At 40.4% G+C, this 243,793-nt stretch overlaps 1 protein-coding gene across 2 annotated transcripts; it reads left to right on the forward strand.

Annotated features, from left to right (window-relative positions):
* Positions 1-115,584: 115,584 nt before the first annotated feature.
* Positions 115,585-220,886, forward strand: TGFBR2 (transforming growth factor beta receptor 2). 2 transcript variants are annotated; one of them, XM_058554309.1, is made up of 9 exons: positions 115,585-115,693; positions 150,795-150,960; positions 155,764-155,954; positions 169,102-169,270; positions 172,686-172,876; positions 199,897-200,696; positions 202,641-202,782; positions 215,143-215,270; positions 218,152-220,886. In XM_058554309.1, the coding sequence occupies exons 2-9, from the start codon at positions 150,806-150,808 to the stop codon at positions 218,329-218,331; spliced, it is 1,956 nt and encodes a 651-aa protein (XP_058410292.1). In that variant the 5' UTR covers positions 115,585-115,693; positions 150,795-150,805; the 3' UTR covers positions 218,332-220,886. The 2 variants fall into 2 exon arrangements, with proteins under 2 accessions (XP_058410292.1, XP_058410282.1); XM_058554299.1 differs by having other exon boundaries at positions 115,586-116,077; positions 218,152-220,885.
* Positions 220,887-243,793: the final 22,907 nt, after the last annotated feature.

Here is a 243,793-nt window from a genome sequence, read left to right on the forward strand (position 1 = left end):
CTCTCCGCTGCTCTCAAAAAGACTGAATTGTAGGACTGGGCTTTAGAACACAAGCTTTGGACCAGGACAGATGTGAGCTTGAAAGGGACATCTCCTATTGATTATCTGTGTAACACTGAGTAAAATTTTTATCCTTTTAAGCCTCAGTTACCTTATCTCTAAAATGAGAATAATAGCTGCTACCTAACAATACCACAGCAGTAAGACTTAATATATGAAAAGGACTTAGCACAGTGCCTAGCTAAGGATAAACTCCGTAAATGTATGCTGACATTGCTACTAATATTTTAATTGTAAGATGTAATTTGTAACTCAATCAGAACCCATTCCCATAAAACACATACATAGACTTTACCATGAAGGCCATCTCCCCATCTCCTCATTCCACTTCTCCTGGGACTAACATGGAATATGGCACAGTGGGAACAGATGAAGATTTGAAGTCCCACAGACTTGGGTTCAAACATGTTTTCCATCATTTTTTGGCTCATCTAAAAATTGATGTCAATAATACGTCTTCTTTCCACGGTTGTAGTTGATATTCCATAAGACAACTGTAGATAGAACAAGTCCATGAGGTTAGAGATTTTGTCTGTTTTGTTCACTGGTATATGCCAAGAATTTTACCTGGTGTCTGGCATGAAGTAGGCACTCAAACAATATTTGTTAAATGGTGTTGAAGTTATTTGCACTCTGCCTAGACCATAGTAGGTTCCCATTAAATCTTATTTTCTTCATTTTTTACTCCTCCTTCTTTAGCTAATTGATGACTTTGGAGTCCATGACAAAGCAAGAGAATTGTCAGAGATGTTGGGCTTCAATTGTACCACAACAAAGCTGTTGCTGATTTGAGCAATTCTACTCTTCAGATGATCTTTGTTCCACACAGTACTATTAAAAGTTTTGAATAAGTTGCTACCATTTGGGGTAGTAGAAGATTCCACTTTAATATCCAAATTCTGGTTTCTTCAGAAAATTTGGAAGATCTGGCAATGTGTAGCTATATTCTCACCAGGCAACAAGGAGCAGAGGGTCTATTCCCTTTAGACAGGGCATGTGTGTTTCCATATACCACAGTCTCTACCACTCCCTATTGTATCTATGACACTGTAGCTAACTTACTATTCATCATCAACTTTGCTCTACTGATTTTGTTACACCCAAACACCTCTCTCCTTGACACTACCTCCCTGACTTATGTAGGTATTTGAGGTTGTTAACTCTGTTCCATAGCTTTAAAAGGGTCAATGAGAAAGGGGCGGGTCAATGCATCATTTTAAGCCTATGGTGGGAGTGGGGATTTAAATGCAAGGTGAGGATCAGGTGGAAGGAGGGGTGAGAGTCATTTCTCTTGCTCTCAGATGTGTAGCCATATAGGTATTCTGTAGTGTGCTTCGCATTTTATGATAAACATTTCCTCAATCTGTGAATATTGTTAACATTATAAATATCATCAATGATACCCTAAAAACACTGACATGTTTGGGATATTTCATAAATGTTTAAATGAAACATTTTATAGCAGGGACATGTCTAGAAACATCGACTGTGCTTGTGCTTTGGAATTGAATTTTAAATGATTTCATGGACGAGTCTCATCTGAAGCAGCAGTCAGCTATAGAGAAGGTGACAGAAAGCATTTGCTGCTGGGATGACCACGGCTATTAAAATGCCTCAGTCATGGTATTCTTTTCCTATTCTTTGTTTATGTAAGTTAGTGATATGTTGGCTCAAAATTTTAGGATTTATCCTCCTAGGGAAACGAGAAAATACAATCCTTTGCAACTAACTTTGAAACATCTGGGCTTAAGAGGGTGGAATAAATGACAACTACTCAAAACCCAAACAGAGAGAGAGGTAGAGGGAGGGGAGAGGAGAAGAGGGAAAGAGAGGGAGTGAAAGGGAATGGGAAGGAAGGGAAAGAAAGAGAAGAGGAGAGGAGAGAAGAGAAATTCAAGTAGCCAAAAGTTTCAGCCTTCTTTTTCTTAGGTCATAAAAGAAGAAGACTGCAATCAGAAAGGGGAATAAGGGCCGGCCCTGTGGCTTAGCGGTTAAGTGCGCGTGCTCCGCTACTGGCGGCCCAGGTTCAGATCCCGGGCACGCACTGACGCACCGCTTCTCTGGCCATGCTGAGGCTGCATCCCACATACAGCAACTAGAAGGATGTGCAACTATGACATACAACTATCCACTGGGGCTTTGGGGGGGGGGGAAAGGAGGAGGATTGGCAATAGATGTTAGCTCAGAGCCGGTCTTCCTCAGCAAAAAGAGGAGGATTAGCATGGATGTTAGCTCAGGGCTGATCTTCCTCACAAAAAAAAAAGGAGGGGGGGATAAAACAAGTGGAGGAGGAGAAGGGCAGAAAGATGGGCAAGGAAGAGGAGGAGGAGAAAATAATTAGCTAGTAGAACTGACAGGAGTTTTATTTTTCCTTTCCTCTTCTCCCTTTTGGAGATTATATAAAAGTAGAAAAATAGAGAAATCAAGACCATAGAGAGTTTACAACATTCTCTTATTTGATGGAAGATGCTGGCTTATGTCAGCCTAGGAAACCACGGAAACTTGCATTCCGAAGGACTCTCATTCTTTACTTACGATTCTCCCCATAGTGAAAGCTAGCAATAGATAAAATGAATCTTTATTTTCAACCACTCTCCCTCCCTGCACAGAATATAAAGCCTCTTTCCTCAAGACTCAGTGCTTTAAAGTCTTAAACTGACCCACAGACTTGTGGTGGATTTTATTAATGAACAAATAAAAAGGAATGAAGGCTATATCAGGAAACCAGTCATAGATCCTAGCCACTTTCTCCTCTACCATAAATAAAGTTGATATTTTGATGTCCATCTAATTAATTCATTTATCTGTTCCTCATTTCTGAATTCAGGAAGGCAAGAGAGGAATGTTATTTATTGTTTCATAAAACTCCCAATTAGCGAATCAACTGGGAACCATGATAGATAGTTGTAAGCACTGATATTCAGAGACTGAAACAATCCACAGAGTCCATAGAGACAGGAAGGTTATTGGTTCAATCAGGGTGGGAAGATTAGCTTTAAGCTTCAGTGTTTCATAAACTCAAGCCTCTCTGATTTTTGATCTTGGTAATTTGTAGCAGCTTCTATGGTGATTAGGCAGCTATTTTTTAACAGCCATGGGCTGTGGGGGCCTCTGCAAGTTACCCTGAACTGTTTTTATGGGCATAGATTGGCTTTAGCAGGGATTATATCAACATTCATTCATTCAAATGTACAAATATTTCATAAGTACCTACTAAGTGCCAGGCACTGCACTAATACACCAGTGAACAAAATAAAAGGAAGATAAGGGGAATTAGGAATTCCAGAGGTTGGAGGAGGGTTTCCCACGTAAGATGACTTGGTCAGAGTAGGTCACATTGAAAAGATTATATTAGAGCAAAGACTTGAAGGAGATGATGGATTGAGCCATGCAGTTATGAGTGAAGGGGGGTGGAAAAACATTCCAGGCCATAGGGAACAGCTTAAAAACAAAGAGGGGGGTGCGGATGGCAAGGAGGCCGGAGAGGCTGGGACAGAGTGAGCAGAGAGGAGAGTATTGGAGAAATGGGAGATATGAGGGAGAAAAAGTAATGTAGGGACTTGATACAGTCGTGCAGATTTGCCTGAGTGAGATGGGAAGTCATCCAAGGGTTTCATAATCTGAATTGTGTTTATAAAAAATCTTTGTGTCTACTATATAAGAATAGAGGGGCAAGGGTGCTTGCTTTTCTAATAAAGGCTGCTGCATTTATTGCAGATGAGAGGTAATGGTAACTTGGACCAAGGTCATCAAAATGGAGGTAGTAAAGGGTAGTCAATTTGTAGATATGTTTTAAATGAATATCAACAGGATTTCCTGACCACTAGGATACAAGTAAGGGAGAAAGAAAAGAGTTGAGGATGACTCTAAAGTTTTCTGCCTGGCCAACTAGAGGAATAGACTTGCCATTTAATGAGCTAGAGTAGGTTTGGGGAGGAAGCTCAGAAGTTTAGTTTTAAATGTGAGAAGTTTATTAGAGATCTAAGTTGAGGTGTTGAGTGTAGTCGAGCATATGATTCTAGAGTTCAAGAGAAAGATTGGAGAAGGAAATATAAATTGGGGGGTCAACAGTATATTGATGGGACATCAAGCCATGAGACTGAATGAGATTACTAAAGGAGAAAAGAGAAAGTACACACAGAAGGAAAAAAAAAAAAAAGACCTAAGGACTGATCAACCTTAATATTTCTGGAAGAGAAGCAAAGAGTTTTTTAGTCTAAGGTGAAACTTACATCACAAAAGGCAGAGCATCTGTTTACAGATCTTTGAGTAGGTGAAATAGTTTTGTCCTACTGGTGTTGATTCACAGCCAGAGTTATCAACCAGAAGATTATTTAACCTTAGAATTGTTATGCCAGGCATACATGGGCACCATTAGGTTGGCTGCCCCAAATTCCTCTTCACCTTGTTTTAAGTTACGTATAGAACATAAGAGAGGTTGTGGGTTATGTGGGTTTTTTCCCCAGGTTCCTAGAGTCAGCTACCAGCACATGGTTTCCTGTTGGCTTTTCTAATGTTTTGGAGCCACAGACTGTGGCTTCAACCAGACAGAGATGAGGAATGTTATGAAATGAGCCAGTCTGAGAAATGGCCTGTAATCTATTAATCTATTGAAAATATAACTTTCATTTGGACTGAAATGGAGGAAAATTTGAAAGACATATCACAAATAGAGTGAGCTAAAATGCATTAAAGAAATCTTGTGCACAAAATGCTTCAGTCTTCAGAAATAGATAGCAGAAGCAGAGCAAGAGAAATTTCAGAATAGTTTAAGTTAATCAGAAAACTTTGGCCCAAGAAATGGAGAAGGACTCTACTTTGAGAAGGCTCTACTCTGAGAAAGGAGACGGGGAAAATATCAAGACATCTTCAGAGGAAGAGAAGCAAAGCCTTAGAGAGTAAATAAAATTACTTCCCCACAAGAATTTGAGATCCAAGAAAGTACTGACAGGGGTCCTTTTAAAGTTACAGATAGAGTGTCTACTATACAAGCTTATGCATTGTGCCCATGAAAATTGGGCTAGAAGAACCAAATAGCCACAGAAAATGTGGACTGATCTGAGAGGGACATCCTATAAAGAACAACAAAAATTACCTCATGGATAAGTATATAAGTGTCAATATTCCATACTTATTTTTGGTGGATTTATAGGTGTTTTACGCCTGAGGAAAATTACAGAATGAGGACTCTTAAAGAGGAAGGGTGACCATATAATTTATCATCTAAATTGGGGCACTTCTGAGAATGTAAGCAGTACTATTAATAACATGTTAGTTTCCTAGGGCTGCCATAAAATATTACCACAAACTTGGTGGCTTAAAACAACAGAAATTTATTTCTTACAGTTCTGGAGATTAGAAGTTTCTGTGGGATCTTAGGGGAGGATCTTTCCTTGCCTTTCCTAGCTTCTGGTGGCTCCCAGCAATCCTTGGTGTTCCTTGGCTTATAGCTGAATCACTCCAATTTCTGCCCTACTCTTCACAAGGCGTTCTTCTTTGTGTCTCTGTGTCTTCTCTGTTTCTGTCTCTTAGAAGGACACCCATCATTGAATTTAGAGCCTACCCTACCCTATCCAGGTTGATGTCATCTTGAGAACCTTACCTTAACTACATCTGCAAATACCCTTATTCCAAATAAGGTCACATTGTGAGGGTTCCCAGGGGACACATCTCTTTTTTGGGGATTACTATGCAACATACTACAGCTAATTTTACCGGATCACTAGAATTAAACCAGGACTGTTCTGGGCCACCTAGGGGCGTATGATCAATCTAAAGAGAAAGCACAAGAAAGATGAGATCTATTAAGGGAGACACGACAGGATAATGACAGAACAAGCCCAGGTCTAGCTTGGAGGTTAGTTGAGTGGAGACTTGTCCTGGGGTGGGATTTGCTTACTCAAGGAAGTGAACGAAGAAAAGATTTTGTTGAATAATGGATGCATTTAGCTGACTAATTCTCAATGTCTTCAAATCTCTAACAACGGTTGGTACCAAAAGAAAAAATCTTGAAGAGTATGTTAGAAAAACAAATGCATGAGCCTTTAAAAAACAAGAGTAAAGGTAAAGGGTTTCAGATTCTGAAAACAGTGCTAGCCTTATGGGTAACAGAGAAGGAAAAGAAACAACTTTGAAATATAGTTAAAACATTAAAAACTTAAGTGAGCCATCCCAAAAGGAAAAGGAGAACAATATAGAGAAACGTAAGCCCATGAGGGGTATATATACCTCCTCCGAAAATTATGAGGAGGAGGGAAGAAATGTCTCTGCTGTTACTGAGTTAGAAACTAGTGATTCAAGTTCTTTAAATGTATTTTGTGTTTATTTTTATTTTTTAGTAAACTTTCATTTAAGAATTCAATACACAGAAAAGTCTACAAATCGTATGTGTACAAACAGTTCACTGCATTTTCACAAACAGCACAACTGTGTAACCAGCCTCAGAAACTTCCCTTATGCCCTCGTCTAATCACTACCCCCTCAGGAGTAACCCCTCTCCTGCCTCCAGTAGCATATCTTAGTTTCGCCTGGTGTTGAACATTATATAAGCAGAATCCTACAGTGTGTATGCTTTTGTGTCTTATTTGACCCAACATTATGTTTGTGAGCATCTTCCATCTTTTGCATATGTGGCAATAGTTTGCATAGTACTCTGCTTTGTGAGTATTCTTCCGTATATTTATCATTGTTAATGAACATTAAGGTTGCTTCCAATTTGAGGTTATCATACAGCTGCTATGAACATTCTTGTACGTGTCTTTTGGTGAGCATATGTTTGCATATCTGTGGGTACCCACCTAGAAGTGGAATTGCTAGGTCAAAGGGTATTTTTATGTTCAATTTTAGTGACTACCGCCAGATAGTTTTCCAAAGTGAGTATACCAGTTAAGGGCCAGACATTTACTGCTGAAAAGAGACAGGATTCCTGAGAAGAGCCTACGGTGGAGGTCTTGGTCCTTGCAAGGCCCCTAGAGCCTTAGAATTCAGAATTATCAATGGCAGCTTCACTTCAGGAATTTCTTGAAAAGGATTCTCCAGCTGAAGAGAAGGCAGGAATCAGAAGAAAACGGCCCTGGGAGGCAGAGTTCAGAGACCAAGGAAATTAATTCCCTAGCAGGAAACAGTGATGGCAGACATACGGAAGAGGGCCAAAATGCCTCCTTGCCCGAAGTGGCAGTTCTGCTACCAGACGGAGGCCTCATTCAGCACTGGAGAAACTTTGGACTCAGTGGAGGTTGGACACTAAGAAGCTTTGGGTATGTGACATAGCAAATGGGGAGACTAAAGCAAGATGTAATAGCTGGAAGGTGTGATGGGCATGATGATGCATCACTCAGAACCTCCTTCAGTGACGGACTTGTTGTCCACCTGCTAGGAGGGCTTTCAGAGGGCGGACAGCCTTCATCAGTCAGCCCCTTAAGGGATTGCCTCAGAAGCAGAGAACCACCTGTCCTGAGGTTGCATCCTTCTCTGAATAGTTCACATTCAATGACCATTCCATTTGGGACCTTGGCCCAAAACTCAGGACAATTCTTGGTCCTCCTAGCTCCCTGTGGAAGTTGGCCAGTGCTGTCTTGGGCCTATGTCACAGCTCTTCTTCTCCCTTTACCTATACCTGCTTCCTTCTCCTCCCTTTCCACAAGTATTGATCCCCTGGGAACTCATTAATAAACATCCTACATACTAAACTCTGTCTCAGAGTCTATTTCCCAGGAAAGCCAACCTGTGACTGCATCACTTTGCAAAGACAGAAATATCGCCAGTGCCCCTCCCTGCTGCTATAATAAGTATGTCCTGCTAACTGGGGGACTCTTTAAATAGCATCCATACAATGAGAGACTCAATTTTGAATCATTTCAGTTTCAAGGATCACCAATCCAATGAGAGATCACCAGATGCTGCTGCTAAAAGCACTCCGTTTGTATCTCGGCATCTAGGTAAGATACTTCTGGCTGATACTGAACAGAATAAGGCACTGGGGAGGAGGACTTGGACCTTGATTTCTTTAGATTTTAACTTAAAATGGGAAGTGTTTGATTTCACCCCCAGGATTTAATAATAAGAAGGCGAGTTATATCATTCAAAGTAGGGACATTTTTGTACTGTTACTACTGTATTATTTGTGGTGGCTTTGTGCTGCCATTCAGGCTAACAACTCTTGAGCTATATTGGACAACGGAGCTGGGCATGATTTGAAAAGGTAAGTAGAATAGGGAGCAATATTTCGACTCAAGGTACAGCAGGCTTCAGAGTTCAGTTAATAAATGTCCTGTTCTGAACCATTTTAGAGTCTTCTCTTGGTGAAAACTAGCTTGCCCACCAGGAGGTGTAGCCTAAGGAAGCTGGGAGAAAAATCACTTTATCAAACATACAGCATCATTTGCCCAATGGATTAAGAGATCAAAAAGTTGGTGTTAGGAAGATTCCCCTAGACAGACTCCATATTCTTGTTAAAAAAAATGCTCACTAAAATAACATATTTGCATGCGCTCTCTTTCTCTCATTTTCTCCACCCTCCACTGCCAAGGGAGGAGAAGCAACTTTTCTGATTGGTGAAAATAGAGAGAAGATCTGAGCATGAATGTCTTGGCCCAGTTTTATGTGGAAAGAACACATTGTCACGGCCAAGAACTGCTTTTGAAAGCAAGCATGGAAACCCAGAGCGCTTCTACACATGGGGATGCATTGGAAATAAGGCATAAATTCTGGGAAAGTATTTTGCTCAGCAGATCCAAGTTCATTCTTGAGTGGATTGTCTCAAAATCAAGGTCTTGGGAAATCTCATTGTGATTAGAGTTGCAAGAAACTTACCAAATATAAAGCTAATGTCTTACCATCAGTTTGATTCATGTGTCTATTACTCAAATACTCTGAACTCTGAAGGATGAAGAGGGGAGTTATTAACTGGAAAGGAAGATTGGAAGCAAATCAAGGAGGGCCTTAAGTTACAAACAAAGGATTAGGACATTTTTGAGAAGGTTTTTAAGACTATTTGAGGGCAGAAAAGGATATTATTGCTGTGGAGTAGGCTTTCCCCTTCAAATCCTTGGCTCTAGGTAGAACAATTTATAACTTAAATGTTCATTTGCGCCTAAGGCATAGATGATGGGCATGTATGCAATTCATTACTCATCCTGCTCTCATGGGTTCACAGGCAGGCGGCTGTGTTAAATTTCATGCAAGAGGAGGCAATGCAGAGTTTAATACTTTGGTCCTGAGACATCATAATATAGCTTCTATTCCTCAAAGAACCCTGGAGATATTTTTTCCGCACTTTTTCTTATTCAGTTTTGTTATTTACTTCCAAGTTGAGGAAATTTGCCTAAAGACTATTAGAAATTAATAGAAGAATAAGCATTATTGCCAATTTAAATGAATAAATGTCAGCGACATTCTCTTCTGATGTGTACATAGTTTGTTGTATCATTTTAGTGAATATAAAATACTTAGGAGAGTTTTCACATTTGTGTTCAAGATCTGACTACTTTAACCCTGTTCCCTCCCCCACTCCCACTGTTCCCTGTAAAGAACCTCCACCATTAAGTCTCCTAGTCCTGGGATTGTGCACCCTTCACTGTTGGGAAGGGGCATTGCTCCTCGGATATCACATTAGGGCTTTGTACTTGCTGGTCCCTGAGTTTGGAGTACTCTTGACCCCAGACCTTCACATTACTGGCTCTTCTATCACATTCCGTTACACTGTTTTATTTTCTTGACATTGTATGAGATCTTCTTATTTCATCATTTATTCATTTGTTTATAGTGGAAAAACTACATGAGAGAAGAGGTACCACTGTATGCCCAGCCCAGAAGATTGCCTGGTAAATATGTGATGAATAAATATCCCCTGGCCTAGAAAAGGAAATCTTTTTTAGTTTTTTTCCAGTTCAAGATTACGGCTTGATGGCTAAAGAGGAAGACAAGTCCAGTGGTTTCTCTGCTGTGAAGTGCTTAAGGAGTAGTTGGGAAGAGACAAAACTTAAGAATAAAATCACTGATGTTACAAATCAAAAATTGTAAATACCCAAAAGAGGGACAAAAAATATGTGCTGATAAAGAAATTCATCTACAGACATTTCAGGTTGAACGTGGGTGGGAGAAACTCCCATTTTTAAGGAAGGCCACAGGAGTAGGAACACTAACTCCAGCGGATTGAACCACTAATCCTGGAATTTCAGGCACAAGTGCGGCATTATTTGAGCTAGTGTGTCAGGGAGAGGTGAGTGGAGGGAGAGAAATTCTCTTAAGAACAGAACGTTAGAGCGGGGTTGCTCTTGTGGTAAAAACTGCTGTGTATGTTGCAAATCGGAAAATGGATGAGAATTCAGCTTTCCCAAACCCTCCTCACAAGGGGGCTCTCATCTCAGACCTTATTGATGTTACATTTTAATAAGTAGTTATAATAATAATAATAGTAGTACTAGCAATGATGGGTAATTACAACGGCAGCTGTTCAATTTCTATGTAAAAGTATTTTAAAAGAGAGAAATTTAAAGTTATTTTTTTCAACTTACTACAGATGAAGTTATTCTCATCTCAGTTAAGAAATCACTTCAGAGAGAATGTCATCAACTACTCTGTCTCTTTGGCAGATAAATTCTTCAGTTCCTTCCGTAACCAGGCACAAAGACGCCCTTGAGTAGCTTATACACAGTTGGCCTTTTTCACACTTCTTGATTTGGGAAACATCTGGAGAAGTCCCTTCACATGCTCAAGAAGGCACAGTCTGCAGAAACAGCACACTTACCATGGACAAGACTCAGAAGTGATGGCCTCCCATTGCATGGTTTGGGAAAGCTGTTTGCCATGGAAAATGTGGTACAGACAGATCGTTTATCATAACCTGCAGCACCTCTTCGCCCTCCAACTCACCTTTAACCAGACCTGTTTGTCCAGAATGGTAGGAAAGCAGTGGTTTGGAACCAGACAGCCCTAGATTCAAGTTAGTCACGTTGCATTCAGAACCTCAGTCTCTCCATTTGTGGAATAAGGAAAATAGTCTCATGAAGGTTATACTACATATAAATCTCCTGCTGTATAATTGGTGTCCAATATTGTTCCCAATTGTCATAATCGAATAGGAAAAATGCAAGGATGAAATCATAGTCCTCTTCTTTCATCCATTTCCCTTAGGCAGCCATTCATATTTCTTCTGTCTAATAAATTGCTAGAAACTCCTATTTTAAAAAAATGACAGACTGTCTTTTCTGTTTAAATCACTGAATACGAAGACTGAATTAATTGGCTGCCTTACTCTTCTCTTCTTGTTGACCCAGAAATGAGGTGCCTTGATTTTCAGCCCCAGTGGATTCCCAAATCTCACTCCCAAACAAAACCAAGGACAAAGACATGAAATGCACAACCAAGAAGATTTGGAAATCTTCCTTTTAGAATCATTGTTAGTGACTTTGTAACTGTTCAAATGACTGGTCAAGCGAGCACTGAGTACGTTCACATCTTGGAAGTGATTTTCCAACACTAGTAAGGTCCTTGGCTTCTTTTGCTTTGGTGTTTAAGCTACTTCAGATTTCTAGCTAAAGGTTTACTAAAGAAATACAAATTGGTGGCATTTAGATTGGTCAATTTTGCAATTATGCTACATACTAGCAGTTCATATGAAAAGTGCAGAGAAAGAGTGTGATGCGAAGATTTCCTTAAACAAGACTCAGGATCGTGGAAGGTTTAATGTAGAATGACTAAGGTCATGCTTTATCATATCTTTGCATAGCATCTCTTAGTATACAATGCATTCTTACATGCCGAGTATTATTTCACTTAATACTAAAATTGCACTGTGATGGAGTTATCATCAATGCTATCTTCCAGATAAATAATTGATAAACAGAAAGAGCGACATGCGTGTTATCTAATAAATGACAGATCCTGTATTTAAACTCATGTAAAGATAAAACATATGTACCTACTAAGAATCAGGGGCCTTACATATAATATTTATTCCTCAAGTCAACCATGCAAGAAAGGTGACATACCCTCAAGACATACCTACTCTGCAGAAGCACTGAGGTAAGGGCAGCATTCAGTGGATGGATACTGTGGTATCTCATCTACTCAAAGAAACGGTGAAAAAGGCAAACATATCAAAGGTAGGTATGGAATTGGGCCCCAGGAAAAGCTAAATCTAGGGATTTGAATGTTGCCAAGACTTTCTCTGGCTCATTTCTACTTCTTACTGAATGGTTTCATTTTGTGTCGTTGAAGTCCTGCTTCCTCCACATGGTGGACGTCAGAGTCCTCTGAGTCTCCTATACCACAGCTTCACCACTAAGACTGAGATTCGTTTTTCTCAGATCCTGTTTGAAAAATCCAGATGAATGACTTATTTGCTCCATTTGGTATAGGTGCCCACTACTGGACAAACTAACTGTGATCAGTGGGACAGGGCCATCTAAGAACATGGAGACTTACTCTGTGACCACATCATTGGAATGAGTGAAGGAATAATGGGTCAAGAAAGGAGTGTTCTACTCTGAGAAGAAGGGGAGAATGCTAGGTAGACAAAACAACAGCTGTCTACCTGAAGACTGTAGCATGTTAGCCTGAACTTGTACCTTGTGGGCCACCAGCCTCATGAATCACTGTCCCCATGTTTATCAAAAGTGGACCAAGCCTGTTACTTAAAGACAGTGGGGGTGGGGTGAGAGGAGGGTAGCAGGGGAGCTGGGTCATGTTACAGGTACTAAGTCATCTATATCTTTATAACACTCCTTTTTATGGAAGAGGGAACTGAGGCCCAGAGAAGTTAAATAACTTGTCCAGAATTACAGAGCTAATAAGCGAGAGAGGCAGGATTCAAACCCAGGCTGACTGTCTACAGAACTCACACATAACCACTGCCCCCAAAAGCCTCTCCATGAGAATGGAGAACAAGAAATCACTGGGCGGAACAGGGCTGAGAAGCCATTTTTTGAGGCTGTCCTGAGGCTGATGTGCAGTGGTCAAGCAACAGGGGTTTAGGGGCTTTGCTGCTGGCCAGCTGTGGGATCCTGCACAACTGTGTGACATCCCTTAGACTCATTATCAAGAGAACAGACCGGACAAGTGCAATCATTCCTGGAATCTGTTATGCCATACGGTCAACTGCATCCAAAAACACAGGTGGGTGGCATGGCTTACTCTCGTTTTCCTAGAATGGAGTCCTGAGGTGAATCGGGGACTATGTCTTGAGATTCTTGCCAGGCTTGCCTTCCCAGCTACATGTGGCACTCACTGGGAGTGGTTAGAGAATCTATTCTCTGGGCACGTGTGTGGCCAATTGCTCAGCCCCACTGTGACTGAATCATGAATCAGGGTTACTGGATCTCAACAAATATGATGAGGCAGGGAAAATCCTTCCAGGAGACACACTCGGGAGAGGCCACAAATGAACCATTGCATTTCTTTTTTTTTCCAAATCATGAGATCATTCCAACTCTTTTACCCTTTTTCACAACTCATGCACTCATCCCCCTCCCAACTCATACACACTGCAAAACAGGTCAGTACATCCTTGTCTTCCCACTCAAACCCCTACTCATTTTTGACTCAAATGCTGATCCTAAGGAGAATTAGAACCGTCTGCTGCTGAATAATGCATGTGCTCTGTTTGTGGAGCTCATTAACTGAATTCACTTAATCGAAAGATGGTGCTAAGAATTCTTTTTCTTTTAGAAAGGGCTGAGGAATTGAATAGGAAAATCCTCCTTCAACAGCATGTTCCTACTCTGTGTGTCACCAGGAAGTCACATTAAATGCTCTGAAGGTGCTAAATATATTTTTTCAATTGCTTTTTAGCTTTGTAATGACAAGGATCTAAAACCCTTGATTTGACTTCTCAATAACTTAACGGTGAAAGCCCATTGCCAGCATAAGCAAAGCAATTTCCACTATGCCTGTGGGACGGAACGGACGGGGAAGGAACAGAAGGATAGGAAAGGGATATTTCTTTTTCTCTCTTCTCCAGTAGTCTAGTTTGTCACTCACTTTTATTTCCTATTTTTAAATGCTAGCTAGCGAGCATCCAATTCTGCATGCAGCAATTGTTTTCTGATTTCAAAGCCCTGCAAAGCCACATTCAAATAAGAATGGGGACTTATTTCAGTTAAACTCTGGAGAGCAAGGAAATGCAAGAGAGCTTTTTTTCCCCTCATTGCATGTGTATTAGTCATCATTCTCTGCTATTTCAATGAATTATAAGGACAAGGCAATGTGTTGATTCTGTCTTCCACCACTACTCAAATGCCATTTAGGGCTTTAATTTTGTTTCTTTTCTGATTTCTTTGTGTGGGATTTGTTTTTGCTGCTGCTGTTATTTTTTGTTCGTTTGTTTTCTTTTTTTGTTTTCAATTTAATATTCCTTAAGTTTTTTTTTTTCCCCTAAACAATCAATCACTGAATGTTTGTATTCATCTGGAAATATCTCACAGCCCTGGATAACTGCTTAGTCTACTGACAGCTGACTTTAAGAGACAGTGCATACACTGAACTTTCAGTCTTGAAAAACACCTAAACACCGACAGCTAATAATGGAGACCACCAGATCTGCAGGGACAGAAAAGCTAGGGGTTTGTCCTCAGTTTTTCTCATCCATAGTTGTCCCACTTAAGGACAACTTAAGGCTACCTTAAGGCTCTCTGGAAGGCAATTCAAAAGCTTGGGAGACATTTTTAGTGAGCCCCAAGTGGAGCTTTGAGTTCATCTCAGCCCCACTTAAGCCACAAAGAGCCTCAGTCTCGGGCAGCTGTGGGTTTCCCCTGCTCTTGTATCAAGGGGTTATGAGCAATCAGTTAGCTATGCTCTCCCCAGACCTGGGTGGATCCGAGAATGAATGATGTGCATCACGGGGTTATGCCCTTTGCATGCCGCAGACCCAAATTTCCCCACAGCATGGCCATCACACACTTTTATTCTCAGCAAAAGGCGATATGAACTGAAGATTCCACGAACATCACTTGAGAGGATACAAAAGCCAGATCAAAGGTGGGAATGCTCATCTGAGAAGAGTCGACAGAGGGTAAAAATGATCACATCTGATAATGTCATCTGAGAGGAGAGATGGTGTCCTGTTCTTACCACGATCCACTCAAGGGCACCCTGATGGGTATCTACCTGATATGATGTCAAGGCCTGGGAAGAGTCCCACATGCAGCAAAGTTGAAAAAGAAAGGAAAGAGAGAGACAGAACAACCCCATCCATCCATATTGGTATTAATTTAAAACTTCTACAATTTCACTATTAAGAATGTATTCTTTCCAATTCTCACCCTCCTTGGAGAGAGGGGCCTAGGAGCTCTTGTGAAAGTTGTTAATGACTGATTTACTCTGTTGGAATCAGTGATAGAAGATTTCTGGGCTTCTGGAAGGAGCAGGGCCTGGACTGGTATGAGGCAAGCCAGGTGCCCAGAGAGTAAAATTTAAGGAGGCACTCACTCAGGAGCCAACCGAGGAGGAGAGAATGAAGACAACTGAAACAAGAGTATTGAAAACAGCTCTCTTAGAAAATGAGTTGGGACACCAGGAAGGAAAGGAAATATAAGAAAAATGAAATGATTTACCCAAAGCATGCACCAAACGGAAAGGATAGATGGTGTAAAACACAGGTCTCCTGACTTCCAGTCTAGAGTTGCTTTCTTAATTTGCATTTTTTTGAACTCATTGGAATCCATGATTTTTGTTTTATGCTGGTTATTACAGTAATGTTTTGTTATGTCTGCATTTTTTCTGCTTTTTGACTTAGTTGAAAGAACTACGGCTTTAGGGTAAGACAGATTGGATTCCAGTTTACCACTTACAAATTTATGTGACTTTGAAGAAATTATTCATCATTCTTGAGTCATGGTTCCTCGTCTGTAAAATGGGGCTGTTGCTAGAATTAAATTTATATAAGGTGATTTTTATGGGTTTACTCAGGCATTCATTCAGCACAGTGCGTTGAGTGCCTATCTGGGCCAGGTTCTGTGCCAAGAACTGTGGATAAAATAGTGAGCAAAACCAACATGGCCCTAATTTTCAGGCTAGTGAAGCAAACAGATCAATAAACAAGATCAGACTAGATTAGGCATTAGTGAACACCTGCTCCAGTATTGGTTTTAAAGAGGTCGACTAGATGCTGACTTCTGTGCGTTCCCTCTTTCTTAGCGCAGGCGTGCAAGAATTAGTGTATAAAGGATTGTTCCTTTTTTATTCCTAGATTCCATTTTTTTCCAGTGGATTAATTTAGCTTTAAACCTCACCAAGTAGACATTAGAGCTTATTGAATGGATAATACGCACATCATAAATTCCCTTACACAAAAGACTACAGTGAGTCATGCTTTCAAAAGGGCCTGAAGATGGATTTATGCCACATGACAGTCATAATGGTTCATTTGGAGCAGTTACACAGTCTGTTGGGTAAATAATGCAAGTTTTATAAATCACATCAGTGCTGTGTTTACACAATAGACTGTAACTGCTCCAGAGGAGCTCAAACAATCTGATACAAGAGTATTTTATAAATGATGTAAATACAGTGCAAGTTGAAGTTAATCAAGTGAGGCAGCCCCAGAGGAGGACAGGTTTGTCAGGGAGGCTGAAGGAGATAAGATGAAGGAAATATGCGCCTTTGGTGAAAGTTTATATTAGTTAAGTCTCTTGGCTTACAAATAACTGGAGTCAATTTCAACTCCCTTAGTAAAAAAGGGGATGCAGGGAGGGTAGGAGAACCTCTTAAAAATATACAGTGTGCTTCACAGAACCGAAGTCAGAATGCTGCTATGTTTTAAGGAGGAACTGAAATTAGGAGACAGAATGCTGCAAAAACCCAGAAAGTTTCTCATTTCTGTCTTTTTTCCTCTCAAAACTTTATTCTACTCTTTCTTTGAAAATTGGCCTTCTCTGCCATCTTGTCCACGTGGCCTCATGGCTTCTGAGTTTCCCTATTACTGCTCCAGCTGCATGTATAAATAGATTCTTTGCCTTTAGGTCTCAGTTTCAATTTCCTAGGAGGAAGATTTTCATTGGCTCACCTTGGGTCAGATCTCCCTCTACACCTGCCACCCCAGGTAAGTTATGGCAAAGGGCTGGGAGATATATTACAATCATGGCTGACTGGGGCACATGTCTGTATGTAAGGAGGTAGTTCTCAGAGAGGACAATTGCTTAAGAACTGGAGAGACAGCCAAGTAAATGTCTCCCAGAAGTGCTATAACCTTGATAGGACCCAGAGGCAGAGAAACACATTGTGAATAGACTAGAGATATTGAGTTGCTGTAGAAACATCCCAGTCCTTTCTATATCCAGGAGAGAGAAAGGCTAAGAAACCTACTGGGATGTCACCAGTTTTATGATGACTCAATTTACCTTATAATTTTTGTTTATTCTAATGGAGTACTCATATCTTGGCAGAATGCATTGCAAAACAAACAAACAAAAACAAAAACAAACCCCCAAAATTTGAAACACTAGAAGGACACGCTTTTTTTTTTGGTATTTCCCTTCATTCTCTGTACCCGTAAAAGGAAACCAATAAAATGTTTGTAAATTTCCATACTTTAAATAGGATCCACAGTAGAAATCTGTGCATAAACCAGGCACTTGATAAGAATCACAGGATTAATGTAGGGTTATCATTACAAATTTAGGCTCATTACTTATAAAATTCATTAGCATAACCCAAAGTGCTTCAGTACACTGGAACTTCGGGTAGTTGCTATTTTACCAGGAAGAATTATTGTGGACTATTTTCATCACAACAGTGTTAGGATAGTTCTTCGACTATCATACAACACATATGTTCGCCCCCATCCTCAACCTCAGAGGTAACCCTTACTCTTGGGATGCCCAGAACAAGTACTTTTCTTTTCTTGCCTCTCTCCTTCATTCCTTCTTTCTTTTCTAGGTGGCTGACGATCCAGGATAAGACTTATTTACTAGCTGACTAGTTGAGCTTGGACATGACACTTTATTTGCCTTATCACTCAGTCCAATATACAAGTAAATGGACTAGCAGGCATTTGTGGAGTGTTTGGGAGACCCTGCTTCCTTCCCTACCATCATGGACATAACTCAGTGTCAGAAATGCCAATCTGTCATTATATTTTTCTAAAAGTTTGTTCAGTTTTCTCCTTTTTTTGACAATGCAAGCAAGTTTAAGGAAGAAAACAAAAAACCACCCATAATTCCACCAATCAGATGGATGATCAAGGTTAACGTTTTGGCTTATTTCCTTTCAGTTATAGTTATTGATAAATTTATTTTAGTTGAGCCCATATTGTGTCTGCAATATTATACACTGCTTTTATTCAAGTGTTAAACATCTTCATAAATATTTTAGGGGCCAGAACATGCTGTTTTTTATGCATGCTCCATCATTTTCCTAATTACATCCTTATTGTTTATATTTATGTTACTTGCAGTTATGTTCGTATATATTACCAAATTATCCTTTTGAAAGAAGATACCAATTAATATTCTCACAGATTCATATAAGTGTCCTCAAAAAACCCATTCACGAGTATTAAGTATTGATTACAAATTTTGTAGATAAAATGTCATGTCCTTATTTTAATTTGCACTTCTTTAAATCATATTTCATGTATTTATTAGCCATCTTATTGCTTCTTATATTACTTATATTTATATATCTATATGTAATTCACATCTCTTGACCATTTATTTATATAATGTTTTTCATTCACTATTTGTTTTAGTTGTTTACATAGTCTGCCATTTTTAATAAATGATTTTTTCAAGTCTGACTATTGTCTCTTCAATTTAAGATTTTTTTTTGACCTAAGAAATATTTAGGCAATTATATAATCAAATGCATCAATATTTGCCTTTGTAATTTTTTCTATTTATTCTAGGCACACAAAATCCTTGGTATGCAAAGATTTTAAAATATTCTTCTATATTTATGGTCTTAATATATTTTCAATTTTTACATTAAACTATTCAATATATGTGGTATGCAGAGGATACAAATTTATTTTCTTCCCTTAGTAAGCCGAGTTTCCTTGCATCAATTATTAAATTGGCCTCTTCCAAAATTTGTGCCTTGGAACGTTCAGTTTACAAGTTTCTTCTTTAAAAAAAAAAAAAGAAAATCCAAGAATTCTATATTAAATAATTTAGCAAAACACTGTACACTATTTCTCCTTCTTGTTACTTCATAATGCATGAATGCTTATTAACATATTAAAGGCTCTGCACAGTTCTTCAATAAAAGAGCCTGTTTAACTGCTTAATCTTGCATTTTTGAAACTCTTTTGTACCACTTTTAAGGCGTTCCTGCACAAAAGAAAGCCAAGAGGGAGATAATACAAAATGGATCTTTCACTGAAGAATACACAGGCTTTGTTTGAGGAGTTAATTAACTCAATTCGAGACGTAAAGGGATAGAGATTGCAGACAGCATTTAGTCAACACTTAACTCCACACCAAGCACATCAAACATCATCTCAGCTCAGGGCAATTCTATGAAGCAGTTACTTTCCATATGTCCATTTTAAAAGAGGTATTCTAGATTTAGGGAACTTAAATGCCTTGTCCAAAGTGACACAGTAATAAATGCTATGATTTGAACTCAAGTCAGAATTTCTCCAGTGCTGACGTTTATTCCCCTGATACAATTCTATCCCTCTGTAAAAATGAGGGCACGTGAACTTCTTAATGGAAAGAATATAGTCTTGCCCTTCAGGTTCTCCAGTCATGAAAGCACCTCCTAAGGCACATTTATACAAAATCATGTGATTATTCAAAAACCTTTCATTTCTAAATAGCAATTTCTGCCCACCACCCAATTTCATTTTTGAGGGAAAAAGTCCTTCCTTCGTTGTGAACTCTGGAATCTCCTGATCCCAGATATGGAGGTGGGGCAAGAACCTGAGGCTGTTTATCAGGCCACACAATGGATCACTGATACAGTGCATTCTGGGCAAATCATTATTAAACAAACCATTGCAGTACTTAGTAAATTGCTGGATAAAGTAAGCCATAGGCAGAGAAAGAATAAAGCCACATCCGACTCCAGAGTCAGCCAGACACTATGTCTGTAAGTAATTTCCCGGTCTGCACCATACTTGATAGATGAACTCCAAGTTCAGTGATTAATGCAGCAACTTGTCCAACCTGGAAAGCAAGGAGTAAGATTCAATGTGGGTAATAAGCTTAAGGAAGAGGAGAGGACATTGGTATGAGATTTATACTGTGGGCAGATTATTTCACTGCATTGTACACTCTTTATTGGGGTTGGAGGGTGGGGATGGCTGGTTGTTAATTCACATTCACGTTTTTAGCAATGTGTAAAGTACAATGCCATGCACTTAATAGATACTCAACAAAAAATTTAAAACAGTCGAAAAGCATTACAAGGGTCAGGAGTTAAGGGGGAAGATATTTAAAAAAGAACTTAAAGCACTTTATTCCCTAGATAGACAAACTGAATCATCAAAAGCAGATAGATTTATCACTGTTCTACAAGGAAGGATTGTGGCAGAGCTTTGAGAATAACCCACTTCTTGATATTTCGTCCCCTAAAGAAGATGAATAAAAGAAGTTCAGAAAATAGTCCCTTTACATCGACTTTCAGTTGCACTAGAGACTCCGAAGTGTACAGAGTTGGTACCGCACTGGCAGTGGGGGCCAGGCACTGGAGAAAGTTTGGGGAAAAGCTTGGCCCTTCAGTGCCTTCTCCAATTGGAGTGACTGCTGCAGGCATCCCATTGGATGATTGCTCTGACCCGTTAGTGTTCCAGACAGAGAAGGGACTTTCTATAGTCCTAAAATAAAGTTGTTGTTATAGGGGATTTCTTGCCCTCAGCTTAAAGTTTTTAGTCCGTCTTTCTTGCAGCAGATAAGCCAGCATATTTTAGGGAAGTCTCCTCTATTCTCTGGCATTTAGAGTGAAGAGATTTTCTTGAGGACCCAGCAACTGCTAGAAGGTGGCATCTGTCATTTTAAAGAGTGAAGACTTTGTCATCAGAGAGAGCTGATGTGGAAGTTCAGTTCCATCACTTACTGGCTACGTGACCTCGAGCACCACTTATCTAATGTATCCAAGCCTCAATTTCATCTGGTGTAAAATGAGAATAGTAGTGGTACCTACCTTATAACGTTGTTAATGACATTACGGAGCTAGTGTATGAAAAAGGTAGGCCCAGTTCAGGCTCTAAATAAATTATAGTTTCTTTCTTTCTTTCTCTATTGATGAGGATACTTCTGTCATATTCTCTGTCGCCTTGGAGTGATATCTATCAGGAAGGCATGAGATGGTTCTCAGGATTTATTGACCTTCATTTAACAGATACAAGTAAGAGGATCAACTACAGGGAGTCAGCATGAACTCAAGGCAGTAATGTTTATACAAAACCTATATATTAATACTACCCAAGTCAAGGTTAGTGAAAAGTCTCTTGAAAGCTTAGAAATAATTACCAATGAGTTAAATAGGAATGTGTTCTGTCTCTATCTTCTTCCTCCTACTCTCCCTCTGTCTTAGTCTGCTTAGGCTGTATAAAATATGACAAAAAGGCTATAACAAAATACCATACAATGGGTGGCTTAAACAATAAGAATTTTTTTCTCACAATTTTGGAGGCTAGGAAGTCCAAGATCAAGGTGCCAGGAGATTTGGTTCTTCGTGAGGGCCCACTTCCTGGCTTGCAGATGGGCCACCTTCTCGTTGTATTCTCACGAGGCAGAGAGAGATAAAGCTCTGGTCTCTTCCTTTTCTTATAAGGGCAGTAATACCATCATGGGGACCCTCATGACTTCATCTAAACCTAATTGCCTCTCAAAGGCCCTGCCTCCTAATACATCGACATTGGGGGGTCAGGGCTTCAATATATGAATTTGGAAGGACACAAACATTCAGTCCATAGCACCTTCTCTTGTCCCTCGTCATCCACCCATGCTTGTTCCTTCTCAATGTTTGAGATCCATTTAGTTAGCAAATACTATTGTTATAGAAAAGACAAAGATAAGCATGATTATATAGGCTACTTGGAACTTTTTGTCATATATGAACAGTAGCCTTAATAAATGACAAGAATCTAGATCTGTTATCTAATTGCTAATGAAGAGAAGGCGTGCAAACCAAATATTCCAAAATCAAAATCTTTATTTTGCCTATAATGGCTTATAGCTAGCAAATCTACACAGCGAGTCAACTCAGTCATTTAGGAGTATATTTTGCAACTTGTTCATCCTGGATATTTCCCCAAAACATTGTATTATTTAAAGTTGAATATTTCGTGGGGGGATATTTCAGTTACTGAACTGTCAGGTTTTATACTACAAAGAAGACGTCAGGAAACTTTCTATAAAGGGCAAGATAGTAAGTATTTTAGGCTTTTTGAGTCATACAGTCTTTGTCACAACTACTCAACACTAACATCATAGCACCGAAAGCAGCCATAGAAAATACCTAAATATGTGGGCATAGTTGTATTCCAATAAAACTCTATTTATGGCACAAGCTGAAATTTCATATAATTTTACATGTCCTAAAATATTATTCCTCTTTTGATATTTTTTCGACTATTTAAATACGTAAAACCATTTTAGCTCATGAACCTTATAAAAGCAGGCAGTAGGCCAGATCTGGCCCACAGGTCATAGTTAGCTACTCCTGCTGTATAGAATATGCCATGCTAAGTTTAGCCTCAGAAATCATTAAGGTGGATGCTGCCAAATATCATTCACATTCAATCACTCATTTTCTGAGCCTCAGTAATGTAGTCAAGATATATTATTTACAGTTAGTAACATGGGAAATAGAAATGGACGACCTGGATTCTTACTCAATTCTTGTTCTGAGTGATCTTGGAGAAGTCATGTAACCCCCCGGCAGCCCACAAGGCACATATGGAAGCCCCTGACACTGACAGTGAGTGGGTAACAGCCATAGGGTCTGGCCCTGCCTGCCTTTCTAATCTTAACCAATTTCACTCTCCCTACTCCCCACCCATTTCCTACACTTTAGGCATTTGGAGTTCCTTGCTGTTACTCAAATATGCCAAACTCATTTCTGCCTCAAGGCCTTTGTACTTGCTTTTCCCTCTAACTGGAAGTGTCTTTCCCTAGAGATTTAGATAAATGAATCATACACATTATTTAGCTCTCTACTTAAACATGACTTCCTCCATGGGGTCTTCCCTGGCCTCCTGATCTAGACAGCATCTGACACCCACCACTCTGTCTCCTTCCCCTGCTTTATTTTCTCCATCAACATTCCTTGATATCAAAATTATCTTGTTTGTCTAAATGTTTATTTCTTTGGTATCCACCTCTCCTCATAGTCATGAGAACAAACTATCTGTCTGACCCACTGCTAGAGCAGCGCCTGAAATATTGTAGTTACTTTGCAATCATTTGTTGGATGAACATTGAATAATTAATATGCGTCTCTGGGAATAAGAAATCTTGGGGATCCTTATTGTCAGAACCAATTCCCAGAACCCCATTCTAGGATTATTCTCTGTGATAGCAGATATTAAATATACCCTGTCATATAAGGCAAGCTCGGGTAAATGAAGTTTACACCTGGGGGCACAATGCTAATGTGTGGCAGAGCTGATGGGTATTTGACCCCTGGTATCAGATTTGAAAGCCCTTTTTATTTTTGCTCTACTATTTGCTGATATCTGATATCTTGTAGGTATGGTGACCAAATTTTCCACCATCAAAAGTCATGGTGTATTTATAAATTAGAATACTACACAGAAGTCAAAAGGAACAAGCTACTGCTACGTGCAACAAAATAGATGAATCTCACAGCGTTATGTTGAATGAAAGAAGCCAGATCCAAAAGACCCCATGCTGTGTGGTCCCATTTATATGGAGTTCAACAACAGGCAAAGCAAAATAATGATGATAAAAGTCAGAAGTATGGCTGTTTCTGGGACTGGGAAAAGGCACAAGGGAACCTCATTGGGTGCTAGAAATGTTCTGTCTGTGTCTATGTATACATCTGTGCAAATCTCAAGATATACACTTAAGGTTTGTATACTTTACTATATGCATGTTATACTTTAATAAAGAATCAAAATTGAACAAAAATTGAAACTTAAAGTCAAGATATTTATAGAAACCATGAAATAGAGCAGTTGAAATAAGGGTGGCCTGGAAAATTCAGGAGCTGTGGTCCCCATAGTTATAGAAAACCTAGCAGGCCCTCTAGCTGGGAATTCACAAATGTCTCAGTGGCTGACAGCTGACGGGAAGATGAAACCAACCTCTGCCATCTGTCTGAAACCACCTCAAAAAAAGCTGAGCCATATAAAAATTTAGAGAACTGTCTTGTTTTCTCCTGTCTGTTTTGCCTCAGTCCCACTTCTTGAATTTAATGAAGCACTTTCTTCTCAGATCTGGCTTTTCTCCTGACCACCTACTTTCTCTCAAACAGCGAGGAGAGAAGAGAAATGTCTGTCAAACTTGAATCATGTTTGGCAGGAAAATAAACTTGTTTTATTGCTGTTTGTCATTGAAATTATCTCACATGAAAAAGATTACAGTAAAGACAGCAAGTTTTTTTCCTTTTTTTAAATAACAAGTCATAAAAACGTCAAGCCATTTATGCACAGAAATATCCAAGAGACCAAAGGGGCTGTATCATTACAGAAATACCCACTCCATGAGAAGAAACTGGGGGTCTGGGTTCTTTAGGAAGAGAACGTTTGTGACTGTGGCAGGGTTGAGGTAGGGAGGGACAGTCACTTCCAAAATGACCTCAGGGTCCTAAGAGACAAACTATGGTTAGGCGAGCTCATTGAAAAACTTTGGTACATGACATTTCTGCTCATGCCAAACAGAACAAGATCAGTTCCCCCAGTGAATGGTGCTGAGCGAGTCCTACATCTGGGCGCTTTGGCATGCCTGCTAAATGAAGTCATCAGAGAGTCTAAAGAGAGTTATGTCTAAGGCTGAGGCTTGTTTATGGAAAAATGAGTTTCAGGGCTTGGCTTTGCTTAAGTACAGAGTCTTCTGGGCTGAGGGTACATTGGTTATTCTTTACAAAGTAGTTCTTGTCCTCAAGAGCAAGTGTTCTGATTCCGGGCCTCGGTGTGGAGCTCAAAGGTCTGACCTATCAGTTTTCTTCATTTCCTGTGGGCTCGGCCACCACCCCCGTCTCAAAGGGCAGCTTTTAAAATTACGCCCTCAGCTCCCTTGGACGCTGGTACCTCATCCGAATCAGGAAGCCAAGAAACACATGAAGTGTATATGGGCTGGAAGCAGAAAAAGGTGGCAAGAAACGATGTGGCTGTTTCACAGCATAACTAGCCTCATTCATGCCCCTGTCCACATGCATAGACATCCCGTAAAAGTACTAAGAAACAGACAGAGCTTTTTGGACTCAGAGACCATAGGATAGCTTGCTCTTTAAATTTGCTCCTGTGCAATTTCTTATTCTCACGTTATTCTCTAACAGAAGAAACTAATTATTTATTGCCATTTTATGCCTTCATCAAGTGCATTATGTAAAACTAGGACAAGATGGTATAAAAATTGATAAAGGCCTTTAATTATGTTTCTTTGCCCCAAGTATCTGTGGAGACCTCAGCATTTCCGGAATAAAATTGACATGATGCTGGGGGACTTGAACTACTGATGATATTTGAGAAAATAAAAGAATGGACTAAAATTTTATCAGGAATGATGAGGGCAGCTGTGGCAGGCAGGATTTGGAGTTGTCTATCAAATGTACCTTGTAATTTATGGTCTCTCATTCCCTCTTCTTGTCTTGGAAAACTTTTCTGCTTTCTCCAAGGCACGCCTGGTGAAAGCAACTCTAAAGAAACTTTCATTGCTCTCTGTCCCATTTTTTAGCCTCTTTAGGTTTGTAAATAACAGGAAATATTTTTAAGAGTGAGGATGAGAAAGGCGTAGAGGAGTTCACATTGTAACACAGTGAGGCTATCAGTGAGATTCACTACTCCTGTGGGGCACATCTTGGTAATCTTTCCCCATTACCCTTACTCAGTTATGTATTAGATCACCAAAGGAGGGAACATGTCTGAGAAAGGGAAGATTTCTCCCTTCCCTTACTTTAAAGCACATGAGGGTACCCAAGTGAATCAAAATATCTCCTGTCCAGGGAGGTCCACGGTGTTGGCAGACCCAAGGAGGTCTGGCTAGGGGTGTGTAGGGGACAGAGTTCATTTGGCTCATCCATGCTCCCTGGCACGGACTCTGGCCTCCCTCTATTCATCATCTATTCGCTTCACAGACATTTTGTTACTATTGAAAGAATCCTGTTTTCAATACTTGAACCACTTTGAGGTCCCAGGGTTTCTTGAACAAGACAAATGTGTCTAACTATAATTAGGAAGATTTTAGTGTCCTTGAGACACTAATGAGGTATATGGGGCACAGGCAATGTGGTGCATCGATCTTATCTCAAAGGTATTCCTTTTTGACTGCAACTTATGTAAGCCAAAAGAATCACCTATCCCAAGCTAGCACTGCACTGTTTTCTAAAATCAGCGCCTCCCAGCACAACTCCATATCCATCCTATTTGAGAGGATAGTAAAGAAGAACTTTACTAAGTAAGATACCATGACCTTTGGCCTCTGTCTCAGGCTGTCCTTATCCATCTTTTCCTTTCTCATAGAATCTTGGGATTTTTTTCAGATGCCTTCCATAAGCACTGGAGAATCTCAGCTTTACCAGATACTTTGACCTGTGGGACCATCCCCCAGGTTCAGATATAAAGATCCAACAACCAGTGTTGAGAATGGAAGCACTTTTGGCATTTGGAGCAGAAAATTCTGTCATGTGAAACTGTCCTGCACATTACATTGGAAGATTATAACATCTGTCTTAGTCTGCTTGGGCTGCTATAGCAAGATGCTAGAGACTGTGTGGCTTAAACAACAAACATTTATTTTTCACAGTTCTGGAGGCTGGGAGGTCCAAGATCAAGATGATGGTGTCTGGCGAGAGCCCTTTTCCTGGTTTGTAGACAGCCACCTTCTCACTGTGTCCTCACGAGGTAGCATCTCTGCTTTCTCTGGTGTCTCTTCCTCTTCTTATAAGGACGCTAATCTCATCCTGGGGGCCCTATCCTCATGAACTTTTCTAAATCTAATTCTCTCCCAAAGGCCCCATCTCCAAATACCATCACATTGGGGATTAAGGCTTCAAGATAGAATAAATGTGGGGAGGGACACAAAATTCAGTCCATAGAAACAGCCCTGGTCTTCGCCCAGTAAAAGCCATTAGTGACCCCAATCATTGTGACAAATTGAAAACTAACACACATTTCCTAATGCTCTCAGCAGAGAACCACTAAATAAAAACAAACAAACCAACAAAAACCTTAAGACAATGGGAGAGATTGTTAAAATAGGATGGCTTTGTTCAGTATATGAGAAAACACATCCTGGAAAGCTATAGCATTGCAGTCATGACACTTGACACCACATCCTTCTATTAGAAGCCTGGAATACTCCCCCAATAATGAGTTATGCAACCATTTCTTATCTTAGGCACCATGCCAAATACTAGCAGTTCAAACATCAGAAAGATGTGGTTCCTGTTCTCAAGAAGCTCATAATCCAATGGGAGAGAGAGCTACAAATAAGTACATACAAGGAAATAATGTATTCTCAACAATGAAGACATCCAAGAAGGACAAAGGAAGCCAAACAGGAGTAGCGAGTCAGGACAGACGTGCCAGAGCGGTAAGGATGCCATTTGAGAGGCTGTACACGTGGTATAGAGGGTCTGACATATTGAGCAATTCTACCTGGGTTCAAAACCCAGCTCTGCCCCTGCTAAGCTGTGTGACCTTGGGTAAGTTCTGAATCTCTCTAGGCTCAGTTTCCTCATCTGCCAAAAGGGGAGACTGAAGGTTTCTGTCTTGGGGGGTTATTCTGAGAAGCAAACAAGTAGAAGCACACAACAGCAACTGGTGTGTAGTAAGTGCTTGATAAATGTTTATGATGATTTGGGACTTAAAGGATGAATAAGAGTTTGTTAGGCAGACAAGCATCAGAGAACAACTGAGAGAAAATTCCACTCATGAAGAGTCTTGTCTGTGTACTGATTGCTCCAAAGCTTTTAGAAGATCCAATTTCTGATTCTGTCTGCCCCACTTATAAGAGGTGTGTCTTAAGCAAAATCCTTACTTCTATAAACCTCAGTTTCCTTGTCTATAAAATGGAGATAATACCACCCAACATTAATAGAACTAGTGATGCTTTGAAAACTCTGAAACCCCCACAAATGTAAGAGAGTGGTGACTGCCCAAAACACAGGAAGCCACTTAGATGAAAAAAGAATAAGAAGGTAGAGACATTTTCTCACTTTTGATACAGACAAATTACTTTACTTCTCTGAGCCTCCATTTTCTTATCTGAAAAATGAGATTAATAACGTCCATTTTGTAGGTATCTTGTGAGAATTCAAAGAGGTTATTTATACAAAGAGGTGCCCCAAGGCTGACCCACAGCAGATGCAGTAAATGTTCATTTCCTCCTTCCTTTTCCTTCCTTTTCTTCCCAACTTTGAGAAATTACTTGAAACAACTTCAGGAAGAGCTGGTGCCTGAAGACATTATGTCCAGTGTTCCCAGGCTGCTAATGGAGGCCACCCTTCACCTGGGTCATAGGGGACACAGGAGGAACTGCCAGGGCAGGCTTTCCACACATACTTTGCTCCTGGCAATGGCTATTGAAAGTTGACGGGAGACTTCACAATGGCGTCCCCAGGGTCAGTCTCGGATGGCTCTCCCACAGGGGGTTCCCATAACTGGCAGCTGCAATTGATTCTAACTCAATCTGTCTTACACAGAAGTGCAAGCAGCTCACAAGAGAAAGAGAGATGAGATCAAATGACTTTCTGTGCACATGGGAGAGGAAGCCAGAGCATCTGCTGTTCCCAGCCATGTGGGCTTATAAAACATGCCCTCAATCCCTGCATGTGCGTGTCGTGTACTCAAGGGAAGCACAGTGAAGTGAGGAAGACAATGTCCAGGATTGGGGCTAGTCAGGCCAAGGCTGCCCTCTGGCTTTATTTGTGGCTTCTCATTTCCCCAGGAGGCTGGATTAGGGGTAGGGGGCATATTTCTGCTATGAGAAATGCAAAAATAGGATAATAGTGAAAGGAGCCCCAAGAGTCTCTGCCACTTATTTTGTGCTCTTGAGTGAGTTGGGGCCCGAGCTTTCTCCATGGTAGACCAAGAGGTTGTGTTTAGATGTTCTAAGGTTGCCTCTAGCTCTTGTCTTCTAGGATTCTGTGGTGCTAAATCTCTGTGTCCCTCACACTCATGAGGAAATGGGATCTCTTGGATGGACAAAAATTCTGATTAATACTTATTATCAGTAGAATGAATAGTTCATTAACAAGTTTTAAAGAATTGGATTGCACTTAATTCTACCCGAAAGGACAGTGAATCTAATCCATGTGCTGAGACTTGGAAGGTCTTGGGGTGGTATTTTATGCCTTCATTGAAAACATGGCAGTTGAGACCCCTGAGTGGGGAAAAAGACAGGCCTGGGAGGGCACCCCAGCTCTGCTTTTTCCTGGCAATGTGAACCCCAGCAACTTGCTCAACCTCTCTGAGTCTGTATTCCTCGGTTGTAAAGTATAAGGAATAATAATAATGTGAACCTCATACGATTGTTATAGGTTTAAATGAGAGGAAAATATATAAAGCATATAGTATATGGCAAATAGTAAGCATTCAATAACAATTAGTGGTTAATACCATTATTATTGCTGTGACCATCTTGTCCACCACCAGTGCATCAGTCCTGGTCCGGATATTTCCATGGAGATAAATGGCTTCACCATCAAACTCAAAACCTCCGAGTCACCCTTGATTTCTCGCTCTCCCTCACTCCTTTCCCTCTGCTGCAACACTGAATCATTGTCTTGCTTATTTCATCTAAATATCCATTTATCTCTATACTACCTCTTGTCTAATCCAGGCCACCACCTTCTCTTTCTCTCTCCTGAATTTCTCTAAGAACGTCCTAACCTATTTTCCACCTCTGATCTTACCCTTCATGAAAAAGCTACAGTGATCTTTCTAAAATTCGTGTAGTAATATGTATTGCTCATGCTAAGAATTTATTAATGGCCACCCATTGCACACATGGTAAAACCCAAGTTCCTTAACTTGGCTTTCAAAATGATCTGTGCACCTGTCCAGCCTGACCTCTGCCCTCTAATCATTCTCAATTTCCTTTGGCCCCTAGAAATCCCCAGCTGCTCTATTGCTTAGGCTGTTCCCTTCTCCTGATGCAATGGTTTCCCCTTTTTTTGTTCCCGACTAGGTGTTGTTGTTAGTGCCATGGAGTCAATTCCAACTCCTGATGAGGACCCTGCATATAGCAGAGTGGAACCCTGCCTGGTCTTTTTGCACCATTCTCTCACCTTCCAGTGCTATATCAGACAATGTCCCACTGCTATTCATAGAGTTTTCATGGCTAATTTTTTCAGAAGTGGGTGTCCAGATCCTTCTTCCTAGTCTGTCTTAGTCTAGAAGATCTGCTGAAACCTGTCCACCGTGGGTTACTCTGCTGTTATTTGAAATACTGGTGGCAAGGCTTTCAGTATCATAGCAATATGCAGCTGCCACAGTATGACAATGACAGATGGGTGGTGTGGTTCCCTGATTGGGAAACAAACCCTGACTGTGGCAATGAGAGCACAGAATCTTAACCACTAGACCTCCAGGGCTGGCTTGCACCAGGTAGCTCCAGCTTATCTTTCAGGGCTTGGCTTCAGTGTCAAGTTTCTGGGAAGGCTTTCCTTCTCCCCTCCCCCTCTGGAAGAGCTGCTACTCCTCTGAGTTCCCACAGCACACTCAGTCACTGATTACAGCACACACACCTTTGGACTGTGCTTGCCTGATTACTTCTTTGTCTCCTGTACCAGACTACTAGCTCCATGGGGAGAGATCACGTCTATCTTGTCCAGCTCTGAGTCCTCGGAGTCTAGAACAATGTCTGATGCTAAGTAAACATTTTGAGGTTGAACAAAGATACGAAATGTCTCTAGCTGCCTCCAAAGATTTTGGGGTCCATCTCTCTCTTACAGAGCCTGAGGGTCCCCAGTGTTGTGTCACTGCTGTAGTCAAGAGCTCCTCTCCATGCCCAAGTAGAAAAGAAAACAGAATAACTGTGCCGAGGCAGGAGGCCCCACATGCCAACTCTAACAATGCCTCCTCCTCCTCACCTACTCAGAGAATGGAAAATAGGCCAGGATTCAAGGCCTAGACTTGGGTGACATAGAGCTATGGCTCAATGAGCTAATATTTCATGAAACACAACAATTTTGTGACAAGGATGTTATAATTATTTCTACTTGACAGAGGAGACTGGGGAACAGATTATTGTTTATTCTCCGTAGAGATCGAGTCACGAGTATTAATGAGACTCCTCACTCCCCTCGGTACCTGCAGAGCTAAAGGGAAGCCCACTAATGCAAATTCTAGGATGAGCCAGTGTCTGCGGTTCTTGCTGATCATCTTATTTCCCAAACATCTAGCTCTTTCCAGAAAAGGCTATACCAGCAGGGACTCTTGGTGGATAATATCAACCCTCGATCCCACCTCCTCTGGATTCAGGGTTTGGAACCCCTAAACTCCATCTGTTCAGCTGTGTGCCTTTCAGTTATGATTCATCATAAAACTGACAGATGTTTAGTCAATGTTTCTCTACAAATGACCCAGAATTCTTCTCATTCTTCCACAGGCAGATCCTGCTTCAATAGTGACTTTTCTTGTGTGTCATTTGGAAACTGATACTTGTACCACATGTCACACCAAAACCTCTGCTTGTGAGCACTGAATATATATTTGCCAATAGTCTTGGAAAGTCAACAGTAAAGGAACACCTGTTCTTAGGCAAAATGGCACCCAAGAACTCTACTTTCGTGTCACTCCATTCCTTAAGCTGTTGAGGCTCTTATTCTGTGACTGTGAACTGTGCCACACGCCTCTGATTCTGAGAATGTAAATTAGAATATGAGCCAGCATTTGTCAATTACAGAATCATCTAAAACAGATGCTGGTTCATTTGCTTTTTTTGTGTAGGCTGCCATAATCCCCCTAGTTTATAACTAGCTTTAGTATATAAGAGCTTTAAAAAAAAAGTTATTTGAGGGTCTACTATAATCCCAGAGCTGTTCTCAGCACTTTGCGTGGACTTATCTCATTTAATCTTCACAATAACCCCATGAGGTAGGAAATTATTTATATGCCCATTTTACAGAGGAGAAAGCTGTGGTGTAGAAGGCTAAATAACTTGCCCAAAGTCAATAAAACAGTAAAAAGTGGAGCAGATATTTGATCAAGGGGCTACTTGATTCTGGCACACAAACTCTTAAATTCTCAACATTCTCACCTTTGCAAAGTGACGATTGTGAGTGAATTCTATTAACTTTCTCTTCAAAGGCAAGCACACTCTCCAGTTCTAATTGTTTGTTTCAGATATACACTTTCTAGGAGTTAAATAAATTGAGTTCCAGTCCAGTGTAGACATGCAATCTGACTTGGCAGGCAGCTGAGCTAAGCAGAGTATTGAAAGTTATATTTCTTTGAATACCTACTGTGTTAGTGTGTTAGGGCTGCCATAAAAAAATACCACAGACTGGGTGACTTAAAAAACGAATATTTATTTTTTCGCAGTTCTAGAGGCTGGAAGTCTGAGTTTGGGTTCAGTTTGTCAGCAAGTTTGGGTTCTTCTAAGGCCTCTCTTCTTGGCTTGCCAATGGCCACCTTCTCACTGTATCCTCACTTGACCTTTCTTCTTTGCACATGCATCTCTGATGTCTCTTTGTGTGTGCTAACCCCTTCTTCTTGTAAGGACACCAGGCAGACTGTGTAGGGCCCACCCTAACGGCCTCATTTTAATATAATCCTCTTTAAAGGCCCTATCTTCAAATATAGTCACATTTTAAGATACTGGGGATTAGAGCTTCAATATATGAATTTTAGGGGGACACAATTCAGCCACAACATCTACTAAGTAGCTGGCACTGTGATGACATTTTGGAAGATAATTCACGAAGGTGAATGAATCAGGGCTTACTTCCCCTCTGCAATGGACCTACAGGTTCCTACATAACAAAGTTACAGAGTATAAGGTGAGATTTGGCATATAAGAAATACAAAATAAGGGGTCGGCCCCGTGGCTTAGCGGTTATGTGCGCGCGCTTGGCTACTGGCAGCCCAGGTTCAGATCCCGGGAGTGCACCGACGCACCGCTTCTCCGGCCATGCTGAGGCTGCGTCCCCCATACAGCAACTAGAAGGATGTGCAACTATGACATACAACTATCTACTGGGGCTTTGGGGGAAAAAAAAAAAAAGGAGGAGGATTGGCAATAGATGTTAGCTCAGAGCCAGTCTTCTTCAGCAAATAGAGAAGGATTAGCACGGATGTTAGCGCAGGGCTGATCTTCCTCAAAAAAATAAATAAATAAATACAAAATAAAATGCTGGGAGACTTGAGGAAAATGAGAGATGACTTCAATTCAAAGGGTAGGTTAAAACATGCTTCATGATAAATCTAGCATTTGAGCAAGTTCCCCCCCAGGATATGATCTGGGGTGAAGAGGTAAAGGTAGATGATTTCTGTCTATGACAGTCTAAATCCAAAGAAACAACAGGATAGCACAGTATTTACTCATATTTTTCTTTTGTGACTTTTTTCCCTACCCTTTTTTGAGGTGAAGTCAAAGTTATTGGAGCTCAAATTTTTTAAAGGAACATAATAACAAGAAGATGGTTGGCAAGTCTTGGGTGACAGTTGTAGATGGTTCTTACTCAAACCCCTTGACCTTTTTACCCCTCTCCAAGCCTTTCAAGCTATGTCACCAGTCAAGTAACCAATAGAGGAAAAGTAAGTCTCACCTGGAGCCAATGAGGAGCTTGAGACATCAGTGGATCCAACAGGTTAATAAACAGGTTTTTCAGTCACATCCCACATTGTGCTTTTCAAAGAAGTTTGCCATATTTGATCCCCATAGCAACAATACTGTGAGAGGCATGTTTTATAAGAATGTGATGTTTTTTTCTTCGCTTGCCCTATTCTCCAGCCTTCTCTGTCCTGCTCAGTGCCTTTGGGAGGCTGAATCCTAAGGACACGCCATTATTTGCATTCTTTGCAACTCATACTGAGGCAAGGATTTGTGACTTTCAAATAGAGGGTGACATACTGAAGACACCCCTCTTTTTAGGGTCTGTTTTAGGGGTAGAATTTGGATGTATGTGCTGATTCATATATTTATTCTTTACCCTCCTAATTTGTTAATCAATCTTCTAATCCAGTTAAATGATACTAGACTTTTGCTATGACAAATAATGGAGCAATGAATAATGCACATGTTGTTAATTATTGTACACATGTCATTTCTTACATATAGAAGCAAAACAAAATTTGTAGAAGTAGAATCATAGGTTCAAACTTTATGCCATTTGTAATGCCAAAGAATTACTATATTTTTCTCCGTTAAAGATGTAACCATTCACACACATACATTGCAATGCATGAGCATGCCTGATCCCACACCCTTCCCAAAGGTGGGTGTAATCAACTACCACATTAGTGGGAAAGATGAAAAATGGTACCTTATAATTTTAATTCAGATTTCTCTTATTACAAATAAAAATGAGCATTGTCCCATAATTTAAGTGCCACTTGTATTTCATTTTTTCTAGACTATCTATTTTATTCTATTGGGTTGTTCTTTTTCAATCATTCATAGAAATTCATTGATATGAGTTGCAAATACACACACACATAAACATATATATTAGTTTTTTATTTGTACTTTGACTTGTTTATGGTGTTTTGCGATGTAATTTTTTACATGTAGTTTAAAAGAATTCCATTTTTATACACATTTTTAAGAGGCAGTATATTATTGTGGTTGAACATTTTCTTTCCTCCTGTTCTCTTTTGTCCATCTTCTTTGCTCCTCTCACTAGCAATTATTGAAGACTAGCTCTATGGCAGGCTTTCTAACTTCATGTGTAGGCTTTTCTTTGCTACACCAGATCACATAATAAATCCTGTTTGAAATTTGGTGGAAATGTGAAAGGGCACAGCTGCAAGAAAGACCCAAGCCAAGATTTACAAGAGTAGTGTGTAATAGTTTTGACAGAAATTCATCGAAAAACAACAGGGTAAAAATCACTTGGAAACAAAAGTCACAAGTGGTCTTAATATGATCCATGAAGTGAACATCTTCAACATTTCTTTCAATCTTTCCTTGTACATAAACAACTCTCTCTCTCTCTTTCTCTTACCAGGACAATGTGCACTTAGATAATTATATGCTTGAGCCTGGTCATTTTAAAAGTACATATTTAAAAAAATCTGAGAAACCAGGTAAATTAGGAAGGCTACCATAAATATGTCATTCTAGATTGTTTGCTGGTTACATTTATTTCAAGTTGTAGATGCTCCTCTGGTTAAAGCCAGTTCATATATATATATATCATATGAAAAGGAATATACATTTATATATATAAAACATAGCATCAGTCTACAAAATCACCAAGATTGAAAATAATACATGTTTGATGATGACAGAGGTCAAATAATGTGGGCTGTCACTACAAATCTTTTTTATGAAGGAGAAGACCTACTTTTTTTATTATATAGAGAAGAAGTTGACAAAAGTTTTCTGTAAAGGGCCAGATAATAAATATTTTCAGATTTTCAGATCATACAGTCTCTGTCCCAACTAATCAACTCTGCCATTGTAGTACAAAAGAAGCCAGAGAAGAAATGTGAATAAATGGGCATGGCTGTGTTCCAATGAAACATTATTTCCAAAAATAGACTCATGGCTCATGGGCCGTGGTTTGTTGACCCTTGGTATAGAAGGTACGTGCTCATTTCAATGATGTTTTCTTGCAATATACTCCTATGCTAGATCTTTTCTGTCTGCCTCTTCAGATCCACTGGCCATCCTTCTTCAGCCTGCTTTCTGTAGGGGAAATTGACTTCTGTGGATCCATCCTTGGACAACCTTATCCCCTGGCTTCTGTTTGAGTTTGGCCAACCAAGAGGCATTGTTAGAAAACTAAAAGGCAGGAAGAAAATGAGAACGAGGTATGTATTCTCCTGGCTTTCTCTATGCTGGGTTAACACACTGTTGGCTACCAAAAGGTCACATCTCCAGTTCGAGTAGCTTCTTACAACTACAGCTAGGCTCTCAGGGTTCTGCTTCCTGCTCTCACCCCTTGTCCCTTCATGCTTTCGGGTGTGAAGGGCTTCCTGCTGTTGCTAGCGCCTGAATAGTCCCTGTTGGTTTCCTTTAAATCAAAGTGATTCCTATTCCCCTGTCAGTAAATAATCCCTTTAGTAAGTTGCCCTGAATTATCCCATTTGAATGTGCCATCTGTTTCCTGTCAGGAACTTTGATTTACTATATTTTTCTTCAAATAACTAAAACATTGTAACATCAAGATGCTGTTGTATGCATTACACAGGTTAGTGAATTAAAAAAAAAAAAAAAAAAACCACTACTTTATTTCATCTGACACCAAAACAAGACACCTAGCCCTGGTCACCTGGTCACCAGGTTCTCCCTATTTTATTTGCTCTTGTTAACACCCTTCAAAGGCTACACATCATCACAGCAAGATCTGAAAACCCTTAGTTGCCCAAAACACTGACAAGATTATGCTTCCCCCTACCTACCCCATCCTGCCATATGTAATTCAAAGACAAAAACAATGTTAAACATTACACAAGTGTAGGAAAATCCAATGTTTTGGAGGAAAAATAACTACTTTTATACTTAAAAAATTTACAAGCCATTTCAAAATAAAATTATTTCCCTTCTGATTCATTGGTGTCTTAATCATATGCTTGATCTGCCCATTGGGAAATCCAGCATTGCCCTGTAGCATAAAGGCCAAACTCTTCATCACGGTGAGTTAAGAATTCATGATGATCTGGTTTCTGGCTACCTCTCCACCATCATCTCCTACCATTCCACCCTCCATGCTTTGTGCTTCAGGTGCCTATGGTCATGCATCTGCAGTGGGAACTGAAGTCTTTGTGAATGGGGACCCCTGGAGTTACACAATGTAGTGATCCTGTTTCAGCCATACTTAACTGTATTTTATCCATTCCTAGCACCATCCCTTACACACACACACACACACACACACACACACACACACACACACACACAAGGGAAGTTCAAGTCTGTGATTTTGTTCATGCTTTAACATTATGTAGAATGTTCCCAACACCCGAGCCCTGTTCACCAAGCTAATTCATGCTATGGTTTGAGCCTCAACTCGGACACCTTCTCCTCCAGGCACCTTCTCCTGAGTGCCTCAATCCTTTACTCATCACCCCTGCAGACCTCTAGCAGCATAGTCCACACTGGTCGACAATCATCTGTTGCTCTCCCTCTTTACCAGTAGACTGTGTCTTAACAGCAAAGATTAACAGCAAAGATTATTTCTTTTTCATCTTCTGTTTCTTTGGCTTGATGAACTCAATTATTTCAAGCTCTTTGCAACATGGCATCCTGACAATCATAATACAAGTAGCTAAAATCATTCCTCAAAAATAGATGAAACTGTCAGAAAGCCCTTAGCCTTCTTCCATTCTCCCTTCTCAGCACAGGTGTCTCACTCCCAATCCCCAGACACTCACACACCAGGTTTTCCCAAGGCTTTCTCTAACAGAAAATATCTTCTTGGATTTTGTTATGCCTAGTTTGAACAACTGGCTCAAGACTTTGCTATGCTCATTAAAATTCCTTCTTTCTTTGTAGCAAACTCTGGCACTTGATTTGATGAATCTAGCATTTCCAAGAGGGTGTGGTAAATTATTTAAGGTGATATTTTAATGGTTGTAATTCATTTTATTTTTGTAATCTACATAACTAGCACATCAAATCAGTAATTTCATAGTTATTACTGCTTAGGAGGAGGCTAACATTAGGAAGAAAATGAGTTAGTTTGATAAAAATATTAAGTAAGAATACAGGTAACATACGAATGTGGCAAAAATCAAAAAGAAGAATCCTCAGTTATGCCAGTCAGTTTTAAGTGCCAGTTTGGTTTGGCTATTGGACCCAGTTATTCAGTCAAACACTAATCCAGGTTTTGCTGAGAAGGTATTTTATAGATACGATTAACACCTACAATCAATTGACTTTAAGTAAAGGAGTTTATCCTCTACAATCTGGTTGAGGCTGATTCAATCAATTGAAAGCCTTTAAGGGCAAACTGAGGTTTCCCTGGCAGGGAAGAAATTCTGATTGTAGACTGCAGTGTCAACTTCTACCCAGGAGTTCCAGCTTGCTCTTCCTGAAGTGATGGCCTACCTTATGGAATTCAAATATGTATAGCCAGCCCCCACAATTGCCCCTTGCATAAGCCAATAGATAGATGACTGATAGATAGATATCCTGTTGGTTCTGTTTCTCTGGTGGAACACTGAGTGATAACATCAAATGACTGAGGTTTTGCTTGAGTTTCTCACTGCTTAGGATAACTGCATGTTAACTCTGACCCGGAAACAATGCTCAAAATCAGCACTTGCCTTTAGTGTTTAGTATTGTTGTTGTAAACAAAATTTGAGATATTGGTATTCACACCTTGATAAGATGCCTTTGCTCCTTTCCTGCTTCCACTTCTTCTATTTGCATTGGCTTGCGGACTGGCCATCCCTGCCAAATGTATCCACTGGAATCAGAAGAGCAATATATTTCAGCTGACATATATAACCTGACTCAGTAAAACGGTACTAGTACTTATTACTCATCTGTGCTGTCAAAATAGAGGTATTGCTTAGAATCCTGGGATTCTAGACTAGTTAGACTCCACAAAGCCCTTGCATCTGAATCATCTGGAGTTTTTTATTAAAAATGGGATTTCCTACACCCCCATGTCAGTTCTACTAAATCATAACGTCTTACAGAGAGCCACAGGAACTTAATTTTTACAAGCTCACAGCATGATACTTATATGCACTAACATCTGAAAACCAACGCCTGAGGAGTTTCCTAGAGGGCCTGCAGAATGATTGTAGCTTTATATTTTTTTAATTTTGGGATTCTGTAACAGATTGTATTTGAGAAATTTCTGTTATACCTATAAGAATCCCAAAGCTTAGAACCCACTGAACCAGTCTGTGGTAGGTTGAATTACTGACCCCAGTTCTCTCCCTGTACCACATCTTTGCCATGACCTCTTCATGGATAGAGTATATTTCCACACTCCTTGACTTTGGGACTGGTCATGTGACTTGCTTTAGCTAATGGTGGGGGGCAGAATTGACCTATAGGCCCTCATGTAAAGCATTATTGTGGTGATAGCTAAATGATACGTAGTCTAATTCTCTAATTTTATAGATGAGGAAACTCAGGATCTAAGAAGCAGAGTGACTATTCCAAGGAGCCTTAATCCAAAGGAATAACTCAAAATGGTAGGACTTTTAGGGCAGGCCAGAAGACGGACACATTGAGAAAGATGTTTTTGACATTCTTCCTTTCAATCACACAAAGTAGACTAGCATCCTCAAGTCGATGTACCTTTGGAGTAGCAGCGTTGGTCCCTTCTAGAAAACTTCACCATATCATGCTCAGCCGAGGAAGCAACTAAAGTTCAATGGGACCACCTTATGCTCTGCACAGTGAGGACTTGGTGTCCTCTTCCACTTCCTCTGCTAACTTCAGCTCAGTTACTCTCAAACAATCATGCACGGCCTGTTGGAATGAAAACAAATGCTATTAAATGCTATCGTCCTGAGCATAGCAATTTTTTTTAATGCCAACCATTAAAATGAATGCATCCAAATACCTTTATTTAATACTCTAAGAAAGCATCTTGCCTACTGGGCAACTACCGATGGTAATTAATTTGACAGGGGAAGATGAGAGCAGAACTGTTTATTATATTAGAATCCAGTTAGGACTCAGACTTGGAATTGCTCTCTAAGACTCAAGAGTGTCCACACCGAGTGATTGACAATATGCTATAGAAGATGCTACAAAAGAAATCTACATACTCATGATAACCTAAAAGACAACTTTTTAATGCCTGCACATGTCACAGAGCCTAGTTCTTTGGATTACCACAATATTTCTTGGAAACTCTGTTTTGCCAAATATCTGGAATTCAGGCCCAAGCATTCTCCACATTCACAGCCACATGGTGGGCTCGTGCTAAATGGAGATTAACATTGCAGTGTCCTTGCGCAAGGCTCAGTCTACACAATGTTTAAAAAAAAAAAGAAAAGATAAACATGATTCTAGGCACATTCCGTGCCTCATCTCTATGGCCCAGTTCCTGTTATCCATCAAGTAGGTTTTAAAATAGTCCACGTTTTTCAGTCCCGCAAAGTCAACAGTACTGGAAATTTGGCAGGTACACTTGTTTAAACAAAGCTCCCAAGTTTTCTGCTGGCAGGTGTTTCCAGAGTTCTTGGAGCACAATTCTTTGGATAGGATATTAGCCAATATACATAGCAACAGGGAAAAAAAAGTGTTTTCCTTTGCCACAGTGGAGACACTGAAATGCCTTAGATGCAAAGCTGGATATTCAGTTCAGGGGCTTATTTTGGCTCTACGTCAAGGAATAAACAATAATAAAATCCCACATCTCTCTGTCCAGACCTCTGATGGGCTTCAGAGTGGAATAGAGCCGCTTATCAAACTGGCGGCGTGTGCTCCCCAGCCATCTCTGTACAGTTCGACCCAATAAGTTTGATTTTTCCTTCTTTGTCAATTCCCTCAGCCTCCCGAGTGTCCCATTCTCAAGCTTTCCAGCTAATTCTGCTTGAAATTGAGGCTGGGGATGGTAGGTTTGAAATTTAATATGATGAAGCAGAGCAGGTAAGACTTTATTTTTCCCCCATTAGCCCCTAGGCATTGATTTTAGTTATTCTTAAATCCAGCTTTCCAAAATTGAGACCCGGGACTGCTTTAAAAGCACATGACTAGTTTTATAATCTCTTCCTTGCAGTGGGGCCAATTCATATTTGCTGCTCTTAGATTCATCCCCTGAGCTGTCCAATGAAACACGACGTCGGTGCTGGGACCCCACAAGAGAGAAGTAATCCCTTGTCTCTCACCCTGAACTGAACGAAAATAAGTAGAATTTTTTTTTTTAAAACAAGACCAAAAATTGAGAGGGGGAAATATATGCATGGAAGGGAAAGGTTTTGGAGACAAATTTTTAAAACTCAAAGGAAGTCAAAATGTTTCTGGCTTAGAGGGTACTTAATGGTCATTAAATTGTAACCCAGTGAAAACTGAGAGTTGCAAATTCTGCCTACACAAATTTAGCATATTAGGCATTACTAAAAGTTATTTTAAGTCATTTCTTCTTTAGTTTCTTGCTAGTGGTGAATGAGCATAGGATGTAAGTTCTTTCATTCTTGTTTTAATTAGCCTTATCTTGAGGTTCACTTTATGCCTCCATTTGTGTTATCCTTTTGCTTCATCTGCCACATATTATCTTATCACTTAGTATTTTTGGAAGCTTCTTTACAAATTTCAAAATGAAGATACCCTTTATGGATGTTCTGGATTTAGAATTGGCTCTTTCAGTAAAGAGTCGTGGATATAGCTAAGGATCTTATCTCATAAAATCCATCACTTTCAAAAAAAAAAAAGAACTGGTCATTCAATTGTCAGAAGGAAAACCAATTTTTTCTTCACGTTAACTGTAGCTACGAAAAGAAACCATATTGGTCAGACCCTGAGTTTTTCACCTCAGGAAGACGTTTGAAGGAATTAACAGTAGTTAAAAATATAGGCTTTGCTCAGACAGACCTGATTTCAAATTCCCACTTTGCCACTTACTTGTAAAGTCTTTAAAAATGAGGTTCTTAATTGAACAATGGTTGAATCCTGACACTGCCTCTTTCTAGCTGTGAGATTTAGATCAACTTATTAAACTCTCTGGGCTTTGCTTCCTCAAGGGTAAAATGGGCAACATGAATAGACACGGTCAGGAAAATTAAATAATATATGTCAAGGGCAGAGCCCATAAAAGCAACTCAAGATGAGAACAGCCACAAACTTCGAGAGAAGTATATTTGGCTGCAAACTTGACATCACCATATTTTTGTTTTAACTTTGGTTGTGTTTTATCTCATGAGTGATAAATAGTTTTTGTAGGAAAATTGGAAAATATAGAGAAGTTAAAAAAAGAGAAAGAGATTGTTTAATCACTTAGAGAAGCATCTGCTAGAAATAATTACTATGGAGAGTTTGGTTAAATCCTTTCAGACTTAATCATGAAACATCCGGGTGACACTATATTGCTCCTCAAAGGCTTCATTTCCACCTTGAAGAGTTATCTGCCTGCTCCCTCTGATGAAAGTGAGTTAAGAAGGTTATGAGAAAATTGATTTCTGGGAGATAAATCAGGAGAAAGGATCCTGAGAAGATTTTGGAGCAAATAAACTTTTTTGTTTGTTTGTTTTCGCAAATGAAGACATGTTGTGAATTCCAGGCAGGATATTGTTTCGTGCCAGATCATTTTTGGAAGAGGCAATAGGGCTAAGCCAGAGTTTCTCCTGGAAAGATAACAGGGCCTGGAGGATCCCTGGTGGGTAAGTTTCAGTAAATATGATAAATCAATATTATCTTTACTGTTAACTCCCAATGACTGAATTGGACAGGATTGATTAAGTAATAACTTTTCTTATAAGGCGCCTCCCTTTTCCCTTGAGTAGTAGAAAATTCTTGGCTATTTCTGTGGTGTTTACTACTAAAATATCTGAACAATGATTTTCTAAAAGTTTCTCCTAAAATCCATGTGTTAACAATGTTTGTCTGTACTATTTAACATATTGCTTCATTACATTTGGAACATTAATAACACAGCTACAACTTTTGGGGTGCTCTGTGCCTAAGTCCTCCAAACCCCATTTTAAAATCAATCAAACTGAAACTTAGAGAGATTAAGTAAGTTGCTCAAGGTCACAGAGTTAATGAGTAGTGGAACTGGAGTTTAAACACAGGTCTACCACAGTCCAAAAACCATGTTCTATTTCTTACAACATGTTGTACCTTATTGTGTGTATACACACACAAGCCCATACACGTTCCATACCACTCACCAGGACATAACGAAAGCAGCTGCTGATGACGTGCATAATTATGGAAACATTTGAATGTAGGAATATGCTTTGCATGGGATTCATTTGGCATGGAACACTATGAACTTATAATTCCATTGGGAACTTTGCTAGTTTCTGTGTGGCACAATTAATAATTTTAATAAGTTAATAAAATCCATTGATAGTCAAGATTCTTTACATATACATGAATATTATATTTGCATGACCCAGAAAAAGAAAGAAAAAAAAATCAGTGAGTTCTTAACAGGCTTTGAGATGATTCCTATAGGACATGTAGTCTTGGTATTTTGGAGGAGATGACCACAAATAGAACCTTCAGAAACTGCAGAGTGAGCACAGGGCCTGCATGGGAAGCGAGGGAGAATGAGGTTGAAGCGAAAAGATGACACAAAATTGTTTTCAGTGACTAAAAGCTAAACCTTTACTTTTTTTTTTTTTAATCCTTTGTAGGGTCTTCAATCCCTTAAAAAATGTAGTGAATGTCAAAAGGGAACTTCTAGAACCACATGAAGTTTATTTCCTCTTGCCCTATGTCCTCTTTCCATTGAACTTCTATGAGCTTGGGATTGAGGAAGCAGCCTTATTAATCAGTGGAGATGAAGGCAGGGTGGGGAACTAATGTTTATCTAGCACCCACTAAGGGCCAAGCACTCATCTGGGTATTTTATATATCAAAGCCCTTCCAAACACCCCTGCAAAGTAGATATTAGTATCCCTATCTTCCTGTTAAGAAACTGAGGCTCAGATAAACTGAATAACTTGACTATTTACCCCATCTATTAAGAATCAGAGTTAGAATACCAGACCAATTCCAAAGCCTTTCTACTGCATCATGAAAAGAAGAAATAGGTTCTGAACTTAACTTCCCCAATTTCAAAGCCTTGGTGAGATTTACTTTTAACTGTGTCCACTCTACTAATATCTGAGATGTGAATATGTATCACATTCTTTGGGTAAGGATAATCATTTATCATTTCAAATTCCAGGTAAAACCCCAAAACATATTCTAGCCCACACCTTGGAGTAAAAGAGGTTCACACAATAATAGTAAAACCATGTATCTCTGGTTTTGTGAGAAATAGAGCCCTCCATATTCCTTCCATAGAGTTTTACAAACGTCTAAGGTGTTTGAGATACCCACATAATGAATTGTCTTCTTATGACATTAGGTGTCGGCCATCGTCCTTCTCTTTTGCTCTATCTCATTGTGATGGTGTCTTTGGCTCTTTATACTATCAAGAGAGGCTGCCTGTCTCCAGTGCCCACCAAATAGGCCCTCATTGCTGCTGATGCTGCCAAGCCATCATCTAGAATGCCACCAGTGCCATACTCTGTCTCTGCCCATTTTGCCAATACTAATGCTGCTGACATATTGAGATCCCAAAGCCCAGTGAAGCAACTAGTAGGAAAAAGTGGAAAACAAACTTTGTTACTTGTTGATATTGCATATCCATGGGCCCTGGGCTAAAGGACCATCAGAGTGACAGGCCCAGGTATACTCAAGACCCCCACTCCTGGGCCCACCTGGTGGCACAGCAGTTAAGTTCTCGTGTTCCACTTCGGCAGCCCAGGGTTCGCCGGTTCCGATCCTGGGTGCGGACCTACTCAACACTCATCAAGCCATGCTGAGGTGGCGTCCCACATAGAAGAGTTACAACTGTACAACTATGATACACAACTGTGTACTGGGGCTTTGGGGAGAAAAAAGAAAAAGAGGAAGATTGGCAACAGATGTTAGCACAGGGCCAATCTTCCTCAAAAAACAAAAAAAGACCACAGCTCTTCTCAACACAACCCACCACTCTTGAACCAGGCTGTCTGCGACTGCTTTGTCTTTCATTAGGATGTGGTCTTTCTTAGGAGGCACCTCATTCCTTCTCTTAAAGACTGGCTCCAGGTATTTGAGACCCTAAGGATAATCTCAGCTTGGGGCCCACCTGGGATCCCCACTGTATACATCTGTATGTGGAAAAAGTGGTTCAGGGAATTTACGGGTTTGTTCAATGTTCTCAAGCTTCTTAGCAGAGATGCAACCAGAGTTTGGATATCCTGACTCCCAGTTTAGAAAAGTTTTCTTTTGTTCATACGTGTATGCATTTAATAAATACATATTGAAGGCCATTTTGTGTCAGCCACCATGTGACTATGTGCCACAAGGTATATGACACATGCTGCACCTTTAGAGCTCACCCTGTGATGATATGATAAGTCCATTCTAAGGGTGTGATACGTCCTCTGTAGGGGAAACTCAAGGTCCAGTGTGAGTTCATAGGAGGGGCTCCTAACCTAGGAAGGGCACCCGAGATGAGATGAACTTTAAGCTGAGCCTGAAGGACAAGCAGGAGTTGAAGGCTGACTTGTAGGCAGTGGGCTGGGGAGGTGAGGGAGGGTAGGCATTTTTGACTGAGTGAGTCAGAAGGTGGCTGAGCTCTAAACTTTCTTGCCAATAAGTTTATATTTTTTTCTTTAGAAGTTAAATGAATATCCATTTTCTTTTTCTTGGTAATAACATAGAACTTTAAAAACAGCAACTCTATAACATACAAGTTCCCTTGTGAATTTATTAGAATGAGGGAAAGAGGACAAGAGTTTAATTTATGAGAAGGGTAGAGTTGGAAGCAAGATTGTGACTTCAAATAAGCTAGGGAAAACCAATGTAAAATAACCCTCAGGAGTGGATCCAGTTTTTATTGGGCCTGAAATTTATACAACGTGAGGGACACTTTTTTAAGAAAAATAAAGCAAAATAAAATCTTACCTTTGTAATTTTTTCAAAGACAAATGATTACCTGAACACATAGCAGTTTGGGAGAGGTCTTGTGAAAATGAAGAGTACTGAAGTTGAAGCCTCATGATAAACCCTTTTCTAATGACACTAGTTCAGAGAGAGTACCAACAATAATAATAAAATCAGTCAACCCTTGGGCTAAAGGCACTTGAACTCCGTATTTTCTTAATTTCAAAACTTACCCTATTTGAGTGGTCTGGGGCAGTTTGGAGAAGGCAAAGGGAGATGGGAAAGTAGTAAAGATTTGTTTTTCTGGCGTATGTGTGTTTACTTGTAACTAATCCGCTGAGGGGAATTTTTCATGGTCAATTTTAATAGACTGTGTTCTAGGAAGATTTCAACACCTTCATAGAAAACAATGGCCGCATAAACCTGAAGTGAATAGCCAAAGAGGACGTGGTCTTTCAGCACTTCTGTCTAAAAAACACTGCAGAGGAACTTCCTGTATTAAGGTAAATGAACAAATAAATCTTCCTGTGGAGACACAGTTCTCTGTGTTTCTCACAAGTGTTTCATTTGGAGCGCAGCTCTTCAAGTGTGGCCTGGGAAGTGGAGTGGGAGAGAGGAGGGGGCAGGAAGAGGAGGATGGGATCTGGAAAGTAACGTACTGTTAAACTGGCTCTCCAGAAGAAAAAGAAAAGCCCTGATATATATGCTAATTTCTGTGGTATAAATACTCTTACTATGGCTGATTTCAATCAACTCATCTGACATCGCTAACATGGAGTTGGGAAGACATGGGCACAAACAGTTCTTGCGCGTCAGTGAGATCCACTCCAGAAGAGAGATCCCTGGTTGATGCTTCCTTGTGGAGCTACCAGAACAGACCTTTTGTTTAAAACGCATCTCAAATGTGAAAAGCCGGTGTCTTGCTTTTCCATCAGCACCAGCAATAACATGCAGAGCATAGATTTCAGGTCCCATGTGCTCTTGAGTTAATTTTGCTGGATTAAAGGAGATTCAGACTCTTGTGAGTAGGGCAGGCCAGGGTTTTGTGAATTCCAAATGAGATCCTGGCATCTTCCTCATCAAGTTCTGCTGTTAGCAACTACAGCCTTCAGAAGTAGAGGCTGCGGAGGGAAAGGCTCAAGCTTAGGGAAAGGCACAGAAATAACAAGTGTATGACCTTTACCACCTTGAAATATAGTTTAATTTTGGTAGAATGTGGTAAAAGAAATGTTTCCAACACAAAATTTTGGTTGATTGGTGGGTAGACATCATTTATCTATATATTAGGAGTACGTGTAACTTGCAACATAAATGTTTTTAATGAATTGATGTGCACTCTCAGTCTATTCCTTCCTTTCTTCTTTTCTTCCTTTCTTCTTTCCTTTACATTAATTACAAGGTTCTATGCTAGTTACTGAAATAAAATGATGACTAAGAAATATAGGACATGGTGTCTACATTGAAGGAGCTCATTGTCAAGAAGAAGGAGACACTCATGTAAACACTGCCTAAAGTACTATGTTTCAGGGGCTGAGAGAGAAGGCTAAGCTGAGCACAAGGCATGGAACGAATGTGAATTCTGCCTGGAGTAAGGGAACAAAGAAGGGAAATCAAAGCAGAATTTGTAGAGTCATAACACAGAATCTTAAAACATGAGAAGCCTGATGACCAGGAGTGCAGGACAGTGTGTGGATGGTGTGAGAAGGGACAGGTGGCAGTCCCTCAATTGGTCAAGACAATGCAAGGACTTCAGCCTGCCTGGAGCTTTGGGGACAAGAACTGGGAATGGCACTCTGTGTACGAAGATGCCAGGAGAAAGCTTATCATGGAAAATTTTGAAAAATATGCCAGGATATTGACATTTTATGTTGCCAGCATTGAGAAGCCATTTGTAGGTTTTTAACTGAGGAGTGATATAATCACTTCTGGATTTTATTTTGTTTTGAAGGATCACTCTAAGACTACTGCGTGAAGAATGGATTGGAGGATAAGAAGCTGGGGCAATGAAGGCAGTTAGACAATAGTGTGATAGGCTCTGATGATGCTATTGACCTTGGGGTCATCCTCATAAGAATGGCTAAAGCAGGAGTTTTAAGGAGACAGAATAGTCTGGACTTTGTCACCATTTTGATGTAGGGTAAAGGAATGGCTTAAGTTGCCTCCCAGGTATCTTGCTAGGGGTGAGGGGCAGGGCGGGTACTTAACTGAACGGTGATGAAAGAGTGGACATAAGCAGAGGTCAGAATTGGAAGAAAGACAACTAAACCCTGGGAAACTTAAAGAACAAAGCACAACAAGGATTATGTTATAAAATACTTTGAGATATCCAGGATTTAAGGTATGATAAACAAGATGACGTCATGTATTCTTGTAGTAATTATTAGTTTACAAAACACTTATGCACATGATCTCACTTTGATTTTGACCCTTACGTGCACTCTATGAGAGAGGCAGGGATGGCTATAAACCTAGTGTTACAAAATATAGTAAACGGAATTCAGTGATTGAGAGGCACGGTCCAGATCACACAGCTATAGCAGAGGTAGAGTGAAGAGTCAAATTATGTATCTCAGTCCTAGTGCAAGAAGAGGAGGACAGACTGAATGCCCTGTAGAGCTTCATTTTCCTTTTCCTTTAGAGATATTTCTGCCATTGGCACTGTGTAAGATATCTCCAGCATCTGGTTTGTTGGGCAATTTCTCCATCAGGTCCCCACGTTGCATCAATGGAAACTTGAAGGTCTTATTTCAGTTGCCTAAAATATGTCCAAGCTACTGAGGCCTTGACATTCCTAGAGCTGGAATGATCCATTACCTTAGAGGGTTCTGAAGTATTGGCCATCCCGTTTGTCAACATAAGACCTGAAACTAAAGAGGAAGAGGCAAATATACTGTCATTTTTTTCCTTTTTGTGGAAAATGGAAAGCAAAACACAGAAAATCTGCCCTTTCCCTCAGGTCAAGTGACAAACACTGACCCCTGACATTGGATTCAGAAAGCTCCAAAATAAACATGGAATGATGTAAGCCTGGAGAAAAGAAGCCAAATTAGGAACATCAAACTGTCTGTTGCCTGGAAAAGGACAGCTTTTCCTACTACTCTAAACGGGACAAAGGAAGAGAAAATTAGGCTACTTAAAACTCAATTATAAATGAAAGAGCGAAGAATGTAGTATGCTTTGCGGCTTCTCAGAAGATGGGATGTGGTTGGAAGATCTGTGTAAATGTTAGCTTAGCTTTTGTAAATTCTACCAATATGTGTCCTCATACTATGCTTACTATGCTCTTTGCTCATTGGTTATACTTGAAGGAGAGGTCGCCTCACATGTTATTTAAACAGATGGAGAAAAATATATCATGATTCTTCTTTCTTCTCAGAACAGGGAAAAATCTCTGATTTGTTTACACAGCTAAGCTTAGCCTTGCAAGTGGATGTTGCCATTCCATACACCTTCAATTTCAAAGTGAAGTTAAAAAGTAATGGAGTTCAGAAAAATTAACAGCGTTGCACACCACTGATCCCCGCTCCTCCTTCTTAAAACGCTTTTTTCTCTTGGTGTCCGCAACACCCTACTCTCCTGGTTTTCCTCCTATCTTGCAGAGTGCTCCTTATAAAAACCCTTCGTTGGGTCCTCCTCCTCTTACTGATGTCAGTTTGAAGTTGCACAACTCAGCCTTTCTCTCCTTTCTTCCTTACTCAGACCTCAGGTGATTTTATACAATCCCGTGCTTTAAATAGCCTCTCTATTCTAATGAATACCAAAATGACATCACTGACTGTGATCTTTCCTATGAAATCTATACTGGGACAACCAACAGCCAACTTGACATCTCCGCTTAGATATTTACCGGCGTTTTAAACTCCACATGTCCAGACAGACTCTCGATTGCCCACTCCCTTCTGTCCCCAAGCTCACGCCCACTCACCTCCTCCCCATCTTTGCAAGCAGCATTCCCATATCACATTCTTCCAGCCGTTTAGGGCAAACCCCTAGGAATTCGCTTTTTGATTCATCTGTTTCTCTAACTTCCCACGTCCCATCCATTAGCAAGCCCTCTCTGCTCTACCTTCATAATACTTTCCAAAGCCAGCTGCTGTTCATTATCTTTATCATTTCTCACATGGATCGTTGCAATCACCTTCCAACTTGTCTCTCTGCTTTCTCTCTTGTCTCCCTAAGACTATCATCCCTTCACCCAACTAAGTTATCTTTTTACAATTTAAATGAAATCCCGTGATCCTCTTGGAATAAAATCTGTACTCTGTCGTGATCTTCAAAGTTCCACATGATCTGGTCTCTGCCTTCTTCTCTTATCTCATCCATATCCTAATACTCTATGCCTTCTTCTCTTATCTCATCCATATCCTAACACTCTATGCTTTGCTTGCTCTGCTCTGAACACACTGACTTTCTTGCAGTTTCCTGTATATCCAGGCACTTCCTACTTCAGGGCCTTTGCACATGCTGTTCCTCTCCTTGAAATTTTCTTCCTGCAATTCTTTACATAGCTCAACTCATGTCATCCCTCAAGTTTTGAGCTAAGTGTTACTTCCTCAAAGAGGCCTTTTCTCAACACCCAACCTTTTTACTCTACATGATGTGCTGTATTTTTCTTGAAAACACTATCACTACAAAAATTATACATATCTGGGACGGCCCCGTGGCTTGGCGGTTAAGTGCATGTGCTCCACTACTGGTGGCCCAGGTTCGGATCCTGGGCGCCCACCAACGCACTGCTTCTCTGGCCATGCTGAGGCCCTGTCCCACACACAGCAACTAGAAGGATGTGCAACTATGACATACAGCTATCTACTGGGGCTTTGGGGGAAAAAAAAAGGAAGAGGATTGGCAATAGATGTTAGCTCAGAGCCAGTCTTCCTCAGCAAAATAAAAGAGGAGGATTAGCACGGATGTTAGCTCAGGGCTGATCTTCCTCACAAAAAAAAAGAAAAATTATATGTATCAATTTTCATTAGTTTACTATTTCTGCTGTTTCTTTCCTCCTATGTTAGTAGGGACCATGTCTCTTTTGTATCACCTACGTATCTTCAATACCTAAAAAGGTGGCTGACAATATAAACATTACGTCACACTGTATAAACATTAGATGAGTGAGTTAGTAAATGAGTATGTCTATAAAATTCATCCCCTTAGTAAACAATGCTTTTTTCACTTCCAGTTTGCATAAAATAAGCAGTGTGCGTGTGTGCGTGTGTGTTTCCTCAAGCTAAAATATGAAAATTATTGATCTCAACATTTACAGCAACCTGAGAACTAACATAATAAGTTTGGAGAAAATATCTCCTCCAAACATTGGCTAGATGATATAAACATCTACTACTGCTGCTGTCAATATTAGCAAGTGAAGAAGTATGGAACAACTTTCTCCAGAATTTTCTGATAAAGCAGATATTGACATTACCTGATATGCTTGGGTATATCCCTTTATTCTCTCATTCAATAAACAGTGACCAGGTGCCTGCTATATGCCAAACCTGTGATAAAATCAGAGACATGTGGTTGAAAAGACAGGCAAGGATAGTCCCTCATTCTGCTGACAGGGAAGCCAGATATTGAAGAAATAATCACAAAGGGGTAGAAAAATGTGAGAATCATAGAATACTACCCGAAATCATTACACTACATTTAGAGATGGGAAAATGCAGCTTACAGAAAAAATATGGCTAACTCCAAGCCCACCACTGGTTTATGGCAGTCTTAGGGCTTGAATCTCAACCTGCTATTTATCAATTTTTTGCTCTAATTAAGATGACCTACATCCTGTCATGTCCCTTCACTGTAATTATTAATATCTCCCTCCTTTTGCTCTTAGATGAGCCCTGGTTTGGATAACACCGCATCCTAACTCTCTCACATTGCATGTACCAGAGCAGAAGACATGAAGCTAGAAGGGCTGCCACACCCAGCGGTTTTGCTAGAAAACTAGTCTTATCTCTTGAATGAAAATTGTCATGTTTGGGGTCCTTTGATTCTAAAAATAGTTATTTAGACTAGAAATCAATCCTGGAGAATCCAGCCACTGACGAGATGAGAGAACACTGCCCAAGAGGATTTTAATTGGATGGGGATTAATTGATCCTCTTTTCCAGTTCTAAGCTTGAGATCCACATAGAGAAGCAGAAGTAGTCACAGTAGAAACAGAGAGTCAGGAGAATGGCAGAGACAATAAAGTACAGCAAACAAAGTACAGACAATAAAGCTGCAGCGGAAACACTCCAAGGAGCAAAATGACCAGGTTGCTAGGGCTGTTGCTCTATCACGAAGATCAAAGAGTTTTTTATCACTCTTGGAAGCTTATTGTGCAATTACTAACACTTTCCTTGGTTTCCTTATCTTCTTATATTTCTCACAAACTGGAAATAGGTGGTATATTTATAATACATGTATCCTCTCTCTTTCAATGCCTCTCTGTATCAGGCAGATTGGGGACCATCCAGGTCCTCACATGTTGTATTCTAGAGTTCAAGACACATTCTACAATATACACAGCATAGATTAAAGAATAGCCATTACTGGGAAAATTGACACAAGATAATGTCAGCTCAGGTCCACTTAATCCTCACATTGTCCCATAAGAGGTTTGCTTAGGCCAGGACACTGCTGGGCCTGAAAGGTGGATCTACATTTAAGCCCACGAGTCTCTTCTTCTTGCGGGTCTCTGCAGTGTAGACAAGCTACTGAGAAAGCAGCTTGATCCATGGGGAACACACAGGCTTCTTGCAGCCAGGCATTCTGAATTTCAGGTGGCAGCTGTAGTCTGGAAATATTGACAGTCCAGAACGTGGAGACTTTGGAGACGTGGGATATTGCATTCCACCCTGGCAGGGGAGAGACTCCTTGGTCCCATAAGAATCTGAGCTTGGGTTCAGACCCTCCCTCTGGGAGAAAGAGATGGAGCAGACTTAGCTAGTCCACCCTCCAGATAATGCAAAACGACCTTCCATGGTCTGCTCATCTGCTCATTGCAATGGACACTGGCTAATATCTGCTCTGATATATATCTACATACCAAACCATGAGGGATAATTTATGCTATCAAATTGGCCTACTCTAGAAATGTGGTTTTTTCCCTCAGAGCTCCTTTCCTATTAAAATTTTGTTTGGATTTGGGCTACAGTGTCATGGAAGGAATTACTCCACAGCAATGAACTGTTTTGAGTGCTCATCCTTACTTCACCATTTCATGAACTTTTTATTATGAATTAGTTTTTCAAAAATTTTTTCAACTTAAAAAAGTTTAAGACATTACAGAAACCGTTAAAAATCCCCTTTTTATCCTCTTCAGTCTCATTTTCAAACCCCCATTCCTAAAGCAACCACTATCTTGAATTTAGCATTGATCTTTGCATTGCATTTTTAAATATTTTTCTTACTTATTTACACAGCAACAATATAAATTGTTATGCTATTAAAATTTATATATAGGGCATCATACTGTGTGTATTAATCTACAATTTTCTTTTTTTTATTCTTTTTAAAATTTAGGTTATATATTAAAAGAAAATCAATAAAATGACCACCCATGTGCCCACAATCCAACTTATTGAATAGGACCATCCTTTAGAAGCCCCCTATGTGTCCCTACTGATCTTTTTCCCTACCCTTCCCCTGAATGTAACACTAATTTTATATGTAAAATTCTCTTCCTCAGGGCCAGCCCTGTGGCACAGTGGTTAGGGTCTTGTGCTCCGCTTCGGCAGCCTGGGGTTCACAGGTTCAGATCCCACCCGGGCGCAGACCAACGCACCACTCATCAAGCCATGCTGTGGCGGCATCCCACATAAAAAGTAAAGGAAGACAGGCACAGATTTTAGCTCAGGGCCAGTCTTCCTCATCAAAAAAAAAAAAAATTCTCTTCCTCAACAAAATATTAGCAAATCAAATACAGCAATACATTAAAAGGATCATACACCACAATCAAGTGGGATTTATTCCAAGGACACAGGGATGGTTCAACATCCACAAGTTGATCCATGTGATACACTACATTAACAAAATGAAGAATAAAAGTCATGTGATCATCTTAACAGCTGCAGAGAAAACATTTGACAAGATTTAACATCCATTTATCATGAAAACACTCAATACAATGGATATAGAAGGATCACCATTTCTTATATTGCTTGAGGTAATAGAAGGTATCACTCGACATCTGTCAGAATGGCTATTATTAAAAAGACAAGAAATAAGTGTTGAAGAGGATGTGGAGAAAAACGAAAGCTTGTACACTGCTGGTAGGAATGGAAATTGGTGCAGTCACTATGGAAAACAGTATAGAGATTTCCCAAGAAATTAAAAATAGAGATACCATACAATCTAGCTATTCTACTTCTGGGTATTTATCCAAACAACATGAAAACACTAATTCGAAAAGATACATCCACTCCTATGTTCATTGCAGCATTATTTACAGTAGCCAAGACTTGGAAGCAACCTAAGTGCCCATTAACGGATGAATGGATAAAGAAATGTGATATATATACACAATGGAATACTACTCAACCATAAAAAAAGAAAAACCTTGCCATTTGTGACAACATGGATAAACCTTGACGGTATTAGTATAAGAAAAATAAGTCAGATGGAGAAAGACAATTATTATATGACTTCACTCATATGTGGAAGATAAACAAACAAACAAACACATAGAGAAGGAGAATAGATTGGTGGTTACCAGAGGAAAAAGCGGCAGGGTTAGGGCAAAAGGGGTAAAGGCACACATACATATAGTGATTTATGGAAACTAGGCTTTTGGTGGTGAACATGATGCAGTCTAAACAGAAGTTGAAAAATAATGATGTTCACATGAAATTTACATAATGTTATAAACTAATGTGACCTCAATAAAAAAATAAATAAAAATTCTCTTCCTCTTCTTAAAACTTGTATTACATATGACTGAACTTCTATAAATATGTTAATTACTTCTGCTTGCTTTTGCACTGTATATAAATGAAGTTATACCAAATGCATTCTATTTTAGAGAGTGATTCATGTTGATGCATGCAGCTGTAATTCACTTATTTTTAACAATATGATGTAAAGAACTATCCATGTTGATATACAGATATGGTTGATTCATAGTCAATTGTGTGTGTGCATGTTTAATGGAATATGAGAATCTTTGTCTTTTAATACCAAAGTTTAATTCATTTACATTTGCTGTTATCACTGATTCAAATGTGCAATACTCTATTAGAATATATCAGAACATTAGGAAAAAAATTCCAATACAAAACACTTATAAATGTGAGACAAAATCTATAACACATATTTACAAAGTAAGAGTTGTACAAATAAGGGAATCACAAATGAGGGCCATGTAACAGGCTTGGGGTACTTTTTCTAAGCCCGGTTCATCAGTGCTTTCAAAGTCGTTTCTGGATCATAGTGTATGACCCCTGTCCCTGTGAGGACATGAGAACACCATCCCCTTCAGGCACCTGGCCTGCGAGGCTTCAACTCCCTCTCACACTCTACCTTTGAGTTCTCTCTTCAGTTTTGGCATTTGAAGATTTGCCATTCTTTGTTCTGATGATGTAGTTGAAAGATTTCACACATGTTGACTATATATCATTAGGGAAAAGATTACTTATTCAGCCTTTCTATATGTTCAAAGTAGAATAAGAAGTCTTCCATATTTTCCCAGTCTGCCATAATAATGAGATATCAGATGTGATCCTTACACAGACCAGGCTTTGTTAAGTACAAAATGCTACATCAAAATGTAATTAACAAGTTTCTTTGTGGTATTTAAAATGTCTTAAAAACTATTATCACGTTCAATTAACCTCTAAATAAGCAAAAATATTCTTTGAGATTTAAAAAAATATATTTATATCCAAAATATTTATCATATATATTATGTCCAAATATGATATATATGCAAATAGTGCACACAATATAGAGTGTGTTACATATAATATGCACATATTATATATATTACATATAATATCCACATGTTATATATAATAAAATTATTTAAATAATAAACACAAATATTATTAGAGCTAATTTTTATGTATCATGGCAATACTTATATTTTTGTTCCCCTAAAGTACCCAAAAGATTAAAGGGATATATTTCTATCAATGTCGAAATACTACAAAAAAATATGAAGCCAACACTGTTTTCTCTCCCTCTATAAATTTTTTTCAGAATGAGGATACAATAAAGAAAAATTGAGTTAGGAAATAAATTTAAATTAAAATTCTTATTCTTTTATTTATATTTGGTTTTAATAACTCTACTTCTAGGCTGAATTAGTCACATCAGAACAGTCACCTCATATTCAGTAGAGCATTAACAAGTATTTATGATACAGATGTTATTCACATTGTCCTCAAGTGACCATCAGACTCACTTTAATTCCTTAAAGAAAAAGTATTACAAAACGTAGGAGGAATAATGAGTCCTTGCCATGGCGTGGTATGAGGAGGATTACTAAAAGACATCTTTTCTCAAAAATATCTCCCCTTTATAAATCTGGGCCCTAAAATTCCATTATTACAAATTCAAGGTGTTCATTTAAAGTTTTCTCAAGTGTCAAATAATTCTTAAAGGTTAAAACACATTAACACGTCTTAATTAACCATTAACATCTTAAAGTGAATTAGTACAGAAAGCTTTTCAAAGTGCGTTATTCCTAAGCTTGCTAGTATCAATATGCTTTTTAAAAAGAGTTTTGCTTCTTCAAAAAATTAAACATAGAATTATTATCTAACTCAGCAATTCCACTCCTAGATACATACCCCCAAAAAAAGAAAATAGGTAGTCAAACAAAAACTTGTACACAAATGTTCATAGCAGTACTATTCACAATAACCAAAAGGTGAAATCTGCCCAAATGCACATCAAATGATGTACAGATAAACAAAAGCAGTATATCGATACAACGGAATATTATTCAGCCATAAGAAAGGAATGAGGTACTGATACGTGCTACAACATGGTTGAACCTCAAGAACATTATGCTGAATGAAAGAAGTCAGACACAAAAGATCATGTATTATATGATTACATTTATATGAGATATCCAGAATAGGTCAATCCATAGAGACAGAAAGCAGATGAGTGGTTACCAGCGGCCAGAAGGAAGGGCAATGAGATATGACTGCATAGTGGGTACAGGATTTCCTTTTGGAGTGAAGAAAATGTTGTGGAACTAGATAGAGGCAGCAGCTGCACAACACTGTGAATGTACTAAATGCCACTGAATTGTACACTTTGAAATGATTAAGTGAATGTTATGTGAGCATTTCAAGGACTCGCAGAACTTCTGCAACCACTTAGATTTGTTTAACTCAGAGTTTCTCAAATGCCTGGATCACAGAAACCTCACTGCTTTGTATATGTATGTGTGTGTTTTGGGTCAGGTTCACAAGAGAGAGAAAACAAAGTAAAAAGCAGATACGTCCTGATAAGATCAAGGAGGAAGGCAAAAAGAGATCCACAGTAGGGAGCCCTTAAATATCAAAGACAGAGCAGGATAAAAAGAAAAAAGATACAGAAAGAAGTGGTGGATAGTAGCTAAAATTCAACTGCAAAGTAACATGGATAATGTCAGTGAAGTGAGGATCAGGAGATTGGTACCCACAGGTCTTAGATCAGGTTCTCCAGAAAGTAGACTCTGAGATGGAGAATTGTAAGTGAAAATTTTGGGAGAATCCCCTAGGGATCCACATCTGTAAGGGGTGAGGAACAAAGGATTGGAGGGAGGAAGAAGCTGAACTGTGGTACGGAACCAGCAAGGACCTCAGCCAATCCCAGGGGAAGCTGTGGTGCTGCATAGCCCTTCAGAGTTGTCCAGGCCCTGTACCTCTGCACCAGCTGGCCAGGGGATGCTGGCTGCCCCAAGGGTGTCAACTTGATTGAGGAGGACAACTCTCACAGAGTGACTCATCTGTAAGTCAACAGAAGGAAATACTCCAGGCAGCTGAGGGATCAAGCATCTCAGTCCTGAAGTGGGAATCTAGATGCCACACCATAGCATCCACTATACTAGGCCACAATTTTCTGAAAAGTGGCCAACATCCCATAGAGGTGATTCCAATAAGACCTCTTCCCACACCCACACATCTAAGGAACAATACCTTCAAGAAATCTACACTCAGGGATTCTGAGTGATTTCCTTCCTATCCACATCCATTTTTTTTTGTTGATACAGCGTGCATTTTCACTTTGTGAAGAAGAGGAAAAATACAAGTCCATTTTCTAGTAGAACATCGTCTGTAGGAGGTTAGCCCACTAAGTTCACATTAACCTTCCTCCAAAAAGATTTGTTACAAATTAATTATTCTCAAATTGAAATGATAATTTATTGCTGATATCCTCAGATGTTTCATAATTTACATCAAATAATGCTGCTTGTTACTCTTGGTCCCTGTCCCTTCCATTGTGGTTCGCCTACCTTCTACATTGGAATCACTTCAAGAGAGGAGGCGTGATAGTTAAAAATAGAGGTTAGTGGGTCCCACTCCAGATGAACTAAACCAGAATCTTTGGGAAAGAAGCACAGCAATCCATCTTTTATATTTTATGATGCTTATGGATATAAATGTTGGAAAACAACTATTATAAATTCTCTAATCTACTCTAGTTTGAGCCAGATCATTAGGGACTCGTGGGCTTACAGTCCATCACATTGGCCCCAGTAACTTCTTTTACTTAATTGCACTTTGGCCAGATACCAGGAGCTGATACTGTGGTGCATTGTATGAAACTCCTCTGTAGTTCGTGTCTACATTTATTGTTCGGATGATGTTTATAACATTACGTTACATGGTGTCCTCTCTGTAAAGACTCATGGGAGAAAATTCTGATCTCAGAATCGGAGAATTGTTCATCCCTTGAGCAACTAGGTGGTTTTAACATTACAAATAGTGTGATTCACACACCTATAATGTTTCCTTCCTTTCATTGGCTAGCAGAAACTTAGAATCAAGTTTTTGGCACACCTCTAGCAAATATGCATGACTTCATAGTGTGATCTTTGTGTCCTGACTCATCTCTGCTTCTACTGGACTTTCTTGACTCATTTTCCTCATTTATTTGCTATTTCATATGTATCTTAATAAGTTGCTTTAAATCCTTTCTGGAATATGGCTGGGTATAAAAAATCAAATGTATCTCAACTATTAACAAGTAGATAGGCATTCAGCAAAGCCAAGACATCAATGAAATAGCTTAACAGCAAAGTATCCCCTGCCAGTATATTCTAAGTGCTTCTGCGCAAAACTGCTATGTGAAGTAATTCTTACAATGTTATAACCAATTAATTGGATAGAACTTCAACTTTTGACACCAAGAACTGGTCTAACAACATTCTGTGACTTGGCACATCAGTGGACATAGTAGAAAATAATAGGCCCTGTGCATTTCCAAAGAATTATTGAGGGAGGAATTTAGAAAATGTCCTACAATTTTAATTCTCTTTCCTTTGCCCCTAATCTTGTTTGCTTATGCATGCTCAGGCATAAAAATAATAGAAAGCTTACAGAACCCCAAGATTTGATTTAAATGTTTCTGGCTCTCTGAGCATTTACACACAGCAAATTCCCTCTTTTCACTCAGTTGAAATTCATGTGTTACACTTTGCAATGGGATGAGGAAATTCCCAGCAAATGTTGGTTGCCATGATTCAGTTCACCTTGGGAAAATAAAAGTTCAACTAAAAATACTTAGAAGCTCAGAGTTAATACACTACAGATGAATTTGCATTTCATAGTGGGTGTTAACGATAAGAGCATATTATAATTAGTGCTGGATGTTTCCTAGAGCTGTACAAAGTATATGAGTCCACCAGAAATGAGTTCATACCTCTAATGACTTAGGAGTTAATGAATGAATCATGACGCAGCTCCCTTCTCCTACTTTTACTGAAGTAATCTTGGGAAAGATGAAAATAGCACAGGCCTCTGCTTCCGATAACAGATAAGGGAAGGAAAGATGGAGCCCTGGAAAATCATTGGGGCTGCTAGAATCAGCCCCCTATAGCAATGGTGGGTGACATATCACATAGTAGTTAAGCAGGCTCTGACGTTAAATTTCTTGGAGTTCACCTCTGGCTCTAACGCGTTTTAGTAGGCAACATTGGGATACTCAGTCTTTCTGTGCCTCAAGTTCTCTTTCTGCACAGTAAGGATAATAATACTATCTCACAGTATTGTTTTGAGGATTAAATGAGTTAACCTATAGAAGGCTCTCAGACCCAGATGGTAATACAAGTTTAATAAACATTATCCTTGATTTTAACTCCTCTCTGGATAACGCCTTGAGACACAGATTTACCTGCATTCTTTATTAGAAGATTTGACAGGAAGTTCAGCCCAGGAGGAGCCATTACCACCATAATTGCCACTAGCTCCATCCATAATGGAGGATGCCAGGGTCAACGTGGTAGACAAGGTCAGAAAGAATCAGCCTTGTATGCTCCACTTGTATGTTTGGGACTTTATCCCAGAGACAAACAAGGAAGGATGCAATGGGAAAAATAAAATAATCACATTTGGTTTTCAGAAGGATTTTTTGTACGTAGAGAATTGTTGATATGAGTTAGAGAAAAAACACAAAGTAAGAGTGGCTTAAACAAGATAGAAATTTGTGTATGTGTATTTTAGTGTGTGTGTATGTGTGTATATTTCTTTTTCTTTCTTTCTTTCTTTCTCTCTTTTTTTTGCTGTGTAAATGAAATCCATTTGTGCCCAGTCCCAGGCTGGTAAGGCAAATTCTCAAATTCATCCATGCCCAAGACTCCTCTATCCTGCTGTTTCTTCATCCTCAAAATTGTGGATTCCTCTTCAAGAGATGGCTATGCAAGATGCAGGCATCGTATTTCCATTCCAGGTATCAGGAAAAAAAAAAAAGACTATGCATCCTTCCTTTAAGAATACTCCCTGGAGGTCTTGCATGAGACTTCTGCTTACTTCTCCGTATCTGAGCTTAGTAACGTGGTTATCACCAGCTGCAAATGAGTGTGGAAAATGTGTTTTTATTCCAAGTGAACATGTAATTTAAAATATTCAATTATTTAGTAAAAAAGAGAAAGATGACTCTAGGGAACAACTATTTAGAATCATTTGGAAATGGCTGTTGGAGATGTCAGAAAGCTAGACCTTATAGGACCAGCTTCATACAAAGGGAAGAGTCAAGGGATGCCCCAGGTTGCTGGTTTGGGGGAAAGGATAGATAGTGGTTTCATTCACCAATCTAGGAAAACTAGTTTGTAAGACCATGAATTCATGTCTGAGCATATTAAGCTTGAGATACTTGTGGGACAACCAAATGGAAAATATATCTAAACAGTTGTATTTAAATTTGAGGAGCTCAGAAGGTTAATTCTAGCTGGGGATACAGACTTGAGAGTCATCTGTGTAGCAGATTGTTAAAGACAAGGGAGTGAATGAGATAGCATCGGCTCCACTTTGCTTTTCTTATTATAGACTAAGTGAGTAAGAGGATGTGGCTGGTAAAGGCAATATCCCAAAGGCTCTGGCTGTGACAGACCCCATGTGGCCACTCTGAGGGCTGAGGGCAGGGGTAACTCTCCATATCTTCACACAAGCTGGGAAGGACTAGAATGGAAATAGGAAGCATAGTAAAGACAGAACAAGTAGAAAAGGGATTCTCTGGAGAGTCTGTGGATGAAGAAGAGTTTATTTACAATGGAATGAGGTTCCAACGGGTCACAACAGAAAACTTAAGGTGGAGGTCAGGAGGGTAGGAAGGAAGAACACTGCAAAACTATATGAGAGAAAAGAGCTGGCCAGAGAGGCCCACATTACTATGAGTGGCTGAAGATGGAAACGTGAGTGTCATGGTGGGATTCCCTGTTCCTGAGTCTTAGCAACTGCTAATTCTATAGGAAAAGGATTTTCTCAAATGATTTGCTGGAGATATGGCTTTTTACGTAGGTAAACCAGTGTCCTAAATCCAAGTATAGTAGTCGAGAACTGATAATTTCATAATCTGTGGTCCTGGACCACAGGCTTTAGCATATGCTTAGTGCTGCAAGGGGAGCCAGGATGAGGAGTAATACTGACTCCTAAGGATGTGGAATGGGAGGCTGTTTGCAGGGGTGGAGCCTACTTGACCAGGTGGTAGAAGGAGAGATTTTCTAATTTTCCCCATTCCATTAGCAGCAATCTTCCATGGCTTGGAGGTATGTCCTCAGTAGACAGCCATCAGCTATTTATGAGGATTCCTTTAGATCAAAGGCTGGGAGCCCAAAGGGCCAAACTGGGCCCAGCACCTGTTTTGGGAAACACTTTCACGGAAACACAGCCACCACCATTCCTTCAGTACTGTCTCTGGCTACCTGAGCGCTACAAGGGCAGAGTAGTAGTTGTGACAAAGACTGTACGGTCAGCACAGTCTAAAATGTTTACTATTCGGCTCTTCACAGCCAAAGTTTGCCAATCTCTAATTTGATAATATACACAAAGCACTTAATACAGTATCTAGCACATAGTAAGTGCTAATAAATTATAAATGTTTTTATTTTTACTTTAAAGCCAAATCTTGATTGCTAACGTCTTTGTTATTGGCAATTTGATTTTAGACGTTCTGGAAAAGCGATCCATCCTTGCTAATTTACATGTTGTTGGTGGTAAAATTTTCATCTCTCTCCATTTTATCTAAAGGCATGTATATATAATTTCAGCCATATGGATCTTTATAAGTATGGAGATCATGCCTAATTCAACCATATGGAAATTATTTTCAACTTAAAAACATTTAAAACCAACAGATGATTTCATCTCTTGTATATGCAATTATTATGAGAGCCAAAATGTCCTACTTTTGGATGCCAGGACAAATGAATTCAAAGGGTTTTTTAAAATCACTAATACTGAGTATAAAAAGGGAAGTAAAAGTGAGATTCAATTACAGTGTAATATTAATGGTTGTTGCATATGAAAATTAAGAATGTGCTAGAATAGTAAAACAAAACAAAATGAGACTCAGGGATCCTATGACCTATTTTCCATTTATTTTAAGCACACGATCAAAAGATTTCAGCATTAAAATTAAAATGCCGTGATATGGTAATACACTAAATGTTAACTCAAATGATGTTCAGAGTTTGGTGGAAAGAAATTTCTTCTGGAGAATATGGGAAATACATCTATTAAATATATTTTGTTAAATTTAGTGGGAATCAACTATAGAATGTAATTTGAGACTAGGTGGACTGAGTTGACACCTCATAGAGAAATACCAAAAACTGACTTATTAAATGAAAGGTAATAACAGCACAGCCCCACTGCAAGGAGGCTCCAGTGTTGAGCTTAGGTAGTGATGGAAAAGGAAATGACTAATGTCAGACGTCTGGTTGTGTTGTGTTCAATCCTTAGCATCCTGAAGAGGCAGAGAAGTTCATGTCTCATGAAATCTCAGCCCTCAGCCAAGGTCGAATTTGAAGCAGTCATAGGTTGTTTTCAATGCCTATCCAGCAACTCTTTTAGCATGTATTTACCTTCTCGTGAAGTTCTTTCCTTTCCCCACAATGTCAGTGCTGTGATGATGGAAATGTTCCATATCCGCGCTACCCACGTGGTAGCTGCTAGCCACCTGTGGCTCCTGAGCACTTGAAATGTGGTTTACGCAACTGAGGAACTGAATCTTTTATTTTGTTCATTTTTAGTTAATTTAAATTTACGTTTAAATAACCACAGATGGCTACAGTTACCATATTGGCCATCACAGGTTCTAAACCGAATAGGTTTCAGATTATCTTTAGAGCAAAGAAGAATGCTGGGGATTTTTCCCATAAATGACATTGATTCATTATTGCTTGAAAATGTCTCCTAATTATATAGGAGACTCGCCAGATTTGACCCACTACACTCTGTATCTCTCACTACCTCTCATCCTTCAAAACGTACTTATCCTGTGTCCCATTTCTGAGATGCTTTTCTTCCAGTCACTTATTTGACTAATTAACTCAGCAAAAAGGAGTCAATAAAAGAGCAGAAACTATCAAGAGGCAGCACCTTCTCTCCAAAGACTTTTTCAGTCAGTTTGGCCCAAAGATAAATATCACAAGTTTTTAAGAAAAAATAAATCATTCAGGTTAAGATTGAAAAATTCATTTAGAAATTGTGAGAAATTCTTAAAACATCGTATTTGTGAGAATAAACATATTTAGCATGATTCAAATTTTGTTCACGTGTATAATTTTTGTGTCCAAATTTTTGGACGCAATGAAAGTGTTACAATTTTATGAAAGTCGACAAAGGAACAGCAGGACAAAACTGACTCTCTATTAAAAGAACCTTTTAGAAAATCTGTAAAACAAAAAGAAGATTTATATAGCCTTGGATTTATTTACTTTTCTTAAGTAAAAGCCTGTTTCTGTCTATTGTGGTAATGCAATAAAAAATTGTGTCAACTCCATCTGTGACTAAAGTAAGTATATCCCACAAATCTACCACCAAAACATCATCTTTTCAACAAGCTTTCTGACTAACAGATGAGGAAATTATTTTCTTCTTTTTACTGAGTTTGTTTCCTCATCTCAAATGGAGATCAAACACCTGAGCGACCTCCCTATGACTTAGAACCCAGGGGACACACTGCCTGCTGTCACTGAGAAATTGTGAGAGGAAAAGATGATTGTATCTTTAAGCGAGTTTTAAAGAGTTCACCACATGGCATTGATTTTTATCCAGTTATTACATTTATGTTTTAAAGAGACTGCCATATTTCAACAATTGGAAAGAATTGGCCCACATTCCTCAACTCACTTCTTAGCTACGTCACTGTTTCCCTTCTAGGTAGATCCTACACAGAGCCATCTCAGTCTGATAGTGGAAAGTGACTTCCCCAGCCACTAAGTCCAGCCTTGGGAGAGAGAAAACTGCATGCTTTCATAGAAGAATAAGAATTTATTCTATGTGGCTTCCACCAGATCTGGCTTAATCCCCAGTGATAATTTTATCTCAGATACTTTGTTACAATTTGTTTGCTGTCATGTTATACTTTCAGTTGTCTATATTCTTTTCAAATTTATGTACTTGAAATTTTTAAACAAAATTCTTAGGGTTAATGAAAAATTAAATTAACACTTGATATGTACATATGAAAGGAATATTTAAATCCTTTTTAATATTCAAGGGACAGTATTAGTGAGCATTAAAATGAAGGCAAGTTTTAATAAACTTAATATTAACAAAGAAATAAATTTTGATAAAAGTTGCTGCCTTAGTTAGATTGAGGTGACTTAATAAAAGATAAAAGTGCAGTTAAATATTTTTTTAATTGCCATCAAAAGAAAGATGAAAGGGAAAAGGTATATAAGCACAAGGAAGTAGAAGATAATTATGTCAAGAAAATAAAGTACACTAATACTGCAAATTATATGTCCACTTTTTCAATTTTAAAATTATCTAGGGGCTGGCCCAGTGGTGTCGTGATTAAGTTCACTCACTCCACTTTGGTGGCCCGGGGTTTGCAGATTCGGATCCCAGGAGCAGACCTATGCACAGCTTATCCAGCCATGCTGTGGCAGGCATCCAACATATAAAGTAGAGGAAGATGGGCACTCATATTAGCCCAGGGCCAATCTTTCTCAGCAAAAAGAGGAGGATTGGCAACAGATGTTAGCTCAGGGCTAATCTTCCTCACCAAAAAAAAAAATTATCTCTTCTCACCGGCACTTGACACAGTGAGCCACTCCTTAGCCCCCTACCCCTTTCTGGGGAAACTTGGAAAAATTCCATTTTAGAGCCTAGAGCTCAGGAGGTGAGAAACCTCTGACCTCCAAGTTAACCTAGACAGTCAGAAGACTTTTCACCTCAGGAGCACAGGTGAGGTTTATAAACCAGATATATGTTTGTCTAATCATGCATCAGAAAGGGATTTTCTGCCAGTAAGACGTGAAAAAGGCATTGTTATGGGCTGAACTGTGTCCCCAAAATTTGTATGCTGGAGTTGTTTGGAGAGGAAGAAATTTTCCTCCTAGAACGCTTCTAGGTTCTTCTGGCTGGTCCAGAAATTAAATTGACATAAAACAGATTAATAGGAAAAAAATAAAATTTAATTTTGTACATATAGAGACCCCACATACATGAGCGGTTCAGAGGCAAAAAGGTAAAATGAAGACTATATGGGTCCGACCCCATGGCCAAGTGGTTAAAGTTCCACATGCTCCGCTTCTGTGGCCCGGGTTTGTGAGTTCGAATCGCGAGCACGGACCTACTCCACTCGCCAGTCATACTGTGGCGGTGTCCCACGTAAAAAAAAAAATAGAGGAAGATTGGCAATGGATGTGAGCTCAGGGTAAATCTTACTCAGCAAAAAAAAAAATATATATATATATGCCGTCTTGAGCTAAAGAATAGGATAGGGGCCTGAGGCTTCAGAAAGGAGAAAGGTAATTCACAAGACAAGAAGAGCAGATGTTCAGTAATTAGAGGTTTGCCCTGCCATACAAATAGGTCATAAAGATTTATTTCTGGTAATTATGGGCAAGGCCCCAAATTTAAGTTCTTTAAGGGAGAAGTAAAAGTTTCTCTTGAGACCAAAGGGTCTCAATTGCCTTTAGCTCAAACTATTCCACATGCCAAAGTGGCACATCTTGGGGATGTTCACATCTATTCTGAAGCCCTTCAGAATCCTAACCCTCCATACCTCAGAATGTGACTGTGTTTAGAGATAGAGCCTTTAAAGAGGTAATTAAGGTTAAATGAGGTCATGAGGGTGAGTCGCAATCCAATATGACTGGTGTCCTTAAAGAAGAGGAGATCAGGACATAAACACACAGGGAGGGAAGACCATGTGAGGACATAGTGAGAAGGTGGCCATCTGCAAGCCAAGGAGAGAGGCCTTAGAAGAAAGCAAATCTGCTGACACCTTGATCTTGGACTTCTAGTCTTCAGACTGTGAGAAAACACGTGTCTGCTGTTTAAACTACCCAGTCTGTGGTTCTTTGTTACGGCAGCCCTGGCAAAATTATATAGGCACCTTTCCAAAATTTCTAAATCCAGTTGCTTCCTAGATCCTACACAGAGAAGAGTAGTTGAAATGTGTCCTCATTACTATGAAAAGAAGAAATATCATCCACCCATGACCTGACTTCTACAAGTCTACTGGTGCTGATCACAAGAATTTCTCACTCTGCTTATAACACAAGATCTTCCCCAAGCCAGATCTGAGGCTGCTTGCTCGCTTTTGTACTTTTAAAATACCTACCAAATGGAACTAAGTAATTAATAACAGATGGTGAACAGGAGAAGTAGAGTAAAAGAAACAGCTATCTCCCCATGGAATTGTGATCAAGACCTCTTTCCCAGATGAGTTTGTAGCAGAGGAACTACTCAAATGAAGCAACTGAGGAGAACTTTAAAATGTGAGCTCTATGAAACAATCAACTTCACTTCCTGGCACTTGTGTCTTTGTCAAGCAACAGGAACACCAGAATCGCCCTAATGGAACGGAACAATGACCTATTTATTCTGATATCCTGTCTCCTGCTGAGACTTATGCCAGGTTCTTTTGAGGAAGGGCTAAACACCACATATGCAGCCTATTGTGTACCACTTGATCAAGGATGGAGTGGGGGCACTTTGGAGAGTGTGGGAAGGGTGGTTTTCTTCCTGAGCATGTGGGATGTGTAAACAAGATCCAGTCATTTGTCCCCCTAATTTGCATTTCTAGGGACCTTGGTTAGCAGGGCTTCCGAACTGCAAAAATATGCTGGGAATGGTGACAATGCACACACCACTATGTATTTTATTATTTTCAACCACCCTTTGGTTTCTCTATGCTTTGCCTTCTTAATTATCCAAGACGATCACACTATCATCTTTTCTAAGCTTTTTATTTTGACCTAGGGTAAATGTTATATATTCAATTTTCTACTCTTGCATGTGGAATACTAATTATTTCTAGTAACCCATATTGATTATATCCATTGAAAATTTATGATCTCTAACTTTACCTGGAGCATCAAGACAATTATTCTATTTATCTCTACTTGATATTTACTTTGTTGCACAGCTGTTGAAAAAAAAAAAACTATTTTCACTCTAAAATGCTTTGAAAACCCCAAATGCATCCTTTCATTTCCTACTATTTGCATTATTTTGTTAGAATCTAATGTTTACTCAATGAATTTTTTTATTACATAATATTTTATATCTATTCATGAGGTTTCAATACACTAACAATTTTAATTTCCTAACAGAGTTGCTGTATATTCTTATAAGAAGGAATTTAAAAGTCTCACAACATATTCTCATTATATCTGGGTATCTGGTTCAGTTCGTTGTTTATAGCACTAGCGGTGTGATGCCCTCAAACTATACAACTTGAAATGTTTTCTATGGTAAGAGCTAGAAGAAGATGGACAAAAGCTCACATGAAACACTATTCCAAAGCAATTTTCTCTGAAAAGAATGTCGTCACTGAAGTGACAATAGGATTCATACGGGAAAATGTTCCATTAGAAGCACTGGAAACTGGGGCATATTCAGAGTGCTCTTCAGAATAGCCTGCAGGAGTGGATGAAAAATCACTAGAGAATGAAGGGGCAAGAGTCATTTGCATTCCATTTGAGCTTTCACTTATTCTGGCCAATCTCCTATTGTATGCTTCTGTAAATTTGTAAAAATATATTTTATATTATTTTCATTTTATGAGAGTAATTTTATTAAACTCAATGCATGCACTGTTTCAAAATGCATAAAATAGAAAACAATCTGTCCGTATAACCTGAAGTTTATAATAATGCAAGCTGCTTGGGGAAATATCTAGAAAAGAAAATTATATCATATGAGATAAACAAAAAAAGGAAAAGACCAACAAATGAATCCTATTTGACCAAATCATCCATGCTACAATTGACAGTCCTCGCTCTAGGCTACTTTGCAGAAATGGTGGAAAAATGGTGGATTCATTTAGCGATGTAGGGGAGGAAAAATCTTTTTCCCTTTACTTTCCTTGGTTCAATGGCTGAGGCTCACAAATCAAACTAATAAAAGACAGATTAACAAGAGAAAAACAGTTTCAATTATATATGTACTCACCAGATTTCACAAAGAAACATGGCTCCAGGAGACAGCCAGATGATTGAGGCTTTATACCACTTTTGGCTAAACAAAAAAAAAACAGGTTTTGGTCTTCTGGGCAGAGGAGGCTAGTTACGGGAAGGTGAGGGGAAGAAATGTATGATAAATAAGGGTTGTCTTGTTACACAAATTAGAGTCTCTCAGGTGATAAGAGCTGTCTCTCTTCCCAGTACAGAGACATCTCTACAAATGAAATTTCTTTTAGAAATGGAAATTTCCTTTATAAAAGGGGAAATTTATACTTTATTTTTAGGCACTGAGGGGGAGGTCAAGAGCTTTTCTGTGTCTGCTGGATCTCAATTGCCTTTAGCTCAAAATTCTCCTTATGCCAAAGTGGCATGTTTTGGAGTGGCACCCTTCAGTGAAATATTACCGTAAATTAATGAATGTTAAATCCATCACTGCCCACTCTTCTTGTCCATTCTAGAATGAATAGACTTCGTTTTATCCCAGGAAAACTAAATAATTTACCAATATAATCTGCTAAAAAGCCTTTTATTTTATAACAGGAGTTGGAAAAAGTTTTCTGTAGAGAGCCAAGTACCAAATATAGGGCCAGGACTGGGGTAAGGCAAGTGAGGCACCCAAGACACAAAATTTAAGGACGATCTCTCTCTCAGGGTCGTGCAGGATGCTGAGAACGCGTGCCTACTTACATTTTGCACCCTAGGCATCTTACTCACTTCACCTTGTTACCACACAGAGGGAGTTCTCTGCTTGATGCACATTAAAAAAAAAACAAGAAAACAATTATTATGGCATCAGCTTTTGAGAAAAGAGAAAGATTTGTTTCAAGGTCAACCAGCAAGCAGACAGCAGGCAACACTCTCAAATCTGTCTCCCCGATCCAGAGCTTGGGACAAAATTTGTGGGATATAAGGGCAGGGTGGTTTGAAGTGTGGAGATAGATGGTTGGAGGCAAGGAGAAGAGAGGCAATTTATGATCTGTGCAAGTGTTGTCAAGCTTCATGGCTCTTCATAGGACGCACGTTCACAAAATGGTGGTGCTAGCGTGATCTAAGGATGGAGTTTTCAGCCCCGTGATGTCAAAAGGGTCACCTATCGGGCATTTGCACAGGCCCAGTTGATAGGTTAGTGGTCTTAACTAGCCTGACCTGGGCAAGAGGTCAGCTCTCAGTTCCTAAAAACCAACTCTTAATTACTCTGTTGATAAGATGGGATCAATTCAAACTGTTCCTGGTGGGCCCATGGTTACAACTCTGGTCCTGACCCTGAGTAAATCTGCAAGGCTTTACAGGCCAGATTGTCTCTTGCAACTACCCAACTCTGCCATTGTAGCCTCATAACACTATAGATAATACTAAACGAATGGGCGTGGCTGTGTTCCAATTAAACTTTAGGTACAAAACAGGCAGTGGACAGATTTGGCCTAAGGGCTATCATTTGCCAACTCCAGTTTTATGGGAATATTTAAAATGAATATAAATGTTACATTATTTGATTTGCCCATTAAATTTCATCAGTATGCAGAAAAAGTTTTATGCCAGCACAAGACATCTATTAAAAAATAAGTTTCTAGAATATCACTTGGACTTACATAACACTGGAAAAATGTTCCATAACTGGGATCCAAAACATCACAGATTTCTGGATTAAGACATGTATATTTATTTTCACACCTTTTAAGATTTCTTTCTCTCTTTTTTTTTTTTTTTCCTGGCTTTCACCTCCCCCCGCAGTCCACCTGTCAAAATGCTACTCATTTTTTAAAAGCTAAACTTAAAAATTTCTTCCTTTATGAAACTGTCTCTCTTTGTCTCACCCCCCACATATAAACTTACTCACACTCCCTCTATGATGATATAGCCTTTGGTTTGGAATTCTATACTAAAAATCTTCAAACCGCCTTGGGTTATAACTAGCTATACATTTGTCTAATCCTCACTAAACTATAAAGGCAGAGCCCATCTTGAACTCACCTATTTTCCTAAATACTAAAGCATATTGCATTCTCGGCGGTCTTTAAATATATATTGAAATAAAGTGAATTGATATTTTTGCATTAATTTGTTCTTAAGGTTTTGTAACATGTCACTCTTACGAGTCTCTCTCATACCACGGCACTCCAAAAAGAAGAGCCCTGAAACCGTGCGGGAAGCCTATGTGGCAGTCTCTCGGCGCTAGCCCATGATCACAGCCCACAGTCTATATTTTAACAAGCTGATATACCACCCACCAGGTAATTATTATACTCTAATTTTCTGATGCTATGTAACTCGTAATGAGAATATTCTGAGTCCAAACATGCTATCCTTTATTAGAAAAAGACTAATTGCAAATGATTTTTCAAAGTTATTCAACCAAATGCTGTGACAGCTGGGATTTTCTTCATAATAATCCAGTGGGGCAGGGGAAGAAGAAACAAGAATGGTCATGAGTTGATGATTATTATATTTAGGTGCTGGATATACAGGGGTTCTTGTACATTTGTCTCCAGTTTTGTGTGTGCTTAAATTTTTCTAGTAAAAAATAATAATAATAGTAGCAATTCAGCTAAAAAGCAAAGCCATTTTAAAGGCTGCCTTTGCCTTTGATATGCACATTTTTCTTTAGAGGCCAATCCACAGGGAAATAGAAAGGAAGAGTAAAGACAGAGAGAGAGAGAGAGATGATAGATAAAGTATTTCTCATTGGACTCATTTTTCTGACTTTTTGATTTGTCTTGCTCTAATTCCTTCTAGACCTACATCCATTGATCAGTGCTTATGTTCACAGTTCTGGTAGTTTTTGTATTGTCTTAGCAAAAAGCAGAGTAGTGTAGCATAATGGGGGAAAAAAACATTCTCACATTAATACTAGCTAACTATTGAGTGCATAATATAGACAAAACAGTATTCAAAGTGCTATGTATTAATACATTTAATCCTCCTGTATAACAATCAATGAGTTAAATTCTGTTTATTACCCTATTTTAGAGAAGATATTATGTAACTTGACCAAGGACTCACAATTTGCAAATGGAGGAGCTGGGATTAGAATGCATGCATCTGGCTTCAGAGCTCCTATGTGTAACCGTTATGTCATATGACAGAACTTAGAGAATTTACCAGACCAAGCCCAAATTCCCATTCTTAAGTGCCTGACTCTATTTCCCACCTTCTAATCACACCTCCTTAGATTATGGCTTTTGCGCTTTTACAACCATCTCCATGGACTGCTTCCTGTCAAAGGCTTGTAGGTTCCCTTCAGTACTAGTCTGTTTTGCTGCAGTAATAAAGACTCTAAAATCTTAGTGGTTTACAACGACAAAGGTTTATTCCTTGCTTGTGGTATGTGTCAGCTATAACTCGACGGTAGCCAGGCTGTAGATCTGCTGCATTCAGCGACCTAGAAATGAAGAGAAGCTCCTATGTGTGCCATACCTGTGTTCATGGCACAGAAGAGCAAGAGATCTGATGGAAATTTGTGGTGGCTCTGAAAGTTCTTGTGTGAACATCGCATACATCACATCCTCTCACATTCCATCGGCCAAAGCATGTCATATGGCCAAGCCCAAAGTCAGTGAGGCTACTCTTCTCTTCTCCCAGGAAGCACAGCAAGATATATGGGAATAGGCAATTATTCTCTTACAAAGAAAAGGGGAGTAAATAATTGTGCAAAGTGATTTAATCTGCCTCCTTCCTTCCACTATCCATCTATTTTTCAGCTTATTTACTCCATCAATATTCTTTGATCATTAAGTACTGATTTAACATGTCCCTAGATTCCATCATTATCCATTCCCTGGTTCAAGGTTTTTAATCATACAAACAAGAGTCTTCAGTGTTCTTAAATCCAACCCTCTCATCTTACAGAAAATGGAACTTCTTGTTCAAAGGCATACCAATACCTCAAGGATCAATTGTTACAAGAAAATAGGACTCCTAAAATGTCATCCAAGGCACTCTCCATGGTTCTTCTCAAGATAGTGAAATAAAAGTCCATTGGTACTCAGACATTCGGTGACCATGGTTACATTTGGAACAAAGAAGAAGGTATTATTTAGGATTACGTGCAACATCAAAGAACATAAACGCTCCTACACAGTCTTAAACAGCAAAGGGGTTTATTTTTCTCATATGATATAAAACCCCAAAGTAGCCTGTCCTGGGCTAGTCTAGTCAAGAACCCAAATTCCTTCTAATTTTCTTCTTCACCTACTTATGCAATTTCCTACTTCGTTCTTGCAGGAAACCAGCTGCATACCTGGCCCTGTGTCTGTATTCCTTGCAGGAAGAAGGGCAAAAAAACAAAAGATGAAAACATGTGCAGTAGCCTGCTCCCTTTAAGGTTGATAAAATAGCCTATCCAGGACCACCACCTGTGCAATCCTGTTTATATCTCATTGGTCAAAGTTGAGTCATAGGGGTATCCTTATTTTCAAAGAGGTCTAGGTCAATATCTTTATTTTCTTCAGTTTTTGTCTGGGAATAATTATAGAGTCACAAGAAGTTGCAAAAATCTTACCGAGATGTCTCATATAGCCATTACACCACTTCCCCCAATAGTTACATGTTCCATAACTATAATACACTATCAAAATTAAGAAATTTACGTTGACAGATTACAATTAACTGACTAAACTACCAGCTCTACTAAGATTTCACCAGTTTTTTTAATGAACTCACTTCTCATTTTTTATATGTCTGTGTGTAGGTTCTGTGACATTTTATCACCTGTATAGATTCATACAACTATGATCACAATCAAGATACAGAACAGTTCCTTAACACAAGGGAACTCCAGGACATGGGTCTTTTTAAAGACATACATTACATGAAAAAAATCAGGGATTCTGCTAGGAAGAAAGAAGGGAAATCGATTTGGGGTAAGCAACAAGCATTACTTGCCACAAGGGGCAGCTATTTTAAGGACAGGGAGTTTTCCATGATCTTGGAGGTGTGAATAGATTCCATCCACCTCTATTTTTCCTTCTGACACACACACTCCTTTTGTTCTTTAGAAATCTCTCAGAAAAATTCCATACAATTTCGTTTATCTCATGTTGTAGGGCTGTAATGACCCCACTGAGATGTGGAATTCATAGTTATAAGAAATAGCAAATGTATGTCTGAGTTGATTACCACTAAAACCACCCAAGAGACCAAGGAAAGAACAAAGGGTTTTTGTTGCTATTGTTCTAATGGGATTAATTCCTTGACACAGGACTTAAAGGCAACAAGCATAGGGAAATGAGAAACCCAGAGGGTCTCAAATTGCATCATGTTTGGATAGGGGGCTGAGAGTAAGGGTGACTTCTTAACTAAAGGCCAACCATTATTGGCAGTTCAATACCAGAATTTCCTGAATGAAATCCAGCAATTTGCTTACTGCAGGACCTGAGGAACATTCCTTCTTGTTGTCTAACATGAAAATTCTTAAAGTGCCAATAAGGAGGAAAAATTAATATGAAGAAACATGTAGAGAATATGCATATTCATAGTGGGAAAAATATATCTTCCAGAAAGTACAAACATATATAACAAAATAGGATCATCTATTAAGTGCACTTTGTTTGAATTTGTTAAAACAAGGGCGGGCTTGATCAGATGTGGTTGATTTGTGAATAATAAAGGCAATCTCATGACATTCTAATGATTTATATAATATTTGTCCTCCCTACAACGATTAGCTATTGAGGAGTCTGTTGCAATCCCTACTAATATAATTAGCAACAGGTTGCTCAGATCCTGGGGGAAATGACCCCAGCCCAAGTAATGAAATAGCTACAGGGAAGGCAGTTTACTCTCTTGAGCCCATCCTTTTAAAATGGTGCCTTTTCCACAATTTTTGAGGTAGTCTTTGACATGATGGTAGTTAAGATGGATGATATAAGATACAAGAGTAAGGAGTATGAAGAGAAAGATCAATCTATTCAATATTGGATTGAAACCTTAATGGTCAAACTATGAGACAGCCAGCAAAAGTATTCAGAGGGTGATATGATTGTTATGTACCAGTTCCCCAAGACTGAGTTATACAGGCATCATTCCACTCATCCCCCAGCTCACCTTGGCCCCAGTTCTAGGACCTACCCTCAACAGCTAAGAGTGAGTGACGCATTTTTTTATATACTCACTTCCCTTCATGCTAGAAATTAGCTTCTGACCCAAAAAGATGTTAAAGACCAGAGAAAGCCATAGAGCTAATAAGGCCTTCTCAAGTTTCAGGCACTAGGCAAGTAATGTACATCAGTGAAGCAGATCAGCGTACGACAATTAGGTATAGTGAGGACTGTGCCTAAGAGTAGCATGAATATCCTAGCCAAACACACTCAAATTCACCATAAAAGCATAACAAACAAAGAAAACAAGAATAAACACAATGGTATGCTCACTGGATAGTGTGAGGGGCAAATTTATTCTGGGATCCTCCACTATGAGACTTCTACCAGGTAAAAGACAAATATGAGACCAGTTGCATTCTTCCCAACTCCCCACTTTTCCTTTATTACATAGCTGAAATCCAATTTTCTGCCTTCCTCATGGTTTCTTCCATTTGTAGGCATTTTTGCAATGGGTTCAACCTTAATATTTTATTATCAGTCTCTAACACAGATGATTCACTTTTCAGTTGACCTATAAAGTCTGAAAATTGGCACAGTGATTAGTCTTGCAGTTTGGATACAAAGCTGTGATCTCTGGTTGCATCAAATAGCTTCACGTAGGTAACAGATGCCTAAACACATAACCAAGTTCTAAGGGCTTGAATTCTCTTGTGGCCCAATTCACAGAAGCGAAAGCAGAGATAGCCAATCTTAACATCAAGAAATCTTGCTTATGTTTTATAGTACAAAATAGGTTTTATTGATACTAAGAAAATATTAAATGATTAATAGCTCAATGGTTTCTGTGGTCAAAAGTCCCCAAACACAAATTTTTCCTGAAAATATTTGAGCTATTTTTCATCCAGCAGCACTTGTGAGACTGTAACCACAGGACCAGGAAGAGAACTCGCCACCCCAAAATATGTCTCTTTGGCATAGAAATTATTTTAGGCTGATTATTTTTAAGAAACAGTAGACAGGGAAAGCTCTGAAAACCTAGTAGAATTTACCCATTTGTAAGGGAAATTTACATTTATCACAGAAATCTCCGTTTGTAAGGGTGCCTCCCTCTCTGGGCCAGGAAGGAGAGGATGACTAAATCTCTAGAAACTCTTATCAATAGACAAGGCAATGACTTAAATCCATACAACAACTTTACCCTTGCTTTCTGTGCTGACTTCATCTTAACAACAGAATGTTAAGGCTATTTTTCAGGGGCAGAAGCCAGCCAGGAACATGCGCAGAAGAGAAAATTTTAAATGTTGATCTGCCAATTGAAACTCATCCTGGCAGCGCTTCCAAATACCAGCCTTCCCTCCCTGATCCCTTAAACATTACCCCATACCCTGGATCAGGGAGACAGAGTTGAGAGCCTTTCCTCTGTCTCATTATCAATCGACTATGTGATAAACTGTTTCTTCTCTTAAAGACTGGGGTACCATGGCATTGGCTTCTGTGTGCATCAGATGGACAGCCCTTACTCGGTAACAAGACTGAAAAAGGACTATGTTCACATGTAATGATGCAGTGGCACATGTCCCAGGTTGGACCAAAGGGTGTATCCTTGATGTGAGAGGTTAAAGATGACAGCAAATTCTTCACTATCTTCCCATTGGGATGTGGAGTCGAATCGTTTTCCCCTTGGATCTACATTGATCTCTATGTTTCTTTGAATAATAGAATGCAGTGGAAGTTATATTCTGGAACTTCTAGGGCTAAGTCTTAAAATGTCTTGCAGCTTCCACCTGGGTATCTTGGAATACCCAGTCTGGGAAACTTGAGCCACCATGTGAGGTCTCTGACTGCACAGAGGCTGCCAGCTTGGGTAGGTCACGCATAGGCACTCTGTGTGACAGTCCCAGACTTCCAGTTATCCCTCCCAAGGTGCCAAGCATGTGAATAAAGCCATCTTAGGCCCTCCAGATCAGCTCAGCCCAGCCACCAGCTGAGTACCAGTGGATGACCCCACTCAATGCCTCGAGCAGCAGAAAAATTGTCCATATGAGCCCAACCAAACTCCTGACCTCTGTAATTGTAAGATATAATAAAATGCTTGCTTTTTAAAGCCACTAAGTTTTGGGCTAATATTTTATGAGGAATAGAGAACCAGAACCCTGGAAGATATATACGATGGTGTGATACCATAATTTATAAGATATATATATTTAGTCTTTACCCATGGTTCCTGGCTCAGAGCTCCCAAAACTCTTGGAATTTCCTGAGTAACAAGAGCAATGGGAGCATCTTTTGTTATAATATTTGGTCTCTTGTCCTCAATTCCTGAAAACCTTCAGAACCACAAAGGTGAAATGAGTGTTTTGTTATTCATAACAAGCCCTTTCCCACCACAACTGAGTTTATGTCAATAACGAAACTTTTGGAAAACAGCTAAGGATGGGGGCTGGCTGCCAAGTGAACCAACCATGAATGAAGGGTTGGAACTTTTAGCCCCACCCCTGATTTCTGGGGAGGGGAGAGAGGGTTATAGGTTGAATCAATTACCAACAGCCAGTGATTTAATCAGCCAAGTCTGTGTAATGAAGCCTCCAGAAAACCCAAAAGGACAGGAATGGAAGACCTTCCAGGTTGATGAACACACAGAGATTCTGGGATAGTGGTGCACTCAGAGTGCATGGAAGCTCTGAGCTCTTTCCCCATACCTTGTCCCAGGTACTTCTTCCATCTGGCTGTTCCTGAGTTATATCCTTTTATAATAAACTGGTTATCTAATAAGTAAAATATTTCTCTAAGTTCTGTGGGTTGCTCTAGCAAAATTAATCAAACCCAAGGAGGGGGTCATGGGAACCTCTGGTATATAGTCAAATGTCAGTCAGAAGCACAGATGACAACCTGGACTTGTGATGGGCATCTGAAGCAGAAGGCAGTCTTGTAGGACTGAGCCCTTGACCTGTGGGGTCTGACGCTATCTCCAGGTAGACAGTATCAGAACTGAGTTGAATTGTAGGACACCCAGCTGGTGTCAGAGAACTGCTCGGTGTGGGAAACCCCCTCCTCCCATCCACATTAGAATTGGGTATAGAAGATTTTACATGGTTTATTCAAAGACCTCAATAGGATAATAAAAATTTAAATAGTACTTACTATGTGCCTGGCACTGTAACACATGCTCTTCTCACAAAGCTCTTTGAACTAAGTATTAATATTATTATCCCTATGAGGAAACTGAGGCACAGAAGGATTATGTAACTTGTCCATGGTCACTCAGCTAACAGGCAGCAAGGCTAGGACTCAAAGCCAGGCAGCCTGCCTTCAGACTGTGCCCTGAACACATACTGAAATCATAACACTCTTTTTAAAAAATTAGATTCCATTTATTCAGACTAAGCAAGGGTTATCCTAGTGTGCCGCATAAATCCTTTTTAGGTGGTCTATCTAGGCAAACTGTTTGTTCTCCTCTGCTTCGCTTTGGGTTGTGTTGATGAGCTCCAGGAAGGACCACACACTCCAGTGTGATGCTGCAGGCAAATGTTGAGGAACGCCATACCACAGAGCCTGAGCACATCACACAATGCTCTGTTTATAAGGATCCTCAGGAAAAAAAAAAAAATCCTTCCTGACATTAGGATCAAGAATAGTTACAATTGTTCTGAACAATTGGTTGGCTTTGAATAACTACTACTTGGTTTAAAAACAAATATATAGCCCCACTACAAAGGATCTCAGGTTATGCACTTTCCTGTCTTCCTCTCTCCAGGCTCTATTTTACGTTCTAACCCTTATTCCCTTTTAAATTCTGTCCTAATTCTTTTTATTTAGTATGTCTGTAATTTGTGAATACTTGTAAGGTTTTCTAAACAGATTTTAGAGTAAGACAAAGTAGATATCAATCAATTAACAAAATGATGGGTAGGAAGGCAGTGTTGAGTACTTATGCAAGTTACGGAACTTAGCGTTAGGTATTCTGATCTTGAATCTCAAGAATGTGTGTGTGTGTGTGTCTGTGTACAAATTATACCATAGCTCACCCATTTAGAAATTCTAGAATATTACTAAAAAAGAGTTCCTAGGAAAATATTCCACTAAGAAAAGATGACCCAGAGAGGAAGAAAGAGGTTTATTGTAGACAACATCAGTTAGAATGTTCTCAGGTAAAAGAAACAAAAATACTGAACCCAAAGACACTACTTTTATTTAACAAGGAGTCTGGAGGCAGCCCCTTCCAAGGTTAATTCATCAGCTCTACAACGACAGCATGGAGACTGACATTCTCTGGGACTCTGCCCTGGGGCGGTAAGGTGGCTGCTGCCCCCTGCTACACCACTTCCTCATGTGATTGCTTCCAAAGGCAGGAAGCAGGAGGTGACAGGAAAGACAAGAAAACTCTCCTCAGATGCCCTTCTGCTTTTATTATGGAGGAAAAATTCTTAGAAGGACCCCAGAAGCTGCTTCTTACATCTCCACGTTCAAAACTATATGCCATGGTCATTCTTGGCTGCCAGGGAATCTGGGAAAGGCAACATTGACTTTTTCATCCTTTATAGTGGAAAGCAGGAAAGCAAAATCGGGGCTGGGAATGGTTGTTAAGGAGCCAACTATTGCTGTCTGCCACAAGAATCCAATAAAAAATACTGGCGATATAAAATATAATGGGGAGAGAAAAGTCAAGATGGCTGCGCAGGCAGACTCTGAACTCACCTCCTCTCGCGGACACAGCCAATTTACAACTACTCATGCAAAAATTCCCCTGAGACAGAACTGAAAACTGGATAAGAGGAACTCCTGCAACAATGGACAATCCTAACTGAGGTAGAAGAGGCAGAAACTCCCTTCTGGAGAGAAAAAACGCCGCCTTCACAAGCCGCCAGCTTCACAGCTGCCGGGAGCAGCGCACAGGTACGCACCCCTCCCTGGAGGCGTGGGGCCCTGAGCCTGGGAGCATCCCCACTGTGGGCATTTTGTGGACCCAGCACAATAGAGACAGTGGCATAATATCTGACTTAGCCTCTACTAAAACATTGGGAAGCACCCCCAGAAAACCCAGTTCACAAAGAAATTAAAACCGGCTCTTAAAGGGCCCACATGCAAACTCACCCATTTCAGAAAGCAACCTAAATTCACCAGAAAGAAAGGTGCACAGTGCTTTGGTGAAAAGAGACTCACCTGATAGGCTCTGAGTGCATCTTCGTGAGAGGTGAGACCTCTCCAGGGACTGGGACATTGGCGGCGGCCATTGTTGTGGCCTGGTGTGGGCGTGCTGACACAGACGCCATTGGAGTTCTCCCTGGGGCCTGCTAGCCCAGGTCTGCCCCACCAACTAGAGCACAGATTTAATCCAGCTCAGCCAGGGCAGGCAGCCCACCCTAGAGACTGGCCCCACCCAACAACAAGCCCTCAGGCAACTTGTGGGCCTGCATAGATTGGTGACTGGATTCTCTGCAGCCTGGCAACTGAGCCCACTTCAGTGACGCAGGGCGTGCACAAGGAGCGGGTGGAGAGTGTGGGGCGGTGGTGGAGTGTGTGGGGCTCCCACCGTGGAGAGACCGTGTCCACTTCAGGAGGTTGGGGCGTGCACACAGGGCAGGACTGTGTTGACTGTGTGTGTGGACTTGTGGGCGGCAGGGCTTGTCAGCTGCAGAAAACTTGTGCTTCTTAAAGACCCACATAGGGGGTTTGCCCCACCTTCCAAAGCCTGAAACAACTGGGTGCTCCCATGCCTGATGCCAGCCCCACCCAGCTGCAATCCTCAGAGAGCTGACAAGAGACCTAAAGGCTAGAGGCTTATAGCAATTGTAAGGCCCTGAGTCTAACAACCTGCCACGCTGGGGCCTACTCACTTAAAAGAAAGACTGCAACACAAATGTGGTATTAGAACTTGCAGCCAATTGTGCCGGGGCTCCCCACACCTGATAAAGAGACTGAAGGGCCCACAACAACTACAAGCAGCTGAGCATTACAATAGCTGGTCAGGAGCATAACTCGGCCTCCCTGGGCACCTACATGGAGAGCAAACAGGCCACAACAGAAGGACACACATAGCCCACATAGGGGTCACCCCTGGAACATTGAGAACTGAGGGAAGCACATGGCAGGCCTCCTAAGCCATCACTTACATAAGGTCACCTATCCAAGAGCAGGAGACGTAACTGACCTACCTAATACATAGACACAAGCACAGGGAAAGAGGCAAAATGAGGAGGCAAAGGAATACATTCCAAGTAAGGGAACAGGACAAAACCCCAGAAAAGGAACTAAGTGAAACAGAAATGAGCAACCTACCCGACAGAGAGTTCAAACAAAGAGTGTTAAGGATGCTCACTGATCTGGGGAGAAGAATAGATGAACTCAGTGAGAATGTCAACAAAGAAATGGAAGATATAAAAAAGAACCAATCAGAAATGAAGAATATAATACTGGAAATGAAAAATTCACTAGAGGGACTCAAAAGCAGAGTAGAAGATACAGAAGAACGGATCTACGAGCTGGACAAAAGACTAGAAGAAATTACCCAAGCTGAACAGGTAAAAGAGAAAAAAATTAAAAAGAGTGAGGACAGTCTAAGGGACCTCTGGGACAACATCAAGCGCACTGACATCCGTGTTATAGGTGTCCCGGAAGGAGAAGAGCGAGACAAAGGGGCAGAGAATCTATTTCAAGAAATAATAGATGAAAACTTCCCTAACCTAAGGAAGGAAACAGACATCCAGGTACAGGAAGCACAGAGAGCACTAAACAAGATAAACCCAAAGAGGCACACACCAAGACACATCATAATCAAAATGTCCAGAATTAAAGATAAAGAGGGAATCCTAAAAGCCTCAAGAGAAAGAGAAGTTACATAAAAAGGAAACCCCATAAGGCTATCAGCTGACTTCTCAACAGAAACCTTACAGGCTAGAAGAGAGTGGCATGATATATTTAAAGTGCTAAAAGGAAAAAACTTATAGCCAAGAATACTCTACCCAGCAAGGTTATCATTCAAAATGGAAGGAGAGATCAAAAATTTCCCAGATGAGCAAAAATTAAAGGAGTTTGTCACCAAGAAACCAGTGCTACAAGAAATGCTAACAGGACTGATTTAAGGGGAAAAGAGAAGACCACAAATAGGAAAAATTATCTATTTCCATGATAAGAGGGCAATGGATACAAATGCACAAAAAAGAGGTTAGATATGATATCAAAAACATAAAATGAGGGGTGAGGGGAGTTAAAGAGTAGAGCTTTCAGACAGAGGTCAAACTAAAGAGGCCATCAATTCTGTATAGAAGGAGAAAGGAACAGAGAAGGACTACTAAAACACTGAGAAAAAAAAAAGTTAAAAAATGGCAGTAAGTACATACTTATCAGTAGCTACTTTAAGTGTCAATGGATTAAATGCTCCAATTAAAAGGCATAGGGTGGCTGATTGGATAAAACAACAAGACCCATATATATGCTGCATACAAGAGACACACTTTAGACCTAAAGACACTCACAAACTGAAAGTGAAGGGATGGAAAAAGATACTCTACGCAAATGGCAATGAAATGAAAGCTGGGGTAGCAACACTCACATCGGACAAAATAGACTTTAAAACAAAAACTGTAAAAAAACACAAAGAAGGGCATTACATAATGATCAAGGGAACAATCCAACAAGAGGACATAACACATGTAAATATCTACACACCCAATGTAGGTGCACCTAAATATATAAAGCAATTATTAACAGACATAAAAAGAGAAATAGACAATAACACAATAATAGTAGGGGACTTTAACACTCCACTTACACCAACGGATAGATCATCCAAACAGAGGATCAATAAGGAAACACTGGCCTTAAATGACACACTAGAACAGATGGACCTAGTAGATATATACAGAGCATTCCATCCAAAAACCGAAGAATACACATTCTTTTCAAATGCACATGGAACATTCTCCAGGATTGATCACATATTAGGCCATAAAACAAGTCTCCATAAATTTAAGAAGATTGAAATAATACCAATCATCTTTTCTGACCACGACAGTATGAAACTAGAAATCAACTATAGGAAGAAAATCAGAAAAGCCACAAATATGTGGAGATCAAACAAAATGCCACAGAACAACGACTGGGTCAATGAAGAAATCAAAGAAGAAATCAAAAAATACCTGGAGACAAATGAAAATGAAAATACAACATGCCAGAATTTATGGGATACAGCAAAAGCAGTTCTAAAAGGGAAGTTTATAGCAATACAGGCCTATCTCAACAAACAAGAAAAATCTCAAATAAACAATCTAACAATGCACCCAAAGGTTCTGGAAAAAGAAGAACAAACAAAGCCCCAAATCAGTAGAAGAAGGGAAATAATAAAAATCAGAGCAGAAATAAATGAAATAGAGACTAAAAAAAATAGAAAAAATTAATAAAACCAAGAGCTGGTTCTTTGAAAAGATAAACAAAATTGACAAACCTTTAACTAGACTCACCAAAAAAAAAAGAAAGAAAGCACAAATAAGTAAAATCAGAAATGAAAGAGGAGAAATTACAACAGACACCTCAGAAATACAAAAGATTATAAGAGAATACTATGAAAAGCTATATGCCAACCAATTTGACAATCTGAAAGAAATGGATAAATTCTTAGAATCATACAACCTTCCAAAACTGGATCAAGAAGAAATAGAGAATTAGAATAGACCAATCACCAGTAAGGAGATCGAAACAGTAATCAAAAACCTCCCCAAAAATAAAAGTCCAGGACCAGACGGCTTTCCTGGTGAATTCTACCGAACATTCAAAGAAGACTTAATACCTATCCTTCTCAAACTCTTCCAAAAAATCGAGGAGGTGGGGAAGCTCCCTAACTCATTCTACGAAGCCGACATTACCCTGATACCAAAACCAGACAAGGACAACACAAAAAAAGAAAATTATAGGCCAATATCACTGATGAACATTGATGCAAAAATCCTCAACAAAATACTAGCAAATCGTATACAACAATATGTTAAAAAGGTTATGCACCATGATCAAGTGGGATTTATTCCAGGTATGCAGGGGTGGTTCAACATTCACAAATCAATCAATGTAATACACCACATTAATAAAATGAAGAATAAAAATCACATGATCATCTCAATAGATGCAGAGAAAGCATTTGACAAGATACAGCATCCATTTATGATAAAAACTCTGAATAAAAAGGGTATAGAAGGAAAGTACCTCAACATAATAAAGGCCATATATGACAAACCCACAGCTAATATCATCCTCAATGGTGAAAAACTGAAAGCTATCCCTCTAAGACCAGGAACAAGACAAGGATGCCCACTGTCACCACTCCTATTTAACATAGTACTGGAAGTCCTAGCCAGAGCAATCAGGTGAGAAAAAGAAATAAAAGGGATCCAAATTGGAAAGGAAGAAGTGAAACTGTCACTATTTGCAGATGACATGATTTTATATATAGAAAACCCTAAAGAATCCACCAAAAAACTTTTAGAAGTAATAAAGGAATATGGTAAAGTTGCAGGATACAAAATCAACATACAAAAATCAGTTGCATTTCTATATACTAACAACAAAGTAGCAGAAAGAGAAATTAAGAATACCATCCCATTTACAATTGCAACAAAAGGAATAAAATACCTAGGAATAAACTTAACTAAAGAGGTGAAAGATCTGTACACCGAAAACTATAAAACATTGCTCAAAGAAATTGAAGAAGACACAAAGAAATGGAAAGATATTCCATGCTCTTGGATTGGAAGAATTAACATAGTTAAGATGTCCATACTTCCTAAAGCAATCTATAGATTCAATGCAATCCCTATCAAAGTTCCAACAACATTTTTCACAGAAATAGAACAAAGAATCCTAAAATTTATATGGAACAACAAATAGCCACCCCCAAATAGCTAAAGGAATCCTGAAAAAAAAAAGACCCCGAATAGCTAAAGGAATCCTGAGAAAAAAGAACAAAGCTGGAGGTATCACACTCCCTGATTTCAAAATATACTACAAAGCTATAGTAACCAAAACAGCACGGTACTGGCACAAAAACAGACACACAGATCAATGGAATAGAATCGAAAGCCCAGAAACAAACCCACACATCTATGGGCAGCTAATCTTCGACAAAGGAGCCAAGAACATACAATGGAGAAAAGAAAGTCTCTACAGCAAATGGTGTTTGGAAAACTGGACAGCGACATGCAAGTAAATGAAAGTAGACCCTTATCTTACACCATACACAAAAATTAACTCAAAATGAATTAAAGACTTGAATGTAAGACCTGAAACTACGAAACTTCTAGAAGAAAACATAGGCAGTACGCTCTTCGACATCGGTCTTAGCAACATATTTTCAAGCACCATATCTGACCGGGCAAGAGAAACAATAGAAAAAATAAACAAATGGGACTACATCAAACTAAAAAGCTTCTGCACAGCAAAGGAAACCATCAACAAAACGAAAAGACAACCTAACAATTGGGAGAAGATATTTGCAAACCATACATCTGATAAGGGCTTAATCTCCAAAATATATAAAGAACTCATGCATCTCAACAACAAAAAAACTAACAACCCAATTAAAAAATGGGCAAAAGACCTGAATAGACATTTCTCCAAAGAAGATATACAGATGGCCAACAGACACATGAAAAGATGTTCAAAATCTTAACTATCAGGGACATGCAAACCAAAACTACAATGAGATATCACCTCACGTCCATCAGAATGGCTATAATTAACAAGACAGGAAACAACATGTGTTGGAGAGGATGTGGAGAGAAGGGAACTCTCATACACTGCTGGTGGGAGTGCAAACTGGTGCAGCCACTATGGAAAACAGTATGGAGATTCCTCAAAAAATTAAGGATAGAACTACCATATGATCCAGCTATTCCACCCCTGGGTATTTATCCAAAGAACTTGAAAACACCAATGGGTAAAGATACATGCACCCCTGTGTTCATTACAGCGTTATTCACAATAGCCAAGACTTGGAAGCAACCTAAATGCCCATCAAGGGACGAATGGATAAAGAAGATGTGGTATATATACACAATGGAATACTACTCAGCCATAAGAAACGATGAAATCCAGCCATTTGTTACAACATGGATGGACATTGAGAGTGTTACGCAAAGTGAAATGTCAGAGGGAGAAGGTCAAATACTGTATGATTTCCTTCAAGTAGTAGATAATAACAACAATAAACAAACACGTAGAGACAGAGATTGGATTGGTGGTTACCAGAGGGGAAGGGGGGAGGGAGGAGGGTGAAAGGGATAATTTGGCACAGTGTGTGGTGATGGGTTGTAATTAGTATTTGGGTGGTGAACATGATGTAATCTATGCAGAAATAGAAGTATAATGATGTACACCTGAAATTTATACAATGTTATAAACCAATGTTATTGCAATAAACAAAAAATTAATAAATAAATAGATAAAAACGTAAAATAATAATTAAAAAAATAAATAAAAATTAAAAAAATAAATAAATAAAATATAATGGGGACGGCCTGGGCAATAACCAACCAGAACAGAGGATGGCCTTGAACATCTGGTTAGACTGTAGTGGGGGTTGCCCGTTATATATGCATCTTGATTAGATACAAGTCCCCCAAAACATTAGTGAAATTCTCACAAGAATGTTCATGTTAGCTTTGTAGTTCTTCCCAGGAAGGAGATAGAAAGCTTTTGTTTAATCAAGTGCTGAGGAGAGAGGTGTACTGGTTGTCAGCAGTCATTTCCTGGGTTACTTCTTGAGGCTGAAGGGCAGGTCAAGCCCACAGGTCCTTAGAATTAACACCTGCCTGTGTCAGAGCAGCTCTGTATTTGTTCTTTTCTGTATTGAGTTTTAAAAGCACTTAGCTGCTAGCAACATGTCTGATAAACAAGGGTAATTTGTTGCAGCTGTAGTACAGGATTTCCCAAAATGTGATCTGCGTCAGAATCCCCTAGGCCTGCTTGTCTGAAACTATTTCCTAGATCCTATTCCAGACCCATAAATTAGATATTCTGATTCATTGATTTGGGGTAGGGCCCAAGTTTCTGTATTTTAAGCAAGATCTAAAGTTGGAAACCCACCAAGTTTCCCTGTAACTAATATTGCCCTAAAAAGACACCTATTTCAATAATTAGTGATGTGAGCAAATATTAAGTTACAAGGATGATTATCCCTGGTTTTCTTTAATGGTGATATTTTTTTTCCTTCTTCCCTAAAGTCTTGTGTTTAACAGTCAGCCTTTAAATTCTCATACAGATTCTGAAATTACATTCCTAGTTTCTCTTGGCTTGTGTCTACGTATGCAAAGTAGAAAGTGGAATATTCATTAAAAGTGTTATATATAAATCACTTCTTGGCCCCTGCCTGGAATGCTTTGTTCTTTTCATCAATGAGGCAATATTTTAGAATAATTGTTTAAAATGACTGATGTAGGCTTTTTTTCTCTGGGAGTTAAATAAAAACAGGCAAGCACAGACACATACAAGAAGTACTTTGTAAATGGTGCAAGTTCAGGTACTCTTTCATTACATCTCAGCAGTGTGAGACAGATTAAATTTCAAGCATGGAGACTTTCAATATTGTTCTTGTGATTGCAAAGCATCCACAGGAATTCCTTTGCACTAATAATTACCTTCTCCATTAATGCAATTGTTCCTAAAAATTAAACAGAAAGGTCCTAAGAAAATTACAGTTTCTTTTGGTTTATCACACCACTAGATGATAAACTGTAGATTAATTAAATGCTCTTGCTTCAGTTTCTATGTGGTATTGATTTTCAATTCAGAGGTAAAACTAATGCTCTCATACTAAAAAGCCTGTTTATAAGATCATTTTTAATCCTCTTCTGAAGAGGTTTAATTTATAATGGAGTATGCTCTCTCCTCCACTTTAATTGTTCACAACAAACAATACAAATGAAAATGTCCTTTATGGCATGGAAAATTGGGGATGAGAGAATTCTCACACGTTGACTTTCAAAATGTTTTTATAATTTCTCCAGAAATGGTATTATATTTGAATAAGTGCCCTCTCTCATTACAATGGAAACATGGAACAAAAGAATGAGAGCACAGATTTCTGTCACAGAGGAAAGCCCACCAGGACCCAGCACAATAAAAGCAATAGTTTTGATTAATGACTAAAACGAGGAATAATTCTTCCCAGGTCTCATTTTCCCTGCCATTGCCTTCCCCTGGACCCCTACTTCCCTTTCCTCCTTTTTAATTTCAAAGACTTTTCATGTCTTGTTAATCTTTAAAAGTCCTTTGTAGAGTTTCTTCAAAATAAAATTTCACGTATTTTAGGAAAATGGTAAGGGAACAAGAGAAGAAGAACTGAAATGGTCAGTGAGCTGCAGTCAATTGCAAGTTAAAAAAAAAAGTGTCCCTAATAATTAATTGCTTAAGCAATTAACTGGAAATGTTAGCACACACACACTAAAAAAGAGTATATGAAAAGCAAAGAGTAAAGATAGTTCTTACTTTTTTTATGCTTTTGAAAAGGGTATGACTTTACTTTTCACTATTAAAAATAAAGAGCCCTATTAGCAGGAAAAGATTCTGTACCTTCGTTTTGTCTGTCTAGTTTGGGAGTTTCCATTTGTTTCATTTCCATTTCTACTTGTATTTGTATCTTAATAGAAAAAGTCAACCTGATCCCAAACGGACCTCGAAGCCATGGTGTAGAATGGAGACCATTGATAAAAGGTAATCCCCTTTCTCCCAGTCTGGTAGATGAGATCTGGGTGGATTAAACAGATTTGGACCAGTCCAACAATGCAGTCATTGATTATGAAAGGCCAAGCTGTGAACTTGGCATCAGACCAGAAACCATTTTTTGGATGTCCTACCCAGGAAAGACAGCCAAGCCTCTTCTTCTCTAGCAAGGTAGAATCATGAAGAAAACCCCAGGATCAGAAAGCTCACAAAGTTTGGAGACCATAAACTGGCCTGCAGATATGTGTTATTTGGCTCATACAGATTTTAAATATTTTTAATTCATTGCCAACGTTTAAAAACGTGAGATTTAACATAGGAAAGCAAGATAACTGATCTTTTTGGAAAAATTAAAATATCTGGCAACACTGAGCCTGCATGTGGCAGTGATTGGCAAGAATGAAGTAGATACTATCTATCCCCTTGGACAGAATGTGGACACTCTGTTTTTCACAGTCTCCACTCCTCCCTCTTGCTTACACCCTGCTCTCTTCACACAGTGATTGCCTGCCTGGCCTCTCTAGCCATCTAAATGTGTGTTTCCTGGTATAGTCCAACATCTGCACTTTTCCAGATGAGGAGACATGGTTGTAAGAATTGAAGGCCTTGACTGAAGTTGCGAGTCAACAGTTGAAGCCAGCTTATCCCCCGGTGGGGTAAAGATGAGCAGAATACAGCGAGTCAAACTCCCCTATGCTGAGAAGGTGATGTGGTGTCATTCCAGACACAAGTGAGTAAGATTCCCAGAGGGCAGGATGTGCAGCCAGAATGCCTTACCTGCGTATGCTTCTGCTTTCTCCCAATAAATTCAGTCTCATACCGGGGATTAGACGTTTATTGTTATTGTTATTAACAACACTATTAACCTTATTAGAAGGGCCAGGCCCAGTTCCCAGGGCCTGATTAGACATGATTTAGCTCTAGCATCTAACAAAAATTGCCCAAGGGCAGCGGCATACCAAGGGTGGGCCTGGGAGTGGCTGGCCTCCACTGTGGTCAATAAGACAGATGAAGTGCCTGTAGATAATGCTAAAACAATAATAAACCTGACTAAAAGTCAGCCTACTTTCTATTAATACCACGCACTAGCAAATCCAAATAATGCCAGTGATGCAGAGATACTCCTCTCTAAAAACATATGTTGTTGTTAAAGTTCTAAACGATTGCTGTGGTTATAATTGAATTTTAAAAATATATATGTAAGCAGAAAATTAACATATTTTATTCCTACATAAAACTCAAGAGAATCCTCAGTTAGACGGCCTGACCCGGAACACATAGACCCAGCTAAAGCATTCACTTTGAGAGTAAGTTTGTTCCAGTTTGACATCCTTTGAGCTGGCTTCTGGCTAAGTTCCTGTTTCTGGGCCCTGCTGTACTACATATTCCTGTGTTTAAACAGTAGCTTAGAGATAAACAACGACAGCACAGTGATTGCAAAGACAAGAGGCAGAACTTGAGTGACTAATTCTGTCATCGTATGGTGTTTCAGTTTGTGTTTATAATTCTTCAACCACAGAGACATTTATTTAAAGCCCCTAGAATCAATCACATTATCTTGAAGAAACAAATAGATGGGTAGTTGCATTTTGGGGGATTTATTATAAAATGGAATTTTTATAATCTTTGCCAAATTTATCCTTATGTTTAAGATTTTACATAACTATTTCTATACATGTTGCTTCAGTGAAAGAAACTTTTTGAAATTAAAATTAATAAAGCATGTTCTTTGATCAACTGTGAGTGAAATAGATTGAAAAATCTAGCTATACTCTTTTTTTTCAGTAATGTGTGAAGAAGATTGATTTTGATGGAGTGATTGACAAGCTGGCAGAAATTAAGCCGCAAAAACAAACTGTAATATTATTATTCATTACTATGAGTAAACAATGTGATGGTATACATTTTTCTCTTTGTTCAAATAATACATTAATATAATTAAAATATATTAATCCATTACTTTGTTTCTTTTCTGGCCATTATTATTATAGATCCTTTTACTTCAGGATTATTCCTGAAAATCATTTTATCTAATAGCTAAGGATGGTGTTAAAATAGGATAAATTCCGGGTGAGAATTATGCTAGATCTTTCACTTTGTGAGGTACCACATTTACCCCAAACTAGATTCCCATGATTTATCAGATGTAGGTAGCAGGTTTTACCTGACCCACATTTGGACTGAATTTAGTGCCAGTTTATTATCTACAATAGAATTCTCTTCACTGTGAAATTTTCCCAGAGGTCCCACTCCTGGAGAGTTAGAGACTAAGTCACTCCTCAGTTGATGCCATAGCACTTTTGCCTACAAGTAAATATGTCATGAATAAATGTTTACATGACCATCTTCCCCAGCAGACATGACCTCCTATAGGGAATGTACATTAACTATACTATTTCTACTGCATTTCAGGTACCCAATAAACTCCATTGGATGGATGGATGGATGGATGGATGGATGGATGGATGGATGGGGCTCTCATCTGAAAACAACATCTTGCGAATATGTGAGATTTATGTAACTACTAAATTAAATGGATAAGTTTGAAAGGAGTGATACTTTTTCTTCAGGAGCATACTCTAACCCTAATATCATTGATATCACTTTAAAACCACACCTCTCTTGTATTAAGTGTCAGTAAATCTGAATAAATTATTTGGAAATCCTTAAACAGTCAATAGCCAATCAATGATATTATGGCAGCCTAGCATAGTGCAGTTTCCCAAACTTCAACTTCATTGCACACCACTGCTCATGTTTGCCTAAACCATTTTATATAATTATTTATTTATATGATTACTTAGTAAATATTTTTCTTTAACTCTACCCACTTTTTTTAAACTTAAATACATATATTAACCTCCTTGTAAGAAATAATATCCATGAATATTTGAACTTTATGTGCCTATTACATTATTTTCCTAACGTTGAAATATATTGTGTCCATCCTAGAACTATCTAAAATCACCTTGATTATACCGTGGGAAACACTGGCACAGTGGAAAGAACACAGGCTTTGGGATAAGATGAATGGCTGCTCAAGCTGGAGCTTTGCTATTTCCAAGTAACTTAACCTCTTTGAAAGTCAACTCTTCATATAAATATGGAGATAAGGAAACTGACCTGAGGAATTGTGAAGATTAAATGAAATAGCATCTGCGAATCACCTAACAGGAGACTTCCATAGATGATTTAGGTGCTCGGTCATGGCTCCTAAAACGATATTGATGTTTCCACCTTTCAAACGAATCGTATTCCTTCTTTCTCGACTTCTTTCTCTCAAAATCTGTTGATGACTCTTATTCTAAATATAGCCTTACAGAACCAAAGTGGCCCAATTTTATGCAAAACAAATATCAGTCATAGCAACTGCATTGAATAAAAATAAACACGAACAATATAAAAATAAACACGGGCAACCCTTAGAGAGCAAGCGTACAGAATCGAGAATTCTCCAGGCGCTGCTTCCTTTGGTTATCTGCCACCTCAGAAACACCACACAGGCTCTCTGGGCCTCCGTCTCTTCATCTAATAAAATTGAAGGAGTTAATTCTTTTACCATTTAAAACATTAGTTGATGAAATATTCACTAGTTAATATATCATCCCTTTGCCCTCTTGTTTTTCCTCTCCTAACTTTTCGTTTTCTTATTCTTAGTGTGAGAGAATATGAGAAGGAAAGTTCACTGTGAAAGTGAAAAGACCTTCCACTGGGGCTTGAAGAAAGGATTTTTCAAGTTTGAACAAGTTTTAACTGAAGGTGGCTTAACCCTTCTCCTATTGAAGCAGCAACCCAGGCCCTGACCAGTGTCTTTTTATCCGCCACGCCACTTCCACCCAGGTGGCATCGACTTGCTTTCATTTATTCTTATCTTGTTGGGGCGACTTACACTCGCAGAGAGAAAGTAGGTTAAAAACAAGAGCAGAAATCAATAGCCGGATCTGAACAGTGGACAGGATTTTTAGTTTGCACTTTTTTTTTCCAGAGAGAGAAAAGTGCTTAGAGTTTTGATTGTATGGTACAGGCCTCTAAAGCATTTAATTAAGATGTCTGAGGCAGATAATAACAAATGTGAGGAATTCAGCTCCTCAAATGATCGTCCTGCAGGCACCCTGGAAACAAACAAGCACCGAGGCAAGAATACATGTTTCTCCTTCCGCCCTTTCATCCTGTGGACTCAGCAGAATGGCCACACATGTGCCTTCAGAGGTCAGCCTGATCGTCATTAGGACAAAGATTCTGTCTTAAGGCACACCCGATTTCAAATCCTGGATCGATCAGTATCAATGGTAGGACTAAAAGTTACTTCAGTTCTCTTAACTCTCAGTTTCCATCTATAAAAATTGGGATGATGCAGGGTTTTGTGGAAATTGATTGAGAAACTGTTCCAATTATTCATTACCACATAACACACCACTCCAGAATTTAGTAGTATGTCAATAACTATGTTATTTTTTTTCTGAGATTTAGGGACAGGAATTTGGACAGGGTATAGCCAGTATGGCTTGAACCTCACATGGGAAGACTCAAATGGCTGGGATTGACTTGAATGAGAGGAGAATTATCTAAAGACTTCTTCACTTACACATCTGGTACCTGGGCCAAGATGATACAAGTGACTAGGGCTCATTGGCATCTCTCTTGATGTAGTCTCTGGAACTCTCCATGTGATTTCTTCTCAAGGCCTCACCATCATGGCGACATTAGGGTGGTCAGATTTCTTACGTGGCAGCTCAGATTTCCAACAGCATGTGTTCCAGCAAACAAGGTGGAAACTGAATTGTCTTCTATGAGCTAGGCTTAGAAATCACATGGCATAATTTTCATTGTGTTCTGTGGCTTAATGCATGCTCTAGCCCTTGCAGATTCAAGGAGAGGGCACATAGATACTGTATGTAAAAGATGCTTTATTTAAAAGCATCAGGACCAATAGCTGGAATATTATTGAAGCTCCAGAAATATTATAGATCACAATGCCCCCAAATCAATTCCCTGTTATAATAATACTGTAATAAATAAATCATAAAATATGTAGCATATCTTTCATAAGGCACTTTTATATCCATTAATTCATTATGTCACGTTATCCCTATCTAAGCAGGAGAAATATTTTTCTTTATTTTGGAAATTAAAAAATGAAATTCAGAGAAGTTAAATCAGTTTCAGGATCACACAGCTCGTAAGTAGTGCAGCTAGGAACAAAACTCAGGATACCTAATTCATGATACAATCTGCTTCACTTTGTAGAGTGAATGGGAATAAATGCACTCAGATATTTAAGTATGCAGTCTTATATTAGATAGATCTGGTAATCATTGACAATTTCAGGTCATCAACTACAAAACTTGCATATATATAAAATATTATATTACATAAGTTTTCCTTTTTTATCTATGTTTCTTTTATTAACTTGTAAAAAAAAAAAAGTTGCAATGGCTCCCATTTGTACTCTGTGACAATATGTTCTGTGAAACCTCCTTTTTTTGTACCTTAAGAGAGAAAAGTTCACCTTCCTAGAAGCCATTAACAGTTACTTACATTTTGACAGAAATTAGTTTCTCAGGCTCTTTCTCATGGTGAGTTGTGTACCTGGAGGCACCTCATTGTCCATTCCACTTCTCCTTCAGTGTGAAGTGACCTCAGAGCAGATGTGAACCTGATTGGTCTAAATGTAATCCCACCCTCCCTGCTAATGCAAGTTTCAGGAATGATCCTGTGACCAAATTTTGGCCAATAAGCAACAGGAGAAGATTGTTGGGGCTTCTAGGAAATTTATCCTAACTCCTTTGAGAGATTCATAGGGATTCAAATGCTCTGACTCCCCAGGGATATGAATTGAAAAGCAGGTTTCCCTGGGGGTTGCTGGCAGCCTTTATGTGACCATGAGAGAAGAAATGCTCAAGACAAAATCCATACACAGAGGAAGGTGCAACCAAGAGAAGCACAGGAAAATGCAGCTGTAGTGGATGCTGTGGGTAGCCTGCCCTGACTCCCTTTACTTTACCACACTGATGCATGTTACTGCTAGGAGTGCTGGCTGCAAAGAGCTAACAGCTGCCCTTTTCTCTTGAGAATTGCTCTCTGAGGATGAGATGCCCAACAGCCCCCTCTAAAAGTTATACACCCTTTCCACTTTTACAGCAAATGACTGAGTGCTACAGGAATACAAAAGGCCACTTCTTGCCTCACAGTGAGTCTAGCTTTGTGGCACAATTCACGCTCCAGAGAGAGCTCCCCTTGCAATCAGGCAGTAGCCAATTCTAGCCGATATCACGTCTCTGCTTAGCTCCTTCCTCTGCCCCATCCTGTTTTTCCCACTCCCTTTCTCCTAAGAGTTCTTCCTCCAGAAACTACATATACCCAGACACCTGTCTGATGTTCTCCTTCTGGGGAACTCAACCCAAGGCAGTGCCTGAAAATATGGTTAAACCAATCCTGATACCTGCCCTGTCTCTGTTCTTCCAACTGTGTGAACCCACGTAAGTCCTCGTGTTTGAACATGGTATGAATAAGGTCTTTCTGTTACTTGTAGCTGAAACTTCCTAAGGAATGACATAGAGGCTAATGAGCCTCTATGGGAAATCTGGATCAGAAAATTGGGAAATCTAGATCAGAAAAGATACATAGCATGAGCTGCTATGTATCTTTAAAGGACTTGAAAGGACAGGCTTCGACGGCTCCTATAAGACAGAGCAAAGGGATCTTGGACTCAGGAAAGGATAAGGGTATTTCTGGGATAATAATTATTGAGAGTACACTGAATATGTTATCATGAGGTCTTATATGTATATGCACCTCAGAAAATTTAGGAAGGTAAGCCAGGTCAGCAAGATTCATATCCATTAATGAAATTGTATGACCATGGAAAGACATGGGGGGATAGGGGGTAGGAGAAGAAATTGAGTCAAATGAGCAAGTATCTTTGCCACCATCTTATATTACAATGGAGAAACAACTTAATCCCTAAGGAGATTATCTGGGAAATGGAATTCTGGGAATTGACTTTCAGTTTAGAAAGTCACAAGACCCATGTTCCCATCTCCAGGATATAGGTAGACATATATCCCCCAGGTTGTAGGCCTGTGCTCACCAGTACAGTAGCCCTTCATCACAAGTGGCTATTGAGCACTCAAAATGTGGCTAGTTCAAATTGACATGTATGGTAAATGTAAAACATAATAAGAATGAAAGACTTGGTACAAAAGAATATAAAGTATCTCATTCATAATTTTTATATTAATTCTGTGCTAAAATTGTATTTTGGATATATTGGGTTAAATAATATATATTATTAAAATTAATCTTACTAGTTTCTTTTTACATTTTTTCATGTGGCTCCTAGAAATTTTTAAAATACAAACATGGCTTACATTAAGTGGCTGTTAGTACTTATCTGAACAGTTTAAGGCACAGGGCTGTGTTACGCTAATCACATAGAATCCAGTCCTGGAGCAACATGCCAAAAATTCCTTAAGAGAAGTAGCTTAAATTTATAGCTAATATTAGTATGACGATATGACTAACAAAACAACTAAAAGCTAAACATCCATGATATCCAGTGAAATTCAAGTCACAATATGCTCAATCCAGTATTTTACAAAATGCCACTCAACAATTATAAATGGTTATTATTTTTTTCTTCCGTTGTAAAAATGGCTGAAATAACATTAAGGTGCAATGTAGCAACAAACTAAAAGGGTTTTGCCGGCAAACTTACAGGAAAATGTATGGAAAACGTTGAAGGAGATGTGAAAGAGCAAATATTAGAACAGATGACACAGTGTGAGAAGGAGCTGTGCAGTTGAATAAAAATACAGATATTTTTATTTGTCTCAGTTTATGCTATTTGCTAAATTCTTTTATGACACAGAGATACATAAAGAAATACGTTTTGGGGAACTATTAAAGGAAAGATGTACAAGAGATGATACATTCTTTAAAATATTTTAGAGAAGAACTGTGACTGTTTTAACTAGAAAAAACAGAATTCTAAAGCAAATTGGCAGGAATAGCCTGCTTTTCTTCTATAGTATTCGTTGGGGGTGGTAGTGCGCCCGGCTCATGCACTACATTCCCCAGCCTCTTTACAACTATTTGTGGGCAAGTGACTAAATTCTAGACAATGAGATGAAATCGTTGGGTGGAACTTCTGGGAAGTCTCCTTAAAAGCAAGAAAAGAGAGCTAAAGTATAGCTCTTCTGATCTTGTCCTTCCTTTTATTCCTTCTTGGGCCCCAGATATGATGGCTAGGCCCCAGAAACCATCTTGTCACATTGAGGATAGACGCCACAGGAAGGATATAGGAGGGGAAAGGTAGGAGGAGGTTATGACACTGTGGAGCCACCATACTAGCCCTGGAAGGTCAGTCTCTGGACTTATTCTGTATGAGAGAAAAATTAGTTTATTTTCACATTTTTTTTTAACTGATAAAGGTATGCAACCAAAAAATTTTGGAGATCCCTGGCCCATGAGAGAGAATGGAGGGTCCAGGATTGGTGGTAGAGAAATGAATAAGCAAAGGGAAGGTAAACCAGGCCACAGGAGGCTAAGAGAGTGTTTAGGGAGAAGGAAGACTCTCCTTTAGGACTGCGCCAACCTCCCTAAGGGAATAATCAAACCTGACCACCAAGGGGCTCTCTCTTGCTTAAGGTCCTTAGGGACACCTTAGAGCCGTCTTAATCAAGTTAAAATAAAACTCTTTTATGATCAGGCCTTGGCTACCTCTCTGGCTCATTACCTGCCACTTCCCTCTTTTGCTCCTCCATTCCTTTTGAAGACTTGCTCAACATTAATTCTTTATCAAAAGAGCAAAGGCAAGTGGAAGAATCAGAGAGATAAAAGCAGATAAGAGTAGACAGGCGGCGTTCAAGTCATTTAGCTATGGCTTGTGACCGAGACCAAGTAGTCAGATTACTGCCCGATGGTTAAATTTTGATTGAGAAAGCTTATAAAACTCTCTTAAGAGTAGAGCCAACTTTTCATAAAGACAAATAGAAGAGTCCATTTGTTTCGCAGCATCATGCCGCTAACTTAATAGCAGTCTCATGTCTATTGAACTCACTTTCACCCTAACACTCAAAGAATGAATTTTTTTCACTTTTGAATCTCTATTCCTTGTCTGTGAGCTTCATATATGGTGTACAGATTCCAGTTTTTGAACCAAAATATTTAAGTTGCATCTCCACAATCCCTACAACCAATCACTAAATTTTTCCAAAGGCAGATCTCCCAAATAAACTGAATTTAAGGACTTCTTGAACTCTTTATAAAATCTTACCAGAAATCTTTGCCAGGTTTCAGTGATTCCTTTAACAATGCAATATCAAGATCGTAAAACAATTTAACTTCTTCCTTCATAAAGAAAAAATAAACCCCATAATTATATACATAAGTGTGTGTATTGTATATGTATGTGTGTGCATATATATATACATGTGCTTGTGTATACGTATGTGTGTATATATAGGCTTAGAGGTGAAAGAATAAATTACTTCACAAAATATTTCATTTCTAAAGAAAGAAAACTGAGCTCCAAGGGTTATATGACTGAAATTTCCACAATGGGTAGGATAGTCACGATTTCAGAGTCCCAGCTTTAGCTGCAATGAAACAGTGATCTTGTTTCTCTTTAACATGAAATATTTGTATTTATGGTCAAATCATGATTTGACTTGATACCCAAAGGAGACAAAATTTTCTTTTTCTTTTTTTAAGTTAATATTCACAATTCACCACTTTCTAAAATTCTTAAATTATTTATAACCAACCAATATAAAATTAGATATAAAATTATAGTACTTCAAGAGGTAACTAAAAAGGAGCATAAGTAACAAATTGTATTATTATAGCTGGATAAGGCAGACTAGAGTCTATAGTTATGCTATTTGCAATGGGATCTTTTATTTGGAATAGAATTTCATTTAAAATGTAATTAAGATTATGTCAGTAAGGACTCTTTATATTGCATGCAATAGAAAACCTAACTCAAATATAATAAGGGAATGTTATTGGGGAGGAAAAATTTTTCCTCTAACCTTCTAGGTTCTTCTGGCTAGCCTAAAAATAAAATTGACATGAGACAGATTAACGGGAGAAAATCAAATTTAATTATGTACATACAGGAGCTCCATAAGAATATGAAGCCCCAAAGACAGTCAGGCAATTGAGGCTTATGTGCCTGTCCTGAACTAAGGAGAAGGGTGTAGGGGTTTGGGACTTCAAAGGGAAGGAAGATAATTCACAGGAAAATGGGGAGAACATGCTTGCTAAACATATGTTTGCCATACCACACAGAGACAAAGAGACACAGAGAGGAGTGTGAACAAACAGGCCTTCTAAGTTCCCCATAGTTCACCACATCTAGCTCATATTCTTTGTAGTTGTCTCTGACGGTAGCTCTCGTCCTGTTACAGGCCCTCTATCTGAAATCTTTTAGGCAGTTAATGGGGAGGTAAAAAGAAAAACTTCCTAAGTCTTTTGTTTCTTAAAAATAATCAGGCTAAAAAATCCTCTTGCAAAAGAGACACATTTTGGGGTGGCAAATTTTGTTTCCCTATGATGTATTGGCTCACAAGGTTGGAAAGTTCGAAATTAAGGCAGGCTTTAGGTTGAGTTTGACGAAAAATTCACAGTGTCATCGGGTCTCATTTTTTTGCAATTCTTTCAGCTTTTCCCTCCTTGTGTTTTTATTTCATTCTTAGACTGGCTTCCTTCATGACAGGAAGATGGCTGCCAGTGATTTACAGGGCTCCATACTTCTTACTTCACTTCCAGGTGGAGAATGTTGCTTTCCCCAAACCATCAATTAAAATTGCTAAGTTTCACATTGATTATTTCATCCTTCATCACATTGTCAACTCTAAACTACAAATGTCACAAAGAGGTTAGAATTATCTTGATTGACTTGGACAGATTGTGACCTCTAGAGCTGGGGGTATGGTCAATCTCATATAAACCTTATGTTTGCTATTTAGGAGGAAAGGGGTGAAACAAATCTTTGAGACGCCGCAAGAAACATCTGCTACCAAAGAACATAAAGAAATATTTCTAATACTATTTACTTGCCCTAATGCCATGTCCAGTCATATAAAACCATGACAATACATAGTCCCTGCACTGGAAGAACTCACAGATTAGATTGTATGTAATTTACTCATGTGGAAATTATAATCTGGAGGAGGAAATAGTTAAGTGACCAAGAAATGCACTATTGTGTTATAAGTACTGTGAACAATAGAAACATAGTCTTGAAATTACATAGGGTTCAGATCCAAGCTCTGTTACATACTAGTTGTAGAGGCATTGGACACATTTCCTCAACAGCAAAATAGGGATAATAACATTTTATCATTCATGGTGGGTTCAGCTGTAAGTAACTGAACTGAAATTGTTTAACAACAAGAACAACAATTACCTCACATTAGAGAAGACCAGAGTTGATTAATTCAGTCACTTGATGACATCGTTAATGACAGAACTTCCTTGCATTATGTTGGTATTTTCATTCAGTATTACCCTTTCATGTTTCCTAGATGGCTACAGGGGTTCAAACCGTCTCCTCATATAGCCACCTCCATAGGATCAAAGAGGGAAGCCATGAATCTCTTTGTAAGAGCAACAAAAGTCTTTGTCAGAAGCCATTCCTCTCCCATCTACGTACCCCCATTACCAGCAAACTTCTTGTTTGATGAGAATTGCTTCACATGCCCACATCTTAACCTCTATCTGGTAAAGCTAATGGAATGGCATGATTGGCTCAGACTAATCAAGATTCATCCTCTTGAAATGTGTAGGGAAAGGACTTTTTATCAAGACATGTGGATAAACAGAGAAAGAACATTTGAACAAAATCTGGAAGGAAATCCAGGAAGGACAAGTTATGTGGGGTTGGGAGTGGAGGTGGGCATGGGTCAGATGGTTTTGGGAAGGCAACCAAAACGTCTGCTAAATCAACCTCACAGTTAGTGCATGAAAAGAGCTTAACACGGGGTGTAGTGTATACAACAAGAGCTCAATAAATGTTATTAATGTTGCTATTATCTAAAAATGACTGGTGTGATGCAGACAGGACGTGTCACTCTGAGTGTTGAAGACAAAGGCGATTTTAAATTGTCTACATGAGAAATGACAAGGGAAAGAAGGAAGCCAGAGGTTGTGAGGGTGGAGATGGTAGACAATTAAGGAGATGCTAAGGACTTGGTTTCCAGTGGGATCAGGATATGAAAGAGTCTAGAAAGATTTTGAGCTTTCCAGCATGACATGGCCAAAATCTGTGGGTAGTGGTGTCATTTGCTAGGACAAGAATGCAAGAAAAGTGTCTGGTTTGATTACAGGGACAGAGGTGCCCAGTTCAGGGAGGGGAATGATGAGTTTAAGGTGTCTACAAAACATTCCACTACAGATTTAATCGTAGTACATACTGCCATGCTTATTTAGTAGTATGTCATTCATTCATTCAACAAATATTTATTGTACACCTACTGTGTGTTTGGGACTAAGATCAACCCTTTACAAGCATTCTCTTATGTAATCTTCCAAACGCTGCTACAAGCTAGTTGCCCAGTGATCTCCAGCCATTTCTTTTGAAGCCAAGTTTGAAATATATTCACTGATGCATCATTGATAATTGCATTGTTGGCAGTAGCATCCTCAAACACGAAAGCCACATTGTGTGTGTTAATTCAGGAGTGAGGTTATCTATCTCTCATTATCATTAGAATCAGACCTGCACACTCACGAACTATTTGTCCTTCCATATACACCAGAGAACCTGAAAGTTAAATGCTTGAAAATGCATTGAGTGCAATAGGCTGATGAAACACCAGATTCAAATACCTGCAAAGAAAAACTTAATGTTGGTGCTATTTTGATAATAAATTATATATATACACACTATATATGTGTATTATATATGTGTAAATATATATAAGTATATACTTTATATATACATACATAGTTTATATATATATAAACTTAACATTCATTAGTGCTTTATGAATTATAAAGAGTTTTCATAGACATTATCTCATTTGATTCTCAAGGAAATATAGACAGACATAATTTTTAGTTAAACCTTTATTTTAAGATAATTACAGATTAACATACAGATATAAGAAACAATGCAGAGAGATTTCATGTACTCCAAGCTCAGTTTTCTGTCAACGCTAACATTGCAAAACTATAGTACAATATTTCAACCACAATATTGATATTGTTGCTGTCAAAATACAGAACATTTCTATCACCAAAACGTTCCTTCATGTTCCGTCTTTATAGCCACACCCACCCCCTACTGCCTTATACACTCCTTAACACCTGACAACCACTAATCTGTTCTCCATTTTTACATTTTTTTATTTCAGGAATGTTATATAAATGAAAGCATACAGTATGTAACTTTTTGCAATCAGCTTTATTCACGTGGCATAATTCTCTGGATATTCATCGTGGTTGTTGTATGTATCAGTAGTTCATACTTTTTTATTGCTGAGTACTATTCCATGGCATAGATGTATCACAATTTGTTTAACCATTCATCTGTTGAAAGACATTTGTCTTATTTCCAATTTTGGACTATTATGAATAAACCTACTATAAACATTCTTGTCCATTTTTCTGTGTGAACAAATATCTTCATTTTTCTGGGATGAATACCCAGGAGTGGAATTGCTTGGTTACATGGGAGTTGCATATTGAGTTATTTAAGAAACTGTCAAATTGTTTCCAAAGTGGCCATATCATGTTACATTCCTACCACTAATATGTGAGTGATCCAATTTTTCCACATCTTCACCAGCATTTGGTGTTGTCATTATTTTTTTTTATTTTAGCCATACTCAAGCATATGTAGTGATAGCTCATTGTGGCTTTAATGTGCAATTTTCTACTGGTTATTAAATACTGAACATCTTTTTGTGTGCTTATTTGCCATCTGTAAGTCTTTTTTGGTGAAATGTCTTCTCATGTTCTTGCCCACATCCTAACTGGTACTTTGTACTGTTGAATATTAAGAATTCTTTATATGTTCTAGACACCTGCTGTTTATCAGATAGGTGGATTGGAAATATATTTACTTACCTGTAGCTTGTCTTTTCATCTTCTTGAAGAGTCTTTCACAGAGCAAACAATTTAATTTTGATGAAGTCTAATTTATCATTTTTTTTAATGGATATGCTTTTGTTTTCAAGACTAGAAACTCTAGTCTAGAGCTAGATCCCAAAGATTTCTCCTCCTATGTTTATTTTTCTACAATTCTTATAGTATTACTTTCTACATTTAAGTCTGTGATTTATTTTGAGTTAATTTTTGTAAAAGATATGAGAGTTAGGTAGAAAGTTTTGTTTGTTTTTATTTAGTTTTTTGTGTGTGTGAGGAAGATCGACCCTGAGCTAACATCTGTTGCCAATCTCCCTCTTTTTGCTGAGGAAGATTAGCCCTAAGCTAACGTGTGTGCCCATCTTCCTCTATTTTGTATATAGGATGCCGCCACAGCATCCCTGCTGTGCCGAACCTGCGAAGCCCCGGCGGCCAAAGTGGAGCATGCGAACTTAACCACTATGCCACCAGGCCAGCCCCAGAAGTTTTGTTTTTGTATTTTGCACATGGAAGCCCAAATGCTCTAGCAATATTTGTTGAAAAGGCTCTTTTCCCTCCATTGAATTGCTTTTGTAACTTTGTGAAACATCACTTGGCCATATTTACGTGGATCTACTTCTGGGTTTTATTTCATTAATCTATGTGTCTCTCTCTCTGCCACTATCACACTGTCCTGATTACTGCAGCTTGAAATCAGATAGACTGATTCCTCCCACTTGACTATTCTTTTCAAAATTGTTTTAGCTATTTAAGTTCCTTTGCCTTTCCATGTACATTTTAGAACAATTTTTCCTATGAGAATACTTTTTTTCTATATCAATAAAAAAATCTTGCTAGTATTTTGAGAGGAACTGCATTAAACTTATATATCAGATGAAGGAGAATTGACACCTTCACTATTTTGAGTATTACAATCAATGGACCTAGTACGGCTCTCCATTTATTTAGGCTTTCCTTGATTTCTTTCATCAATGTTGTGTGGTTTTCAGCATACAAGTTCTATATATGTTTTGTTAAATTTACACCTAAGTGTTTCATTTTTGAGCTACATAAGTAGTATTGTATTTTTAATTTCATTGTCTACATGTTCATTGCTAGTATATAGAAATGCAGTTAATATTTATATGTTTATCTTATATCCTGTGATCTTGCTGAACTCACTTATTATTTCTAGAGTATTTTTGTAGATTCATTGGGAATTTTCTCTGAAGACAATCATGTCATCTGAAAACAAGGACAGTAATTTCTATTGTTCTGTCTTCTAATTCACTGATTCTTTCCTCTGTCCTCTCCAATCTGCTATTGAGCCCATCCAGTAAGCTTTTTATTTCAGTTACTACATTTTTCAGTTCTACATATCTATTTAATTCTTCTTTATATCTTCTATTTCTTTGCTGAGGTTTTCTATCTTGTCATTTATTTCAAGCATATTCCTAACTGCTTGCTGAAGCATTTTTATCATGGCTGCTTTAAAATCTTTTGTAGATGGTTCTAAAATTTGTGCTATCCTAGTGTTGGCATTTATTGGTTATCTTTTTTCACTCAGCTTGAGATCTTCCTGGTTCTTGGTATGAGGAGTCATACTCTATAGAAACCTGGATATTTTTGTATTATGTTATGAGACTTTGTATGTTATTTAAACCTTCTGTTTAAGTTTCTTTTTTTTGTTTTTTTTTTTGACACTGTTCCAGTGGGTTGAAGGATACCATCTTGTTACTGACAGGTGGAGGTCAAAGTCCAGGCTTCCTACTTGACCTCCAGTGACACATGATTGTGGCGCAGAGGGACTCTCAGTATTGCTGAGTGCAGGTGGCAGTTCTGGCTCTCCATGTGGTATCTACTGACATGGTAGTGGAGGTGGCCTTATTACTCCTGGGCAATGGTAAACATATTGAATCTTTACTAGCTCTCCTCTGATACCACTTCAGTGAGGAAAGGAAGGACACTTTGTTACTAGAGGATAGGAGTACAAGTCCAGGCTCTCTACTTGGCCTTCTCTAATGCCACCCTGGTGGAGGTGTTGGGGTTCTTCATTATAGCCTTATACAGAGGGAAATCTATGCTCCGCATTTGGTCTTTTTGGCATGGATGGGGGTGGAGCCACAATATTTCATGTGATATTTTGCTAGCGTATAGCAGTTATTGTCTAAAATTTTTCCATCTTGCTATGTTGCCTCTTTCCTGGTCATTTGGCTAGAGAAAGGAGGCTTTGGTTGGAGTTTTTCTTTTTTTTTTTCTTTCCTTTTCCTACCTATTGATGTTTCTAGGCTGTTGGCTTCTTCAGCTTCAAGTGTGGTCTATAAGAGGAAACAATAAAAATAAAAAAACAGATAACTCATCACCTTGTCATTCCTCAGATCCAAGGTCCCTGGCTGGTCTTCCTTCTTCTCTCCAACTTTCACAGTCTTCTTATGTTTTATTATATATAGTGTTCAGGGTTTTTAGTTGTATTTATCAGGAGGAATAGGGAAAAGTAGATGTATGCCATCTTCTTGGAAGTGGAAGTTTGACATGATTATCATCCTGATTTTAAACTTAAAATAAATCAGGCTCAGAAATGTTGGATAAATTGCTTGGGGTCACCCAGTTAGAAGGTGGAAGATCAAAAACAGGGTTAAGAATAAGGACTGTAGAATGGGATGGACTGAGTTTGGTTCCCAGATCTATTACTCACTTTAAATATTATTAGTAGACTTCTTTTTTGATCACAGAACCCTTTGAGAATTGAATGAAAGCTATGATCCCCTCTATTGAAAAAATACATTCACGTAAATACACACAAAATTTTGCAACTCATGATAAATTCCATGAATTCGAGACTAGGATCTCCTGTTTTGGAGAAAAGTATGCTGTAGGCTTTCATGAAGGGAAGAGAGAGGCACATTTATGAAGAAGCAGCAAAGACTCACCTTCTGAAAGGTCCTTCACTGGTTCAAGAATTGATCTTAGGATCAAGAGGGTCTCAGGCCATGCAATGAGGAGAGGCCAACCATGGGGACATCATGGGAGGGCCAAGAGCAGTGGTTAAACTAGAAGACATCTCCTCCCTCACTAGGACTCTAGTGTCCCTCTCCAGCCCCATCTCCCTCAAGGATGACTCTCCTAGATAGGCAGCATCACTGGGATCCTCTGTGTGTGAAGATGCTGTCCGCTAATGGTCACTCACCATGGTGGGTGTGCTGTAGCAATGCTCCCAGGGCACTCTGGCTCCAGAGCACTTCTGGCCTTTTGTGGATAGGAAGCAAGTGACAGTGCTTTGACTTCAGGGATGGACTTAAGCATATCAGTGCGCTCTGAGCTGTGGAAAGATGTGAAAGTCTAACTGAGAGACACGTAAGCCAGCAGAAAAGAGATAAGAAGGCTGTGGGGGAGAGAAGAAAGAACAGTTAGGTGAACGATTTGTGTTCTGCCTTTTACTAGCTGTGCAGCCTTGGGAAAACCACTAGTGTCTTGGAATCTCAATTTCTTCATCTGTAAAATGGAGTTAATAATTCCTGCCCTGCTTACATCACATGGTTTTCATAAAGAACAAATAAGATCACGTATGTGGGCACTCTTTGTGAATTGGAAAATGCTGCACCAATATTATTTTTAGGTCTGATTAAAGATTATACACTTCACCCAGAAGTAGAATTTGATGTATAGAATTGTTATTTTTCTGTAAAAGATATTTACATAAAGGAACTGATTTGAAAACCTATAGAAGTTCTATGTTAAAACTACGATCTAGCTTTCTCTACTTAGAGAAAAATGTCCTAGGGTACATGGGTGTTCCCCATAAAAGAAGGAAATATGTTTCATTGGAGCAGATGGCTGAAATGAAAAAAAGTAGAGCATAATAAAAGGTGTCTATAAAATCAGTCAAATAAAACATTAAGCGTTGCGAAAATAGTCCAATGTTTTAATTGTCTTTCAGGAGTTTGTTTTGTGTGTGGAGGCAAAATGGTAACGATAAATTTCAAAGACAGCCTCTCTGAACGACTTCCTCTGGAATCCTAAAGAACTGGTAGCATTCTGATAGCCTTTAGGTGAGGAATGACTACACAGAGCAGATGGTTTAATGTTATTATGACTTGGAGATAAGCATTTACCATGGTAATTCTGAGCAAGAACCAATGAGTCTATTGTTAAGTTCAGGAAGGAGGCAAGCCTTTGAAATGCCTAAAGGCATAGGTGGCACATGCTTTTCCAGTGACTCGGTGGGTTAATAATTAATAAGCTCTTGAGACTTGTGCAAACGATTATGCAAGAGCACATATCACACTGTGAATTCTTCACCTCTGCTACACTAATGCATAAGTGTTTTGTTACCAAATATTCTTTGTAATCGTTCTTAGTAGTTAATCTCAAGTTTCTGAGTTTAGAGAACTGTTGTGAACTGACCAAAGTCAATTTGTCATGACAAATATTTGGTTATGTTTGGTAGATGGGAGACGTTAGAAATGGTGGAGAACTCAAGGTCTCCCCACATCCTTGCTACCAGGTAACATTTCACAATGAAAGTGAGCCTCAGATTGAATTCTGCTGCACGTACACATGTGTATTAGCACACTAGGATTGGCCTCCGCTGTAGAAAGGTGAAGACTCTGTTCTTGGTCCTTTCACATACTCTGAAAGTATTTTGCAGGAAATGGTCATTCCAGGAAAACATGACAATTTTCTTGCAGTAGGACTCAGTTAATCTGAGATCAATGTCAGAATCTTCTGAAAGTGGCTGAACACAGGATACTGGGTTAGGCCTAGGGCTTCACTCCTTTAAGCCAACCTACATATCTTGAGCTCCAATCATTTCACCAATGAAAATTCATTTCTGACCTCCATTATGTCAATTTACAAACCCTCAGGAGTTGATCAAAGATAAAGATAGATGAAGTAATGGCAGAAGATGCCCAGGGGTGTAGTCTTTTGATAAGAGCTTTCTAAATGCTACCATTATCCTTGAAATACTTATCTTTGACTAGGGAACACAATTTTTACCAGAAAATCTCAAATATTCGTTGAATCGAATTAGCACACTTGCATATATGCTCTAGGATGTGTCTTACCATGGATTTGAAGTACAAATTAAATGTAGCTCTTAAAATGTTACTGTCATCATTTTTCTGACACCAACTAAATAAATCTACCTTAAGATATATTTTTTAAGTCAATGAACCTGTATTGTTAAGTGATTTTGTACTTTTGTGAAGTGAACAACTAAAAGAGCTTGTTGTAATTAAAGCAATAATTTCTGTTTGATTAGTTTCTAACTTTCAAGTCTTATAATATAATTTTGTTAATATTCCTTATTCAACTGAATGATTTTGGAGCTTGGAAAATAATGTCAAAATAAGAGTGAAGTTGTCCAGCGTTTCTAAGGAAGAAAATAATGAATTAGACAAAAAAATTTAAAGCTGTTTTGTTGTAATTTTCCTTTTAAAAAACTTAAGAATTAGAGATGAACATTTTACCAGGATGAAATTGATTACTGTAACCATCAAGGACATAAATCCTCTCTCCGGAGGTGAAATCTATCCTCATTTATTTGTACCATTTTCACTTTTAGGAAGCATTCTTCAGCATTTTAAGAGGAAGTTTATGCTGGTGTTTAAATTCCATGACAAGTATTTCTAGCCTTATTTGGTAGTCAGGTATCAAGGGCATTGCAGATTTTATTTCCCAAATTCACAGTCTGCACAGTCTCAGCTCTTGAATTTTAAGTATTATAGAATTTATTCATTGAATCATCCTCTTGTTCACAGGTATTTATTAAGCAACAAACGCGAATCAGGCACAGAAAGCTAAAGTGTGAAAAACACAGTACCACTTCAGGAATGTTCAGTCCAGCTGGGGAGATTGAGAGGTGGGCAGTGTAATGGCAGCAGATGAAAAAGTAGCTTAGAGCCTGGGTTTTGCTGCCAGTCTTGTTGGGCTAGAATTCTGGCTCTGTCATTACTTAACCCTTCTGTGGTTCAGTACCTCCACCTATAAAATGGATACGATAATACTACCTACTTCACAGGGTTGTTGTGAAGACTAAATGCATTTATTCATATAACAAACTCAGCACAGTGTGGCTCATATTAATAAATGTGCTGGACCACAAGCACTGGCTATAATTATTATTATGAAGTGCAGAGTGCTTTGGGAGCTGCCTTCTGCAAGAGCATCCCTCTGCTTCATCCCATGTCAATTCAGAAAGCAACTCCTACCAAACTGAGCTCTTTATTATTTTTCTTGTCTATTGACTTTCCTCCATTCCCATGACTATGACTTTGGTTCAGACTTGTTATTTCACACTTGTTTTCCTGACATAGTCTTATCCCTTCAGATGCATCTTTCTCTAATCACTAATTTGAAAATCTTGTATGATCATCTCTGATTATCCCCCTCCCATGATCAAAATCTCTTTCAATGTCTTTCATCATCTTGAGTATGAAATACAAACTCTTCAGTCAGACAAGAGAAACAAGGCCTCTCAGAGCTCAAATTATCCTGGGTCACTCTTGGGTTTTGAAATTTCTTATTAATGTGTAAAAATGGATAATTGCTAAAATAAAATCTCAAAATTTTTGGTACTTTTACATTTGCAAAATATAATAAACATATAAAATACAAACGCATACGAATATGTATTTATTTATGAATACACATACATAAAAATATAATTGTGTGATTCATAAGATAATTGGAGAAACCATATAGTTCTTAATTCATAATTAATGTGGTTCTGTATTTTGTACACAGATTGACAGACATATGGCGACTGGAACATCTTTCTCTTTCCCATCATCAGTGGTCTTCTCTCTATTAGTTAGAAATGATTTTGACTGGAACTAACAATTTATACAATGTTAGTTTACTATGTCTCATGATTCTGCAATCTGGACTGGGATCACCTTGCTGAATCTATTCACTCTGGCAGTTGCTGGGACTGAAAAGTCCAAGGCGGCTTCTTCACTCACATGTTTGGTGCCTTAGCTAGGAAGGCTAGAATAGCTGGTGGCTGGCCAGCATCTCTTTTTCCATGTGGTCTCTCATGCATCTAGCTTGGACTTCCTCACAGCATGATGGTCTCAGGGTATTCAGACTTCTTATCTAGTAACTGGTTTCTGAGAGAGGAAGTCTCTCTTTGAGACTAGTCCTAGAACTGGCACTGTATCACTTCCACCATATTCTATTGGTGAAAGCAAGTTATAAGGCTTTCCTAGACTCAAAGAGAGGGAAAATAGACTCCATTCCACCTCTTGACGTGAGGAGCAGGACGTGAGTACAGTGAGGGAAGGAAGGGATCACAGCCATCTTCAAAGACTGTCTACCGCTCTCAGATAATGTCCACGTGCAGATAGTTGCTGGTATGGGTTCAGTGGTTCTACTCTGTGATACTTTTGGCTTTCATCTCATTGTTGAAAGGTGATTTTATCACCTCTAACTGGTTTATCCTCCCCAATCATGTTCAAAGGTGGGAAATAGGAGTGGTGAGGGGCAGAGCAGCTCTCTTTGGGCACTTCCTTCTAACCAGGTAGAAAAAAAAAAACTTTCTCACAAGCCTCCATCAGATTTCTTCATACACTTCTTTGGCCAGAATTGGATCACATATCTCCCCTTAAACAAGGATGGGCCTTTCCCGAAGCTGTAGTTAAAGCCACATCTAAACAAAACTGGACTTCTGATAGCAAAGTGGAAGGGGGAGAATACATTTTGTACAAGCAAGCAATGATGTTGGCCATATTCTGTAACTGCACATATAACCAAATTTGTAGACAACACCAAAAATCTAAATTAGAGTCCTACTGCCCTCCTCATCACCAGCCCCCACAACAAACTCCGTGATGGTTTTTGCCTATAAGAACCCTTTAGCTCTAGTGGGAGGAAAACTACACAGTCACAAGGCAAAGAGTGTGAATTCAGGGGGAAGTGCAGAATTTGAGCCAAAAATTCAATCTAAAATCCCTTCAAATCTATACTCTATGCATTCTGAAATCTTTGCATTTCCTTACCGACTCCAAGCTCACACATCTCCTTGTCTTTATACTGCTGATCTGTATATCTGTAACACCCTTCCTCAGGCCTTCACTGACCATCTTCAGGATTCAGCTCAAAAGACACTTTTTCCTCTAGGCTTTCTCTTAGTCTCCGGCTGGATTAGTGGCCTCTAGTGCTTGCTCCTGTGGTACCTCGAGTTTATCACCATTGCGAGAATCATACTATCAGATTTATTAATATCTTTTGTTTACTTATCTATGTTTCACGTTAGATCATAAGCACAGCCTAATGCCCTTTAATTCAGGCTAGGATTCCATTGTCTGAGTATTTGGGCCATAGCAGAGAATCAAATGCTGGCTGAGTGAATAAATAAATGGATGGATGTAGGTTGAAATTTAATCCTGAAGGCAATGGGAAGCCATTGGATGATTTTAAATGTGATTGTTATTCTCATATTTTTGGAGGGGAAAATTTTGGTAACAGTGGAGGATGTAGTTAAATAGGGTGAGACTACAGAGACAAGAAGATGACAAAATTGATGTAATCCCACGTGAAATCACAAGAGATAGAACTAAAATAATGTCAGTGGTGGGGATGAGAAGAAAATGGATTCAAGAGATACTTAGAAAGACCCCAATGCCTAGTTAGTTCTGGATGGTAAAATAATGGCAAATTCTTAGCTAATTTTGTGTTTCTGGCTACCCATTGAAGACAGAGTCTTTACTTTATATAGGGAATGGGCCAAAGGAAAATACATTTTAGAGTCCCATTTTAGAATAAAGAGTGTGTGATACTAACGAAACATTTATGAAGAGAGTCGAGTAGGCAACTGGAATAATTGTAGCTTAGGTGAGAAATTAGAGCTTGATAATTAGATTCGGAAATCATCAAGCGCCAGTAAGCTGTAGATACAGATGTGTTCCCCAGGAAGAGTGAGAAAAGGGACAGAGGACGGAATTGGTAAACACTAGCATTTGACCCATGAGGGGAAGAAAACACCTGTAAACATATTGAGAAGAAACAGCTGAACAACCAGGCAGGAAATGGGGTGTGTTGGTTTGCTAGGGCTGCCACAGCAACTCTGGAGCTAAACAGGCCTCAGCTCAAACCTGGGTTCTGTCTCTTACTAGGTATGTGACCTTTGCTGAATACTTAATCTCTCTAATCTTCAATTTCTTCACCTGTAATGTGAAGATTAGAATAGTAATGCAAGGACATGCTCCCAAATGTTAACAAGTGATTATCTTTGGTTGATAAGGTTAGAGACCCTTTTTATTTTCTGCCTTTGGCTTATCTGTGTTTCAGACTTTTTTATAAAAGTAATATATATTACTCTTAGGGAAATAGATATTCTCATTTTTCCCTCTATTGAAGACAAGAAACATACATTGAGTACTGTAGGGCACAGGGTGTTGTCCAAAGTTAAAAAAGGAATAATGTGTTTTCAAGGACTTTGTAATTGGTGGGGTGGAATTCCAAAAAAACTAAATGAATAGCTATAATGCACTCCATATTAGAATAGGACAAACATAAAAAAATAGGTTAAATAAATTAAATGATGCTCCTTGGGTTCTCCCTGGGAGAAGAGAGATCTTACTAGGCTGGAGGAATCACAGAATGTTTCCTGGAGGAGCTGGCATCACGGATGACCCTAAAAGAGTAGCGACCCTCACAAAGTCACTATTGTCTCAGTGCTTGTTGGTTTGCTTCACAATAAAAGGAAAACTGGTCAAGAGATAAGAGCTGAGAATGCAGAGTGATTGGTTTACATGGAGAGGAATCTTCCTGTCAACTGCTGTAGTTGCCAGGAACCTCAACAGCTGCATGTCAAAAAGTTTGGGGGAGTAGAAAGTTCTTGCTTCATCACAGCTGGGAAATGCAGGGCTTAAAGTAACCACATTTTGATTCAGCCCAGTTGTTTCGTGTATGAGTTCAGAGTTTGCAAAACTGGGAAAATGAAGATAGTCAAGCTGTTTAACTTTGGATCAAGTTGGTTTTCGTTGTTTTTCAGTTTGGTAAGGGCTTAAAAATTACCTTTCTTCTTTTTTAAGTCCTGAGTTAAGCTTTTATTTTTCGTTTCCATCTGCAAATGGCCCAATTTTTACATACGGCTATTAACTACCTATGTGAAAACATAGAAAATTATATTAAGTGAATATACAATTATGTGTGAAAACAATGTCTTGATCAAGGGCGTCAAACTTCTCTTTCAATGAGACTCTCAAAAGGAAGGTCAGATTGACAAATTTTTAATATTGTCAAATTGTAGCATGTGTGAGTTCACACGTCTACGATTTCATTGTGATGATTTCTAAAAGATGAGTTTGCACTTGGCAATGCTGAATTCAGACGCTCAATTTCACAGGAGATTGAAGATTAAATCAGAAATGTTAAAGGCAAACAAAATTAAAATCAACGTTAGTGATATGTGATGACAAAGATCACCAGTTAAATATTCCACCACAGAATCAAATACCTCAAACCTGGCTTCTGACAATGTAAAACATCTGTCTTTGCAATAAATATAAAAGAGAAAGCCTTCGGAATCAATTGGGCATTTATTTGCCTCCATGTATTTTGGGGAATAAGGAAGCATATGTATGCTGTCCAGAGGAATTTGGGCAAATTTAGAAAAAAAAGAAAAAGAAACCCACACACTTCTTCATTTTTAAGAAAAAGAAGTAGTAGTGACATCACCCTCAGCTAAAATCTAGCCTGTTTATATCTCAATTTATGAGGTAATAGAATGCCTTCTTCAGAGTTATGAAGTAACTAGGACAGTTAAGTACAATTTCCTTCTGAATCTTGATGACCTCATTTGTTCATTCATCCAACAAATAGTTATTACACCCCTATTATGTGCTAGGTGCTGGGGATTTAATAGTGAGTGGAGGGAGAGACGTAATCCCTGTCCTCAAGATGTATGGACTTGAGTGGGGGATGGGAATAGAAATTAAAGAAGGGCGCAAATAATTATAAAACTACTGCTGTAGTAAGTGCTAAAAAAAGAGAGTCATATGGTGACAGGAGAAGCTACAATAAAAGATCTACTCAAGAGGTTAAGGAAAGCTTGCCCATCAAGGAAGCTATGATTTACCCAAGGAAGACCAAGAGTTGGCTGGGTGAAAAAGAAAGAAGGGCAGAGGACAGGAAGTGCACCCTGGGGAAGGCTCTGTGTGGGAGGAATGCAGGGGCATGTTCAAGGAATTTGGAGAAGGCTCTCAGCAGGAGAGGAGGAGAAGCCCAAGGGAAGGTTATAAGAGAGGAGGCGGTTTGAAGGCATGTTAAAGGATCTGGTTCTATCCTTTATCTCAAGAGCACTTGGAAGCCATTGAATGATTTTAATCAGAGGGTTGGTATAATCAGGTTTGCATTATGAAAAATTATTTTAGCTCTGATTTGAGAAATTGTGTGGAAGGGCCCAGAATGGCCCTGACTGGGGATGAGTGGTTGGGAGACTCCTGCGCCAGGGAAGGCAGTGGCATGGGCCAGGTGGCTGTGGAGGAAATAGGAGAAGCAGATTTTGAACTCAATTTTCCTCCATCGCTCAAGTGGCTTCCAGCTTTGGCAAGCCTGCTGGTGGGCAAGAAGATGCCCAGCCTTCCTGAATTCACTGCCCTTCCTGCATCCGAAATACAAGAGCTGGGAAGTGGCATTTTCCTAAAAGACACATTCAGAGGCAGTTTCAGTGCTGGGTGGAACAATGGTGACAAGACTTAAGGTTCCAGGATCAAGCAGATGAACTCTTAGATTGACAGGGAAGATTTTGGAAGTTGGGTTTCCAGGGAGGGCTATTTGCCTTTACTTCCAGTAAATCTGGCCACCTGCCTCTGCAAATAATCTTTGTCTCATAAGACAAGAGAGTTCATTGTGGAAACTGCTGGATGATCTCCTGACCAGAGGGCTATACAGAATCTAAGTCTTTGAGAGCTGGAAGTAGGGTGAGCATATAATTCATTATCCAAACAAGACACATGGGAAAGAGAATGTGTCTTGGTTGGATAATGATTAATTTCAAAACAGATGTACACCAGTATAGTTCTGGGCAAACCTGGTCACCTTAGCAAGAAGAGAAAGTTGAAAGTTTATTCTGTCCGCCTCCCACTATTTCCCCTATAGCAGAGGAGAGGATAAGCTTTCTCTCTCTTCATGGGCACTACTGGAATGCAAACACTGGTATTTAGCTGACTCCCAGGCCACTTTCATTTTTACATTTTCTACTGTACTTGATACATTCTGAAGATAAGATTTCTCACCATTATCACTCTGTAATGGCTGATCATTTACAATTACTCACTTAATCACCCCCAGGAAGAGGCAGGTCAAAATGGGAGGCACCACCCAAGAGCTCATCAGAAATGCTGCATCCTAGATGTACTGAATCAGAATCCGCATTTTAACAAGATTCTCAGATGATCAATATGCACATGAAAGTTTGAGAAAAAACGTCCGGACTTCAACCTACAGTAAGAAAACCTTTTTACAATGTGACAGTGTATGCACACATAACCGAAACAAAAGTTTGAGGCAATCCTTACTCTTACTATTTTATTAGGGAAAAAATGTGCTCACAACTCATTAGATTTCAGCATCCACTCACGGGTCGTGACTTGTAGTTTGAAAATACAACTCTAAAGCACCTAGGAACAATCCCAAGAAGGTTGGGGGCGGGGGAGATGCTTCGTGGGGGTGCTATGGAAAGGATATACACTTTCTCTGTTCAGTTACTTTCTGAAACGTGTGCACTTAGTCACTCCGGAGTAAATCCTTGGAGCGAGGAGCTCCTGAGAGCGGTGAGGGGCAGCTGAAAGTTTGCCAAAGCCCTCAGAGGGGCTGGTCCAGGGGACGTGATTGGCAGCTACGAGAGAGGGCGAGGGCTGGAAGCGAGCAGAGGGAGAAGGCTCTGCGGCGGCGAGAGGTCCTGCCCAGCTGTTGGCGAGGAGTTTCCTGTTTCCCCCGCAGCGCCCGGGTGAAGTTGAGTGAGTCACTCGCGCGCACCGACCGAAGACACCCCCACGCGCGCACACGCCCGGGGCAGGAGCCGGCCTCCTGCGCAGCTCCCCTCGGCCGCCGGGGGCCTCCCTGCGCCTCGCCGGCCTCCAGGCCCCCTCCCAGCTGGCAAGCCGGCGCCACATCTGGCCCGCACATCTGCCCGGCCGGCCCGGCGCGGGGTCCCGAGAGGGCGCGGCGCGGAGGCGCAGCCAGGGGTCCGGGAAGGCGCCGTCCGCTGCGCTCGGGGCTCGGTCTATGACGAGCAGCGGGGTCTGCCATGGGTCGGGGGCTGCTCAGGGGCCTGTGGCCGCTGCACATCGTCCTGTGGACGCGCATCGCCAGCACGATCCCACCGCAAGTTCAGAAGTCGGGTGAGTGGCCCCCAGCCGGGGCTTGGCGGGCCGCCGGGGGTCTCCCGGGCTCCCCGCCCCTTCGCCGCGCTTGACAGGCGGCCCCGGGAACGCAGCGCTCGGGCGGAAACGGGACGGTTTCCCCTCGCGGCACCCACGCAGCCCGACTCCCTTGGCCGCAGGGACGTGAGTTTTTCTTTAAAAAGAGAAGGAAAGTTCAAGTGGAAAGGGGCGCGGGGCACGTTTGGCCCCCTTTGTGCGGGCAGGAAAGGCGTTGTGTTGGCCGCGTTCGAGGCGAGCCCCCACCCCCGGAAAGGGAAGTTTGAGAAGTTGGTTATCTGAAGGAGGCAGGGGAGCAGCGGCCCGGAGCGGCGGCCGCAGAGGCCGCCAGAGCAGCTGGCACACCTGGGCCACCGCGCCCCGCGGCGATGCTGCGTGCCCACGCCGGCTGGCCGAGCCACCCCCTTAAATGGCCAGTTACTCAATCCTTAGCCCCTGGGAAGGGCCACACACTCCCCCAGGCCGGCTTCTTGGCCCGGAGTTACTGTAGGAAAGTTGCAAGACAAGAAGCTCTTTCCAAAGGAAAGTTATCCGGCTCCACTGACGGCTAGGCGTGGATGGGGTAGGGAGTGGAGGTTGTCAGGTGGAAGGCGGAGAGTTGTTTACTGAGTGCCTACTGGGTGCTGGGTGCTAGGTGCTGGAGATGGTGCCTGGAGCAAGACAACCCTGCCTTCCGGGAGTTGACGGTTCTCTGCAGTAATCGTTTGGTGGAAACGGAAGGGTTAAAATCGTAAATCCGCTGCCCACCTGATCTCTATCTCTAGAGGTTTTTGAGGGGGAAAAATGCAGGAATTGAGTTCTTAAAGATTTGTTATGAGAAGCATCGAACCCCTGAGACCTGAAGAGTTAGAATTTTTGCAGCTAGGATCCACATTATTGAGAATCTGCAGCTGGGCTGTGGGTAACGGAGTATTTGGACCTTTCTCAGGCCTCAGTTTGCTCATCTGTAAAGTGACGCGGTTAGATTTGGATAATTTTACATTACCTTCATCTTTATCATTTTATGTCCCTCTCTTCCCCCTTTGGTGACTTGGAGATGCCCTGTGTGGATGTGGGATGAAATGTATTGGATTTGACAGTCCACATCACCCTGAGGCACTCTTTTTACTTACCAAGGGCTGCACAGGCTTTCCTTTAGGTTTGTCTAGAAAAAATATGCACCAGGTTCTAAATGGTACATTTCAGGGTATTTGAAGTGGATTGAGAACTTTTTAAGATTATGTTTTATATTCAAAGTCCCATGGAGGTGGGAGTTTTTAATGGAATGAGGAAGAAGCACTTATTGTAAACAAAAAAATCCTAACATAAATTTGAGTTCTACTGTTTAATCAAATCCCAGTGTTTCATTCTCGGCTGTTTTTGTATACTGCAGTACTAGAATGTTCAGTTGCTTCTGATTATACCCCACACTCTTAAAAATTGAGTTATATTTTGCTAATAAATATTTTAAATGGCACCCTCAATTTTCTGTGTATGTTAAAAATCACTAAAACTTTTGTTTCAGATTACGAAAGAAGGAAATTAGCAGGCTCTGATTTTGTTAGGTTTTGTTTACAAGGATAAGATTTATGATTTGCAAATTCCAGACTCAATAGTTTATGAGTCGGTTTCATTTTATCTACATACACACTTTTAAACAATTAACTTAAAAGCTTAGGGGCTTTTTATTTGGGCTTTTAAACAGTTTTCCAAAATGCACAAATTTTATGTTTTGTGGAATTAAAGTTTCAAAATGGTTGAACTAAGGAATCATTTGAATTTGTATTCATTTGAAATTAAATTTTTGAAGATAGTTGAAGGTAACTATAATGAAGATGAGAAACCTGATTCCATGATTGCATTTTAATTTTCCATGTAAATAAATGGTTTCAGAATTTTTCTAACATAATTGGTACACTGTCAAAACATTTTTCAAAATATCTTAATGCATGATAAGATATGAGGAAATGAGATTATTTACAGCCTCCTATTAGGTCACCTAAAAAAAAATCCATCTTCTGTGGAGTAGATTGACAAGCAGATAAAGGATCTCAGTCTAAGAACAAACTTCACTAAGAAATATACTTAAAATTTTTTAAAGTTTTGTTTTTGACTTAGATTCACTCTTCCTAAATGCTCAAAATTAAGTAATTACTCTTTTGGGGAAAACTTTCAATGTCTGAAAACTCTTCAGATCTGAAAAATGTGACTTTTGCTTTTCAAATACCTACCAAGAGATGCTTGTTGATGACTCAACGTTGGTAAAAGTGTCATGTGGATAAACTTCTTTCTTAAAATCATGTTAAAGATATGCTTGATTTGTCAGAGTCAGAGACTAGACTAGGCCCAGAATTTGGTCTCTTTGCTCTTGTTCCCAGAAAGTACATTTTCACCTCTAGGCCACTTCCTATAATAACATCTTTTTATACCTATTTATGGTTTACACAAAATACTCATCACATTTTGGATTCATTGCCTTTTTTTTGAGGTGGCACCCCGTGGCGATGAGCCTTCATTATCGTCTGTGTAGTCAGCATAACTGCTACGCGGTTTCCATTTCTGTTACCAATCCTCAGTTATCAATACAACTTTAAAATTTTTCTTTATGTTTTTAACCCTATTTTTCCAATAAAGAATGACATCTGTTTTTTGGTGCCACTGTAAAAAGTGGCCATCAGTCATTCTTCCTTCTCAACAGTATTGATAGAGTGTCTCCTTGTGCTAGGTAGGAGGCTCAGGCCTGCAGACACCATCCTGAACGAATAAGACAGACCTGGTCTTTGCCCTCATTGAGTTTAACATACAGGAGCATGTTAAAGGCAAAGAGACGGAAACATATTTTAACCCTGTGTCTTGGCAGCATTATTGAATAACGGTGGTTTATTTCTAGACTCTTTTTTCAAAAGCCCATTTTTTTGTTTATTGCACTAGTCGAGGGTGTGTGTTGGATGTTTTCTTCTCCGTCTCTCTATTCTTTTCTTTTGAATAATCTGTTCTTTTCTATACTTGCCTTGTTACAGGCCCCCAATGGGTCCACCTCAACTCTCCATTCTGTAGCCAGTATGATGGACCCCATGTGCCCGTTTAGTCTTTCCTTTGAGAATAAGCTTGGCGATAGAAGAGGGCAGGGTATAAGCTTTGGAATCAGGCCATCCTGGGTTCCAAACCCACTTCTTATTTACTGGCTGTGTGGCCTGTTGTAGTTACTCTACTTCTGTAATCCTTGGTGGCCTCATTTGTGAAATGGGGTTATGGAGTTATGGTGAAGATGAAATGAAACAGTGCTTTAAAGTGCTTAACATAGTGCCTGCAGCATAGTAAATGCACGATAAGTATCAGCTCCCATTATTAGTATTAGCTCCTCCATCAGGCCTAACAAGGTCCTCAGTGACCTGCTTCCCATCTGATTCAGTAGCCTTGCATCCTGCCATGGCTCCCACTTTCCCAGTCCACTCTTACTGTCATGCACACACATGCTGTGAGCAGGTTAGGCAGCTGTGACTTCCTTCAAGCTGCTGTCTGTCTGGAACTCCTGCTACCTGGATAATTTTCACTCATCTTTTAAGACTTCACTCAAGTGTCATTTTCTTAAGGAAACCTGCTTTGAATACCCTGGGCTGAGCTAAATGTCCCCTCCTGGGGACAGGCCTCTCTTTTAGCTTTTAACAATAGTAAGCCAAAATTATATCTTTCGGTGACTCCCTTGCCCATGAGGCCTTTAATTCTCTCAAAGGCAAGGGGTGTGTCTTCTTCATTTCTCCACCTCCAGGTCTCCTGCAGTACCTGGCACCTAGAAAATGCTGAGTTGAGCCTCCACTTCATCTTTCTGGAGGTAGTGCAACCGAATCAAACATTCTAACAACCAGGCAGTCCCTGTTTATTGCAAGTTTGGTCTGAATGGTAAAATCTTACTTTTAGTGAGAATAGTTTTGGCTCTGACCCAAATAGGCAATTTGACTGTTTTTATACTATGTAATTGGTTCTTTTATTCTAATGAGCTCTGGAAAAAGATGCTTCAAATTCTATCAAACATGATGGAAAGCTGCTAGAAGTTTTCATCCAACTCCTTTACCTATACATTTTGAAGTAGTGCAGGGCATGCAAAGGCACTGCAAAATTTTTTAAAAGTTTCACCAAAGATATTTTCCAGTAAATACTGAATTCTCTTTTTTTTTTTTCTAGAAGGTTGTCGAAAGGAGACTTTCATTAAAAATGAAGTGCTGAAATCTAAATTTAGTTTTTAAGTTTCTTTTTTCATCAGGGTTTTATGTTTTGGTTGATAAGCAGTGAAGCAGAGTTGGTCGAAGGGAAGTGTGGTCCTGTAGCAGCTGCTGTCTGCTGTAGAACTGTGTGGATATTATTTAGGTGTGATGCAAACCACCAAAACAGTTTAAAATAGGGTGCAGAGGAACCATACTTCCTGGCTACAGCATGGCGCTACTTAGCCAATTTCCACATAAAAGCATAGCTCTATCACCTTGTTAGCTTCCCCCCTCCAGGTCCTCACGTACAGCTTCAGTCGATTTAACTCATATTTTCAGTAGAAACAACTTAGCAGATGATTTTCAGTAGAAACAACTTAGCAGATGAGCATTAGCAACAAGAACGTTCACCACTTATTTTGCACTCCCTCTTTTCCTTGTAGGATTTTTTGCTTCCAGGTACTTGTTGCTTCCAACTGCGGAAGATAATGATGATTCTGCTTCGTTGCCTGGTATGTCAAAAGGGTTTGGAATGCTGACCAGGCACATGGGCTCATCTCAGGGAGAAGTGGGGAGAGGGGAGATGAGTATTTGAGAATCTGCTCTGAGCCAGCTGCTTAGCATTACTTATCTGGCTAAATCTTCAGAAGAAACCTGCAAGATAAGTTTTATCATCTTCATTTTATAAATGGGGAAGATGGAGTCTGCTTAAGGTCTCCTGAGGTTTGCCTGTGTGTGTGTGTATGTATGTGTGTGTGTGTGTGTGTGTTCTGAGCTTGCCCTGCTCGCGTTCTGCAGTCTCCTTTTCATGGTGTATCGGTGTGTACATGTGTGTTGGGATGGAAGTTAGGGACGGAGTAAAGGGACATCATATTCAAGAAGGGGGAACCTGCCATCTAATATCATCAGTTCAGAGCTTCTGATATCATGATTTGCTTGGCTTGCGTGATCTGCCTCCTTCCTGATTGTCGCTGTGCTACAGAAGATCAAGATAGGGCAGAGTCTTTGCACAAGGACGCTTTACTGTTCCTAGTCTGATAATGGCATCTTGGTGGTGGGACCCGCTGCAAGTGACCCCTGGTTCAACCATTCACAGCAGTTGGACATGCACCGTTTTCAAAGATGTGCATTGTAAAACCTCAAATTTCAGGCATGTAGGACCAGCATCTCTGTATAGGCCTCGAACAACTGCTGGTGAGGGCAGAAAGAGCAGAATTTATGCAACATAACAAAGGGGGATGATTTGACTTTTGAGGTTCCACTAATTTGAAAACTTGTACGTAAGGTTCTTCTCCTCCCAAAAGGATCTGGCCTTTTCCTTGCCATGATCAGCTTTTTAGGTCTTGGCACTTGACAGAGGGCAACTGCCTCCTTGGATTTAGTGAGTTTAGGATCTCCTGCGTAGGCTCTGAAGGTTCCCTGGCATCTGTTTTGTTTACAGGGCCAAGGCTGTAGATCATTAGAGTGGCCTCAGCTGCCGGGCAAGTGCCAATGACTGGGGAGACTGTGTCTGGGAAAGGCTGTCTGCTGTCAAGATATGCATCTCTTTCTTTTTTTTTTTTTTCTGTTTTCTGATGATATATTCCCCTCTCCCCCCAATTTTCTCGGCTCAACTAAAATATAGGCCTAGTATATGGGCACCAGGGGCCTCTGTCCTGGGTTTTAGAGAGTACTGCTTTTATTCTTTTCTGGTCAGGCCCCTGTCCATGGGTTGAGGAGACTTTAGGCCTCAGAGTCCAAACTCCTCCCCCTTTTTAGATCATATTTCAGGTACCTGGGAACCCAAAATTCCCTGTCCAGATGGCCCTGGAGAGCTTTTACAGCCTGCATGGACCCTTGTGTCCACCTTCCTGAGGGCTTTCACAGCCCCTGGTCTATGCACCCGAGGGGTGGCTAAAGACAGCTGTGTCCATGGTGGGTGTGTAGGGGGCTGTGTTAAAACTCAGGAAGGCAGGTTGTTGACCAGGACCGGGACCGTGTTTCCCCAAAACACCCAGTTCCAGGGAAGGACTTCGAGTCATTGAAGAGTTTTAAAGTTGTGCTTGGTCTTCCAAGACATGATGAAGATATATTTGTCAGTTAAGGTAGTTTATTGAACAGGTGGTTAGCATGATTTGTAACTTTCGATATTTTGACCTATGGGACGTAGGCCTCCATTCGTCCTCTTGCTCTGGGCTTTCCAGTGTCAGGGTGGGTCTGGCATCAACAGAGGTTCCTTTGCAGAGGCGTTGGGTGCAAAATTAGTTTTTGTCTATTGTATCATCTTTTCCCTGGAGTAGAGAAATTGCTCATCAATGAAAAAGCTTTTCATTATTTGATTTCATTATTTGTTTATAGTCACGATGTTGTATTTCCTTTGGGAAATTCACTTTTTCACAGTTTCTATTTTCCTGGAGGAAACTTGAGCTCTTTTCATTTGACTTGTTCTGTCTGCTGTTTCACGTGTACATTTTTTATTCCAGATTTCCCAGTGCCTTAGTTGCATTTCCTCTGTGTACTGGGGGCACTAGGACAAGGTGAAGCTTATCTGGATGTTTTCTTCTACTTTTGTTAATATTTTATTTGAGTGATCCATGGCCTTCTCAAGCCTCTTTAAGGATAACAAGAATATTAGAACAGTGTAAAGAAGTAAAAAGCCCTTCTGACGTTATAAAAGCCCTTATGACACCTTATAAAAGGTGTAGGATTGTCAAAACTATGCATTTTAGAGAGCTAGGAGTTTGGCAGAACAAACATGAATGTCTTTGAAGGAAAATATAGGGTCAGGCATATTTTCAGCATATGCCACAGCAGCTCTCGATCTGTTAAATTTGTAAATCATTGCAGAGGATTCATTGACTTTGAAGGAAAGTCGGTTTGTGGATGTTAGGATGTTCGGATGCTTTGTGGGTGACTACTGGAAACCTTTTCTACGTAGGGAAATGGAATTGGCCTCAAACTCCCTGTGAGTGGTGTTCCTGTCTTGAGGAAGCGTTACTCACGAGCCTTTGTGGACAGGTTTCCCAATAATGTATGTAGCTCCCCCTTGTTGAGGTCTTGCTACTGCCTGGATCATGCTGAGCACTTCACTGTATTATCTAACCTTCAAAATAACTCTGTGAAGTAGATTTTATAATGCTCATTCTAAGTTCTCTAGAGATTAGGAAATTTAATGAAGGCCACCCAGTTACCAAATGATTATGCTGAGATTGGAACCAAGACGGTCTGGTTTGGGGACCTAGACTCTAATTGTTATGCTATACTGAGACCAGCTGCCTCAGTTGACATAAACCACTTTTCCATTATAGCATGGTTGGTAGGGGACTCTAGGCATTAAGAGAAATAATGGTATATCCAACATTTTTCTAATGATTTAGCGTTTTTCATATATTATCCTATTTAATATCTCTAGCTAAATAAAATAAAATTTGGTCCATACACCAGGTAGTCAAACATCATGCCTGTCTTGTGACCTCAGTGGGAAAATGAAATATATACGTCAGGTGATGTATTGGCTGAATCATGGAACAGTGAGGCCATCAAGGAGTTTAGGTATTCTGAGTAAAACAGGCACTTTATTTGGAAGGATTGGGGAAGTTAAGGATGCATAAACATGTAGGGGATATATATGGTAGGCCGAGGGATGTAGATTTACCATGAAGTGAATAGCACTTAACCTTCAAGGTTTCTCTCTGGTATAGGCCCATCTCCTGACTCTGAGAGGGACCCTGGCCACATGGCTGATGAGTGCTTTCAAGTTAAAAAATATTTAAGAAATCTTGCAATGCCCTGAATCTTATAGCTCACACATAAAAGAAACCTGATAGAAGTTTTCCCAAATTTAGAAGCAATGCAAAAAATTTATATAAGATTACTTATAATGAATTATGAAGCTGAAAGAAACTTTTCCAAGTTATTCAAGAATAAATTACAAATTCTAATCAACAGCTCTAGAAGGAAGACTGAATTATTTTTCTGTTCTCTCTTTAGAGAATATGGCAAATATTGTTGGAAGTGGTGATCAGAGTATGCAACCAAAAAATGTAGCAACACTATTTCAGAGGTGTATCAGGCAGTTAATTAATAAAAACATGTTTTCTTTTAAAATTTATATTTTTGGTATTTGAAGCTTTTAAAAAATTTGTAATTTGTAAGATGCCATTCTAAATTCTCAATATTCACTTTCATACCTAAATTTCTATTCTCATTTTTTATATTCTTATTCTTTTTTTTTTTTAAAGATTTTATTTATTTATTTTTTTCCCCCCAAAGCCCCAGTAGATAGTTGTATGTCATAGCTGCACAGCCTTCTAAGTTGCTGTATGTGGGATGCAGCCCCAGCATGGCTGGAGAAGCGGTGCATCAGTGCGCGCCCGGGATCCCAACCTGGGCCGCCAGCAGCGGAGCGCGGGCACTTAACCGCTAAGCCACGGGGCCAGCCCTATATTCTTATTTTTAAAGAGTGCCCTGGAAATTGAGACGCTTCAGCTTCCACAAGACTCAACTGTACGCCTAATATGTAGGATTTGCTTGTCGACGTACAAAATAAATAAAAAATACCTCCTCCCCACCTCCCCTTACAAACAGAGACCGAAGTCTTCGTTGTTACATCACCAAACCAAAACATTTTTCCCCCAGGTGTAGCTAAACCCTTTATCATTTTCCTAGTTGAGAGGTCCCATGCAAAGTAGAAAAGAAGTTGTAAATATGTAATTCTCACAAAACCTTGATCTTGAATGAAAGGTAACCCAGATCTGACCCTTAGTTTGAGATTAAGACTCTGCCTAGGAGACAGCTGGTGAAGATGAAGGCACGTTACACCCGCAATCCAGGCGTCTGGGTGACCTGCTGAAGTCCTTCAGTCCCACTGGGTCTCATTTTTCTTCTATGTACAGTAACAAGAATTGGATAGATGAGATTTGCAGCTTTTTCTTTTCTGAAATGTTTCATTCTGTGTGTCTATAGAGGAAATTATTGAAGTTGACTTAGAAAACATAATCTTTAACTAATCAAAGTAGAAAACTATCAGAAGTCATAACAGGGCAGAACTGACAAATACCGTGAACATCCACTTGAAGTTTGTTGGAGATGACTACTATTGAAAAAAGAAAGAGAAACCATAGTTACTTTGAAAATTTCCTAGTACAGGTGCCTGAGCATACATCCTGACTAAATAGCATGTTTACTTCAGCCAGCCCTCACTCCTTGTTGCTGAAGAAAAGGCTTCCTTGGTTTTGGTGGTAATACCATCTCTCTTTGGTTAATTATGGTGTTCTCATGCTCCCCTTCCTCTGAATCGGTAAAAATGTCTGTGAAGAGTTTTCCTAAGGTACAGAATTATGAAGTGCTTTGCTGTGTCTAGGCAAAGAAAGTCCCAAAGGAACTTCTGTGTTTTTTGGGAAAAGAAAGGAAACTTGTCTAAATATAGTCTTCTGTTGCCTTTCAAAGTTTTCTCCACCATTTTTCTTAAAATATTCACAGAAAAGACAGAATTTGCTACAGATTGGCAGTTTTCAGACAGCTTTTTTAGGCAGGGGAGTAGCTGTGAGTCCCATAATTGCATTTCCGGAGTCTGCAGACACTGGTTAGCAGGGAGGAGGAATCTTCTAACTATTGTTTTGAGTGGCTCTCTTGTTACTACGTATCATATTTGTGTTTTTTCTCTAAAGCCCATAGTATTGGGGGGGGTGGGGAGACCATATGATAAAATTTGTCCTCAATTATGTGAAAAGGAAAAAAATAAAAACCCAATAGTAACGTTTTGTATTCACTATTCTGGAATCCCTTAAATTACATTGTTAGAAAATAATTTCTAACAATCTCAATCCACACTTGGAACTCTTGTTTTTATTCTTATAATTTCTATTATAATTAATCATATAATTTTTATTGTTTCTGTTATCACCTATTTATTTATTTTAAAGAGCAGCAGGCCAGCCAGTCTTTTCCTTTGTTGTTCTCTGCTGTTTTCCATCTCCTCCAGCTTGCGGCCCTGCTCATTCTACCTTCTCACTCCTTCAGGAACCTCATTTCTCACTGAACATTTATTTACCTTTCATGAGTTATAATATGCCTTGAGGCCTGAATCTTGAGCTCAAGCATTCTGACCCCAGAAACAACGCTTTTATATCATCCCGCAATAACAGTTTTGATACCTGGCTACTCAAAGGTTGGTCCAGGGACCAACAGCATCAGCATCACTGAGAATTTATGGGAAATGCAGAAAGTGGGGCTGCTGCATTGGAATCTGCATTTCAACAAGATCCCCATGTAATTCATGTACCCGTGGAAGCTTGAGAAGCACTGCTCTAATAGCATTAAAGCATTTTCCAGAGAGGAGTCAAATGATCTGCAGTGATTTCAGAGGATCAGATCAGACTGGTTTCTGTCCCTGAGGAAGAGAAGGATTCAAGGAAGAGTAGTCCCTAGTTTTATGAGGGCGTTTTTGACTCCTCCTAAGCTACAAGGCCCATTTTAACTGTGTAACTAAAGCACTAAGGCCGGCGGAAGAGAGAAGGCGCTGACAAGTCAATTAATGAGTCAGTTTTAAAAGTCTGTTTCCGCAAAGCATCCTTCATGGCTCATTCCTCCATTGAACGTCCCTTGATCACCAGCTGTGGATCCCAGGGATCTGTTTCTCTGCTGAACTCATGACATTTATCATGTTTATTCATTAGGCGTTTAATCACAGACTGCCTTGACATTTGTCGGCCTTTAATTGAGCTATTATACCTTGGCATTTCTTAAAATATGTAGACTCTGCTGTGTACAAAGTTATGTACCCAATAAATTAATGAATCAATGTCAGGTTTTCCAGGAAGTGGTTCTATTCTTCAACATTTTTTTAAAAATCTTTTGTCTTGAGAAACTTATTTGGTCAATGCTCAGTGAGCCTTCACTAAATTTCTTTTGAATCTCTTGACATTTATTTTAGACTGTTCTGAGAGCACCACTCTTGGCTTTTTCATTGATTGGCTTCTATATTTTACTCACCACAAGAAAATTTTTTGCACCTCGATTACTTTCGTCTGTGAATTCCAACAACCAGTTTTCATGACTACTTTCTGATTTTTCCAAATAATTTTATTTTCTTTTTTTTCTCTTGACATCTTAACGATACTTGGCCACAAAAAAAAAAGTAAAAAAAAGAACAGAAAAAAACTTTCCATTGCAACCTATATCTCATGTTGCCTCCTGTTGCATCAAATCTCAACTTATTCATCAGAATACTTTTAAAATCTTAATACCTAGAATCTCTTAATCAGACATTTATTTACAACAGGAACCTAGTTACACGAAATGCATAACCATTTGGTTTCATTTTTGCTCTTAAATTATGGTACCACAATGCAAGTCTGAACTCTTATTTTCTGTCATCTGTAAGAATCTCCTCAGTGGTTTCTGCCCACATCCCTTGTCCCTTATTTCTTCAATACACATACACTGCCATCAGTTAAATATCCCCCCAGACATCATTTTGAACAGGTGGCCTCTGCTACAAAGCCTTCCATGGTTCCTGTCCATGGATCCTAGGTGATTACATGGCCCTTGCTTCCTCTTTAAGGTCAGGGACTGCATTAGTATCTCTGGCTCCTAAGACATAGATGAAACACAGGACTGGTTAGATGACTGCATGCGTGGATGAGGCCAACCCTCTCCCTCATCTCCCATTTTACCCTTGTGCATGCCTCAGGCCCTAGTGCCCTCGAACCAGCTTCCTCATACATTCTTTTGCTTTCAGATGTCCTAACTTGTGACTGTTCTGCTCGCAATTCTCTCCCCATATCCTGCAACACCTCCACTCTTCTGAAATAATGCATGGCCTAATGCCACTTCTTCTATTGGATTTTCTGTTATTATCCCAGTAGATTTCCCTCTTTCTGCTCTTCACAGCCTCTCTAACAGGCCCTGCTTCCTCACTCAGGTGGCCTTGTTCTCCAAGCCACTTGGGGCTTTAGGTGTGTGTGTTTTAACTCCCTTACTAGAATGAAAACTTTGAGGGAGAACCTTCTGTCTGATTCTTCCCTAGCACTCAGCACATGTTCTCACTAAAAGATTGTTGTTGTTTGGAATTCATCACATTTAAAGGCTAGGGAGAAGCTGCTTATAAATCCAAGATGGGGTGATGAGATGCGTATTTTTTTTTTTTTTTTGCTAGACTGCTTACCTTTTCACCACCAACTGTGTCATCAATGGCTTTGTTATTTATAGCTACGCGTAGTCTCGTTTGAGAGAACCGTGGGCTTGTGGGAAATTTTGAACGATCTGATGTGTGTAAGTTGCTCTTTACAGTGGAGGCTTCTTCTGTCTCCAGTCTGTAGTTTCCGTGAATTTGGGGGAGCCGCCGTCTGTGAGTGTGAAGGGCTGTTGTTTTTCCATCCATCACAGGCCGCCTTTGGTTCATTTATCTTCTTGTGTGTGAATCTTTTGTGGCGGGCCCAACGTGTTATGACTGTAGGGGCCAGAAAAAGTCATAAAGTAAATCGTACCATCTGACTCAGGACAATTTTTTGCCACTCCTGCCTTTCATTTTTATGAATCATAGGCTATCTCCTGTTGTTGGGATGGTTGCAGAAGTGGCTGTTGAATGAAGGGCTTGGTGCAATGGAGAGTGCCTGAAGACACCCTTCTACCTGACTGAGGGAAAACATCCCAGACTGCACAGGTGACTCTTGGTTGCACTTTTTGGAAAGCCCTGTTAAAGTAGCACGTGCTAAGGAGACTTAAATAGGAAGGCTTTCTCAGATGGGTACTCAGTGGGAATGGGTCTCTAAGGAAGATCTTGAAGGTCTTGAGTCCCCTTCTCTACCATAGTCTCCATCAGCTCCCTGCAAAGCCACTCAGGATGCACATGCAATCTAGGCACCAGCGGTAGTGTGCTTCCAGTGCCAGCACAACCTCTAGACACATCTCCTGCCTCCCTTCCAGCTGGATCGTCACCCATGGAGCCCTTCCTCTATGGAAATTCTGGAGCTGCTGCTGACTTCATAACATTACTTAGATATGGACTAGGAATGCCCTACCTGCTCTGTCTAGGGGAAAAGGGGGTGAAATGAGAATTTTGTGTCTTCATATTCTGTGGCAGTTATTGAAAATGGTTTAGATAGAATACTTTTAATTTGATGTACCATTGGTTAGCTTTCAAAACTGCTGAAAACATTTGTGTCTCAAGATTTTGATGATGATGTTGGTCAGGATGTTTGTGGCGATTATATAATCACTTATATTTATTCAGCGCTGTGCAAAGCATTTTGTCAAACTCAGAGTTTTTCCTGTTTCTGGTTTATTACTGAGATGCTTATGGTGTCTTCAGGGCACAGGAGGGAAGCTAGTTTCTTAACAGTTCAGCGTTTACGTCTTGAGTAACTGTTGGACCTACACTTAGCTCTGCTCCAAGCCTGCTGGCTTTGCTACTCCTCAAGGTATAACATCTTTTATGTTAAAGCAATTGACTAAATGTTAGATGTCTGTGTTACTCATGTTCTGCCCGTCAAAAGAGTTTTGTTCTTCTCTATATATCTTTATTCAGACATTCATCTTTAAGGTCTGGGAAAGGAAGCCCAGAACAATACTTGACCTCTGATACAATGTACTGTTTTGATTATGATCAGTACTTTAATAAAATTTATCTAAAAGAGAGGCTTTGGAGTGAGCCTCTGAAAATCTTGGGAAAGTCTGATTGACCTAGCGTCACTTCTTTTAAATCATCTTCCCATGTTACACAAGATGACCATGGAGGCTGACTTGGCTCTTGTGCTCTCTAAATTGAAACGTTTTGAAGTTATAAGAAAACGAAAGGATCAGAGTGGGTAGTTGAACACTGTGCTGGTTCACTTTATCAACGTCCCCAGGGCTGCAGTGGCAGGTCCCGATTTTAGTGAACATTTCTGCCCACAGCCCTCTTTGGTGCATATCTCTTGGGAACATATAAAATGTCTTTTGTTGTTAAAATAGCTGTTAAATGAATATTAAAGGCACACCAAAAATCGTAAAAATAGTCATTTGCCTACTTGTCCAGGCGGATAAAAAACCAGTGCCAGGAAAACAGAAAAGAGAAGTAATTTGAATAACTTGACTATCATTGAGACATACAGCCGGCGGGGGAAGAACACCAGTGGGAAAAAAGTCTAGTCTGACAACTTTGATGAAAACATATTGACCGTGTCTGGTTATAATCATTTTTTAATAATCCCTTATGTTAACAGAGTACTTTATTATCTGTAAAACAATTTCACTTGCATGTCATGTTTAATTTTGGAAACAACCCTCTGAGATGGGTATAATTATCCTATTTTACAGATGATATGGAAATGGAAAGATGAAACCATCTGAGGCATTGTAATGTATCACAAATCTGTCTTTTCATCATTTTACCATTTTTAGTCATTGTGCTCCCTCACTGCCTAATTTCTAAGTAAAGCTAAGATAAAAACTATGGTCTGATCATGTTTTTGTATTTTCTTAGCTAAATTGTAGAAGAAGGGATGGAAGGGTTGACATCAGAAGCCTTGCTCTTTGCCTCATAAATTGGAAGCCACATTTAGGACTGGAGAATTCCCTCTTTCAAGACACACTTCTTTGAGGGTTTTGTCCACCAGTCTCACTGGAGTTCAAACTAAGTAATGAGTCATTTTTCTTTTTCTCCTTTTCTTGTGGGGACAGTTTCTCTTTTAAACACCATGCGGTCTGCCTTCTTGAGGGTTATGTCACCCTTGTTGGTAGACAAATGTTGCCATTTATATAAGACTATGGCGGTTACTACAGTCCTGTACTTTTGCTCTTCCCCCGAGCTTCAAGAGGCTTAACATAATGAGGGATGAGGATGTCTTTACATGGGAAGGGGGCTTCGTCACCGTATAGGCATAGAGGTCAAGCATTGTCTTTGGCTTCCTTTCCCAGAACTTCTTAAAGATAAATGTGTGAGTAAAGATATAGAGAAGAACAAGATTATTGTGACTGGCAGAACACAAGTAACACAGACATTTAATATTTAGTCAAATTGCTTTTATTTTTATTTTGTGTGTGTGTGTGAGGAAGATCAGCCCTGAGCTAACATCCATGCTGATCCTCCTTTTTGCTGAGGAAGACCGGCTCTGAGCTAACATCTATTGCCAATCCTCCTCCTTTTTTTCCCCAAAGCCCCAGTAGATAGTTGTATGTCATAGCTGCACATCCTTCTAGTTGCTGTATGTGGGACGCGGCCTCAGCATGGCCGGAGAAGCGGTGCGTTGGTGCGCGCCCCGGATCCAAACCCGGGCCACCAGCGGCGGAGCGTGCACTTAACCGCTAAGCCACGGTGCCAGCCCTCAAATTGCTTTTATATAAAAGAAGTTATACCTTGAGAAGCAGCAAAGCCTACATGTATGACTTTGACATTTTCAAAGGATATGGTAAAGAAGAACCTCCAATAGCAGAAACTACGTTCATTTCCGGCACACAAAGCTAGTTTATACCCCTGCTTTCCTGCAACTTGCTCTATATAAATGTTATTTTCCCTACAACATAAAAAGAGAAGTTGAGTCACGTTGTCAGTTTACTTAATTTTAGTTAAGGAAACACATTAATCAGCTCCCACACTGTAATATAACTTCCTTTTCTTCTTTTCCACCATTGTTTGTCAGGATGATTTTTCCAATAGGCTTGGGACTGAGGAACATTCTGATCCTTCCTCCCCAGTGAAAATTTCCTAGAAAAGATGAGCTTCATTAAATAATGAATGGGTTCATGAATTTATGTTATAACTGGAGAGATTTTCTTCAAACTATAATAAGTTTCAGTGTTAACTTTTTATGCGCTTCCTTTTTAAAAGGGATTCCATAGTAAATCTCTGAAAGAATACCTTTTATGTAGTTCTTTTTAAAAATTTAATTTTTACTTACTGATTCCTGTTAAGGCAAATGTAATTGTAGCAAGAAAAATACTCAAATTTCACACATTTCAGAAATGATCCTTCTTCAGAATTAGTATATAGATGGTGCTCAATATATACTAGTTTAATGCAAGAAAAAAGAAAAATATCACAGAGACTAGGAAGAGAAATTAAATTACAGGAATATATTTACTTAAAAGTTATCTTGTTTGTGTTATATTATTTAGCTTTGTGATTTTCTGAAGGAAAAGCTTATCCACAACTGTTAACTCTGATCTAAGGAACTATTTAACTTACTAACCTCTTTGCTAGATTATCTAAAGGGAGATACACTTTCTCACGATCGTCTCCTTGAACTCTCTATTCATTTTGCCTGGTAGGGTCAAAACACTTTAGAAATTCAGCTCTCTCAGGAAACCTGCTCCTCAGATCTTTCAAACAGATCTTCCTTTAAGCTTATTGTCCCCTTGGTGATTGGCAAAGGATTTCCACCCTTTAAAAAGATAGGAACTTATAAAATCTGTACTTAAAAATTAATCTAAAAAGGATCTTCCAGGAAGAATTCGTACAATAGCAACCAGATGCCTTGGGGCCAATTATGTTTATGATCCCTGCCTCATCCCAGAACGTTATTAGAGTTTGAGTCACAAAAGAAAATTATTGGGGTTGGCCCTGACCCTACCTGTATACATTTACAATAAGGTTGGGTTCTAATGCAGTTTTCAATTTTCCTTAGCAGCCAGGCAAGTTGAGAAACCTTGCCTGTAGACCTGTCCACCTCCATCCAGCACTGCTGTGTCCCCTCTGTCTAACCTCTAAGTTTGTTCCTGTTTAGTTCTTCACTCCATATAGAATAAATCCTTTTCTGAACTGTATTTATTTTTTTTCAACTCTGGCTGCACATTAGAATCATGTAGAGAGCTTTTAAAACAATCCCAATGCCTGAACCAAACCCCTAAAAGTTCTAATTCACTTGGCCTGAGGTAGGGCCCTGTCATCAATGTTGTTTTAAAAGATCTCTAGATGATTCTGGTGTGGAACCCAGACTGAGAAACACTGAGCTAGCATAACCCAAATAGGTTGTGAATGGGGAATTTGACCAGAGAGGTCAAAATACTTATTTGATGTCCCCCAGCAAAGAAATACCATTTATTGGGTTCAAAACCTCCCATCCACTGACTTTAAATCCAGTATAACAAATACCAGCAAGGTTTTGGAGTAGAGCTATGGGAGGATCAAAATCCTTTTACTTCTGGAAACTCATCTCTGCATAGTGGAATAAATACATGTCCATCTAAATGGCTACCACACAGTAAAGGTGGTTAAAAATCAAGGCCACAGCAGGCAGAGCACTGTGGGTTGGGTTGGAGGTGGGTGGTGAGGATGACTTTCCAAAAGAGGAAACAGTTACCTGGGTCTGAAAGGCTGGGTACGACTCAACGGAGGCACCATTGTCCACTTGTTGGCCCCAGGGTCACACTTCTCCACTTGCTTCAAGGAAACAGGGCTGGGAAGATGCCTGGGATGTATGTCCACTGACCGCACAGAGGCAGTCCACTAGCTCTCCCAAGCCACAGCCAGACTGGGCAATTGGCATGCCAACTGCCTTGGGCCTCTCCTCGTGGCCACTGTCGGACACCAGACGTTTTTGGAGATGCCGGTCTCTGAGTCCCTTCTCCCAGTCACCAGTAAACCTCACAGCTGATAGCAGAGGCACTGAACTCCTCTGGGACCTGGGAAGGCCACCTTGGGGACGATCCCCATGGCCTTGAGCTGGTAGATCTTGTGGAGAGGTGGAAATGCTGGGGGTGGGGAAAGCAGAGGGAGTCAACAGATCAAAGAGTTTCTGATAAGGAAGTTGTTCAGCAGAAAGGTAATCAGATTATGGGGGCCTTAAATGCCAGGCCATGTAGTTTAGGCCTAATTCTCTGAGGCACTGGCGAATTGTAAGTAGGGAATGACATAATAAAACCATTGCAAAGGCTGGGAGTTTGTGATATAAAAGTAGCAAATCTCTTCTTTTCCCATCATAGCCTCCCTATGCATCAGGTCAGCACTTGGGGCCAGCTAGGATTCCATCATCAGCACTTCGTGATTTTTTAAAACCAGAGTTCCTTCATTGCGCTTGAAAAGATTTGTGGGGAAGCTTTTTAAAGTCCTGGAACTTTCAATATCCCTACCTCAGCCTTAGGTTCTATCTAGACCTCACTCCATGCGAAGTAGCCTGCTGAGTCCTCTGGAATAAGGTGTGAAAAAAACAAACAAGGACACAGATTCCTTAATTCCAGAGAGTGCCTGCATTTGCTGGGGCCCCACTCACAGACATTTTCTTGACATGTTTGCACCTCAAGTATCTCAAAGATATGCATCGTACTTTTGGATTTCTGAAGAATTGAGAGTTTCAATTGGGTAGAGCCTCAAAGGAATAGTTTTATTATATCTAATGCCATTTTAATGGGCTTGAGAGTGGAGAGGTTGGCTTGAGTGGACAACCTATATAAACCACTGCAAGGAATTCACCATGGTGGAGAGGTTGCCCATAGCCCAGAAACTTGGTAGTTGGGGAGCTTTTTAACCTCATAATCTTTCTTACCATAGTGAGACAAATTATGTAGCCATTTTAGAGAACAGCACTGGTTTAGTACAACTTTCTGCACTGGTGACAGTATTTCATATCTGTGCCGTCCAGCATAGTAACCATGAGCCACATGTGGTTTGAAATGTGGCGGGTGCAACTAAGAGACTGAATTTGAAATATTATTTTATTTTAATTAAATGTAAACAGCCACATGTGGCTATTGGCTACCGTAACAGAACAGTTGAGGAGTATCCTTAAAGTTCGTATTCTCCTCAAGCCCTCCAAAGAGGTGTATTCAGGTCATTTCTTAGCACCTGTAATCATAGCAGGACAGATTAAATTATTTGTACCTTTCCATTCCTGTACTTGGGAATTATGAGCTGTTTCTGTCCTAGTTACGTGTTATTCTAATGTTCATGAAATACTCCTTAGCAATACACTCTAATTATAATACTTTGTTGTAGGAGGACCCAGCCAGGCCTCTTGTATCATCTGTGTTTTTAGTTTTAATCTTAAAAGGACTGTAAAAGTAGCATTGTCTTGCCAGAGAAAAATATGCTTAAAGTCTCTACTCATGGAGTGGTAGGGATTATAAACCATTCAAGCTCCTACTGCTGGGTAAAGAGAAGTTAAAGAGGCAGGTAGGTGTCTCCAGGAGAAAACTTGCCCTGGAGGAATGCTTTCAATTTGGTTTAGCTTTCATCACAAGAGTCCAGTGGAAGTGGCTTCCCTGAGGGCACTGGGATTTTCCCTTGTGAATAAATTCTCCCCCCATTGGTCACCTCTCCGCTATGTTCTTCTAAACTCACCCTTATTTGGCATGCTGTGATTTAAGCCCTCCAAAAAACCTTGAAAAAGAAAAAGCCAGTATTTTTTCTAAAATGTTAATTTCCTTGCTGTAGGCTTTGTGGGCTTTGACTGGAAACTTAATCTGTGTGCCTCAACTCTGCATTATGTTTCAGTCATTGAAATGGGGCTTAGTAAGAATTACTTGATACCTTAGGAGTCAGACGAGCCTTACTTTTTTTTTAAACAGTCTTTTATCTTAGGCACAGGGATTTGCATGTTGAGAGGTTGTGCCAGCTGATTGAGCCTTCACAGGTTTCAGCTTGTTGCAAACCTACTTCGATCCATTTTTCTCACTTCTGGGACCTTCTGCTGCTGCCACTCAGGGCTTATGGGTTTACCATGGAACCCTAGCCTTTGTCCCTGATTGTCTTCTGTCCCTATCTCAGCACTAATACTACAGACAGCCAATCATTGAATACAAAACACATTCCTTAGGAAGTTGGGATGGAACTTTAATTACAAACGACATCCAAGCCAATAGTCAAGTCTCCTTCCAGTGGGGCATCTTTTCTGGCTCTGTCCTACTTCTCCCTCCCTTGTAGCCTTTAATTGGAGATCTTCCTGGAACTGAGGAACCCAGGTCTTTTTGGATTTCTTTAGATCAGTGTTGTCCAACAGAACTTTCTGTGGGGATGAAAATGTTCTATATCTATCTACCCTGGCCATACGTGGTTATAGGTACTTGAAAATGGCTAGTGGGACTTGAAACTGAATATGTGATTTTATTTAAATTTATTAATTTAAATTTAAATGTAAAAAGCCCTGTGTACTTGAGGCTGCTGTATTATGCACTGCAGCTCCAGACTGTCCCCTTGGCTTCAGAACAATGTGTCTAGAGAGAAGCATCTTCTTCCACCTTCACGAACCACTTCTTCCAGGAAAAGAAATCTCTTTGACTTCTGAACTGACTTCTTTATACTGCTCATTTTGACTGACAACCTTGAGCTTTTTATTTTTTTTAAACTCTTCACTGACTATTCACACCCTCCATGCCTGGGTTCAATAGATCTTTTTTTTTTCCTATTGTCCTGTTGCCTCTGTGAGCATATTTTTATTCATTGTCCAGGAACTGCACATATGCATTAATTTTTTATAAATAAGAGGAATTTATCAGAAGGGTAGAGGGTTTCTCTTGGAACTTAGGAAGGATATGAGACTTGGCTTCAGGCGACAGAGGGAAATGGAAAACTGGAAGCAAGTGTTTATTGAGTACCAACTACCACGTGCCAGGCAGTGTGCAAGACTCTGGAGTACAGCAGTGAGCGAAACAAAGTCCATGTGTGCAAGTTAGCAAACAGGATTCTACCAGGATGTTAGGGATGATATGTGCAGGGTAGGGGGCAGAGAGTGATGGTGAGCATTTATAATTTTAGACAAAGTTGTCACATCTCTATCTGAAGAAGGCAGATATCTAGGGTAAGAACATTCTAGTTGGAGGGAACAGCAAGTTCAAATGCTCCCAAACCAGAGTGTGCTTGTCATCCCTTCTCTTCCTCTCCACTCCCCCATGGTCTCTCATCTTTGCTTCTCTCTTTTTGCATTTATAGACACACATTTTTACACTGGACTCCATGAGAACTGGACCCAGTCTGCAGCCCCATTGATATTGGTAAAAAGATTAGACTAAGATGGGTAAGAGACTGTGAAATGTAGTCAAAATTGTTCTTTCTCCGTCACTTCTGGGGCCATGCAGCATTTTACATATCTTGGCTTGCACTCCAGCGCTAAGTCGGTTTAACGACTAAGATTATTTGAGTGAAGGGCGAATCAAAGGTGCGCAAGTTAGCTGCATACAAGAGCTTGCAGAAAAAGTCCTAAGATCTAGAAAGTATCTAGTCAAAGGTAAATCAAAGCATTTCAACATTTAAGTTACTTATTCCACTCTCATGCCTAGCACTGAATGTTATTTCAGTATGCAAATGTGGCCATTCCCCATGGATGGAAGGAGCTCATCGTATTCCAGTACTATGCGAGAAGAACACAATTCAAGAATTTTGAGTGTGGTTCTCATTTTCCATAATAAAATGATGGCTGGAATCTATCTTGACTCTACTGCAGCCTGTTGACAATCAAACAACATCATGGTATGGATGCTGCTCTCTCGTCTCACCAACTTTAGTGGAATCCTTAGGGCTTGGAGGGGAGTTGACTTTTCACTCATCGGAGGGTAGTATCATACAAATTGCAGCTACTTACCTCATGCAGGGCATTTCTGCTGTTTACTGCAAATAACAGTAAGGTCATGACAGCAATGAGTAATGCCCAGGAAAGGCAGAGGTCCGCCTCACACTTTCTCATCCAACTGCACTGTGAGAAAACAAGCCAAGTTGCCCAGTTTAAGGGCAGATTCTCAGATTTCGTTTCAAATTTCCTGCCCTTTGTTGTCAACTCTTGAAGCCTTAACAATGCTTGAAACTTGTTTCTTTTTTATTTCACTTCCTCTGCTTGAAAAACATGGAGGGGGAGAATTCAAAGTGTTGGGTGTTATCTGAGAAACCAGAGTGAATCTGAACGTGCGTTTTAGTCCTCTTATGCCAACTAGTCAAGGGTAGTTTGGCTGCTACTAGTCAATTAAAAACCTCCCCAAATTCTTTTAGAAGTGGATCACTGTTTTAATGTAGTGCTGAAATTACACTAGGAGTGGTTTCTACTTTCATTTCCTTAAAATTGACTATATTTCTTTTCCTTAATTTGCATTTTGTGGAAAATCAGCCTTGAATAGATGGCCTAGTAGAAGGAGCTTGATTCTGAATTTTGGCTTTTAATTCAACCAACATTTATTGAGCCCCTGTTATGTGGCAGACCCCGGACTGAAGCTGTTGTCACAGAATAGGACAGATGATAGTCCCTGCCATCATGAAGCTTACAGCCTGCAGTCTGCCAACCTCAGCAAGTTACTTAAACACTTTCCTCTTCTGTAAAATGGGAATAATAATACTAATCTTCCATAACCGTTTGGCACACATAATCAAGGCATTGATCAAACAATAGGACGTTTTTACGTAATCATACCTTTTGTTATTATTACTTATCATTCAAGCTGAGCCCAGAGAACACATTCAGAGACAACGTAGACTAGAAACATTAGAAACATGCTGAAGGTTGTTGTTTTAAATTGTTACAGTAAATGGCTCTGCTCTAAATCAGAATTTCCTCCACATCCCCCATAAAATTAGAGGAAATGCCTACAAGGGCTGAATGGAAAGTGGTCCTTTGTCACCTGACATAATTTTCCTTCCTTCCAGCCTCGTGATGCACAAATGACACTGTTTTGTTCTTGCAAGACTGATCAGCTGCAGTGATCAGGTTTAATTCTGTGTATGAGTGTTAAGGGGGGATGTGGTACTTAAACAGCATACTAACAAGTTGCAGAGAGTGAGTTTCTCGATTAGCAGAGAAAACAAACCAAAATGCAAATCACACTGCTTGATAGTCCTGAAGCCATTTTTCTTATAAGCTGAAACATCGCATGTCGTTCTATTTAACCAGGGCTGCAGGTCTAAGCTGTGCCATATTCGAATTATTCAGCTCTCTTAACTTTTGGGGGTTGAACTGTGAATATTTTCCGAAATGAAAGGGACCTTAAAGATCATCGTGCTCAGCCCACCTATTTGACTGGTCGGAGGACAGACACAGTGGGTGGTTGAGAAATTGCCCGTGAACACACCACCAGCTCACAGACAGTCCAGAGCCTTCTCTACTGCAACCTGCTTCCACTCTCAGAGTGGTGAATTCTCCTCCAGTAGAAACTGTATGGCAGAATCACGTAATTAATTTTTACATGAGTAAATGGCCTAAGGAGAAGAGATTAAAGAATATTGCTTTGCATACATCTGAATGGTATAGAATACTTCTTAATAAGATACTTAATAATCTAGTAAAATTGTTGCTCATATTCTTCTTCAATTCTCTCATCAGCTGTGAATCAAAGTGTGGTAGTTTTATTTCCTTGAGAAAGAACACCAAACATAACTTGATTTCAATATTTTAGAATTCCGTAATCTTAAGGCGCCTCATTGCCTCCCCATCTCTGCATGTCAAGCTCACTAATTTTATTAGCATGTTGCCAAATTACACACTAAGTGTCTCAAAGCCAAAACAGATCAGCCCTCGCCTGTTGAATGTTATGCAAGAGTCAGCAGAGGGTTTGAAAATTGAACTTGATCTTCAAGTTACTGTCTATTTGCCAGACAGTATGGTTATGAAGCTTGTTATGAACGATTTTAAAACCAGATTATTGGGTTCTAGAAGGATTGTTTAAAGATCCGAAGCACTCTTGAGGACTTGATTGTAACAGTGATTGATTCCATTATATCTCTGAAAGCTTTGGAGCATATTGGTAACAAAAAGTTATTATATTTCAATTTGTCTATTGACTAAATTTCCTGAAAGATTTTTTAGAAGTCATCAAAGTGCTGCATTCTATTGATGGGTAGGAATAGATTTACCAAACTCTTAATTATCTTGTGTTACCTTTCCTGTAATTTTCTTTCATGAGAGGGAGCATTGCATGCAGTTACTTTCCTAATCAGACAGTGCTTGTGTGGCACTTTTTATTGTCTAGACAATTGTCACATGGACTTGGAGAACGTCTTCTCTTCGTCCTGACCCTAGAGAGTACCATTTCATAGATCAAGAAATGGAGGTTCTGAGAAGTTAAGTGGCTCGCCCTTGTTGCCACCACTAATACTGGCAGAACCTGAACTCCCTCTCAGGTCCTTGACCTAAAAACTCTTCGACTTCACCAAGCTGCCTTTACTATATGTGTCTCCTAAAATAAGTGAAGTAATTACAAAAAACCAAAGCTCTTTTCCAAGAAACTTACTGCTCCCTCTGCCCCTGCCTGCTCCTCGCAACTCCTACAGGCCCCGCTCAATGTCTTTGTCTTCCCCTGGAATAAGTGGAAATCTCTGCTCTTAAACCTTCACAATGGGAATATCTATTCTCTTGTGAGTATCAGGAAGGACAAGTGGTTACATGTGACCTGTGACTTTGTGTCTCATTAGCTATCTCTCATTGACCTTGGATAAGTTATTTCACATCTTTGACCCTTAATTTCCTATCTATAAAATGATGATGACAAAATTACATGGTCGTTGTGATAAGTAAATGAAATAATCATCACAGCACTTAGTACTGTACTAGGTATGTGGTTTGCATTCAATAAATGGTGATAATGGAAATAATAACAATTATTATTATCCCACACAGATCTGATATCTAAAGTAGAAAATTTTTCTTTTCCTTAAACTGAAATGTGAGTATCCATATTAGAGAATCAAATGCATGTTAGAAAATATCCATATTAAGAGTCAAATCAGGAATTTTTACATTCTAGTTAAACATCCAATATTGGAAGAGAGAATTGAATGGATATATTAAATAATCATTAATGGTAAAAATTCAGATGGCCCACAGGGGCCAGGCAGAGGGGTGGGAGACACAAGAGACTGGGAGGGGTGAGGCAAACTTGATACTACTGGCATCACCTCAAGGGCACCGCCCCTCACCACCAGCTGACTGTGGTCATGGGATGATGTAGGCCCACTGTTGCCAAATCTTTTTATTTTCCTAAGTGGAGTTAGAAATCTGTGAAATATCCTAATTTTAAAACTTGGTTTCACATGTTAAAAAGAAAAGAGTTGAGGACAAACAGAACACACCTGTGAGCTGTCCCTAGCTCACGCACCCCCACAAAGTGATCTCTGCCTTAGCATCACCCAGTCTGGTCTCCCAAGTTATCTGGTTGTCAGAAACCAAGCATCTTGGACCTCACTCTTTGAAGGGCTATACCCCCCGAGTGCAGTAGTATTTCTGGCCCTTTTCCAGAGCATGAACATAGGAATCAGCTGCTTTGACTGATATTTTCACATACTTAATAAAACTGAAATTGAAAAACCTTTCAGACACCCGGCATGCACCAGGACTCTGCAGCACATCTGGGGGCTAGGGGGTGGGGAGCAGCTCCACCGAGAAATTTATAAATGAAAAGCCGAATCTCACAGGAAATTGATATTCAAACCAAATTCCTTGCTTAGTTGAAGCAAATGACTCATCTCAGGTGCCTATTTTTCTAATCCTCTAATTGCTACCTTTAAAAAAATCCCTCTTACCAGATTTTGTATTAGTTTTTGCATTAAAGCTGCCTCAGCACTTTGAGATAAAGTATTGTTTAAATCCTAAATGAGTAACTTAATTGAAAAGCACATCTTCACGTAGACCTTTTTCCATTTCCAAAGTTCTTTTGATAACTATCATCTTTGTACATGTTTTTTCGTTCCCTACAAGAATGTAAGCATCTGGAGTAAAGGGCTTTGTCTTATACTGTCCAACCTTTCTGCAAGGGTCTAATATGAGGGTGCTCACAGATCAGATAAATAATGCATATTTGTTTATGTTGGCTAATTTTTCTGGTATGCAACGAATTATTTTAGCTGAATTGGAATGTTAAAACACTCCATAAATCGTGTGCTCATTATCTTGCCTCTATCAGACTATTTACCAATTTTGTTTTGACTGTAACCAAGAGAATTAATTAATCATCTTTTATTTTCGGTAATCTCTGGGTTATTTCCCGTGTTGCTACAGCACACTGTCCAAGTCATATCAACCAAGGGAGAATTCTTTCTCAGTTACTATTACTTTTTGTAAAGTACCAACGTTAAAAAACTTCCCTACGGAAGCATCGTTATTGCTTTAGCAGGCCATGAATTACTGCTACATTCTACTCCTTCAATATTTTCAGCTGGTTTTCTCTTTTCCTTAGCCTCAGCCGCTGCATCCTCCTGGTTTTTGGCTTCTTTGAAAGACTCTCCAGTTAGGATTTGCCAGATAAAGACACTGTTAAAGTCAGCTTTCTCAAAGTTAAACTAGAATTGCCAACTATGGATAGTGGTATTTGCTGCAAACTGGACGATGTTATTTCCTGCAGACTGCTCCCCTCTGTCCAGCTTTCAGAAGTGTATCTGATCCACCAGATCCCTACTAAAATGAAGGAAGGTGATGGAGAGAGATAAAAGTTTTTCAGCTTTCTGAATATGGCAAAAGTGCTAGTATTCTGAAATAACTGCCTTTGGCAACAATATAGGTATTTCCATCTGCAAGAGTCATTTTAAATGTTTGGATTTTATCACCTGATATGTGACCTGATTCTGGGATATACATCCAAAAAAAAAAAAAAAGGCAAATTCAGCAAGTGTTGGGAGAACCCAACTGCACTTCCTTCTGCAGTGATCCAAGAAATTCAGGGGTAAGCAAGAAAACCGAGTGTGCATATTTGGGACTTATTTGGCATTATTGGGGCTGGGGAGTGTTAAGTAGGGAAGGAGACAATTGAAATGTCAGCTCAGTTATTTGATGTTTGTCACTAGAAAAAGCCAATGAGTTTTCCACTCAGCTACAGCTTGTGTTATTCTATATATAGCTTCCTTAAAATTTTCTTGTAAATCAAATTTTAAAAATCCTAGTTTAAAGTCAAATTTTCCATTTAAAGTGCCCCATTGGATTAATCCGTTTGAAACATCCCTTAATCTCTTCATTTACTTGTTTGGTGAATACAAATTTATGTTTATGCAGTTTTCTTAAAGCAATCCATAGTGAACTGTTAAACCTCGTTGAGCCAAAAAGGCTGCTGAAACCCAAACCCTCAAAGCTAAATTCTCTCAGTTGAGTAAGTCAAACAGGGAGGGAAATCACACACACACACACACACACACCCCTCCTCTCCAGTTCATTCATAATTACCTACATAATAGTTTAAGCTGGGGTTATTAAGATGGTCTGCAACTGTCTAGATTCAGTGGTTTATTTCCAGCCCTTGACTTTTAAGTTTCTAAACCAGGCACTCAGTTTATCCAGTTCATTTTTAGAATAGAATATTTCTGTTATGAGATTGAGTAGACAAAATCTAGGATTCTGTTCTTGGCTGTTGTGCTTCTGCTGGGACTTTTTCTATGCCTCCTCAACTCTCCTTCACTAGTGTAAATCTAATTTTGGTTAAGCCAGTCCTATGAACCACGTGCACAGCTAGAACATCCGTGTGCCTCTCAGCCTTTCCATCTGTAAAATGGAGGATGCAGACAATAATTCTCTGTCTTTAGAGATCTGCCCTCTAGATTGTCTGGATCCCCCAGTCTGCTCAACCTCTCCTGGTCTGAGCTATATTCTCAACCCAGAATCCCTTTCTGTCCTTTTCTGCCTTTCAAGACCAGCCATCCTTTAACGATGGACTCTTGCATGAAGCTGGGTACTCCTCTCTCAGCTCTCTCTCCTTTCCTGACCTCAAGCTTGCATTTCAGGTTTGCCAGTTAACACTTTGAGTAGGAAGGCTGTGGAGAACCCAGTTCTTGACAGGACATTATTTCCAAGTAGGGTTGCATCTGATAACATTGCCTTTCAAACTAGAATGTAAGCCACAGAGGGCAGGGATCAACCTGATGTTTGTTTTAATCTCATACTTTGCGGAAATATCATGGGCACTTGATAAATCCTTAATTGTTGACTATGTGGTAGGCAATTTCAATATGGAGAGATATATATCTTTTCTTACTAGGTTTTTGACTAGAATGATTTCTCTGCCATTTCAAAGAGATTTTAGAGTATTGATTAGGTCATCCTTGGAAGGTTTTTTAAAAGTATCATTATTAGAAAAATATTTGCGTGAAAGAAGACTTGATGCCTTCAGGTCACTTGTCTCTGTTTTGTTCCTGCCCGCAGTCTGGTCTCCCGTTAACTAAGTGATGGTTTCTCTAGTACTGATTCTGGTGCCCCAGAGACTATGTGGGGCTGGCACTTGAAAGAAAGCCCCACCTCTCCTTCTCCCAAGATACTTATAATTATAGGGAATGAGGGTTCAAATACAACTTTAAAACTAAAAAAGAATTGCATTGTGTTAGAATTTCCAATTATGCAATAGAAGTTCAGAGAAGGGAAGTATTCCTAAAATACCTTTGCATTAATCACAATGTGTTTTTGTTTGTCTGTTTGTTTGTTTATAGTAACTGTCCAAAGTATTTGATTCATTTGGGAATGTCTTCCTTTCATGAAGAGTCATGAGGGGACTCCTCTGAGGTTGTTGACTTGTTGCTTTGTTGTAGGTGGGAGGACCTGTGGGACAGGCCACTAGACTTGTCCCACCTGGTCTCAAGGGCCCTGCCTGAAGTGTTTGTTGCCAGCATCACAGCTCATGGCGTCTGCCTGCCAGATGGTTGCCTCAGTGTCTGACTCTGAAACGCCAACTGCAATTAAAAACCTTCTTTCAGAGAAAAAGTCTTTCCATTCTGGGTCCATATGGTGATCTGAGCCTTTGGGCCTGTGGTCGTTCAAGAGGCCAGGCTCATGAGAAAAGCAGATGGAAAGAACTGTAAGATGACACAGGCCTGTAAAAAGGGTGGGGAATAGGAATTGAATTTTGCTATGTCAAAAATAAGGAGAGAAAGGGAAATAATGACCCCAAACTGGGTTCTCCATAGCCTTCCTCCTCAGTGTAAACGGGCAGCATCCCCATCAGCTGGCAGCTCAATCTCGCTTCCTCCCTGTGGTGGTCAGTTGTAGGAGTGCTTGGCTACGCCATGGTGCCCAGTTCTTGAATGAAACCCTAATCTAGGTGTTGCTGTGAAGGTACTTTGTCAATGTGATTAACAGCTACAGTCAGCTGACTTCAGAAAAGGCGCTTACCCTCGATAATGTGAATGGACCTCATCTAATCAGTTGGAAGGCCTTACGAGCAAAACTGAGGTTCCTGGAGAAGAAATTCTGCCTCAGAACTGTGACCTTGATTCCCGCCTGAGTCTCCAGCCCACCAGCCTGCCCTATAAATTTCAGACCTGCCAGCTCCACAATCGCATGAGCCAATAAGCCACCCCACACCTGTGTGTGTCGGGGCGGGGGAGGCGGTTAACATATTCCGAAGGGATTCATGTGCTTATTAACATCTGAGAAGCATGGCTCCCAGGCATAGTGAGTTCTTTTCACCAGTTGCCATGGATTATTCTTTGGAATGCTGCACTTAGTTGTATCAATTTTAGTGATCCTGCTGTGAAATATATAGCACTAAGCAAGATACCCACAGGTGTTTGTGTAATAAATGAATTCTTAAGTGCCCCCCAAAAACATGCCAGAAAAGAACAGTAGAAAGATGCATGAATTCAAAGATACTGAAGGGAAGGAGGACTAATCTCTACCCACTCTGGGTCCTTTCTGGTTGGGCTACAAATTAAATTGACATGAGACTGAATAGCAGGAGAAAATCAAACAAAGCTTTATAACATGTATACATGGGAGAAACCAGGGAAACTGAGTTTCTCAACAAAATGACAGAGGTTCTCTTCTTAAATAGATTTAGGTAAAGACAAAAGAGGATGTTGGGAGTGGGGGGAGTCAATTATGTGAGATGACCAGAAAGCACAGTCATCAAGAGTATGCAGATTTAAGTCCTCGCCTTCCGCACTGATGAGAGTTTCTAGAGATGAGGTCATCCTCCCCTCTTCCCAGTACAGAGAGGGAGATACCTTTATGAATGGAGATTTCCCTTACGAATGTAAGTGTTTGGTGAACAGAACTTTGATAAGAATGGGCTTAGCAAGGACCCTCCCAGTCTATCCCTCAGTTAGTGGGGGGAGGTCAAAGTTTCTTTCAGAGAAAATAATCAAGGTAAAGAGACATATTTTGAGGTGGCCAATTTTGATCTCCCACAATATTCAAATACATTTCTGGTAAAGTGTTTAGGATTATTTGTGGAATCTGTAGATTTTACCTAAGAGTTCAGCTAATAGGTGACACCATTCCAAAGATGTGGACTAAGAATTCATGTGCAAAATTCATAATATTTATCTGGAATAAGTCTAAATCTTATTAGGCTGCTCATCTCTGACCTTCAAAGACAATAGGACTGTTCCGGAAATAGACACAGCTGAGCACTTACTTAAGTCATATTCTCAAGACGTGGAACGGCTGTCTCTAAGCAGTGAGTTGGGGAAAATGTGCCCTGAAATGAGGAAGGCAGTATGACCCAGACTGAAGGTCTTGCTATTACTCATGGGTTTGTTTGAAGAGAAGTGAAATGTGATGGACCACGTGATCCTATCATATGCTGAAGGAAGCTGTCCACGTTCACTTCCTTCACTGAATGACTTTCTAGGTGAGAGACATTCTTATAGGAAGCTCTTTGTGGAACATTATGAATAGCTAGTTTGCCTGTTATGGGTAGAAAGTTCCCTAAGGATGGTCAGCTGCTCTCAGAGGGTCTCTAGGCAGTAAAATACACTGCCTTAATATGAGAGCATCTTAACTAATGATACTTAGGAGAGTCATTTAACAACCTGAATTGGAAGTCATTTTGAAGTTGGTTAAGGTTTGCTATAGGGTTAATTAGGAGGCTTTTGTTGTGTTAGTTAGAGTAATATCTTTGTCCTTGGCTATTCACATGTAAGCATTTACTTTTCATTATTTGGCTTCACAAACATTATGTATTAAACAGAAGCTGTTTTTCATACGTGAGGTCACAACAGTAACTTCTTTTCCTGTGGATCCAGCCCTCCACCTCCTCTGATTAGCAGTATACCGCTTAACATGTTATCAGTGACTCTTAAGGACCCTAGGGGTGGCCTAGAATTCTTCAACTGGGGCTTATGGGTCTTCAGGGAATCTGTGAACCAACCCTCTGAAATGATGAGAAGAAGTTTGTATATACTTCTGTCTGCCCCCTCACCCCAGAGTGAGTTCGTAAATCTTTTCTCAACATTAGGTGACCCCCAACAAAGTTTCAGAGTAGCTTTGCCTCTTCGCTTCCCTCTCTGTCCCACCAATACACATATTCACAAAGGAGAATACTGGCTTCAAGAGAAAGCTGGACATGTATTTGCTGGCTGGAATTGTTAAGGTGAGAAGCCTCCTGCCGTGGACTAATAGGGAGTGGCTGGCTGTGGGGAGATTGTGGTGACTATGCCCTGTGTAAATGCTTTCAAATTAAGAAGCTGATCCAGCTGAAAAGACTGCTCCCCTTAGCAGTGGTAGCTTTTGCTGTAACAAAGTGAAAAATGAGGCCTCCCTGCTGGGTACCCAGGAGGTGATATGTGATAACTTATGTATCTTGACTAGCACACAGTAGGTGCTTAATATTTATAAGTTCCCTTGCACACCATACCCTCCGCCCCATATGCCTGTGCCTCCAAGTATGCAGTTGGCGGCTGTTTGCCTTTTTCCAAAATTCAGTGGAGAGGTTTTCTCTTCCTGGCCTCACCGTTAGGGCGGCATGAATTGTCTACCTCCACATCTCCAGGGGCCCCCGTTTGCACAGACTACAGTCTGAGTGGTGCCCCCCGACTGGGCAACTTGATGGCCCTTCTTTCTTTTTCTTACTCTTTTTCTTTCTTTCTTTTGATGGTCTTTTTTTTTGTCTTTTCACTGTTGCTTGTGTTTTGCAGGCATCAGATCTAAACCACTTATACTTGTCAACGCGTCTGTGGCTGCCACTGCTGCTTCCAGCACAGTCTCGTCTGTTTTTATTTCTCTCCTGTCACTCCGGACTCCTGTCACTTTTCTCACACTTCTTAGCTTTTGTTAGAAAGAATTGGCCATCCCAGGAGAGGACTCCTTTCCATCCCAGGTGTAAAAGTGCTGATTACACAGCTTTAGGTGCATGTTTTTCGCAAAGAAACTTCTTCCAGCCATATTGAGGGCTCCCCTTCACTGTCACATAAGTTGGATACAAACGTGATTTTGTGGGTTAGGGGGTGTTTTTTTGCTGTTTTGTTTTGTGTCAGTCATGTTGTTTTCAACTAATTCTAGGTCAGGATTCGCAGCCTTGATTGTGCATTAGAACCATTTGGACAGCTTCTAGAAATCCTGATGCCCAGGCAACCCTCCAGAATAATTAAATCAGCATATCTGGGGGTATTCATTATTTTTAAGCTGCCTAGGTGATGGATTCCAGCATGCCCCCAAAGTTGATAACCACTACTATAGGCTAAAATCCTAACGTGTTGGAAGGCTTAATTCTGTCATGCAGGCTCGATTTTATATATAAAAACAGCAAAGCCTCCTAACCAACAAACAGATGTTTGTCTGAAACATACTCTATACAAAAAAGAAAGATCAAATAAATAAACATGACCTAGCTTTCATGTGTTATAGGGAAGCCTAAAGGGTTAAAATAGTTGTTTCGTAAATGGATCCAAATCTCACCATTCCAGAAGACATATGTATTCTTTGTTGCGTTAGTCCCAAATCTAACACAAGGTTAGGAGAGCATTTTGGCCCATATTTTTAGCTAAGCCTAGAGCTCTTGCTCTGGGAGGCATTGAGAATTTCAAAATAGTTTGTTACCTAAAAATACACTTCCTGAAATGAACTTGAGGCCTTAGAGGGATGAATGGGTTTATTTTTTTCTTCTATATTTAATGTTACCACAAGAAAACAAATCTTAAATTTATATGTATTTATATTTTTAGAGACCCAGGAAACAGGTGCTAAGCCCAAGTGACAAAGAGGGTTGCGTGGCAAAGTATTGATGACTGGAAGCTAACATTCAGGGACAGGCAGCGACCATGAGAGGGCATTGAAACTGTCCCTCTGGCTTTAGGCAGGAGCACACCTAACACAGGGAGGGGAGGGGAGGCTTTCTCAGCTCCAACTCCCAACTTCCTAGTGGAGGCCAGTGACTAGTCTAGTGCCACATGCGGTCTAGGGGCTTAATCTTCCTTAGTCCAGCATATAAATGTCTTTAGGTTCATGTTTGTTGACCAAATGCCCGATAGCCTTGTCTTGCTTCACTTGACTCTCCAAACTCATATCTTGAATGACCACCATTCCCAATGGAAAGGGGTCTCATTGAGAAAAAAGACGTGGCAGGAGGTCTTATACTTTTTTTATTCCCTCTCAGCACGTTGCATGTGTATTGCAAAAACAGTGTGTCTTCAATATGTTATTGGTGACTGTGAATGAATATTCCCTTTATAATCACGCTACTCCCTGATGTGAGTGAAGGTCTGTGTCCTTTCCCACTGGTATAAAGGGCCAAATGTTCATTCCTTCATGGATTCATCTTTTCACTCATTTGTAGATATTTTTGGATACCTTCTATGTGACAGGTCCTCTTCTTGGCACTGGGGACATAGTGTGTAAACAAGGCAGATAAAGTCTCATGCAGCTTGCATTTTGGTGGATAGATTCTAAGCAAGTGTGTGATGGAGTTACTTTGGGCAGAAGATGAAACAGAGTCCGGTGGTAGTTACTTGTGGGCTGCTTTAGGATGAAGAGGTGACATTTAACCAGAGACCAGAAAGGTGACAAGAAGCCAGACAAAGGGAATAGCAAGGCCAAGGCCTGAGGAAGGAAGGAACTTGGCTTCTTCCAGGAAAAGCCCGTGTGTCCTAAAAGGTAATGAGTAAGGAGTAGGAGGGCTGGCGAGGAAGGAGTAAGTGGTGGTGGCGATGAGGGCTGACGTCAGAGAGGTAGCCGGCGGCAGACTTTTGAGGTGGAGCTGAGGTTTTTCTCACCTGCAGGACTCCAGTGCCTCGCCAGTGTTTGGGGTTGTGTCTAGGAGGCACTCAGTCAGCGCCAGATAATCAGCTGATTTCCCTCAAGGCAACAGAGAAGTCAGAGCCATCTCTCGCCAAGGAGGCCCGAGAGCTCTTTGGGGTGGAGGTCAGGAAAGCGATGGCCAAGTCCTTCACCTACGACGCCTCCTCTGAGTTGGCCAACTCCCTTTTGCACTTCACAGCTCTGCTGCCTTGTGACCTCTCCCTGCCCATCTGGGCGGTGACTCTTGTCTGGCTCGCACATCCTCTGTGCTTCTCTCTATTTTGGGTTACCCTCTCCTTGCCTGTTTCCTTGTCTATCCACCCAGCTAAGCTGTAATTTCCTTAAGGGTATTTTTCCTTGTACTCCCAGCACCCCATACTATGCAGTGGGCCAATCCAGTCTATGTTTCTTGATGCAGTGATCACGTTTTAGTGGAAAGAGTGCCTTATGTTAATGACTGACAAAGGCAAGAAGTTCCTCAAACCTCCCCCACCCACCACTACCCTACAATGGCTTTCATCACAAATTGTATTTAGGAGGGAAATTCTAATCTGATGTGAAGGTATTATTTTGCATATCTCCCTATTCATTCTTAGGACATCAGGTGCATTTGAAATCGCGTATCATCATCGGGAATTCATTGGCAGGCTGTCTAGCAGTTACATAACTATTTAACGTATCTTTGTCTCCTCTTACCCCCAGTTAATAATGACATGATGATCACTGACAATGATGCAGTGAAGATTCCACAATTGTGTAAATTTTGCAACGTGAGGTCTGCCACCTGTGACAACCAGAAATCCTGCATGAGCAACTGCAACATCACATCCAAGTGTGAGAAGCCAAATGAAGTCTGTGTGGCTATCTGGTAAGGCTGCCTTTTAACAATCTTTGTTTTCCCCTTTGATAAGTAATGTGTGCTTGTGGGACGTAGAGTCGGTGTGTCTCCGTGCCCTAAGTGTACACATCCATCCCATTTCCTCTTCTTTAGCCTACTTCTCTCTTAATTATTCAGTGTATTTTCCAGAGATATTGTATACATTTTCAAATACATCTAATACATTTCAATAGATGTATTTGAAAATGTATACAATATCTCTGGAAAATACACTGTATCATACACTCATAATCAAATGTGTCTGTATGTGTGTGTTTATATGTGTATGTGACAGTATATAAGGGGAGGGCTTTCCACTTACTAGTCATTTAGTTAATACACCCTCAATACCTCCTGTGACACCAGGAGCTTTGTTCTTCTGAGGCAATCTCAGTCTTGTTATGTGGAAGGAGAGGAGATGAACGGTGAGCTTTTGGAAGAGAAGCACTTGTCAAAAAAGGGGAAGCTATTTGGGGAACCAGAAAACCAACACATTCCTTAGTGAAGCCCTGGCCATGTCACTCACACCACTGCTAGGCTACACACCACATCTTTCTCTGGGATCAGAGGTACACATTTCTCTTAAATCAGCTTCCTCCTCCTTTCTCTCTCTCTCTCTTCTCTCATTCCCCCCACCTCAGTGTACATACACACACACACACATGCACATACTCACACACACACTCACGGTGCTCGTGAATCATTGGATTAATTCGTGGTCATGGATTGGAGGTATGAGTAAGAGATGAAAGGAAAACAGAGATCATTAAAAGGTCCCCCTTTTATAAAAATGTATAAATTCATTAATGAAATATAACATTTTGCAGACTTACTCTGATGTTTGGAATTTATCGGCTTTTTTTCTTTAAGTAACCTGTGTGTCTCCTGGCCAGTTGGCAAATGAGAATATAAACTCAAGTATCTTCCTACTCTTTGGTAATGAGTCATCTGAGACTTTCTCTAGACCACATATAGTTAGCCTTGATGATAGATCTGAAAACCTTGCAAATTTCCGTACGTACCAGAAGATGAATTAGTTTCTTAAGAACTAAAGGAATGTTAACAGCAAAGACGTGTCGTGACAGCTTACTGCACCTGTCAACTTCATTCATGTCCAGTTCTGGGCAATGCTTTTGCAAAAGGGATTTTGACAAAGATCATGTTCAGAGGAACGGGACCAGTATGATTAGAGGTTTAGAAAGCATGGGATCTGAGGAGTAGCTGAGGCAGTTAGATATGGTTAGTCCAGTAAAGAGAGGACATGGGTCTTCTTGAGAAATATTTGAAGGGCTCTCTAGCAGGAAATAGAATAAACTTGTTCTGTGTAACTGAAGGGCAGAAGGAGGGTCCATAAAATTTACCAGGGGACAGACTTGTGCTCAGGATAACTTTCAACATTTTCATAATCGTAGTTTCCTAAAAGCAGAACAGGCTTCCTTCTCTGTAAGAGTCAAATAAAGTTCAGGAGAGGCTGGATGACCATGTGTCCAGTCTAGTGCAGGAGAGATTTGAGACACCAGCCTAGATGAGCTCAGGCTTCCTTCTTTAGGTCTGTCTCTGCTGGTCATCTTTACTGAAACCTCCACTGTGAGCTATCTCAGTGTGTGCGAGCTTACCCAAAACGGGCTCTTTCAATTAAGGTATGTTTCCCTGACCTGTGGTACTAGTCCAGATGACTGAATGTGAATGTCTCTCTGCAGTAGTGGCTTTGTGGTCTCAGCAAATGTGAGCATGTGGGGGAGAGGAAGCCTCCTGTCTCCTCTGTGTCCCAGCTATAAAGAATAAATACAATGAGTGTTATTTTGACCTGTCCTGGTGAAGACAGCTGCTCCTGTGGAGCGGGAGTGTGGATAAGGAGACAGGGAAGTGCAGTGGGTGCTGTGGTGCCGCTCCCTCACCCCTTCAGCACTGAAGCGCTCACCCCTTCAGCTGCTGACAGCATTGGCTGCTGAGAGATCACCCCCGAGTCCCTCCAGGGAATTCCCTTCCACTGATCAGAGCTGCTTCATTTGAGTTCGGCCTCCTCTCAAGTTTGCCCCCTCTCCGTGGGCGGCCAGCATCCTGTGACTGATGGATGCAAGGGTCCAAATGCGTGGCAAGTTTCCTCAATTTGGGACAGCTCTGACAGGCCATCCCTGCTTCAGAGTTTCTGAGGGATCAGCTGAGTCCTTGAGTGCAACCTGCATTGCGGTTCAACTCCCCGCTTCGTGCAGTACTGCTTCGTTCAGAACCTTACAGGTGCATCTCCAAAACCTCCTGCACTGAAATCTCACAGCGTTGAAGTCTGTTTTGAGGGAACCTCAGCTAAGATAGGAGGCTGTTTTAGAAATAGCCAGACGTGGAACTGAAAGCCTCTCCCCTGGCAGTGCATTCCCATGCCTTTCTCAGCTTTAGTGTTCTTTTCATTGATTGATTCATTCATTCAGTTAAGTAATGTCAGTTGTGCACCCATACCATGTAAAATGCTTAAGTTCTTCCCAAGAGTAGAAATATTTTGGAACCAAAATTAATTTCATTACTGTGGGGTTTTTTTCAGTGGATATTGACCACTTCTTCAATGGCTCAGAGCAAATGTCACAGGACCAAGAAGAAGTCTGTTTTTGTTTCATTGTATTTTTCCTTCCTTTGCTCAACTGTGTCCAAAGATGTTTTGCAAAGTTAGCTCTCCCTGTCAGTGAGAGCACTGTGACAGGAGTTGAGTGGAGAAAGCAGTTAAGGGCTCTACCCAGACTCAAGTGTTGTAATTGAGTTTCCTCTCTGTGACTTTAGTTCTCTAAACAGCCAAGAAGTAGAAGGCAGGAGGCTCTGAAAGAGCTGCCCAATCATTATAGAGCACCTTTATTTCCTGGCTCACAATGCCTTCCTTGTGCCATTCCTTGGCCTCTAGAAGCTTCAGAAGGAAGAGACACCATGCTTTTCCCTGGGAGCATAGGGGAGTCAGCATGCCTTCAATTTGTTACCAAAACCAAAAAGCAACCCTACATGAGCACCAGCATGCGTGCACACACACACACAGAACTGTGGGGGCAGGGAGGGAGGTGCTCTTGTTTCATGGCCACCGTTTTTGTCAAGACTTCCCAGTAGCTTTGTGGTTAAGGATGGGTATATTTTTAAATATACATCATTTGTTGTGTGATCTTGCCAAGCAAGTTTCACTGAATTCCCTGCTAGCCACCCTAGAGAAAGGATTCCTATTGTCATTCTTCCTTTAACATTAGGACCTACTTAGCAAGGGCTTGCTCCTCTTGTGCCTGCTTGAGTATTAGTTCCAGAACCCTTGAGCTCTGGCACCAAAGGGCGTGTGCACCTCTGCAGGAGTCAACTCTGAGCTGCATGGATGATATAAACACTGACTCCATTCCTGGTTGGGCTGTTCCATCCTCACCCTCACTCCTGGTCTTCTTATCCCCTTATTGACATCCCAACCTTTAGTGTCCTTGAGCTAAGCACTAAGTGGTGGGACTGCTCACAGTTGCTCTTTCCCTGTGGTTATGGCCCCTACTCTTTCCCAGGTGAAAGCCGTACCTTAGCTGCTGCTTTCTTCCAGCTTGCCTGCCATTTCCCTTGCTGTGAGCAGTGCATGATGGGGCTGGGGGCAGTTGATGAGTGTGCCCGAGCGTGTGTGGTCACACACATGTACTCATATGCACGCACTCAGAATCCTTCCAGGCAAGAGCATGCTTGCAAAACTGATTGGACCTCTCATGGCATTTAAGGCCTGATGAGCCCTTCCCTGGATTCCGCCTCCAGGTATGCAGAATACCATTCAAGACAACAGGTCTTTTGCTCTGAAAAGGGCAGAAATGGAACAAAGGAGGTTAGACTAACCTTGGAGTTGGACAGAGTCATCCAAGATGGCAAGTTTATGAGGGGAGCAGATTGAAGCAGGCAGAGAATAATGTACTTTTCCAAGGATGCCAGAGTTTTATTTGGGCTTTTGCAGTCATAATAGTGGGCATTAATCATGGCACTTTTAAATGTAATGTACATGTAGAGCCAACTGAGTATTTCCTAGGGCCCAAGTAAAATGCCACATGAAAGATTCTCTGAGCCCTTAGCTGAGTTAGGCTCTGAATATATGATGAGAAGGGATGTTAAATGTAGAAGTAATCAGTGTATGACATAAACCGTTTCTCTGAACTGTAAATGATGAACACCTTGCAATTCTTTTCCACATGTTTTAATTTTTTTCCCTTCTGTTCCTTTCTGTAATTCAGGAAAGTGCAATTCTTTATCTAGGAAGTTTCTTGGGTTTTCTGAGCACAGCTGCTGACATGGAATATGCCCTCAGACACACTGCCCTGGGGCCCAGCAAACAAAAAAAAGAGGAAGTCAACTACTTTCCCAGGCATGCTCTTTGAGAACAATTTAGCTAGACATGACCCTGATTCTGTCAAATCAACTAGCGATGCAAAGTGAGCCCTGCTGTACATTCAGGATGGACGGTTTCAAATCATCCTGAGGACCTAGCCACCCTCTATTTTCCCATGCCCTCCCTTTTAGTGATTAATTAAGACTTAAGTGTAAAATTCTCCAACAGGATAGCCCCCAAGGAAAGCCCTCATGTGTATGAACATAAGTGGGTTCTGAGAATAAGGAAAGGAAAAATGAAATGAGTAGAAAAAGCACAGGAGAATATAGGACAACCTGTTCATATTGGAGACCAGGAAGCAGCTGCCATTGTTAGAAACAACTTCATGAAGGAAATGCAGTCCAGATTGCTTTTATGTCCAGAGATGATATTCACCCATTCTCTTTTTCTCTCCCCTCCCCCCATGAACCCCTGCCCTCTAGGAGAAAGAATGATAAGAACATAACACTAGAGACGGTTTGCCATGACCCCAAGCTCCGCTTCCATGGATTTGTTCTTGAAGATGCTGCTTCTCCAAAGTGTATTATGAAGGAAAAAAAGGTGTCTGGCGAGACTTTCTTTATGTGTTCCTGTAGCTCTGATGAGTGCAACGACCACATCATCTTCTCAGAAGGTGAGTTTTCTTCTCTTGAGGGTCTGGAGCCCGACTTCCTCTGTGTTGATTTCTTGTGTCCCTGGTCTGCTGTCTCAGAGTAGCTCCTTCTGTGGCTGATGCTGGAGAGTGAGCCGTGCTCTGTGGATTAGGAACCCGTTCACCTGGTGGCAGGAGGTGCTTAAGGAGTAACAGGGTTGGTTCTGGTCCTTATCAAATCTGGCTCATGGGGCCCACATTATTATTTGTCTTTGACAAAGTTTCTTTCACCTAGAGCAGTGTTTCTCAAAGTGCAGTCCCTGGGGTAGCAGCAGTAGCATCATAACAGGAGATCTTGTTAAAAATTCGGAGTCTGGGGCCTTGCCTCCCCCAGACTGTGAATCAGACACTCTTGGTGTGGCGCCCAGCAATCAGTGTTTTAACAAGCCCTCCAGGAGATTCTGACGCAGCTAAAATTTGAGAACTACTGGTCTAGATATTGGAGGAGGCTGTTTGATACGGGAAGGAGACTTGCTTTGAGTTCGCTCAAGTGGTTTTGCATACATATTCCTAGGATTTGTCTAAAGAGTACTTATCATTTGTCCTATTTGAGAGATGAACTGAAATGCAGAGGGACAATAATGAGGCAAGATTTAGTTATGGAGACAGGGGAAGACTAGATTAGATACTAGCCTCTGTCTTTGAAGTTTAGCATTCGTTCAGCTTGGATGGAAGGGACACACTATTCTTTCAATTTAAAAAAACTATGCAATGATTTTTAATTGCAAAAGTAGTATATTTTCCTTATCAAAAATTCAAACAATCCAGCAGTCTGGAAAAATTTAAAAATGAAAGTTCATCAACCTCATCCCCTCACTCCCAACCCAACAGATAATCAATATTGACAGTTTGTTGGATGCGCACTGCTCTCTATCATTCTTTCATATTATCTTTCCTTCCCTCCTCTCTTTCCCTACTCCCTCCTTGTCTCCCTTCCACCTTCCCTCCCTTCCTCCATCCATTCATCTGTCTGTCTTTCCATTCATCCATCCCATTCACTCATCCATCTTTCACTGCAAATAGCTGAACATACTATAAATATTATTTAGCAACGTTTTTTTTACCCAACCACTTTTACTCTTCCTTCTAAACAAGACAATACATATAGATATCCTGCACACCTTTAATTGTTGTCTAGAATTCCATAATATTAATTATCTTCAATGAGTATTTTAACCATTCTCCTGTTGGTAGATTATTTAGGTGTCTCTGGGTTTCTGCTTAATGCTACATTGAATGTCCTTGAAAAAATATCTTGTACATTTGTGCTAATATTTCTGTAAGGTGGATTTCTAGAAATGAAATTTCTGGATCAGAAGTGATGCACATTTTAAATTTGGATAACCATTATTAAATTATTTTTCTCCCTAAAAAGATATCTGAGCATATAGATTTCCAGGTATCTTCTCCAACACTGGAGATTATAAGCATTTTAATTTTGTCAGTCTGATGATGAAAATAGTATTCTCTTGGTTGTAGGAATGCAAACTCAGAGTGGAGAAAGGTTATTGTAGCCCAAAATAGGTCTGATTCAATAAAAAATCCTTTTGGAACACAAGTACTGAGTCTACACACTATCAACGCTACTGTGTGTGTCCAACTATGAAAAATGATGTGTCTCATGCCTTGTGCGTGGTTCTCATGGCACTGTAGACCCACCTCTTTCTCTCTCTGTGCCCTTTCCCTGCCAGTTTCTCTTTCTTCCTGTCCCACTCCCAACCTGTGCCAACTTCTCAGTGTACAAAGGCGGGCATGTACATCTTCCTCTCAACACTTTCCCAAATCACTCCTCCTTCCTATTTTCTTACCCTATAAACACTCCATTTCTCTCATTTTCCTTATGTAGTTTGAGTTAGGAGGGAAGATCTGACTAGATTAAATCACACTAAAGCATGATAACCCCTGATATCCTGGTTAATAATATTAACTTTCTCCGTGTAGATCACTTTTTAAAAAGAAGGCCCAGGCTGAGCGAAAGGAATTAATCTCAATGGTAGAATATCCTTCTATGGATGGATGTGTTCTTTGATATACAGAATATCCATCTACAGACACCATCTATGAAGCTTTTCTCTCTTTTTGCTTACTGGGTTATCTATAATGGAAGAGTTTATTTCATCCAAACTAGGCAAAATATGATAAATGACCTTCACGTTGGATATATACTTATATATATTACTCTAAGCTCTTAAGATATTAATGACTTCAGTTTTCAGTGTATTTCAACTCAAGTGAGAATGATGGGCCCAATATTCACATTTTCCCTCCTATTCATTACCAGGCTCCTTATTTCCTTAGGTGAGTGAGATAATCAGCATAAAGGCAATTTCTCATTGTATAACTCAAGAAATCCAGCACAGCTGATGACTGAGATGTCTGGGTGATTTCAGAGTCTTCTGAAATGCTCCAGGAGTGTTTGCTTTTTAAGCCTCTCTATTCTCTGTGATCGGATATTTCCCTTACCTAAAACATCAGATATTAGGAGCAACATTTTGGGATCCATTTCTCTTATTGCCGCCATCTCTTCTTGATACTAAGAAATGACAACTCCTAAAGCAATTTTTATTTCTCCACTCGGTCAAATAAGATGGTGAACACAAAAGCTCGAAGTATTTTATGCTGTATTTTTATTATTAGTACATTAGTCTGTTCTTTTTGCCAGGTATTGATCTACAAACACTGGGATGATAATTACTTACATCTTCCATCTTTTGTTAAATATGTAAGAGAAAAAAATTGAGCCATGAGATTTTCTTTTTAAATGTAGATCTTTATTTTCAGTGCGATTATGAATGATAGCTGACATTCAGAGAGAATGTACTGTTGCTGTGTATGGTACTCAGCCCGTTTCATGGCATGACTTCATTTAATCTCATAGCCAACGTCTGAGGGATGCACTGTTAGTATCCTCATCTTATGGATAACAAAACCAAGATCAGAGACCTTTAACACGTTGTCCAGGATCACATGACTAAGGGGTGGCATAACTAGGATTTATAATGGGCTATGTGTGAACTAAAAAATCCATGAGGGTTTTCCTTCCTTCTTCTCTTTTTATTTCCTCTTTTTCTCACTCTTTATCTCTATTTGCCTACCTAAACAGATAATATATACACGTGTTTAAAAATTTCAAATGGTACAAAACGGATACAATGAAAAGAAAGTCTTCCTTTTGGTTTGTCTCCCGATCTCCCTGGCTGTTGTTAACAGTTGGTCATCCATTCTTCCAGAGAGATTTTTCTGCATGGAATTTTGCATGGAAATCCTGAATTTTGTAAAGCATGCCACTGAGATTTTTTTCTAAAAGTCAGATTCATTGATGTATAATTTACATAAAATTCATCCTTTTAAATGTATGGTTGCCTGAATTGTGACAGATGTACACAGCTGTGTAACTACTACCACAACCAAGATTCAGAACATTTTTCTGACTCCCAGTCAGTTCCCTTATGCCCTTTTGCAGTTATCATTGGTATTTTTATTCTCATTTTAAAACTGTGGTTGCTTTCTTTCTATATTTTGTGATTTTCCTATTACTTAACCAACGCCATGACCTTAGTCCTCTGAAGAATGGACGTGTGGGGAGCCCTGAGCCTTGGATGACAAGATGCTGCTCTATTCCTTTGCCTCTACAGGCACCCGAGCCTTGCATGCAAAAAAAAAGGAACAAATGCCAATTCTGCATCATGTAGCTCAGATTTTGTCTCCCACTCCATGTTGCTTGTCTGTGTGCCATGCAGTGAGTGCTCCCCTCAGTTCAGCTTTCAGAAGTGTATCTGATCCACCAGATCCCTATTAAAATGAAGGAAGGTGATGGAGAGAGCTAAAAGTTTTTCAGTTTTTTGAATATAGCAAAAGTGCTAGTATTCTGAAATAACTGCCTTTGGCAACAAAATAGGTATTTCCATCTGCAAGAGTCATTTTAAACGTTTGAGTTTTATCACCTGATATGTGACCTGATTCTGGGATATATATTAAAAAAGAAAAGAAAAGGCAAATTCAGCAAGTGTTGGGAGAACTCAACTGCACTTCATTCTTCAGTGATCCAAGAAATTCAGGGGTAAGCAAGAAAACAGAGTGTGCATATCTGGGACTTATTTGGCATTATTGGGGCTGGGGAGTGTTAAGCAGGGAAGGAGGCAATTGAAACATCAGCTCAGTCATTCGATGTTTGTCACTAGAAAAAGCCAGTGACTTTTCCACTCAGCTACAGCTTGTGTTATTCTATATATAGCTTCCTTAAAATTTTCTTGTAAATCAAATTTTAAAAATCCTAGTTAAAGTCACAGTCAAGTTTTCTATTTAAACCACCCTATTGGATTAATCTGTTTGAAACATCCCTTAATCCCCTCATTTACTTGTTTGGTGAATACAAACTTATGTTTATGCAGTTTTCTTAAAGCAATTCATAGTGAACTATTAAATTCATGACCCATAAAGGCTACTGAAACCCAAACCCTCCAAGCTAAATTCCCTCAGTTGAGCAAGTCAAACAGGGAAGGAAATCTCTCTCTCTCTCTCACACACACACACACACCCCTCCTCTCCAGTTCATTCATAATTACCTACACAATAGTTTAAGCTGGGATTTATTAAGATGGTCTACAACTGGCCAGATTCAGTGGTTTATTTCCAGCCCTTGACTTTTAAGTTTCTAAACCAGGCACTCAGTTTATCCAGTTCATTTTTAGAATAGAATATTTCTGTTATGAGATTGAGTAGACAAATTCTGGGACTCTGTTCTTGGCTGTTGTGCTTCTGCTAGGACTTTTTCTATGCCTCCTCAACTCTCCTATTGTAAATCTAGTTTTGGTGAAGCCAATCCTATGAACCACATACACACACATTTGTTGAATAATACTCTGTCTTTAGATATCTGCCCTCTAGATTGTCTGGATCCCCCAGTCTGCTCAGCCTCTCCTGGTCTGAGCTATATAATCAACCCCGAATGCTTTTCTGTCCTTCTGCCTCTCAAAACCACCCATCCTTTGAGGATGGACTCTTGCCTGAAACTGGGTACTCCTCTATCAGCTCTCTCTCCTTTCCTGACCTCATGCTTGCATTTCAGATTTGCTAGTTCACTTTGAGTAGGAAGGCTGTGGAGAACCCAGTTCTTGGTTGACCATTATTTTCAAGTAGGTTGCATTTGATAATGTTGCCTCTCAAACTAGAATGTAAGCCACAGGGGGCAGGGATCAACCTGATGTTTGTTTTAATCTCTTACTGTGCAGAGAATATCACAGACAGTTTATAAATTCTTTTTATTTATTTATTTTTTTATTGAGGTAAGATTGGTTTATAACATTATATACATTTCAAGTGTACATCATTATATTTCAATTTCTGCGTAGACTACATTGTGTTTACCACTCTAAGACTAATTATCATCCATGACCGTACACATGTGCCCTGTTACCCTTTTGCCCTCCTCGCTCCCTGCTTCCCCTCTGGTAACCAGCAATATAATCTCTGTATCTGTGTGTTGTTTGTTGTTGTTGTTGTTTTTATCTTCTACTTATGAGTGAGATCATATGGTATTTGACTTTCTCCATCTGACTTATTTCACTTAGCACAATACCCTCAAAGTCCATCCATGTTATTATAAATGGCAAGATTTCATCTTTCTTTATAGCAGAGTAGTATTCTATTGTGTATATATATCAGATCTTCCTTATCCATTCATCCCTTGACAGGCACTTAGGTTGTTTCTAAGTCTTGGCTATTGTGAATAATGCTGCAGTGAACATAGAGATGCATGTATCTTTACAGATTCATGTTTTCATGTTCTTTGGGTAAATACTCAGCAGTGGAATAGCTGGATCATATAGTAGTTCTATTCTTAATTTTTTGAGGAATCTCCATGCTGTTTTCCATAGTGGCTGTACCAGTTTGCACTCCCACCAACAGTGTATGAGAGTTCCCTTTTCTCCACATCTTCTCTAACACCTATTATTTCTTGTCTTGTTAATTCTGATGGGTGTTAGGTGATATCTCATTCTAGTTTTGATTTTCATTTCACTAATAATTAGTGATGTTGAACATCTTTTCATGTGTCTGTTGGCCATCTGTATATCTTCTTCACAGAAATCTCTGTTCGGATCTTTTGCCCATTTTTTCAGTTGAGTTGTTTGTTTCTTTGCTGTTGATGTGTGAGTTCTGTATGTATTTTGGATGTTAACCCCTTATCAGATATATGGTTCACAAATATATTCTCTCAATTGTTAGGTTGTCTTTTTGTTTTCTTGATGGTTTCCATACTTCCTAAAGCAATCTACAAATTCAATGTAATCCTTATCAAAGTTCCAATGACATTTTTCAGAAAAATAGAACAAAGAATCCTAAAATTTATATGAAACAACAAAAGACTCCAAATAGCCAAAGAAATCCTGAGAAAAAAGAACAAAACTTGAGGTATTACACTCCCTGATTTCAAAATATACTACAAAGCTGTAGTAATCAAAACAGCATGGTACTGGCACAGAAACAGACACACCAATCAATGGAACAGAATCAAGAGCTCAAAAATAAACCAACACATCTATGGACAGCTAATTTTCGACAAGGGAGCCAAGAACATATCATGGAGAAAAGAAAGTCTCTTCAAAATGGTGTTGGGAAAACTGGACAGCCACATGCAAAAGAATGAAAGTAGACCGTTATCTTACACTACACAACAGTTAACTCAAAATGGATTAAAGGCGTGAATGTAAGAGCTGAAACCATAAAACTTCAAGAAGAAAACATAGGTAGCACGCTCTTCCACATCAGTCTTAGCAGCATCTTTTCGAATACCATGTCTCACCATCAAGGGAAACAAAAAATAAACAAATGGGACTACATAAAACTAAAAAGCTTCTGCAGCAAAGGAAACCGTCAGCAAAACGAAAAACAGTGTAACAATTGGGAGAAGATATTTGATAAATTCTTAATTGTTGGCCATGTGCTAGGCAAGTTCAATGTGAAGAAATATATATCTTTTCTTACTAAGTTTTTGACTAGAATGATTTCTCTGCCATTTCAAGGAAATTTTAGAGTCTTGATTAGATCATCCTTGAAAGGTTTTTAAAAAGTAGTATTATTACAAAAACAATAGCGTGGACGGAAGAATTGATGCCTTCAGGCCACTTGTCTCTGTTTCGTTGTTGCCCACATTCTGGTCTCCCGTTAACTAAGTGATGGTTTCTCCAGTACTGATCCTGGTGCCCATGTGGAGCTGGCACTTGAAAGAAAGCCCCACCTCTCCTTCTCCCAAGATACTTATAATTATAGGGAATGAGGGTTCAAACATAATATCAAAACTAAAAAAATAGGTATTGCAATGTGTTAGAAGTTCCAATTGCTCAGAGAAGGGAAATATTCCTAAAATATCTTTGACTTAATCACAAGGTGTTTTTTTGTTTGTCTGTTTATAATAATTGGCCAAAGTATTTGATTCGCTTAGGAATGTCTTCCTTTCATGAAGAGTCATGAGGGGACTCCTCTGAGGTTGTTGACTTGTTGCTTTGTTGTAGGTGGGAGGACCTGTGGGACAGGCCACTAGACTTGTCCCACCTGGTCTCAAGGGCCCTGCCTGGAGTGTTTGTTGCCAACATCACAGCTCATGGCAGCTGCCTGCCAGATGGTTGCCTCAGTGTCTGACTCTGAAACGCCAACTGCAATTAAAAACCTTCTTTCAGAGAAAAAGTCTTTCCATTCTGGGTCCATATGGTGATCTGAGCCTCTGGGCCTGTGGTCGTTCAAGAGGCCAGGCTCATGAGAAAAGCAGATGGAAAGAACTGTAAGATGACACAGGCCTGTAAAAAGGGTGGGGAATAGGAATTGAATTTTGCTGTGTCCAAAATAAGGGATGAAAGGGAAATAATGACCCCAAACTGGGTTCTCCATAGCCTTCCTCCTCAGTGTAAACGGGCAGCATCCCCATCAGCTGGCAGCTCAATCTCGCTTCCTCCCTGTGGTGGTCAGTTGTAGGAGTGCTTGGCTACGCCATGGTGCCCAGTTCTTGAATGAAACCCTAATCTAGGTGTTGCTGTGAAGGTACTTTGTCAATGTGATTAACAGCTACAGTCAGCTGACTTCAGAAAAGGCGCTTACCCTCGATAATGTGAATGGACCTCATCTAATCAGTTGGAAGGCCTTACGAGCAAAATTGAGGTTCCTGGAGAAGAAATTCTGCCTCAGAACTGTGACCTTGATTCCCGCCTGAGTCTCCAGCCCACCAGCCTGCCCTATAAATTTCAGACCTGCCAGCTCCACAATCGCATGAGCCAATAAGCCACCCCACACCTGTGTGTGTCGGGGGGGGGGGGGAGGCGGTTAACATATTCCAAAGGGATTCATGTGCTTATTAACATCTGAGAAGCATGGCTCCCAGGCATAGTGAGTTCTTTTCACCAGTTGCCATGGGTTATTCTTTGCGATGCTGCGCTTAGTTTTACCAATTTTAGTGATCCTGCTGTGAAATATATAGCACTAAGCAAGATACCCACAAGTGTTTGTGAAATAAACGAATTCTTAAGTGCTCCCCAAAAACATGCCACTAAACAGCAGTAGTGATGCATGAATTCAAAGGTATATGAATACATTTCTGGTAAAGTCTTTAGGATTATTTGTGTAATCTTGAGATTTACCTAAGAGTTCAGCTAATGGGAGACACCATTCCAAAGATAAGGACTAAGAATTCATGATATTTATCAGGATAAGTCTAAACCTTATCAGGCTGCCCATCTCTGACCTTCAAAGACAATAGGACTGTTCCGGAAATAGACACAGCTGAGCACTCCCCTAATTCATATTTTCAAGACCTGGAACGTCTGTCTCTAAGCGGTGAGTTGGGGAAAATGTGCCCTGAAATGAGGAAGGCAGTATGACCCAGACTGAAGGTCTTGCTATTACTCATGGGTTTGTTTGAAGAGAAGTGAAATGTGATGGACCACGTGATCCTATCATATGCTGAAGGAAGCTGTCCACGTTCACTTCCTTCACTGAATGACTTTCTAGGTGAGAGACATTCTTATAGGAAGCTCTTTGTGGAACATTATGAATAGCTAATTTACCTGTTATGGGTAGAAAATTCCCTAAGGATGGTCAGCTGCTCTCAGAGGGTCTCTAGGTATTAAAATATACTACTGTAATATGAGAGCATCTTAACTAATGATACTTAGGAGAGTCATTTAGTAACCTGAATTGGAAGTCATTTTGAAGTTGGTTAGGGTTTACTATAGGGTTAATTAGGAGGCTTTTGTTATGTTCTTTGGAGTAGTATCTTTGTCCCTGGCTGTTCACTTGTATGCATTTACTTTTCATTCCTTTGGCTTCAAAAACATTATGTATTAAACAGAAGCTGTTGTTTGATATATGAGGTCACAACAGTAACTTTTCTTGTGGATTGGAATGCACAGATGCAATTGTTCACACAGTGAAGGACCAGCACCACCCCTCGCCCCCACTAGCCCTCCACCCGCTCTGATTAGCAGTATACCGCTTAGCATGTTATCAGTGACTCTTAAGGACCCTAGGGGTGGCCTAGAATTCTTCAACTGGGGCTTACGGGCCTTCAGGGAATCTGTGAACCAACCCTCTGAAATGATGAGCAGAAGTTTGTATATACTTCTGTCTGCCCCCCCACCCTAGAGTGAGTTCATAAAGCTTTTCTCAACATTAGGTGACCCCCAACAAAGGTTAGAGTAGCTTTGCCTTTTCACTTCCCTCTCTGTCCCACCAATACACATATTCACAAAGGAGAATACTGGCTTCAAGAGAAAGTTGGACATGTATTTGCTGGCTGAAATTGTTAAGGTGGGAAGCCTCCTGCCGTGGACTAATAGGGAGTATCTGGCTGTGGGGGGATTGTGGTGAATATGCCCTGTGTAAAGGCTTTCAGATTTTTCAAATTAAGAAGCTAATCAAGCCAAAATGTCTGTTCATGTTAGCAGTGAACAAAGAGAGAAATGAGGCCTTCTGCCTGGGTACTCTGGAGGTGATATATGATAACATATGCACCTTAACTAGCACACAGTAGGTGCCTAATATGTGTAAATTCCCATTGTACACCGTCCCCTCCCCCATATGCCTGTGCCTCCAGGTATGAAGTTGGCTGTTTACCATTTTCCCAAAGGTCGTTGGTGGGATTTTCTCTTCCTGGGCCTCATCCTAAGGCAGCATGGACTGTCCACCTCCACGTCTCCACGGGCCCCGTCTGCACAGATTACAGTCTGAATGGCCCTTCTTTCTCTTTTTCTTTCTTTCTTTTGATGGTCCTTTTCTTGTCTTTTCACTGTTGCTTGTGTTTTGCAGGCATCGGATCTAAACCACTTGTCAACGCGTCTGTGGCTGCCACTGCTGCTTCCAGCACAGTCTCATCTGTTTTTATTTCTCTCCTGTCACTCCTGACTCCTGTCACTTTACGCACACTTCTTAGCTTTTGTTAGCAAAGAATTGGCCAGCCCAGGAGAGGACTCCTTTCCATCCTTGGTATAAAAGTGCTGATTACACAGCGTTAAGTGCGTGCTTTTCACAAGGAAACTTCTTCCAGCCGTATTGAGGGCTCCCGTTCACTGTCACAGAAGTTGGATAGAAAAGTGTTTGCGTGGGTTAGGAGGTGTTTTTTTGCTGCTTTGTTTTGTGTTGGTCATGTTATTTTCAACTAATTCTAGGTCAGGATTTGTGGTCTTGATTGTACATTAGAATCGTCTCGGCAGCTTCTAGAAATCCTGATGGCCAGGCAACCCTCCAGAGTATTTAAATCAGCATATCTGGGGGTATTCATTATTTTTAAAACTCCATAGGTGATAGATTCCAACATACCCCCAAAGTTGATAACCACTAATGTAGGCTAAAATCCTAATGTGCTGGAAGGTTGAATTCCAAGTCATGCAGGCTCGATTTTATGTATAAAAACAGCAAAGCTTCCTAACCAGCAAATAGATGTTTATCTGAAACATACTCTATACAGAAAAAACAAAAATCAAATAAACAAACACAGCCTAGCTTTTCTTGCTTTGCCAGTGTCTAATAGGGAAACCTAAAGGGTTAAATTACTTGTTTCACAAACGGATCCAACTCTAACCATTGTAGAAAAAAATATATATTCATTGTTGCGTTAGTCCCAAATCTAACACAAGGTTAGGAGAGCATTTTGGCCCATATTTTTAGCTAAGCCTAGAGCTCTTGCTCTGGGAGGCATTGAGAATTTCAAAATAGTTTTGTTACCTAAAAATACACTTCCTGAAATGAACTTGAGCCCTGAGAGGAGTGAATGGGTTTATTTTTTTCTTCTGTATTTAATGTTACCACAAGAAAGCAAATCTTAAGTTTATATATGTTTATATTTTTAGAGACCCAGGAAACAGGTGCTAAGCCCAAGTGACAAAGAGGGTTGCATGGCAAAGTATTGATGACTGGAAGCTAATATTCAGAGACAGGCAGCGACATTGAGAGGACATCGAAAGTGTGCCTCTGGCTTTTTTAGGCAGAAGCACACCTAACATGGGGAGGGGAGGGGAGGCTTTCTCAGCTCCAACTCCCAACTTCCTAGCAGAGGCCATCGACTAGTCTAGTGCCACATGCGGTCTAGGGGCTTAATCTTCCTTGGTCCAGCATATAAATGTCTTTAGGTTCATGTTTGTTGACCAAATGCCTAATAACCTTGTCTTACTTCACTTGACTCTCCAAACTCATACCTTTAATGACCACCATTGCAAATGGAAATGAGTCTCACTGAGGAAAAAGATGAGACAGGGGTCTTATACTTTTTTTATTCCCTCTCAGCACGTTGCATGTGTGTTGCAAAAACAGTGTGTCTTCAATATGTTATTGGTGACTGTGAATGAATATTCCCTTTATAGTCACGCTACTCCCTGATGTGAGTGAAGAAGGTCTGTGTCCTTTCCCACTGGTATAAAGGGCCAAATGTTCATTCCTTCATGGATTCATCTTTTCACCCATTTGTAGATATTTTTGGATACCTTCTATGTGACAGGTCCTCTTCTTGGCACTGGGCATAGTGTGTAAACAAGGCAGATAAAGTCTCATGCAGCTTGCATTTTGGTGGATAGATTCTAAGCAAGTGTGTGATGGAGTTACTTTGGGCAGAAGATGAAACAGAGTCCTGTGATAGTTACTTGTGGGCTGCTTTAGGATGAAGAGGTGACATTTAACCAGAGACCAGAAAGGTGACAAGAAGCCAGATAAAGGGAATAGCAAGGCCAAGGCCTGAGGAAGGAAGGAACTTGGCTTCTTCCAGGAAAAGCCCGTGTGTCCTAAAAGGTAATGAGTAAGGAGTAGGAGGGCTGGCGAGGAAGGAGTAAGTGGTGGTGGCGATGAGGGCTGATGTCAGAGAGGTAGCAGGCGGCAGACTCTTGAGGTGGAGCTGAGGTTTTTCTCACCTGCAGGACTCCAGCGCCTCGCCAGTGTTTGGGGTTGTGTCTAGGAGGCACTCAGTCAGCGCCAGATAATCAGCTGATTTCCCTCAAGGCAACAGAGAAGTCAGAGCCATCTCTCGCCAAGGAGGCCCGAGAGCTCTTTGGGGTGGAGGTCAGGAAAGCGATGGCCAAGTCCTTCACCTACGACGTCTCCTCTGAGTTGGCCAACTCCCTTTTGCACTTCACAGCTCTGCTGCCTTGTGACCTCTCCCTGCCCATCTGGGCGGTGACTCTTGTCTGGCTCGCACATCCTCTGTGCTTCTCTCTATTTTGGGTTACCCTCTCCTTGCCTGTTTCCTTGTCTATCCACCCAGCTAAGCTGTAATTTCCTTAAGGGTATTGTTCCGTGTGCTCCCAGCACCCCGTACTATGCAGTGGGCCAATCCAGTCTATGTTTCTTGATGCAGTGATCACGTTTTAGTGGAAAGAGTGCCTTATGTTAATCACTGACAAAGGCAAGAAGTTCCTCAAACCTCCCCCAACCTGCTAGCCCCCAACCACTACCACCCTACAATGGCTTTCATCACAAATTGCATATGTGAGAGAAATTCTAATCTGCTGTGAAGGCATTATTTTGCCTTTCTCCCTATTCATTCTTAGGACATCAGGTACATTTGATATTGTGTAACATCATGGGAATTCATTGGCAGGCTACATGCCAACAGTAGCTACATAAACATTTAATGTATCTTTGTCTCCCCTCCTCCCAGCTAATAATGACATGATGGTCACTGACGACAATGGTGCAATCAAGATGCCACAATTGTGTAAATTTTGTGACGTGAGATCTTCCACCTGTGACAACCAGAAATCCTGCATGAGCAACTGCAGCATCACATCCATCTGTGAGAATCCACGTGAAGTCTGTGTGGCTGTCTGGTAAGGTTGCCTTTTAATAATCTTTGTTTTCCCCTTCTATAAGTAATGTATGCTTGTGGGACATAGAGTTGGTGTGTCTCTGTGCCCTAAGTGTACACATCCATCCCATTTCCTCTCCTTTAGCCTACTTTTCTTTCAATTTTTCAGTGTATTTTCCAGAAATATTCTGTACATTTTCAAATACATACACACATATGTATCTATGTGTGTGTGTGTTTATGCGTGTATGTGACAGTATATAGGATGACCTTTAATATTTATAGTAAATCTGAAAGACTTTCCTTGTATCAAGGGGAGGGCTTTCCACTTACTAGTCATTTAGTTAATACACGCGTGATACCTCCTGGTGATGCCAGGAGCTTTGTTCTTCTGAGGCAATCTCAGTCTTGTTATGTGGAAGGAGAGGAGATGAACGGTGAGCTTTTGGAAGAGAAGCACTTGTCAAAAAAGGGGAAGCTATTTGGGGAACCATAAATCCAACACATTCCTTAGTGAAGCCCTGGCCATGTCACTCACACCACTGCTAGGCTACACACCACATCTTTCTCTGGGATCAGAGGTACACATTTCTCTTAAATCAGCTTCGTCCTCTCTCTCTCTCTCTCCTCTCATTCCCCTCACCTCCGTACACACACACACACACACACACACACAACACATATATTCACACACACACTCATGGTGCTCATGAATCATTGGATTTATTCATGGTCCTGGATTGGAGGTATGAGTAAGAGATGAAGGGAAAACAGAGATTATTAAAAGGTCCCATTTTACAAAAACGTATAAATTCATTAATGAAATATAACATTTTATAGACTTATTCTGATATTTGGAATTTATTGGGTTTTTTTTTTTTTAAGTAACGTATGTATCTCCTGGACAATTGGCAAATGAGAATATAAACCCAAGTATCTTCCTACTCTCTGGGAATGAGTCATCTGAGACTTTCTCTAGACCACATATAGTTAGCCTTAATGATAGATCTGAAAACCTTGCAAATTTCCTTACATGCCAGGAGATGAATTAGTTTCTTAAGAACTAAAGGAATGTTAACAGCAAAGACGTGTCGTGACAGCTTGCTGTACCTGCCAACTTCATTCATGTCCAGTTCCGGGCAACGCTTTTGCAAAAGGGATTTTGACAAAGATCATGTTCAGAGGAACGGGACCAGTATGATTAGAGGTTTAGAAAGCATGGGATCTGAGGAGTAGCTGAGGCAGTTAGACATGGTTAGTCCAGTAAAGAGAGAACATGGGTCTTCTTGAGAGATATTTGAAGGACTCTCTACTGGAAAATAGAATAAACGTGCTCTCTGTAACTGAAGGGCAGAAGGAGGGTCCATAAAATTTACCAGGGGACAGACTTGTACTCAGGATAACTTTCAACATTTTCATAATTGTGGTTTCCTAACAGCAGAACAGGCTTCCTTCTCTGGAAAGGTCAAATAAAGTTCAGGAGAGGCTGGATGACCATGTGTCCAGTCTAGTGCAGGAAAGATTGAGACACCAGCCTACATGAGCTCAGGCTTCCTTCTTTAGTTCTATCTCTGCTGGTCATCTTTACTGAAATCTCCACTGTGAGCTATCTCACTGTGTGCAAGCTTACCCAAAACGGGCTCTTTCAATTAAGGTATGTTTCCCTGACCTGTGGTACAAGTCCAGATGATTGAACATGAAGCCAATCTCTCTGCAGTAGTGGCTTTGTGGTCTCAGCAAATGTGAGCATGTGGGGGAGAGGAAGCCTCCTGTCTCCTCTGTGTCCCAGCTATAAAGAATAAATACAGTGAGTGTTATTTTGACCTGTCTTGGTGAAGACAGCTGCTCCTGTGGAGTGGGAGTGTGGATAAGGAGACAGGGAAGTGCAGTGGGTGCTGTGGTGCCGCTCCCTCATCCCTTCAGCACTGAAGCGCTCACCCCTTCAGCTGCTGGCAGCATTGGCTGCTGAGGGATCACCCCCGAGTCCCTCTAGGGAATTCTCTTCCACTGATCAGAGCTGCTTCATTTGAGTTTGGCCTCTTCTCAAGTTTGGCCCCTCTCCATGGGCGGCCACCACCCCATGACTGGTTGATGCAGGGGTCCAAATGCGTGGCAAGTTTGCCTCAATTTGGGACAGCTCTGACAGGCCATCCCTGCTTCAGAGTTTCTGAGGGATCAGCTGAGTCCTTTGTTGCAACCTGCATTGCAGTTCAATTCTGCCCTCTGTACAGTACTGCTGGGTCAGTTGGCGAGTGTGCCTGAGCGTCTGTGGGCACACACGTGCACTCATATGCACACAGAATCCTTCCAGGGAAGGTTACACTCGCAAAACTGACTGGACCTCTCATGTCATTTAAGGCCTGCTTAGCCCTTCCCTAGATTCTCCCTCTAGGTATGCAGAATACTGTTCAAAACAACAGATATTTTGATCTGAAAAGGGCAGAAATGGAAGAAAGGAGGTTAGACCAACCTTGGTGTTGGACAGTGTCATCCAAGATGACAAGTTTATGAGGGGAGCAGATTGAAGCAGGCAGAGAATAATGTACTTTCCCAAGGATGCCAGAGTTTCATTTGGGCTTTTGCAGTTATGATAGTCGGCATTAATCATGGCATTTTTAAATGCAATGTACATGTAGAGCCAACTGAGTATTACTAGGTCCCAAGTAAAATGCCACATGAAAGATTCTCTAAGCCCTTAGCTGAGTTAGGCTCTGAATATGCGATGTGAAAGGATGTTAAATGTAGAAGTAATCAGTTTATGACAGCATAAACTGTTTCTCTGAACTGTAAATGATGAACACCTTGCAGTTCTTTTCCACGTATTTTAATTTTTTTCCCCTTCTGTTCCTTTCTGTAATTCAGGAAAGTGCAATTCTTTATCTAGGAAGTTTCTTGGGTTTTCTGAGCACAGCTGCTGACATGGAATATGCCCTCAGACACACTGCCCTGGGGCCCAGCAAACAAAAAAAAGAGGAAGTCAACTACTTTCCCAGGCATGCTCTTTGAGAACAATTTAGCTAGACATGACCCTGATTCTGTCAAATCAACTAGCGATGCAAAGTGAGCCCTGCTGTACATTCAGGATGATGGTTAAAATCATCCTGAAGACCTAGCCACCCTCTGTTTTCCCGTGCCCTCCCTTTTAGTGATTTAATTAAGACTTATGCATAGAGTTCTGCAACAGGATAACTCCAAGGAAAGCCCTCATGTTTATAATCAAAAGTGGGTTCTGAGAAAAAGCAAAGGAAAAATGAAATGAGTAGAAAAAGCACAGGAGAATATAGGACAACCTGTTCATATTGGAGACCAGGAAGCAGCTGCAATTGTTAGAAACAACTTCATGAAGGAAATGCAGTCCAGATTGCTTTTATGTCCAGAGATGATATTCACCCATTCTCTTTTTCTCTCCTCTCCCCCCATGAACCCCTGCCCTCTAGGAGAAAGAATGATAAGAACATAACACTAGAGACGGTTTGCCATGACCCCAAGCTCCGCTTCCATGGATTTGTTCTTGAAGATGCTGCTTCTCCAAAGTGTATTATGAAGGAAAAAAAGGTGTCTGGCGAGACTTTCTTTATGTGTTCCTGTAGCTCTGATGAGTGCAACGACCACATCATCTTCTCAGAAGGTGAGTTTTCTTCTCTTGAGGGTCTGGAGCCCGACTTCCTCTGTGTTGATTTCTTGTGTCCCTGGTCTGCTGTCTCAGAGTAGCTCCTTCTGTGGCTGATGCTGGAGAGTGAGCCGTGCTCTGTGGATTAGGAACCCGTTCACCTGGTGGCAGGAGGTGCTTAAGGAGTAACAGGGTTGGTTCTGGTCCTTATCAAATCTGGCTCATGGGGCCCACATTATTATTTGTCTTTTACAAATAGTTTCATTCACCTAGAGCAGTGGTTCTCACAGTGCAGTCTCTGGAGCAGCATCAGTATCACCTGAGAACTTACTAGAAATGCAGCTTATATGGCTCTACCCCAGACTGTGAATCAGAAACTGTGGGTCTGCCCCCAGCAATCTGTGTTTTAATAAGCCCTCCAGGTGATTCTGATGCAGCTGGAATTTGAGAACCACTGGTCTAGATATTAGAGGATATTTAGTTTAATTTGGTACAGGATGGGGAATTTTCTTTGAATTCACTCAAGTGATATTGTGTACCTATTCCTGGGATTTATCTAAAGAGTACTTAGCATTGGTCCTTTTGGGAGAAGAACTGAAATACAAAGGGATAATAATGAGCCAAGATTTAGCCATGTAGAGAGGGGAAGGCTAGATTAGATACTAACCTCCATCTTTGAAGTTCAACATTCGTTCAGCTTGGACGGAAGGCACACCCTATTTCTTCAATTTAAAAAACTATTCAATGATTTTTCATTACAAAAGTAGTATATGTTCCTTATCAAAAATTCAGGCAATCCAACAGTCTGGAAAAATTTAAAAATGAAAGTACATTAACTTCATCCCCTCACTCCCAACCCAACAGATAATCAATATCGACAGTTTGTTGGATGCGCACTGCTCTCTATCATTCATTTATATTATCCCTCCTTCCCTCCTCTCTTTCCCTACTCCCTCCCTGTCTCCCTTCTTCCTTCCCTCCTTTTCTCCATCCATGCCTCTGTCCATCTCTCCATTCATTCGTCCCATTCACTCATCCTTCTTTCAGTGCAAATAGTTGATCATACTATAAATATTATCTGGCAACATTTTTTTACTGTACCACTTTTACTTCTCCCTCTAAATAAATACATATAGATTTACCCCACATCTTTAATTGTTGTCTAGAATTCCATAATTCAGATTATCTTCTATAACTGATTTAACCATTTCCCTGTTGGTATTTTATTTAGTTGTCTAAGTTTTCTGCTTAATGCTAAATTGAATATCTTTCTAAAAATATCTTATATATTTATGCTAATGTTTCTGTGAGACAGCTTTTTAGAAATGAAATTTCTGGATCAGAAGTTATGCACATTTTAATTTGGATAACCATTATTCAATTATTTTCCTCCCTAAAAAGATATCTGACCATATGGATTTCCAGGTATCTTCTCCAACACTGGAGATTTTAAGCCATTTAATTTTGTCAGTCTGACAGTGAAAATAATATTCTCTCTGTTTTAGAAATGTAAACTCACAGTGGAGAAAGGTTCTTGTAGCCCAAAATAGATCTGATTCAATAAAAAGTCATTTTGGAACATAGTGCTGGGTACACACCATCACTGCAATTGTGTGTGTCCCAACTATGGAAAATGATGTGTTTCATGCCTTGTGCGTGGTGCTCTCGGCACTGTAGATCCACCTCTTTCTCTCTCTGTGTCCTTCACTTACTGCCAGTTTCCCTCTCTTCCTGTCCAACTCGCCACCTGTGCCAACTTCTCAGTGTACAAAGGCAGGCGTGTGCATCTTGTCAGCTCAACACTTTCTGAAATCACTCCTCTCTCCTATTTTCTCATCCTATGAACACTCTGTTTCTCTCCTTTTCTTTACGTAGTTTGAGTTAGGAGGGAAGACGTAACTAGATTAAATCACACTAAAGCATGGTAATTCCTGATATTCGGGCTTAACAATGTTAACTTTCCCCAAACAGATCACCTTTAAAAAGAAGGCCCATGCTGAGCCAAAGAATTAATCTCTAATAATAGAAAATCCATCTATGGATGGATATGCTCTTTGATATATGTAATATCCATCTGTAGATAACATCTATGAAACTCCTCTCCTTTTGTGTATACTGACTTATCCACAATGTAAGAGTTTATTTCATCCAAAAGGGACAAAAGTTGATAAATGACCTGTAAGTTAGAGAGAGAGAGAGATATATTACTCTAAGTGCGTAAGGTATTAGTGACTTCAGTTTTCAGTGTATTTCAACTCAGGTGATAATGATGGGCCCACATTCATACTTTCCCTCTTAGTTATTATCAGGCTCTTTATTTCCTTGTGAAGTGAGATAATCAGCATAAAGGAAATTTCTGATTGTATAACTCAAGAAATCCAGCACAGCTGATGACTGAGATGTCTGGGTGATTTCAGAGTCTTCTAAAATGCTCCAGGAGTGCTTTACTTTTTAAGCATCTCTCTTCTCTGTGATGAGATATTTCCCCCACCTAAAACATCAGATATTAGGAGCAACATTTTGGGATCCATTTCTCCTTTTATTGCCACCATCTCTTCTTTATACTAAGGAATGAAATCTCTTGAAGCAATTTTTATACCTCCACTCCAAGTCAAATAAGATGGCGAACACAGAAACTGTGAAGTGTTTTATGCTGTATTTTATTACTACATGACTCTGTTCTTGTTGCCGAATGTCTGATCTGCAGACACAATGGATGATAATTACTTATGTCTTACATTTTTCTGAAATATGTAACAGAAAAATTTGAGCCACAAGATTTTCTTTTTAAATGTAGATCTTTATTTTCAGTATGATTATGAATGATAGCTGACGTTCAGAGAGAATGTACTGTTGCTGTGTATGGTTCTCAGCCCTTTCTATGGCATGACCTCATTTAATCTCATAGCCATCCCCTGAGGTAGGCACTGTTAGTATCCTCATCTTACGGATGACAAAACCAAGATCAGAGAACTTTAACATTTTGTCCAGCATCACATGACAAGTGGGCGGCCTAGGTAGGATTTATAACGGTCCATGTTTGAACTAAAAAATCTGTGAGGATTTTCCTTCCTTCTTCCTTTGTATTTCATTCTTTTCTCACTCTCTATTTCTCTCTGTATCTAAACAGATAATACATGCACAAATTTAAAAAGTTCAAATTGTATAAAATGGAGACAGTGATGAGAAATTCTTCCTTTTGGTTTGTCCCCTGATCTCCCTGGCCATGGTTACCAGTTGGTCATCCATTCTACCAGAGAGATTTTTCTGCATGGAGTTTTGCATGGAAATTCTGAATTTGGTAAAGCATATCATTGAGCTTTTTTTTTTAAAGTCAGATTCATTGATGTATAATTTATATAAAATAAAATTCACTGCTTTAAAATTTATCATTCACTGAATTGTGACAAGTGTACACAGCTGTGTAACTACTACCACAACCAAGATTCAGAACGTTTTTGTGACTCCCAATCGGTTCCCTTATGCCCTTTTGCAGTTGTCATTGGTATTTTTATTCTCACTTTAAAAATTTGGTTGCTTTCTTCCTGTATTTTGTGATTTTCCTATTACTTAACCAATGCCATGACCTCAGTCCTCTGAAGAATGGACATGTGGGGTGTCCCCAGCCTTGGGCAACAAGATGCTGCTCTGTTCCTTTGCCTCTACAGGCACCCAAGCCTAGTGTGCAAAAAAAGGGAACAAATGCCAACTCTGCATCATGTAGCTCAGATTTTCTCTCCTACTCCATGTTGCTGGTCTGTGTGCCATGCAGTGAGTGAGTGTGAAGCCTCTCAGATGGTTTGAGGGGAGGATGGGCTTCCATATAAGCCCCCAGTCTTTCCATCTCCACCTACTTCAGGCTCCTGGAGGTCAGTGTATAGCAATGGCTTGTATGCCCATTGTCCTATTCACCTTGTCGAAGCATCTTTATTTTCTTTTTTTTTTCTTTTTTTTTCTCGAGGGAGATCAGCCCTGAGCTAACATCCATGCCAATCCTCCTCTTTTTGCTGAGGAAGACCAGCTCTGAGCTAACATCTATTGCCAGTCTTCCTCCTTCCCCCCACCCCCAAGCCCCAGTAGATAGTTGTATGTCATAGTTGCACATCCTTCTAGTTGCTGTATGTGGGACGCGACCTCAGCATGGCCGGAGAAGCGGTGCATCGGTGCGCGCCTGGGATCCGAACCCGGGCCGCCAGAAGCGCAGCGCGCGCACTTAACCGCTAAGCCACGGGGCCGGCCCCATCTTTATTTTCTATAGATGAGAAATGTACAGAAAATGCATTGAAGATACATTGAGATAATTCTTTTAAGGCCCCCTAAGGTAATTAGATTACTATCTCCAGATGATGGTGGAGAAAACACAGCAACACAGAAGTTAAGTGACCCTCCTACAGTTACTCAACTAGCTAGCGGCACAGCTGGGGCTGCAGCTTAGCTCTCCACACACTTGCCAAAGTCTTGTTTCCCTAGTACAGGGTTTGAAATCTGCCTTCCGAGGGGCATCAGGGGCTGCTCTGAGGAACTGAGAAAGAAACGAATGAGTCAGCTCTCCTCTACCTGCCGTCTATACCAAGCTTTAGTAGAAGATATGAATTACAGAAAGGGGTTGTCAGCTTTCGTGAGTTTGAAATCATTGTTCTAGACCAATGGAGTTAAAGAGACCTTGTTGTCTTTCTCTTTGAACGGGGTATCTACCTTTACCCCTGGATCCTCCAGCGGGGCCTTGTGCTGTGCCTGTGGCTCCCTTGCTTCCCTGAAGTGGCCAAAGGCAGGTGGGAGTTAGAGGACCAATCAGAATGAGGCCTGAGCCTGCTCTTCTTGGCTGCTCTCCAACAGTCATATCTCCTTGTCCTGTCTCTGAAGATTCCCTCTTGCCAAAAGATGTTGTATAGGATTCCGAGAAAGTCAGAGTTTACCCCTGAACTCACCAAGACCTAAGCTTCCAGTTACAAGAGAGGGTGTTTGTATTGGTGGTTATTGACAACCTGGTGACAGCTGTCAGTCAAACAAGACCTGTCAGGCTCCAGGACTGAAGTGAGCAGAGGATGTGGGAGGGGAGAATCCTGAGCTAACGGCTCCCTGTTTACTTGCAAATGACATATCCACTTTGCAAAGACGTGTGGTTATGGATCTCTCACTGAACCTTTAAATATCAAACACGTCCACTCAGTTTTATTCATTTCATAAATGGTTTCCAAGTGCAGTAAATACAGTTAATTTGCAGAGCACTGGGCAAAGAGAGGATTTCTGCTGTTTTAGGTAAGAAAGAAAGAGTCTAGCGTAATGGTTAAGAGTGGGAGCCCGAGGTGGCTTTCCTGGACTTAAGGCCCGTTCTACCACTTATTAGATTTGCTACCTTGGGCCAGTTACCCAACATCTCCATGCTTCAGTCTCCTCATCTGTGAAATGGGAATAAAAGGAGAGTGGAGGTTGTTGTGATGTGAGGATTGACTAGATTCACTAGATCCAGACATGCAGAGTGTTTATGACAGTGCCTGGTACAGCATAAGGAGTCACTGCTAGCTGTTAGTATTATTTGGGCTTTTTATGTAGGGTTTGGGACTTTTGCTTATCTTAGGACATGAAGCTAGGGCTGTTCAGCCCTTAGGTATGTTCCAGCGCTGAGGTTTTGTAGTTGAGTTTGACCACAGCATGCTGGCAGAGAGTTATCCCTCTGGGTCTCACACCACAGGAGGTTGGGAGGGGCTTATTTTGCTTTAATCCATGCCTCATCCGGTTTCCCTTTTTCTCCACATGCCTTCACAGAGGCAAGGGGAGCATGCTGAGTCTAGGATTTCTAATCAAAGCTAACCACATCCCTAACATGGGTGGATAATATTACAAATTAGGCACATTGTTCCTGTTTTGACTCAGAATCACAGCAGGAGGAGGCTAAATAAAACTGGAACGACTCACAGGTGCCCTTCAGATCAGTTATTAGGGGAATCAGTACCGTACCTGCCAAAGGGATTCACGCCCTCTTCTTTTTTCAGCTGAAAGCTTCCTTCAGGCCACATGGCCTTCTCATTGAGTGGCTGTGCCACTGTTGACCAACTAGCACTGATCATGGTACCTATTGGCTGGGGTAATTGTGGGGGTTAAAGGAGATGATGCTCAGGAGTGCCCAGCACAGTAGCTGGCACACAGTAGGTGCCTCCTTTGTTGCTTATTCCTCCCCTGGGTAGGGGGACCACTCTATGCTAAGGAGCACACCTCTTCTGAATGGTGAAAACCCTTGCTGTTCGAAGTGTCCACAGATGAGCAGCAGCACCACCAGGGAGCTTGTTAGACATACAGAACCTTGGGGCTCTCCCGGACCTATTGCATCAGCATCTGCACTGTAACAGTGTCCTTGGTGATTTGTTTGCGCACTGAAGTGCGAAAAGCACTGGCATGAACTCACCCAGCTGGAGAAGGAACCAACGATGGGTCTTGTTATCTTCATGCCGGTAACTTGCTGAGCTAATTCGCCCAAAAGGAATAAATTTGGTCTTAAACGTGGTCATTTGGGAGTGAGCTAAATATACTTTACTCAGTCCATTCATGTAACAGAACTCCCCAATGAAATGTAGGTGGTTTTCAACAGCGATGGTGAAGTTCGTATTTTATATACTCCACAAATTTTGTGCTAGCATAGATCTGGATGTAGAAATCAGGTAGCGTTTCAGTAACATTTCTTTGATTTCCATGATAATGTTCATGTTAGTATATCTGTGGGATTGTCCCCTAATATTTCCCAAAGCAAGAAGACATTTAAGAATGCCTTCAAGCTGCATTTTACAAGACGTTCTGGAATTGGATCTGTAAGGGGGTTATTTGGTAGGACCAGGGAGCGCTGGACGAGTAATAGAGTGGCATTAAAAAGAGTTCGCCTGCATCAATTTGTTCCTCAGTGGTTTGGTATGATCATCTGCTGGAATTGAGTACATGGAACGCAAGAAGGTGACTTGTGGGAGATCAAAAGAAGCATGCTTCTGCACTGCTTCTCGCTCCTGGAGGGATGGATCCTTGGCCATCCTACCTTTCCTCTTAACTTAGAGCTAAACTGCTTATTCTGGAAATTGAGAGGCACTCTGGCCATGCAGGAAAGGGAATTAGCATTAAACTCAAGTCCTGAACTTGGAAAAGTTTGGTTTCAAGGCCAGAGATCCACCCCCTTCCTTAACTGAGGTGCAGGCAAGCTGGCGCCATAGCCAAGGCCCAGGCTGTGGAATTCACAAAACAGTAGTAGCAATAATCACTGCCCTGGGTTGAGAGCCCACTGAGGATTGAGTCACCTATGCTAAGCACTTTCAGATGTGTTGTCTTGTTTCCTAGAATCATAACTTTTTGTTTTTTGTTTTGTGAGGAAGATCAGCCCTGAGCTAACATCTGCCAATCCTCCTCTTTTGGCTGACGAAGACTGGCCCTGGGCTAACATGCGGGCCCATCTTCCTCTACTTTATATGGGACGCCGCCACAGCATGGCTTGACGAGCGGTGCACCAGTACACGCCCAGGATCCGAACTGGAGCCGCCAGCAGTGGAGTGCGTGCACTCAACCGCTACGCCACGGCCCCGGCCCCCATAACTTTTTTTTTGACATCTTGTTTTAGCTTTCTTTTTCAGCTTTATTGAGGCATAATTAACAAATAAAATTGCAAGATATTTAAAGTGTACGTCATGATGATTTGATATACATATACATTGTGAAAGGATTTCTCCCGTCTAGTCAACTAACACATCCATCACCTCACATATTTATCTTCCTTTGTGTGTGTGTGTGTGAGAATATTTAAGTTCTACTCTCTTAGCAAATTTCAATTGTACAATACAGAGTTATCAACTATAGTCACCATGTTTTACATTAGATCCTCAAAACTTATTCATCTTATAGCTGAAAGTCTGTACCCTTTTACCAACCTCTCTCTATTTCCCCCACCTGCCCTAACTCATGGCGACCACCATTCTACTCTTTGTTTCTGTGAGTTTGACTTTTTTTTAGATTCCACATATAAATTATACGTGGTCCATCCATGTTGTTACAAATGGCAGGATTTCCTTCTTTCTCATGGCTGACCAATATTCTATTGTATGTATATACTACATCTTCTTTATCCATTCATCTATTGACAGACACTTAGGTTGTTTCCATATCTTGGCTATTGTGCATAATGCTGCAATGAACACAGGAGTGCAGATATCTCTTTGAGATCCTGTTTTCATTTCCTTTGGATGTATACCCGGAAGTGGAATAGCTGGATCATATGGTATTTCTATTTTTAATTTTTTGAGGAACTTCCATACTGTTTTCCATAGTGGCTGAACCAATTTACACTCCCACCAACAGTGCAAAAGTGTTCCCTTTTCTCCACATCTTTGCCAACGCTTGTAATCCCTTGTCTTTTTGGAGTCACAACTATTTCATGCTGAAATGAAATTAGCTTGTTCAAACTTCTCATTTTGCTGACCAAGAAATGGCTCTCCAGAGAGTGGCATGAATTTCCCAAGATCTCATAGTCAGTTCTCTACCTTTTGTCCATAGGCGAGTTGGAGAATCTTGTCTCTTTTTCAGAGAATACCCTCACCCTTCCACATTCAAGTTGGGGTGGTGGGTGTGTGCTCTTTATCAGTCTTACACCCTCAGAAGCCTGCACACCTCACTTAAGACACTGCCCATTCTGTGGGCGTATGACTGATCGCTGAACTGCAGCTCCGACTCGCTGCTCAGCAAGTCTGGCAAGCAGTACAACCTCAGGCTTACAGTGTTCATGTGTATGTGAGGAATGAAGTTTACAAATGATGGCCAGCAGGATGCTCATCTTCTGAGAAGATTATGGTCTCCCCATTGACATTGCCTGGGTTCAAATCCCAACTAAGCCATTTATCAGCTGGTTTGTCCTTGGTTGAACTAATTCACCTCAGTTTTCCCCTCTGAAAAATGGGGATAGAAATAGCTCACACTTTCAGTAGGATTTTTGTCAAGATAAATGAGTTTATTCAAGTCAAGAACTTAGAATAGTACCTGGCACAGAGCAAGTATTCAGTGTATTTTGGCTGTAAATTGTTACTATTGTTCCCCTAGATTCAAATGTCTTATCTTTGGATTTAGCCAGATGAGTGAGGAGCTTTGTACCAATGTCATGTTGTATTCTCCTCAATTCCGGAAAATTCCTTCAACTGAATTCTGTTTAGGTGCCATCCATCATAAGTAACAGTCCTGTGAATCAGAGTCATCTGTTCACTGTAAATAATGCTGTTGAGGAAACTGTTCACTGCACTGTATTATTATCCCAATGAGGAAGCCAGGAGAAATTTCTCTCAGCTCTCTGCCTTAGGAAGATTATTCCCCTCGTCAGGACCTATTTGCTTCTGATCTTAAGGACACTTTGAAGTGTACAGAGCAAGGGTCAGCAAACTTTTTTGACAAAGGACCAGTTAATAAATATTTTTGGCTTTGCAGGCTGTAGAGTCTCTGTTGCAGCTACTCAACCCTGCTGTTGAAAAGGCCGTAGACAGTATGTAAACAAGTGGATGTGACTGTGTTCCAGTAAAACTTGGTTTACGAAAACAGGCTTCAGGCCAACCCCTCACGTAGATGATCATGTTTTTTGTATTTCTCCCTTTAACATAAACTACCAGAAAAGTTTAGAGTCAAATCTAAGTCATGCTTCTAGCAAATATGTGTGCATGCATTTTGTGTACTGGTCTCACCCCAGCTTGCCTGTTTTCCTACATTTATCTTCCATTTCTCTTGATTCCTGTTCCTATTTTTACTTTTCTTTTGTCTTCCTTCACTACAGTACCTATCTGTAAGTTACATGAGTTTGTTTTTGTTTTACGAGATGGAACTATCAGTAAATACATCAATTATATCTAGCTGACTTAGAATCCAGGACTGGAGAAACACTTCTGACTCCAGGTTCCACCAATGTGGTTAAATAGAGAAGCAGACCATCAGATGTAGGCTCTTACCCTATGCACGTTCATTGCTGACCTGCCGGCTGTGTGCAGGCTCTCACAGTTAGCATGCTCTCTAACTGGAGAAGTTGAGAGAAGGGAGAGGAGGACTTCTAGTAGCTACAGAATTTCATTCCTTCCTCTCTCATTGTTGTAGAATTTCTTTTAAATGAAAACAGCTTCTTTGGTTTGCAAGCCTAACCCTGGCAGGAAGACAAATGATTTTTTTTACGGTATCAGACACGCGGTTTCCTGTCTGTGTTTAACTTGCAGCAGAGCATCTCAGCCAGCTGGTTCCCCCTGGGCCTTTTGTGACCTTAATAACGTTGCCTCATACTCTCTAGCAAACCCACTCTGTGTATTGATACATGCCTTGCACATTTTATTGACTCCTATTGGTTTCTGAGTCCGGAAGACTTACAAATGCTGCCCCCTTTCTCTCCAATCTCATTTTGTGTTTGTTCTGCTCTAGCATCAGGGAGGGAGCTGGCTTCTTGGGGAAACTCTTAGTTCTTGCGTGTAAGAAATGAGAAGAATAAATGGTGCTCTGGCAGCTCTGGGGGTTCTGGGTGTGCTGCTTTTGAACTGTGCACTCGCTGCACATAATAGCTGGCTCACCAGCTGTGCATTTTTGTTTTGAGACAAACAAACCAGATTTGCTTTCTGGTCTAAATGCAGAAGGAAAAACTAAGTGTGTAAATATGGTTGAGAAAAGTTGTTAGAAAAGGATGAAAATTATGGATTAAAGTCACTAGTCTCATTCCTGGGAAGAGAAATCAGTTATTTGAGGTGATGACTCAGTGCTGAAGGAGCCTTTGGTTATGAATGAGTTAGGTTAGAAAGCATCCTCTGAATCCGTGAATATAGCCCCCTGTCTAGTCAGGGAAATAATAAAGATTGTATGTACCAGAGGGCATTGTGACTCAGTCAAGTGAAGCTTAGGATGTATTTGTAGCATCTTCAGGCGAAGCAACTCACTTTTGTAGATATTTTTTTTTTCCTTAAGCAGTAAAGTAAACAAAGATGCTCTGGGGCCAGATGTAGTTGGTGGTTGTGAATATTTCTACCCTGGAACCTCATTCTGATGTGAATCATGGCAGAGTGGAATCCAGTATGGACACAGGCTGTCTCGAATTCCATCCACTGGATGTGAGTGACCAATAAAACAGTTGGACCAATAAGGCTGCCCTTGCTGCGAGGCTGTGGTGATACATCTATGGTCTCTCATCTCCCCCACAGCCACCTCCGCGTGTTCCATAAACAACACAAGGATGGATGATGGTGAAAAGGGTCGATGGAGACTCTTTTTACTACTTTATGGGCATCCCAGTGTCCTACCAGTGGGAAAACCCCGAGAAGCTGGCTAACCACTGTGAAGTTAACTTTCGTTTCCGCCTGTCCCGACCTCCAGAGTTCTCTTGACCACCAGTTGGGCATGTGGCTGACTTGCTTTTGGAAAAATCTTTGCTGATCCTCAAATCACTCTGCATCTTGCTAATTATGTAAAATGTCAATCTTACCAGCAATAATTATGCCTATTTTTTTAAAAAAACTAATATTAACTTTTAAAGAAACAATTCATTTTTGCTTTTCTACTTTTTAAAAAAATATACCTCATGTTGCCTCGTTAGGATATAGCTGGTTCCAATGTCAAGAACAATTGATCCTAAATTTAGTCATTAGAATTCCTTCTCTTTTCCAGGGCCCATCCTATTCCAAATACCTATTTCTCTATCAGGCTGAAGTAGTCATTTTCCACCTTTGCCGCACATTGGAAACACCAGAGAAGCTTTAAAAACTACTCATTAACTGGGTCTGAGCCCTGCAGTTTCTGACTGAATTAGTCTGGGGCCTGGTATTAGGATTTAAAAAAAAATAACACAACTCCCTAAGACATTCCACTATGTACCCAGTGTTGGGAACCACGGGACTCAAGACAGTTTGTGCTGCCAAATCTTTTTATATTTTTCATCATGTTCCCCATATAACCCGGAAAAGGATGGTAACAATTTGAGAATAGCAACCACCATAGGAAGTAGCCGAAATTTAGCCTTCTGGATTAAAGGAGGAGAAAAACAGGCAAACAAAACACCTATATTACCACATCCCTGAGGACTAATAGGATTCTTGAATATAGGACGTTACTGTGCTTTCTACAATTTACAAGCAATTACTTCAGAATGAGGCCAAGGGCCTCATTGGGAATAGGCATCTGAGGTTTTCGAACTGATCAAATTATACATTAAGGGCAGGCACATTTGAAACTTGGAAGTGTGCCTGAAAGGTTGGATGGCAAGGTTTGGGTGCCATTGGATTGGCAAAGACAAGGTGAGGAGAGGGAGGCAGTGTGCGTGGTTGCAGGAGGTGAGGACTCCTGGGTGGGGGAGAACTGCAGTAAGCTGTGGTTTCGGTGGAAAGCCAGAAGAGAAGGGAGGACGTGTTTTTGTGACCTGACAGGTCTCGATAGTGTGAATAATTGATGTGCTTTTCTAAAGTGGTCTAGTCTCCCTGTTGGAGAAGATACTGAAATAACTTGAGAACTGTATCTCTGCTTTCAGGTTTCCTGAGAACACCAAGGGGCCCTAGACAGGACAGAAGATATAATCCAGACAGGCAGCCAGAAAAAGAGCTGAAGCATCAGGGCAGGTGGGGGAGCCAGACAGAATCCAAGCTTAGCGGTCTGAAGACCGTAACACAGAGAAGGAAACGAAGAAAAATCCTGCTCCAGAGAACATCCATCAGGCTGAGGCTCTGTCCGTGGAGGAACAAACATTCATAAGATGTAGCGTCGTTTCTTGGGCAAAGCCTGGCACGTGTAGGCACTCTGTTAATGTTGTCTGCCCTCCTTCCAAAGCCACAGCAACAGAAGTAGCAAGAATCTCTATCCCAAGGGGGAACGGGAAGGATAGTAAGCACAGTGGAAGGGATGCCTAAGACAGCAGAGACAGACTCAGGGTTTTAATGGCCTGAAATGGTCAGTTAAATGAAACAACAGATAAATGTAAAGTCAAGCGTGTAAGTTCAAACGATCAATTGCAGAGGAGCAGCTTATCCAATAGTGGGCTTGGCATCTGTTCATGTGATAAAGACCCAGGGTTTACAGGTGAGTGAAGGTCATTCTGAAACTGAGCTGATCTGGCTAAGAGAATCAAAACAAGACAACAGAACAAACAAACCAGCAATAGTCTTAACCTGCACTCATTGGAAAGGGCAGTGAGAGGCCCACTATAATCTTTGCTACACAGATTACATTCCAAGTATTGTAGCTGGGTCTAGCAAAACATGTCATGGAGAATCTTGACTAGCAAGAGTAATTTCAGGGAACAGATCACTTTATACTTAGAAAAAGCACATGGCGTTTATTGGGTGCCTGCTATATGCTGGGCAGCCAAGGTTTCAGGGTGTGATAAATGTGTCAGACCTTAGAGTCTGATAAATGTGTCTTTTGAAGAGTGATTGAAAGAAACAGAGATGTTCAACCTGAAAAAGAAATGATTTAGGGAAATGGGTTAAATGCCCACCAGGTGTTTAAGAGCTCTCATCCTATAGAAGAAGGAATCATTTTGTTATCTTTTGCTTTAGAGAGCAGCGTGAAAACCAATAAGTGGACGTACAGGAAGGCTGCGTTTGACTTAATATAAAGAATACATTTTTAAATATTCCAATGTTTAGACTTGATCCTAATAGATCTGCAGTTAGATCTATTGGGATTAGATTATGGGATAATTTACGAGGAATGGGGTCCCTGTATTATAATGTTTCAGCCGGAAGTTTTATCGGTACTTCTCAGGAATATTCCAGAAGAGATTGTCATTACAGATTAGACTACATGTAAGGCTCTTTTGTTGGGGACAGAGGAGGGAAGGAAATAATGTAAGGGAGACTGTGGAATGGAATGTGAGAGGTGGGGAATAGCTTAGTTTTGAAATATGTATAATTGGCATAAATCACATGGACTGGAGGAAAGACATCTTCCATTATTTTGGGAAAAAATATTCTCAAAGTCTATCTAAAATGTCAAACAGCACTGTCAATATGCTAGAAGTTAAATTAAATCCTGCCTGCTCAGTGAGCTCACTGCCCTTCTGTTGTTTAATTAAAATGCTTTGTTATTGTTTGCCTGAATTTAATTGTTTGCTTTTTACTGAGATGATGAATGGGGAATCATATCTCATTCTACACTCCTCCTGCAGTTAATTTGACTAGAAAATTCTCACAGACCGTTTTCTCATTGACTAGCACTGATTATAATTGTACTAGGGCTTTGCAAACAAGTCCACTGCGGATTTTCTTTGTAAAAGGGAAACATCTCTATGGCAGAGTACCAACAGACTCATTCCATGTTTACTAAAGCCATGCTTCTCAAACTTCACTGTGTAAATGAATAGCTTAGGGAGCTTTGTAAAATGCAGATTCTGATTCAGCAATTTAGGACCAGGCTGAGATTCTTCATTTCCAGTAAGTTCCCAGGTGATGCCCACTGATGCTGCTGGTCTGGGGAACACACTTTGAATAGCAGGGTACCAAGAGATTTTTTTCTGTACCATGCCACCAAAATTTTTAAAGATGCAGAAAATGGTGGTCAGATATTGTTAACTCCCAAGTTAGAAAGTATATATATAATATGATGGCTTGGGAGGTGTGTGTGTGTGTGTGTGTGTGTGTGTGTGTGTGTGTGTGATGGGGCCAGAGCAGAAGAAAGCTGATAAGGATATGGAATGTAACAGAGTAAAGAGGCGGTTTGTGTTGCTTCTTATGTAATGCTGTATCTTGTTCTCTAGGGATCCCAGCATGTCTGCCTGGCGAGTGCTGTGACTGTAACACTTCCTTTGCATGTTGCATGAACATACTCAGAACATATCCAGTAAATATTTAGGAGAAATGAGCACCTTTTATTCAGTTTCATCATTTTCTTTATTATAACTGGGTCCAACTTTACTAGACATATGGTTCAACTGAGTTACGTTTCTAGGAAGACACCACCATCCAAACCAAGCAACTGACAAGCACAGGCCCCCGTTTTCTCAGTACAGCCAGACCGACTACCTCCATAGCTTTCTATTTCATTTTTGTTTTTTCCCTTCAAACTCTTCAGTATGTGCTGTCTTAAACTTGTTTCTGACAAGGTTATATTGCTTCACTTTTTCAAGAAAGAGAATCCTGCAACTCAGGTAGTCCTGGGGAAAATGGTTTCTCTAGAAACAGCGTTATCAAGGGACATGTTACAAAAAGAGGCAAAAGCAGACTACAGCCAGGCCACATACCTAGTGATATTTTGATGCTTATTTGCCAGATAAGGATTTTTTTTCTGGTCACGAATCTGTGAAATTTATTAATGAAAACCATTTTCTGTTCAGGTCTATTGTAAAATAATACAAACATATTTATTGAACGCTTTCGATTTTCAAGGTGTAATACTTAAGAGCTTGACAAATATTATCTCTCCTAATCCTTACAAGAACCCAGTGGGGTTGGTTCTGGGTTGTCTCATATGCAAATGAGGAACCTGAGACCCCAAATCACACAGTCAGGAAACAGCAAAGCCGGGTCTCAAATCAAAGTCCCAAATTCTTACAAACCAAGATATACTGCCTCTAAATATACAGAATGGTGTCTGTAAATTGTTTAATCTCAGCATCGATTTTCTTGGAGCTTCTATGGCCTGATGAAATATTACTAGTTGGAGTCAAGAGCTAGGTTTTTTTTCCTTTTGAATTGTCAAAAAAGGCATTGAGAAAATCGTGACATTGGCTCTCAGCTCAATATCGTGGTTTGAACATGAAGTAACATGGAAGATACTAGTACATCACTTAGATTGTAGTCCTAGAACACTCAAGAGAAGTCCCTTTCCAAGAGCAGCAGGGACTTCAGGATTTTAAATGTGGTTGCTGTTGCAGAATATCCTGCTACATTATTTAAGAGAAGTAAAGTGATCTTAAATCCCAGGCAACAGACACAGCATGGCAAAGAAGGATGATTTCGGGATACTATGTAGGAGACTGGGGATAAAAATCCTCAAATAAGTTGTTTTAACGAAACATAATTTGCATTAGTCTGTTTGGAAATAATAGTTTTTTTGACTGAAGTTAAGAGTACTTTTAATATTGTGAACCTTTTGTTCTGCCCAAAACCTAGATCATCCCTTAAATATAAATTATTTTGTCAGAAAAGAAGCCACATGTCAGGGAATCTGTTTTTACAGTAATGAGCTGGCACAGTAACATCTAGGGACCAAGAATTGCTGAACTCAGGGGTAAAGGACCAGCCTAGCTGAGGCTGTAAGTTTATAAAAATTCTTTATCTGATAAGGCAGATTCCTCCATTTTTGTTTTACTGTGCTGGTGAGGATCTCCAATGCTTGTTGAGTAGACATAGGTATGGTTGGCATCAGTGTCCTTTTCCTGTTTTTAAAAGGAATGCATTTAACATTTCCCCACTAGAATAAGGTTTGCTGAAGATCGTTAGCATATATTCCTTATTGGAGTGTTTAGCTTTATCATATACTTTCTCCATGTCTACTGAGTTGATCATATAGTTTTTCTCCTTTAAATTGCTAATGTGCTCAGTGATAGTAGTTGTATTCTTTGTTTGTTTTTAGTGCTAAAACATACTTTCCTGGTAACCTGGACTTCTGTCTTATCTTTATTTTACATCTTCTACTGGATTCAGCTTGCTACTATTTTCTTTAGAATTATTTTTTTAAATCATTGCACATGAGTGTGATTGTTCTATAATTTTCTTTTGTCACGCTCTTCTTGTCTGCTTTTGGTTGTACTGTTTTCATAGAACGAAGTGATCCATGGTACGCTTTTTTCTATTCTCTGAACGAGTTTGTGTGAAATTGAAATGACCTGTATCTTGAAAGTTTGGTGGCTCTCAGCTTCCTCTGGGACTGGTATGTGTTTGGGGTTTTGGGGGGGACATTGTTGCTCTAATGTTTTGGGTTACATTTTTCCTGACTTTTTATTTCAAAAATATTTAAACTTTCAACAAAGTAGAAAGAAGGCTACAATGAACTGCTGTTTACTCTTTCTCTTTCTCAGTATTCACCCTGTGTTAACATTTTACCACGTCCTCATTTCTCTCTTTGTGTGTGTGTAGGGGGGTGCGTATTATAGCCCTATCCAAATTTCCCCAAAGCTGTGGGGTTGCTGCTGCTGTTTACATTCGGTATCCAGTCAAGGACTACACATTGAATTTGGTTGTTTTGTCTCTTCAGTGTGTTTCTTGTTTTTCCTGACACTGACTTTGAACAGGCCAGGCCATTTATTTTATAGAGGCACATCTGGATTTGTCTGAGAGTTCCTGCTTAGATTCTATTTTTATTGAGATATAATTGATATATAACATTAGTTTCAGGTATACAATATAATGATTTGATATATATACATGTATTTCAAAATGATCACAACAATAAGTCTAGTTCACATCCATCACCACACATAGTTACGAATATTTTTTTCTTGTGATAAGACCTTTAAGATTTACTTTTAGCAAGTTTCAGGTATACAATACAGTATTGTTAACTATAGTCACCATAGAGTACCTTACGTCCCCTGGGCTTATTTTATAACTGGAAGTTTGTGCCTTTTGACCCCCTTCATGTATTTTGCCCACTTCCTGCCCCTGCCTCTGGCAACCACTGATCTGTTCTCTACATCTATGAGTTCAGGGTTTTGTTTTTTTTTTTAAGATTCCACATGTAAGTGGAAATCATAAGGTATTAGTCTTTCTCTGATTTATTTAACCATAATGCCCTCAAGGTCCATCCATGTTGTCATAAATGGCAGGATTTCCTTCTTCTTCTTTTCTTTTTTTGTGAGGAAAATCGGCCCTGAGCTAACATCTGCCAATCCTCCTCTTTTTGCTGAGGAAGACTGGCCCTGGGCTAACATCCATGCCCATCTTCCTCCACTTTATATGGGACGCCGCCACAGCATGGGTTGCCAAGTCGTGCATCGGTGTGTGCCCAGATCCGAACCGGCGAACCCCAGGCCACCACAGCGGAGTGCTCAGACTTAACCACTTGCGCCACCGGGCCGACCCCTGGATTTCCTTCTTTTTTATGGCTATATAGTATTTTCACATTGAACCCTATGTTAGCTTCAGATCCTGATAGCTGCCGTAAGCATCCCTCTTTGGTGACACTCTACCCCTCCAACTGCACCTCTACCTACCATGCAAGGCTCCTCTGTTTTGACCCCAACTACTTCATAAATATATTTTTCCAGTTTCCATTTCTATGAAATGGAAATAATAATACATATCTAGCAGTGTGGCTACAAGGAGTTCAAAATAATCCGTGTAGAACCCAGTGTTTGTCATTTAGTAGGTGCTCAATAAATGAATGCTATCTTATTTACTATTATGATTAACAGAATGACTTGAGACAGGAGGTTCTCCCTTCCCCCCAGCATATGTCTCTTTAGCACAGTTTCCTTCTTTGGATCTCGGCCAGTTGCATATATATCCTGTTGCTTTAGATGATCGTGCTGGCGTGTGAAAATCTTCGTGGTTAGAGTGTCACTGCCAGCTTTGAGAATCTCTGTAGTTGTTTGTCATGTCATGTTCATTAGTATACCAGCTCACCAAGGTGGGCAGAAAATGATCATCCCTGTCCCTTTCTATGGCCTGGATAAATTAGTATCTTGATAAATTTTTGCCCCAAACTCCTTCATTGAGTGGAGGAATTGCCAAACTACTTCAAATATTAAAGTAGGAGCCCATTTCTCAAATTCATCTATGTTGATTTGGTTTTTATCAAGATGCGTTAACTGACCCACGTATGCTTTTTTCACTGTTGGCCTTAATTTAACGTCTTTTTTACTGTGTGATTTTTTTAAAATTGTAAATTATAGAGGTTCAGTTTTAAATTCCTTTTAGCAACCAGTTGTTGGATTTGGGCATAAGAAAAGACTTGAAAGAGGCTGGAAGCAACCTGTTTTCATTGTCCTTTGTGTGGGGGTGGGGGTGGGTATGCATGTGTGTGTGTGGTGTGTGGGTGTGGGTGTGTTACTAGGCAACTTGTTTACCTTTAAATCACCCCGAAGGAACCTATGCCATGGAATTTCCCCTTGAGGTTTTCTGCCAGTTTGTATTTTTTTTTATGGCGTACTAACATTTATCTTTGACATTTGTCTTTAAAAAATATTTATCAAGACTCTGACATTTGCAAATAGCTCCTTATTTGCAACTAAGTCTGGTCTTCTTATGTGGAACACATTTGGTTGGAAATTTTCAGGATTATTGAATAGACTTCTGCGTTCATTGCTAGAGAGACCGCTTGGCGGTGTGGAAAGAACAAAGGCTTTGGAACCACTCAGACTTGGGGGAAATGGACACCTCCCTGCTTACCCTTGAGTGAATCATCGTAACTCTCAATTTCTCTTTCTTTCTTTTTCCCTCCCTTCCTCCTTCCTTCCTTCCTTCCTTCCTTCTACATTACAAGAAAGTTTCTTGCGGCATCAGTCATAGCTCCAAAGGACCAACAGTAGTAGAATGGATAAATACATTGTGGTGGATTCACGCAAGTAGCTCTTAATTTCTTAACCCTTAAATTTGGGCAAATAATTGAAGGGGTATTCTGAATATTAAATAGATTGCATATTTGAAATTCCCAGCATGTAGTAGGTGCTCAAAAAAAAAATGTTAGTTCCCTCTGCCCTTTTGTTTTCCCCCCAGGGTATCTGAAATAATATACTTAGCCCAGGAGCAAGGCGTGGCCTCCATAATTATTACTCTGCTTTCTCTCTTTTTTAAAAAATCTTTTCACTCCAAAATAAAATACAAAGACATAAAAGCACATAAAACAAATGTTTAGCTTAGAGGATTGTTATAAGGCTGACACTCTTGTAACCCCCGCCCAGGTCAAAAAATAGAACTTCGCCAGCCATCCCAAAAGTTCCTTCATATTCCCCAACCTGATCACAGACCACACCTTCCCTCCAAAAGTAACCACTATTCCTCTTTTGTGATGATCCCTTCCTTATGTCTTTTGAAATGGCTTTATCCTCCAAGTGTGCATCTGTAGACGCTAGTTTAGTCCTGCGGCTGCTCATTATTATAATTTTGGTAATTTGATGTACCTTAGGTCTCTTTAATCTGCTGCCCTCCCCAATTCCCTTTTTCTCCTTACAATGTATCTGTTGAAGAACCCCTTTGACCTGTATCCTTTCCCAGTCTGAATTTTGCTGATTGCACATTCGTGGTGCAGTTCACTGCCTTTCTCTATTCTCTGTATTTCCTGCGAATCAGCAGCTGGATCCAGAGGCTTCATCAGACTCAGGTTAGATCTCTTTGGAAAGGTTATGTTCCTCCATTGGGGGTAATAATGTCTGATTTTTCTCTTGTTTTGTGATATTAGTTGGCATTGATGCCTGCTACCTAGATCCATTTAATTCATTAGGGAATAAAAAAGGGTAATCTATTTCTGTCAACTCATTTTCATTTGTTAGCTAGAATAATTTAATAAAGAGATGCTTGTTTCAGCTCCTTGATTACCCAGTGCTGTGCTTCTTATGGAAAAGGCAAGATATTTGCTTGATGTTTCCCTTTATTTTCTAGTTTTCAATGTAATGAATTGACATTCTGCTATCCTCAGAAGTTGATAAATTTTTTTATCATTATGATACCATAAGTTTAAGCATACTTAATGGGTCCTGGTGTATTGCTTTTCTTATCTTTATTAAAGCTCTAAGTATCCTGGGGCCGGCCCCGTGGTTAGCGGTTAAGTGTGCATGCTCAGCTACTGGTGGCCCAGGTCCAGATCCCGGGCGCGCACCAACGCACTGCTTCTCCAGCCATGCTGAGGCCGCGTCCCACATACAGCAACTAGAAGGATGTGCAACTATGACATACAACTATCTACTGGGGCTTTGGGGTAAAAAAGGAGGATTGGCAATAAATGTTAGCTCAGAGCCGGTCTTCCTCAGCAAAAAGAAGAGGATTAGCATGGATGTTAGCTCAGGGCTGATCTTCCTCACACACACACACACACAAAAGCTCTAAGTATCCTATCTTGGCCAGTGGGAGTCTCTTCAAGATGGCCCTGGGTCCTTTTGTCGTGACCTTAGTGGTCTTTGATCACTTCCTTGTTATGTGGTGTAACAAAATATTCCAAACTCATTATTTCCAGCTCCAGACCTAGACTTGGCCATTTTGCCAAGAAGCCCTGGTTTCTTCTGTTGGAAGGGTTCTATTGATGAGGCATTTTCTTTCTGAAGCAGGAACCCAAGAACCATAAGCTTTTACAGGAAACTGAGTCCTAGTGAGGTTAAATGAGTTGGCTGGGATCTCATGGGTGATTAATGACAGGTGTAAGAACAGAATCGCAGTTGCCTGATTTCCAGTCCAGTGCTCTTTCTTTCACACCACATTCCAAGCATTCATGGTTATGGTCCCCACATGCCGTGTGCAAATTACAGGGAGACTGCGTGCAAAATGAAGCATGCACCTAAACAAGCAGAGGAGAACCTGGCTCATTCGTGGGATTTGGGAGAGAGGGTCAGCTCTGCAAAATTATTCCTCGTCAGATTGGTTCATCAGATCTATTTTATTTATTCAACCAACATGAATTGTCTCCCTATTTATGTGCTAATCTGTGACCATATAGCGGTAAGCAAAAACAACCTCTTTAACTATACTTCTACTTTGGTTGTGTCAGAGAAACTTGGTGGGACAATCGATCCTAGGGACAAATTTTACTTAGTTTCCAAAGTAAACGGGAACGTTGTGGAAGCAACCAAGGCTCTTTATGCTCCTCCATACAACAGTGCTATTAACAGAACCTGATTTGGGTTGTTGGAGAAATAAAGTGAGCTGATGCTTATGAAGTGAATTGCTCAGTGCCTCACTCAATAAAGCACACTGTATGTTAGTTATCTTTATTATTGATAAGCGAGTTCAAAAGAGGGCTTCCTGTCATTTTCCACTGCAGAGCTCCCTTCACACGTGCCAAAAGCTCTGATAGAAATCAAAGTTGCTCATGGGGAACACAACGCATCATGCCAGGAGGATCTATCGTTGGCACCAGCTTCCTCCCTTACTAACTTCCCTGAGAAAAAGACGAATCTCAAAATCTCTGCTCTAGGAAATCCTGGCAAAGAGACTAGTGCTCGAGTGTCTTCCCTCTGCCAAGGGCTCTTCACTTTTTTTGTGTGTGTGCCAGGCACTTCTTGGAAGTCTAATGAAGCCTGTGGACCCCTTCTCAGGGTGATGTTTTTAAATGCATAAAATATAATACACAGGATTTAGAAGAAAATTAATGATATGCAGTTATATAACTGTATATTAATGCTATACAGTTGAAATACAGTTATCAGATGTTTTTAAAAATAAATGTGTGATATGTGCTTCTGTAGTAGTGCTTTAAATAACAAGACCTAGCATCAGATCTAAAAACTTGAAGTGTCTAAGTGATGAGTATAAACCATACAACAATACAACAAATGTAATATGGCAGGAAAATATCTGTGGTTTCTGTGGGTGATGAAGTTATAGGTACGGCTAATACTAGGAAATGTTAAATTTTAGTTAAAGGTTAGAGAAAATAAAAAGATGTAATTTTTGCCCATTTAAATTCACAGGCCCACTGAATTCTATCCATGGAGCCCAGGCTAAGATCTTCTGATAGTACAGTATAGAGCCTCACTTTTTATGAATCTTGAAGAAATTCTACCCTTATTTGTAGTGCCCCTCAAGAACTATATCTAAACTCTATGTTATATAACAAAGGGTTTAATGTGAATGTCAAGTCTTGAGTACTACTTACCTATGCATCTGAGAAACAACTCATGGAAGGTTCCAATAGTTCCACAATTATATCTTGAGTGCCTTATGTTCTAGGCCCTGGGATAGGCTCTGAGCAAAGAAAGAGAAAGATTTTAGGGTTCTTACTCTTGTAAGACACTTTCTTCCCAGGCAGGGAGAAGATGGACATTTGCAGGGACACCACTCAGCTGTGGTTCTTGGTTAGGAACCAAGGGGAAGAGTCTGCACACCCAGAACATGCCCCTTTAGACAAATTATCCAAGAATTGCAGATATCACTTAATGGATGGCTATAAAATTACTTAGTCTAGCCCTCATTGAAGAAAACCACTTTATCACGTTGAGATGTTATATAAAGTCATGCTTAATTGGCTGTCACCAATATAAACTTTAGAGATAATATGGCGTGGGGTTAAGAGCAAGGGTCTCTCCAATCAGACAGAGCTCATTTCAGATATTAGCTTTGCTATTGCCTAAGTTTATAATCTTGGGAAATTCTTTAAACCGCCTGACCCTTAGCTTCCCTATCTGTAAAATGGGGTTTACAATAATTGCAGTATCTACCTCATAGGGTTTTTCTGTCAGTTAAATATAAATATTATATAAAACTCTTAGCACACAGCCAGGTACATACTAAGGGTTTGAATTATGAGTTTCTGTGTAATTGGGGATAGTGAAAAGAAATACTTCCTGCTGGTATCTGAGTAAAGGAGATGCTAGCTTATACCTACTCCTCTAGCCGTTGGTTTTTCTAGTGGCAGCCCAAGAGTTAGTACTGCAAGAGGGTGTGGGTGGCTCCTGTTTAGATAAAGCCACATCCCAAAGCTTCCTTTCAGCCCCCTTTGCTATTGTTAGGGTTTTTCATCACCTCTTTGAAGTTTCAAGATTGACAGATGTTATTCAATAATTCCCTCCCCACCAAATTTTTACATGTAGATTTTCAAAAAGAAATCACAGGAAATTTGGGGGGAAAGGAAAACTTTAGTGTCTGACATTGAATTGGGGATTTCTAGAGTCTTCTTCAATCAATGCCACACATAAATTTCAGGGGATTTCTGTTTTTGTGTTTCTCTTAATCTAAAAGAGAATAGAAATTAGCAAGGAAGACTATTTTCATATATGTCCAGGAATTATAAAATAAAATCATCAGTGATAAGTGAACAGTTCATTTAGAGGTTTTGTGCTCTTTAATGAATTGGTTCACAGCTAAGTGATTATTCAATTAATTAAAATTTTCTAAGTGTGTTGTTTCCTTGTATGTGAAAGAGAATATTCACTTTGGACCAAAATGAAATCTCCAAATTCTGTCAAAGTATTACAGGGTATTAAAATAACAACTGTAAAAGAGGAATCAGCAAACTTTTTCTGGAAAGGGTCAGGTAGTAAATATATTAGGCTTTCTGGGCCAGATATGATCTTTGTTGCATGAATTTCTTACTTCTTTTTTTTAAACAATCCTTTAAAATTGAAAAAAACATTCTTAGCTCACAGGGCTGTAGAAAAACAGGACACGGGCCCTCAGGCCGTAGTTTGCCATTCTTTGCTGCAGAACATAAAAAATATGAGGGATATTGTCCCACATTACCAATCATTCATTCAGCTTCTACAACAAACATTTGCTGAGTACCATCAAGTGGCCTGTCCTGAGCCAGGTGCTGGGTATATCATGGTGATCAAAATAGACCTGGCCTTTCTCAACGTAAAGCTTACTTTCTCCTGGGAGAAAGCAGCAAATCGATTTATGATCATAAGACATCTCCTGTAGTTACAGACAAGTGGATACTGGAAGCAAACACATTCAGTGGATACTTCAGATGATAGAGGTGGGGTTACAGGGAGGGAACGTTGTTTGCTACTGTTGCACCTGAATATTATTTCATCTGTCCCCTTAATTTTACTCTCCAGGTTCATGCTTTGCTAGGCCACAGGGGCAGTCCATGCTTCTCCACAAGAGGTTTTTTGCAGTTCCAACCCTTTCTGTAATTGTTTTGTCCTGCCACCACCTTTCCTTTGCCCTGTTCAAGCCTCCCATGTGCGTAAGAATTCAGGTTTTCAAGAGGCAATCACCGAGTTGTTTCCTTTTCCTATTCTTTTTAATACATTAATGTATGTTTCCCCAAAATAGTGATTTTTTTTCTCTTCATTGCTGAAATTCTGATGTTTGGGGGTTACTTTTCCAGGTTTTAGTGACATCAAATAGATTTAAGACCTCAGATTTTCGTCTAGAGTATAATCGGTGGAAGTTGGCGTTTCCATGTAGAACTTACCTTAAGAATAGGTAGTGAATCATATTAAACCTGAACACTCCAAATTGACGTGGTACTAGCTTCATTCCTTACTGTGCTTCGTTAAGGGATGGTATCAAATAGGATTTAGGTAATAGGTTCCCTTTGAGAGACCATGGTTATTCTCATTCCACCTGGACTGTATTCTCATCTCTTTTTTGCTCAAACACATACAGTAGGTGAAAACTGCCAACTGAATAATTGCAAATCCCTTCTCTGACGTGTCTGCTTCCATACCACCTACCCAGCCTTTTCCTTTCTATTCCCTTATGCAGAGTTATCAGTTTGGGAGAACTGCTCTTCCTCAGATAGGACTTATCTTCTTACTTCTTAACATAACATTCCTTCTACCCCTCATTAACTTTTTCCCATCCTTCATTGACCAACCCAAAGGCAATCCTTGCCACTCTGTCTTCCCTGTTTCTCTAAGCTTTTCCGCACTCTACCAACACATAGATTGCAGCACAGATTTAGCTCTTCTCCTAGACTGCCATATATTGCTAGACAATTGTATGCATGCCCTAATGCCTCTACTGGGTTATAACTTCTTGAGGGCAGTGCTATACCCATAGTAGCACTCAGTAGTAGCACTCAGTACTGCTATGTTTAATGAATGAATCTAGCATCTGAGCGTGAAGCCTAGCATTCTTCCCCAATGGACACAGCCTAGCATGAAGTTCTCACTGAACTATAACTGCTTTTCATTGTCTCCTGCCCACTGAATGTTTCCATCCATGTCCTTCTTCCCAAGAGGAAAACTGTTTAACCAGAGCCAAACAAGCCAGCACATGAATCAAAGTTTGACATACAAGATATTGCAGTTAGAGGCCGGTCCCGTGGCATAGCGGTTAAGTGCGTGCACTTCGCTGCTGGCGACCCGGGTTTGGATCCTGGGCGCGCACCGATGCACCGCTTGTCAGGCCATGCTGTGGCGGTGTATAAAGTGGAGGAAGATGGGCACGGATGTTAGCCCAGGGCCAGTCTTCCTCAGCAAAAAGAGGAGGATTGGCATGGATGTTAGCTCAGGGCTGATCTCCTCACAAAAAAAAAAAAAAAGATGTTGCAGTTAGGTAGCTGGTGCTAAGGACTCTCCTCCACTAGCCCACGTGGCCTGCTTCAGTGGTCCAAGTCAGGGAACTGGCTGCATTTCCTTCTTTAACTTATCTCACCTTTGTAGTAATGTTTCCATTGTTGCTAGTAAGTATTCCTGTTCTAAGGAACTACAAATCACATGCACACTGGAAAGAGGAATACTGGGTGGATATAAGGTAACTGACTTCCAAAGAGACCCTTCCACAGACTCTTCTCTCCACCACTGATAGGCTCAGAGCTGATGTTTCAAGGTAGCCTGGACGTTGATCAGAACAGGACAGGTTGGAATGTAGAAAAGAGCAAAGACTATAGCAGAACCGTGGCAGTCCCTTTGTTTTTACCAAATATCACACATGCAAGCTTTTTGGAGGCAGGAACCGTCATTCTTTCTGTATTCCCAAAGCTTCCTGCAATGTCTTGAGCTTAGCTGACATTCACTAAATACTTTGTTCATTTATTCAACACTTAATGAGGAACTGATGTGTGCTAGGTACTGTTTACCTTAGTGAAGAGGAAAGACATGGTCCTTGCCGGCATGGAGTTCTCAGTCTGCTGGGGGTGGGGAAAGTAGAAAAAGACAGATATGAAACCAATAAGTGGAGTCATAGTTCTTTAATTTTCACTGTGCTAAATTGTTACATAGGGAAAATGTAGAGTGCTATGAGAATATAGAGAATAAAACATTTTTCCAAGTTTTCCTAGATTTCCTTTAGGGAGTGACATTTAAGCTGAAGTTTGAGGGAAAAGTAGGAGACACTGAATGGATGGCCAGAGGCAGGGAAGACTGGATAAGTGCACACTAACATCCATCCCTGGAATAAAAATTCACAATACATTAATCACGAAAACTATGCAGATTTTAAAACCTACAGATGCCTGAGCTGTGAACCCACTTCCTCACAGTGCATACGTACTCATCTCAACTCCTTCTCTCCCTTGTTTTGTTTTCACATCAGAATATGCCACCAACAACCCCGACTTGTTGTTAGTCATATTCCAAGTGACAGGCATCAGCCTCCTGCCACCACTAGGAATCGCCATCACCGTCATCATCACCTTCTACTGCTACCGCGTTCACCGGCAGCAGAAGCTGAGCCCATCCTGGGAGACCAGCAAGCCGCGGAAGCTCATGGAGTTCAGCGAGCACCTTGCCATCATTCTGGAAGACGACCGCTCCGACATCAGCTCCACGTGCGCCAACAACATCAACCACAACACGGAGCTGCTGCCCATTGAGCTGGACACGCTGGTGGGGAAAGGTCGCTTCGCTGAGGTCTACAAGGCCAAACTGAAGCAGAACACTTCAGAGCAGTTCGAGACCGTGGCGGTCAAGATCTTCCCTTATGAGGAGTACGCCTCCTGGAAGACAGAGAAGGACATTTTCTCAGACATCAACCTGAAGCATGAGAACATACTCCAGTTCCTGACGGCAGAGGAGCGGAAGACAGAGCTGGGGAAGCAATATTGGCTGATCACCGCTTTCCACGCCAAGGGCAACCTACAGGAGTACCTCACGCGGCATGTCATCAGCTGGGAGGACCTGCGCAAGCTGGGCAGCTCCCTCGCCCGGGGCATTGCTCACCTGCACAGTGACCACACCCTGTGCGGGAGGCCCAAGATGCCCATCGTGCACAGGGACCTCAAGAGCTCCAACATCCTGGTGAAGAACGACCTGACCTGCTGCCTGTGTGACTTTGGGCTTTCCCTGCGTTTGGACCCGACCCTGTCTGTGGATGACCTGGCCAACAGTGGGCAGGTAAGTTAGACCTGGATCCCCCTTACCTTTTTCTGGCCCCTCTCTACCTCTTGATCCATATCTCATGCCTCTTGTCTCAAACAGCCCTACACTCTGGACCCTTGTCTAGGGAATCTAGCCAAAGTAGGGAGTCTACCCTGGGCATGCCCCGCTCTCTCCTGCCAGCGTGCCTTTGCTGATAACAGCATTTCTCCTCCTGTTTCTTCAAATCCCCCCAATTCAGGACAGATATTTTTCTCCTTGAGTCAGTCCTCATTTCTCTTCCATTTGCAAATCATTTTTCTTTGCTTCAAGCACTGTTAGTACTTATCTCTGTTTTTTTTCGTCTCATCATTGTACTCAGCCCTTTCTACTCTATACTATCGGTAGTTATATTGGTTTCTTTTTACCATTGTAGAAGGCAGTCTCCTTGAAGTCCAAATCCATGTGCATCTAGTACATGGTCACATCTAGCACAACGCCTTGAACAATGAAAGTGACCAATAAGTATTTTTTGAGTGAGTGACGGACTGCATGAAGGAACAGTTCCACTTTTGAAGCATCTCACAGATTGAAATAGAAATTTTTTTGGCTAAGGAGCTGTTGGAAAGTGACTAGAAATTTCCAAGACATCCTTTATGAATGATGGGTCCCCATGTGTTCACACACTGGAAGCTTGACTGTGGAATAGAGTGGAGTCTTGAGAGCACCCTTATTTTCTCTAACCAGGTGGAGGGATGTGCTCCTGAAGCATTTAGTTACAGCTCAGTCGGCCCTCTGGGTCCATGGCTGCACATGCGGTGTTGAGATAAACATGTTGAAACACAGACAGATTAATGTGCCAGGGTAGTGAGTCATGCAATGACCTGTGAAAAAGAAAACTTTCTTCTAGTACATGCCAATAAGAAATATTCCTTGGGATGATAATATCAACTCACTTGACCTTCTGTAGATCCTTGGGAAGATAGAACTTCATTGTTATTTAGTCAAGCTATACATGCTGCAATTTCAAAGAGTTAAGCGATTTCTTCCCCAGAAATATTTTTTCCTTTTTTTCTATGGATCCCAATGTTTTCATATTGTCAGTCATCGTCAAAATAAAATTACACAGCATGCCCATAAATTACAAAATGATCTAGATTTGGTCTTTTACTTTGGAAATACTTTTGTACAATTTAATTTAGTAGAGATTTTATGAAATTATACCACACCCTTGGCACAGTAGAATGTGCCATGGGGTAAACAAAGAAGATTAAGACAGTCCTTAGGTGACCAAAACTAATGGCGATTATTACTATTATTATTATTTTCACCATAAATCTTGGAGTTTCAGGAATGAAAAATATTTAATTTGCAAAAGCAAAAATAAACATCTAAGATATCACAGATGTTGTCTCCTAGGTTATCTGCAAAGATATTATTGTATAATATGATGACATATATATCATGGGACTAGATAAGATAGCTCTAGGGTTTGGCATTTCCTTATTTTGGCATGATTTTGTTCATATTCTTTGAAAAGTTAGGGAGAAAACACCTATTTTTGAAAATAATTATATAAGCTGTGCCTTTCTGCGCCAGTCTCATTACTTAAAAGGTCATTGTTCGGGCCAGCCTGGTGGCGCAAGTGGTTGGGTGCATGCGCTCCACTGCGACGGCCCGGGGATCGCCGGTTCGGATCCCGGGCGCGCACCGACGCACCGCTTGGCAAGCCATGCTGTGGCGGCATCCAATATAAAGTAGAGGAAGATGGGCACGGATGTTAGCCCAGGGCCAGTCTTCCTCAGCAAAAAAAGAGGAGGATTGGCAAATGTTAGCACAGGGCTGATCTTCCTCACAAAAAAACAAGATCATTGTTCTTTTTAAAGATCATCTGCTCATGTAGGGGACAAATATCAGCTATATTTTGAAAATAAAAATGCAGCTGGAATTAAATGATGGGCCTTAATGTCTGTTTTTCTTTAGGTCGGAACTGCAAGATACATGGCCCCAGAAGTTCTGGAGTCCAGGATGAATTTGGAGAATGTTGAGTCCTTCAAGCAGACGGATGTCTACTCCATGGCTCTGGTGCTCTGGGAAATGACATCACGCTGTAATGCGGTGGGAGGTATGTATGGACCACCATCATGGTGCAGTGGTGGACGCACCTTCAAATGATGTCATGTTATTTGCTTCAAGCATGGTTCCAGGATTACAAAAGAGCTAACCCCACAATGAGAACTAGTTGAGATCTGGTAGTGCGCAGCCATTCCAGAATGATTTGGAATTATGCTAGAAAGCCTAGGTTTTTAAGCTGAAAGCTACATTTGGAGCATAAGGCTTTTTATCTCCTTTCTCGAAGTATAATTACTTTTCTCTTGATACTTCTCTCCACAAATATTTAAATATACGGCAAGAAATGAACACTAATAATATTTATAAGAATTATTTCTACTTATCAAATGGATAATATTATTCAGAAAATTGTCTGATTTTGGTTTCTTTTTGTATTTTAAGGTTTTTCAGAATTATAAGGTCCAGAGATGGATTTGACTTAAAATTTACTTTTATAGACCTGATTTTCCTTTATTGGGCAAAACAAGGAGAATGGTTTGATGTGTTTGTTTAGGTTTTGAAGAATCTAGTGAAGAGCAGTTATTGAGGAATGCAGTATTCTTTGGGAGTACAGGGAGGATGTCATTGTTTTAGAGACTATTGTCCCGTTATCTTCCCGGACATGAGAATGGCTGAGGTCTACGTGACTTTACGCTTTTCTGACTCCCCTTTCAGTAGTTTTCATCGGGGTCTTAGCGTTCACCTTGGAAATTAACGCATCCCAACCTGGTCCTGACTGGCTGCTGAATCAAGCCAAGCTAACTCCAATTTTATTTTCACCTCTTGGTTTTTTAATAATTTGAGACTTACAGAATTATTCCAAAAATAGTACAAAAAGTTTGCATATGCTCTTCACCCAGCTTCCCCCTGTATTAACATCTTGCCTAAATCATAATACAGCTATTGAAAACTGGAAATTAACATTGGTACAATACTGATAATTAATCTATAGAACTTATTCAAATTTCCAAGTCCCCAGAAATGTCCTTTTCTGAAACAGGATCCAATCTATCCCATGTTCATGCCTCCTTAGTCTCTTTCAACTTGTGGCACTTTCTCAGTCTATCTTTGTCTTTCATGACCTTGACACTTGTGAAGAATTTAGACCAGTTATTTTATAGACAGTCTCTCACTTTGGGTTTCTCTGATGTTTTCCCATGATTAAATTGAGATTGTGCATTTCGGGCAAGAGTATCACAGAAATGATGTTGAGCCCTTCTCAGTGCCTCACATCAGGGTCACAAGACATCAATGTGCCCGATTATTGGTGATGTTCAATTTGGTCATTTGGTTAAGGTGGTGTCTGCCAGTCTTCTCCCCTCTAAAGATACTATTTTTTTCTATTTGTAATTAATATATATCTTTTGGGAAGGTACTTGACCTGTTTCTAAAGATACTAAATGCCTGTTTAATAAGGATGATAGGCCTATTTCTTATCATAATTTACCTGCCAATTTTAGGATCCATCAGTAGTTCTTCCTGGCAACAATTATTACTGTAATGTTTGCCTAACAGTAATTTTCTGTTTTTGTTATCCCTTCTACATTTATTAATAAATATTCTGCTGTAAGGAAGATCTGCCCTTTCTCTCACCACCTCCTACTATTTATTCATTTGATTTTGTATTTATATCAGTATGGAGTTGTGGATATTTATTTTATTCTATGAGTCTCCAATATTATCAGTATTTATTTTGTTGCTCAGATTGCCATAGCTTTGGTCACTGGGCCAAACTACCCAACATTGTGCTGGATTTGGTTGGCGCTATTGCTGGCTCTGATTCTTCATCCTGTTTAGAACTTTTTTAGTGGACTCTCCAGGATGGGTCCAGGTCACCCCCTCCCACTCAGAACCTTGCTGCACCTTCGCCTATATCCCTGGGTCCCTGCATGGGGATGGCATTTCCTGTCTAGCTGACACTGCTATTTTCTGGTTTCCTGCCTAAGATTTCTTCCCCCGCAGCACTTCCAAAAGTAACTTGGTTTTTCCTTGCACAGTAAAATTTGTTTAAACAAGTTTCAGCCACTGAGAATGATTTTCTACTTGAAAGCTTTGACAGTTCTAAAATGAACCCTTAGACCGGTCTGAGTTGTGTAAGAGATGGTGCTATTGTCACTGTCAGAATAAATTTAGCTAGATTTTGGTATCTTTCCTATCCTTTCAAACCTATTATTCTATCAACATGAGCTGAAGGTTGTGTCTTTGTCTTCCCCTCTGTCAGTGAGACGAGCTTCTTAAGGCCCTGGGTGAGCTCCCTGCTCTCATTGTTATCAATGACTGAAGCCCTTTCCTGTTGATATTTGCTGAGTGTGGAAGAATTTGGGCTAATGTTGAAGAACCGAGTTCACCAACTTTTACGAGGTCTAAAAACGGATACAGCATAAACAAGTTTTCCCAAGGAAGGAACAGGATCTCATTTGTTCAGCTAGACTCCAAAAACCTTTCATAACCTTTAGGAAAAGAACAGACGGCTTTTGGGGAACCGGAAAGAGGCCATCCCTGTTCTTTTTGTTTGATCTTAAGCCCGCAGTCCTGTTTCTCCCATCTCCGCTCAGGCTACAAAAACCAGTTTTATTTATCTGTCCTCACTTTGGTCCAACAGAAAGCCCTTGACTTGATTAAGTGAAGTGAACTCATGTATTAAGCCCTTTCTTTTACCTTCTTTTGAAAGCATTGATTTTTTTTCTTTTTGGTACATCTTGAAAACCTTAAAGACAGATTTTTAGCCTAGTCTTAATTTCAGACTTTTATTTTACATTTAAAGAAAGGTATATAAAGCCTGAAGATAGATATGTTCCCTCCTAGCTGTTGTAGAAAAACACATGAAAAGGTCTTGCTCTCAAGAAGCATGTAGTTTACTAATGAAACAGATATTTATTTTTTCTCCTTTACTTTTTAAAAATTTGCATATGCAGACACATTTCTTACCTTACAAATAAAAAAAGATAATAATTCCATCTAGTTGATGTTAGGCTTTAATTTATAAGGTCTAAGAAACAAGGCAGGATGTAAAAGGGCTTTTTCTTAAGCTTAAACTTCTTTTCTGTCACAGAAATACAACACATCTAAGTACTATTTTTCATTGACAGTCTCATTTCAAAAAGGAAATGTGGACTATGCCTACCTTAGTACGATAAATTATAGATCGATATTTTATTTCACAGCATAAGTCAACTAATATTCCATTCAGTTTATTCTGAGAAGCAGAACATTGAACTGAATGAAGTAGGATACTAAGCCTCAGGGGCAGTCTTGGGGGAGAATGGGAAATTCCAGCTTTCCTGCCTGTAGGTGACTCCATTCTGTTCTTAGGGTTGAGCCCAACTCTTCACATGGACGCTAAACCCGGCCCTTCTTGCCTCTCTAGGCTCACGTCCACACGGCACTCTCATTCTGCATTCATCATTCTCAACGTCCTTTAGGGCTCACCTCTAGGCCTTGTCTCGTGCCATTTGCTGGGAATGGAACACAGAAATAGACTGTTAAACAGGCAAATGCAGTTGAGTTGTGATTAGTGCTGCAGGAAGCTAAGTCAGGGGGCACAGGGGACTGAGTGCCCACGTCGGCTAACGGGAGCGCGACAAAAGGGTCAGGAATGAGAGTTAGGTCAGCTCTCGAAGGGACAGTAAGACTCAGGCATGTCCTCTTGAGTTACTTCTTTATCAGCCAGGCTCTCCTCTGTGCAGAGCAGTGCAGGGAGACCCAAGAAAGAGACAGCACTGCCTGGAGAAGCCTCACTCTTCTCAGGCGAGAAAATGCAAATGTGATAATAGCACCCTTCTAGCCACCGGGTACAGCTACTTTAGCACAGAATTCCACCTAGAAGCTCAAGAGATGGGTTGTCGTAATTGAAGAAAATGGTCAAAAGGTAAAGACTTTCTGGTGGAAGAAGGTCTGGTCCACATGAGGAAAGCCACCAAGGAATAATAGCTCCCATTAGTTGAGCACTTGCTTCATGGATCAGCTCATTTGATCTACCACGAACCCTTTGAAGTATGTACAATGAAGTATCCCTAGCCATTTAGGCCTTTGACTATAAGCTGACGCACAGCAGCCTGCCATTTTACAGATGAGAAAACTGAGGCTTCAGGGGATGGGAAAGTTGTGGAGACAGGAATCAAAGCCCTGCTGTCTGACTCTAGCCCACAGGCCCTAACTTTCCTAGTCCAGTGCTGGCCTGACCAATGGAAAACATGTTTAATAAATGGCAGCCATGGTTACCATTATTATTATGGATGGGGTAGTCAATGCTATTTTGTGCATCCTGGCCTTTGACTCAAAGGCTTTCTGGAAGTTCCTGGCAAGACAGTCACGCGCTTGAGGAACAGTCAATGATAGCCTCACTTCTGCGAGTTTCCAAAGATTGACTTTCCCATCTTCTCTGGGTGAATCTCTGTTAACAGAATCACAAGGCTGTTAAATTCTGTAGCATGTTACAGGCTCAGTGCCTTATAGTCTGAGATAACTTCCTTTTCCTTATTTCTCTGAAGATATAGTCATTCATTCATTCGTTCACTCAATAAGTATTTATTGAGTACCTATTGAGTGACAGGCGTTACTCAAAATGCTAAGGATATAGCAGTGAAAAAAGACAGTCTGTGCCCTCAAGGACAGGTCTAATAAAGAGCTAATATTCTAGAAAGACAGGTAATGAACAAATAGGTGTATAATATAACACGGGAGGAGAGGTGGGTATGGTGATTTTAGAAAGAAAAATAACTCAGAGTTGGGGTTAGATAATGAAAGAGGGTATCATTTCAGACACTTGGATCATCTGAAAGAATACAAAAGAAAAACTAAGAAAACAGGTCTTTCGGAGTTGTTTGAAGACAGAACAAGATAGAAGGAGGTGATTGGTGTGTTCCTGTTTTATGAAGAAGGAGAAAAGTCATGAAATCGCCATTCAGCAAGGTCAAACTCAGAGACTGGTTCTCTTCTACAAAGAAATCTCCATGGGGCTTTCAGTTTGTTTGGTGTTCATGCAAATGTTTTTATTCCTTGGTGTGGTATGTGGGAGGCGGTTGCAGGCGGGTCCCTTTCAGGCTCCCTTTGGCGAGCACAGCAGGCACACTATTCACGTCATCTCAGCCAAAACTGGCCCGCAAGCAGACCCACTTCCAAATCCCTAGCCATTTAGGCCTTTGACTATAAGCTGACGCACAGCAGCCTGCCAAGCAAGTATTTAGCAAGAGGAGAAACACAGCCCCAAGAACAGCTCCGGAGCATATTGTCAGCTCGCTGCCGTCCTGTGAGACAGACAAAAAGTACAAATGAATCAGAAGGAAAAGAAAGGGAGAAAAACAAAAAAAGAAGGGTGAGAGAGAAGGACTGAAGAGAGGCTAGGATTAAAGAACTTCGTTTTCCTGCGTGTCAGGGGAGGATAATTTGAAAGGCAGATATAAAAACTCAGGAGTACGGCTTCGGGGAAGACTGTCAACAACTTTGCTGCACTGTTAAGTAGGAACTAGAGTCCAAACAACAGCTGTGTACCAGATGCTGACTTTCAGGGGAATGTCATTGCTGTCCCAGAGACTTGCCCTCTGAGTGTTGCAGAGCTGGGAATTCAGACGCAAGCATGGTCTCTCTTAAGAGTCTTCTGAGAGAAATGGAAAGAAGCTACAAGGGCCCCCGAGAAGGGGTGGCTTTCATCACTGAATATATTGTGGGGAAGGCAGGGGGAAGGGTGTTGGAAAGAAGAGCAGGTTGTTCTCAGGCAGTGAAATAAAGAAGTTTCTAGGAGAGATGTTTGAGGCACACAAGGAGATCCTGAGGTGTTCGGCCTAAGTACACCTGGCAGGGAAGCAGTCTGAGGTGAGACAGGGACTTGGTTTGAGTAAATAATTCTGCTGTGTGGGCGTCTGCCTTGGCTTGGGTGTCCCAGACCCTGGAACAAGAATTTGAGTGTAAGTAGTTTATTGGGGGAGAAATCTCAGGAAATGCCAGTCAGAGAACAGAAAAGTGAGTCAGGAAAAGGAAAGAAGCCAGTAAGTGGTGTGTTATCAAGCAGGTCACCACTGTGGACAACTGGAGCATAATCCTGCTGGGGACCCTGCAGCGTCACACACGCACCTCAGCATCACACCTCCCGATGCACCAGGAAGCTGGGTGTTTATCTTCCAACTCCCATCTGTCTTTGGTTGAGGGCTGCTCCTGGGGCAAGTTTTGGGAGGGTGAACTCCACCCCAGTGTGCCCAGCCTGCCCGGGCGTGGGAAGGGCAAGTGCAGAGGGTTGTGTGGCCAGCGGTCCTATGGTAGTATCCTGAGTAATGATGCAGGGCATGTGTGACTTCTCTTATTTTGTGGACATAGAAATCAAGGCACAAAGTGTTGACATCTCTTTTCCAAGTCCTCATATCTAGTTTATGATGACTCCAGGACAAACACAGCTAATAATACCCCTGCTTATGGTGCGTATTGTTAGCCCTTTAAGTGCTAAACTCAGTCTTACTCTCTAAGCTCTTGGCTTTTTTTCTTAAAGGCATTTCTAAAGTTTTTTTACAGATGGTTCTTATTATAGGTTAGCCAGGTATAACACTCTCTGAACTAACCCCACTCATCCCTTAACTTGCTTTCTCTGCACTTCTTCACAGAAGGAAGCCCTGAGCCTGGGTACCATTTGATTAAATGCATAAAGAGGAACTCTAGAAAATACTGCATTAATTCTATTGCCAACCGTGCCCTGATCTGGTGTCTGTGGTGTAAAATGCGACAGTCTCGTTTTCCCCCACTTCCACTGCCACTCATTTCCCCTGCTTCCCTAAACCCAGGGTGGACAAGTGTTTGGGTTTAGTGTCAGTAAATAACAGCAGCTAAAGAGAGTGCTGCTGTTTGTAATCGGTGGTTTTTTTGCCTAGCTTGTTTAGAAATTACAAACCATAACCATCCACTAGGACCCATAAGGTTCCCCTTCTTGGGGTCATAAGATAGGGAGGGCCTAGCCAAGGCAAGGAGGGACACATTAGTCACATTCATGATAGGCATTCTCCCACCTGGGGCTGCCCCAGCTGTGCTTATGCTGATTGGAGGAGACAGAACTCACTAAACTACTTGGTAGAGAAGAGACAGCATGAAAGCTTCCGAAAAAGGCAAAGCCACTTTGTCAGAGTGACAGTAATACAGTATGCAGTTCTGAATGCTCTTCCCGGAATCCAGTGCGTGCTTTGGCGTCAGTTTTCTCAACTGTAAAGTGGGGTATTGGATCACGTCTCTGAAGACTCTTCAGTATTCTCTGTCTGACTCATTTGAAACCCTTAAAATATGTTTAATTACTTTAATAACTTTATTAATTTCCTCTGTCAAGATGCAACTCATATTCCCTGCAAAACGTGGAAAGCAATGCTGCTCCAAGTGTGGTCTGTGGAAGATGCTGGTCCTCAAACTGGTTGTTTCAGATTTGTGATGTGATGAGGACAGAAACCAAGAGTAGGTGTTTAGTATCTTTAATAGTAATTCGATGTTGCCACAACCGCCAAGTGGGATTCACTTTTCTTGTAATTCATTTCTACAGTGTTTTACCAAAGCCTCAGTCCCCAGTGAATTTTGGGCAAAACACCGGGTCTTTTAGGAAAACTAGATTGAGAAGTGCTTATTTATAAATAATAAGGGAAAAATTTAACTCACTTGTAGTCCCACCATTCAACCTAAGCCACTTTTGTGAAAGAAACTAGGTGTGGGAGTGGGAGAGAGATTGGCTTTTCTCTATATCCATTTATTTAGTAATTTCGTAGTTTTAATCACATACATTTTCTAAAATAAAAGTATTTTAAGCACCAACATGAAAAATAAATAAATAGGGATAAAAGATACGCAGTTTGGACCCTGCGATTTTGCCTAAGTGGATTAAGCATCTCAGCCTCTAGATGCCTGAAACCAAGGGAAGAAAGTTGGAGTTGCAAAGTCCCAGCCACCAACTTTTTGCCGGTCACCAACTCTGCTCGATTCTGCAGTGCTGTCTGGGTTTCGGTGCATGAAGTTCCCTCCTTGGAAGGACCATCAGTGCCCACCTGGCTGGCAGAGGCTTCTGCCCACTTACTGCCTCTTCAAGGGTTCAGGCTTCCACCCAGGTGCCTGTGGCCTCCTCCTTCAGCTGAGTCAAAGTGAATGTCCAGGGTATTCTGAGGGACTCTGAGAAGAACTAAGGAACAATCAGGAAATGGCCTCCAGGAAGGAATGGCCTCCAGTATAATGTGTATCGGTGATCATCCTCCATGTCCTAATGGAGTCCCCAAGAATGGCATTGCCTTAGCCAGACAAGGGAAAAAAAAAGGCGTCGCTGCCTGAGGGTGCTTTTCATGACTGCCACAATCAAATATCAAAGCTGGTGACTGAGGGGCAAATGGACCCACACTGCCAAGCATTGGGTCATCTTTATACACATGGGGCATGATAAAAAAAACTGGATGGGAGTAGGATATTCAAAATGAGGGAGAAAAGCAAAGAAAGAGCAATTGTAAAAATACATAGTAAGACAAAAAGCAAACTTAGCTGTTTTGGAAAATATATATTAAATAAATGTGACTTTTCCCAGGAGTTAAAGAAAGGTCAGCTTAAAATGTGCATACACAAGAGACTACTTTAGTATTAAGGGATTGGAGTATGCCAGTTTGGCCGAATGACCACCCCAGACTTGTCTATTTTAAGCTTCGAAGGAGGCAGGAGATTCATGGATTCATACTCTCCTAATCTGGCTCAGGGAGTCAGTCCCTTTTCCGGCTCCTTTCAGACTACCCTTGACTTCCCTTCCCTGTGTAATCTCCCACAAGTCAAAGATGGGAAGCAGACTTCATATCCCTTGGGAATACTAGAGAATCTCACAACCTCCCAAGGTTTTAAGAAAAGTAGGAAGTAATCCAGTTAAAATTCTCTTTGCTCTGGGAAAGGACTGTTGCCTTTGTCTTCTTTTCCACAGGAACATTCATTACTTTTCCATTAAGCAGGAAACGTTCCCACACCTCATGCCCAGTGCCATCCTCTCCCAACTCTCCCCCATACCCTATGGAAACCTGCTTTGGTCCATGCAGAAGTTATGAAATTAAAGTAAACGCTGTGGTTTATGTGACTTTGAAGATTAGGACTTGGAACGAAATAAATTGGCCCCGGGTTATAATCTCAACTACGAAGACTTTTTCTTTGTTCTCAAAGAATCTCAGCCGTGAGATTGACACCTGGGATTGATTCTGATCCTGGCATTTTCCTCCCCTCATTGTGGTCACCCCCTCCCCCTTCTGAGCATTGCATTCGCTGTGCTATGGAAATTGTCGATGGGTTAGTACTTTCAGTTTCTCGAGAAGAGGCCACATCGAGGCTTCCTCAGGGTGGCTTGCGACCATGGTCAAATGGCGTAGCTTAGCTGAGAGACAGACCTGGGGAGAAAGGAGAAAGCACTTTCTTGGCAGCTGTCTTAGACCAGCTTTACTAGAAGTAGAATCTGACACAAAGATTTTTGCACAATGATTCATTGAGGACAAGGTCTCAAGAGAAGGAAGTAAGAGAAGCCGGAAGGGGAAGGTCAGCAAACCAGTAGTTTGGGGAGAGGTCTAGCCTCAGCCTGATCTCGAGCTCTGGAGCATTGATTGCACCACAGTTATCCCCTCCAGAGGCAAGAGGGTTAGACTGTGAAGACTCCCACATTCATTTGTCATTAGCTAAAGGCTGCCCCTGGGGGTAAGGCTGTCGTGTTCCAGAAATCTCCAGGCCAGGCAGCTCCCATCAGCCAAGAGCAGGCCTCCAGAGAAGGATGAAGGTGTGAGCCCTTAGGACTTTACCACCTGCAGAGCTGGGGTCAGTGCTCTTGGCTTGGTAAAGGGGATGTAGGCAGGGCGCCAACCGCATCTGCTACAGCTGCCAAAACAGTTGGAAATGGAGAGTCAGTGGCCTGATACATTATCTAAGGAGCAATTTATATCATATACAAATGCTATCTATTATCTTATATGGTGTGTATACATACCTCAAGGCATGGCACTAAGAGGGCATCCTATTTGATTAGATTGGATTTCAAGATAACTCTGAAGGGCAAAAAGGTCATTCCATTCAGCCCTTTTATTTCACAGAAGAGAAGAATTAGGTCAGAGTAAACCCTTACTGGGAACCAGCTCTGATTCTCAGTCCTCTGCTTTCGCTTGAATTCAACCCAACTCATAATTATCGAATGCCTACTATGTATAAAGCACAATTTTAGGCACTGAGCAGGGAATTGCAAGACACAAAACTCAGCCTCTGCTTGGGCCTTAAGAATTTATAGGCTGATAGAAGATAAGAGAATGAAAGAAAAAAAGAAGAATATTATGCATATCAAAATTCAAATCTCACCCCAAGAACAGTATGGATTAAGGGCTGTGGGCACTTGAAGGCAAATGTGGACGTACAAAAGGATGGTACGTGCTTATCTCGATGTAATGGGAGGCCTTCATCCCACATTTCCCTATATTTCAAACTGCGGAAAAAGAAAATATCCCACTAGCTCTTCTATTTGGGCAAGGCTGAAGAAGATAAATATGCAGATAGGGTTCTAGGAGAGGGGGAAAATAAACTAACAAGAACAAGCCATCCCTTTTCAAAATGTCATTTTGCCTTGAAAGCTTCTTCAATTCTTAGCCTGGAAGGGCAAAGTATTGAAAGTTTTACTCATTAAACAAGATGATTTTGAAGCTAAAGGTCAAAGGTCCTACTACTTTAGAGAAAAACCCCTTTCAGCTCCGACATATTTTAGTACTGGAGTGTTTTCTGTCTTTTAAATTGTCCTCTGCCACACTGTCGTGTATATTGGTCTGCCCATTTAAATTAGTGTTGTTTTAAAATTCACCCAGAGTTTATGCACTGCCACTTTGGACAAGATCTAAGATTCATTCATTCATTTGTTACTCAACAAAGCATTTATTGAGAGCCTACTGTATGGGATGCCCTGTCATAGGTGCTAGGAATATAAGAATGAGAAAGGGACTCAGAACCTGCCCTCAAATGCTCACAGTCTAGTTAGGTGAGACAAACAGGTGATTATGTTAAAATATAATACATGCTGAAATAGAGCTCTGCTCAGAACATCTAACCAAGAATGGCTTAGAGGATGTTCAAGGATGTTTCCGTAAAGAAATTGACCTTAGTTGAAAGCCGAAGCCCTAGTGAAGAGTTACATCATCCTCTGTTATTTTCTTTATAGTATGTATCATTGAAGGAAAATTATCTTTTAATTATTTATTTATTTATTTATTTTTTCCCCCAAAGCCCCAGTAGATAGTTGTATGTCATAGCTGCACGTCCTTCTAGTTGCTGTATGTGAGATGCGGCCTCAGCATGGCTGGAGGAGCGGTGCGTCGGTGCACGCCTGGGATCCGAACCTGGGCCGCCAGTAGCGGAGCGCGCACACTTAACTGCTAAGCCACGGGGCCGGCCCAGAAAATTATCCTTTAAATCTCATTTGTCGATGTTATTGTTCATCTGTCTCTTCTGGCATCCCACTAAAACAGCGTTTCTCAGCTTTTTTTTCATCATTGCTATCGTAAGGAGCCTTTTAGACAGTTTTTTTTAATCACCACTCCTCGTGAATTTTTTTCCCCATGGTAAAACATGCATAATATAAAATTCACCATTTTAATCATTTTTAAACCAGCATTTTCACTAGCATTAAGTACATTCACAATATTGCTCAACCATCACCATTATGCATTTCCAGAACTTTTTCATCTTCCCAAACTGAAACTCTGTAAACATTAAACAATAACTATCCGTCCCTTCTCCCCCAGCCCATGGAAACCACTATTCTACTTTCTGTCTTTATGAATTAGCCTATTCTAGGTACCTCCTGTAAGTGGAATCATGCAATATTTGTCTTTTTGTGGTTGGCTAATTTCACTTAGCATAGTATTTTCAAGGTTCATCCATGTTGTAGCATGTGTCAGAATTTGGTTCCTTTTTATGGCTGAACGTCCTCTTGAAATTTTAACACCACATGTTGAGTCTGTTTATGTACTGTGCACCTTTGTAGGGTCATAAACCATTGTAATATGTAAGATTTTTCCACTTCCCAAGAACCATTTTGCCCCCTTGGGGCAATGTCACCCCGTTGAGAATGGCTGTGTTAAAATGTAAGCTCTGTGACCTTTTTGGTCTTGTTCTCCACTCTGCCCCCGGCTGTTAGCACAGCACCTCGCACATAGCAAGCGCTCAACAGTCATTTGTTGATGCTTCTCAAGCTCCTTCCACAACCACTCCTTCCTTTATTTTAATCCACTGTTATTAAAAATTGCTCTTAGAGAATCGCAGATGTATCTTGACACTCAGTGCCTCATGCTGCCCCGCCAGATTCAACATGCTCGTTTCCCCCGGCTGCACACACCCTTCTCAATGGCCCTGTGTTTGCCTGCTTTCTTAACAGAAGTGAAAGATTATGAGCCTCCATTCGGTTCCAAGGTGCGGGAGCATCCCTGTGTCGAAAGCATGAAGGACAATGTCTTGAGAGATCGAGGACGACCAGAAATCCCCAGCTCCTGGCTCAACCACCAGGTGAGGAGTGGCTGTTTTGAGGGGTGCATAAGATTCATCTGAGGTAACTTCTTAGGTAGGAGAGAATTCTGGGATATTGGGCTTCAGTTTGAGGGCAGGTCCCTTTGTGTTCTGTGATCCTGTCAGGTTTTGTTTATAAAGAAAATTTCACTGCAGTGGGATGAGCCGGTTATTGTAAGTTCAACCAGTAGGTAGATACAACATTCAAAGAGGGCTCACAAATAATCGTTTGAAAGGTGTTTGTCACGTTGTCCAAGCCCCTTGGTTTTGGGTTAGAATATTTGTTTGCAGCCTCTGCCACTCACTGCCAAGCCTTTACATAGGGAGTTTATGTTTTCTTCCCTTCTGGTTCCAAATGTTTTCTTCTGGGAATCTTCAGCTCTGGAAGGAAATAGTTAGCAGAGGGAGGAATAAGCAGAGTTTGTCAGCCAGCTGGACTGAGAGCGGCTGCGGTGTGCTCGAGGTCACGTACAGGCTGTGCACACAGAGTTGGGAAAGAGGAGGCCGGCTCCTCGCTCTGAAATGAAAGAAAGCAAAGAGGAATAGGAACATGCAAGCGAACAAACAGGAAATCTGTTGGTTTGGAACATTCTAAAGACTTCTTAATTTTTCTTTTCAAGAAATGGTAGCTAAGGCCATCCAGAGCAGGGCAGTGGTCTGGCCTTACAGTGAGACCTGTCCCAATTCTTTGTTTGGGGGCATTTTGATGTGGACAATGGTCAGAGGAAAAGAAGAAAGCGATAGTTTGTGAGAGGGAGACGTCTCTCTGAGACACCCGGGAAAGAGCCATGAATGAAGAATGAGACAGAACGGTGTACCCCTATTTCACTGACCAAACTGTTCTTTCTACTGAGTAGAACCTTTTATTGCCTCCTTTGGATGAAGTCTCTTATCCAGCGAAGGTTGGGGCTAAGTCATAGGTTTTCCTAAGGGCAAGGCAAATTCAGATAAGAAACACAAACAACAAATCAGGCGCAATCGGGAAGACAGATGGAGCAGGAAGCCTGGTCTGTGCCAATCCTGGCCTGGAGCTGCTTCGGCGGACAGACCCTGAGGAAGTCAGGGCAGAGCATGAACCAGGCCTTGGTAGCTCAGGGCTTCCCCAGGGTTTCAGGCAAAGCCCCTTTGACTCTGAAAATGCAAGACTGTTTTGCGATAACTCTGAAATCAGCAGACACTCGTGTTGTTTCTCTAAACTCTGTTGCCTCCTCCGCTGTACAGTTCTTGTAATGAAGCCATTATTCATGATGATAAAATTCTGGAAAGAATTTACATAATACATTTTTTCTCTTAATGAGATTTGTTGCCCTATTGATTTCAAGTTAATGCTTAATATTTAATTTAATTTACTGCCTGTAATTACAGTGCCAGAATAAAATAAATGTTACTTGTGTACCAACAATAATACTCCACTCTTAACGGGGCCATCAATCAATACCGTCGATTAGGTGAATTATACAATTAATGCAACATCATGAACTCACAGGGCGGGAAGGGAGGGAGAGGCTTCTAGGTGTGTTGAGAAAGTTACTGGTACTAGATGGTGGGCAGGAAAAGTGCTGGCTCTCAGGGCAGTGTGGGGATTTATCTGTTCCACCTCGGCCACCGGTGTGAGGGATTGCTGGTGACAATGTTGAGCCCCTAATTGGCAGGAGCACACTCAATTGCCACCTATTGGGCTATCTGTTTAAGCCCTGCCTGCTTTATTTTCAAAAGGGACTTGAGATGATAACAAAAATATATGCAATGGAAAATAAAAGTTAAGGCCGTGAGAGAAGACCCTTGCCACCATACTGGGCAGCGTTTCCTGGATGGGCCTTTTGAATGGGGCCTTTGTGAGGTTAGGTTGAACTCTCTGAAACAGTCTAGAGTTAAGCACTTCTGATCTACAAAGAGAGCTATTTCATGGGATCCAGCCTCATGTTGTTGGAGAGGAGTGGGGCATAACAGAGGGCATCCTTGGCAGCTGTTGGAGTCTGCTGCTGAATTACTCCCCAAAACATGTGGACTTTACAAAATGAAACCAGACTAATGCCTGGCCTTCACTCTGACTAGGGTATTCAGCCCCGTTTAACTAGAAATGTGTATATGATTCTGACTATAAGACACTCTGAAAAAGGCAAAACCACAGACAGAGTAAAAAGATCTGTGATTGGTTGTCAGAGGCTCAGAGGGGAAGGAAGGAGGGGTGACTAGGTGGAGCATGGAGGATTTTTAGGGCAGTCACCTTATTCTGTGGGATACTGTAATGGTGGATCCACGTCATTATGTGTTTGTCCAGACCCATAGCGTGTACCCTAATGTGAATGATGGGCCTTGGTTGCTAGTGCTGTGTCAATGCTGGTTCACTGATATTAACAAATGTACCACACAGATGCAACTTGTTGATGGCCAGGGAGGTTGTGCGTGTCGGGGGAGGGGGTATGTGGAAACCCTCTGTACTTTCGACTCAATTTTGCTATGAACCTAAAACTGCCCTAAACGGTAAAGCCTAAAACTGCTCAAAAAAGGAAAAAAAATAGGTGTGAAATGGTATTAGGGGCCACTTCATGAGAGTTTTCAGGTATTTGGGATGCTACTGTACCCCAGAAGCCTACTGGAGGGTCCTTGGGTTGTCTCTCCGTTTCACAACTTACTGTGATCAAATAGTACCAGAGCGAATAGGTGCATGTTGTTTCCAGAACAGTGCACAGCCACCTGCACAGCCACTTCTTACCACATGCAACAGGCTGGCCTCAGACAGTGAGCGGTCATGTTAAATGCGCAGGCTCTTCCACACCTGGCCTGCACTGCAGGCACCAGGTCAGCAGGCAGCTTTGCCCTTCGTGGAGCCCACCGACCCACCAACTCAGAGCCCCTGTGGACTTGTCTCCCTCTGCAGGGCATCCAGATGGTGTGTGAGACTCTGACCGAGTGCTGGGACCACGACCCAGAGGCCCGCCTCACGGCCCAGTGCGTGGCGGAACGCTTCAGCGAGCTGGAGCACGTGGACAGACTCTCGGGGAGGAGCTGCTCTGAGGAGAAGATTCCCGAAGACGGCTCGCTGAACACTACCAAATAGCTCTGCCAGAGCAGGCTGGGCCACATCCCAAGAGGCCGCCCCTGTTGCCAAAGAACAGAGGCAGCAGGAAGCTGCCCCTGACCGATGCTTCCTGGAAAACCAGGGGGTCACAATGAACTCCCCTCCCTGTGAGCTGTGGGGCTGAGCAGAAACAACAGCAGCAGGGAGTGGGTGACATGAAGCATTCTATGCCTTTGACGTTGTCATAGGATAAGCTGTGTTAGCACTTCCTCAGGAAATGAGATTGATTTTTACAATAGCCAATAACATTTGCACTTTATTAATGCTTGTATATAAATATGGAATAGCTATGTTTTATATATATCTATATATGTCTATATCTATATATACAGCCATACTCTGGAAAGAGACAAGGAAAAAGATCAAATATTCCCAGGAAGTTGGTTTGATTGGAGAGCTCCAGAGCCAAGCGCAGAAGGAAGGGATCCGTGCCAGCATTAGCGCCTCACCATCGCACAGGCGATGGTTCTCTTGACTCCGCAAGAGGGGGTTGGCGTTAGGAGGGAGGCTCTGTGTCTCAGAGCCCGCTATGGCCACATTGCACTTGCTTTTGCAAAATGATAATTCCCTGCACATGGGTCCTCTTCTGGCCACAGAGCTAACTATAGTTACACTGTTTGGGGACCGGATCGTGGGATTCCTGTGTGCCATTGTTTCTCCTGGACTTTTTCTCCTGGACTCTCCAAGCCTCACATCTGGTTTGTGAACCACCTTCCTCAACTAGCTCAGAAACTCTGTCTATCTCTAATAGCTTAAATGTTTTGAGCCCCATTTTTTACCTTCGCAGCTGCAGAAAAATCAGAAGGACAAATTTCTCCACCCACTAGTTGCCACACCTTCTACTAATAAGAAACTGTTCTTTTCTTAAAATTTCCCCCCTGTAGCTATGTTACCATTCTCCAACTCGCTGCCCTTCTCCTTTTCCTAAAAGGTAACAAATCACCCCTCCAGTGTTCATTGTGTTTAATTTTTCTTCACGCTCGGTTTGAGTTGCTAGCTTTCTATGCAAACACCAGTAGGTTCCATCTTCCTGGGCTCCTGAATGCCCAAGTACATTTTGGCCTGGTGGAAAGGATTTGAGCTGCACAGCACTGCCACAGTCAGGAGCATTTCCTCGGGCACAGTGAACATGTGTTTTGCTTGGCCAGCATAGTGTTTCACAAAATTGAGCCACTTTTTAAATATTTGGAGATTTTGCAAAAAATCTGGATCCCCAAGTGAGAATAGACAGCAGATGGTTTCCAGTTCTTTCCAGTCCGCATCTTTCACAATATGAAGATGTGGACACACTTAGAAAGCTACTTCACTTCTCACTGTAAATATTTGCATTTTCTGCCCACCCCCACCGCCGTCTGGGAATTAACATACCCCTAACCAGGGTCCCTTGTAAGAAATGTGTGTTGAATCAGTCATTCTCTGGCTATACATGATTTTGATACCATCCCTCTGCCCGATCCGGTGTTAGGGTTTGAAGTCGGCCTTTTTTTGGACTATAGGGGACCTCCTATAAATGGTCCCAGTTAACTCAAGTCTCTTTTGCTTACGTGCCCCTCCAAATGGTCCCAGTTATCTCAAGTCTCTTTCCTCTCTGCATTGGGGAGGGGAGCCCTTTACTCCAAGAAGCTTTCGTCATGGTTACCGGTCTCTCGATCATACCAGCCTTTCCAACCTTTGCAGAATTTGCCAGCGGGGCCTTGAATGTGGGACATGAGTCCCATTCGCAGTTACGAAATCTGTGTCCACATGGACAAAAACAAAGAATGAGCTTTAATACTCCATAGGAAACTTGTTAATCCACAAACAAGTGTGAATGCTGCAAATAATCTCTTTTTAAAAAATGTTTTTGAAGCTACTTATTTTCAGCCAAATAGGAATATTAGAGAGGGACTGGCAGTGAGCAAATCAGCTGTTTGGATTTGGGAAGGTCTCATCTCATTGGGGTTTTAGCAGACATGCTGAAGTTTGGAATTAGGTAGAACGTTTAGGCACCCTGTTCAGTGGGGGTGGGCTGAGAGAGTTAAGGACTGTTTGGCTGCAATACCATGGAAGTGCCCAGAAATTCTGTGCACCTTAGGGCTTGTTGACACCATCCCAATAGCTGTTGCTCATTGACCTCTAGTGGTGAATTTCTAGAATACTGGTCCATTAATGGGCTCTTCCAAGATTCAAAAGAGCTTTGTAACTTCTGAGTCATCATCTGCATAAACTGGAATGTAGTATCAGACGATACTGTGGCTTGTTTTGTTTGTGTTTTTTTTCTTATTCAAGAAAAAGACCAAGGAATAACATTCTGTAGTTCCTAAAAATACTGACTTTTTTTTTTACTACTATACATAAAGGGAAAGTTTTATTCTTTTATGGAACACTTCAGCAGTACTCATATATTAAAATAGGAATGTGAATGCTATATACTCTTTTTGTATCAAATGTCTCAAGCACTAATTTTCATTCTATGCATTGTTTGTCTTTTATATAAATAAAATGTTTATTAGATTGAATAAAGCAAAAATACTCAGGTCAGCTTCCTGCCTCCTGTTCCTGTCCATAGTAGCTAAGCCTATTTGCCTCACTTGGTTATTTTGCAGTTTAGGCAGAAAAAAATCACAAGACAAATCCTCTCCGACTTTTCCGTATTCACTGTCTTCATCAACTAACAGTTTCAAGTCTTTTTTTTTTAATTTTTATTTATTTATTTATTTATTTCCCCCAAAAGCCCAGTAGATAGTTGTATGTCATAGTTGCACAGTTGCTGTATGTGGGACGCGGCCTCAGCATGGCCAGAGAAGCAGTGCGTCGGTGCGCGCCCGGGATCCGAACCCGGGTTGCCAGCAGCGGAGCGCGCGCGCGCACTTAACCGCTAAGCCACGGAGCCCGGCCCTCAGGTCTTTTTTTAAGAAAAGCAATCACTGCAGATGTTCGATAATATGAGATGCCGCGGGTGCTGTTGGTGGCCTGCTCCTTACGCTGGGGCCCTGGCATGGTGCCCGCCTACCTCTCCCTGCCAACGTCTTAGCCTGTCCCCACGGTGCGGTCCCAGGAGCTGCCCCCATCCACATGACTGCTTCTTCTAGGGCTTGGCTCAGCCAAGGCTGCTGCTAAGAGCACATGTTTCTTATACTTTCTCCTTTTCTCACTCTAACAGGCTGTTGACTATCTTTTTGACTCCTGCCAGGTATCATGCTTCCTCCCTCTTCCTTTCTACTCAGCCACAGCATCCCTCTTGGGGCTTCTAATTGGCTTGTCTACGTCACCAGATGAATGTGCCTTGAGCACTTAGCTCCAGGTCATTGCTTGCCGGCTTTCTTGTGACAAAGTGTGTGCGATTTTCTGCCCGATCTTTGAGCTCCCTGTTTTGGAATCTGAGAGATTCTGTGGCTTCTTCTGAGTTACCACCTGGGTTCTAAATAGTTACATAGTAGCGCCTACATCAGGGCTTCTAAACCTCAGCGCTACTGACATTTTGGTTGGATGATTCTTTGGGGAGTGGGCCTGTCCCGTGCGTTATAGACTGTGTAGCAGCATTCCTGGCCCTAACCCACTAGATACCTGTAGCACCCACCCCACAGCTGTGACAACCAAAAATGTCGCTAAACATTGCCAAATGCCTCCTGGGAGACAAAAGTCACCCTCAGTTGAGAATCAGTGAGCTAGATGGTGTGGTCCTGTAGTCCTATGGGCATTAGTTGTAGTCGTATCTTAATTAGTAGGTTGGCAATTTTAGCGGTTACTAATTTTAGTGGTTACCTGCCCGTCCACTTACCAGCTATGTGACCTGGGCAAATTACTTAACCTCTCCATGCCTTAGTTTAATTTTGTATAAAATGGAATTTTACAGGCCTCATCCTATACAAGATACTGTTGTGATAAGGAATACATGCAAAACTTGGGGAGTTGTGTCTTGAACTTGGAAAGCCTTCAGTACATACTGGCCAATATTAAGTTGGTTTAGTATGCCCAGGGTTGCTTTTGCAAAGAGGCAGATTTTGAGGTAAATTCTAGAAAGCATTAACAACACAGAGGAGAATGAGGCACATACTACAGGCCTATAGAACAGGAAAGTTCTGTCCTGTGTGAGCATTAATAATCTGAGAACTCTCATTCACTGAGTACCTGCTGTGTCATCCGATTTAATCCTCCACTAGCTCCGTGTGCCCATCTACAGAGGAGAAATAGAGAACTCAAGTAAGAAGCTTAAGGTCTCACAGAGGTAGAATCTGAGTGCAGAGCCAAGTTGTCCTGGAACTGGAATTTGCAATAGCTTGGAATAATAATTGGAATAATGGTTGGTTTTCATATTGGCGCCTGAGGAAACTAGCCTGCCGCATGGGATGAGAGGGCCACTCCCTGATGAGATGTTCTACTACTCCATCTGCGCAGCACGGGCATTGCTCTCATCTCTCCTGTGGATCTCAACTGCGGCAAGGAAGATGCTTTTTCATCTCTGTTGCCCAACTTGCTCTCCACTCACATGATAAGTGTTGTCTAGATTCTTGCCGCGAGAACAATTGAAAGACGAACGGGTGGATATGTGTGGACAGTGTTGCCTAGCGTGTGACATGTGCCCTGTCACTTCAGATGATTTCAGATTGTGCCGACCTTTAAAAACATTATTTTAGTGGGTCTGTTTTTATTTTAACATGTATTAGAAAAAATAAATACATTAAACCTGGGCTTTCAGAAATATTATTACTTGAAATGTAGCTGAGTTTAAAAACTTGAATTGATTTTTAAAATGCATTAAGTAGATAGTGGTACTTATTTTTGGCAACTACAGGAGATGTGAATATGAATGATTGAAGCAAGAGTGCTCCACCCAAGGAAACAAATCCATATGAATCGCTAACATTTATTTAGCACTCAGGAAGCACCCAACACTATTCTCAGTGTTTTACCTTCTTTATCTGCTTTAATTTTCACCACAACCCTATAAGCTAGTCTTACCTCCATATTAGAGATGAGGAAACTAAGGCGGAGAGTGAGGCATTACTAAGAGTCCCACAGTTAGCAGTCTTTAGGCCAGGATTTGAACTGAAGCAGTCAGATCCCAGAGGCCACACTCCCACCTTGAATATAAGTTGAAGCCGGAGTTAGAAACCAAGGTGAGCCTCTGGAATGCTCCAGGGTCTGAATTGGTAGCCTAAAATACAGAGAAGGAAGATGCAATTTGCATTGGAGGGGCGTGGGTTGGCCATCAGGGAGCCCAGGGAGACAAAGTCGTTCCTCAAAGGCACACGGACTCTGGGCTCCAGCCCAAGAGCTGCAGCCAAAACAGGAGCCAAGGTCTTCTGACCCCTTTGCAGGCTCTGTTTTGCTGGGGTTATTTCAGTTCTCACTACTGCAAGGACACGAGCATTCTCAGTGGGCAGTGTCTCCAAGTGCCCTCAGCGGGGACGCAGTCCCTTGCACCAGTCAGCAGCTTTTGAATGCGGGCGCTCTTTGTGCCCAGGACTTTCTATTTTGTGGTGGTGGTGTTTGTTTTAAGCACTCTATGCAAATGACATGCTAATAGTCCAGTCCTGAGGGAAATTCCTTCCCAAGGTGACAGAGAACTTTTCATTTAAACAAGTGTGTTCATCTTTTTTTCACAAAAGTCACTGCAGTTGGCATCTGCTCATTTTGTTCATTTTCCTCCTGAAATAAGCTACCTAATCGTTGTTTATCACATTTCCAATTAGTTTTTTTTTAACTTGAATAATTATAGCTCCAGACTGTGGGTTTGGGGCCATGGCTTTGCAAACCGTGCTGATAAAGACAAGATTGTGAACTTTCCCACATTACATGGCCTGCCAATCAGCCTCACACAGTGTAATTTAATTCTAATACATCTCGTGATCTTTGGTGCATTTAAAAATAACTCGTCTTCCTATTCTAATTAAGCTAAAATTGCACACACTGTGAAATGCTTGCTCTCTCTCTCTCTACATGTGCCCACACACACACACAAATGATCCTTAAAAATCACTTCTGGGGGCCGGCCCAGAGGCGTAGCTGTTAAGTTTACTGCTCCTATTTGGGGGCCCGGAGTTCGCCGGTTCGGATCCTGGGCGCGGACCTACTCACTGCTCATCAAGCCATGCTGATGTGGCGTCCCATATAGAACAGCTACAGTTCTATAACTATGATACACAACTATGTACTGGGGCTTTGGAGAGAAAAAAAGAAAAAGAGGAAGATTGGCAATGGATGTTAGCTCAGGGCCAATCTTCCTCAAAAAAATAAATAACTTTTGCATACAACCTGTGCAGCAGAGTTCTTCCGAAATTTTCCTCAAAGTCTTCCCTCCACCCACGCCTGCAATGGTAGACAACAGAATAACTATAGCCCTGGTGCTGTAGGATCATCAAAGAAGATAAAATGCCTTTGAAATTTCATGTTTTGTCTAAATATCCATAATAAAATCATTAAAATCGGGACCTCTAGAGCCAGATCCCCTTGGTTCAAATCCCAGCTCTGTCACTGACTAGCTGTAGGGCTTTCTGCAAGCCTTTTAAGCATTTTATTCCTTTGGTTTCTTAATGTGTTAAATGGGAGTAACAATAGGACCTACCTGGGACAATAGTAAGAATTACTACAAGAATAGAGTCACTATTTTAAAAATGGTTAGAACAGAGACTGGTGCACCTAAGCTTTGGTTATTATTATTATTAAGTTTTTGCATTCTATTCTAAAATGAAGCTGTATTGTCATAATATTTTAAAGACATGTTGATACCAAAATCTTTGGGTATAATGGACTCTTGGGGAAGATGAGCCATGTTTATCTGTAACTGTGAGCAAACCACCCCTTATCTGTGAGGGGGTGTTTCACCCAGGGTGCCTGGCATGGCTGTGCTGGTGAACGCAGGGCTGCGAGACAGGAAGTCTTGGGTTTCTGTCTCGCTCCACCGTCCCGCACCCTGTTCATTCTCCCATGACTTTGGGCTCTCGCTCTTTTGCCCCATCTGAGACTCTTCCCTGCCCTGTCTACATTAGAAAGCTGGAGAAAAATCAAATGAGATAATAAGAAGTAACAACACACAGGAGAATTGTTATTAAAAAATATTAATGCAAGATAAAATTTATTACCTTTCTTTTGACATGGATATGTACACTGAAACTTTGCTGGAATAGTAGATCCTCATTCATTAGTAACATTATATACATATACAATCATCCCTCGGTATCCATGGGGGATTGGTTCCAGGACCCCGATGGATACCAAAATCCACAGGTGTTCAAGTGCTTTATATAAAACAGTGTAGTATTTGCATATAACCTAAGCACATCTTCCCGTATACTTTAAATCATCTCTAGATTACTTATAATACCTAATGTAATGCAAACGCTATGTAAATAGTTGTTATACTGTGTTGTTTAGGGAATAATAATTAGAAAATAAAGATTGTACCTGTTCAGTACGGATGCAGCCATCGTAGGCCTTTCAATCGCGGTTGATTGGATCTGTGGTTGATTGAATCCTTGGATGCAGAACCTGCGGATGCAGATCCCGAAGATATGGAGAGTCGACTCTACCTATATGCTGATGATCCTAGCAACCCTATAAGGTAGGTATTATTTTCTCCATTTTGCAGTTAAGGAAATTGAGATAAGTTTGTTATGCAAGTTTACACAGTTTGAACCCAGGTCTCTCTCAGTACAAAACTGTGCTCTCCTCCAAGCTGTTTTGTCCATATTTACTTCCTTCATCCAACATATATCAGTTGAATGCAAAGTGATGTACCACCCGGTGTCTGCTTGCATCTTGAAAGCCAGAACTATGTGTTACCCAGCGTCTTATCCCAGCATCTAGCACAGAGGGGAGCACATAGCAGTTGTTCAATAATTTTTGCTGAAGGAAGAAATGAAAGCTCTTGGCCTTTAGAAGTCCACGATCCAGCTGAGGAGGCAGAAAGATATAAAAAAAACAGTGTGTGATCGGGATGTACTAACCAGTAATGCCTATTGGAGTGAAAGAGCCTAGTTTTTGCAGAGAAATTCTTAGTCAGAGCCTGACTGCTGTCCCACATCTGCCCATGTGGATGTAGTGATCCAGCCACCATTGCTACCCCTGACAGCATGGCCTTGCTTCTTCAAGTCTCTTACAACTCTCTTTCACTTGTATTAGTTTCCTAGGACTGCTACAGCAAATTACCCCAATCTTGGTGGCTTAACCAACAGAAATTTATTCTCTCACAGTTCTGGAGTCTAGAAATCCAAAATCAAGGTGTCAGCAGGCCTGTTGCCTCAGAAGGCTCTAGGGAATAATCAGGACTAGATAATCTAGAGCTTGACTCACCCAGGTATTCCTGGGAATGCAGCCACACCACTCCAATCTCTGTCTCCATCTTAACGTTGGCTTTTCCTCTTCGCTGTGTGCCTCTTATAGTGATATTTGTCATTTGAGATAGAGCCCACCTGGAAATCCAGGATGATCTCATCTCAAGATTTTTGACTTAATTACATCTGTAAAGACCTTTTTTCTGAATAAGGTCACAGTCACAGGTTCTGGGGGTTAGGATATGGACATATCTTTTTGGAGACCATCATTCAACTCACTACAGAGCTTTAGCCAATTCCTCTGGTGTGAATTCTTCCAAGATGAAAAGGATCCAAGCTCAAGACTCTCTCCCTCATTCACTTGAGGCATTCCCAAAGATCACTCTGACAGCTTCACAAATTTTATTTGGTTTCGTTTTCTATCTTAACAACAATAACAAAAATGATACATTTACACTGTGCAATAATTAAAACATCATTTAAGGATTACTATTTATCTCAATGATTTCATATACGTTTTTGCACATCTATCATTTTTCCAGCAGTTATGATTTTTTCTCTCTAGGAATATAAAAATGAGATAAAACTAGCAACTCTTTTCCCACCAATTGTAGTCTCCTTTGATGCCACTTTGTGTTTAACAGCCCCTGACCCAATGTAGGGAGCAATTTATGCTCAAACAATGTTATGGAATTTCACTCCAGGGCAAAACTTAGAAACAAACTATACTATGTGAAAATATGCATTTATCTTGTTCCAATGCCCCATCTCATTGCTTTGGAACACAGGAAGTGTGACAATGGGAAGTTAGGTTCTAACCTAATGTTCTGTTACTAAGTACCTTAGCTCTATGACCTTGGGTATTCTAGTTATTATTTTTCTAGCATAAAAAATGACTATGAAATATAGTGGCTTATAGCAACCATTTTACTTTGCTCAAATTTTGTGGGTCAAAAATTTGGGAAGGGTTTGGGCTGGACAGTCTCACTTGGGGTCCCTTCTGCCATTGAATTCGGATGTCTACTTGGGTTAGAATCATGATGGCTCAGCTGGGCTGGAAGTCCAAGATGCCTCCCTCTGGCAGTTAATGCTGATTGTCTGCTGGGAGCTCAGTTGGGACAATCATCTAGAACACCTAACATGGCCTGATCAGCTGGCCGTGTCAGGGCAATAGAGTGCTTACATGGCAGCTGGCTTCCTTTACGGTGAGCATGCTAAGAGAACCAGGCAGAAACTGCATGCACATTTATGACATCATCTTGAAAGTCGTATAACATCACTTCTCCCATACTCTATTGAACCAAGCAGTTGTAAGTCACTCAAATTCAAAGCAAGGGGATATGGTCTCCCACCTCTCAATGGGAGAAGGGACAAAGAATTTGGGGACAATGCTTTAAATTCACCACAGGTACTTTACAGTATATGGGTCTCAGTCTCTCATCTGTAAAATGGGACTACATTATCTTTCAGGCTCCTCTAGTACTTGAAGTCTGTGGAGTACTTTCCTTCAATTATCTTAATTTACCCACATCAATATTTATATGACATTTCCTTTCTTTTATATAATAAAATAACTACATTATGTAAAATTAGACAAAAAAAAAAACAGAGAAAAGGTTCAGTTTCAATAGACTTCCAATTCTTTGTACATGTTTTTAGAGTTGTTTTCTATGTGTGTGTTTATGTGTGGTATTTGTGTGTCTGTGTGTGTGAGTGTGATGAACTCATCAGTTCACCGTTTTAGAATCTTTTTCTCAGAATTAAACAAGCCAGAAAGACATTCAGGAATCTTATTTTTAAGAAGCATCAGTTGCCATTATAACTAAACATGCTACGTAGCAGTAAAATTTAATATTCTCATTAAATTGCAGTGTTTTTTAACCTCAGATTACAAACTCAGGTGGGAAAGAAATGTCTTATTTCTTATTTTTCTATAAATCTACTTAATTTTGATTCTGAACCCCTATCCTGCTGGACTGGTGGGAAATTCAGCCCTTATTTTTGGGACTACCTTCCCCACTAACTCCTGAAGTTTTATCTTTGTTCCGGGTCTCATGCAATGAGAACAAGGAGCAAGGGGTTGTGGAGTTCTAGTTCTTAGTTATCAGTGAAGCCCCATTCGCCCTGAGATGCCCATTACCCCATTTGCTGGGTTTGTTCAGGTCTGACTTTCCTCTAGTTCCTTGCCTTACTGGGGACTTAGTATTATTATCAAGAGAATCTGAGTGCCCCACATTTAGATTTGCTTCCTGGTGCACCATGGGCTACACCCTTAAAACCCACTCTACCCTCAGATCCCTGTCTGGGAGCAATAGGCACGGGTCCTCTGCTCCAGACATCAGCACAATTGTCACTCCTTCAAGTCTTAGGGGTTCTCTATCCTCCACCTTTTTCTTTGCCCAGGCTCTGCTCCTACCCTTTTCTCCATAGCTTTTTTTTTTTGTGTGTGAGGAAGATCAGCCCTGAGCTAACATCCATGCTAATCCTCCTCTTTTTGCTGAGGAAGACTGGCTCTGAGCTAACATCTATTGCCAATCCTCCTCCTCTTTTTCCCCAAAGCCCCAGTAGATAGTTGTATGGCATAGTTGCACATCCTTCTAGTTGCTGTATGTGGGACGCGGCCTCAGCATGGCTAGAGAAGCAGTGTGTCGGTGCGCGCCTGGGATCCGAACCCGGGCAGCCAGCAGCGGAGCGTGCGCACTTAACCGCTAAGCCACCGGGCCGGCCCTCTCCATAGATTTTGATAGCCTATCAGTTTGGAGCCTGAATCATTAGCAACCAAATAACTTGTTCACTTAAACTTCAAACCTTCCCTGGAGAAGGAAATATTTGCATTCCATCTTTCTAGTGCTTCAAAGAAAGGGAAGGAGAACCAATTGATGATTTTTCCGTAATAAGAATGAATGTTCACATTCTGCCGCAAAACCATATACATCAGGCTTGTTTATATGCATTGCATATCCTCCAGCATAATAAAGGGAATCACACTTCCATCTGATAGTTTTTTGAGTCTATATTCAACCACTTTCTAAATCTACTGGGTCTGATGGGAGAACAGCCTCTTTCCTGGCTGACAACACTGAAGAAATACCAAAAAGAGAACAAAATGGTGGACGTAGTGTTTATTGTTGATATGAGATAGTATAGGTCCATAATCCATTATTTGCTATTTCAAATCCAAAACATCTGAAAACTCTAAATAAATTTCCTATCTTATTTGATTTCTAAACCTGATGTGAGGCTACTTATAGTCATTATTTATCTATCAGACTGTTTCCGGTATCAGTAGCTTCCAGTGTTTAGAAGCAGGTTAAGGCTACAGGTCTCCCCCAACAACCTCACCAGTAGGTTTCAATAAAAGGTATCTCAGATTGCACTAAAGCAATCACACAACCTGTTCCATAACCTCAAGGAAGTCCCATATCTCTCTTCTTAGGTGCTATCACTGTACTTTGCATTTGAGATTAAAAGTCGTAATATTCTAGAGGTGGGGGATGTAGCAACTTTATAGTTGGTACCCAACAACCAGAATCTTCGAAATCAGTACCTGGACCCTGTTTTAGAAGCAGACCTCAAATACCATGCTGAAGGATCCAGAATTCTGAGCCAGTTGGATTCTGTTCATGTGAAGATGGAGAATCTTCACAATATTTCTAGCCTAGTCACGTATCTTAAACACCTGTAGTTTCACCAATGAACATCCATTTGTACATCCATTATGATATTTAACAAAACCTCTGCTATTGATAAATAAAGGTAAGTGAAATACTTGTAGTAACAGTCTCTGAAGTGTGACTTTTGATTATATATGAACTAACCATCCCTGGAATATTTATTGAGATTGGAGCAGCCATCCATCCTAGGAATGTATATTGAAGTTATATACCCACACACATACATACATATATCAAATATATATGCCAAAGTATTTTAAAGTACAGTACAGGCTGCAATTCACTGTCTGAGGTCCTGTGTGAGTAACTCCCTTTCAGTTTCCCAGAGCAACCAGGAGCCCTTCAAGCTGGAGGGTGAAGCACTGGACACCTAGAAAGATGATGGTGGTGGTATTTAGCAGAAATCCTCCCAGCCTCTCAACCTCCACCCTTGAATTTGTTTGAGACTGAATGGAATCAGCTGAAAATCTCTTCCAAAACCAGGGAAGCAGTATATTTTCTTCAGCTCTTCCTGGTCAGAAGAATAAACCTTACTTCTGGAACAGAGCTGGTGTCGTTGGAATGCCTCTTCCCTGTAGCTTCTCTATGAACTATGCTTGAGTCATATTACTGCAAGGAATGTCTGCTACTGGCACAAACAGTACAGAAAAAAGCTGTTAATGTAGGCAATACTTGTGGTTTTGTTTTATGAGACAAGCATTGTGTTAACAATACAGATACTGTGCAAGGAAATTAAGTCACTCACCTACTAGCATTGTGGAAAGACATTAAATCATTCACAAGTTATAAATCTTTACCAATAGATACTAAATGTGATTTCTTAAAATGCTAATACTTAGTTTAAATTCAAACATTGAATATTCAAAGTTTTACCAGTGAATAATATAGAAGTGATTAAGTAAATTATAGTCAGAGGATAATCATGTAGAAAAGTTACATAGACTGCTATGTATGATCTAATATTAAGGCGAAAAGAATCATGGAAAACATACAATTTTTATCCTGTTTTTAAAATTTTTACGTCTTTCACATATATATGTGCATTCATTTATCATTCTTGCATTGATCTGTGTTAGATTGTTTCCCATTTTCCACTTTCCAGCATTATGAATATTGCTGCAATGAATATCTTCCTGTAAGTTGGTATTTGTATATTTTTTTATTTCCTTAAGATAGACTACAAGAAGTTATGAATACTTTTATGGTTTGTGTCATCTCTGGCCAAATTATTTCCCAGAAGGATTAGGTCTATTTTTATTCCCACCAACAACACATGAGAACATATATTTCACAGCACATTTACCAGCTTTGCATATTATCAATTTTTGTTAATTTTTCACAATCATATGTCTTTGTTGTTATTACTTGCATTTCTTTTATATAAAGAAGGTTGAACTTTTTTTCATAAATTTGTTCGGAAATTTTAATTTACTGCTGAGAATTCTGTCATGTCCTTTACATATTTGTCTATGACACCCAAATGATTATATGAAATTTAATATTTGCCACACTTTCCCAGCTTTTATTTGCCTTTTCATTTTGTAAATGTGTATTTAATATATCCAAATTTTAAAATACATACGAAGTTAAATGACTCACTATTTTCTTATGAATTCTCCTATTGCATCCATATTTAGAAAATAATTGTCTTTACAAAGATCCAATAAATATCCAATTCTATTTTCATAAAGACTTTCTGTGACATTATTTTTAAAGAGTTAATTATTTATTCTCTCTAGAATGTATTGGAGTGTATGATGTGGGCTTGAAGGAAGTTCATTTATATATTTTCTAATTGCTAAACAGATGCCCCAACACCATGTGGGAATGAGGGTGAGAAACTCCTTTATGATTGACTTCTGTTGCTTCCTTAAGGACACAGTAGATTTGTCCTTGTAATAGAAACTACTTCTGGACTATCTTGCTCCATTATCCAAATTTCAGTACAAATCTGTTATAGATAATGTTGCTTTGAATTAATGTTTATACTTTTCATTTCCAGAATTTTCTTTAATATGAAGGCTTGGTTGTTTTTTTTTCGTGCTTTTTTTGTTCTTATCCTAAATTATTTTATTAGGAAAAGATTAAAAATCCAGCACATATCCAGGTCTATACCATGTATCCAGAGTTAATAAATGTGCCTTGTCATATTTGATTCAAAATTCAGCCTTTCATTTAAAAAGAAACAAAACATTATAAACATATCACCACCATCTAAGTAACTAGCCTTAGTTCCTAGTCCCTGTCCCCACTCACCTTCGCAGAGCCCACCCCTCTCATGGCTAAAATGTGGATCCTTCTCATCTGTGCATGTACCTACAATCTAGAGTGTTATCTTCTGTGTATGTTTTTTTTTAAATTTATATAAATAGAACTCTGTATGTATTGCTCTACCCCTCCTTTTTCTTACTTAAGATTATGTTTTTGAGATCCATCTATGTTGATGCAGATCAATCTAATTTATTCAATTTAACTGCTATGTAGTATTTAATCACATGTAATCACATTTGAGTGGCTCAAATGTCTTTATAGCCTGTTAAGCAAACAAAAACCTAATCCAGGGTCAATTCCTGTAAATGCCTCAAGGTTAAGAAGAACAACCAATCACAAACAGCCAACTAGGCTTTCCCAAGTAATGCAATCGCTTAAGCTATAGCCAGTCAAATAATTTCCTTGCTTGGCGTCAGAGTCTTCTCTATAAAAATCTTTCCCTTAGCTTCTGTTCGTGGAGTGCTCCTAACTACTTTTGTTTTGATGCTGCCTGATTCGAATTGATGCTTGCTCAAATAATCTCTTCAAAATTTTAATATGCTTCAGTTAATCTTTTAACACTTATGAATATAGCACAATTTTTTCATTCACCTTACTCAAAGACACTGCAGTTGTTTCCAACATTTTCCAGTTACAAAAGCTGAGTAGACAGTATTTATCTACGTTATTAGAAAAGGAAATGATAACAAAGTTAATTAAAAGAAGTAAGATAATTTAGATTATAAAATTCATTGGAAAGTATACTATAGAGCATAGTTGTGACCCACAAAGTGAGAAAAGATCTACCTGTTTAAATGCTAACAAAATATGAGCAGGATTTGTATGCTGAAAACTACAACAAACTGATGAAAGGAAGATAAAAAACCAAAATAAATGGAGTGCTGTACTGTGATGATGAATTGAAAGATTCAACATTGTTAAATCATCGGTTCTCGCCCATTTGGTCTATAGATTCAATGCAATCCAGTCAAACTCCTAGCACTTTTTTTCAAATATTGGTGAGTAGACTCTAAAATTTATGTGGAAATGCAAAGGAACTAGGATAGCCCTAACAGTTCTGAAAACAAAATAAGACAGAGACCTCATTCTAACAATTTTTAAGACATTCTCTAAAGCTATAGTCATCAGATTAAAGAGCCCAGAAATAGACCATACAAATATAAGCAATTGATTTTTGATAATTGAAGGGGAAATCTAATAATATAAATAAAATCTCTTGCCAATCCACAAAACCTACCCACAAAAGTGGAAGAAAAAGAAAACAGTTTTATTATTGAATAAGCGTGAAACCAGAGTGTGCTGTGCATCTCAGGAAATACGCTAAGGAAATTGTAAAGGCAGAAAGAAATCACACCCTTTTATACAGCAAAGCAGACGAAATCCATTACGTAAGTGTTAACTGTCTTTACCAAAAAGGAAAAATAAAACTTCTCATGTCTTTATGACAAACAGGAAGTTACAGCGTGGAGTCAAGCACCTGACGCTAAAACTCCCACAGAGACAGGGAGACGGGGTCACCCTCCTTGATCTTCGCATTTCAAAGAGATGGCCCATCATGCTCAAGAAAGAAATCTCTGGAATGAAAAACTGACAAGAGGCTCATTTAGCTTTTAAAAAGACTGAAATGCATCTAAAAAGACAGAGAAAGCATTAGTAATTTCATATCTTCTGAGGGAAGGGCTAAAGAGAAAAGAAAGGGGCAAGTTCTCTTTCCCTTTTGGTAGGAGAGAGAATTTAATTTTTTTTTTTTTGAATTTCTATTTACCCTTACACACTGTACAAAAGCTACTCGATGGAGAAAGGAGAGTCCTTTCAACAAATGGTGTTAGAAAAACTGGATGTCAATATGTGAAATAAATGAACATTAACACATACCACATACCTTACAGAAAAATTAACTCAAAATGGATCATAAGCATAAATGAAAAAATGTAAAATTATAAAACTTCTAGGAGAAAAAATCTGTGTGACTTAGAGTTTGGCAATGAGTTTTTTTCTTTTTTTAATAGCTTTTTTTTTTTTTTTGAGGAAGATTGGCCCTGAGCTAACATCTATTGCCAATCTTCCTCTTTTTATTTATTTATTTTTTTTCCCCAAAGCCCCAGTACATAGTTGTATATCCTAGTTGTAGGTCCTTCTAGTTCTGTGTGGGACACCACCTCAGCATGATACTGGCTCAAGACAAGGTTGACATAAGGGAAGCCATATTGTAGAAAAGAAACCCTACTGTAACTTTGAATGACCTCTGACAAACTAACCCAGCTGGATATGCACCCTCCAGGAGATCTAACTGCTCTGTAGATTTTACAACCCCTGTTTATGCAGGTACCTCCCAGCTGAGATAAGATGATAACTTTGTTCTTTTGAGTTCCTTAGGAATGTGATGACCCCCGAACAGAAATTCTATGCTGATAGCCGTCATCAATGGCAACTGAAAGATTTGGTGTGGCTCTCCCAGTCTGTAACACCAGAAGGTCAACGTTCCTAATCCTCTCCCCTATAAACCACCAGTCTATATAACTGCTGTAAGATTTTTGTGCCTCCTTAAGATGGTTCTTTGAGACATTAGTTAGCCATCTTCCCCCTTGCTAGCAAGCTGCAATAAACTGCCCTTTCTTTTCCACCATCTTGCCTCTTGACGACTGGCTTTCGTCTTGCAGCGAACAGATCGTGACCTTTGTGCAGTAACAAACACGGCTTGATGAGTGGTGAGTAGGTCCGCACTCAGGCTCTGAACCAGCAAACCCCGGGCAGCCGACGCAGAAAACGAGAACTTGACCACTATGCCACCAGGCTGGCCCCAGTAATGAGGTTTTTTAGATATTACACCAAAAGCATGAATCATAAAAGAAAAATTGATAAACTGTAGTTGGTCAAAATTTAAACTTACATTTTATGAAAGACGTTGGGAAGAGAATAAAAAAATAAACCACAGATTGTGAGAAAATATTTGTAAATCGTATTTATGATAGAGGACTTGTATCCAGAATATATAAAGAACACTAAACACTTAACAATAAGAAAACAAAAAACTCACTTGAATAAATGGGCAAAAAACTGAACCTCACCCAACAAAATATATGAGTGGCAAATAGGCATATAAAAAAGCTCAATATTATCAGTCATTAGGGAAATTCAAATTAAAACCACAAAGAGACATCACTACACAAGCATTAGAATGACTCATTGAAGGGGAATCACAAAACATCACCCCAAAATATGCCATTTTGACATAGGGATAATCTTGAGCTGAAGGCAACTAAGAAACAGCAAACACAGAGGGGCTCTCTGCCTTCCCCCTCTCCGCCTAAAAGCAGAGCATAAGTTTCCCTTTTGTAAAGGAAATACATCACCTGAGATGACTTGAATCTGCATAACAAACCTTACTAAACAACCCTTATTTACTATACATTTCCTAGTCACCTAAAGAAACCTAATTTCTTTCTACCACTTGCCCTCCCCACCACCGGAAGCCCAAACTCCCTTTTCCTTTATCTAATTTCTTCTCAGCACTTTATCACCCTTTGTTAAAATGGTATATAGACCTCTGGGTCTAACTGCTTCTTTGGGTTTTCACTTCTTTTCTGTGAAGCCTCTGTATGCATGCAAAATAAACTTTCTTTTCTGTTAATCTGTCTTTTGTTAATTTAATTCACCAGGCCCAGGTACTAAACATAAGATGGTAGAGGAAAGGTTTTTTTTTTTGTTTGCTGAGGAAGACCAGCCCTGAGCTAACATCTATTGCCAATTCTCATCCTCTTTTTTCCCTTTTTCTCCCCAAAGCCCTAGTAGATAGTTGTATGTCATAGTTGCACATCCCTCTAGTTGCTGTATGTGGGACGCTGCCTCAGCATGGCTGGACAAGCAGTGCGTTGGTGCGCACCTGGAATCCAAACCCAGGCCGCCAGCAGCAGAGCACGCACACTTAACTGCTAAGCCATGGGGCCGGCCCAAGGTTTTTTTTTATTCCTTATGCTAATCAAAAACTGACATTACTAAGTGCTAGTGAGAATATGGAGCAAAAGAAATTTACATACATTGCTAGTGGGAATGCAAAATGGTACAGTCACTTTGGAAAACAATTTAGCAGTTTCCTACCGAGTTAAATATACATTTACCATATTACCCAGCAATCCCCCTCCTAAGCACTTACTAAGTGAATTGAAAAATTATGTTCACACAAAAACCTGCACACAAATCTTTATAAAAGCTTTATTTATAATTGCTTCAAAATGGAAACAAACCAGATATCTTTCAACAGGTAAATGGATAAACAAATTGTGGTATATACATACAATGGATTACTATTCAGCAATAAAAATGAGTGAACTATTGGTTAATATAACGACCTAAGTGAATCTTAAATGCATTATGCCAAGTGAAAGTTGCTCAACCCTAAATGCTACGTTTACGTGATGCCATTTATATGACAGTATGGAAAAGGCAATAATACGGGAGTGGAAAACAGATCATTGGTTGCCACAGTTTGAAAGTGGAAAGAGGAGTTGACTACAAAGGGGCCCCATGAGGAAGTTTTTAGGGTGATGGAACTCTACTGTAGTTTTAGATACCTGACTGTGTGTAGTTTTCAAAACCTGTAGAAAAATACAGGGGTGAATTTTACTCTAAGCAAAATTTTAAAAATCAAGTAGAATGTCAGAGTAATGTTAAAGAAAAAACTATTCTGATGCTTGTTAAAATGGTAAGGAAGATTTTATTCAAGACTACTGCAATTAGAATATTTCAGTAGAGAAAGATTGGGTTCAACTTCGAATTCAAAGGCAGGGCCGGCCTGGTAGCGAAGCAGTTAAGTGCACGCGCTCTGCGGCGGCAGCCAGGGGTTCGGATCCTGGGCGTGCACTGGCGCACCGCTTGTGAAGCCATGCTGTGGCAGCGTCCCATATAAAGTAGAGGAAGATGGGCATGGATGTTAGCCCAGGGCCAGTCTTCCTCAACAAAAAGAGGAGGATTGGCAACAAATGTTAGTTCAGGGCTAATCTTCCTCACACACACACAAAAAAGAGGCAGCTGGGGATTTATAGCCAATGGGCAGAGTGAGGGGGTCAGGGGATGGAAAATTATTAAGAGGAGACGTCAAGGATAGGGGGATTCTTGCTAAACCTGTTACCGAGCAAGGACTTGCCACCTGATGTGCACAGAAGCCGATACTCTGGTACACCAGTCTTTGAGAGAAGAAAATTTATTATGCCATCAATTGGTAAGAAGACAGAAGGAAAAGTTCTCAATTCTGTCTCCCTGATCCAGGGTATGGGGTAAGGTTTAATGGATCAGGGAGGGCAGGCTGGTATGCGGAAGCACTGGCAGGATGAGTTTCGATTGGCAGATCAAAATTTTCTCTTCTGCACATACACCTGGCTGGCTTGCTGTCCCTGAAAAATAGCTTTATTAACATTTTATTGTTAAGATGAGGTCAACACAGTAAACAAGGGTAAAGTTGTTATGTAGATTTAAGTCATGGCCTTCTCTATTGATAAGAGTTTTTAGAGATTTAGTCATCCTCTCCTTCCTGGCACAGAGAGGAAGGCACCCTTACAAATGGAGATTTCTCTGATAATCGTAAATTTCCCTTACGAATGGGTTACTTCTACCAGGTTTTCAGAGCTTTCCCTGTGTCTGCTGTTTCTTAAAAATAATCAGCCTAAAATAATTCTTATGCCAAAGAGGCACATTTTGGGGTGGCAAATTCTGTTCCTGGTCCTGTGGTTACAAACTGACCTAACAGGATTCTTGCTAAAGACAGACTAAGGACTTACCCATCAAAGTTGGAGGATGAAGAACTTGGCCAGATATCAAGAATGATCAGATATCAAGGGTGGAGGACCTCTCTAAACCTACCTGGCACGATTCTTGCTAAAACTGGACTAGGCAAGAATGAACATAAAAGCCCAAGGTCAAAGCCTAGAGCATCTCGTAGTGTCAAAAACGTAGGAAAGTGCTTAAAAAAAAAGATGTGGCATGTCATAAGGACACAGGAGGCAATCTGTAAAAGTTCCCAATGATCAGAGCTGGAGCAATTTGACCACCAAAATAAAATACTATGGTACTGGATTCTGACTAAAAGAGCAAAATGAACATCCATGAGTCCATACTGATATAAGTAAATGGTTGAATAAATAAATGGAGGAGAAAAAACAAGTCTTCCTTACAAAATAATTCCAATAGTATAGGTAGAAGGCATGAGAGAAATAGAAAACCGCTATTAGACCTCCACAGTCATAATTCTTGCAGGCAACATCCACTGATTAATTAATTAATGGGCAAAACTTTAAGGAGAAACAGAAAATTTGCATAGCCGTGAAGTATCTCCCCCAAAATACATATTAATCACTGTTGGTGGTTTTAACATACGTCTGCAAATTGTTTGACACTCCTCCCTCCAGGAAATGGAGTTTAATTCTCTTCCATTTCAGTGTGGCTTTGATTTAGTAACTTACCTTTAAGAAACAGTATATGAAAAGAGAAAAAACAGTAACTTCACAGTGGAGAAACCTGGCAGACACTACCATAACCAAATAATCACGGTCAACATCACCAATAATAAAGCAGGAAACAACCCAGATGTCTTAGTCTAGGACTAATTTTGTTCCATCATTGAGGCAAGGCCCTTCTGAGTATTCTACCTAGCCTCCAGTGAATCATGAGATTTTCCAGTATGGCTGATAGGAGGAAGCTTTACTACTCTGGGCCCTGTATGAGCGCTGGGTACTGTTTCCTCTAATCCTTTAAGGGGGTTCTTTCTCAAGCCTCAGATGGTTTCCTCACAAGCACGTGCTCATCAGTACTCTGTCACATACTCAAGGTAGACCTTCATGGTCTCCAGAATTTTCTTTCTATTCAACTCTTTCCCCACCAGTAGTCTGTCCTGTACCCTCTACCTTCCTGGTCTCCCCATTCTTCCAAATCTGTCGCCTTAACTCAGGGAATCTGCTGAGCTCCACCTGGGTTCCCCTTCTCTGTGCCACACTCCAGAAACTCTCCTTCCCTAAGCTGGAGCAATCCATGGTTCACCTCATTACTTTCCTGTTTCACAGGGGTCACCGTCCTTTACTGCCTGATGTCTAATGTCTTGAAAACTGTTGTTTCATATATTACCATATATTTTGTTCAGTTGTTTGTAAATCTAGTTCCTGTCACTTCACTTTTGTTGGAAGCAGAACACTGCCTATAGAGCTCTAATTCTGTTTTTCACATCTGCCATTTCATCACCCAATGTTTTTGTCTCCCTAATTTATTTCACATATGATGGTTTTCTCCAGTTAATTTTATCTCAATTCACCCAAATATCAAAGTATTTGATATTTCTTCATTCATTCATCTAAATATCAAAGCATCATTACTAACATCTGCTATCTCCAGTGCAGAGTTGAGTTGTAGAAGCGTAGTGAGTATATGCAGAATGTACTAATAAGTGAATAAATGGATAAAATAATACTTCCTTTTTCAAGATTATTGTAAAAATTAATTAAATAATATCTGAGTAAGCATCTAGCACTAGAATGTATTTAAAAAATAACAATTTATTTCTATTTTCTACCCACTACCAAATCTTACCACCTCTGATCTCTTTCCTTCTTCTTCTTCTTCTTTTTTCTTTTTTTTTTTTTTTCCTGATTCTGTGAGGTCAAATGATTAATCTTTTTCTTCCAGTACATTGTGGATATTTCTCATTTCTTTCCCATTCAGGCAAGTCTGGCATTAAATCTCTTGAGGAGCCTGTCGTAGCTTGAACTGGTTGAGTCTGATGCTCCACTTCACCACTGCAGCTCAGTCAGGTCAACTCTCTATCAAGAAGGAAATTGATATATAATCTAACTAAATCTAGAATATGCTTGACTCCTGACATCCACAGTAACTGTTGCTGAGTATCTTTTTCCTTATTTTCAGGATTTAATGATTATTTTGATGGAAAAGACAGAGAGGGATTTCAGGGACAATTACTCTTCAAGTTAATGAAAGTCATCAGCGCTCAATCAAGCTCACAATGGGGTCCAAAGTTATCCAAATGTACAGCTCCTGTTCTTAATTCAGCAAACTCTTTGATGAACATTCATTGGAACTTTTCTTACTTTGATAATAAGAACCAAAGGCAATCCATTTAGGCAGGATCAGGCCTAAGACCGGAGCCATTCAATGATCACTTCAGCAGGCAGCATCACCCAACACTCAGCTAGCATAGAATTCGAGATCAGCAACAGCAGCACAAATATAATCACTGGTTTCTAAATGCCAGGCACTTTTTAGAAGACAGCAGTTGGCACAGGGGCTGGTAACCCAGTTTTTCTTCAGTTTTTATATGCAATGGCAATTTATGATTTTTAGCATATTTCAGTTTTCTGAATTGTATTACATCCTTCTTATTGCAAGTTACTTGCTTATCCAAAATCAGATTCATCCACTTGCCTGCCAGACCAGCTCCCCTTCAAGTTTCCCTGGTAATGACAGCCACTTTTCCATTTACTCAGAATCAAAGACTTGCATCAGTCTTCCACAGATGCCTTCACTCGTAACAATGCACCCTGACTTTGGCCCTTTAGAATAGTGCAATTCACACATACACCACATACATTAAAGTGCTGACTTGGAAAGGTGAAATTCAAACACCAGCTAGTATTCAGGTCAGTAACCTTGGTACCAATTTGATTTCATTTAGAAGTCAAGCCTTCATAGCTCTAACTTTCAGGTTCTGTTAACTCTGTCTTATTCCTCATCTTTGGTATCTGGATTTTATTATTTAGGCTTGACCTCTTCAGTATTCAATTCATGCTTTTTCCAAGGTATAGAGCATGGTGGTGCTCCTAGATTACTGCATTCCAGTTGAAATATCCTACTCCCTACTGGCTTTAGAGAACCCAGACCTGCTGCCAACCCCTGACCAGCATCCTGGTCAAGCCAGCCCCAGCCGAATAACCACATGCCTTCAATCTATAACCCAACCTCAATCTATAACCAGACACAAACACACACACACACACACACACACGCATACACACACACACACACACACACAGAGGCTAGGATTAGAGCCTTTGCCTTAAATCTATATCAACTGAGGTCCTATTTCCATGGTCTTACAACACAGACCAACACAGGTTGGGGACACTATGCTACAGCGTAAATACACAGGATTGAGCACATGAGTGTTTTTCCGGTGGTTTTCCTAGCCACAGGAGGGATGCAACAGGCCCAAGTGCCATATAATCTGCTTACATGTAATCTCCAGCATCTGTTCTTCACTCTTGATTGTTCACATTAGGAGAAGTGATGCAGAAATTCCCACCTAGACTTTATTGTGTGGCCACAACTATAGTGGGCGCAGAGAGCTTGCAGATAGTGGATAATCCCAAACAGATCCTTACAATTTGCACACCAGGTTAGGAGGAATATGTGTGCTCTTGCCTGGCACACCAGCAAGTCTCTATAACATGAATGTAAAACCACCCTGGAAGCCGTGCAGGTCGGGTTGTGTAGTTGCCCTAAGGATGTGAGAAATACCAAAATTTATCCACAGGCTCCAGGGCAACTGTCAGTAAACATTAAGTTGGGGCTGCTGGTCCCAGGATAGGAAAATTCCTCTCTATAGACACAACTCTGGGTCCTTGAACACTTGACCTAATCATTCAACTAAAAATTCAACTCACATGTTGACGTAGGTGTGATATGGAAGACATATTTTTAGATTTAGCATGGGTTCTTCAATATGACAATAGGTCCTGTTCTAAGAGCAGGTAGATGTGGAGGTAGTGAAGTGTCCTCACACATGCGTTGCTCATCCTCTTCCCTACCCAGCCCACCAGCAGAAAGGGACTCGACCAGCAGGGAAGACAGCTGTGTTTCCATTAGGGCGTAAAAACCTTCTCATCTCTTGGTCTCCAGCAGAATATGACCTATCCAAAAAACCTTAAAGCCTTCAAACAACAGAATAAAACTTGTTTAGGACTCACCATTCACTTGAGCTGCAGTTTGTGGCCATTTGTGTTCTGCATTGCTGTCAGCTGTCAGTTGGAATTGCAGAATATTTCAAATGTGAGTCAGTACAGGGCAGGGTTAGTGAAACGTTAACCAAGCCACAACTTGCAATGTCTTAGGGTGGATGCGGCTTCAGTCTTACACTGTCTTGTGAGAAAATATTTCGAAATCAAAATCATACTTATCCCAAGAAGAAATTTTTTCTGAGATAAGTCAAGTCTAAATTCATTTTTAAGAGGAAGCTTCTCTTTTTGGCAGGGGCACACATACTAACCAGAACACTTGACATCTCAGTTTGCAGCATGTGTTTTAAGATTAAAGGTGACCTAAGAGTTTTTCTAAGATATGGGTTAGTTGTTTTACATTTATGTATCCAAGTGTCCCCTAAATAAAGAAATTATCTCCAAAGGGAAATTTTTTTTTTTTTTTTTTAGGACGATCAGCCCTGAGCTAACATCCATGCCAATCCTCCTCTTTTTGCTCAGGAAGACCGGCCCTGAGCTAACATCTATTGCCAATCCTCCTCCTTTTATTTCCCTTTTTCTCCCCAAAGCCCCAGTAGATAGTTGTATGTCATAGTTGCACATCCTTCTTAGTTGCTGTATGTGGGATGCTGCCTCAGCATGGCCAGACAAGCAGTATGTTGGTGCGTGCCCGGGATCCGAACCCGGGCTGCCAGTAGCAGAGCATATGCACTTAACCGCTAAACCATGGGGCCGGCCCCTCCAAAGGGAAATTAATGCACCTGCTGCCAACCTTCCTTACCATCACAATTATTTATTGAGCAATTACTATGTGCTAAGCCCCCTATAGATGTTATAGTGTAATTTTAAAAATGCACAGAGATATATAGTTACCTATACTGATACATATATTTTAGGAAAATTATAGAGAGCTTATATTGGTGCAGCTCCCCTTTTGTGTGGGTGGAGGGCAGGCAGAGAAGGCATCCCTAAGAAACTGAGAGTCAAGCTGAGATCTGAGCTGTAAGCAGAAATTTACTAAGGTGAAGGGGGAAATAGCATTCAAGGAAGAGTCAGTACTACATCCAAAGGTTTTGACATGGGGTAAGGAGAAGGGGTGAGATCTGAAAGAAGACTGAATTTTCTGGCCCTCAGTGGGAGGGAGGCGGCATAACATAAAGCTGAAACTCTATGAGAGTGGAAAGGATGCAGGGCCTTGGCAGCCATTTCCAGCATTTGATCTTTATCCTAAGAATTGAAATCACTCGCCTCCATATAGCTTAACCATCAA

This window comes from Diceros bicornis, chromosome 2 (assembly GCF_020826845.1).
Source record: "Diceros bicornis minor isolate mBicDic1 chromosome 2, mDicBic1.mat.cur, whole genome shotgun sequence".
Classification (NCBI taxonomy): Eukaryota; Metazoa; Chordata; class Mammalia; order Perissodactyla; family Rhinocerotidae; genus Diceros; species Diceros bicornis.

Coding starts and splice junctions, on each gene's coding strand:
- TGFBR2 (XM_058554299.1), top strand. CDS start 115,984: ATGGGTCGGGGGCTGCTCAGGGGCCTGTGGCCGCTGCACATCGTCCTG. Junction 169,271..172,685: donor GAAGTCTGTGTGGCTGTCTG/GTAAGGTTGCCT, acceptor CCTGCCCTCTAG/GAGAAAGAATGATAAGAACA. Junction 200,697..202,640: donor ACCTGGCCAACAGTGGGCAG/GTAAGTTAGACC, acceptor GTTTTTCTTTAG/GTCGGAACTGCAAGATACAT.